Here is a 288358-nt window from a genome sequence, read left to right on the forward strand (position 1 = left end):
TACTGTAAATATCAAATTATTACCATAACATATATCATGGTATTTAAATGGTTATCTAATTTACATTAAATAATAGTAACATGGCACATGTCCAAAAACCATGACAGTATATGGTACATGCAATCTCCAGAAACTGAATGAATCAGTGATTGAAAGCAAAATGAACAGTTACTAAATAACAGTCTTCTTGGAACACCCCAACCAATCTCGACCAATCAGATTCAAGCACCAAAATAACTTGTATAATAAGAAACTTTACTGCAATGTCACTTACTGATACTGTTTCAGTTTGAAGCGAAGGACAAATTAAGAGAAAACATTTTAAAGGAGCTCATTTTTATTATTACACTAATTAACAATCCATTATGTTTTGAAGTAGAGAATTACATTTTCAGAAAAGGACCTTAAATCTGAGCAAAACTCAATTATAGACTTTACATCAGACTTCAAAATGTCTGGTTTTCCAAAGGACTTCCACCCTTTATCCCACCTATAAGCCACTATAGCACAAGAAGAAGAAATAAAGACCAAACTGTGTTTATCCTTAATTTATCAACTTTATTTGACAAGAAAATACGCAAAATGTTCAGAATTCAGTACTGACACATTTAAGCATGTTAGTGACATTTAACACAAGCATGCTAAGATATTTGTCATTTTCTTTTTTGGCTGATTTCTTCTTATAATGAAAAACAAAAATACATGTAAACAAAACAAAAACAATGCTTCTAAAACATACTTGTACCACGGAAAATGTTCTGGGCTCAGACTTGAAAAAGTGCAACTTTTGAATAAGTAATTATTTGTTCCGTTTCATAAAGGTCCACACAAAAAAGAAAATATTTCGCTGAGCATGGCTTCACCTGCCAACCACAAAAAACATTGTATTTTTTGGAGTGCATGGCAGCAATTTCTATAATAATGTACACACTGAAAACATAAAATAAAATAAGATAACAGGTGATCAACAAAAAGCTCAAATCAAGTGTCTGCTGCTTTAGTGTTTGTCGATTGACGGTCGAACAATAAGGTATTCATCTTTGTGCATTTATTACATATTTTTAACAACAGGAGCCAAATAAATGGAAAAATACAAAGTGTTAAAAGTCTGTCTATGCCTAATAACCCTATTTTGCAGTCTTAATAAATGCAGAATTAGAAAGTTACCTGGCTTTCACAACATACAGTATATTTTCAAAAACAATCTTTATTTCTTCCTACATAGTGTCCGATTGCATTTGCTGCTCTGAAATAGAGCAATTCCTCATGATTTTCAGTTTGTCTCAAATCAATGATTTCATTTCCAAATAAATGTGCCTTAACTATAATTATACATTACTGAACAAGCAAACACAGACATGTTTGTCTAGCCTGTATTCCTGTTCATTCTTTGGTGAAGAAGATGGTTCAATTTGGTTGTAAAATCCATACATTTCATTTCCCTAATTTAACAGAAAAAAATGATAATTGTTGGTCCTGCTTACCCAATGAAAATATCCTTTTAATTCCAGATACACTGTTACAAAAAGTCAGAAATTACCTGCAAACAATGATCAATTTAGCTAATATAAAAGTGTTACATTTATAATTTCTGTACTGATCTTGGATCAATATTAATTTAGATGGTTGATCTTTCTGTTAAACCACTGTGACAAGACAAAATGTTTAAAATAATAATTCACGCTGTGATATATATAAGAAATTTACAAAGCCACTGAGTGTTAACATGGATGTCCAACTCGATCATTCTTTCCAAAGAACATAAAAAAAGGGGAAAATGTATATGCAAGTAATAATGTAGAAACACAAGAAATGGTAAATTGTTCAGATGAAACTTGGCCAACATGTCTGAACATCTACAAGATGCAACAAATGATACTACAATAACACAGGCAAATGTAAAATTACTTGAAATTTGAATACAAGTAAAAATACATGGCAATATTATCTAACCACTTCACACAAAATCCTTATCCTTTTAAGAAGCAGCACATAAGGATATTGAAGGAATAGTTCACCCCTATTATTTACCCTCATATCGTTCCAAACTTTGAAGAATGTACTGGTCGCAGTCATACAAGTTTGGGAAGACAAGAGAGTGAATGAACTTTTTTATCAGTAATTCATTAGGAATAGTTCACCAAAAATTCAAACATTGTGACTTCCACTCTAGTTAGTTAGCATTCAAGTCTTCTGTGTTCCAAACCACTGATAAATAGAAATTCTTCATCCTGCTTCTCAATATAACCCCTCTCACAGTGAAGAAATTGAGAGAAAACATGTAGCAAATTGTTTCGCAGGTCAACAGATGTGCTCTAGTGAAAGGCAGGGGTGAGTTTAAAACTCCACTTTACATGCTGGGAAGGTCTCGTCCTGCATGGCCACAGTGCTGTTGCTGCCCAGTACTGTGATTCCCAGATCTTTATGGCGCTCATGGGTCTCCTGGTACCAGTCATGCATAGTCAGCGAATCAAAGGTGGGGATCAGGGTCACCTGTGAGTTCAGGGTAAATCGCTGTTAAATAACTGATTAAGTGATCAAAGTGTGTAAACAGTCAATCTTAAGAGTGACTGCCAAGCTCTGCTGAGACTGGAGTAGGGCTGCACGTTTTGGACAAAAAGTCATATTGCGATTATGTTTTTAAAATACTGCAATTGCAATTTGAACTGCGATTATGATCATAATGTTTTCACCATTTCATTTAATTATATTTTATTATATTTAATTTAGAAAAACATTAAATTATAGTAACTAAATATTTGATATAGATTTATTATATGTATGTTCCTTCCTTTTCATTTTGTTGGATGTTGGTAATATTAGTTCCGCTTTCACTTGTTTCCAGGGGGAGTGTAATAAGTGCAACACGCTCTCTCGTGAGGTAAACAAATGACAGGAGAATGAAGAGCGCATGTTTCTGGACTCTACAGGTGTAACTGTTAATGCTGTTTGCTCAGCAATCATTTAATAAAGATGTTTGAATTATACTCATCTTGTATTCCGCATTATTATTATATCTTTGCCTTGTGGAGACTGAGATGCTGCTACCACAGATAATAAAAAGCGTTTCACGCAGTATGCGCCAGTTTAGTGTAAATAAAACATTTAGCGCACGTAAGCAAACGGAACCGAACTCAGAGCACTTCTGTTACTCCAAGCATGAGCGGGAGTTGTGGAGCACAGAACTGCTCTGAAAACACTGTATCTATGCTCTAACTTAATATAGACTGAACAGAGCAGCTCAAATAATATACATTTATTTAATTGAATAGCAGCCCTTTGCAATTTAATAATCGCACAAGGTCATATTGCGGTTTCGATTTTATTTCAGTTCATTGTGCAGCCCTAGACTGGAGCATGTTAAAAAGTAGCAAAATCTCATGGTAGAGATTCCTAGATATTTTTCAGAAAGCTCTGTTAGGGCAGATTGAAGAACTGCACCACCTCACAACACTAACCTGCACATCTGGCCAGGATGCTTTCCCCTCTAAAAGAGAGTCTAGAATAGATCTCATGACGTTTTCATTGTGTGGCTCATCTCCACTAATTATATAGCAGGATGAGCGCAGGCGCCGGAAAAACTCCACATCGACAGTGGGAGCTGCTGCACCAGAGGGCAAATATGCCAGGTCCAAATAGACGGATACTGAACTTGATATAGCAGAACCTGCACAGAAAAAAAAACAACGGAGAGAAAAGTGGGTAAGATTGGAAAAACACCCAAGTTGGACGCAAACTCTAGTCACACCGTGGATAAGTACCACCATGTCGGAGCACACTGGAGCACTTCAATACCAATTCTCACATTTTACTCCAGGTACAATTATACACATTACAAGTGATATTTTAGTTCTGAAACTAAAAATGTATTGTTCAATATACAAATGAAATTTGTATAAAATACTCGGAGCACAAGACGTATCAGCATACAGAAAATGTTACTTTGGCCTGTGTCTCTGTGGTGCTAAAAAATATTGCAATGTTTGCTAGAGCTGCCTAACTCCCCACACACAACAAGATTGACTCAACCAATGGCATGGCTATCTGGGTGTGACTTTGTTTTACGGCAGGCAGGAGGAGAAATCAGGAAAGTTGTTTGAAAACAATAGTTTTTAGTCAAATAATTGATGCAATAAAAATAGCTTTAATTTGGCTTGGCAACAAAGAAATGATAAATTAATCACTTTCTAAAGGCACTGTATTGATTCACTCTTTTCACACATTTCTGGAAGAACACACAAGGACTCACTGGAAGTGAACTTTAAAGGTGCTGGTCTAGATCCACTGATGGCACTGCGGGACGCAGACCTGGAGTCCAAACTAGTTGTTGCACGAATGGTTCCACTGGCGGATACTTGAAGAGCAGCCTTTGTCTTCCCGCTCACTGTTATGATATTTGTAGATGCCATCTTCATTGATGCAGTTGCTGTTTTCTTGGCCTTTGCAGTTAAATTTTTGGAAGATCTGCTTTGACCATCAGCCTCTGGATCGGCCATGCAGGCACCAGGCTGAGGTGGCAGTGGAGGTAAATCCTTCATTGGAGCAGGTGGAGGGTCTGCAGAGTCTTGGTGGGAGTCACGGTGGAATGAATGATTGCTGGGATGGTCATGAGGATGGTGTGGTGGAAACATCTCACCAATGTCCTCATCCGATTCTAAGTCCTCGCTAATGGAAGGACACTCTACAGTTGCTGGTGGGACATCAGAATCAGAAACAGAGATCAGAGAGGCACTAACAGAGGAGGTTGGGGTCTCTTGACCTTCCAATGACTGATGATCACTATTATTGCATTGGTGGGGTAGTCTAACTGGCTCCTGAGAAAGGTCAGGACTTGGGTCTGCCATCCCAGGAGACTGTCCATGTTGGTTATCTGGAGATTTATGATGCTTGAACTCACAAGGTGAAACCAGGCACAGATCAACATCATGTGGAAACATATCGATCTGTGGTCCAAAGATATTGTTCTCTGATCCATCATATGTGTGATGACTATTGTGTGTTGTTTTTAAGGGTAGCGACATATTCATTGAGTCATGGTCTGATAAATGTCCATTAGCGAATGCCACATTACCCATCTCCTCTTTTGGTGAGTGACAAACAGGCACTTGTTCAAAGGAAACCGAAAAGGAATCATCTACTTCAGTGGAGTGTGGAGAGCCAACTTCCGCAGGAAAGGATGTAATACTTGGAGAGGCATCAGGCAAAGTATCTTTAAGAGACATTGATGAGAGTAAGCTTGATTGTCTGTCTTGTGAGGATATGGAGCTGTTTTCCAAATTGATTTTAGAGCAACCTCCCATAGAGGTCTTGTGGGATCCCATCTGATTGTCCACACTGAGATCAGACATCCTGATACTTACACCACCATCGTCACCAGAGATCTGAGCAGCATGATCAGGGGAAAGAGTAAAAGGGGTATGTCCTGCACCGTTCTTTCCAGAGTCTGTAGGAGAAACCAACTCCAGAGTTTTTTCATCAGAGCTAGCACAGATATCCTCTTTTAGGCATTCATCAAGATCTGTTGGCGAGAGATCAAAATTGAGACTTTTCTCACTCTTTGGAGTCTTTGTAAGAGGCGAGGGAGTTCCAACAGCATTATTTGAACCAGAAAGCCCATCCATACTCCGAAACTTCTCTGGACTTTCGTCAATCCCTATCTTAGAGCCATTCACCTGCGAATCACCTTCAGTTCTTGAATTCAAATGGTTGCCTTCAATATCCTGCATTGGCTCATTCTCAATCCTCAACTTTTCCAATTCTGCAGTAATATCATCAGGTGTAGATGTCTTTAACCGATCTGCAACTCCTTCATGTGAGGATTTCACATTGTCAGGCTCTTTTTTGTTTGACTTTGGCTTCCCTTTAATAAAAGCATCCTTTTTAGGGACTATCAAATCTTTCTTTAGTGAACCATTCTTCCCCATTGACTTTCTAGACTCTGCATTGCCTAGCAAATTTCCAGTGGCTTTCTTAACATCCTTCCCAAGAGTTTTAGTTGTTTTTTTGTCTTCTGGTTTGACTTCTTTCTTAATCTCCCTTTTTAATTCAGGTTTAATATCTTTCTTGGGCTTGGTACCAAGATCCTTTTTCAAGGGTTCTTTCTTTTTTTCAACATTCTCTTCTTTCTTTAAAACACTAGTTGATGGCCTGTCCTCTTTTTTCTTAACTTCCTTCTCATCTTTAGCAGGTTCTTTCCTTGTGACTTGCTTTTCAGGCTTAGGAGGTCTTTGTTTGTCATCATCTTTTGGCTTTGCTTTTTCCTCAACCTCTTTCCCTTCTTTTGGAACAGTATCATTAGTGAGCTTGGTCTTCGTTTTAGTGTCTTGCTTTTTCAAATCTACTTTGCTTACCTTGTCTTTGAACGAGGCACTAACAGGTCTAGGTTCTTTGGAAATACTCTTAAGACTTTCTTTGCTCTCCGCATGCTTTGGCTGTTTACCCAATTTTGATGCCTCAAGGTCCACTAAACTAACCACAGGGTGCTTGAGGAAGTCTAGATGTTTTAGCTTCTCCAACCCTTCAAAGATCTTGGATTCAGGTGTGCACCCAGGAAACAGAACGCGAATGATCTTTTCTCGAGGATTAGATGGATGCCATACCAACAGAGCACATATGGAAACCATGCAGGTTAGAGGGATTTCTGAGCTTTTCACACTAGGCCAGGTTTTCAAGAAAGCCTCTAGTTCTTTGCTTCCTTTGACTGGATTGAGTACATAAAGCTCTAGTCGACCTACTCCCATCTTCTGGAAGAGAATAGCTGGCTCAATAGCTGGGCCAGTTGAGCGACTGAGCTGTTCTGGAGAAATCGACAACCTTTCTAAATGCTGTAATGTTAGTGCAACCTGATCACAACTTCGAAGGACCCTGGGGTCACTCTGAAATGTTTTGAGTCTTTCTGAAGCGTTGAGGAATACAACTCCTATTTCTGGAGATATCAGATTCTTCTGCCAATCGTCATTGATCTGAGATCCAGCGGACAACTCCTCTTCCAGTTCAGCCACTTTTCTGTGAAGTAGGCTGTTTATACCAGGTAGATTATCCACACCAACATGGGTGAGCAATACGGAGTCAACTCGGTCTAGATGTCTCACCAGTTTCCAGAAACAGGAACGTGAATCCGACCCCCCATTGACTAAGACATTGAAACCATTAACAGCAAAGAAGGCACTGTCACCTCTACCTCCAGGAAACACATAGCAGCAGGGATGGGACAGTTTCAGGAAGCCCACTGTACTGGGCGGCACAAGCATATTGAATGGTGACTGAGGTTCGAGAGACTCTGAAAGATACTCCGTGAACTCTTGAAGGCCCTCCATCTCTGGCAGAACTAACAAAGGGTTGGTTTTAATTTCGATAAACTCTTGCAAATTATGCTTTTCTAACTGAGAATTTTTCCACATCCCAGTTTTGGAGCAGCTCAGAGTTATCTTAGCTTTTTTAGTAGGGTCTGCAGAGCTCAGAAGATCTCCAATCTATTTCAGGGAAAAAATAATTTATGATAATATTAAATCTTCGGAGCATGTAACAAACATTAATGTATTTTTTAGTATTGAAAAGGGCAAACAAATTCAGCAGAAATAAAATAAGACAAATAATGGACTGACCTCTTCATCTGCAAATATGTGTATGAAGTCATTCAGTGAAAAAGACCCTGTTTGTAACACAAGGTCACCTGTCTCTTCAACACACTGTCCAGCGAGAATTAGCAGCTTATGAAGAGACGTATCAGATATGAGACGACAAATCTATGGAAATAAAGGGAAGCATGAAAAAGTACTACAAAAATAATATACCAGTCTAATACTCTTCATACATTTGTTAGGAAAGAACTACAAAGGATAATGAACAGTTCTGGGATAGGGTATACATGTGTAAATTGTTTAAAGGATATGAGACCCATATTTAACAGTGTGGATGGATAAATGTACAGTATATCATAACAGTTTTTTGCATTATAAAATCAAATATAAATCTGCCTTCAGTTAAGGATGAAAATTAGAAATACTCTCTGAAGTCCTTTCCAGACGGAATTAGTTTTCCTTTTCCTTATTTTTTAACAAAACCTTGTTATCAAGGTAAAAACAAATGTATCTTTCTAGGTAAAATTGCACAGTTGGCAGTTCAAGTACTGCTGATATTCCATTCAAAATAAACAACAGAGCCACTGTAAGTAGCAGCATCATGTTTGACCCTCACCTTAATTCCACCTCTGAATTATATACAAAAATGTTATATATATACTTTTATGATGTAAGATATAATTATAAGTATACATAAAGACACAAGTCTTAGGTCAATGCATTGCGCATCCATATCAGATGATCTTTCGTAACGCCCACATCCACACAATTGGCACTCCCACCTTAGAAATAAATACAGATCACAATCTCTTCCAAATCAGTACATGAAATCAGACATCCCATGTTAAGAATAACAAGAGCGTCTTTTAAAAACCTAATCCCATCCAAAGAGTGCTCAAGTATTTATATATCTTGATCTTCTTCAGTGTGCTGCAAATTAAGAGAGCACTTGGAGACTCACCTCTGAACAAACTAAAGCATGAGATGGGTTCACTATCACCTGGGTCTCGAGTACATCTCCAATGTGCTGCAGTGTCTTCTGACCTGTGAATAGAGAAGATCAGTGTGGTCATCCTAAAAATTAATAAACCTAAAAAGGGGTCAAAACTGAAAAGGAACAAAGTTACAAACAGGGGCCCCTGGACAGGCTCTTAGTCTCCCAATAATAATGGCACAAATGCAAAAATATAATTAGTAAATAATATGTGCTACAGATAGTTTGAAAAGGGAAGTACAGAGAATGTTGCCAAATTGATTGTCACTGGGAAACTCTGATCCATTAATTGGATTATGGCACACAGGACAGTGTAGCAACTGGAGTTAAATTTGGCCCATCACTGGTTTATCCAGTGAGACAATCAGGGTCATAGCAACAAATGTTGGAACCCAGGCAAAGAAATAGTTTAGGGCCCCTTAATAAATTATACATGTATACATTTACGGGTTCTTTTGTTTTCCAAATCACCATAAGATGTCTGAAATGAGGAGTGCCAGGTTGTTCAATCTTACCCATGACATTACTGCTCTCAGGTAGTCTTAGCAAGTTGCTAACTGACATTAAAGGGATAGTTCACTCATAAATGAAAATTCTCTCATAATTTACTCACCCTTATGCCATCCCAAATGTGTATGAATTTCTTCTGCTGAAATTAGTTGTGTTTAAGTGAACGATCACTTAAACACAAGGTTCCAAAATGTACTTACAATATTACAACTAATTCTGATATTTATAATTAATTTATTATAAATATATTAGCCAAATGTATTTATGTCCCTATGACTGGAATTATTTAACTTTTTTTTGTTTTGTATATCAGTGACAAAAAACACAGGTGTAACTGCACCTTGTCATTATTTATTTTCTCACATATTCTTTTAGTGGCTTAATATGAGGAATATTCCTCACGCTCTGAAGAGGGGAAAAAAAAAAAAAAAAAAAAACTTTAGACATCATAGAAAACGCCTAATGGCAGATTTTCCACGGAGGTAAAGGCTGCTTGAAGATGCGCAAGTCCAGGAAGTTCTCTTTAACAAACAGTATGATTTGGATCATACACTTCACTTTATTTAGCAAGGGTCAGATTATTGTTACAGTTCAATGTAAAGCATATTAAGTTGTTAATAATGTTACTGGCCAACTGGTTGGTATTTCTGATTCGTTTATTCACCAAAAGGCATTTTTCGTTTGCAATTGGTGCATGATGAGTGTTAATTTTTAAGCCTGTTTACATGGATATCTAACAAATATTTAGTCAAGTAGCTACATTAACTTTTCTTCTTTAAAATATTGTAAATGATCTGCTACATCTCGCTCTTTCTCTGCTCCATTCTCTTTAGATCGTCTGATTTCGGCTTTCTGTAGATACATTAACAGAACAATGAATGCACATTACAAGCTGAACTTTTTGATACAAAACCGGACTGGAAAACCAGACCACTTTAGTTTTTGTTTTAGGGTGGGGGAAGGGAGTGGTCGGGAGGACTAGATTACGGGAAGGTAGATTACAGAGGATTTCCCCATTTTTACGTATGGATAACTGAGAATTGCAACTATTTATTCTTATCAATAGCATTTTATTACTATATATAATGTTTTCATGATAATATCATGAGCTGCTTTTTTTCAAGCCAGGGCTATCAACTGGCCAGCATGGGCCAATAGCCTCGGACCTTGAGCCACGAGACCAAAATCGATTTGCGTTCCCACCATGGGGCAAATAGCCCCACAGCGTTGCCCTAAAACCCGCCATTAACACGTCGCCCTGGTGCCAATGTTTCCCGAACCTGTACCATTGTGTGCTGTATATACACAACCTGGAAAGTTGGCATTGACCCCGGCTTACAGCATTATCCCCAGTCCGACACCCCTGGAGATAATCAGAACTCATGGCCTGAAGGCAACCACTTCCGCAGCATACAGTGGTCCATAAAAGTATTTGGACTCAAGTCACACTTTAACATTTCTGAATGTCACTGTATTAAGCTAGAGGTTTTCAAAGTGTGGAGCACGCCCCTGCCTCATTCTCAAATCACTTTAACACATTCAAATTAGTTGCGCTAACAATACACGCAAGACCCACTGAAATTTGAATGCCAATTGTTTTATATTTTAAAACTTAACGAACTTCCTTTTGACTTGTGTCTAAACACTTTTGGGGCCACAATATATACGCATTGATAACGTTTATTGTTCATGAAGTAAAGGTTATACTTCCTCACATTTTTATAATTTGTGGTGAGAATATCACTTTGAGGCTATAAATTAGGAAGAACAGGATGTTGAATAGGTCACAAAAAGGATGTTTAAGACTGGCTGCATTACATGTTCCTGTCTTTTCTGAAAACAATGAGCAAACCTCAGCTAGGGGTAATTTCAGTTTTCAGCTTTGCAGCATGAAGAGCTGAAAACACATGGAAGGAAGCACCTCTTCATGTATGCAAGCGCACAGCTATGACAACATGTTTGCAAGCATTTATCATTTACAGAAAAGATTTGAGAAACAATATCCAGTGATCCAGACTACAATATAAGAGCGGTGTAGTGCAATTTCATACCATCTACCCCATAGTATGTGCAGAAAACATGATCCAGTAATATTGCATTGTGCCAAAAGGATGTATTTGTTAAAAAAAATACTTCAGTTGCTGGCCTTCACCGCCACTTTTCTCTTCTGTAGCAGACATTCCCCTGCCCGCCATCTAAAAAATGGCAAACTACTGTGACAGAGACAGCCCATGAGTGAGACAAATATATGGAAATATATGGCAGATGGAGATAAGGTAATAGCCCCATTTTATTGATGACATATTTGGGTATTTTGAGAGCTGATTAACAGAATCATCCGTGGTCATTCTACCTAGGGTCAGATCCGAAATCTACTGACAGTCTTGTCAATGGATTGTGCACATTATGACTGGGCATTGGTACAGATATCCTGGTTTGATTTGATTCCAATTCACATGCTCTTTAATTAAATTCATTTAAGATACAATTTAATTCGGTTATGATTCAAATAGGTTATAATGTTATAATGTACACTTTGCTGACATATGAAAGAAATTCTTCAGGACATAATAGTATTGGGCACTTAACCATGTAACATTAAAAAAAAATGCAGTCCCCACCACCAAATCTTTATAATGGTACAAAGAACAGACTCTTGCACAAGCATACACAACACAAGCTTGACATGTTGTTCGAAGTGTGCGTAAATACGGATGGGGGTTTAATCTGAGCTCTAAATGGCACTGGGCTTCAGAACATACTTGTGGGACCAGCTGCCCTCTTAATCTAAATAGACAAACAGAACAAAGCTGCCTCTATAAATATATATATATATAAAAAAAAAAATAAAGGGTGTTTCTGCCCTCTAAATTTTCTGACACTGATCCCCCAATCCAGGTTAATAACATGTTTGAAAATTCTCTGATCTTTAATTATATAGAAGAAAATGGAAACCAGTGTTTGTCATGGGAATTTGTCACGTACTGTCAATTTCTTGATACCCAGGTATATCTGCACGATTATGACAAATGAAAAAATTGTGATTATTAGGGACCAAGTCCCTATGGGCTAGCCAAAATGCATGTATGCATGTTACTTGGGGTAATTATTCTCGTTTATTAAATATGAGAGAGCACATGTGGCCAACGTTTCAGAGGTTGGTTCAGTCTCTGTTGTGGATGTAACCCGATCCTTCCGACGGGTGAACATCCGTAAAGCCGCGGGTCCAGACGGCATTCCGGGCCGTCTCAGAGCGTGCACGAACCAACTGGCTGGTGTTTTTACGGATATTTTCAACCTTTCCCTCTCCCTGTCTGTAGTCCCCACATGCTTCAAAAAGTCCAGCATTGTGCCTGTACCAAAGCAATCAAAAATCACTTGTTTTTGAATCTACATTGCATCTACACTACACACTGCTCTCTCCCACATGGAAAAAAGGAACACATATGTGAGAATGCTGTTTGTAGACTACAGCTCAGCATTCAACACCGTAGTGCCCTCCAAGCTTGATGTGAAACTCCGGGCTCTGGGCTTAAACAGCTTGCTGTGCAGCTGGATCCTGGACTTCCTGTCAGGCAGACGTCAGGTGGTTAGAATGGGCAGCAACATCTCATCACTGACCCTCAACACTGGAGCCCCGCAGGGCTGTGTTCTCAGCCCACTCCTGTATTCCCTGTACACACATGTCTGTGTGGAAACACATAACTCCAATGCCATCATTAAGTTTGCTGACGATACAATGGTGGTAGGTCTGATCACTCACAATGATGAAACATTGAAACACACTCTGACATGCTGGTGTCAGGAGCACAACCTCTACCTCAACGTCAGTAAGACCAAGGAGCTTGTAGTGGACTTCAGGAGGAAAGACAGAGATCACAGCCCCATCACCATCAATTGACCACTGGTGGAGAGAGTCAACAGCTTCAAGTTCCTCTGTGTCCACATCACTGAGGAACTCACATGGTCCGTCCACACTGAGGCCATTATGAAGAAGGCTCACCAGCGCCTCATCTTCCTGAGACGGCTGAGGAAGTTTGGAATGAACCACCACATCCTCACACGGTTCTACACCAGCACTGTAGAGAGCATCCTGACTGGCTGCATCACCGCCTGGTACAGCAACAGCACTATCCTAAACTCCAAAACCCTGCAAAGGGTGGTGTGAACAGCCAGACACATCAGAGGTGAGCTTCCCTCCCTCCAGGACATATATAACTGGCGGTGTGTGAAAAAAGCTAGGAGGATCATCAGAGACTCCAGCCACCCGAGTCATGGGCTGCTCTCACTGCTACCATCAGGCAGGCGGTATCGCAGCATCAGGACCCGCACCAGCCGACTACATGACAGCTTCTTCCCCCAAACAATCAGACTTTTGAACACTTGATCTCTCACGATCAACAATCAGCACTGCAATTTATTAATCTATAATCTCACACTTCTCTTCACAATTTAACTACTGTATATATTTTTTTTATATACTTTTTATTTTATGTGCATTCTATATTGTGTGTATTGTTTATTGTACATTGTATATAATTATTGTGTAAGTATGTGCACATTTGATATGTAAATTGTGTTGTGTAAGTATGTTGTTTACTGTAATTGGTATATGTCTCGTCACTGTCATGACTGCTATGTTGCTGGGAACTGCACACAAGACTTTCACCTACTGTTGCACTTGTGTATATGGTTGTGTGACAATACAATTATTTGATTGATTTGAAACACAAATTGTTGGAAATAGCATATGGTTACTTACAGAACAGCATTGCGATTAAAACAAGCCCAAATACAATCTAGCACAGTGTACAGATATAGAAATAATTCTCAGTGACGTGAGATGGCTAAAAACACTAGTTGTAATGTGCTTGTTGTATTTCACATGTTGAGAATTTTCTAAAATTATGACTCCTGACTATTCGATCTGAATGAGCTTGCACATTCCCATTATGATTGTTGTGTTCACATTTCATAAGTTAAACAGTGGAACTGTCACAGATGAGTGCTATAACGTGTTTGTCGTGAACCTCTGCAGACAGTGTGTGAATCAGAGCATTGCAAGTCCGCTTCAGAAGCAGTTATACAGGTGCATAAAGTGAAATATTTCAAGCCTTTTTTGTTGTAATCTTGATGATTATGGCTTACAGCTCATGGAAATCAAAAATCCAATTTCCAAAATCCAATTTCCATGAGCTGTAAGCCGCAATCATCGACATTACATCTCATATATTCTAGTTTCATTACACAGTGAAATATCTCAAGCCTATTTTGTTGTATTTTAAGATGTACCTGTATTGATGTGCTCTTCATGAGCTGCACTCAGTGCGGTCCATGGTGCGGTTTAGAGAGTTACTCAAATGCACTGTTCATTTTCATATTTGGACAGTAAAATGTGAAACATTAAGAGAACATGGGGTGGATTTTAAACCGTTTCTCTACTTCAGAGAAAACATTGCCATTATACTATCCACTGACTTCTAACATGAAAAAAGGTAATTTATTAAGAAATATTTAACAAGTCCTTTTTTTTCAGCACTAACTTCAGCTTTTTATTTCCATCCTGTTTCTTTTTTGTTTTTTTGCAATTATGTAAATAATAAAATTATCATTAATTATGTTTAAGTGCCAGAGCTTGACCGGACCATATTTATAAAAGTCTTTTACACATATTTCCTTTAAGTAGGCCTACAACACAAGCAAGTTTACTTTTCAAAATTTACAGAGTTCAGAGAAAAGTACTGAAAGATCAGCCCCTATCTGGATGTATCGGCTCTGATACATCCATTATGCTCGCCCAAACAAAAGATGATGCTTTTCTACTCATTAAGCAGAAAAAGTGTTGAATAAAGGACTTCTTCAATCGTACCCTCTACTCCTCCTCACTAATGGCTGATCACAGACCCCTCATTGTACAAGGCAAATCAAAACACACAAAGTTTGGGCTCCCTGTGATCTAAAGAGCACAAATCAGAAAAAAATCTGAAATAACACAAAGACAAATGTCTTAGTAAATTTGTGGTGCACTGAAAGGCTGTGTTGTTTTCAGTGCCGGAAGGTTTACAGACACTCAAAGGCCCGTCTATGAGGCGACTCATGAAAAGAACAGTTGGAGCCACAGGGAAAGTTCAGTTTAGTGGAACTATTTTACATGCAGTTGAGAGTCCAAGTAAGGTGGGTCCAATGACAAAAATCTAATTTTAGAGCTGGAAAATGTAATCTCTTCGCATGACAACGCTCACTCACCTGAACCACTGTCAAAAGTGAAATCACACAAGAGAGACCCAGCGTGTTCTTGACAGAGACAGCCAGAGAAAATAATAGTTTTGAGATTTAAACTTCATCAGATTCAAATTGGTTTTGTATCTGTATGCATAGTATAAAATAATGCATTGGCAATGTACACTTAGTTTATCTTCCCAATAAAGCTTGATATAAATTCAATCTGCCTATTTGATCCTATTATTACAAAAACGGCAGAAGGTTTTATGGTATGTAAACATATTAAAGATTTATACTTCAAAAATGTGTCTAATTAAGTCTATACACAATTTTGAAATTCAAATAAATGATGACAACCCAATTGTTGCAAGTTCTTTGAGACAAAGTATAAAGTAAATATATTTATAATTATATTTTAATGTTTGTTTTGATATACCATGTCCCACGATTACTTGCAAATAATAAAAGGAAACCGTGCAAGAGTGACAATTTTATAAACAAGAGCTGAATATCGGATAACTGCTTTTAACACATATCATGGTTCAGCTATGGCTACTGTGGTAAAATCATGGTTAATTTTCATAAGGAAAGCAAACCGTATCGCGAGGGAAAGCGAAACTTTTTGTGAGGGAACGCAAACTATTGCAAGGGAACGCATACCATTTTGTGATTGTAACACGGTTGGCGGGCTGAACCATCAAAATAATAGTTTAATGAAAACTTAAACAAAAGACACAGGGGTAGTGTGTCGTAGCCACCCATATCTTCTTCCTGAACACAAAAAAAGATTGATTGAATTCAGGAAGTATCAGAGGCAATCCTTGAAATGGTCGTAATACAAGAGTCGCACAGCGATTGGGCCAGCCCTGTAGTTCTGGTACCGAAGAGCGACGGCTTGGTCCGGTTCGGTGTTGACTACCAGAAAGATAATGCGGTGTCCAAATTTGACGCTTATTGCAATGGAATGCAAACTATTGCGAGAGAACGCATACCTTTTTGGGAGGAAACATAAAAGCTTTTTGTGAGGGGACTCAAACCATTTCAAAAGAAACACCAACTATTGCGAGGGAACAAAAACGTTTGTGAGGAAATCTGGGGTTCCACTTGGGTCATGGGCAGATGCATCCACAGGCTAATAAAATTGCAGTGATTGCAGCTTGCCTGACACACAAGACCAAAAAGGAGGTAAGGCAGTATTTGGGGCTGGTTTGCTACTACCGCAGGTTTGTGCCTAGCTATTCTGATGTAACCAGTCCTTACTAAAAAAGGAGGCTCCCAATTCGGTGCAGTGGACAGAGTCGTGCCGACAGGCTTTCCTTAAGGTAAAGCCTGAACGTTGTTGGGGGCCACGGTTACATGCACCTGACTTCTCTCTCCCCTTTATTCTGCAGACAGATGCATCTGACAGTGAAACTAAAGTGAGGGAACGCAAACTTTTGCATGGAAACAAAAACATCAGTGTGAGGGAACTCGCACACAGTGTTTTAATGCAAACATTTGAGAGGGAACGCAAAGCATATTGCAAGGTAATGCAGTGTATTGTGTGGGAATGCATTACTATTTCAGAAAAGGGGTAGTGCTCATGAGTCATGACATGTAAGAACCATAGGCTCAAGGGGACCCAGGTTCAAGTCTCGCTTGGGTCATGTCCAGTTCCAAATTGACCCCTCTCTCCTTCAGTTTTTTGCCACCCTTAACTGTCCTTTAAAATAAAACAGAAAAAGCCAAAAACTAAAACTTACATTTGCTCCAGGTCCTATAAGGTTCTCCATAATGTGGCAAAGTGCAACCATAATTAACTCTGCCACGCATTGTGTCTAACAAACACCTCTTTATAGAAAGTTCTTAAATAAAAATGTCAAAATGAAAACATGACACTTCTAGTTTCTCAACAAAGACAGACCCACTTCTTCACAAACATTAGTTGCAATTTTCTCAGAGCCATGAGACCGGCAGCTGGTCACTAATATAAGAGCCATTTTGAGCCAATGTAATCCTCACTGTAAGTCAGCAACTGTAAGACAAACACAGTAAAGCGGCCAAATTTTGCATGCAGGTGTCAAGTTGACTGCAAACTAGCTGTACTGAACAGGCCATTTGTGTGTTAACTGCATTTCACAAACAAGGAAATATAAACTCAAGTTAGCTAACATGAGAATTAACTTGTCATGACAAGATCTGTTAGGCCAGGGCTGAAACTGTTCTCTCTAGTCATGTGTAAGGATGAAAGTTCCAATCAGAAATTCGCCTCCAACCAACAGTCACTCAAACTCAGAGTCCGAACAATGCTTACTGCACATCACATGTTAGGATGAAAAATTTAAGGCCATAAAGAAATATAAAAGACACATTAGCAGGGGTCTGAGCATGCTCTTGGGTGCCATGAGTTCAACTGGTAAAGATGATTTGGGGCTGGATAATTTCAGCTGTTCTATCAGCTGTTGGCCCACCCTACTCCACTTTTTTAATTGGAAGGGTTATTTTGCAAGGATATACTGGTTTTGTATTCACAATACTCTCATTTCCATCCAAGTTCTGAATTTAATTTAGGTAAAAAAACTAATTTAATATAATAAAAACAGCGAACAACAGCGTTCATATCCCATGTGTTCAATATGTTAAAAGTCACTTATAGGGAAATTGGCACAAAATAGAAATGGATTATATACTGTTACGCATAGACAAAACATTCTGACAAACTTGGATCGGTATCGGCTCTGATACTGAAGCTTTTAGACAGATCGGGTATCGGTCCAATGAGCCGATCCAAATCCGATACTGTGTGTTAGTCATGTTTGATACTGTCAAACTCAAAACAATGACATAAAAGAACCATAAAACAAAATTAAATTAGTTCATATGACTCGTGCATTTAATTCAAAGCCACTTGAAGATGTGCACAAGCTCTGTGAATCACAAAAAGCTGTTTAATAAATAAATATATAGTATGCAGCGCATTAGTGAATAGCGCTGCTCCGTTTACACACACATTCGAGGATATTTTTATCCTTCACGTAGGTGCGCAACATTTGAGCACTACTCAGGAACAACATCTCAGATGTAGATGCTCAAAAGTTCGGTTCACTTATAATATGCATTTAGGACGGCACCGGAGGTGAATTTTTAACAGAATTTGAATAAGAAGCGAATAAAACTACTGTGAACTTGCCTACAAACAGACACACTTACAGGACTTCCTGGAGAGTTCAGAATGTCAAAATAGAAGCGTGAGGGTTTAAAAGTTAAAGGTGCACGATTGAGATATATTACTATATATTACAATTATTTGTTTAAAAATTATATTTCAGTTGAATGGGTTCCAAAAAATAACTGTGTGAATGAAGTGGACTGATATCTTACAACTAAACTGAACAAAAAAAAGAAGAGATCTGAATCCTTTAAAGTCCAGATACAAGATTAAAAAATAAAATTAAAACAGCTTTTCTACTGAAGACTTGAAGACTGGAATTACTGTTAATTTTGCTGCTACATTATCCAGTATACTAGAAATAATAAAGTGTTTCTTAATAAGCTTCACATTTATATTGAAATAATGTGTAGTTAGAGGTTTGTGTTTATTTACATATTAAAGAGTTCCACACAGTAATGTAAAGATATTCTGAACTGATTATGCCAAAAAAACAACACTGATATCGGAACCGGATCGGCCGATACTGAGATTTCCAATATCAGAATTGGAAGAGAAAATGTGGTAATGGTGCATCCCTAATAAATAGTAGCCAATCACTCTGATAACTGACCTTGGATCTGACATTTCAAAACAACCAGAGCAATATTTTACATGCTATGCAATGATATTGGTCCGCTAGTTAGCAAATTACTTGTTTAGGGAAAGTAATGTAACTTTTTTCATGCACATAGAGTAGTTTGCGCATGTCTTCCTAAAAAAATAATTTTCTAGGTCTAATTTTTATCCATCCGTCATAGTTTATGCACTTATTTATAAAAAAAATAAAATAAATAAATATATATACATATATTTTTTTTTTTGCCAATTCCTTTTTTTCCTCAGTAATTGGTTTTTCATTATGGGTTATGGAAAAAAATATTTTCTGAGTTTATTTGGTTAATGTGTTTCCATTGCTGTTTTTGTGCATGTCTTTTAAAGAATAACTTTTTCCCCTGCATTTCTACATAAATGTGTTTCCATCGCAGTTTGAGCACATTCTTTTTACTGATAAAAAACTGTATCCACCTCAAGCGTGCGTAAACATTTATGCAAATCATGCATTTTGGTCATTTTATTTGTCATTCAGCATTTGTTATGCGACATTCCACAATTTGCATTAAAATATGTGGATAGAAACCCAGCTTCAGATCCATGAAATAATACAACATGGAGTAACGGGCTGCACATTTAGTTGAATAAATAATTGAGATTACAATAACAGCTGCCACAATTAACTAAAAATGACAAGTCCGTTGTATTCTTGCCATGTAAAGGCTAATTTAATAAAAAATAAAGTTTTCAATTTGCTAAGAGGGCCAAAGTGAGGTTGACTCTAAAAGCTGCAAAGTGAGGCTGTAACAATAATAAATGAATTCAGGGCAAAGTAAAGAATATGGCATGCAGATGACCCACATAAAATAAGTATTTTAATGTCAATTCTATTCTTTGAAATTACAATTACTATTTCAAAGAAAATAATCGACAAATATGATTTTTAGAAAATCGTGCAACACAAGAGTTTCAACATATATGAGCATGACAACATAGAATCTGCAGCAGAAGTTTTTCACAGAATTGGGTTCTTAATTCTCAAGTTTACACATCTCTTCCCCTTCCTTTTTTATTTAATAAACACTTTCAATAATAAACTGCTTTCAGGCAGCTACCAATAAGAGTGTAGTTCACTCAGCTTTGTGTTTAAATGTAGGGGTGCGCAGATCCGATATTCAGTCCAATCGCGTTTCAGGAGGAGGAAAAACTCGGACTTGGAAACACTGGCGTCACGTGAACAGTAGCTAGAACGTGAGTGATAGATAGGTGAGACCTGTCAGCTGAGTGGAGTTATTTTAAACTCAAGGAAGAAAAAAAAACAAAGCCGAGTGCAATTTATGCAACGCAAGCATTTCAAGAGGTGGCAGCGGCGTTGGAAACTTCAACACCACAAACTTGATTAAACACTTGCAGAAGCATCATGGAAAGGAGTATGTTGAATTTATCCAGCAACGAGTGCCAAGAAGAAAAGTGTGCCGCAAGAACAAACATTGCTGGAAACAATTCAGAAGCGTGAAAAACTCCCCCAAACAGCAACGAAGCAAAGCTGATAACGGACAAAGTGATTGACTTTATTGTGCTGGATGACCAACCCCTTTCTGTTGTTGAGAATATGGGTTTTCGACGCTTAAATGGAGTATTTGGAGCCTCGCTCCATGATGCCAAACCGGCATTTCATCTCCGACACGGCTGTCCCAAATAAGTACAAGCAGGTGTGTGAATTCATTTAAAAATGTTTAGAAAATGTTGCCATGATTAGCTTCACAACTGACATGGAGCTCAGACGTGTGTCCTATGTCATTACTAAGCCTGACTGCACAGTGAATAGACTCAAGCTTTAATTTGCAAAAAGCAGTGCTGCACGCTAAACACTTTCGTGGCTCACACACAGGAGAGTCCATCGCTGTAGCAACGGAAAATTGAGAAGAGTAAAGTCCACGTAATTTTAATAGACAATGCTAGTAACGTAATAAAAGCAATGGATCGCCTTTGAGTTCCCAGTTTGGGATGCTTCACGCATACCCTGCAACTTATTGTGAACGAGGGACTGCTAGCACAGTGCAGAATAAGTGATGCACTGGTTATAGGCAGAAAGATCGTGGGTCACTTCAAGCACTCAACACTTGCCTATTCATGCTTGGAGGACAGTCAAGTGGAGCTGAATATGCCCCCCAAGCGTCTGCATCAAGATGTACGAACGAGGTGGAACAGTACCTAGAATATGATCGAGAGCCTCATTGCACAGAAACGGGCCCTCTGTGCATACACAGCAGAATACGACCTAAAAACTGTTGTCAGTGATCAGAGTCAGTGTTTTTTGTGACAGTTTTAAGGTGAGGCAGCTACTGCTCTCTTTTGTCTTAGGGGAAAACTTATATTTTTGTTTACATTGCAAGTAAGTATCTTTTCATACTGGAATTTCATACTGTTTTATACAGGTGTTTTACAGTTCAAATATTTTAATTATTGTACTGTGTTCTACTGTACTGTATAATGGAGACACTATTATTTTTTATGTTTTTATTTATTTTAAGTTATGGTTCACAATAGAGGTATTACTACATTGAGTGGTGAGTTACATCCAGTATATGACTTTAATTATAATTCTTTAAATTTGCACTTTAAATTTCATTTTGAATGTTTGAATTGTGCTGACTAATTAAAAATGCTGCAACAAGTTCTGTTTGGAAAATGTAAATAAAAATGAAGCAGCAGTATTGCACAACTGAGTCATGTTGTGGGCTACTTTATTTCTTCCTTTAGGGGAGTAGAACGTTTGTTGCACTGTTTGAGCATGATGCTTTTTAGATGGATGGGTTAAGCATAGTGCATTCTCCTGACAAATGTGTTATTAACAGCTTAATTGTTTAAGAGGGAGTAAATGATGGTAGTGTATCCATATCGGCAGATACTCAAGGTTGTGGTATCGGAATTGGTATCGGACATGAAAAAATAGTATCGAGCCACCCCTATTTAAATCCATTCCACACAATTCCGAAGATTTCCCCCTAAAATTTAAGAAAAGCCTAAAAAAAGATTTTGTCTGGGCCTGCATACGAGTACACATAACGTATATTTTTTAATTCTTACCTTTGAGGTCCTCTGAGAAGAATGCAGAATGCCTTGAAATAAAGAGCTTGAGTTGTTCATCTAGGTTGCAGGTGGTCAGGTCAACATCCCAAGAGCGTATACCTACAAAAAGATAAATCCAGAGCAGTCAGACTGCAACCAGCACAAGCAAAGGGTCAAATATTCATGGGCCGCATTCACTGTCCAACTCAACATACTGCCTTTATGTCCTTTCGCTAACAAACAGCAGTCTGTGTTTATGTAATCTAGGAGTCTTAGACAACAATATCATATTACCATCTGGTTGTAAGGGAAGTTTTTAGTTTATGGTACTAATTCTGACATACATCCAAGGTCCAAGTAACACTCATCAAAGGCTAAATGAGAGTAAAATTGTCTTTGGCAAGAAATACTCACCACTTGGCCAGTAACTTTATTAGGAACTGCAACATAATACATGGCTTAAAACAAGTATTGTGAGAACAATACGGTCAGATCCTCGCTCAAGTAAGTGACATAAGCCAATTCAAATCTAACCATATACTACGGAAAACAATTATTGCACGTCTTCTAACAGCTTTTACCTCAGTGGAAGATTTACCATTAGACATTTTTAGAGGATGGACTTTTCTATAGGTTTTAATGGTGGTTTTATATTTATGAGTAAAATAAGGTTTCTGGTTAACATTAATTAAATACACTTTTACATTTTGTTTTAGAAAATAAATCACACACAGTCAAACCTCAAACAATCATTGAAGCCACTTTGTTTTTTTTAAAAACACACATTGCTATCACAATGCAAATTAAGGACTACAACTACCATATGCATGTGAGCTACGTGCTTCACAAAATTAGGACTGTTGTTGTCCTATTTAGCGATGGGTTAGCAACTTGCATTTTTAAAAGACACAATGGTTTCAAAAGCCACGATTGAGGTTTGACTGTGTGCAATTTGTGTTCTAAAACAAAACATGAAAAAAAAATGTACCAAGCATTTTTCACCATAGATCCGTTTTTACTCCCTATTCTAAAAATACATAGGAAATTCTTGAGTAAAACCATGGTGAACTGGCCTTCAGGGTTTGTCTGCAAATTGACATAACAGCTGAACAGCTCTATGGTCATAAGAATAAAAATATATCTCTTAAAAAACACAAAATACAGTTTTATGGATGGTAGGAAGTGTAAATGGCTGGTAGCCTAAACTTTCACATGGTAGATGTGGCAATAAGTTTGTTTTGTACACTGCATGCAACCCTATAAAATCAACAACGTTTTTGGAGCATGACCTAAACTGATTAAATAAGTACACTTTTTATCAGACTCTAGCAAACAGATTCACTCCATTTGAACAAGAGACAGTGTGAATCTGTTCGCCAGACACTGATAGAAAGCATCTGATTCAACTTCCTGCTAAGAACAGTTTCTGTCTCTTGGCAAGAAACAACTGGGTGAACTTCAGGTTTCAGGAGTTTGAAACTATGACCACATTAGAAGAATGAGAAAATAGTTTAAAAGAATAGCCGACCAAAAAATGCATCTTCCTGCTTTTGGAATCCTGATTCGATCCATCTTTGTTCTTTGGACACAAATAAACCCATAGAGATGCACAGCAGGAAGGGGTTAAGCACAATCCAAAAAGAAACAAAAAGCTCTTTACCAGAGTCAAAATAAGATGACCTCTTTTAACCACTGACTCATACAGAAGAACCCCACTACTACAGCAATGACTTCATGATTCTCAGATGTTGCTGAAATACATCAGAATATCAGTACACGTTCAGAGAGTTACATCATTAAATTAATTTAAACCAGATTACTGGCAGCGGTTATGAAAGTGTCAAATGTGTTGACTGATTGTCAAGAATAAGCAGCACTGTTTGAGTTACAAGACAAGCCCAAATCACAAATAAGACACTTATGATCAGATTGAGATAAAATATTTCTTATTTTGGCCGTCTGTTAAACTGCAATTTAACCCTCTCACCATCATGGTGCCTGAGCCAGTACCTAATCTACACCGTTTGATTTATTTCCCATTAGAGGGGTCATGAAATAAAAATGTCTTTGATATTTTGACATATAACTGATAACTGTACTCTAAAAACATACTGTAAATTTCAGAACTCAAATGTGTCATCACAAGGCATTGCTCACTTGTATTTTCACATCACACAAAATGTGCCATCGCACCCTTGGCCCCACCCACTGGCGCTCAGTTTGCGCAAGACAGACCGGCCTTGTGTGGCTAACTGTTCCTGAAAATTAAAGGGGACCCATCTGGACTATTTTGAATTCGTTTTGTACATAAATGTGACGAGGAGAGCGTGGATCAGCCCAATCAGCTGGGAGAGGGATAAAGAGGAGCTGGGGACGCCAGTTCGAGAGAGAGATGCATGCAGAAGTCTTGTGTTTTGTGTTATGCTGGAAAGCATTTTTATGTTGTGTTTTGTTCATTTGTGTCATTAAAAGTTTACATTGACTGCTCAGCCAGTTCTCACCTCCTCCTCGCCATCCTGTGAACCTTTTTCAATAAACATGCACCAGACAGACATCAATGATCGCTGTCATGTTTAAAGACGCGGTGTCAAGTTACAACTCTGAAGAGGAGATGCTATTCTCTTTCATTTGGCTGCTGCCTCTTGTTTTGAGCACAAACACATCATAGATGCGTTTTTCCCCACATCTGCAGTATTTTTAATTGTTGGTGAATATAAAAATGAACTAGATGGATGACTTTGACTGTTTCGATGCATTTCCACACGCACTAGGGTTGCACCGGTATGAGATTTTCACGGTATGATAGCCATCTCAGAAAATATCACGGTTTCACGGTATACGGTATTACACAATTAGCATTATCAGTGAAAACAGAAGGGTTATTTATTTATTTATTTTTGAGCAAACATTTTATTATAATTGAAACTTGAAACCATTTATTTTATTGAAGTATGTGTAAAAAAAATTTGAAAAATAAATAGAAAAAATAAGAAAGCTAACAGAATTGTATTAATAAATCGAATTATAAACATGATAAAAATGTAACTATAACATGTTATATAACTATAGCATGTTAGTTTACATGTTAAATGAACTACTAAATGAAAAATAACATCAGCTGTGTGAGCTTTTAAAGTAATGTCCTATGATTATTAATAATTAACATGTACTGCTCCTGTCTGTATCTTTAACTCTGTGTTTCTCAACTGGTTTTGCTTCAGGACAGATTTTACATTGGAAATCAAGTGTTGACCTGCCACAGATTAAAAATAACCTGTATTTAATGTATCCTGGGTCGCATTTCCTTTTATGTTGCATAGTTTTGTTCATGGTTTTCCAGTACAAGGACATGCATCAAATGTCAAAAACATTTAAAAATTTAAGAACATATTTACTTGTATGAGCCCATTATTATCAAATTTTTTACCTAATATTCCATTTTTATACACATATTATATGAAGGAAAGGCTCCTCATTACCATAGTTAGGTCAGTATGCTAGTCTTAAATAATAGTAATAATAATAATAAATTATTGCATTTATGAAAAATGAATACTGAAACACATCTTGAAACTTTAACTACAACTGCCACTGTTGATATAAAATGAGGTCTAATAGATTCTACTTTTAGATTATTTCATATGAAACCATTACATTTTGTCAAAATATAACAGTTACTTTTACTCATGTAAAATCCTTAAACAAATTTGTAGAGGTGATGTGTGCAATTATTAATATTTTAACTATTTTGGTAAAGGGGCCACATCGGCTTTAAGTAGTGCATGGGGGGCCACATTGCATTCCTTCTGAGATACAATGTTCTGCATTGATTTGGTTATATCTTTTAAGCCCAGAAATAGTTGTGTACTAAATTTTCTGAAGTGTATCTGTGACTAATGGGACTATTCTGCTATTGCCTAAAGTATTGTATTGCTCTACAAATGTAGATACTTTTCTATCAGGCATTAAAAAAACTGAATAAAGGCTGAGCTTATAAATTGATTTGACCATCTCTACTTCCCTGTTAATGTATTATTCAATTTAACAATCTCTACATCAGGGGTCTGTTTAAATAAAATAAAAATAATAATAATTTATAGAACTTTTAATATTTGTCGCAAAGTGGACGAGTTTACTTATTTGTTTCTAAAACATTACCCGTTTACATGCTAAAAGAGTCATGATGCGGGTCTCCAGGATGGTTTGACTTTCAGCACACAACTGAATAACACAGACTGCATGAATATGATAAATGATTACTGCAAGAGTTAGATTAATATACTGGTGCAAAGGGACTTCAACATTTCTAAATTGCACAAATAAAAAATACATTTACATATTCGTCTCTGGCTAGATTTTGCTCGCATGTCAATGATGCTGAGATCTACTTTTATATTTAATTTAATCACTGAGAAGGTTTACCTGCAAAATAGCACCAAACATCACAAGCTGCCTCAAGAATGGACACAGAGTAGCCGAATAACACTTTTCCTTGAGCAGAATATTGCACTACAGGTCGCTAAATTAAATTTGTTCAAGGGGGAAAGCGAGATAGAAAAAGCGCACTAGCGTGCATGGTTGCCAGATTGCACAAGTAAGTATTACATTAGGCAGAATATTTCCAATTTGCACAATTATATATCTCAAACTGGGGGTTATGCATCTCTTATCTGGCAACACTGAGCATGTTAAACGCTTGTGGAGATGCATTAGGTCCCAATGCAAGTTAACTGAAATTTCAAAAAACGATAAATGAGCCGCAGCCCACATTATACCATGTGGAGTGCCTGATCCAGCCCGCGGGCCATATATTGCTTTAGCTGTTTGCGAGATTATCATTAAATCTGCCTCGGCAGTCCTAAATAGTCTATCACTTGGCGGCCACAAGTATCTTCAATCGGAGAACTATGGCATTGTTCTTTCCCTGCTGTCCGCAACCCAGTCCAAATAGACCAGTTGAGAAACACTGCTTTGAAACTCTAACACACACACACACACACACACACACACACACACACACACACACACACACACACGTCAGACCCCCTCGCCTCTCTCTGACATTTTCTCCGCTGCATACGTGTGTGTGTTGCAAGTTGACGAGACTGACAGGGAGACAAGGAGGAAAGGAGATGAGCACGCGCAAGTGAGATTCTCCGTCCTGTTGCATTTTTTTTTCTCAATACCGTAGATAACCAAATGTACATGACATGATAACTGATAATTTTCAAACCGTGGAATTCCACTGCAACCCTATTCCGCACCTCAGTGGGCCTGTGTGTGTGCATCTTTTCACCGGGTTTGGACTTAAGTATGTGCATTTTTTAGGCTCGTCATCGTGGACTGCTTGTGAACTGATCATAAAACGATTAAAGGTTTGCAAAGGAACTATTATTGAAGAATTGAGCAGATAAAAACACTTGGACCCAATCAAAAACATAAGTAAACCATTTAATTCTTGAACATTTCAAATGTCATGACTGTTTGATCTTTTACGGCGCTGCTGTGCTTGACATGATAATGTTGTGGAGCTTGCTCATTACATTTTGAATGCATATTGCGTAGTGAGTTCTTTTCAGCAATTTTGTGTACATTTCATTGGCTGTTGTTAACCTGTATTATGCATAAATCAGCAGATACACTCTAGATATTGTATTGGCCATCAACATTGGTTTATTGATTAACCAATAAAAAGTGTTATGACTGACCCTTTAGCAATAGCGTTTTTTGCTCTCAACTTGTATTTGCACTATTAACATTTAAAAACAAAAAGAAACACTAGCCATGATGATTGCAGCCTTTTTGGAATGGTGGTATTTAATTTTCTTGAAAATAAATGGTAAAAACAAATGAGGTTGCACAAGCGGTGTTCAATTACAGTGCAACTTCCTATCTGTAGGTGTTTAAAGCATTTAAAATGGAACAAATATTTCTTCTGTCAGATTAAAGCAGTGGAAGAAGCCCTGTGTCTGACCAGGAAGTAAAGGAAATGATGACAACCTCACAAAGAGGATGTGTGTCTGTAATATCAGGTCACAAGGCCCTTGAGTATATTCACAGATAAAGAGACTGAAAATCAAAAAGGAAAACAGAAGATAGTCTGCTGTAATTTAAGCTGCACACATGAAAGATGAACTTTGGACTGCTAAAACAGAACAATAAGGAAGGAACATCTGCAAAAGCAAATAAAGTTATATATAACTGTGCCGTTCATTGGCAAAATTATTGCTTATGGTTGTCGAAAGAAACAGTTGACCGAAAAAACAAGTCAGCAAAACATACTCTATGAAGGGTTGGGCAATATTTAGAATAGCCAATACACAATATAGTCTTGTGCTCATTATAAAATTAGCAACATTGTGAATATTGCAATGATCTGAATGTGCTTTTTATTCCATAAATTGCACCAGACTCGGTGAGCTTGATTAATTTCCATCAATCAGTTCAAACTGTCCAATTCAGTGAAACAATTCAAATCTCTGATCCAGTGGTCAAAAATGTTTATGCAATATTTGTGTGGCATTCCATGTATTAATGTAAAAAAATATATTTAGTAAAATATATATAGGCTCTGTTTATATTAGGGTTGTGAAATTATGACATAAATCAAAAATGACAATTATTTCCATTCATATTTTAATAAGTCAACAATACATGAACTGCTATAATTGACACATTTCACGATTGGTAAACTGTTCCAGCTGTAACTGCAAGCTTGATTATTTGATTAATTGAGCAGTCAATTAATATTGCAGTTAAATCTTGTTACATTAGTATGTATAAATGAAAATGATTAAATATTCTTCCTTATGAGCATTTTAAAAAAACTGTTGAAAACATTAACATATTATTCAGCTACATTTTCAGTTCTTCCATAACACTTAAAATCTACTAAACCACAATGGCTGTTTGGTTGAAATAATGGTTCCTCTGCTTGGAAAGAAACAAGGTTTAAACCATTACAGAGCACATAGCCTACATGAATATCAAAACTGAAAAATATCATGATAAACCTTTTTTAGGTGTACCACCCAACCCTACGTGCATATCGTCAGTGCCTCAGATTTGAAAATAACATGCTCAGAGATATTTCAAGTGCACAGTCTGAAAAGGGAAGTCATGTTGGGATAGCTATGCTGAAGTAAACGAGATGCATTATTTATGCTCTGCAGAGCGAACAGAGTTTTTTTTTTTTATGTGCTTTGAGATCCATGGGCCAAGAACCCTGTCCAGCACATCTTTTAAAGCCCTTTATGATGGTAATAACAGTAATAGAGGTCAACTGATAGTGATTTTGCCAATACAAATAACTAAGGTTGGGCTGTGTTGATACAATTCAATAATCACAATATTTTATCGATACTTGGATACATGTATCGTGATATTTTCAGTGCAGTCAGAGATGCTATGATGCACGAAAGAACTGAAACTGATCCTGCCGAATTCACGCTTTCTCTCACAGACATGGTGGGCCTCTCTCACACGTTTGGATCTAGGTATATTTTTTAATATACTTTGTTCTCTACAGTAAGATATTTATCAAAAACAACAAAAGAAACATTTAATTCTAACCACATATAGCATGGATGCTTGAAAGAAGCCATTCGACCAAACAAACACTACTGTCAAAGTCCCTGCCTCTGGTCTTAAAAGAGACAGTACAGTTTTAGCACCTGTTCTACATATCTAAATAAACTGTTGTAAATATTTCAAATTAGGCATGTAAACAACAAACATGTAACAACATACTGTATATATGCAATATAATATATGTAATTTTAGTACATCATATTTATTGATGTAATAAATGGGCAGTATTAAAAAAAAAAAAAAGCTAAAATGACACCAAAATTATGGAAAAACTAATGATAAAATAACATTTGTTAAATTGATATGGCCGTCACTTAACAAGTTAGAAGGTCCTCTGTATAATGAATAACAGCATTAGCTAAAAGATCATTTCTTTCATCCTGCAACCAAAACGGATATTATAACTGAAATATAGCCAAGTTAATTGAAATTAAAATCGAAAGCGAAATCTAATCATGATGATATCGTGATATATTGAAATGTGACATGTGTATCGCAATACGTATCATATTGTGAGGTGGCTGGCGATACCCAGCCCTAATCTAAGGTGGTGGAAAAGGGCAGATAACCGATTAATAGGACGATTTATAAAATGTAAAAAAATTCATAGTTTTTCCTTACTACAATCCAAAATATATGCACACACATATTTCAACCAAAATACCAATAATAACCCGAATAAATTACGATTTTGTGCATAACACAGGACATTTAGGCCTAACTATAAACAAGCCTGAAACACCAGGTACTCTAAAGGCCAAAGTATACTTCGGGTGTCCACGTCGCGGATCGTTCCGTGCACAGTATGTGTGACACAAATGGCATCATCAGCACAGCCGCGCTGCTTTACTGCGCACCACCTACATTTCCTTAACCCACACACGCGGTCCTCGGCTGACGCACGCACCTACTATTGACTGTACTAAAAGAGTATCACAAAGAAGTTTTAGTGGGCACGCGTCAAACACGTTCGTATTCGCTCGCGGTAAGAAGAGTATACTCATGGTGCTTTCAGACCAGAGGCGTTGAGAGCGTCAAATCGACCGGAAGTCATTCATTTTCTATGGCAGCAAGCGTCTCTCTGTGGTGAGAAGCGTTGAAAGTTCAAGTGCGGGCAACATTATGGTAATGAGCTTCGACGTGGTTCGGCGGCAACCTATTGGAATATAGAAGTGCTCCGCTCTAGTGAAGTCTAGAGAACACAACAGTGTAAACTTTGGTTCCACCAAAACAATAGTTCTGAAGACAAAATGGAGGAGAAAACAAATTATTGCCGTGGCGGGTTTTCCCGTAATATACGATCTGTCCCCGTTTGCTAACAGGGATATATGTATTTTATTTTGTTTATTTTGGTAACAAACAACCATCATTTTAATTACTTTCTGCCATCGATCGATTTCTTACTTTCACATTTAAAAGATTTCATGAGGATATACGCTACTTGTAATAGGTCGGAAAAAAAAAGATACCGGATATTTTGCGGCCCATTTAAATATAGTTCACAAAACCTAGCATTCCGAACGAACGTTGCCGCCTATTTCAACTATATTAGAGCATCCACGAATCTTCCATAGGGTTGTTGGCAGGGCAGCCAGAGCAAATTTTTACGCTCTTGCCTCCTCTGGTCTGAACGCACGGTCAAAAAGACAACGCGGTCGACCGGGCACGAGCCAATCCGGAACATGCAAAAACAAAGTATACCATGCTCCATTACAATGCTGTTCAATGCTCTAGAGTAACACAGAGGAATACAATAAAAGAAATAAAAATATCAGCAATTATCGGCACAGATTAATCTGTAAAACCGATATATCGGTCTACCTCTAAACAGAAGGAAATAACATATTCTTTGATTCACAAAGACTCCAACTCATAATATGGCAGCAATAGAAGACTAGACTGAATGCTTTTCCTATAATCTGTCATAGACTGTATACTCAGCACGTCACTGCGCATTTACACAAGCAGTTATTTAGTATGTGGTCTCTCTGTCATGAACCATCTTCTGCTGAGAGCACAGTAAAAACTTCGGAGAACTTCCTCACATGGATTTTAGTCCTTTAACAAGATTTCTTCTATGGTTGAAAGAGAACTCAAGTTCAACAGTAAATACATGTATATGAGTGTTCTGTGTGCATTAACCTAATTTTACACCCTATCTAGTTGACCAAATGGAAAGAGGTCATTTGAACAAAAAGGACATAGAGCTAAAATTCACTAAGTTGTTATGGTGTCATTCATTTCATATGACAGTTCTCAAGAGGCTTTCAATGAAAATACAACAGTCCGTCGATCTATGCATGACTCAGGCTTTTATATACGGTCCCGCAGACTGATGTAGATTGAGTTAAGAGGTCTAAAGGTCTAAACTAGCAATGGAGAAAGCCAGTACACCTCAGTTCATCTTTATATTCCAGCATATTTGTTCAACTGCTTTTTAAAACTCCTTCCTCACGCAGCACACGCTATACAGACTGACGACGATAATAATAAAGTTGTTGTTTTGTTTGAGGGATTGTTCCTCTTCATGACGTACACCCAGAGAGTGATGGGCGAGGGAAGCTCTCATTCAATCACCATCCCATAATTACAGAAACACTTTACCTCTTTCAATCTCTGACACCAGAAAATCCACAAATCCATCCGGACCGGGCTGTCCAACAATGACGAGCAGAGAGTATTTATCGCTGCAGAAACCGGGACGAGAGGTTCGGTTCGAGTTTTCCATGATTGCCAACTCGTCAATGCGGTCTGCCGCCATGTTGCAAAGTTTGCACAAATTCGTGATCTCCGATTGGCGCATGAGTTGTTCTTTGAACCGATTCATTTGGGTGATTCAATCGAACCGATTCGTGAATCTCGTCTCGAGCGAGCTTTCGGGGCCCTCGAGCTTTTTCGCTCTTAAAATACGGGACAGTTGATAACACTATAAAGCACACTTTTCAAATGAATCAAGCAAACAAAGTTCTTAGCATTAAATCGGAATTAAACAGAATTAAATCGAAACGCATAGCCCACTAATTACAACCAATACAATCTTTTTATAAAGCTTCATCGAGACCATTACAATAAAAGCCACATATTAATTTAACTGCAAACGAGTGAGATATAAAAGGCCACATGTGAACTCCTAAGAACACCTCCTGGCACCTTATTTTAATTCTATCTTGTCATTATTATTTGTCTTGTCATTATCTGTTTTGTGTATTAATGCTTTGGCAATATTGTATGTAAACACAATCATGCCAATAAAGTACTATTAAATTGAAATTGAAATTGAACACTTTTGAGTGATGAATCAAATGAGTTGGTTTACTGAAACAAACTGTTTGAACGAACCGATTCCATAGAATGAATCCGGCTTCCCAACGGTACTACATGCTGCTCAAAGGAAACACCAACCTTTATTTTTGAGGGGCGGATACTTGCGTGATTGACGTAGTTTAGGTCCAATCAATTGATAAAGAGACAGCAGAAGTTCTTCCTGCCTTGGGGTTACAAAGTAACTGGAAAAAGTCTACAGTATAGCAAAAACTATACATTTTCAAAAGATGTGGAAAGTAATTAACAAACCTTTATAACAAAATAAAGGAGGTTGATTTCAAAATGATTAAGAATTTTCACCCCTGCAATAAATTGCTACTTACTAAAAATAGTACATTTATTGGAAATATTTCCCTAATGTAGGCTACTCTTTTGGTCTAGAGAAAGAGGAAACTATACGTATCTGTTTTTTGTTCTGACACAACACAGTTTTTGGTCTCATATTTCAGATTTCAATTTCTTGGATTTTACCACATTGTTAATTTTTCTATCACTATTTTTCTTTTCCGGAATATTCCTCTTATTACTTGTGTATAATATGAAGGAATTAAACAATCCATTACAGTTTATTTGTATGATGGGTAAATGCCATAAATGTAAATGTATGGATTTTGTTATCTTCTCTTCAGAAAATATCCTCTAATCAGAAAGCTAAGAGAAAATTCCTTGTCATTGAAAGGATTTTAGATAAATTGTATCTATTAATAAAAAATTATTTAACTATATATTTTTCTTCTGTATGTTTATGTATTATATCTTGTTAATGAAGCAAAAAAAAAAAAGGGAAAAATTGAGAAAATAAACTTTCCATTGCAATTTGGGGTCTTATACATTTAAAGGATTTTTGCAGATTGTTCAGTTTACTTAATAAAATGAACTAAAGCAACACAATATAATATTTTGTCACAAAAAATTACGTTTACCTAATCCATTTGAGATGGGACTTCATAAATACTTTTTGTAGCATTGATGAAACTGGGCAGGAGATTTCCATTTCCCAGAATGCTTTATATAGGACTGGATGGGGTGATCAAATGTTGAAATGAAAATTTCTATAGACCAGCTGGTGGTATATCGCGAAATAAGTTTATGCTTAAAACATTAAAGTCTTCGTATAAATAAGTCCGGTATATGAGGTACGATTTGAAAGCGTAGAATGTGAACTTCAGAGATATCAATCAATTCTGCATTTATTTGACTTAAAATAACAAAATAAGGCCTGAAAACATTCGTGTTGAAAATTAGTGCCCCCTAGAGGTAATGGGGTAGAAATATTTATATAAAAATAAAAGTCCCTCACATAGCACTTAAATGGACATGTCATAAATCACTCTCAGGAATGTGACTGTATAATTTATTTTGTTGCCCTAATACTACAGTTCGAAAGATTTTCAAAAGAATCACAAAGTAAAATATGATTTCTGTATGTCATAAAATACAAATATCTATTTTATGTGCTGTTTACTGCTTCTGTAAGCCCCAAATACTGTAGCAAAAAAAATATATTTTTTTTTTTACTTGATTGGCTGAATGATCAAATGGTATATCTCAGATGTCCAGAATAATATGCCATCCGCAGGAAAAGCATGCTAAACAAATCATCAGAAAAATATGTTTTCGACTGCTGATAAAATATTATATATCATCACAAATGGGAGGATTTCAGCTTTCTAATGACTCCTCGATTGAGCTTCTAGTCCACACGGAGGCTGAGAAATTCAATGAAACAACAAGGGTGGTGCATGAATTGAAAATTAGACTGAATGTCTATGGACGAGCACAACTTTGAGGGCTAAAATTTCAGATCTGTAGATTCTGATGGAATGTGACAGAGAGAAAACATATTTTTTAAAGTGCTTTCTGCCATCTAGTGGAAAGAAATAAGACTTTTCAAAGTGCGGTAGAGTGAACAGAACCAGAATAACATGTTTACAAAGTTAGGACAAAATGAAAAAAATGTCAATATACTAAATTTTTTATTTGTGGGTATTTCTGAAAAAATGAGACCAGTTGATGATGGACTTTCACATTTAAGTGATGTTTGATTTGAGTGCTGTCTAACTCTATAAACAGTTGCAATTCATTTGACAGTCCAGCAGTTTCACTCTCCTTACACTTGCTCTCCTGGCATCCTAATGATTAATACAATTAAGTTAGAACAACATAAGAAAATGAATCAAGTTTGAGTTTGACTAACCAAATTAAGTTGGCTTAAAACTACGATAGAACATTGATTTGACCTAATTTAACTAAATTATGTTGGCTCAATGAAAATGACTTAAGCTGAATGAACAAAATTAAAATACAATTATGTATAGGGGAATGACTTCATTCTACTAAACTACAGTATTATATTTTTAAACACAACAAGTGGCAAAAGTTGCATCAAATAAAACACACAACACACATAATACTACCTCTGATATGTCAGCTAAAGCTCTTTCTCGCACTCATCCGAACTTTCCCTACTTCTAATGCTAACCGAATAAAAATATATTGGATGAATAAGTTTCTCAGATATGATAACAACAGTTTATTCAATATGTTTCCTGAAAGGGCCAGATGATTGAAGTTTTGCTCCATCTAGTGGCTTTTTGTTTTGAATGATACACAGTACAGCATTTGGCTTTATAAGAACCAGAGAATAAAAAACAGAGATATATACAAAATTGCATGCATTTATTTGATTTGCCTTTTCTACATAAAAACTGCAACAGGAGAAAAGAATAGCTTTAACAAACAGCTGTTTGCAGGATTGTGACAGAATTGTAATGGAAGAATGACACATGTTTTACAAACACTTGAGGATGGAGAAACTGCAGGTGGTTCCTCCAGGACAGCTGCAGAGCTTCCCGAATCGAGCGCCTTTCCGGACCGCACACTGCTCACCTGCATCACACTGCAAACAGCACAAACCTTTCAATTCAATCAAGCCTATAAATCCACTATTATATCCACACGCTCAAATTCTTTTAAAGGTTTCGTCACACTTTACTGTACTTTGTTATTACAGTATTTATACAGTAATGTGTCATTGTTTTGTGGATCATCTTGTAATTGAGCCTTTCCTATATGCTGTACTTTTTCCAATTATATATATATATATATATATATATAAGATAAAATATTAAACTCATATTTTTAAAGATCGAAATTGAAATCATTTTCTTTTATCACAATGTAACAACGTGAACATACGGGTTGAAAAAAACAATCTGTCGATTTATGAAGAAACATTCCAGGTGTTGTTACTTACATTTTTTCTTACTCTAATTCAAACATTTACAACCAAACATGTTTTCTTGGGAATATTGTTTAAACTGACAATCAATATACAAATTTTTCCTTTGTCCTCTCTATGCAGGGCTCAAGGGAATCAGTGAATCGTTTATGTCAACTAGTTCATTTACATGAACTGTTCAGAAGAACGACTCACTGAAATTAATCAGATTTATTAATGATTTATTTGAACTACTCATAATTTAAAGCAGTTAAACTACAGTCAAGTAGTTAGCTACACTTTAAGCTAAGCTACTAACAAAAAGTATCTACAGCAGGGCAGTGGTGAAGAGGCGGTCATACTGTGAATATATAAAGCATTGAATAGCTCATATGAGTGTGGTAATATACAGCCTACATAAGAATGAATGGTTATTTGTTTTATTTGTGTACTATGGAGAAAATACGATTGTCTACACTCTAGTCATTTCACAATACACATAGTTTCAAAGCATCTTTATAGAAAATCATTCCTTGTTGTTTGAAAGACCCCTGTGAACAAGCTGAAGTGACTAACAAGAAAAAAACTCCTTTTAATGTTAATTACTAGTGAAAAAACCACACAATACATATAGTATAGTGAACGCCGTATCGTACGATACAATACAATCTTTTTACACCCCTAATATATATATATATATATATATATATATATATATATATATATATATATACTGTATATATGTATGTGAAAACTATTAAACACTTCTTTCAGAAATAACTTGACTTTTTTCCCTGGGTCATAAATCAAGCTTTCCTGTAAATTTTGGGAAACCTGCTGGACTCGCATGATCTAGAGAAAGCACACGTGTCGCTCACATGAAACAGAGGCGATATTATTCATATCACACAGCCTTAAACATAACCTAACGATTTTTGTTATTTTAATGTTTTTTTGTAAATGAAAGGACATGTGGTAAATGTAGTTTATTTTAATTTAAAAAAAAAGTGCTTTACCGTTCATTTTGTGTCATTATTATATCACATTAGACTGTTATGCATAGTCCATAAGGTTACAATTCGTCTGGCAAATTTTGTCATTCCCGGACACGTTGGCCAGCGCTCTGATCTGCACTGCAGCTATATAAAGCTGAAATATGAAACTTTTTTATTGTTAAAATACTTTCTCCTATCCCCGCTTAATATACAGAGACAACTATAAGTAAGCCATTCTTGGGTTGATTTTCTTGAAAAATGGAAACACTGTGTCTCTGTGGTGCTATAAAAATTCCTCTTTTATTTTGAGCGACCCGTTTAGACCCACCCCAACAACATTACTAAACCAATGGTGTCAGTTGGGGGAGGAACTATCTGACTGTTTGAATTGCAAATGAGGGGTGTATCTGGAAAGCTGTTTAGAATATAATGATTATTTTTGCAGTTTCTGCAGAAATATTGCTAGTGACACAGAAATTGCATACTTAAAAAAATTGCTTTAAATAATATATGGTTTTAAATATATGGCAATCGCATAGTTCCTACATTACTATAGTAACTTATTATAGACTTATTTTAGTTTATTGACTTAAATGTGTTTGTTTAAGTGCTACATGAGATGGTTTAGGCGAGTGTCTTTGATTACATCGGGTCCATTGCAGCGTTCACAATACAATGTGGCAAATGTAGCGTTTTTTGACGATATAGTGTTGCTCATTGGAAAATGTAGCTCGCTTCTGGAAAAGCTTACTAGTTAACTACTCCTCAACACTGTTAGTTTATTAGTCTTACTCTAACACATCCCATCACGTTTGATCAAATTACAAATGTTTAAATATAGCTGATAACCCTCATGTAAGCTTATTGCGCAATGGCTAACTTTAACTTTGTATTTCTTTCTGTTATTTTGAAAGTCTGTTATGGGCCTACACTTTTATAGAAAAACCAACAAGTAAATTCAGAATTACAACACAAGTATATTCATTTTATTAAAGCTCCAAAGTAACTGTATAACAGGAATGATGCAATTACAAATTAACAAATGATCATTTTATCAGTGATTTAAAGTAGCGGACTTACGGAGGGCACCCAACCAAACTTCTTCTCAACAGTGGGAATTTGCTTGTTTCTCAGTTTTTCAAGCACTTCTTGAAGGGCTTCAATCTGTCAAAATATATTTTTATTGAAGAAACATTTTATATTTTTAAACATTATTATTTAATTTCTAAAATAAATGGACGGCTCAAAGATTTTGGAGCACACCTTGTTATATAAAATCACAGAAGGTGCTCTTTGGTTGGATTTCAATCAATCATTGAATATAGCTTTTCAACAACAACAACAAATAACTAATATTTAGATTTAAACAATTATTGAAGATAAGTTAAACACAAGACACTGAATGCTTTTATATCTTACCAGGTCTTTCTCCTCTTGAGCCTTCATGTCATCTTCTGGTGAGCGGATCTCTAGAAAATCATCACAACTAACTAGTAACAATAAGACAGAGCAGGTAACAGTTAGTAGAAAGATCCGATCTCTAACCATTGTATCGAGAATCAGGACTGCTTTGAGACGAACTTCTATCGTGACCGACACTTCTCAAGTAACCACATGAGGACCATCTCAACCGGTTATAAGTTCTCTGTGCAATCACACAAATTCATTCAAAATATTTCAAAGTGAACATGTTGTAGATGACACAGGTCATGACCCCACAGATCCTGCAAAGGCAAGACAAATATGAGCTGTCTGTCACCACAGTTGCTTCGTCCATCAAAGAACGTCATCGTGGTGATTAATACCGGTGACCCTTGAACCTCAAACATCACACCATTCATGTACACCTGACCTCATTTCAGACTATAATTACCTACCAGTTTTATTTCCGGAGACCATCATTTCATTACCGGAACGCCACTCTTAAAAAAAAAGGTAACAATCTATGAAAAAAAATCCACTTTAGGACTAGACGTGAGTAACTCTTGATTGTAAATCAACTGATGAATACAGTAACGTGTCAATGGACTTTTTTCAGTCAACCTCAAGATTTTAGGTTCAAATGTAAATGAATGTATAAGACAAAGTGTATATGTTAGGCCCTGTATCTGGTCACCATTTTGTATAAGTTTTTCATAATTTTTAATCACATTTTCAAATGAATTTTCCATCAAATATTAATATTAATACATAATAAAATAACATAATAATAATAAATAAGCATACGAAAAAAGAAGCGAAATGCTGATTAAAATGATACACCAGGTCACACCGCAGGACATGCCAACTTCCCAAAAGTATGTTCTCAGTAGAATGTTAAGAAAATGCAAAACCCCAATCCCTAAATATTACATTTGAGTACATACCTCATCATCCTAACATTAAATGAAGCACAGAGTCATATCTAGAGACCAAAGGGATTTTGAAAAATGATGTAGATACGGTTGAAAATGTCTGTATTTAAGGCATGGTGCCTTGATCCCACCAAAGAATAAAAAAATAGAATAAAAGATAATTCTGACATTTTATTTCAATTCTTGTGATATAAAGTTGCAATTACATTACATAAAATAGCAATTGCAAGATATAGCTACATTTGCGAGAAATAAAGCCGCTATTGTGAGATATAGTTTCAACTGCATGATAAAGTCACAAGTGCTGGATATAAAGTCACGTTTGCAAGATAAAATATAATCGCGACGGCATGCTATAAAGTTGGAATCGCTAATATAAAGTTGCAATTGTGAGATAAAATTTGCAATTATGTTATATAAAATTGCAATTGCAAAATAGAATTTTGCAATTGAAAGTAATAAAGTCACTTTTGTGTGATATAAAGTCACAATTAATAGATAAAGTTGCAACTGCATGATATAAATTCGCAATTGTGTGATAAAAAGTCACAATTGTGAGATATAAATTTGTATTCGTGTAATATTGTCGCAACTGTGTGATATAAAGCTGCAATTGCGAGATATACAGTAAAAGTTTCTTAATATAAAGTCACATTGCTAGATAAAGTTGCAATTCCATGATGTACTGTAAAGTCGCAATTGTGAGATATACATTTGTATTTGCGTAATATTGTCGCAATTGTGTGATATAAAGTCGCAATTGCGAGATAACTTTGCAATTTCATGCTATAAATTAGCAGTTGTGAGATGTAAATTAGTATTTGCATAATATTGTCACAATTGTGTGATATAAAATCGCAATTGTGTGGTATTATCACAATTGCAAGATATAAAATCATAATTGCAAAATAAAGTTGCAGTTTCATCCTATAAAGTAACAGCAAAATATAAAGTAGCAATTGCGATATAAATACATTGGTGAAATAAAGTCATAATTTTGAGGTAACGTTGCATTGGTGATATAAAGTTGTAATTGCGTGATATAGAATTGCAATTGCAAGAAATAAAGATGCAATTGCAAGAATTTGGTAGATATAAATGGAAAGATATACAGTAAAGTGGCAGTTGTAAGAGAAAGCCCCTAATATAAATTATATTGTGTTATAAAATCGCAATTTTGACTTTATATCAAAAGCAACTTTACTATCAGTGTTGGGGAGTAACAGAATACATGTAACAGGATTACATATTTAAAATCCTAAATATAAGTGTGGCAGGGCGACGGGCGGGCCAGGTCGTGATTCTACACACCCGGCCCCTAATCAGACTAATCAAGCCTCAGAGAGGGATAAAGGATGACTGGAGACTGCAGTGGGACAGAGAGAGAGATTTACAGGCAGCTGTCCGACACCTTTGTGTGTTTGTCTTTTTGTTTAAGTAGCTTATTAAAATATTACTTATATTGTCAAGCCGGTTCTCACCTCCTCCTTTCCATTAACCCCTTTACAATAAGTAACTGTATTCCACTACAGTTACAATTTAAATCATTGGTAATTAGAATACAGTTAAATTCAAATTGTACTTTGATTACTGAAGAGATTACTTTGTTTTTTATTCTGTGGTGGGATCCAGCTTTCATAGTTAATAGAGTCCATTTTGCCAACTCAAACTAAAATAATAAATATCAGTATATGTAAAAAGTATGGTTTGAATAATGAAAATTTATATTCTAACAATATTCTGCATTTTAACCTCATTTTGAAGTTTCTGTCTTGTTAAATGTGGCATTACCTTCTAATTATACCAATTCTCTATCTATAGAAATATTTACAGCTGTAATGAAGTTTAATAATGTTCCAATGATTCCTCAAACAATGAGTTCTGTATGTTCCTCTTTATTGTGACCTGTGAAACAGTGTACAGTGAATAAATGACACTTTATTCAAAACACCATACAAGTTATTAGAATGTTATTTCCCTTCTTTCCTTCATTTTCCTTTCTTTTATATTTTAAGATAAGCATTTGAAAACAAAGCCCCAAAAACATCACCAGCTCAACTTAACAAATCCAGATCACTCAGTTGGGCATCTGCTGTGGTTGAGTTTGGCTGTGCAGATGCTGTAGTGTTCAGTGAAGAAGGGCTGTCATTGAAGGGCTTGAACTCTTTCCAGGGTTTGGACGGGCAATTTAATGGCGTGCGCTGGGTTATGCTCATGATCTCCTTGGATTCCTCTTCGGGTTTTTCAATTGGTTTTGGACTCGGTGGTTTAGAGGGCATGCTCCTCAGGGGAGACCAGCCTGGTGGCCGTTTAATTCTTGACCCTCCCTGAAATAAAAATGTTCATAGAAATAATACATGAATTAGTTCATTGGAAATCTATACACTTATTATTTTGAAAATGATCTGTATAATTTAATACATGTAACAGATGGGCTGGCTCACCATTCGGGCACCAGCTGCACATTCGGTGTGCACTTCTGGACTCTCGTGCCTCCAAGGGGCCACATCCACAGTCGAGTTACACTGCATGAATTCCTAAAAAACAACAAGTTTAGATAGATATGAGGCTATAAGTACAGTATAAAGATAATAAGCATACACTGTAAAAATGTTTTGTTGAATTCAAAATTGTATTTAATCTTCCTGACCAATTAGGTTACACAAAGAAAGTAATTTGTATGGGTTAAATCAAGAAAAAAAGACAATTGAAGGTTACCCCTTTTTTGTCAGAGTACATTCCTTATTACTATAAATCACTATAAATAATAGAATAATAATAATTAAAATATTAATAATGTAAATCATTTATTTAAATTGTTAATCTGAGAGTAAAATGCATTTTTACATGGAACATTTACATTTATTCATTTGGCAGACACTTACAGTTTATTTAAACGATACATTTTTTTAAAGTAAATTTTACATATAAAACAGATTTGAAACTTTCTTTTCGACTGTAACTTGTCTAGGAGGAGTTCAATTCATTAACCACTCTCCCCAATTTGGAACGCCCAATTCCCAATGTGCTCTAAGTCCTCGTGGTGGCGTAGTGACTCGCCTCAATCCGGGTGGCGGAGGACGAAACTCAGTTGCCTCCTCATCTGAGACCATCAATCCACGCATCTTATCACGTGGCTTGTTGAGCGCATTACTTCAAAGACATAACGCGTGTGGAGGCTTCACCGAGAATTAACCACATTATAGCGACCACGAGGAGGTTACCCCATGTGACTCTACCCTCCCTAGCAACCGGGCCAATTGGTTGCTTAGGAGACCTGGCTGGAGTCACTCAGCATGCCCTGGATTTGAACTTGACTCGACTGCAGGTGTGTTAAAAACTTTTTTTGTTGTTGTTGTCCTAATTTGTTTTTCATTATATTTTTCCTCTGTCACATTCATCACAATATACAGATCTGAAATGTAGGTGGCGCTCTAATGCGTTTTAGCCCTCACAGATGTGCTCGTCCGTAGACATTCATTCTAATTTACAGTTCATGAATATTTTGGACTAGAAGCTCAATCTAAGTGTCATTAAAATGATCATTCCCTTTGCGATGATATATAACATTGTATCATATCATGTTTGTTTAGCATGCTTTTCCTGCTGGATGGTATTGTTATAACACTGGATTACTTACAGCAAGCTCACAGACAAGTAAACAATTTCAATAGTTTTTAGAAAACTGCCTACATAAAAGCAGATATAAAGTTTGGAGCTATTTGGGGCTTACAGCAGCAGTTATGTTGTTTGTAGATGTTTGTATTTTATGACATACAGAAATCATATTTTACTTTGTGATTCTTTTGAAAATCTTTCGAACTGTAGTATTAGAGCAACAAAATAAATTATACAGTCACATTCCTGAGAGTGATTTATGACATGTCCATTTAAGTGCTATGTGAGGGACTTTTATTTTTATATAAATATTTCTACCCCATTACCTCTAGGGGGCACTAATTTTCAACACGAATGTTTTCAGGCCTTATTTTGTTATTTTAAGTCAAATAAATGCAGAATTGATTGATATCTCTGAAGTTCACATTCTACGCTTTCAAATCGTACCTCATATACCGGACTTATTTATACGAAGACTTTAATGTTTTAAGCATAAACCTTTTCATGATGATGATATTTTAAGGGTTTCTTTCTTTATATAGAATATTACATTATATTAATTTGGGTAGTTATGATTGTAACATTATATGATTGTTTGGAAACTTCTCAAATCGTGCTGAATAACATGATATTAAAGTCTTGTTCATGCCAGATCAATTACATGCAGTCATTAAACCAAAATGGGGATAAAGCACTCAAATATTTCTAAAAGTCATGTTTGTTTTTTGCTTTTTTTACTTTTCATTAACATTTTATGCTGATAATATAATTTGTATTTTAAAAAAATCTTACATTACAATATTGTATTAATTGCAAAATGGAAGCATTTTCTTCAAATGGTCTCAGACTTTTGTACATGGAGAGAATTATGAATAAATATGATCTTTTATGTCCATATTTGAATCAAAATGTGCACAGATGTTAATAAAGCAAAAATAAAATATTTCAAAATAAATGAATTGGATTTTTGTTGATGCGATAAGAAAAATGCCTATATTAACACTATATTAACAATGCTGTCAGTCATTTGTTGTTAAATTCATTATTTACAAATTATTGTAGGACACAAATGTAATGTTATGTGTAGTGACCCAGCCAGTGATTCAGATTCTTACCCGCTCCTCCTGAACTGCATGACACTCTTCAGTAACAGCTTTGAATTCTGACTTGGTGCAGTTGCTCTTCTCCATGTCAAACTGCAGTTTATACCTGAATCCAGCAACCACCTGCACACAGAAAAGAACAACATGACCTTGACCCAAAACTTAACCCTGAGAATCCGAGATTTTCAAACTGGGGTCCAGGGAACTGCAAGGGTCCACTTATAAATAAAAACAAACAGATAAATACAAAAACAAGCAATAAATAAGTTAACATTTACCAATGTTGACATTATTACTGTTTCATTCTTCTTTCTAAAGGCTACATTTGAAAAAAAAAAACTTTTTTTGTATTTTTGTATTCTACTGACAGCCCTAGTAAGAAATAATAGTAAGAAACCGGTAACAGAAATGAAACAAATCTGCATATAGTTTTGAGCAAAAATATTTATTATTTATTTATTATTTATTAAGTGTTCATCTCTGCTCCCATGGAACATACATTCAAGAATAGTTTGTACTTGTGTTGTATCTTCTTAGGGCATTTCTCCTTTAGCGTGCTTACTGGGGGTTGTCAAAGAATATTCTCTTTAAAGCTGCTTTGGAATGATATTCATAGTAAAAAGCACTATAACAAATAAACAGTAGTTAAAACGTGTATCTTTAGGCCCTTACAGTACGCTAATAGGGGTATATAAAAGATATGCTGTTTAATTAATACCAAGATAACACTTATATTTCAATTATTTATTGGGGGCAGTGGCGGCTCAGTGGTTGAGGCTCAGGGTTACTGACCAGAAGGTCGGGGGTTCAAGCCCCAGCACCACCAAGATGCCACTGTTGGGCCCTTGAGCAAGGCACTTAACTCCAGGTTGCTCCGGGGGGATTGTCCCTGTAATAAGTGCACTGTAAGTCGCTTTGGATAAAAGCGTCTGCCAAATGCGTAAATGTAAATTATTTCTTTTAGCTTTATATAATTTTGCATTTGGTCTTTATAATAATTTGCTTAGGGGAAGTGACACTATTAAGCCCACATGCCATATAGGCCCACTTACTGTTTTATTTTGAAATATTAAAAAGACAGAACGCAAGAGAAAACTTTGTTGCAGAGAAAATGCACATATTTGATCGAAACATTCTACTTTTTATTTGGAGCCAGTCAAATGTTTTATTCTTGAGTTATCTGGGACCATATGACTCACGATGCAGAAGGAACGAACACACACACACACACGCACACACACACACACACACACACACACACACACACACACACACACACACACACACACACACACACGCACGCACACACGCACCCACCCCCACAGACACACACACACAGACTTGTTTTTATATCATTGTGGGTACTCTCCATAGACTTCCATGCATTTTATGGATTTTATACAGATCTAACGATAATTTATATCCCCTAACCATAACCCTACCCCTAAACCTAACCCTCACAGAAACCTTTTGGCATTTTTACATTTTCAAAAAAATATAGTTTAGTAGCCATTTCCCTCTTAGGGACCACTGGCTGGGTGACACAATTTAGGTGATCTCAGATTTTACTGTCACACACACACTCACACTCTCACTCACACACACACACACACACACACACACACACACACACACACACACACACACACACACACACACACACACACACACACACACGTTTGAAAAATATTTTTTTAACTATACAATTTTAAATGGCAAAATGTTTACTCTAATTCTTCTGTTTTTTATATTTTAATTTAATTTAATTTTCTAAATTTTGCAGTTCATTTCTGTTTCTTGATGTTCATTTTCTTGACATTATTATGCATTTAATTTGAGTTAATACATTTTCGTTTCAGATAAATTATTGGTAGAAATATGCTTATTCTGTGTCTTCTCTTTGTAACACCATGGTCAGGTTTGATTGCAAGCATAATAAAATTGACACTTTAATCAATTTTAAAATGCTAAGCTTATTTTTTTGTTCAAAATGTTCTTTTTATATGCAAATGAATGGTCAAATTGAGAAATGTACATGTAAAAAGAAATGTTATTTCATTATCATCGTCATCAAAAAATCAAATAAAAAGGGTTACACATCTAAACCTTCCGGTTGTAAAGTATAGTGTTATAGTGTATAGTTTTATTCCAATTTTTTTTTTTTTTTTTATGCATTCACTTTGACTCCACCGTAAATTAGGTTTATTTTTCCATTGACCCCTATTGTTCCTAATATGAACCTCATATCAAACTGAATTAATTGTCATCTCTAGATACTGAATCTATTTTCATTGCAGGGAGAAAATGAATAGACAGACAAAAAATTATAAGGAGTGTCCAAATATGATTAAAGTTTGCTGGATTCAGAAATTAAACATTTCATTAACTGGTTAAATGTTTGAGGTAAAAAAAAAAAATACATTTTTTTTTAAAATAAAAATGTAAATGCTTATTTAGTCAAATGTGAAGGATTTACATTTTTAAAAGCACAGTGGGCTTATTAAGAACTAATGTGGGAGAAATCATGTAAAACTAAGATTTGGGTGGGCTTAATTGGGTCAATTCCCCCATTTATTTTTCACTCACAAAATAAATGGGCCTTTATACATGAAAATATACAGCTACCTCTACATTTTAGGAAGGGGGTTGCATGCACATATAATATGTGGGGTTACTTGGCATCAAACATTATAACCAATTATCCATTGCTACCAATGGCCTAATTTAATACAATTCAGTCAAATGGATTAGATAGAGTTCTGAGACATTCACATTTTGCAGATGCTTTTATCCAAAGTGAATTACAGTGCAATCAGTTTAATCATGGGAACCGAACCAGTGTCCTTGTTGTTGCTGGTGCAATGCTCAATCAGTTGAACAACAAACACATTTGTATTAGTAGCTCAACTGATAAAGCATTGCACTAGCAATGACAAGGACACTGGTTTGAAAACTCTTACCTGTTTTGTTGCTGATGACAAGCTCTTAAAGAGGAATAAATGCATGTGATTGGTCATGCTGTTGGCTCTGGCCAGAGAATGAATGAGTGGTTCTCTCAGTTCCTCTTTATAAATATCAATGTTTTCAGGGCAGCCCAGACAACGTGCCTTCTCAGAGATAATAGATGGCTCAGCTGTCGGGGAATGATGAGGAAGAATGGAACACTTGTTTAAAGATCTTTGTATGATATTATTGTACATATAATCTAAAATAAATAAATTCTTCCATCAAATAGACATAACCAAGCAAATATTCAATAACTACAATGCTTTTTTTGTTGCTAGAAACAAGTCAAGTCAAGTCAAGTCAGGTTTTTATTGTCGTTTCAACCATATACAGTTAGTACAGTACACAGCAAAACGAGACAACGTTCCTCCAGGACCATGGTGCTACATAAAAACAACAAAGGACCAACACAGGACCACATGAGACAACACAATGAAATAAAATACCTATATAAAAAACCTATATATACCTATATAAAGTGCACGTGCAAACATGTGCAAAAAGTACGGGACAGTACAACAAATTTCTGACAATGAACAGGACAATAGACAGTGCAGCGCCGACCAGTACTCAGTAGTGCAAAAAGATGAGTTTCTAAAAATGTAAACATAACATACTATGAGATAGTGTTCTATGTACATAGCAGTTATTGAGGTAGCAGACAGTTATAAAGTGACAGTAATTAAAGTGCAACTCAGGACACGTGTGTGTCAAACCAGTCTCTGAGTATTGAGGAGTCTGATGGCTTGGGGGAAGAAGCTGTTACACAGTCTGGCCGTGAGGGCCCGAATGCTTCGGTACCTCTTGCCAGACGGGAGGAGGGTAAAGAGTTTGTGTGAGGGGTGCGTGGGGTCGTCCACAATGCAGGTTGCTTTGCGGATAGTGTTTTTTGTAAATGTCTTTGATGGAGGGAAGAGAGACCCCAATGATCTTCTCAGCTGTCCTCACTATCCTCTGCAGGGCTTTGCGGTCCGAAACGGTGCAAGTCCCAAACCAGGCAGTGATGCAGCTGCTCAGGATGCTCTCAATAGTCCCTCTATAGAATGTAGTGAGGATGGGGGTTGGGAGATGTGCTTTCCTCAGCCTTCGAAGAAAGTAGAGACGCTGCTGGGCTTTCTTGGTGATAGAGCTGGTGTTGAGGGACCAGGTCAGGTTCTCCGCCAAGTGAACACCAAGGAATTTGGTGCTTTTGACGATCTCCACAGAGGAGCCGTCGATGTTCAGCGGAGTGTGTTCACCTTGTGCTCTCCTAAAGTCAACAACCATCTCTTTTGTTTTGTCAACATTCAGGGACAGGTTGTTGGCTCTACACCAGTTCGTCAGCCGCTGCACCTCCTCTCTGTATGCTGATTCGTCGTTCTTGCTGATGAGACCCACCACGGTCGTGTCATCGGCGAACTTGATGATGTGATTCGAGCTGTGCATTGCTGCACAGTCGTGAGTCAGCAGAGTGAACAGCAGTGGACTGACAACACAGCCCTGGGGGGCCCCAGTGCTCAGTGTGGTGGTGGTGGAGATGCTGTTCCCGATCCGGACTGACTGAGGTCTCCCAGTCAGGAAGTCCAGGATCCAGCTGCAGAGGGAGGTGTCCAGGCCCAGCAGGTTCAGCTTTCCAATCAGGTGCTGGGGAATGATTGTGTTGAATGCTGAGCTGAAATCTATGAACAGCATTCGAACGTATGAGTCCTTATTGTCTAGGTGGGTGAGGGCCAGATGGAGGGTTGTGGTGATGGTATCGTCCGTTGAACGGTTTGAACGATACACAAACTGCAGTGGGTCTAGTGAGGGGGGCAGCTGGGTCTTAATCTGCCTCATGACGAGCCTCTCGAAGCACTTCATGATGATGGGTGTAAGTGCGACGGGACGGTAGTCGTTGAGGCAGGACACTGAAGACTTCTTTGGCATGGGGATGATGGTGGTGGCCTTGAAGCACGTTGGAACGACGGCGCTGCTCAGAGAGATGTTGAAGATGTCGGTAAGAACATCTGCTAGCTGGTCTGCACATCCTCTGAGCACTCTGCCAGGAATGTTGTCTGGTCCAGCAGCCTTCCGTGGGTTGACTCTACGTAGAGTGTTCCTCACATCTGCCGTGGTAAGACAGAGCACCTGGTCGTTGGGAGGAGGGGTGGACTTCCTTGCCATCACGTCGTTCTGCACTTCAAACCGAGCGTAGAAGTCGTTCAGCGCATCTGGAAGGGAGGCATCTTTGTCACAGGCAACTGATGTTGTCCTGTAGTTGGTGATGGCCTGGATGCCCTGCCACATGCGCCGCGTGTCACCGCTGTCCTGGAAGTGACTGTGGATTCTATGGGCGTGTGCGTGCTTTGCCTCTCTGATTGCCCGTGACAGTTTGGCCCTAGCTGTTCTTAGGGCTGCCTTATCGCCTGCTCTGAAGGCGGCGTCTCGGGACCTCAGCAGCGTGCGCACCTCCGCAGTCATCCACGGCTTCTGGTTGGAGCGTGTGGTGATGGTCTTGAGAAAGTGACATCATCAATGCACTTGCTGATGTAGCTGGTCACTGATGCTGTGTATTCCTCCAAGTTGGTAGAATCGCCATATTCAGAGACATACGTTTAGAAAAAGTGGGAAAATAGTAATGCAACATACAACATTGCATTACACAGCTGGTCATGTGACCTCAACATGGCAGCCTTTATGAGAGGGGAGCACCTGTGACGTGCACAGAACGGGGGCAGCAGGGGTGCAAGCCACTAGCCCCTTTCATTCACAAACCTAAAGGTGCCCTTTTGGTACAATTGGTTCATTGTAATAATTAAATTAAAATAGTTAAATATAATCTCGTAATAATCTCACAATAACAGTAATTATGTGTTATTATGAGATTTATTGTAAATCATGGACATATTAAAGAAAAATAAGCAGCGGTGCCTTTAAGAGCACTCACATTGGGGGCAGAACCCAATCGCAAGTGTTCCTCCCTATGCCCTATACTCACTCCGAAGTGCAGAGCCCTTGAAGTGGGTACTATGAAGGAAACATGGCATTTCTGAACAAATGTACCCTTTGCTAACATACATGTGGAAGGGCCATCTGAGAAAAATATTCATTTTCTCACTTTCGTTTTGAATGAGCTTTCGAGCGGCATCTCCTCCCGCAGCAGTGCCCTTCAAGAAAGCGAAAAATACAGTTTTGAATTCGCCCTAGAGCATCGAAGTGCCGTTACCTCAGACGAGTCAGATAAAAAGTCCACTCCATGTATTGTGTTGTAAGTTCATAAAAAGAATAATACTCGATTGCTACCGCATTTCTGACATTGCGCACCTGCAGTGTAGACAGATTTATTAGTAATAATGAGATTATAAAGGTTGCGTCGCTTTCAGTGATAGACATTTAATTTGTGTTTTATAGAATATTGACATAAACTGAAGGAGCTATCAGGTTCAGCCAAAGCCAGTTTGGTTTTGTTGAAACTAATAAGCAATTAGACTAATCACTTTCAGAAAAATACCATTAGGCTACCACAATACCGCCGCTCCTTATACGCATATTACACAGTCTGCGTATGGCACCAACTCGCTAGGGGGCAACAAATACTCAACCAGCAAAGAAATTTGTTAAGTATTTAGAATTAATACTAATTAAAAAAAACAAAACAGTGCCCTTTTTTATCTTTCCGCCCCTGTCCCTGCTAAGGTCTGTGGGGAGCACCCTTATACAGCATAGACCGATAAGTCTGGGCGACTCATATGGCTGGAGTCTTCATCTTCAGCTATTGATTATTTATATCTGAGTTACTATAACAATGTTAAACTGCATCAATACAATATGGACAACTCAGTTACTCTTAATTGTAGGATATGAGGTGACATACCTGAACAGTCGTGTAATACTAACTCGTGTCCAGTCTCTGTGAACAGCACTTTAGCATGACAGTTTCTGAGCACCTGGGGAAGCACAAAATGTACATGTTTTCTAGAGATACATCTGAAAGGTTTATTAAAGCATTAAAGGTGCATCCATTAACTGTTGTCTTTGTGTCATCTTGGGCTCACACTGACATCTAGCGGTTTGGCTGCAGCATAATTTCAATATAAAATCAATTTCAGCATAAAATCAATAGTTTTCAGTTTCAGATGTCATTGTAGAAATGTATTATTCACAGTCAGTCATGATTACTTTAATGAGTGAAAGTGTCAAATAACAGGACAGTTACTGAGATTAAGAGAGTAGTATTCAGCTGGTCATGTGATTCTAAAATGGCAGCTCTCTATCCAGAATCACGTTACTATACCTACATTTTAGCAAAATAATTTTTACATGGCTTGTTGTACATATTGCAGCGTTTTTTTGTTTTCTTCTGGTGAAATGAACACTAGATGCGCTACAACAACAATTGCTTTTATTACCTTTCACACAAATCACAAGTAAATCGGCAGTTCATAAACACGTATTTTCGTCCTGTTCCTCACACAATGCTATCTAAACACTTTTACTATAGCACATGACTTGTAAGGCGATACCTTTAATGTTTGCATTACATAACAAACGACATTTATAAGATTCTTCAAGAGTGTGTGATAGCTTAAATGATCCACTTGCGATGCAAAAGTCCTAAGAGCATGCAAGTCTTTGAGCTGAAAGTTTCAAAGAAGCATGACTAAATGACTTCGGGGCTTCAGCACTTGCATTTTTATGACACAATCTGTTTAAGGTTTAGGGTAAGGAGGACCGTTTTGTTGATTTAATACTGATAGCGCATTAAACTTATAAAACCTCATCTGTTTGGGAGAACATTTAACATGGTTTTAGCGCCCCACAGTGGACATTTCACCTCGGTAATGCAACGACGCATGTTAAGAACCACTTAAAGGTGCAATATAAAATAAATTTAGCCTACTGTACTAAAGCATAAATTATCAGAATGTGTTATCAGAAATGTAGGAAACATGCTAAGTTGAAATACTGGCTTCTCCGACAACAATGCTGTAGCCAGTATTGATATGTCCGTTCCAGGCTGGAATTTCGAGACATGTCCAGCTGCAGACCCGCAGCACCACCAGTTTCAGAACCCCAGTTTCAGAACCCCAGCGCCAGAACCTGAAGTGAGGGGCGGAGTTATTGACAATGAGACAAGCATGGCGGAGAGCACTGTGAGTTGTGTAACGTTTTTGACATCATGTTGTGAAAAATTATCGCATATATTAAGTTCAGCGTTTATCTGCTAAATATTTAATTTGTGCATAACTTTATCATCTTAATGAAGCTTGAATTTGTTGTCACACTTTACTGTATTAAAAAAAAAATTCTACGGATGGTTCGATACATTTTTGCGTGTTGTAAATGAGCCTTGCGGTGACGTTTTGAAGACATCTTGTGAAGGTGTTAAAGTGTTTGTTCCACGTTCCTCTGTTATATGCATTGTTTGTGAGTTAATGTTACCTTATAGTTGAGGTTTTTTTTTTTACGTTGAGATTATTGTGTGGTGCTTTCATCTCTTGTAGAGACATTTCGAATGAATGAAGACCACAAGGAAAAGGCCCGCAACAATCTCCTGGAACAGTCAGAAGCTTCCAGAGAGCCCTTTCTATTTCATTTTGTGTTCAGGGATGACATGGAGTTATTTTAGCAAGAATGTAAGGACAGAATGGGCCTGAGAGTGAATTCCTCATTTGATACATTTTAAGTTTAATTTATACAGGATTGTCATGATAAAATGGGCCTAGGGGTGAATTGGTCATTTGTTGTATATATTTTTATTGTTTCTTTTAAAATTATGCTGAATTTTCTCTCTTTTTAGTTTTTTGACATGTTTTATTTTACATAAAGAAAAATGCATGCTGCACATGTTCTTGTGAAATAAAGTATATTTTATATAAAATGCCCATAAGTTTCAAGCATTTTTTTTCACCATCATGATCAGGAAGTAACTCTCATAATACAATGAAACGGATAACTATATACAGTTATATTACACAAGATCAATGTTTTAAAATGCTTATTGTACTGTACCTTAAAGAATCATTATAACGTACGTATGAAGTATGATGTTTCGTTTGTAATAAAAGCCAAGTACTCTCCAAAACGTTAGGTGGCGCTACTCGGTTTCGAACGTAAGCTCCGCCCCTCACTTCAGGTTCTGGCGCTGGGGTTCTGAAACTGGTGGTGCTGCGGGTCTGCAGCTGGATACTATTGGGAATTTCTGTTTGTGTTTTTTGTCTGTGTGATCCAGCTCACTGCCCATTTCCCAATAGTATTTCGACACCCTGGGTTGCCAGATTTGAAACAAGTTAGCAGGCAAACAAAGCGCACTGAAGCCTTGGAAGCCAGCAAAACATCTATCTAACATTGACAGAGTTATAAAAAAAAAATCCACATTAGCTGGTTTATAATTGGCAAACAATACAAAAAATTGCAAACGTACACATTAGCTGATCAAATTACAGACAAGGCTCATTGCTTGCCATTGTCAGTTTGCTCATTCCTGCTGTATGTCCTCAATCTGGCAACCCGCGGAAGATTCGAGTCTTGACAGGAGCACTCTATCCAATATTTTGAATTTGGACTGCAGTCATTTAGCAATAAATAATTTTAATTTTATAAGATATTATAAAAATAAATAATTTACATTTTATAAGATTTTGTGTCACCACAGTAATTTTTTTCTTCTCACATAATAAAATCGTTTACACTCAAATCAATACTTCATGTCCATTTATTTATTTGGTAAGTAGCCAGGTAATAAGCGAGATAAAATACAGTCAGCTCCTGCCTTGCGTTGTGATTCTGATCACCCAAAACAGCTATGGTATGGTATTTGAAGATTTGGAATAAGTAGTTGTATGGTTTACTTTTACGGTAATGTTTGGTCCATGTTGATGTTATGACAGATGTTTTCATTGTAAACTGTCATTATTCCCCCCCAAGGTGAATAAATAATGACAGAATTTTCATTTTCAGGTGAATGTTTTTTTTAATTACCTCATCAGGTCTTACCTTATCCGCTTGTTGTAGGTAGTCACATTGTTGCCACACTTTGTCTCCCCCTGCAGGACAGTCTGTCTCTCTGCTGGTGAACCGCACAAACAAAACTTCACCTGATTCATTCTGAGCCTGTGAGAAGGACAGTATTATACTGTGAAATCTTAAAGTTGTGTAGACCGTAAAACGTTCTGTACAATGATGGTGTACTGGTGTAAAAGATTAAAAAAAAAGTAGTGGTAAAACTTGAATTGTCTTAATAATTGTTAATCAGTTAAACATTTTTAATCACATTAAGCACATATACAATAGTTGCTGAGAATTGTCGCATATGAGTGAATCATTGAAGAGACATTACAAGTGACTTTAGAAATCAATATTTTGTTTGTTTGTTTGTTTGTTTTATTTACATATCATTGAACATAAGTCTATCACTGGCCACAGTGTCCAAAGTGATCAATTTTGCAATAAAGTTTATCTGTCCTTGGAAGATTCAGACAGTTCACACAGAATGCATTCTGGTATTTTGAACAAAGATTTGAATTGTTGGTCTTTGAACACATGAATACATCATTCAAATAACCCGCCTCCTCTGTTCCTTCCACTCACCACCAGAGGACTCCATCACCTGAGTATTGACTTTTACTTTATAAACTACATTTCGCATAACCCCGTACCTGCTTCTGAATACATGCTCACCTGTTCCTCATCTACTCAGTAATATAAGACTCTCTCGCTATCATTGCGAGGTCTTGTTTCTGTTGTTATTACCTGCCTGTGTTTGATACTTGCTTGATTTAACCCTGTTTGATTCTCCGCTGCCTGCCTACGTTTACTCATGTTTATCTGGACTACTACTCTGATTGTTTGATGTCTGCCCTGACCCCTTGCCTGTTTATGACCACCCCTTTGATTATCCTTGAGTACTGCTACTGCTGGTGATTGACCTTTGCCTGTTTACCTGTTTTCATTATTATTAATAAAGCTGTGTATGGATCTCAACTCTGATGACTCATCATTACAACATCTTTGGCCTTTGTATTGCATCTTACTCCATTAGCACCACATATTTAAGATATTGTGTCAAGATCAGTAGTAGTTCAACTACAAAATTACACACAAAATATACTGCGTTGTTGTGGCAGATGAGTAAAACACCGATCAGACAATATAATGTTTTGTTCCCATATCATTACACATAAGTCTATCATTGGCCTACAGTCCACATCAATTAAGTTTGTCAATCTTCTCACAGGACGTGTTCTTGTGTTCTGTCTGCTCTATCCTTAATTTATGGTTTGTGCGTCAGATGGACGCACTGGTGTTCAACGCTTTAAACGCAAACTTTTAAGACGACCTGTCAGGTTAAAACTTTGAAAATTGCGTTTCGAGATCCCTACATTCTATACAGCGCAACAGTGCCCGCCCACTGGCTGTGTGCTGTCTGTGTTCCAGAAGTTCCAGACTTTTAATAAAATCCTTCATAAAAGATTTGTGATCCATGAACCAAATCACAACATAATGAAAATCGGACATAAAGATAAAGGTACAATGCTGTGTACTTACCGTCTTTCATGAGGCACAAACTACAATCCCATAAAGCATTGCCAATGATGTCGTTGAATATAACTATTGATTTTAGGTTGTTGATTGTAAGTATAAAAACTATATATATATATATATATATATATATATATATATATATATATATATATATATTTACATTTATTGCAAACTATTCCAATATGTATAAATATATAAGTAGTTTAAGGGTGATGGGAGACCGATCGTTCAGAGTGTCATGGGAGCACGCAGTCACTACGAGGCATGTTTCACGGGTTTTGTTGGCTGTGGTTCTCTGATTGGTGGATCTTTATCTGCTGTAACATGGGTAATGTACTTATTTATCAAACATGATTTTGAAATAATGAAGTTGAAATAACACAGACACAATTTCTATTCAATTTAACGACCCAATTATTTAGTTTTATATTGCATTTTATATAAAAACAATTATTTAACTAAATAAACGTGTTAAATTGACAGCCCTACATATAAAACATGTACTGTATGTATACGTGATACACCCTACCTTTGTAGCCTCCTGGATTTCATAGAGAGCCAGCAGAGTGCCAACGGTTAACAGCTCATTATGTTTGGAAAGAGTTAAATTCACAACATTTTCCACACGTTTATCATCGCACGGAATACTAGTGTCCTTTTGTCCATGTCCCCCAGAACAGCAAAAACAAATGAATGTAAAAACCTTCAAGATCCTGTCCCCCATCATTGTGCTAATGTCATCGATGTCTCTGCTCACAGTGTGGAGTGAGAGGGTTCAAAATTGTCCCCGTTGGACTCCTGTCTGCCCCTGTAATGATTTACTCGCTGTTATATAGCCCAAAAATCTCCACCTGTCCAAATATAAAGGGACGGTGCACTCCAGTATTCAGCAGCTGTAATGCAAATGTTTACTCATTTGAGATGCACTCCGAAACATGCACAGTTCCCCGAATCAATACCCCAAATTCTTTACAAAGACCTTTGCAACGGTGGTTTTTAATTGAGCCTTCGCTAAGAGCAAATGTTGAAAAGTTCAATCCAGAGCAATTCTTGTATTTGGACTCTATCATTTGTTATCAGACCAAAAGAAAGTGTTTGCATGTCATTCAATTTGTCTAAACCAATAAGATTATCGATTATATACTAGTGTTTAGATTCATATTACTTTTTTATCCACAGTTTTCAAACTATTGTAAGATTCATTCATTATTTTGACACATATTTTTAAAGTAACCAACAAGCCCAGAGCTTTGTAACAGAGACAAGTATGCACCATTCACCAACATTGGAATGCTGAGTTGCATTAAGTAAACCAAGCTGTGTGTATTTAAGGGCATACTTTGTTCCCCTACCTTTGACCTGTGTGTTTTCCTCTTATATCCCAAAAAAATGTTGTCGCAGCAAACTTGTTCTCTACAGAGGCGGTATTTGAACACACAGAAGAGAATTTATAACTCCATGTTAGGACTCAGATACGAGAAACACTTTACAATAAGATTCTGTTGTTAACATTAGTTAATGCATTAGTTATCATGAACTAACAATGAACAATATTTTTTACAGCATTCATTAATCTTTTGGTTAATGTTTATTTATAATTGGTCGTTGACAAATAAGGTTGTCCGAGGTGATACAAATATGTATTTTGTTTTGTTTAAAACACATTTCAAGGTTGTAGAAATGTAATCTCTGTTTCCACTTTGGTTTTTATACATTTTTGAAAAAACATTTATAGCATTTTCTTTAAAACTTTTATTGAAATTTCATGTGTAACCATAAAGTAAAAGGTATTAAAATACTTTCCTCACACCTTAATTACATGAGTGTACATAACTTGATCATTCATTTAAAAAAGTTTTCAAACACATTTTGTGGAATTTTTGAGTTGCGAATATCAATAAATGTTCAAATGACATGAACAAACTGTCTTTTCATAAAAAAATTTTTAAAATCTGATTCCTCTCTGTTTTATGTTTTTTGTTAATAGAAACAAAACAAAAAAACAAAACAAAAATGGCTACCAACATGTTGGTTATGCCAGTTGACTTTGATTTGGTGAACACATGTTTTCAGTTATTCATTTAAAGGTGAACTCAGTAATATTTTTCCTCATTAAAAAAGTTTTATTCCTAAAGACATGAATTATAATTTTGCAATATATGTAGGAAATCATGAGCACTCACATTAAAATGAAGACTCTTATCAGTAACCTTAAAATAGCTGTTCCCCTTCTGTCGCTCTCTCCACGTTGTGTCGGAGAAGCGACACTAGGGGTCTCTCTTGAGCGCCGATATTCACCTCTGACCTATTGAAAAGGGCCAATGAGAGTTGGCAGTCAGTATTTGCATACCCCGCCCCCGCATACGGGTATTTAAGTGGGGCAAATACGGAAGTTTAGTCAGAAAATTTCTTCGGAGCCGATGGTCTGTCTGCAGTTTGCTGTGAGTTACACACCACATTAAAACGTTCCTGTTTCCTCTGACGATCTGCATGCTGTTAGATCTTGACGGCGCACAACAGCGGCTTTCTCCTTTACATTGCACGGCGTGCATTGTTGCCCCTGAGCGCTTCGACAGTGCAGACACACACACACACTGTGTATTAAAAGAGTAAATTCCTATTAAAAGAGTAATTTCTCTAAAAGAGCAAAACACAGCGGCGTTGAACGTTCTTTTCAGAACGCGTCTTTTTCAAGATGCCCTTCCGCCCCTGTGTTGTTCCTGGATGCGGTAGAGTGCTCTCTGCTTCAGACGGCCACAGGCGCTGTCTCGTGTGTTTGGGCCGCGATCACACCGAGACGGCGTTTGTGGATGGTTCTCACTGCGAGAACATGACCATGACCACGTTGCGGTCGCGGCTTGCTTTCAACAGAAAGCAAGCCACCCCAGCTGCACCCCGCATTGCTCCTTCTTCCCACGGGATTGAGGACGATGCGGTTGGCGCTGGGGGCAATTTGGGGGCAGCAGCGGGTGCGGTCTACGTGGAGAGCCCCGCTCTCTGCCCGTCTAGGTGCCACCCGCTCCACACTCACCCAAGAAAGGCGGCGGCTTACGACCAATCCTGGACCTGCGAGTTTTCAATCAGGCCTTGTTAAAACTCCCGTTCAAAATGCTCACGCAAAGAAATATTCTGGCTGGCGTTCAGCATCTAGATTGGGTCGCAGCGGTAGACCTGAAGGACGCGTACTTCCACGTCTCAATTCTGCCACGACACCGACCCTTCTTACGGTTCGTGTTCGATGGCCAGGCGTTTCAGTACAAAGTCCTCCCCTTCGGCCTGTCTCTGTCCCTCGCCTTCCACGAAGTTCGCAGAGGCAGCCCTTGCCCCGCTACGAGTAGCCGGCATCCGCATTCTCAACTACCTCGACGACTGGCTCATCCTAGCACACTCTCGAGAGTTACTATGCACACACAGAGACCAGGTGCTCCGGCACCTCAGCCGCTTGGGGCTTCAGGTCAACTGGGAAAAGAGCAAGCTCACTCCGGTTCAGAGCATCTCTTTTCTCGGGCTGGAGTTAGACTCAGTCTCAATGACAGCACGTCTCACGAGCGAGCTTGCTCAGTCGGTGCTGGATTGCCTCGCTTCCTTCAAGCCAGGCACAGTGGTCCCTCTAAAACCTTTCCAGAGGCTCCTGGGGCATATGGCGTCCTCCGCGGCGGTCGCGCCACTGGGGTTGATGCATATGAGACCACTCCAGCACTGGCTCCAGACTCGAGTCCCGAGACAAGCATGGCACCACGGCACGCATCGGGTAAGGATCACCCCCGCCTGCCTCAAAACACTCCGACCCTGGACAGACCTCTGCTTTTTACGGGCAGGAGTGCCCCTGCAGCAGGTGTCCCGACGCGTTCTGTTCACAACCAACGCCTCCCGGTCCGGATGGGGTGCCGTGTGCAGCGGGCACGCAGCAGCGGGCCGTTGGAAAGGGGCCCCGCTGCGTTGGCACATCAACTGCCTGGAGTTGCTGACCATCCTTCTTTCTCTCAGGAAGTTCCTCCCGTTAGTTCGGGACAAACACGTCCTCGTGAGATCGGACAGCACCATGGTGGTGGCGTACATAAATCGCCAAGGCGGCGTATGCTCCCGCCACATGTCACAACTCGCCCACCGTCTCCTCCTATGGAGCCAGCAGTGACTCAAGTGCCACTCACATCCCCAGCAAGCTCAACGTCGTAGCGGACGCGCTATCAAGACAACGCCTGCCCGGCGGGGAGTGGAGGCTTCACCCCCAGTCGGTCCAGCTGATTTGTGAACGGTTTGGCAAGGCCCAGGTAGACCTGCTCGCCTCCCAGGAAACCTCCCACTGCCCGCTCTGGTACGCCCTAACAGAGGCTCCCCTCGGGACAGACGCGCTGGCACACAGCTGGCCTTCGGGGCTGCGCAAGTACGCATTTCCCCCAGTGAGCCTTCTTGCACCGGTGCTGTGCAAGGTCAGGGAGGACGAGGAGCAAGTCACGCTAGTGGCCCCCTACTGGCCCACTCGGACTTGGTTCTCGGAACTCAGGCTTCTCGTGACAGCTCCTCCCTGGCGAATTCCCCTGAGAAAGGACCTCCTCTCTCAGGGACGGGGCACGCTCTGGCACCCGCGCCCAGACCTCTGGAACCTCCACGCCTGGTCCCTGGACGGGATGCGGAAGAGCTAGCCGGCTTACCGGCGACCGCTATGAATACAATCAACCAAGCCAGAGCCCCTCTACCAGGCACCTTTACGCCCTAAAGTGGCGCTTGTTCGCAGATTGGTGTTCTTCCCGAACTGAAGACCCGCAGAGATGCGCGATCAAGTCAGTGCTCCTGTTCCTACAGGAGAGGCTGGACAGGAGGCTGTCTCCGTCCACCCTCAAGGTGTATGTTGCCGCCATTGCCGCCCACCACGATCCTGTAGACGGCAAGTCTGTGGGTAAGCACGACCTGATCCTCAGGATCCTGAGAGGCGCCCGGAGGTTGAATCCCTCCTGGCCAGGCCTAGTTCCCTCCTGGGATCTCTCGGTAGTCTTGGCAGGACTCCAGAGACCCCCCTTCGAGCCGCTTGAATCAATTGGACTCAGGGCCCTCTCTCTTAAGACGGTCCTGCTGATCGCACTCGCCTCTATCAAGAGGGTCGGGGACCTGCAAGCGTTCTCTGTCAGCGACACTTGCCTGCAGTTCGGTCCGGCAGATACGTCTGTGATCCTAAGACCGCGACCGGGCTATGTGCCCAAGGTTCCTACCACACCATTCCGAGATCAGGTAGTGAACCTGCAAGCGCTGCCCCGGGAGGAGGCAGACCCAGCCCTTTCGTTGCTATGTCCAGTGCGCGCCCTGCGCATTTACCTGGACCGCACACAGAGCACCAGACGCTCTGAGCAGCTCTTTGTCTGCTTTGGGGGACGGCAGAAAGGGAATGCCGTCTCCAAACAGAGGCTCGCCCACTGGGTTGTTGACGCCATCACACTGGCTTATCACACCCAGGCCGTGCCCCTACCCTTGTGGGTCCGAGCTCACTCAACAAGGGGTGTTGCGTCCTCGTGGGCACTGGCCAAGGGCACCTCCCTAGCAGACATCTGTAGAGCCACGGGTTGGGCAACACCCAACACCTTCGCGAGGTTTTACAACCTCCGTGTTGAGTCGGTTGCGTCTCATGTTTTGTCAGGTCCGAGCCCGTAGAACTCGGTAACGCGTAGACTGACTGGCCGGGTGGATCGCTTGCACCCAGCGCCCTTTTCCTGTCGTCAAGGTTAAGTAGTGCGCCTTTTTTCCCAGGGCGCCCCACTCCGAGTCGGGACCCTGGTCGATTCCTCCCCAGCCCTCCGGGTCCACGGTTCAGCGGAGGAACTCGCTGACTCAAGCCACTGCGAGTACCCTGATGGCTACCCTGTACTGGTATAGGTGCTCCACAGGTAAGGCCTCCTGCTCGGACTCCCCCTGTGTGTATTTCCATGGTTCTGTCCCCTTACGAGCGGACCCCGTGTCTCCCTTAGGCAGTTACAGCTGCCTCGGTCGCCGTGCTGTAGCAACTCCCCTCTTCGAGGCTGGATCTACCACCGCACCATACTTTCCACACGAGCCCTAAGACGGCCGTGTGACGTGTCTACCACTTTTCCTCCCCAAGAAAAAGGGCAGGTGTGGTCTCCGCAGGGTCTGGGTAAGACCCCCTTCCCTATATGTGTGTAAGGGCCCCGGCGTGATTGCTCTATGTGAGAAACATAGAGAGAAAAGAGGCCCAGCCAGGTTGGCCCGTTCCCATGTTGGCAAACATCGCCTTGTTCCCCTCTCAGGGTAACTAGAAGGATCCCGATGTTCGTATGGGGCATTGGGGAAGGGTACGTGCAGCCAGGTACAGACGATGCGTGGCACTGGATGAATCCCTGCCCGGCTCTGTATCGGCAGTTCACGTACACGGTTCAGCACATGGCAAGATTGGAATGGGTCCCCTAGTGTCGCTTCTCCGACACAACGTGGAGAGAGCGACAGAAGGGGAACGTTTGGTTACGTATGTAACCTCCGTTCCCCGAGGGAGGGAACGACACGTTGTGTCTTTCCTCCGCCATGTCGCTGAACCGAGCCACTGTTGTGGCCGGACCATTTCCGGCTCCTCAGAAAAATCCTGACTAAACTTCCGTATTTGCCCCGCTTAAATACTATGCGGGGGCGGGGTATGCAAATACTGACTGCCAACTCTCATTGGCCCTTTTCAATAGGTCAGAGGTGAATATCGGCGCTCAAGAGAGACCCCTAGTGTCGCTTCTCCGACACAACGTGTCGTTCCCTCCCTCGGGGAACGGAGGTTACATACGTAACCAAACGTTTTATTCTACATGGAGAGGGTCCACACATGGGGGCGGCCATGTTAGAATCACATGATCAGCTGAATACTACTCTCTTAATATCAGTATCCGTCCTGTTATTTGACACTTTCACTCATTAATTAAAGTAATCATGACTGACTGTGAATAATACATTTCTACAATGACATCTGAAACTGAAAACTATTGTGAATGATGCTGCATCCAAACCACTAGATGTCAGTGTGAGTCCAAGATGACACAAAGACAAAAGTTACTGATTGTGCCTTTAAATAACAATTGTTTCACTACCTGGTCGATTCCTCCCCAGCCCTCTGGGTCCGCGGTTCAGCGGAGGAACTCGCTGACCCAAGCCACTGCGGGTACCCTGATGGCTACCCTGTACTGGTATAGGTGCTCCACAGGTAAGGCCTCCTGCTCGGACTCCCCCTGTGTGTATTTCCACGGTTCTGTCCCCTTACGAGCGGACCCCCCTGTCTCCCTTAGGCAGTTACAGCTGCCCTGGTCGCCGTGCTGTAGCAACCCCCCCCCTTTCGAGGCTGGATCTACCACCGCACCATACTTTCCACACGAGCCCTAAGACGGCCGTGTGACGTGTCTACCACTTTTCCTCCCCAAGATAAAGGGCAGGTGTGGTCTCCGCAGGGTCTGGGTAAGACCCCCTTCCCTATAGGAAGTAAGGGCCCCGGCGTGTAATTGTTTTGTGTGAATTGCAATTTGTATGTATTTTTTAATAATTTTATAGATCTGGAAAGAAAATAGCAGGCACTGACCCAAATATAGCATTGTTCATTGTTAGATTATAATGCATTATCTAATGTAAACATGCAACTTTTAATGTTAAAATGCATCAGTGTATGTAGAAATTACATTAAACAAGATGAATACATGCTGCAAAATGTTGTTCATTGTTAGTTCACGTTAACTATTTTTATTTTTTTTTACGAAGGTTAACAAGTGTTACCAAGATATAATATTTGTGGGTAAAGGAAACCCTTCACAATCGTTGAAAGACTGTAAAATGTTACAGTAAAAATCTGTTAATTTCTTGGGTTACCTCAGCCTATACCATGAAAAAGTATATTATATTTAAAAATACATGTGCTTTTATGGTAAAATATTGTTAAAATGATGCTTTGTTAATTTAAAAGTATGAATCAACTTATAATTTTGATGACAAGCAATAACGTAACAAAGAGCATTCCCAGAAGTCATTGCGTGATGCATCACATTTTACATTTATCAAAGATGATTTTTTATAGTTATGTTCTTAGTTTTTAGTTTTGTAGATTTGGTGTTTAATTTGGATAAAAATGTTTATTATGTTTATTACATAATTGTTTAACAGATAATTTTAGTGTCATGTGCATCACCCTGATGATGTTGTGTCTGTGTGTGTGTCTGTGTGTGTGTGTGTGTGTGTAAACTCAGCAAAAAAAAAAAAAACTTCCCTTTTTCTGGATGCTGTATTTTAACTTCACAAATCTTTATTGTAAAGTGTTTAAACAATGTTGTACATGCTTGTTCAATGAACCATAAACAATTAATGAACATACACCTGTGGAACGGTCATTAAGAGACTAACAGCTTACAGACGGTTGGCAATTATGGGCACAGTTATAAAAACTTAGGACACTAAAGAGACCTTTCTATTGATTCTGAAAAACACCTAAAGAAAGATGCCCAGGGTCCCTGCTCATCTGTGTGAACGTGCCTTAGGCATGCTGTACGGAGGCATGAGGACTGCAGATATGTCCAGGGCAATACATTTCAATGTCCGTACTGTGCAGTGCATCTCCTCATGGACTGCACCAGATTTGCCAGTTCTTGCTGTGAGATGTTACCCCACTCTTCCACCAATACACTTGCAAGTTCCCAGACATTTCTGGGGGGAATAGCCCTAGCCCTCACTTTACGATCCAACAGGTCCCAGATGTGCTCAATGGGATTGAGATCTGGGCTCTTCACTGGCAATGATAGAACACTGACATTCCTGTCTTGCAGGAAATCATGCACAGAAAGAACAGTATGGCTGGTGGCATTGTCATGGTGGAGGGTCATGTCAGGATGAGCCTGCAGGAAGTGTACCACTTGAGGGAGGAGGATGTCTTCCCTGTAACACACAGCGTTGAGATTGCCTGCAATGACAGCAAGCTCAGTCCGATGATGCTGTGACACACCACCCCAGACCATGATGGACCCTCCACCTCCAAATCGATCCCGTTCAGTACAGGCCTCAGTGTAACGCTCATTACTTCGACGATAAATGTGAGTCCGATCATCACCCCTGGTGAGACAAAACTGTGACTCGTCAGTGAAGAGTACCAGAAACGTCCATGGCTCCGCCTACCTCGGCTCCGCCCTCGGAGTTCCCCATGGCTGTCCTGTGGCCGCCTCCCAGGCCTCCTGAACCTGTCCCTTCCCCTTGGACTGTCTTCTTGCCCCCTGTGCCCCCTTGGACTGCCTTCTTGCCCTCTGTGCCCCCTTGGACTGCCTTCTTGCCCTCTGTGCCCCCTTGGACTGTCTTTGTGCCCCCTTGGACTGTCTGTCTTCCCCTTGTGCTCCTTTGGACTGTCTGTTTGCCCCTGGTGCCCTCTTTTGGTCTGCTAGCCCCCCTCCACTCCCTGGACGATTTTGTTTTTGTGTTTTTTTTTGTTTAGGATCGTCTGGAGTCCGATCCTTTGAGGGGGGGATTATGTCACGATTCCCTTGTTGTCTGCCCCGTGTTTCACCTGTCACCTGTCATGCACTACATTTCCCATAGTTCCCTGCCCACATCTCTGCCAGCATTCACTCATTGTTTTCACCTGTTTGTCGTTTAGTTCCATTACCTTGTGTATTTAAACCCTGTTTGTTTTCCATTCCCTTGTCGATCGTTGTTCTGATTGTTCTGAATGTTATGTATGTTTCTCTCGTGGTTTAATTTCAGTTTTCCCATTGTGGATGTTTCTTTTGTTCCTGTTTGTTTTCACTCTTTTCTTAATAAAACCCGCATTTAGATCCCACTCCTTGTCTGCCCTCGTCTGCATTATAACAAACATGAATAAGTTCATATACAGGTGTATCTAATAAAGTATACACTGTAAGTATATACGTATATATACTGTATATTGGCCAGTATCAGTGACGTCACATTTTCCCTGCAGCCACCATATTTGTGACCATCAACGGGAGGAAACAATAAAAAAAAAACCCTGTAAAACGATCTCCGAATTTGACTTTCACTGACATTTAAATATATTTTATTCACGATTTACCTCCATTTGCCGCCGAGTCTGATGTGCGACCCACGAGTACATACACCTCTCGTCACTGTATCTCTCATTAAGAACTTCACACAAATCTTTGTGTTGTTTTCTGCTTTGTTTTTGTCACAGTATTACAAAAGTCAGAGATGATCACGTCTGTATGAATGTAAGAGCTACTTTTAAACTCATGAAGAATAAAAGAAAGCAACTGAGGTATATTAGTGATTAGGACAAATACTGAATGTTTATTGTATCTGGTGGTGTGAATAAAGTCTGAGCTTCATGATCTTATGATGTGTTGTTTATTGACTGACAGTAGAATATAAACATTAAATATGTACTATATATTCACATTATAGTGCTTTTATTTATAACAATGTGTTACAATTAGGACATACTGTACCTTTATTCAGTCTGGGTGTTAAGAATAACATAGTCCTATGTGCATTTCCTGTTTAACTGTTAATTAAACAGGAAATATTATGTTATATATATATATATATATATATATATATATATATATATATATACATACAGAGATGGGAGGATTACTTTTGAAATGTATTGCACTACAGATTACAGAATACATGCTGTAAAATGTAATTTGCAATGTATTCTGTTAGATTACTCAAGGTCAGTAAAGTAATCTAAATATTTTGGATTACTTCTTCAGCACTGGTAGATTTTTTCACTTGTTTTGACTATAAAAACTCTGTCAGTACAGTAAGACAAAATACACATGTTAAAAATACATTCTCTGAAAAACACAAATATCTTATGCAGTGTTGTTTCTAAAACCAGGTTAATCTAATTGAGATCATTTGCAATATTTTTACAGGAAAACAATACAAAAATTATCAAGAATATGATTTTTGCCCTAATATTAAAGATCTTACTAGAAAAAAGAAATTATGATCTAACATGAATTTTTCTTGATAAAAATATGATCGTGTCTGGTAACGTGTGCATGTAAATGTCTAGAAATAGCATTTCAGCTTAGCGTAAAGCTGACAATTTACACAAGGATTATTTAAATTTCTTCTGCTTCAAATTTACTTCAAACGCACTTCTCTGTCTGCTCGTATGAATGTAACACATCATAAGAAAGTGTTTCACCGCTGTTCAAATGCACTTTGGATGTGTATAAATATTTTCCATCTGAAAGGACTAAATATTAAATGAAACAAATGACAATAAAATGCAAATTAATCTCTTCAGTAATCTGTTACGTCTGAATAATGAGGCTGACGAAGAGATGCGGATCCAAACGCAGTTAGAGTTTATTTGATAACAAAACACTAAATGAACAAAAGAACAACCCACGATGGGGAAAAGAAACATAAACTAGATAAGGTAATCACGGTAGAGACAAACAGGGAACAAGGGAGAGCCGCAAACATCAGGCAAACATCAAACAACGATCGACGAAGACTGAACAAAGACACGGGGTATAAATACACAGACAGGGAAAAAAGGGACCAATGAAAGAACAGAACTCAAACAAGATAACAAGGTGATTAACAGAAACCAAAGGCAAATTAACAAGGGCAGGTGAAAACAATGACGGAAAACACGAACGCTAACAAAGAGACTATGGAATTACATAAGGGACTAAAGTGAAAACTAAGAAATGCAAAAGTGACAACAAATGGTAAACAAAAAGGGCAACAGAGAAACAAGACAGGGTAATCTTTACATAATCAAAATACTTTTTGAATGTAACTGTTTTCTAATTACCTATTATTTAAATTGTAACTGTAATGGAATACAGTTACTTATATTTTGTATTTTAAAAACGTAATCCTGTTACATGTATTCTGTTACTCCCCAACACTGGTTTTATATATATAGTAGACTTGTATAGATTACTGACATGTCTGAATAAATTAGCAAATTAAGTGTTCTGCACATTCATCGATGCTTGACTTATGCAAAATGAAGCTGTGCCACTTAAAAGATAATATATTATTGAAAGAAATGTTACATTTTGTCTCTGGTAATTTAACAGCAGTATCACCTTTTCAAGATTTATAAATACACAAAGTTTTGGTCACAAACAAGATTTATAAATACACAAAGTTTTGGTCACAAACAAGATTTATAAATACACAAAGTTTTGGTCACAAACATGGCGGCACGGTCATACAGTGACGTCACAAAAAACAGGTCAATAAGTCTCTGCAGAACAGTAAGTGCCAGATCACTAAAGACCCAAGGTATGTAATGTTTGGTGAAACACCAATTCATTTAAGGCACAAGTCACAGGAAATGTGGAATGTGACAGGAATGTGTCACTACACACAGTGCATCTCACCCTGCTGTGGTGTGTAGACACAGACCGGTCAGAGTGCCCATGATGACCCCTGTCCACCGTTGAAAGTGCCTACAATGGGCATGTGAGAGTTTGATCTGGACCTTGGAGCAGTGGAAGAAGGTCGTCTGGTCCGATGAGTCATGTTTTCTTTTACGTCATGTGTACAGCCATGTATGTGTGCACCATTTACCTGGGTTAGTGATGGCACCAGGTTGCACTTTGGGAAGACGACAAGCCAGTGAGGGAGTGTGATGCTCTGGGCAATGATCTGCTGGGAAACCCTGGGTCCGGCCATTCATGTGAATGTCAATTTGACACGTGCCACCTACCTAAACATTGTTGCAGACCAGGTACACCCCTTCATGGCAATGGTATTCTCTGATGCCTCTTTCAGCAGGATAATGCGCCATGACACACTGCACACATTGTTCAGGAATGGTTTGAGGAACATGATGAAGTGTTCAAGGTGCTGCCCTAGCCTCCAAATTTCCCAAATCTCACCAACCAGATGCTGGACCATCAAGTCCGATCCACTGTGGCTTCACCTCGCAATTTACAGCACTTGAAGTATCTGCTGCTGCTAATGTCTTGATGCCAGATACCACAGGACTCCTTCAGGGGAAGTCCACAATGCCTTGGCGGGTCAGCACTGTTTTGGTGACGCATGGAGGACCAACAGCATATTATGGTCATAATGTTTTTGCTCATCAGTGTACAGTATATCACTATATCAACATTTTGACACAATTGACGTTGAATACCTAGCCAAACATCCAGAGTTATTACACAATTTATTTGACCTCAGCAGGTTGTCTTTCAGGACAAGACAGGTTTAACAATTGTGTAAAGAAGACGATATATGTTATATTACATACCGTCTCCACAAATCATATTCAAATTATATTACAGATACATGCATAGCATATACTCTAGTATTTTTGAAACATTTTCTGAAACATTTCAAATAAAAAAAAAGCACAGAAACACAGAAAACAACTTGACATTTAAAACCAAACTAAATGTGTTTTTGTTGACAACAGACTAAGTGGAAAGGGAAGTGGAAAACTTAACAAAGTGTGAAAAAACAAGTCTGAGTATTGTACTCATCCTCTCTTTTAACATTCCAATTAGTCAAAACATTTTAATTTCTCTTAATTTGTCATAATTGGGTTCAACATGTTTTCCAGATAAACATGGTTGCTTGTTTTGTGTTAGTTGTGAATGTGTTAGTTGAAAATGTGATTTGATTTGAGATTTAAAGGGATAGTTCACCAAAAAATGAAAAATCTCTCATCATTTACTCAACCTCATGCCATCCCAGACGTGTATGACTTTCTTTCTACTGCAGAACACAAAAATATTTCAGCTCTGTAGGTCCATACAATGCAAGTGAATGGTGACCCGTACTTTGAAGCTCCATGCATATACAATGCAGTGTAAAAGTAATCCATACAACTCCAGTGGTTTAATACATGTGTTCTGAAGCGTTATGACAGGTGTGGGGGAGAAACAAACCAATATTTAAGTCATTTTTTACTGTAAATTCTCCGCCATGCCCAGTAGGTGGCGATATGCACAAAGAATGTGAATCACCAAAAACAAAAGAAGAAGAATGTGGAAGTGAAAGTGCAGATTTAAATTAAAAACTGACTTAAATATTGATCTGTTTCATATCATATAGCTTCTGAAGACATGGATTAAACCACTCGAGACATATGGATTACTTTTATGCTGTCTTTATATGCGTTTTGGACCTTCAAACTACTGGGTGTAAAGTTTTTGGGTGAACTATCCCTTTAATTGAATGCAGAGTTGAAAAGTCAAACAATAAGTAATATGGCTGAAAGCATCAATGAAGGGCCCAAGCCTGTTAAAATTGTTAGCACATTATTGACTGTTTTGGGGGGGAAACAATCACCTGATGAATTTCATGAACATAAGACAGAATTTGTTACAAGGAATCAAAAAAACATTTCAAATCCAATGAGACGTCAGTACACATTGTACCCTTTGAGTGTGCTGAATGAGGCTTGCCCCAGTTAATCGTTTTTTCCCCAGTTAATAGTCACCTGTTGGTGACTCTAGAGAGTTTGAGATGCAAACCCAAAAACAGGCTCCAGGAAGATTGAGACCCAACCCTGTCAATGTGACAAATGTCCCAACATTTAATCATACTGTACATTGTTCTATGGATTGCCATATGGCATAGGAAGTACATCACGAGAACACCCACTGTAGTGGTCTACGCAACTCAAATGGCTAATAAATACAGTTGGAATTAAATGAATGTAAACTAAAATAAAAATGTAAACCAAAAAATAAATGTAGAGTAAAAATCTTTACCTGAATAGACTAAAGACTACAAATGGCAACATCTATCATTATTCTATTCATTTTGAAAGGTATTACTCATATCATAGCTCAGTGTAGTATTTGTGGGCATGACTAAAGTTGCTTCCTGATGTCAAATAACAAAAGCTGACAGAATCAAATCATCCAGCCCACCCTCACAAACACATGTGCATTAGTCTACCCGCTGTGTTCGAGCTGATATACCATAACAGTAACTGCTCTGAACTTTAAGAGCCAGTTTTTCAAAATGACTCACACAATTCGCCTCTTCATCCTGTCTTTTGTGCTGTCTTCTCTGCCTTGGTCTGGTGAGTAGATTTGTCTTTATATTTACCATAAAATTGTATTGGAAGTAATTTGAATGGACAATTCTAGTATTATGACACCTTGTGGTTGTCAAACATTAGTGGAAGATGTTTATAGTTAATGTGTTTAACAACACCTGTGGTTAATCTACTTCGACTTCATACAACCACTAAAAATCACCTTGACACCAGTTGCTTAAAAGTATTAGCATCTAATGAAATGAAATTCAGACATTTTAAGTGACTTAAGTGCCCAAAAGTGTCCAGATGAATATGATTTGAAATGAGAAAGTAGCATAAGTTGTCTGTGTTGCTTCTTATACCTCTACGTTGGTTAACACCACATATATTGGCACCTCTGAAACCTTTGCTTTGTGCTTACAGGAAGAGCTGTTACCTCAAATGCTCTTGACCCCTTGCCTGTAGTTGCTTCTGCAAATGAAGGTCCTGCTATCATCAACAATGATGCAAGGACTCCCATCATCAACATCTCCAAGAGACCCGCTCTTCAGCCCAAAGAGAGTGCTCCACCTCAGTTCACATACACCTTGAGGAACCCTCAAGGCAAATTGTGTTTGCGGGCCAGTCTGGGAGTGGAGTATATCGTGAGAGAGAACAAAGTAAGCCTGTTAATTTCTCAGCACTTTTCTTCTAGTGCTCAGCAGTAGAGGTTTTACAGGGGTGTGAACTCGGTTGGTTGACCACCAACATTTGTGACAAGTCAGTTAACGGCTGGCTAGAATGAGTGCTAAAAATACGAAACAAGCCTGTCAGCTAAATTTAAACTAGCTACATTGTTTGTATGACAATCCTAGAAAATATGTCAAAATTTGGCCCTATATTCCTACAATTTTGTTAATAAATATTAATCTAAACTTTACTTTGTTGATCACGAACATTGTGAAAAGTCAGATAGTGGTTCGCTGAGGAAGACTGTCAGGTTCATTTCACATTTCAGGTAGTGATTAGCTGATGATTAATGCTAAATTGAAAAACAAACCTGTCAGATTCATTCCACATTATACATTTTGTAAGATACTGTTTTGTACGATGTTTGTAATTGAACAAAATGTGTTCAGAATTTTGCACAAAATTACAAAATAAAAGGACAGAACAAGCTTGCCAGCTGCATTCCCGATTGAAAACTTTGTATGAATGTGAAAAGCGCCATTATTCTCTTTTGTGTGTTAATTTGTGCTTAAACCATTCAAAAGCAGACAACGCTGTTGCGTTTCAGCACTGTGCAAGGTTTCACGTGAACACAAGTATCATTGCGAAAAAGCTTCTTGCACTAAAATTGGATTGTAGCAAAAACACTTCTTTAGCTAATCCTAGAAAGTTTTGTCCAATTGTATTACCAAATTTGGGTCACTTTATCTTTAAAGCCAATACTGCACAACAATTTAGCTAATTTTGCACGACTTTGTGTGAAATCTTGCACATCGTACTAATATAATTTTGGCCCTTATTTCGTTTCTGTTGCAGAAAAAGTATTATTTCAACTTAAATCCCAGTTCAACACGAGCCACAGGATACTGTGGGAATATAAGATCTGTGCTCTCATTGGAATTTCATGGTGGAAGTCTAGAGTTCACCTTTATCAAGGTAACTACAATAATTTGTTTTCAATCTGAATGAATTTATTTATATGGTTTTCTATCTACTTCTTTAAAATATCTCAAATTGTAATCTTAATCAGCATGCAAATGTAATAGCAATATTTCTCCTGCTTCCAGGACGGGGGTGTCTCTTATGTGAAGACTATGAAAGGTCTTCTGAATCCTGCTCCTCCTTGCAAAAATTGCCAAAGTTAGTATAAATTACATAAAAAGATAACATCAGGAACATCATTATTCATTCTTTATCATTACTATCAAATGCTTCATCATCATTTTTCAGGTGAAGGATAAATCTTGGCAGGTTTCACCCATGACCATTTTCTAAGCACTTTTAAGAGAACCCATGTAATGCAATTGCACAGCCCCTTTCTAAAAGTTGATTACCACTTTACATTTTTCTCACTTTATAGATAAAACCTATGTTGGAGTGGTGGATCATGAAAAGCTATTCAAAGCTGATAATGGCCTGAGCTTCAAGTGCAAGTCTGACATGACTCTAATACTGGCAGACTTCTTCAGAGTTAAACTGGTGCCTCTGCAGATACAAGCCTTTGACCTATCTAATGGAGCATTTGGAAAAGGTAGACACATTTCATATAGTATAGAGAGATTCTGGGAGAGAATCTGGCTTAAACTTTTCAAAACACAAATGCCAACTTTTAATCATACAGGCCGATGTTGTTTTTAAGTGTTGGCTTAAAAATATTTTGAATTAAGTGCGGCCAATAATGCAATTGATCATAAAGATTCAGATGCTATTTATGAAACAATAGATGATGATTTAATTTGTTTAAATCTGTTTAACCAAACATAACCGCATTTTGTTCGACTTGTTTCCAGAGGTTGAGTGCTGGGCGGATTTCAACAAACGGATGATCCCCATTATTTTGGGAGCTGTAGCTGCAGCAATTTGCCTCATCGCAATTCTCACTTTCTTACTCATCCGTGAACGCCGTGGGCAGGGCTACGAACAACTCTGAGACTCTAGATGTGTATTATACAGAGGAATAAAGTGATTTAATAATGATATTATTGTCTGATTATTGGTTTAGATACACTTTTAAATAAGGATCTCAGTAAATCATTAAAATGTGGTTGACATGAATTATTGTTGTCGGTGTGTCTCATTGTAATGCATATGCCACTTTTTATGGGTTGTCTAATCTGATGTCTGAAGATTTTGGAACATGACATGAAATAAGTATGTTAAAGAGCAGAGAAAAGTTGTAGGCAAACACTCAGTTCCAGCCCCCTGTGAGAGACATTTCAATTAGCATAAAACTAGTAACTATCAATAAATTCCAGTAAAATGGAATTAAATATAGATTTGCCCAAACATTCTCTATATGCCTCATCACATAATAGGAATAATTAGCAGATTTTTTTAAGTTCTGAAACTGATGTTTGTATCAAACCTCATGTAATGGACAAGATTTGTCAAACTAACTAAGTTTTGCAGTTCACTGTAAATATCATCCACCTTACTTTTAATTTGCAGCATGTATCAGTTTGTTCTAAATTTATTCCATTCTAAAAAAACAAAAAACGAATGTTCTGTTCAGTTTTGCATGTCTTTAGCATTTAGCATAGTTTTTGTTTATGTGTTTATCTTTATCTTAAAAGAGTAAAACCTCTTGTATGGGGCACCTATGGGAGAGCAAAGTGTGCTACAAAAAAATCAGCTCATAAAAGTTAGTTTTATATAAAGACTAAACTATATATATATATATATATATATATATATATATATATATATATATATATATATATATATAAAACTTAAAATAAATATACAATTTGGTATAAATAGCGTCATCTTGGCCTACTACATTTCCCATTATCCTTTCACAAACGCGTCAGTCCCCACCTCCAGTCTCTTTATTCTTATTGGCTGCTGCAAGTACGGCGCCCTGACTAGGACAAAATTAATCAGCTAGCTGTTGCGGCTACACTTAGAACTACTAATATTACAATTTAAATGTTGTTTAATACGGAACACCTAAACTGAGAATTACTTTAGGTAAAATTAACGATTCATTCCATGATGGTGGAGCTATAAAACGATATGAGATAAATGCGCTGTTTTTGAACAGGACTAATTTAGGAATAGCTGATTTATGCTAACAGCGATCATGGCTTCAGTAATTCTGACAACTAAAATCAACAGAACTATAAACTCACATCTGCTGTAAGTTACAAAATACATTAATGTATAATGCAAAGAAAAATATGTGTTTTATCCAAGTTTGACTGTGGAAATCGTCTAGGGTTCAAAATATAGCACTAATTTAGCTAATCAGATATGGGATAGTTTTTTCAATAGGTTGGTATTGTAATGTTTCTCTCTTTAAAATTGAAAGGTTTTGGTCACCTAAAAATGCGGATCGTTGTTTAAACCATGTCTTGGGTCAGTGAGAGCTATTAAAGCATGTACACTGTATGCAAGGTTAAACTGAAGATGAACTGGGTGAACTATGATGAACTATATATGTCAGATTCGTCAATGCTGAGTTGACACAATGATTCAAGACTTATATAATGATCAATATGAATAGTTTTAAATTAAATAGTGAGGTCACCTCTGTCGGTGTATTTGCCCTTGACAGCAGCACATACATTGACTGTTGGGTCATGTGGTCAGATCTCATGTTCTCTTTATTGTAGGAAACTGATTTGGACCAAAGGATCTGTCAGACATGCTTCAGTGGGTAAGATCACTAGTTAATAATATGTTCATAATGAGGGATTCTCATAAGTAGGCAATATAGATAATATGAAGAGATGCTTTGGTCCCTTACTCACATATTTGAGAAAAGTATGTGTATCGTTTGTCTATGTACAGGCAGGATTGAGAAAGTCCTCATTGCGAACAGAGGTGAGATAGCATGCAGGGTGATGCGGACAGCTAAGAAGATGGGCGTTCGCTCTGTTGCAGTGTACAGTGATGCAGACAGACATTCCATGCATGTGGCAATGGTGAGAAAAACCCCTCATAAGAGATACTTTTGAGAAATCTGAGAAAATGTACACTTCCTTACACATTCAAATCAACCTTGATTAAAAAAGTCCATGGACATGTTATGTATCTGGATGAACAGATATAGTTAGATGGTTATAGTTTATTGTCATATGTCAAATTCTCCTTGCAATCATAGGCAGATGAGGCATATCATATTGGGCCTGCAGCGTCTCAGCAGAGTTACCTGCGCATGGACAAGATCCTGGATGTGGCCAAAAAATGCTCTGCACAGGTATGTCAGCTTTTACAGCTGCTTTTTTAATGTGAGCAAGGGGACAATCAACTTGTTTTGGGAATATCTTGCAGAACTCTTTTAATGCTTTCTCTTTATTTGATAAGGCTGTGCATCCTGGATACGGTTTCCTGTCTGAAAACACAGAGTTTGCTGAACAGTGCAAACATGAAGGCATCATCTTCATTGGCCCACCTTCATCAGCCATTCGTGACATGGGAATTAAGAGGTTCGAGTTTTAAACCTAAACGGAATGGTCATGAGGAACATTTGCAAAAACACCCAGTAATGTCCTAGAAACCGCACAGAACACCCCAATAACTCCCTGCTGAGAGCAACACCTTAGCAACTGCCTAGCAACAACCCTCAACACCCTAGCGACCATCCATAGCACCCTAGTAAACACCCGACAGTGCTCTAGAAATGACAGTTCCTTAGCAACAACCCTGAACACACTAATAACTGCCTAGAAACCACCCTCAGCACTAAGGGTGGGAATCACAAGTTACTGTAACTGGCGATACGATATACTATAGATATTTAGGCCACGATACAATATTATTGCAATTGTTTTTGCTGTATTGCGATTCAAAACTACGATATATTGTGATATTTCACTCAGTGTTTCTCATTCATCTTCATTGGACTTAAGATAACTTTTTCCTTTTTTTTTTTTTTTAATTAATATAAAAGTTCCAGTTTACAAAATAATGCCACTTTATTTCCTAACATCTATGTACAATTCAAAGCCCATAATGGCTCTTATTTCTGTGGTTTGGTCAAAAGTACTGAGTCTTTATAAAAAACTATAGTATTTATGATAACAATAGTAGCCAAAATCCTTTTAAAAGCCTTCTTTATTACAACACAGTTTCAATACACAACAGTATAATATATTTTACCTATAATTTTATACGACACTAACATTTTTGTCAAAATACTTCAGGTAATGTTACAATTAAATTGTAATACATTTTAGTAAGGGAGGGTGATTATGTGAAGCATAATAACCGCAACTTCTAAGGTACTGTTGTTGAATTCCTAGATCGATTTGGCAAAGATAAATTTTTTCCAGTCACTATAGTATTAATGTGGTAAAATATTGATATTTAGCGTGCAAATATTGATACAATATCACGTGAAAAAATATCACAATACTTATATTATAATATTTTTTCCTCTCCTCAGCACCCTAGCTATTGCCTAGCAACCACCCATAGCATCCTAGAAACTGCCTACAATTCCACCCAGGAATCATTTGCAAACACCTACCAATGCTCTAACAATGGTCCAGCAACCACTTAGCACTGCCCTAGCAACCACTCAGAACACCCTAAGAACTGCTTAGCAACCACCTTCAACATCCTTGCAGCTAACTAGAGCAAACACTTAAAAACTCTTGAAATACTCCAGCAACCACCTGAATTTCAAGCCTTAGCTACAATCCAGAAAATCCTAATACCTTCCTAGCATCCACCCTCTGCACCCTAGCAACTTCTTAGCAGCCACACAAAATACCCTAACAAACACCTAACAATGCTATTGCAGTGCCCCAGCAACTGCCTAGTAATACCCAAGCAACTACCTAGAACACCCTAAAAACTCCCTAGCAACCATGCTCAACAACCCCAGCAACCACCCAGAACCATTTAGCAAACACTTAACACTCTAGCAATACCCCAAGAATCACTTATCAATGCCTTAGCTACGATCCAGAACACGAATGCCTCCTGAGCAACCACCTTCAGCACACAAGCAACTGCCTAGCAGCCATGTAGTACACCCTAGCACACACCTAACAACCCTATAGCTGTGCCCCAGCAACCCTCTAATAACACCCTAGCAACCACCCTCAACACTCTAGCAAACACTTAAGAATTCTCTTGCAATGCTTCAGCAACCAACTAGAAATACCCTATATACCATCCTGAACAACCTAATAACTCTCTAGCAACCACCCTCAACACCTTAGCAAACACCTAACAACAATATGGCAGTGCCCCAGCAGCCGCCTAGTAATACTATAGTAACTACCTAGAACACCCTAATAACTGCCATGCAACCATACTCAACACCCCACCAACTGCCCAGTAACCACCAAGAACACCCTAGCAAACACTTAGAAACACTCTAGCAATATCACAACAACCACCTAGCAATGCCTTAGCTACGATACAGAACACCTTAATACCTGCCAAGCAACAACAACAACAACTTACATTTATATAGCGCTTTTCTCAAACTCAAAGCGCTTTACATATTATAGGGGGAATCTCCTCAACCACCACCAGTGTGCAGCATCCACCTGGATGATGCGACGGCAGCCATAGTGCGCCAGAACGCCCACCACACACCAGCTATTGGTGGAGAGGAGATGGTAGAGTGATGTAGCCAATTCAGGGATGGAGATTATTAGGAGGCCATGATAGATAGGGGCCAATGGGGGAATTTGGCCAGGACACCGGGGTTAAACCCCTACTCTTTACGAGAAAGTGCCCTAGGGATTTTTAATGACCCCAGAGAGTCAGGACCTCGGTTTAACGTCCCATCCGAAAGACCATAAGCATCCTAGTAACTGCCTAGCAACCACCCAGAACACCCTAATACCTCTCTAACAACCACCCTCAGCACCCTAGCAACTGCTTGGCAACCATGTAGAACACCCTTGCAAACACCTAACAACCCTATAGCTGTGCCCCAGAAACCACCTAGAACACCCGAATAAATTCAACACCCTAGGAACTGCCTAGCAACCACCCAGAACACCCTACAAGCTCCCTAGCAACCCCCTACACCCACTTAACAATGCCCTAGAAATGTTCCAGCAACCACTTAGAAATGCCTTAACTACAATCCAGAAAACCCTAATACCCCCCTAGCAACCACCATCAACACCCTAGCAACCACCCAAAATACCCTAATAACTCTCTATTAATCACCCTCAACACCATAGCAGTTGCCTAGCAACCATTTATAATATGGCTTCCTCCATACATATATAGGTCTTTATCTATTTGAAACTTTTCAGTTTGTCTGAGTGAACTTTCCTTCTATAGTTTCTAATTTAACAATTTGTTGTTTGTTGTAGCACATCGAAATACATTATGTCAGCTGCCGGTGTGCCTATCATTGAAGGTTACCATGGAGAGGACCAATCAGATGTGAAGCTTCAAAGTGAGGCAGCCAAGATTGGCTTCCCTGTGATGATCAAAGCCGTTCGTGGTGGCGGAGGGAAAGTGAGCTGTAATTTCACCAACCATTTCCGTAATATAATTATTTGCAATTTATAGAGTTTTACAGAGTTTCCTAAAGCCTGTCTTCATTGACTTACGCAGGGAATGCGAATTGCACACTCTGAAGCAGATTTCCACGAACAGCTTGAGTCCGCACGGAGAGAAGCCCGCAAGTCATTCAATGATGATGTCATGCTAATAGAGAAGTTTGTGGAGAATCCCAGGTCTGGCTTGTTTACCAATCTCAGTTCACATTATTTAAAGAGTTAGTCCACCTAAAGATGAAAATGATTCCTCTGATGTTATTTTGTATGCTATGTGTGTGTGTTGTTGCTTAGACACGTAGAGGTGCAGGTGTTTGGTGATCAGTATGGTAATGCAGTATATCTCTTTGAGAGAGACTGTAGTGTTCAGAGACGACACCAGAAGATCATAGAGGAAGCTCCAGGGGTAAGAATCACACTCTTGCTGAGTTTGTCTTTGAGATAAAATATGCAAATGTGCATTTTTGTTATAAAGTCTGCTATAAAGCATTGAAAGGAATAATTCGCTCAAAAATCTAAATTCTGTCATTATGTACTCACTTTCATGTCGTTCCAAAGCCGTATGCTCTTCTCCATAAAGTAATTTTTCATAGTGACCACAACTGTTAAAGGAATATTCCTGGTTCAAATCAAGTTAAGATCATTTAACAACATTTGTGGCATAATGTTGATTACCGGTGACTGCTGACATTTCTTAAAAAGCTATCATATGGCTTCAGAAGACTTGGAATATAGGGCTCTAGTCAAATTAATGAAGTGATATATGCATTTTAGAACGATACGAGGGTAAATGACAGAACTTAAATTTTATGGATGAACTATCCCTTTAATTTTTTGTCATTTTCTCTCTTCACCCAAAAATGAAATTTCTCTCATCATTTACTCACCCTCATGCCATCCCAAATGTGTATGACTTACACATGAATGTGTAAGAATGAAGGTTTTTAGAATACTTTAGCTCTGTAGGTCCATACAGGTCAAGTGAATGGTGACCAAACCTTTCAAGCTCCAAAAATCACAAAGGCAGCATAAAAGAAATCCATATTACATATATACTCCAGTGGTTTAATCCATGTCTTCAGAAGTGATATTATTGGTGTGGGTGAGTAACAGATCAATATTTAAGTCCTTTTTACTATAAATCTCCACTTTGTCTTTCACATTCTGAAAGTGGAGATTTGTAGTAAAAAAAAAAGGACTTCAGTATTTATCTGTTTTGCACCCAAAGAGATTGCATCGCTTCAGAAGACATATACGGTATTAAAAGAATAGTTCACCCAAAAATGTAAATTCTTTGATTTGTTTCAGAAGACATTAATTGATCGACTGGAGTCGTGTGAATTACTTTTATGCTGCCTAAATATGCCTTTTATACCTTCAAACAGCCAGCAGCCTGATGGCACCCATTCACATGCATTGTACAGACAAACAGAGCTGAACTGTGCTTATAAACAACTTCATTTCTGTTCTGCTGAAGACGGAAAGTCATACATATCTGGGAGAATTTTTATTTTTGGGTGAAATATTTCTTTAAAATACCATTGTCGTATGGATTACTTTTATGCTGCATTTATGTGCTTTTTTGACCTTCAAAGTTCTTGCCCCCATTCATTTGCATTGTAAAAACCTATAGAGCTGAAATGTTCTTCTAAAAATCTTCGTTTGTGTTCTGCTGAATAAATTAATTAATATTACACATCTGGGATGGCATGAGGGTGAGTAAATGATGCATTTTTCTTTTTGGGTGAACCATTCATTTAAAAATCACTTTGGTAACAATTTGATTGTCGTGTGTGTGTGTGTGTGTGTGTGTGATCACAGCCAGGCATCAGTCCTGAGGTCAGGCGGCGACTCGGGGAGGCAGCAGTGCGGGCGGCTAAAGCCGTCAACTATGTGGGAGCAGGTGATGATTATGATGTCATGTGATGTCATCTATGAGTGACATTACTGTCTCAGTCAGTTGAAGACAGCATGAATAAGATCATGTGACATTGTAAACAAGAAAATAATGTTCAACTAATACCAAAGTTTTATAGAAAGTCAAGTATGCTATGCATTTCAAACTGTTTATTATGTTATTATGTATTAATAACATGTAACAGGCACAGTGGAATTCATCATGGATGCGCAGCACAATTTCTACTTCATGGAGATGAACACACGACTGCAGGTGGAGCATCCGGTGTCAGAGATGATCACAGGAACTGATCTGGTGGAGTGGCAGCTGAGGGTGAGACATGATACAGGACGTTAACTTTTGTTTACTTATTTTGCGGGTTGATCACATGGAGCCTGTTAGGACAAGGAGGGAATGTACTGCTCATATTTTGTTCTTGTCCCTGTCTATTATGATTTTTGTGAGCAACTTCTAGGTGGGAAAATGAACCAATTAAAAGAATTAGCTGTTTTTTATTAAATGAATATAATGCTGTAATAGAGTTGTCCACATGGGGTCACAATTATACCTGAATTTGTTTTTAGATATTCATGTTATTATATAACTTTTTACTTAATTCAGAATGAGTGTGAAAGGATTTTTGTGTGAATTAGTGGTCATGAATCCGATGTTGCACTGATGTTTTGTGGTGGTTTTGTCCATCAGGTGGCGGCGGGTGAGAAGTTGCCCCTCACTCAGGAGCAGATTGTGTTGATGGGTCACTCTTTTGAAGCCAGAATTTATGCTGAAGACCCTAATAACAACTTCCTCCCTGGAGCAGGACCACTGCTTCATCTGTCCACCCCTCAGGGAGATCAGAGCACACGCATAGAGACGGGGGTTCGTGAAGGTAGTTTTCATTGTTTCAAAATGTACATGGGCATTTACAGGTGAATGTCTCAAAGACATGTCAGGGTCATAATTGACCTCAAAATCAAATGGTGAAAAAAAATAAAAATAAAATAGAACATTTATCCGTCTGTCCATCCATCCATTTTTTATTATTTTGGTTTAACAATTATATATAGACCGATCTGCCACAACATTAAAACCACATGTCTAATATTGTGTAGGTCCCTCTCGTGCTGTTAAAACAGCACCAACCCACATCTCAGATCAGCATTCAGAGATGATGTTCTTCTCACTACAATTGTACAGAGTGGTTATCTGAGTTACCGTTAGCTCGAACCATTCTGGCCATTCTCCGTTGACCTCTCTCATCAACAAGCGGCTCACTGGATGTTTTTAGTTTTTGGCACCATTCTGAGTAAATTCTAGAGACTGTTGTGTGTGTAAACCCCAGAAATACTCAAACCAGCCCGTCTGGCAATAATATTTTAAAATATATATATTTATAGAACATTATATAAAAAAATGATTACTATATTCAAATGTACATTTATATATTTGGATTTATAACTATGTATATTCATTTTTACAACTATATATTCTGAATTTATGCTATATATTCATGTATCCATATGTTACTTAAAAAATGTGCAAATAATGTCACAATACAAAAATAGTCCTAACATCAGATTCATTTTCATTGAGCCAAATATATTTTCTTATTTCTTGCTTTTGAATCTGATAAAATCTTAAAAGGCTTAAATATAACTCCACACCATTGCCTCATTTAGTATGTGTGGATCTATGAATATGCAAATGAATTCCCACCTCCATCTCCACTCACCCCTGCACCACTTGACCTGCAGCTGGCAAAACCCATCTGTTTTTGGGTAAAATTTTCAAAACAGTTCTCTGGAAAATGACTACAGCAAAGCCGTAGAAGTTTTGATGGGACATTACGAATTTCCAAATAAAGTGCACCCATTTATCTCAGATCCTTTGGTAACATGAAGACTCACCATTTGTCCTTTCACAACTTTGCATCTGAAAAGAAAACATGTCTTGCAAAATACTGATATGTAGTTACACCTGCTTCTCCCGATGCCCCTTGCTTCACCGTAGCGTATGCTATTGATATGGAAAGCCCCACCCCATGAGTTGATGAGATTGGTTCCTTAGGTTTGTGACGTATGAAACCCTGTCTGTCTGAATCCGTGTTTTTGAGATTGTCTTTGGTACTCTGCAGTTCCAAGGCGAAAATGCTCAGCCATGGTGTTGACTGCAGATTTCACTCATGATATGTCTTCTAGCATATAAACAACACCATATGGACACATAAACAAGGTTAAAAACTGGATTTTCACTGGAGGGAAAACTAAAGACCACATCACAGTAAAGGCTGTATTTAGTTATGAATTATTGAATCTGGTTTTCTCACAAAGAGACTTCTAAGTTTGAATGGCTCTCTCGATCTGAGTATGGTTTCTGATTTGTAACTGCTGTATATGTTTGTTTGTGTTGTGTAAGGTGATGAGGTGTCTGCTCACTATGACCCCATGATCGCTAAACTGGTGGTTTGGGGTGAAGATCGCTCCGCTGCTCTGAAGAGACTCAGATACTGCCTGCGACAGTACAATGTTAGCACACACTCTCAAACATTTATAACAATACTTTTCACAACACTGTAAACGTCTGTAATGTGACGTATTTCCAAATGATACAGAATATTCATCTGCAAACAATGAAGGGTGAAACTTGATTTCATCATCTATATTTGATTGGGTTGTGATAGTTTTGGGTAATAGATGTTGCCCCACCCACACTGCCTTGATTACTGATTTTAATGCAATCATTTTCATCAATAATTATCCACATTAAGACAAGAGATATTAAGTTACTTTGAACATCTGATATTGTTTACAGTAAAATTTTACTCTGATCTCTCTTCTCTCTCAGATTGTGGGTCTCAACACCAACATCGAGTTTTTATTGAGTCTTTCAGGGCATCCAGATTTTGATGCGGGGAACGTTCACACCAGTTTCATCCCGCAGCACTACGATGAGCTGTTCCCCCCACCTCAGAGCCCGTCTGGGGAAGTGCTGTGTCAGGCGGCTCTGGGTCTGCTGCTACAGGAACAACAGCACACACAGACATACAGGAACCAGTCCAATGGTGAGAATTGAGTCTACACTCTCAAAGCTATATAAATATAAATATACACACACACATACACACGAGCCAAAACATTATGGCCACTCACAGCTGAAGCAAATAACATTGATCATCTCCTAACAAGGCCACATATCATAGTCTGGGTAGATTAGATGGTAAGTGAACAATCAGTTCTCGTAGTCAACATGTTGAATGCAGGAGAAATGGGCAGGATGAAAGACCTGAGCGACTTCGATAAAGGCTAAATTGTTATGGCCAGACGACTGGGTCAGAGCATCTCTGATACGACAAGGCTTGTGGGGTGCTCCCGGTCAGCAGTGGTGAGTACCTACCGACATTGCCCATGATGACCCCTGTCCATAATTGAAAGTGCTTACAATGGGCACACGAGCATCGAAACTGGACCTTTTAACAGTGGAAGAAGTTCATCGGGTCTGATGAGTCCTGTTTTCTTTTACATCACGTGGACGGCTATGTACATGTGTGCCGTTTACCTGGGGAAGTGATGGCACCAGAATGCACTTTGGGAAGACGACAACATGGTGGAGGGAGTGTGTTGCTCTGGGCAAAGATCTGCTGGGAAACCCTGGGCCCGGCCATTCATGTGAACGTCAATTTGACACGTGCCACCTACCTAAACATAGTTACAGACCAGGTACAACCCTTCATGGCAATGGTATTCCCTGATGGCAGTGATCCACGGTGGCTTCACCACGCAACTTACAGGATTTGAAGGATCTGCTGTTAATGTCCTGGAACCAGATACCTCAGGACACCTTCAGGGGTGTTCTAGAGTCCATGTCTTTGTGGGTCAGCACTGTTTTGACCGCACGTGGAGGACCAACAGCATGTTAGGCATGTGGTTATAATGTTTTGGCTCATCAGTGAATATATAATGTTTAAAGCTTCTTTATACTCTGTCTAGATTCAAGCTCTTTTGTCAAGAAATTCATATGTAGACAAAATGTATATTGGTCTACACAACTAATTCCAAACATGTAAGAAAAACCTTGAGATTTAAAGGTTTTTAAGATCATGAGAAACATGAATTCAGTCAAGTGTTTTCAATCATTAGACTGTTGTGTATATTTACCAAAAACAGCATTTTTTTGCTATGAGCACTTAAAGCTTGTTAACCAGTAGCTTCCTCTTGCAGACATGTTCTCGCCGTTTGCGTCCAGTAATGGGAGACGACTCAATGTTGTGCACTGCAGGAACCTGACACTGAAGTTAGGGGACAACAGTAAGTGTTCATGCTCTAATAAACAAACACTGTGAAGTGATGCCAGCACATGTCAACATGGTTTGATTTTGAATGATGGCTTTTGGAAACGAGTTATACAGAACACATACCTACAAAATTCTGCATTGTAGAAGTACTTTTGAAGATTGTCACAGAGCTGATTTTAGCTTAACCATAAAATAATTAAATTTTTTACTCACCCTCATGTTATTCCAAACCCATTTCCATTTGGTTTGGATTGAGTGAATTGATGACCATTTTCATTTTTGGTGACCTATTCCTTGAAATTGTTTGGACATATTTAGGAATTGTTCAGTACATTAGTAATATGTGCACAATAGATGTCACATAAGATTTTGAAGGGTCAGGGGTCAAGCTTTTGCCAATGAATCGTGACTATGTATCTAAAGTATCCTGTAATTGTTGCTTTGATCAGATGGTTAAAAGTTCCAGAGGATCAATTAGCATGAATATCATTATGAATGCATTTATGATCAATGTGCTTATTGATAGACAGCATATGTGATCATTCTTCTTATAAAGCAAACGTTTCATTGCATTATATACAAGCTCTAATGAGATGGCATTGATCATAGTGAAGGAGGATTGTCTATGGCAAGCGCAGCAGTGTGGATGAACCTATTGAAGAAGTTCTGGGTCATATTTCACTGTAAAATCAAAACTTTCAACTTTCAGTTGAGTGCCATATCTACTGTTTATCTATATATTTTCAACATTATTTTTGACTTCAGACCTTTGTTTTGTTGGACAAGACAAACTAGCTTTATACCATGAAACCCACATTTGGTTTTCGACCATTAATAATATTGTAGGTAAAATTTAGAAATGTACATCTGGAGCCACATTGAGAGTCAAGAATTTTAAATGATATTAAGATATCTTTAATATTTTGGGAGTTATAGGCACTCCAACTTTAGAAAAACAATACAAGAAATTGTTTCCCCCCTTTTTGGACTCAAACCATTGCTACGAGGAGTGAAGTCAACTGATTCTAGTAATAGAGCTATCTATCTCTGTGTAAAAATAAAAGAATGATGCTGCCACCTTCCTAAAGTTATTACTTGTAGTTTTACTTCAAAATCAGCTCAAAGCAAAACATTTTGACCCCAATCTACATGTACAAAATAATGGATTAGTCAGTAAATATTGATCCATAGTATTTCATATATTGTCTCTGATCATCACTGATGTATTTCTTTCTCAAGTAATCAATCTAAAATTGGTATGGGGACCTCAAGTTGAGTTTTTCACAATTCCTGACATTTAATGGTAGAGCATTTTCCCTGTCTTAGGTCAGTTAGGATCACTACTCTGTTAAAAATGTGAAATGTCAGAATAATAATAGAGAAAATTATTTATTGCAGCTTTTATTTCTTTCATCACATTCCCAGAGGGTCAGAAGTTTAACTACACTTTGTTAGTATTTGGTAGCATTGCCTTTATATTGTTTAACTTGGGTCAAATACTTTGGGTATTCTTCCACAAGCGTCTAAGTTGCTGGAATTTTGGCCCATTCCTCCAGACAGAACTGGTGTAACGGAGTCAGATTTGTAGGCCTCCTTGCTTGCACACGCTTTTTCAGTTCTGCTCACAAATTTCCTTTCGGATTGAGGTCAGGGCTTTTGATTGCCACACCAATACCTTGACTTTGTTGTCTTTAAGCCATTTTGCCACTACTTTGGAGGTATGCTTGGGGTCATTGTCCAATTGGAAGACCCATTTGCGACTTCACAAGGTCATTTGCTGTTGTTTTGGGATTGATTAACACTTTTCGCATCAAACTACATTAATCTCTAAGAGACAGAATGCATCTCCTTCCTGAGCGGTATGATGCTGTGTGGTCCCATGGTGTTTATACTTGTGTACTATTGTTTGTACAGATGAACGTGGTATTTTCAGGCATTTGGAAATTGCTCCCAAGGATGAACAAGACTTGTGGAAGTCCACCATTTTTTTCTGAGGTCTTTGCTGGTTTCTTTTGATTTTCTCATTACTTTAAGCAAATAGGCACAGAGTTTAGATGTAGGCCTTAAAATACATCCACAGGTACACCTCCAATTCAGTAGCTAATTGCTTACTTGCCAAAAAAACTACATTATTTTCTGGAATTTTCCAAGCTGCTTAAAGGCACAGTTAACAAATTTTGTTGTATTTTTTTTTACAGAAGTGGCACTATCTGTTACATACAACCCAGATGGGACATACAGTATGAAGGTAAATTTACATTCTCAGACTGAAATGTTGACTTATGAACTCATGTGCTTGCAAAACTGCATTGTCAATCAAGAAGTATAAAAAAAATATTATTGTTTGAGGGATTGGTCATGGAGAAGGTTTAGTGTAACATCATCAGTTATTGTATTTTAAACTTACTGTCAGACTGCAGGTGAAGTGTTCCTTGTGTCTGGGGAGCTTCAGTTGGAGGGAGACGTGACATACCTGTGCTGCTCTGTCAATGGAGTACTATCCCGACCTAAATTAGTCATTCTAGAAAACACCATACACATCTTCTCTATGGTGAGTATCAATGTATATCATGCTTTGATATCTATGAAATGACTGGAGTATGGTCTGTTTGTAGTCTAATTTGTTTTGTTGTCACTTTCAGGAAGGAAGTGCCCAGGTGGACATCCCTGTGCCCAAGTTCCTGGCTGGTGTTAGTGCCTTCAGTGCACAGGGGGGTGCTGTTGCACCCATGACAGGGACAATTGAAAAGGTAACTGATGCCATGTTCAAAATAGCATATTGGATACTACGTATATAGTTACGGCAGATATAGTACGAATAGTATGGTGATATGCTATTCCAAAATCTGGACTGATTCCCAGTTAGCATTCTATCCATAATTTAATCCTACTAATTTAACAAGTGCTTGTATACTTCTGAGTAATGCATTATTTCAGTAAAGGTTTATATTGACCTTTCACTTTGTAGGTGCTAGTCAAGGTTGGAGACTTCGTCCAGAAAGGAGATCCATTAATGGTGATGAATGCCATGAAAATGGAGGTGAGGTCACTTTCTGATTCAGTGTTTATTATCCCCACTGTGACAACATCTGACCACTTCCTTCTCTTTCTGGGCAGCATACCATCCGTGCACCCAAAGCAGGCGTCATCAAGAAGGTGTTCTTCAGAGAGGGCACACAGGCGAACCGCCATGCCGTGCTGGTAGAGATCGAGGGAAATGAAGAAGCAGGAGCAGAGTAACTAAGTGTGAAAAGGTTAAATTGATCGTTACGAGATCTTGAAGAAGCACTACACATTGGTTTGGAAACTCCAAACTTCTGCCTTCCTGTTTGACTCTGAAATGATATGTAGGCTAGTAATACCACTTATATGGTTTTTCGAACACAGAACATCTTTTTCTTAGTCAACTCTTGTACCTACTGTCTTCCAAATATCTTTTTATTATTTCTTTGTTTCTGGTTCTTTTGTACCACGTTTAGTGGACAAAAAGGGGTTGCTTAGATTTCAACTGTCTGAAATACATGTTACAGTTAGCCGCTGGATGACTGTGGATTGGCACTCCATCTCCCATTATTAAGGATTTTCATTTCAACAAAACCAAACCAATCAAATGTAACATGGTTGTTCACTCAAGCTAGAATACAGAAAACTGTGATCAGTTTAACAAGACTAATCGTGCACTGTAGGTATCAAGCATAGTTTCAAACGTGTGTTGCCAGTGCCGTTCTTATCATGAAAAGCTCTAGAAGTGTTTTAAGGCATGTGGTGAATGCCTTGATTCTGGTTTAACTACTAATGATATCTCAGATCCTTTGTAACCATCATCATTAAAGGATAGTTTTTTTTTTTTTTTCAAATAATTGTATTAAAAGGTATCAATAAAGTGTTCCCGTACTTTCCCATTGTTGTGCAAATCTAAGTCACTGTTGTAGTCTATGCAACATTTTAAAATTGTGATTTCCAGGCCTGGAAAAGTAATGGAAATTGTTAAATGTTAAAAGGCGTGGGAATTTCTATTATGAATTTAAGTATCTCATCTCCTAGATATTGCTCTTGTGTAGCGTAAGGGGGCGTTCAGACCATTAAATGTAACTGAACGCAGGTGTCTCGAGACGTCCTTTTAAAAGTTGATGTTCTTTGTAACTTGACATGGTGTCTAAAAAAACATGGCACTGCTGTGTGAGACCCTTAAAAAAGACATGGCGCAATGGTCAAAGACGTCTGACATATGGGAAAAGCATGCAATTTGAATTTTTGAATCATCATTGACCCAATTCTCTCACAAATAAGACATTTAATAAGACGGGCCCTAAAACAAAACAAGTGATTCTTATTTGTGAGAGAATTGTTCTTTTGGGTCAATGATGATTCAAAATGCTCACAAATCAGTCTGAATGATTTATAGCGAATGGGTCCGAATCAAAAGTATTTAAGTTTCTTGGTCAAAAAGGGTGAGAACCCTGTATGATTACCCATAAACATACCAGTACACCAGTGGTTCCAAACCCTGTTCCTGGAGGCCCCTCAGCACTGCACGTTTTGTATAGCTCCCTTTTCTAACACACAGTTCAGGTCTTGGAGTCTCCACTAATGAGCTGATGAGTTGAATCAGATGTGTTTGATTAGGGAGATATCCAAAATGTGTAGTGTTGGGGGGCCTCCAGGAACAGGGTTTGGAACCACTGCCATACACGTTGGGGTAAAAAATATTTTTATCTTAAAGTTATCATGGTGACAAACAAGATGAAAACAAAACTGAACACCCAAGGAATGATCAGTTCTTGCCCATTTTGTTTGACTAATGGCATTTCTATATTGTGTGACCGAGTTGAAGTGCAGTTCAGTAAATCTTGCCAGGGTGTGGCTAATTTAATTCAGATAAAACTTGTGTAATTTGAATAATAATGCTTGTGCAATATAAAATCTAAGGGAATAGTAATGAAACACCAGATTTTTAAAAATGTATTTATTCTGTAAATAGAACTTTCATGTACATCAGCGTTTAAACATAAGGAGAGTATAATTAGAAGAACAGATGTTTACAGAAAAAGATGGAACAGCAAAATGTCTGATTGACATCACAGCTAGATCGGGTATTCCCAGTCTAGATTGAGTCTTATTGCTAATGTCTCTTCGAGTAACAAGTGGCAAACTGCATTGCTTTATAATTAAATACAATACATTATATAGCGCAAAAAAAAAAAAAAAAATATATATATATATATATATATTTCAGGTTTGTACACCGACATGAGAACACAAACAAAAACTAAAGAGAAGTACCAAAAAAAAGTAACCCACAATTCCTTATCTGCAAGGATAGTTACAACAATTTCTCTAAAAGTCTGACTTTCACCCGGGTCACGGTACCAGATTTTATGATCCAGGGTGGATTGTTACTGTCCTTGCAGCAAAACCAAAAAAACAGACTAGTTTTGAACTTGACAAAATGGGCGCATTTAGGTCCAGTTTACTTTGGCCTGCAGTGTTATTGAGACTGATTGACCAAAGTATAGCATGCAGCTGGATATCATCAACTTTAGTGTAGTTGATCTTAGCAAGTTTAAAACGGTTGTTTTCATGACCCATGTAGGATGAAGATCATTCCTTTTATCAAATTATGCCTTCTTGTGAGATTAAATACACACACACACCCTTACACACAAACAAAAGTGGTTAGCAACATGAGCTGAGAAACAAAGAACACAACAATGATAAATTATTTCATGACAATGGTTAGTAATGACAATCTAGCGTGTGCAAGACAGAGGAAACAAATAATATGCAGGCACATGACTGATGGAGTTTAAAGGAGTGAGTTCAAGGAGTTTCCATCAAGGACTCTGCAACATTCTTGATAATCTGTACAATCCAAGAGGTTGGGTGTACAGTTAGGCATCTTAGGGTGTTTTCTAGGAGGCTACAGGTTTGTGTGCGATCGCTACACTGCGCTCACATTTAATACCTTGAAAAATCAGGCAATTAAAAGGGTATTATGGCTTCAAACAGACTCACTCGTTTTCCTCAGGAAAGATGGTGGCCCTTTGCGTACAGTTCCATAGCAGCGGAAACACAATATTCAGACATATCCTTTGGTTTTTTGAGGAACCACTGTGTATCCCTTGTTGATCATCGCATTTGACATGATTTACTCTGAAATCAGAGGTTTTAAAGTGTGAAAGTCTGGTTGGTGACTGTACAAGGGGGATGGAGGGTAAGTGTCTCCAGACTCTACAAGCAGTTCCTTTTTGGGCTGGTGTGAGGCATTAACAATGAGAGACCTCCATGGGTGAGAGTGTCAGCATGCTCCGGTCGTTGGAGAAGAAGGTGTCAGAGTCGCTCCATGATCTGGAAGCACCAAGGAAAGTGCGAACAGTGAATATATCGGTAACTATATTGGTATCTGACAATTTTAGAATTTCTTTTAATTATCGTTTGATTTGGCTGATACTGTAACCAGATCATAAACTTGTTTTTTTACGTTTACTGAAATGCACAAGGGATGCATAAGAATACCTTTTCATACTAGGGATGCACAATATATCGGTATCGGAGACTATATCGGTATTGGCCAATATTAGCATTTCTTTAATTATTGTTTGATTTCACAGATATTGTAACCAGATAATATCAGGGCTTACTTTTTCATACTAGGGATGCACAATATATTGGTGACTATATCGGTCTCTGCCAATATTAGCATTTTCCTTAATCTGTATAAATTAATTTGGCCGATATTGTTAGCAGATAATATCAGGAATAATTTTTTATACTAGTGATGCACAATATATCGGTGACTGTATCAGTATTGGGAAATATTACATTTCAAATCTTTTGATTTGGCTAACATTAAAAACATGATATCAGGGCTAGGGATACAATATTAGCTTCATTTGAAGTATTGTTATCGGTTTGATATTGGCAATATTTGAAGAAGATAACGAGGGATTTTCTTATCTATTTCAAACAAACGATTTGTCTATGGCAGGTTACAAAAGAACAAAATGTGTCTGTCGTACATAAAACATCATAATGTCGGCTTTTACTAAAAGAACACAGGATTTAAGATCATACATTTCATTGTGCCTGATACACTAATATATCAAGCATAAATTGTTTTAGTAAATAGAGCCAAATAATGATTTTATTTCAGAAATATTGCGTTCGTCTTATTTGTTAGCCTCAAATTGTTTAATATATCTATCTATCTATCTATCTATCTATCTATCTATCTATATATACAATTATATTGTTCATTTGGCATCCTAGTCTGTAGATCTCGACCACTGAAGAAACTCTATTGGCCGACCATTAATTGTGAACACATAATTATTGGCTATAGGCTATATTATTGTCTGTCAAACTGTCTATGTCGGTGCTTTCCTACTTCACACAAATCTTCTAAAGCTCTATTTAACCATTTCACTCGGTGCATGAAGATCAGCAAGCAACAGTCAGGGGTAATGGAGAAATGAATGAGAAGACATGTTAGTACAAGATGGGTTAAATGCGCATGGAGAAATGGTTAAACATATATAAACACAACATCCTTCCACAGCCTTGACATTCACATGGATTACATTCATATGAAAGTAATTACCCCTTCCTAAGCATATTATGATATGATACCGATAAATGTAAACAAAGTTAATATACAGTATAGAAGTAAATACAGAAACAAATTCATACCGTCTGTAGAAAAATATCTTGTGTATATAGGTTTATTACTATAAAATGTATATCATCTTTGTGAATAGAGTGGAATTAAGCAGCCATTGAGGATTGGAGCGGTCCAAAGGCTGTATTTCTCAAATGTCATACCTGCTACTCTTGACCACCAGGGAGCATTATTTCATCGAATGCCTTAGTTTTTGGGACTAATGCCCTTAAAGTACAGCCATTTTACAAATCAATCCATGCTATATAAGATAAACAATACATCGATAGCTACAGCAATACGATTATCTTTGGATCACATGTAAGAACTAAGACATGGCAAATCAACAAATGCACCATTGTTGTATCTTGCAGATGAAGACAACCGTTTTAAGTTCTTGTAAATAGGTATAGAGTCTAAATTAGAATATGCATTTGCACTTATATGTGGGGCTAAATGCATGTATATGCAGAGATGGCATACTTCATAATAGACAATCTCTTTCAATGTCTAAACAGTGGTTCTCAACAGGTATTGACCCAGATTGTTCTGATGACATCAAGGGCTGACCCTATAATAAATATTTATTAATATAAAAATAAACAAATTATTAATTAAAACAATTGCTTGGTTTGTTGCCTGAACGACAAGTTAACTAATTGTAATCCCTGTATAATTAAACTGGTTTCGGGTAAACCTTACCCCGATCGGATGCTTTTGTTAGAAGACGTTTAACCTGGAAGCATTCTTCCGGTCAAATACAGCTCGACGGAGAGCAACAGAAGGGTACAGAATGCAGGTGTCTCGAGACGCATTTTTAAAATACTTGACATGCAGAGTTCAAAACGCAACCCTCATAGCGGGATGCTCAAAAACAGAGTAAGATGCCAAGCAGTGACCAAAGATGTCAGTCTGAATGTATATTTCTTTAGTGGCGGTGCAGTAAAGGGAAATAACTAAGGTTTTGCGGGAGGGTTTTACTGTGCAAAATGTCTAATGGACCCTTTTCACACTTCCGCGTTTGCGAAGTGGAAGTCGTCATAGTTGGGTAAAAGAAGATATGGCCACTGTCGAGGTATACGTGTTTACACAGTCCTTAAAAGTTTTGACTGTATTTACGTTTGGAGACATTGACCAAGTTGTTTTTTGAGGGTTACCGGCACGAACATGAAGGCAAGTTGATAAAAATTTATTATTATTGAGAGGTTGTACGTTAAATCAGCAGGCACAAATTTATGTATTAAAGAAACGATCTACAAATCTATCGCCATAAATTGCAAAAATGTAAAAAAGGGCACAGTTAACAAATCTGTGAGTTGTACTTGATGAAACCAATACCTGATTGGGCGACGCAGGATGTGAAGTGGAGAGACCCATGTCCCGTTCCATGACCGTACAGCTAAGATTTCACAATTCCACCCGTGAGCGACTGCTGTAAGCCCTTATCTTGAAAATACTGTCCACAGACGAAAGTTATCTCCTTCGCGTTTAATTGCCTGAACCCACAGAGCTCGTACAAAGTTCAGCATCTTTTGGAAATTCATGGAAACACAAATCCAGATTAGAATTTGTGCACTGTAGTGGCACTGGCTATTACTGCTCTTCAAAATCGCCACCATAGTTTACCAACTATGATGACTTCCACTTCGCGAACGCAGCAGTGTGAAAAGGGTCCATATCTTAAGCAAAGCATGCTGTCAGCTGTCAGCATGCTAATTTAATCAATTTAAAATATAAAAAAACTAAACTATATAAGAAAATATCTAGATAAACTTGTCATCTCATTAAGCGACTAGTTGGTTGATGGACAACTATTCAACCATCGTGAGCAATCCTTGTTGGCATGTAATTTGGCTAGCTTTGATCAAGTGACAGATTATTACGGCCAAAATATGGAGTTTTCCTGGACGCACAACTTTTGACTTGAGTTGAGAACCACTGGTCTAAGACAAAATACAAGTAGAACAGATTAATTGATAAATGCAACAGGCCACTAAACTTAATGTGCATATAATTGTTTAGATTCTTCATTTAAGATGGTAAATGAACAGCGATAAAGCTGAGTAAAGTGTCTAGTAATATTTCTGGGAAAATTCACACACTCTGGCATTCATTGACCGCTTAGCACACTAAATAGCCAAGGCTTTCCCCATGCAATTAGACAGATTTTTCTTCTGTAAGGCTTCAAGTAAAAAAAAAAAAAAAAAAAATCAAAAAAGATTGAAGAATCATCTTCGAGACTACAGTTTCCAGTGTCTCACTCAATCTTGATGTGGTCCCATGAAATATATATATAAAAAATAAAACTTCTTTGCCATAAACGAGCCAATCACAGCAGCAGTAGCTATTGACTGTGGCTACCATTGGCCAGCCAGAGCAGAGGTCTTCTCTAGTACCCTGCGCTTCGATGGCAGTGTTCTAGCAGATTAACTGGAACAGGAATCTTTTATTTAGTCATATCAAAGTCCACTGTAGCGTAGCTTCAGAAGCACCCTGCTTCCCAAAGTGCGGATACAGACCGTCAAAAGGATTACATGGAAAGCTGAGGCTTAGGGGTGCATTACGGGTGCATGCCATCACAAACTCCCTCCACTGAGAGATACACACACAAGTTAAAGACTAAGATGTGGATTATAACACTGAACAGGGATGCAACGTCTCAGTAAAGGTAATGAAAAGATGTGTCATATACTCCAACATTCAACGAGCATATACTTGCATAAATTGGCATTGTAAATGTTTGCCAAGCTAATAACAGGGTGTGATGTCTGAGAACAATGGCAAGACAGCTTCACAGATTATGGAAGTGATCGCCTGATGCACAATGGAGGCACACAATTTACGGTGAATCTTCAGCAAAAAACATTTCTGCCACATAGAGAAGAAACTCTGGCATTGGACACACCTCAAAACGAGGTGAAGACAATGAAAGATGAAGACAGCAAGCTGAAAGGACAGACTTAATGAAACTTCATGTTCTATGTACAATAGGGTTGGGTCAATACCAACATTTTTACTTCTGTATGATACCAGTCCTTTGCGTAGATATGCATGATAGATCTGAATAAAAAAATTAAATAAATATGATTCAGAGTTAAAATCCCATACATTTTCTTCAATGTTGAATTGATTTTTTAACGATACATTTTGAATCTTTAAAGACAGACCTACCGTGAGCTCAGAGGTTGTAAATCCATTGTATATGCATCTGTTGAAGCCAACAGTCCATATTATTTCAACTTATTTTTATTTTATAAAAAGCTGGTTGGTTGGTTCATGGCTTTTATGAAGAATTTTATGACATTTCTAAATTTTGAATTTTGAAAGTTTGTACAGAAAAAGAAAAAATTGGAAAAATGCTTCCGTGAACTAAGACGGCTGAAAACGTGCTTGAGAACCATTGCACTCAAATTATAGCAATTATGATCTATTATAAAATTCTGTAATCAAAGCCTTATATTTTTATTCTCAATCAATGCATGCTGCTTTCACTTCACATTGTCTAAAAATGTGAATAGCAGCCCGTTTTTATCAGGTAACCCTTTACATTTTTGGTACAGAGGTACTTGTACTGTTACACCCCACAACCCTATAGTACATACCTAGACCCTCCCAGATGGTGAAATTATTTTAAAATGTAACAAATATTCCTTTTCCTTCTTAAACTCGATATTCTAATCGGGAATGCTTTGAGTGCTGTTGCGGCTCTCACTCGTCCAGGGCCGCTGGCTCGTCATGCTCCAGCTTGTAGGAGATGTGCTTACAGCAGAGACTAGAGAGAGAGAGCTCGCACCTGGTGGCCCGAGCTGGATCACAGCGGCCCATTATTCGCTCCACCAGCCGGCCCAGCCGTGAGCAGGCGTTTTGCCCCTCTGAGAAACAGCACATGGAGTCCACACATCCGATGCCCTGGTAGGCCTCAATAAACTAGAAAATGAAAAGGAAGAGAGGAATGGTGGAGCCAGAACATACAAGATTAAAATCATCAAAGTAAACAGTTTACAACATTAAAACACATCAGCACTGGATGGTCATTTAATGTCCATTAGTGACAGGGTGAACAGATGTCTTCATTTTCTCAGGACAGTCACATTTTGGAGAAGTTTATCATATATCCCAACTTCTTTTAAAATTGTCCAACAATTTAGAACAGCACAGTGCATGTCACTTTCCGGGAAAAGGGTAGACAATAGGGCTTGATAAATTCATCATGCAGTTTTTCATGAATGTTCAGAATAAGGAAGTGCTTTACCTTCAGAAATTTTGTTTGTATACCTCATATGGTCAAATCTAAATATTAAATATGCAGTTTAATTTTCTGTTACCAAAACATGGACATGTTTAATCTCAGAATTTACATAAAAAAATCTTTGATATTTTTCTTCCAATAACATATGTTGACAAATGAGCTTGGCACTACATACTTCTCTACTTCAAACACTAAACTTTTTGTAAAATGTGTGAAAATGAATGACATTACTAGTCTTCCCACCATACTGTAAGAAGTGCGGGAACACATAAATGTTATGCTTTTTTTTGTTTTTCATTCATCTTTGTTTTTGTCATTTTCGGTTTAAAACAGAGGGTTGATTCACACAAAATCGATCAAGAAAATGTCCTGGTCCTATTTTGGTCAAAAATCAAAAGAAACAAATAAGAAATAATACTTTGCATATCAAAAATTAAACCTATTTTTAGGGCCATTTTTCACATTGTGAAATAATTTCATGACAGAAACGCACATTTTCCCCCACAATTCTTCTTACCGAAATGTGAAAAGTATATATTATTTAAACAAAAGTTTTTATATATCATAGTTACTCTCTTTCATTTTTGCTGATTTGAATTGAAATAATTGTACAACAGCCTTTTTCTTTTTTTCTTACTGAAATAAAAAAGGACTGTTACGATAATGAAAATCATTGCTGAAAAAGTTGTCCCAGATGCGTTATGCGTAAACGCAAGCTTTATGCAAAATATACACTCACCTAAAGGATTATTAGGAACACCATACTAATACTGTGTTTGACCCCCTTTCACCTTCAGAACTGCCTTAATTCTACGTGGCATTGATTCAACAAGGTGCTGAAAGCATTCTTTAGAAATGTTGGCCCATATTGATAGGATAGCATCTTGCAGTTGATGGAGATTTGTGGGATGCACATCCAGGGCACGAAGCTCCCGTTCCACCACATCCCAAAGATGCTCTATTGGGTTGAGATCTGGTGACTGTGGGGGCCATTTTAGTACAGTGAACTCACTGTCATGTTCAAGAAACCAATTTGAAATGATTCGAGCTTTGTGACATGGTGCATTACCCTGCTGGAAGTAGCGATCAGAGGATGGGTACATGGTGGCCATAAAGGGATGGACATGGTCAGAAACAATGCTCAGGTAGGCCGTGGCATTTAAACGATGCCCAATTGGCACTAAGGGGCCTAAAGTGTGCCAAGAAAACATCCCCCACACCATTACACCACGACCAGCCTGCACAGTGGTAAAAAGGCATGATGGATCCTTGTTCTCATTCTGTTTACGCCAAATTCTGACTCAGCCATCTGAATGTCTCAACAGAAATCGAGACTCATCAGACCAGGCAACATTTTTCCAGTCTTCAACTGTCCAATTTTGGTGAGCTCTTGCAAATTGTAGCCTCTTTTTCCTATTTGTAGTGGAGATGAGTGGTACCCGGTGGGGTCTTCTGCTGTTGTAGCCCATACGCCTCAAGGTTGTGCGTGTTGTGGCTTCACAAATGCTTTGCTGCATACCTCGGTTGTAACGAGTGGTTATTTCAGTCAAAGTTGCTCTTCTATCAGCTTGAATCAGTCGGCCCATTCTCCTCTGACCTCTTGCATCAACAAGGCATTTTCGCCCCACAGAACTGCCGCATACTGGATGTTTTTCCTTTTCACACCATTCTTTGTAAACCCTAGAAATGGTTGTGCGTGAAAATCCCAGTAACTGAGCAGAATGTGAAATACTCAGACCGGCCCGTCTGGCACCAACAACCATGCCACGCTCAAAATTGCTTAAATCACCTTTCTTTCCCATTCTGACATTCAGTTTGGAGTTCAGGAGATTGTCTTGACCAGGACCACACCCCTAAATGCATTGAAGCAACTGCCATGTGATTGGTTGATTAGATAATTGCATTAATGAGAAATTGAACAGGTGTTCCTAATAATCCTTTAGGTGAGTGTAATTGTATATTTGTTTTGTATTGATTTGGAGTTTAAACATGACCAAGGGATTTAATTGATACACAATTACTGAAGACTACACTACAGATTTACATGTTAAATTACACTCATGACTGCTCCAAAAACACTTTGTTGAAATCAAACAACACTCCGATGGGTTTAAAAACTGTCCAAGGAGGAAAAAAGTGGATGCAGCCAGAATTGCTGGTCTAGAGGAAGTCCATTGTTTGATTTCTCTCAGTCATCCTGACTAGGCATTATGCAAACTAGCAATAACAGCATTTAATCCCTCCAGAGCCATTTCAGCAAGCCTTGCAAAATTAGTATCCTAAGGCAAATGTGTAAGTTTGTTTACTAATGCATAAATTATGATATAAAAGTGTATGCACACTTTGTTCTAGAGTGAGATTGTCTGTCAAATGTCCAAACTAACGTTGTAAAGTCAGGTAGTAAAGTAATCCAACAGTGGTTCATCAACATTGATAATCTAACTGGTTTTGCTTTGGGACCCAGACTTTACAGTGGACATCATGTGGTGACCCAACACTAGGGCTGAAACGATTAGGTGACGTTAGCGACAATAAAGAATTGTCAACAAAAATGTTTGTTGTTGAATAGTCGTTTGATCTAATTTAATATAACATAAGATTACTTTAAATTCTAATGATGATGCGCGAGAGCAGCACTGCAGCTCACATATGACTGAGGAAGAATTACACAGCTCACAGTCCAGTCCTAACGTCAACAACAAAAGATATGGTAAGTGTTTTTCCTCTCTTTAATAAGCCAATTTATTTGTCAATTATAACTACGCACAATGTTCTGCCACTATTAGAACTCACCAGGACCCTTTTTTGGGATGCAACCAAGGTTTTTATAGAAGTTGAAAACAAGTTTTTTATTATTATTATTTTTATTTTCGTTTTTGTTCTGGTGTAATCTTCAAATTTTAAATTCGATACAAAAAGCCTGTTTCAAATGCCACTACACTCATTGCATAAGCACCAGTAATCCAAACAATCATACAGAGAAACAAACCAGGTGGAAAACATGCTTTGGACTTTTAAGATAAGAGACATTATTGATACTCTTTTATTAAAGATTCAGTATATTGAAAAATAATAATGATTTAATCTACATATTGAATACTGGATGAGGGAGTCCAGCTAAAGAACCCACATTATACACAATTGCCTCTTTTCTCATTCTCCATGTATACCTTAACATAAATACTAAAACTTATTCAAAACCAAGTATAATGAAAAACTAAAAACTAAATTAAAAATAAGAAAAAAATAAAACTAAACTAGAAACAACTAACAAAACAAAAATAAATCTTAACTGGAGTGACAAAATGAAATAGAAATACAAACTATTATATCCTTGCTTTCAAGCTCAGACTGATTTACAGCCCATGTGTCCTTGATGTTTCTGTTTTTACCAATGCTTGTGCTAGTTGAAGGTTAACCCGAGTTTGACAGTGTGCTAGATAAACGATTTAGTCATGTCTACGTGGTTCCAGGCAGTTCTGCTAAAAATCGATATTAGCAGGAACTTGCTTGAAAGATTAAATGCAGCATGACTTCAACCGTGTCGTGTAACTGTAAATTAAGAGGCAGTTCAGCTTAAGGCCAACGCACGGCTTTCAAAAGCACAAGCTGACCAGTAATTGCTGGAGGCTACAACTATAACCAGCAGATGAAATGTTATCCTGCTGCCATTTCAACTCGGTAACAAATAAATCTGCTGGCTATTAATAAATCATATTTACTCACGGTTTCATATCTGTAGAAATGAGTCTAACAATTATGACAGAAACTGTACGAGGGCTCACTTATTACGACACTTGTTGGGATTGCCTGGTCTCTAGGTCAATGCTTGCTTGTGTGATATTGCTTAAATGCAATAATACTTATAATATATTTTATAAAACAATGTAGTGTTAAAGTATTGATATTGTTAGTATTATTACTACAACATTTATGTAGCTGAACCAAGCATTTTTTTTTTTTTTTGGCAGAAAACTGAGTGAAGACCTTTGAGTTTCTGTGTGTATTTGATAGTAGTTTTTAATGCGCTCCCCATCTAAGGCCACACTAATATGTTTTTGTTTGAAATCACATGAATTTTGCTATGTTTACGCCTTTCATCCACACTAAAAAAGTGTTATCGAAAAAGGAACATTTCGAAAGCACTCTCTATTACCGCGCACTTAGAAAACACTGAAAACACAATTTTCAAAAGAAATAGATCAGTGGCCGATATATTATTGGCCGATAAATGTGAAAATCTAAATATTACGCCAATAATGGAATTACAGCTGATGTTTTTGCCGATAATTAATAGACTACAAGAACTGATTGTTCGTTTACCATCTAGTCTACCCACACCTTGACATGTGGCCTTGTTAGGAGATGATCAATGTTATTCGCATCACCCCTGACTGATCATAATGTTTTGGCTCATCAGTGTATAAAAACTTGTAATGTTAAAACATTTATTAATATATGTTGAAATTAGCATTAACCAAGTTTAATAAATGCTCTAAAAGTATTGTTTATTCTTAAAGTTTTTTTTTGTTTGCTTTTTTTTTACTCCCCTTTTCTCCCCAGTTTGGAACGCCCAATTCCCAATGCACTCTCTGTCCTCGTGGTGGTGTAGTGACTCACCTCAATCTGGGTGGCGGAGCATGAATCTCAATTGCCTCCACATCGGAGACCGTCAGTACGCACATCTTTCACATGGCTTGATGAGCGTTTTACCATGGAGACCTAGCACGTGTGGAGGCTTCACGATATTCTCCGTGGCTTCCATGCACAATCCACCAAGACCGAATATCACATTATAGAGGAGGTTAACTCAACATGACTCTGCAATTGCAAACTCCAATTGGTTGCTTAGGAAGCCAGACTGGAGTCACTCAGCACGCCCTGAATTCGAACTTGCGACTCCAGGTGTAGTAGTCAGTGTCTTTACTTGCTGAGCTACCCAGGCCTCCGTTTATTCTTAATGTGAACTAATGTTTTTAGCTAATGTCAACAAATACAACCTTATTGTAAAGTGTTACCACGTCTTCTTTTTCCAAAGTATGAGTAATGGAATGCTCTATTTATCGGTGTATGAAAAGACAGAGTAGTTCATCTGAGAGGCGTCAATGCTGTGAAATGTATGCGTTTTCAAACAAAACCGTATTAGTGTGGACGAGTCCTTAATATAATTTTATGACTCAATTCTGCTATTCTGTCCATGTTTTTTGCGTCAAGGAAATCACAGGGCTCTATACTTGCCTACAACCAACAAAGCAAACTGAACTCTGACATCAAACAGACTTGTGTCCACAACAAATCCGTGAGAGGAATTTTTTTAATCTTTTAGTGTTACACTCTTTTAAACAGTCTATCAACCAAAAAGGATGGATTGTCATAGAGGTTAAAACTTAGGCCTGGTAACCAGTTGCTGCTATCATCATTTTGCTCTGAGCAAAGCGCTTGACCCCGGTTAGCTCAAGGTCTATTGTTAAATACAATACAAGTCTGATATGATTAGTGTTGCTAGTGGCCATTAGTGAATCACACACTGCTGCCAGTAACAGTTTATTTATGATGGAAAATTAATGAGGGATCAAATTTAAGCTACACTCTTTTTTTAGAGTTTGCTTAAAAAGAATGTATATGTATAGACCTACCACATGGAAGTGATACTGATGTCACATTTAATACAAACATAATGTCACAATGAGTCCAAATATTGATTATGAAAAAATATAATTTTGAAAGGCATGCATACAACAGGCACTTGAAGCATAGATTAGATTAGTCCTGCGAGTCTCCAGCGAATGAATGTTAATGAATTGGACACAGACATAAGACTCATGCCACTAAAGAGACATCACGGAGAGAACTAGTGTCAGGATGAGTGGGTGATGGCAGTCACACACACATGGAGGCCTGATATGCATAGAGAGTAATACCTAGGGGAAGGGTAGGGCAGCAGCAGTGGGAGAGGGGGGGGCAGCGATCAGTGGCCGATTGTCCTCCCCTCTGCTCCTGATTTCAGCAGAGTCATATTCTGAGCTGACTGAAACCTTATCCGCTTCCATCTGGAAGGACAAAACAGTGCCGTCAGTCTTCCAAACGGATGAAAAAAGAGGAAAAGGTGAACGAGCGTGAAACTGCCCCATGTCCACTGCAAATTGTTATTTTTTTAAAGGATTTCTTAAGTTGAAATGTCTAAAAAAAAATCATTTTTTTTTTTTTAATTTTTAATAAAAAGTGTTATTCATCAAAACAGGTAAAATAAAATAATAAAAAAAAATACTGCATTTTTATGATTTTCAGTTCTGTTAATGGTTCAGGAATGTCAGCATTATTCCACCGATTCGGATGAAACGTTCAATCTAGTCAACTAATTTATAGACGAAAAAGTTAGATAAAGGGTTTTTGGAATTTGTCAATGATAACGAAGACAAGACGCATCGTTACAATAATCAAACAGTTTGAATTAAAACATACTGTTGATGAAAAAGGTCAAGAAAATAACCTTATATGCAAGATATTAACAATTGATTTGAGAAATGGATTGAAAGAGCTGAACACCTGTACAATGAATTTAACTAACTTTTACTTTTAATTTACTTCTGATTTGTTATTAATCTTCTCTTGAAATCAGAAATGATGTCCTAATTTGTCAACTGACTTTTGAGGGTACTGAAGGAATTGTTTCCAAACATTGTCCAGACTTTCTTCCTTATAATTACTAAAATGATAGTTAACAGAACCATTAAGGAAGTGGAATCGTTAAGTGGAATCAAATTTGTTAAATTCCTGTTGATTCCCATCCCTCATCAGCCCAACCACATAGAAGTTGGGAGGGTTTGTCTTTATGGAGAAAAACATAAAAGTTTTGCTTCTTTTTTAGGAATAGCAAAAATGTCACTAAACATATTTACTGACTGGACAGAAGATCATTTTCTCTGCTCATTGTTTTGGCAAAATGTGTTTTGGAAACATAAAGTCCAGATAAAGATTATCAGGGGAAATAAAAGGTATAAAAAGGTTTCTATGTGCTGGTGTACAAAAAAGCATCCATTAATGGGGCTGCGAGCTCAAGGCCAAGCGGTACCAAGAACGGCTGCTTCAAATCTGTGATACAGCAGCATGCACTAGTGGGAAAGAGGTTATGCATGCAGGGTTAACCTGATAAAGGAATAGTCATTTTGTGAACTATTTCTTTAAAGCACATCATTTTGGGGGTTTATTTAGCTCTGCCTCCTCTCCTCATGTTAGTTTTTTCCACTGCATGCAGTGCAAGAGTGTCTCTCCTACTCTACCTAATCTTGCCCAGCTGATTCTTGGCTCTGGACAGAGGCTGCAGTGCGATGAAGTCATCACCTATTGCCACACGGTTGGTGTACATCTACAGAACACACAGAGGGTCAGTAAAAAGGGAAAAAGACACTTGTGTGCAGTTAAACACGCTCACACACAAAAGACCACAATCCACTCACAACACGCATTCAGACATGACAAAGACAGGAGACAGGAAACAAGCAGCGGGTGCAGAGAGAGAGAGAATCCATTTGAAAAATATCAGACGTAATCTGCAGGGCAGCATGTGCTGACAGAAAAGTGTGCGGGAGGAGTAATCACTCCACTTATGGTTTCATTTAGGGATGTCAATAGGACAGAGACTACAATACCAGATACTAAAAAGTAACAACTAGTCTTCTGTACCTGCGCGAAGTCTGATTGACAGTCGGATGCTCCTAAACGCTCACATGCGTAACTGCGGTCTGGGTTAGGTATTAGGCCCAAAACATACTTTATATAAGTATGTGAGTGTGAACGCTCTATCTATGATAGCTCAATTTTGCATCATTGGTTCAGAAATGTGTAAAAAAGCAATTCATTATGCAATGCAAATACAAGGAGCATACTAGGGACATTTTTCATTCAACTATCTCTTATAAACTATCCGTATTGGGTGTTTTTTTTATTACATTTGTTTATACGTTACTGTAATCGAATTACTTTAGTACAAAAAGCAGTGTAATACCTTACATTTGAAAATCTTGGCATCAGATTAGTAACTTTCAAGGAATTGAATTTCTTTTACATTACTTGGGTTACACATATTTCTAAACTAACCTAATTTATAGAATACATATAAATATGAAATATTTTACATCTGTTTGTGTTTCTGGCACAGCTAAGGACTGAGTGAAGTGTTTCACAATGTCCAAACCAGACGCAACGCGACAAACAATCTGTGTTTTCACACTGGACGTGATGTGGCTTTGTGACATAGCAGGAATCTCCTACACTTAAATAACTAAAAAAATCAGATAGCAATTGACACAGTCTGTTTATTGAACTTAAATCTTTTTCTTACTGAAGCTGCATGGACAAACACTTTCCATAGCAATCTATAAATAGGGGATAAATACACAATCACACACATACAGAGGGTAAAGTTAATCTATGAAACGCATCCTACTTCAGTTTATTATCAGTGTTTATGTTAACATGGTACTCCGAGCTTCAAGCTTCACGCGAAAGGTAATCGGAGACAAAATCAGAAGAAGCCAGTATGTCTGTCACCTCTCCTTCATTCTGAATTTCCATTCAAGTTGTGTATTTGCTCAGAAATGACATAAGTGATTTTAAATCAGAGGAATCATCATTTAATCATAACAGCCACCTTTTCCACAGTTTTTCACTAAATGAACACAAGGAAGAATGGCATTTCATTTTTAATATTATAAACAAATTATTTACTCCAATAAAAAAATAAAGTAAAAAAAAAGCTAAGTTTTCCTTCATATTTTTATTAAACCATTTTTTTTTTTTTTTGCAAAAGAACAGTGTGTGTAAAAACATCTCACTTATATTTTGGAACCCAGTTTATATATATATTTTTTTTATTAATTTACAGTCAAGTTTATTATTACAATACAACAAAGAGTTATTCTATAATTGTTTTGAGGATTTGCTTTATACAATAGTAATATATTTATGTCATATTTATTTCACCTACACATGGAGCTTTTATTTTGATGGAACACTGAAAGTGCACTGCAGTGCCAATGTGTACTTGACAGTGTACAATGTTTCTCTTTAAAACAAATCTGTGAAACACTGTCACTTCCTCCATTGTGATACTGTTTTGCTATGTTTTATTTGCTTTCACAATGTGTTCATCATCAGAACATTTAGTCACCTGTCCACACTCTGACACGCATACAGACCATGTATAAATGTAATTAAATTGTAGTCTTTTGTGGTTTAATAATCAAATGTGACTTGTATTAAAAAATTAAGCTGTTTTATGTTTACATGTGCAGCCCTGAAGCATCGTGAAATGAGTCTATTGACGAGCTCTTTACATCACATAAACTACAATACATAGAAACTGCATCACCTAGATATATTATAGAGACTGTCTCTGTTCTCTGAACTACCAAACACAAAACTTTATTGATATCAAACTTGAAAAAAAAAAAACAATTGAAGATAATCATCATAGACAGATAGAGCTACTAAACATTAGATCACTTTCATACAAAGCACAAATTGTAAAATAAATTAATACAGATCATAGATTAGATTTGCTCTGTTTAACTGAAGCATGGCTTCAACAGGATGAATATATTAGTTTAAATGAGTCTACTCCCAAAGGTTATTGTTATAAACATGAGCCATACCTGAAAGATCGGAGGAGGTGTTGCTACAATTTACAGTGATGTTTTTGGTGTTACTCAGAGGTCAGGATAGAAGTTCAATTCTTCAGAACTGATAATACGTAGTGACATCATCAGATATAAATAAAAATCTCTGTCATCTTTTGTTCTTGCTACAGTATATAGACCACAAGGGCCATATTCTGATTTCCTTAGAGAATTTGCTGATTTTATGTCAGATCTAGTAGTTGCTGTAGATAAGAGTTTTAATTGTTGGTGACTTCAACATTCACACAGATAAAGAAAATGATACACCGGGATTATCATTTATGAATATTCCCTTTTGGGGGTCAGACAAAATGTGACAGTATCAACTCATCATCATATGGAGTTGATGTTGAAAACATAACAATTCTGCCGCAGAGCAATGACATCTCAGATCATTACCTTGTCTCTTGTTAATCTACGCCACATTAACGATCGGGTAGAACTATTCTTTCACCCATTAAAGATAGCTTCACTAATAACATTCCAGATTTGTCTCAAATACTCAGTAAACCAAAACATTTAGAAGAACTTAATGTAATCACAGAAAATATAGATACAGTCTTCTCTAGCAATCTTGATAGTGTCACCCCATTCGACTAAAAATGAAAGACATAACGATGGTCATTATGGCCATTTTGTTTTATCAGACCAGAGGATATTTCTCCAAAAACTAAGATCTTTGTACCCATATGCACTTGCAAACTGTAGTCTGTTTTTTTTATGATGATTTTGGAGCAGTGGCTTCTCCCTTGCTGAGCAGCCTTTTAGGTTATGTTGATATGGGACCAATTTTATATATATGACCACAGGGACGTTTGTTGAGGTTCAGGTTGGGGATTGGGAGGGGAGGTAATAGTGGGGGTTAAATGTTGATTCTGTGAATATATGTTTTGCTTTTCTTTGTTAATTTTATGAATCAATAAAAACTGTTAATCAGAAAATAGCAGTTAAGAAACCACAGCTTGATCCTGGAGAGTTGGCTAATTATAGACCAATCTCAAATCTGCCATTTATGTTGAAAATACTACAAAAGGTAGTGTCCTCCCAACAATATTAATTTTTACAAACAAAATATGTATATATGAAGAATTTCAGTCAGGATTTAGGCACTTATCAGAGTTACAAATGACTCACTCTTATTATCTGATCACGGCTGCATTTCTTTCTAGTGCTTTTAAATCTTAGTACTGCCTTCAACACCATAGATCAGGAAATTCTCTTGGATAGGTGCAACTTTTGTCACAGGAACATCAAGCTTCTTGAAGATGGTCTTGCAGCCATTACATTTACCATGCTTGTCTATTATTTTCTTTCTGACCTCCTCAGACAACTCTATCCTTTGCTTTCTCTGGTCCATGTTCAGTGTGGTGATACCATACAATGATACCAAACAGCACAGTGACTACTTTTCTCCAAAATAGGCTGAATGACTGATTACAAGATTGAAGACATGTGTGATACTAATTAAATAAACTAATTTGTTTGAAATTTCACTATAATCCAATTATTTATTATCTTTTCTAAGGGGTACCAACAAATTTGAGCACATATGTATATTCAATAACTCAAAATATGATATCTGACGAAACCGCATATGAACGCACACAACTGACTGTTTTGAAATTATTGTCGCAATCAATTATTTTTGGTCACATTTGCAACCATTTTAGTAGCAGTCTGGAGCCCTGCAAACTGATGTGGTAAGAACACCAGTGAGGAAGTTGCTTTTCACCCAAAGTAGTACTTACAGGAAGTTAATTATAAAGAAGAGCAAAGGCACACAGACTCAGTGCTGTGAAAAAACAAAACAAAACACAGTATGGCACTTAAACCCTGGCATAATTCACCCACACAAGGTGTTAACATTTCCTGTGAGAATCCAGAGTGCTGCCGTATAATAACAGAGTTTGCACTGCAGAAGCTCTTTATTACCAAATGGATATGTCTAAGTGAGTGAGTTTGTGAGTTTAAGTGAAAGTGGGCTGTTGGAGAGAACTCATGCGGTAAAGTGAACCACATGCTTTGATTTGAACTGGATCAGTGCACAATGACACACACGATTCTCAATCACTCCATCTCATGTGTTTATTGTAGAGTTACCAAGTAGTTAGTTAGTTGGTTAGTGATTTTATGCCCTGCCAGCTTCCAAGGCTATTTTCATGGCAAAAAAGCAAGTTAAAATACACTGCCAGGCCAAAAAAAAAGGTTGATCACTCGTATTCGTCGTGGCATTATTTCGACAACCTAATCACAACATTTATTTCCAACCAGCATTAGTTTTTGGCCGAGATCTTGTATAGATGATGGGAGAATCACTCCGTAAAGTCTTCTCCAGCACATCACAAAGACGGTTAGGGTTAAGGTCAGGACTCTGTGGTGGCCAATTCATGTGTGAGAATGATTCCTCACGCTCCCTGAACAACTCTTTCACAATTTGAGCCCAATGAATCTTGATATTGTCGTCATGAAATATGCCAGTGCCATCAGGGATAGAAAAAATCCATTGATGGGATAAATTAGTCATTCAGTAAATTCAGGTAGTCAGCTGACTTTTATCGCCGCATTACGTTGCTCAGCCTAGACCTGACCAATTGAAGCTACCCCAGATAATAACACTGCAAACACACCAAACAGCAGCTTTTTTTTTTGCCAGGCATTGTATATTAAAATGTAGAGTGATTTAAAAAAAACCTATAAGGTTTTTATAAATTTATTTTCAATAAGAACTCTAAAACTGATTCAGGATTGTGTTTATGTTAGAAATGCGACTCACCTGAGATTTCTGCGTGCTGGTTGGCTGCAGGTGTCTGTAAAAGACTTTCTTGATGACATCAGGAAAAAGACATGTGACGATGATAATGATGATGGCAAACCAGGCTGAGCCACTTGACAGCAGCTGGACAAAGACGAAGTACATGTCTTGTGTGTGAAGAAACGGCCTAACGAGAAAAGAACGTCAATTAGACTCCAATTAGTTTCAATTAACAAGCCGGATAAGCTTTTTATAGTGCTGTCAAATTTACAGTAATTTTATTGCAAGCAAAGTCAAATATTGAGCACAAGATCTCAAAATACCAGATACAAATTTTCATATTGAATATCAGTCAATTTGCATGTCCCAATTTATGACTATTATATATTAATTGTTCATTCAGAATTTAAAAAATATTAAACTTTTCTTAAATTGTAATATGATACATGTATAAAATAGATATAAATATAATCTCATGTGCTCACTATGCATTTTTTCTAAAATGCTTAAATTCTTTAAAAAAAAAGAATTTGTCTGTGTCCCACTTTCTGTTCAACTGTCCCACTTTATCTTTCTGACATCACATTTAAGGAGGTGACATTATAATATTTTTGAACATAACAGGGTTGATTTATTTTCTATTATTATGTGTAATTTACTATGGGCCAAGTTATCTATTCAAATTATAAATAATCAAGATAATTATAAATATATCCCATATCATTAAACCTAAGCCTATCACTGGCCTACAGCCCACAGCCATATATTTAGCAATTAAGTTTTCAATCTGTCCTAGATAGACTTGGGCTGTTCTCACAGTACTGCACTGCCTCTGCGCTATCATTGTTGGACTATGCATACATGTTTCAGAAGGATACTCTTACAGCGTCTCATTGTGGTTGCATCGTGTTTCAATGGTTTCAAAAGCCAAGTTTCAAATATCAGGCCAGTGCGAGACAGGGCTATCAACTGGGGCCAATAGCAGCGAGACCAAATTGATCTGCATTCCCACCATCGGGCCAATAGCCCCGCAGTATTGCCCTAAAGTCCGCCCTTAATACACCGCCTTGGTGAAAACGTCACACATCCTGTCCATTTCACAAGCAAGAGGAAAGCTCAAGCTCATGTATCAGACTCTGGAGACTAGCAAGCCCTGACATTTTTTTTTTGCTTATTTTGGTGTTTGCTTGGTGGAAAACGAGACCTGCCTCAGCGAAATTCCGCCTTTGACCATTACCTCATCTCAATCCCCAATTGGCCTTCTCTAGCTCAAGGGTAATTGGCGGGCCAAAGGCGCTTGGCCGTTGGCCCCAAGGAACCCCCAAGGTGGCATGATGAAGCATGAAGTGACAGTGGGAATGCAACTGGCACAGGCAGGCCCTCATTTGTCCTGATAGTGGAAAAAGCTAGTGTCCTTTTCTTTCAATAAACACTGTGTTTTTAGTACACTGTGTCAAATTAAATGTTTTTGAAACTTTAATAACTGTGTCTCCAGACCCCTGTACTCTGCTCCATACAGCTAGCTTTTTGAACAGCTGCGCATTGCCTGCACAGCTGGAGCTGTGCTGACTGCCACCTGCTGACTGACAGTCACAAAAACAAAGGTGGTACATTAAGCTTGAATTTCCCTAATGGTAGGAAATTCCTTATTGCATAATTTACGTACGGTCAGGGGGCATGATTTATTCAGATAATTTTTTTATGCATTATTCTTACTAAATTATCAGTCATAATGTATTCCAAACTTACTATGTCAGTGTTGCAATAATTTAGTGCTTTAGGGTTAGTAACAATAAATAACTACTGGTACTTCTCAAACATTTGGTGAAAATGTTTTAGAATGGGCCACTGAAAAACCCATAGGCTATTTGTTGAACATTGATCTGTATATTGAGGGCAACACATTCCACAATAGTGGTGGCTCCGATGTTTATTGAGGTTACGGCACTTGTACTTTGGGCCTGAAGTGGGGAAACAATATTTCTTTAAAGTTCAGAAGTAACCTTTCAAATAAAATCAAATTCCTGAAAATGTCCTGCACAAACTGAACCCAGCAGCAGTATTTGTTCACAGAGGCATACAGTACCAGATGATGCCACCATAAAATAAGGAGAAGATGAAGTAGAAGGCGATGGACCCCCATGTGACAAAGTGATTCATCCACGTCCAGAAGTGTGTCTCCAAGGCTAGCTGTAAGGAGAGAGAGGTCACAAGGAACAAACCTCACATTTCATTCAAAAAACAATTACAATACATTAAAACATTCCACCTTACCTTCAGCGTTACTGTAATAACCATCACAGTGAAAACTAAAGTGCCAAACGTCCAGTTTCCGAACATCTGCAAGAAAGAAATAAACTCTTTCAAAACTCGAGGGCTGATAATTATCCCAGCGTCTTGTTAACATGTTGCGTGGAGCAGCTCTGCCAGGCAAATTTCAGGGTTTCAATTTATAAAAAATAAAACACATCATAAATTATATATTATATAAAAACTTTATATCGGATAGAGAGACTGGTTTGTCAGAAGCTATTTTCTGGCATGCAAAAACAGAGAGAGTACGCCTCCAGATCTTGTTGTTGCTCACCACCATAATTGAGGATGGCAGCATATCAAAAGAATACTGATCAGACGAATTTGTGCCATGAGTGCTAAACCAAACCACAGACAGCTGGTCATTATAAAGGACACATGCATCAACTGGAATTCAATCAACTCTTACCAGTTGCCTGCTAGCTCGCAAAATCTGTGAGCATGCACAGCAAGAATGAGAAAGAGAGAGATAAGCAGAAAAAAAGAGAGAATGTGGATAAGAAAGGAAGTAAAAGACAACATCCTAACAAGGGCTCTGTTCCAAAGCTTAGTGAGCTGTCTCGCTACCTACTGCCTACATAGGTACCTACCTTCTAAGGAAGCATCCTAACTGAAATTGAACCTCACAAGTGACAAATAGCACACTTAACGAAAAGTGTATATGAGATTAAACTCAAATTAGATTTTAATAGAGTTTGGAAATGGCATGTTGCTAAGGTAATGATTGACACATTAATAAATGTAAAAGGTTAAAAGCAAGTGTTGCGTAAAACAGTCTGTTTTCAATTAGATTAAACTATTTTAATGATATTATGTAGTATTCAATTAAAAAAAAATTTGAATCAATATTTCTCATGCTTTGACCATGAACTTTGATTTATTTTGAACTCAAATGTAACCTCAAAAGTGACAGCTCTGGAACACTCTACACAGGCAGCAACTCATGAACAGCGCACTTAATGTGAATAGGAGATTCGCGTTGCAGTTTATTATAATAAACTCCGGAATTAGCATATTGCTAAGTTAACAATAAGGTAATGCAATATTTTAATAAGCATTAAATAATAAGCAATTGTTGTGTAAAATAGTAAACTATTTTATCATTACTTTTTGTGTTTAATTAAACATTATATTTTGAATCTACATTTCTCTTGCTTTATTCTAGACTAGATTTATTTTTCACTGAAACGGTAGAGAGATGTAGGTGATGTTTTCTACTGTATTTTTCTCTTGCTCTCTCTCTCTCTCTATATATATTTAATTGGCTATGGCTCATTGTCAGTCTCTCGCTCATCAAAAAAGTGTGCACACTTGATGACAAGGCTTCTAGATATCTAGCTGGTTTGAAATCCATTGTAGCATCTGTGACTAGACTCTCTACACAATCGCAAAGATGTGGTAACTTTGCGCTCCAGTGTTTTCCAGTTGTTATGTGTGATTTCGACTGACACCATGTCTACACCAAATGCTACCAGCGAGTGGCATCAAAAGCAAATAGATCCCAAAATAATCATCGAAGCTGTCTACACTGGAAGTGGCCATTGCAGCACCTCGTGCCAACAGTACACAGATGTACCCAACCATTTTGCGCAGCATGCACTGGCTCCTGCCAAAAGACAAATAAATGGTTTAGAAGGTTCGTTTCGACACATCCAGTGTTGACAGAGTCAAGCCGTTGTGGCAGATTGACAAACTGGAATCATGTCGAGCCAACGGACGCACCCGGAGTAGACAGGGTGTGACTGAATAAATTAACTGGAAAAAGATGTAGGTGTCAATGTAGGTGGAGCATCAGGTAACATGGAACAATGACTACAAGGTGTTTAACAGCTGGAACAATGATTTCCTGAAAGTTTCGATCCACCACAGCAAACTCAAAAACACTTTTTGGACAGATTTTGTTAGAAATGACATCACACCCATTCTTTCTTTGATATTCCTAAACACGGCCAACCATTTGGAACAGCTTTCACGTCAACATCGTGACTACAATGTCTTATAATGCTGTCTAAATAGGCAGCTCACTGGGTTTTGGAACAGAGCGTGTGGCAGATAGCAGTGTAATTACTTTGAGGATTGATGCTTTGTGTCTGTAAGATGGAGTTAATCAATAGCCACTAAGGCTAAGAATGGGTTATTAAGGTCTAACAAAGTGCATTGATTTTCTTAAGCACTTCTAGCAACATAATTAAGATTAGAAGCATCTCTGCAATCTAAACAAAATATTTCATGTGAAAGATATCAAAACTTTTCATGCCAACAAAAAGAAAAGTACTGCCACAGAGAAACAGGGCTTAAATTATAGAATAGAAGAGAAACTCAGAAGTGGTGCTTGATTTTTAAAGACGAAGAGAGGAAGTCATGTACAAGTGAGATGCCGACCTGTCCATTTCCCATCAGCGTGGTGTCTTCTCCCATCAGGATGTAAGACCCAAAGAAGAATATGAATGCATGGCAGAAGCCCAGGAGCGTCCAGTACAAAAAAGTTTTGAAGGACAGCAGGGAGTTTTTACTGATGTCTCTGATGAAGGGTCAGATATTAAGAGACTTGATCAACTTGATTTTTGAGGGAAAAAAATATTTTAAGTGAGAATGTCGTAGAGTTTTCTTGTGATGTTTTACCTGTAAAGTGCTGGTTTGCTCTGCAGCACATGTGGGTGAACGAGCTGCTCAAACAGACTGTACACCAGTATGGGCAGTGAGGTGAAGCAGATATTATACAGCGTCAAATACACGCTGTCATAGAGGGTCTGCAAAACACAAGACAGCATATCTGGCATCCACACTGAAAATCACACTGGCGCATTCAGACTTCGAGTTAACTTCTGTTAAAGTCTTGAGCTATGGAACATAGATTAGACCTAACATAATAGGAAAAACTCTATATTCACAGTCTGAGGAACAATGACATGTATTGTAAAGATTCTTGTACATATTGGTTGCCTAGATGTTGCTATGCGGTTGCTAGTGTGTTCTAGGTGGCTGCAATTGTGTTAATATGTGTTTGGTAGGAGTGATTGCTAGAGTTTGCTATTTGTTTAATAGGTTGTTTAGGGTGGTTGCTTTCTGATAAAAGACACCATATCTAAGTCTATGATATTTTGGTCTCTAGATATGAATATAGAACCCAGATATAAGGTTGTGTAATTATTATTATTACATTATATGAGGAATCTACATCATTCATGTCAGTAGCACAAATGGTGCAGGACAAGTTTTGAGCCTGAGTTCAATACTTAGGGTTGGGAGATTGTTCAAATTCCTAACCTTAAAATCTGAAATGTAAATATTAGAAACCCGAAGGTTGAATTATACTTCTGCATCTAACCTAGGCCATAGGCAATGCATAGCTACAGCATTTACAGCATAGCCTCAGAAGACTTGGAATATATTGGGGCTTTTCCACTACACGATACAACTCAACTCGACTCTGCTCGCTTTTTGGGGGTTTTCCACTGTGGATAGTACCTGATAATTTTTTTAGTACCACCTCGGTTGAAGTTCCAAGCGAGCCGAGCCGATACTAAATGTGACATCAAAACCCTGCAGATCACTGATTGGTCAGAGAGAATCGTCAATACCAGAGTCACAGGATTTGAATTTGCAACACAGGACATAAACACGGTAGTTTTAAAGTTAGCTACTGCGATAGCAGTATCATTTGTTCACACGACTTTAGAATTGTAAAACGAAATGGCTGTACTCAAAACCACGCCGTGGTCAATAAACGAGATGCAGACGTTCATCTCGTTAGAGACAAACAAAACGACGTGAAACGCGAAAAAATTATTTCAGGAAGTGACTCAGCTGTTGGCCGCACAGCTGAGACACGCCTACCACCGGACCTACCAACAGTGTAGGGAAAAGTAAAAAAAAACTTGAAAAAAAAACATCAAGGAAAAGTGGAAGTGGTTTGACCAAATGGATGCTATCTAGACTGACGAGCAATGGGAGGGAGAGTGCCCTGGACTCGGCCACGGCGTTGTTGGGAGTCCACGATGGAGGATGGTACGTTACTCTATACTCTGCTTGAAAGCTTCACTTTATTTAGTTGACCAGCTACTGGAAGCTTGTTTCTAAAACAACCAGGCCAATTTAACTGTTACACTTGTGTAAAATCACCATGCAACAACTGCTTTATGCAGCACAATGAGCTAGTAGCTAACAGCTAGCGGTCGTGTTATTGTTTATCGTTTTGTGTCATGTTTAAGATGATGTCACGGCAGTAGAGGCGGTGCAACTATAAAGATCAGCCTATAATCTGACCCACGTTGAGGCGGCACTAAACTGCTGCTGAGTCAAGTGGAGTTGGACCGTAAATTGCAGTGGAAAAGTGCCATATGTTTCTATGTGTAATTGCAATGTATTTCTTTTTTTATCTAGATCTTGTTGTTTATGCATAGTGCTAATATTTTTTACTTAAAATTCTAAATTTCAAGTAATCGATTACTCTGTAGTAGTACTCAGCTACAAAATTACTTGAAATGTCAATTGTTAATCTGAGGTAGCGTCACATTGTCTCCCAGATTATTTTAAGATCTAGGCATCATATCACTTTGTATTTGGACTCGTTTTAATTGTGAGCTGTTTTTATATTCAGTTTATGTTTCATGTTTTATGCTTTTTTTCCTCAAAACTTTAACATACCACTATATATTGTATGAGTAAAAAATGTTTTAGTCTACTTCAGACCTTTCCGACCTGCATGAAGTTTTGACTTTATGTTTGACAGTTTAGTGTCCAGTCAATAATGAAAACAGAACACTTCTAACTTAACAGTGAATTAAAAAGCACCTAGTAAGAGTTGGCATTGTAAAGTCCTGCTTCTAAGCTTTAAAACGACACACATTTTGAGTTGGTCAATTGAGTAGTTAATTAATTAATTAAATAGGAATTATATATATATATATATATATATATATATATATATATATATATATATATATATATATATATATATATGAACTGGCATGAACTGAACATGAACTGGCTTTTAACAGTCAATAATTTAATAAATACTTCTGAATCTATGAATTACATTGCTTTTGGTTTATTTCTGAAATGTATAATTAAATTCTCAACACAGCATTCTGGCTGTGTACAAGCAGAACAATGCAGATACACCAACACAGAACAAAAAATGCAAACCACTGCATAGGCCACGACACGGAGCCTAGGCATAGGTGCAATACATAATGTATAATATATACAGTATATATTATACATTATGTATAATACAGTATATATTATACATAATGTATAATATATACTGTATTAACCGGCCTTAACCCTAAAATCAAAAATGATTGACGTTCTCAGACGTGGGTGCAACTGAGAATTGTCCTCCACCACCTGGATTGAGACACTACCCCACCATGAGGACTTAGAACACATTGGGAATTTGGCCTTCCAAATTGGGGAGAAAAGGGAAGAGAAAAAAGGCTTTGACGTGGTTTCTGCCTGTCAATAATTTTGCGCATTCATTAAGGTTAAATGCTATATTCAGATTCATAACCGTTTTCAGCTGAGGGAGCTTTTTTTGCTACTGTTGTGTTTGACAACATTGAGAAGATACACTGCTGCTCTACTGTTCGGTGACAGTCTCAATGCTATTTCTGGAAGTTGGTGTTTTGGAATGAGGGGGTATAAATACTAAAATCTAAAATACTACATTTAAACCCCAGATTCCAAACCCTAAATTAATTATTTAAATCCTGGAATTTTAACCCTAAAATCTGAAATTTAAATATCAGAACCCCAAACCTACATATGAGCAATACTACTAATAATACTTGTTTGCCATAACCTAACCACTAATAACATACTTGAAACGTAATACAACTTATGACATGGAATGAAATACATGACATCAACTCAAGTGACTCCAGAATGCATACAGATAAATGACAGGGAGACAGACTTACTTGTTGTGAGAACAAACAGAAGAACTGGTATAAAAACTGGGGAGTGATAAAGCACACATTCTACAAGAAAACAAACCAAAGAGTGTTATAAGAACAGCATTAATCAATGACAATTACGTCCAGCTGTAAAGAGACACAGATGACTCATGTGTTGTGTAAACGTACCTTGTAGAAAAAGTACTGCACAAGGGTTGCTATTCTAATGTAGTAGAAATGGCCGTGTACAAGCAGCAATTTGGCGAGGAATTTGAACCTTGCAACCGCATAGTCACTGTTTCTCACAGCTTGTCTTCCTTCTTTTCCCATGATACCTGCAGGAATTGAATTCTGTTAGCTTGATTAGCAAAGGATGCAATTCTCTACAAGACACATTCACATTTTAATTACAAAGAGTTTCTCTTCTCTTTAATCTGAAAAGATGCATTTAATTTCTGTTCATGTGTTAAACGGTTTTCTACTACAGCTTTAATCTCGTCAATGAAATTACTGACAAAAACAATAAATTCACTTTTTTTTTTTTTATTATTTCTTTAAGGATAGCAGAGACCTACATTATGCATCATGATGGCAATTAAACAATATTAATAGAAAATACTGCTGACAAAAATATGAAAAGAAAAAGAAAATGAAACTCTATATTAACAATGCACAAACAATATTTTTAGAAGAAAAATCTAGAACACCTTTAACCCACATTTAGGCCTGCACAATATATTTCACATTTGTCAGATTATCACAAATGTACCATGATATGCATGTTGCATTGTGATAATGGAATCATTTGAATACAAAGTAACGCTTATGTGCGCAATTGTCACTTGGTGCGTGCACATACAGTGTGAACAGGCGCCGATTCCGTGAGTGCTCTGGGGCTCGAGTAAACACGGAAAAGCACAAGATATTCCTCATAAATTTTCTCCATTGTCATTTCAACATTAACAGACATTAATCACATTATCAATAATTTATCACATAGCACATTGTTCTTCCATCTCGTGCAGCCCTACCAGTGATTTAACGTTTTAAAAAAAAAAAAATGTTTATCCCCTTTTCTCTCAAATTGGAATTCCCAATTCCCACTACTTAGTAGGTCCTCGTGGTGGCGTGGTTACTCACCTCAATCTGGGTGGCGGAGAATAAGTCTCAGTTGCCTCTGCATCAGAGACCGTCAATCCGCGCATTTTATCCCGTGGCTCGTTGTGCATGACACCACGGAGAGTTTGCATGTGGAGGCTCATGCTACTCTCCACAAACCACGCACAACTCACCACACGCCCCATTGAGAAAAAGAACCACTAATCGCAACCATGAGGAGGTTACCCCATGTGACTCTACCATCCCAGAAGTTTACATACACCTTATCCAAATACATTTAAACTCTTCCTGACATTTAATCGTAGAAATCTTTCCCTGTCTTAGGTCAGTTAGGATCACTACTCCGTTAAGAATGTGAAATGTCAGAATAATAATAGAGAAAATTATTTATTGCAGCTTTTATTTCTTTCATCACATTCCCAGAGGGTCAGAAGTTTAACTACACTTTGTTTGTATTTGGTAGCATTGCCTTTAAATCGTTTAACTTGGGTCAAACATTTTGGGTATTCTTCCACAAGCGTCTCACAATAAGTTGCTGGAATTGTGGCCTATTCCTCCAGACAGAACTGGTGTAACTGAGTCAGGTTTGTAGGCCTCCTTGCTCGTACATGCTTTTCCAGTTCTGCTCACAAATGTTCTATTGGATTGTGGTCAGGGAGTTTTTGATGGCCACTTCAATACCTTGACTTTGTGTCCTTAAGCCATTTTGCCACAACTTTTGTGGTATGCTTGGGGTCATTGTCCATGAACTTCCTGATTGATGTCTTGAGATGTTGCTACAATATATCCACATAATTTTCATTCCTCATGATGCAATCTATTTTGTGAAGTACGTCAGTCCCTCCTGCAGCAAAGCACCTCCACAACATGATACTGCCACTCCAATGCTTCACGGTTGGGATGGTGTTCTTCAGCTTGCAAGCCTCACACTTTTTCCATCAAACATTATGGCCAAACAGTAACATTTTTGTTTCATCAGACCAGAGGATATTTCACCAAAAATGCATCCACAGGTACAACTCTTAAAGGCACAGAAAGTTGGTGTATGTAAACTTCTGACCCACTGGAATTGTGATAGTCAATTAAAAGTGAAACAATCTGTCTATAAACAAGTGACGGAAAGATTACTCATGTCATGCAAAGTGTCCTAAATGAGTTGCCAAAACTATAGTTTGCTAATATGAAATCTGTGGAGAGGTTAAAAAATGTGTTCTAATGACTTCAGCCTAAGTGTATGTAAACTTCTGACTTCAACTGTACGTATAAATATATATATATATATATATATATATATATATATATATATATATATATATATATATATATATATATATACAGTGAGGAAAATAAGTATTTGAACACCCTGCTATTTTGCAAGTTCTTCCACTTAGAAATCATGGAGGGGTCTGAAATTGTCATTGTAGGTGCATGTCCACTGTGAGAGACATAATATAAAAAAAAAATCCAGAAATCACAATGTATGATTTTTTAACTATTTATTTGTATGATACAGCTGCAAATAAGTATTTGAACACCTGAGAAAATCAATGTTAATATTTGGTACAGTAGCCTTTGTTTGCAATTACAGAGGTCAAACGTTTCCTGTAGTTTTTCACCAGGTTTGCACACACTGCAGGAGGGATTTTGGCCCACTCCTCCACACAGATCTTTTCTAGATCAGTCAGGTTTCTGGGCTGTTGCTGAGAAACACAGAGTTTGAGCTCCCTCCAAAGATTCTGTATTGGGTTTAGGTCTGGAGACTGGCTAGGCCACGCCAGAACCTTGATATGCTTCTTACAGAGCCACTCCTTGGTTATCCTGGCAGTGTGCTTCGGGTCATTGTCATGTTGGAAGACCCAGCCTCGACCCATCTTCAATGCTCTAACTGAGGGAAGGAGGTTGTTCCCCAAAATCTCGCAATACATGGCCCCGGTCATCCTCTCCTTAATACAGTGCAGTCAGCCCTGTCCCATGTGCAGAAAAACACCCCCAAAGCATGATGCTACCACCCCCATGCTTCACAGTAGGGATGGTGTTCTTGGGATGGTACTCATCATTCTTCTTCCTCCAAACACGGTTAGTGGAATTATGACCAAAAAGTTCTATTTTGGTCTCATCTGACCACATGACTTTCTCCCATGACTCCTCTGGATCATCCAAATGGTCATTGGCAAACTTAAGATGGGCCTTGACATGTGCTGGTTTAAGCAGGGGAACCTTCCGTGCCATGCATGATTTCAAACCGTGACGTCTTAGTGTATTACTAACAGTAACCTTGGAAACGGTGGTCCCAGCTCTTTTCAGGTCATTGACCAGCTCCTCCCGTGTAGTTCTGGGCTGATTTCTCACCTTTCTTAGGATCATTTGAGACCCCACGAGGTGAGATCTTGCATGGAGCCCCAGTCCGAGGGAGATTGACAGTCATGTTTAGCTTCTTCCATTTTCTAATGATTGCTCCAACAGTGGACCTTTTTTCACCAAGCTGCTTGGCAATTTCCCGTAGCCCTTTCCAGCCTTGTGGAGGTGTACAATTTTGTCTCTAGTGTCTTTGGACAGCTCTTTGGTCTTGGCCATGTTAGTAGTTGGATTCTTACTGATTGTATGGGGTGGACAGGTGTCTTTATGCAGCTAACTGAACTCAAACGGGTGCATCTAATTTAGGATAATAAATGGAGTGGAGGTGGACATTTTAAAGGCAGACTAACAGGTCTTTGAGGGTCAGAATTCTAGCTGATAGACAGGTGTTCAAATACTTATTTGCAGCTGTATCATACATATAAATAGTTAAAAAATCCTATATTGTGATTTCTGGATTTTTTTTTTTTAGATTATGTCTCTCACAGTGGACATGCACCTACGATGACAATTTCAGACCCCTCCATGATTTCCAAGAGGGAGAACTTGCAAAATAGCAGGGTGTTCAAATACTTATTTTCCTCACTGTATATATATATATATATATATACACATATACACAGGTGAAACTCGAAAAATTAGAATATCCTGCAAAAGTTCATTAATTTCAGTAATTCAACTTAAAAGGTGAAACTAATATATTATATAGACTCATTACAAGCAAAGTAAGATATTTCAAGCCTTTATTTGATATAATTTTTATGATTATGGCTTACAGCTTATGAAAACCCCAAATTCAGAATCTCAGAAAATTAGAATATTGTGAAAAGGTTCAGTAATGTAGGCTCAAAGTGTCACACTCTAATCAGCTAATTAATCCAAAACACCTGCAAAGGGTTCCTGAGCCTTTAAATGGTCTCTCAGTCTGGTTCAGTTGAATTCACAATCATGGGGAAGACTGCTTGTGCAGAAAACCATCATTGACACCCTCCACAAGGAGGGAAAGCCTCAAAAGGTAATTGCAAAATAAGTTGGATGTTCTCAAAGTGCTGTATCAAAGCACATTAATAGAAAGTTAAGTGGAGGGGAAAAGTGTGGAAGAAAAAGGTGCACAAGCAGCAGGGATGACCGTAGCCTGGAGAGGATTGTCAGGAAAAGGCCATTCAGATGTGTGGGGGAGCTTCACAAGGAGTGGACTGAGGCTTCAAATGTCGTATTCCTCTTGTCAAGCCGCTCCTGAACAACAAACAACGTGGTCCAAAGTCCACTTTTCTGATGAGAGCAAATTTTGCATCTCATTTGGAAACCAAGGTCCCAGAGTCTGGAGGAAGAATGGAGAGGCACACAATCCAAGATGCTTGAAGTCCAGTGTGGTTTCCACAGTCTGTGTTGGTTTGGGGAGCCATGTCATCGGCTGGTGTTGGTCCACTGTGCTTTATTAAGTCCAGAGTCAACGCAGCCGTCTACCGGGACATTTTAGAGCACTTCATGCTTCCTTCAGCAGACAAGCTTTATGGAGATGCTGACTTCATTTTCCAGCAGGACTTGGCACCTGCCCACACTGCCAAAAGTACCAAAACCTGGTTCAATGACCATGGTATTACTGTGCTTGATTGGCCAGCAAACTCGCCTGACCTGAACCCCATAGAGAATCTATGGGGCATTGCCAAGAGAAAGATGAGAGACATGAGACCAAACAATGCAGAAGAGCTGAAGGCCGCTATTGAAGCATCTTGGTCTTCCATAACACTTCAGCAGTGCCACAGGCTGATAGCATCCATGCCACGCCGCATTGAGGCAGTAATTAATGCAAAAGGGGCCCAAACCAAGTACTGAGTACATATGCATGATTATACTTTTCAGAGGGCCGACATTTCTGTATTTAAAATCCTTTTTTATTGATTTCATGTAATATTCTAATTTTCTGAGATTCTGAATTTGGGGTTTTCATAAGCTGTAAGCCATAATCATAAAAATTATATCAAATAAAGGCTTGAAATATCTTACTTTGCTTGTAATGAGTCTATATAATATATTAGTTTCACCTTTTAAGTTGAATTACTGAAATTAATGAACTTTTGCACGATATTCTAATTTTTCGAAGTTTCACCTGTATATGTATATATATATATATATATATATATATATATATATATATATATATATATATATATATGTATATATATTTGAAAACTGTATTCTGAGTTTACTTTGTCTGTTTATTTTGTTTTATGTTATATCCCGTTTGAAGATATAAAACAATTTAGTCTGAAAAAAAGAAATAAAAATAGATGTATTTGTCGGATGAAATCAATAAATCAGCCACAATGCCGAAAATAAACACACAGAAATGAAGAGGTGGGATTATAAAATAAACACAAAATAAACACGAGCGCACACACACACACACACGCCACACACGCGCACCCTCCACACAATTATTGAGAAACATGTCCACCAAGTCTTTGCTTGCTTTGTCGACTTTGAGAAGGCTTTTGATTCAATCTGGCACGAAGGACTCTTCCTAAAACTACTGGAAAATGAGATTGGAGGGAAAACATTTGATTTATTTAGCGCCATGTATAAAAACAATACATGTGCTGTAAAAATAGGGAACAAACAAACAGAATTTTTCTCTCAATAACAAGGAGTCAGACAAGGTTGCCCATTGAGCCCCGCTCTATTTAACATTTATATAAATTAATTAGCCAAAGCATTAAATAATTCGAATGCCCAACCCTGACTGAATCAGAAATTAAATGTCTCCTCTTTGCAGATGATTTAATCCTTCAGTCAAAAACAAAAGAAGGACTACAACAGCTCCTTGACATCATAGAGACATTCAGTCAAACGTGAGCTCTTAAAATTAACCTAGCAAAAACTAAAATAATGATTTTTCAAAAAAGATCCAGGTGTAGGGAAAATAAATATACCTTCAGAACAGGAAACCAAGTCCTCCAGCACACCTACGAATATACAGTATCTCACAGAAGTGAGTATACCCCTTCACATTTTTGTAAATATTTTCTTTTATCTTTTCATGTGACAACACTGAAGAAATGAATCTTTGCTACAATGTAAAGTAGTGAGTGTACAGCTTTTAACAGTGTAAATTTGCTGTTCCCTCAAAATAACTCCACACACAGCCATTTATGTCTATACCGCTGGCAACAAAAGTGAGTACACCCCTAAGTGAAAATGTCCAAATTGGGCCCAATTATCCATTTTCCCTCCCCGGTGTCATGTGACTCGTTAGTGTTACAAGGTCTCAGGTGTGAATGTGGAGAGCAGGTGTGTTAAATTTGGTGTCATCGCTCTCACACTATCTCATACTGGTCACTGGAAGTTCAACATGGCACCTCATGGCAAAGAACTCTCTGAGGATCTGAAAAAAAGAATTGTTGCTCTACATAAAGATGGCCTAGGCTATAAGAAGATTGCCAAGACCCTGACACTGAGCTACAGCATGGTGGCCAAGACCATACAGCGGTTTAACAGGACAGGTTCCACTCAGAACAGGCCTCGCCATGGTCGACCAAAGAAGTTGAGTGCACGTGCTCAGCGTCATATCCAGAGGTTGTCTTTGAGAAATAGACGTATGAGTGCTGTCAGCATTGCTGCAGAGGTTGAAGGGTGGGGGTCAGCCTGTCAGTGCTCAGACCATACGCCGCACACTGCATCAAATTGGTCTGCATGGCTGTCGTCCCAGAAGGAAGCCTCTTCTAAAAACAAGATGCACAAGTAAGCCCGCAAACAGGTTGCTGAAGACAAGCAGACTAAGGACATGGATTACTGGAACCATGTCCTGTGTTCTGGTGAGACCAAGATAAACTTATTTGGTTCAGATGGTGTCAAGCGTGTGTGGCGGAAACCAGGTGAGGAGAACAAAGACAAGTGTGTCTTGCCTACAGTCAAGCATGGTGGTGGGAGTGTCATGGTCTGGGGCTGCATGAGTGCTGCTGACACTGGGAAGCTACAGTTCATTGAGGGAACCCTTCGGAGACTGGGCCGCAGGGCAGTATTCCAGCATGATAATGACCCCAAACACACCTCCAAGACGACCACTGCTTTGCTAAAGAAGCTGAGGGTGAAGGTGATGGACTGGCCAAGCATGTCTCCAGACCTAAACCCTATTGAGCATCTGTGGGGCATCCTCAACCGGAAGGTGGAGGAGCACAAGGTCTCTAACATCCAACAGCTCCGTGATGTCGTCATGGAGGAGTGGAAGAGGACTCCAATGGCAACCTGTGAAGCTCTGGTGAACTCCATGCCCAAGTGGGTTAAAGCAGTGCTGGAAAATAACGGTGGCCACACAAAAATTACATATACCAGGCTGAAGCCCTGCAGTGCCAGGATCAGAACCTGCACAGAGCGCCCTTTCACAGCTGGTGCTGAAACTACATCCAAACCAGCACAGCATAATCTGGCCAAACCAAATTATACAACTACAAAAAAAAAAATGACATTGCCTATTGGAGAGATGGCACTAAATCACAAAAGAAAATGGAACTCTTTTTACACCTCAATTGAGATTACAAACCAGCAGAATACCTGAGCAGTGTAAAAGAGCATAAAGTGAGAAAAACACTAAGCAAGTACAGACTGAGTGATCACTGTCTGGCTATAGCGAGAGGATGGCACAGACAGAGATGGCAGCCGAGCAGAGACTGTGTTCACTGTGCTCTCAGAGAGAGGTGAAGACAGAAGAAAACTTCCTGCTGCACTGTGATCACCATCACAACATCCCATCTGTCTACTTTACACAATTACAACAAAGAGCACCACATTTTATGGCATTACCAAATCCTGAAAAATTAAGACATATTTTGGGAGAAAACTCCAGCTTGATCACAATAGCAGCAAAATATGTAGCATCTTTGGAACAAGGAACAAAAAAACAAGTCTGACACCAAAGTACAGTATATGCTTAGATACAGTGGGTACGGAAAGTATTCAGACACCCTTAAATTTTTCACTCTTTGTTATATTGCAGCCATTTGCTAAATTCATTTAAGTAAAATTTTTTTCCTCATTATTGTACACACAGCACCCCATACTGACAGAAAAACACAGAATTGTTGACATTTTTGCACATTTATTAAAAAAGAAAAACTGAAATATCACATGGTCCTAAGTATTCAGACCCTTTGCTGTGACACTCATATATTTAACTCAGGTGCTGTCCATTTCTTCTGATCATCCTTGAGATGGTTCTGCACCTTCAATTGAGTCCAGCTGTGTTTGATTATACTGATTGGACTTGATTAGGAAAGCCACACACCTGTCTATATAAGACCTTACAGCTCACAGTGCATGTCAGAGCAAATGAGAATCATGAGGTCAAAGGAACTGCCTGAAGAGCTCAGGGACAGAATTGTGGCAAGGCACAGATCTGGCCAAGGTTACAAAAAAAATGTCTGCTGCCCTTAAGGTTCATAAGAGCACAGTGGCCTCCATAATCCTTAAATGGAAGACGTTTGGGATGACCAGAACCCTTCCTAGAGCTGGCCGTCCGGCCAAACTGAGCTATCGGGGGAGAAGAGCCTTGGTGAGAGAGGTAAAGATGAACCCAAAGATCACTGTGGCTGAGCTCCAGAGATGCAGTCGGGAGATGGGAGAAAGTTGTAGTAAGTCAACCATCACTGCAGCCATCCACCAGTCGGGGCTTTATGGCAGAGTGGCCCGACGGAAGCCTCTCCTCAGTGCAAGACACATGAAAGAACACCTGAAGGACTCCAAGATGATGATAAATAAGATTCTCTGGTCTGATGAGACCAAGATAGAACTTTTTGGCCTTAATTCTAAGCGGTATGTGTGGAGAAAACCAGGCACTGCTCATCACCTGTCCAATACAGTCTCAACAGTGAAGCATGGTGGTGGCAGCATCATGCTGTGGGGGTGTTTTTCAGCTGCAGGGACAGGACGACTGGTTGCAATCGAGGGAAAGATGAATGCGGCCAAGTACAGGGATATCCTGGATGAAAACCTTCTCCAGAGTGCTCTGGACCTCAGACTGGGCCGAAGGTTCACCTTCCAACAAGACAATGACCCTAAGTACACAGCTAAAATAACAAAGGAGTGGCTTCACAACAACTCCGTGACTGTTCTTGAATGGCCCAGCAACAGCCCTGACTTAAACCCAATTGAGCATCTCTGGAGAGACCTGAAAATGGCTGTCCACCAACGTTTACCATCCAACCTGACAGAACTGGAGAGGATCTGCAAGGAGGAATGGCAGAGGATACCCAAATCCAGATGTGAACAACTTGTTGCATCTTTCCCAAAAAGACTCATGGCTGTATTAGATCAAAAGGGTGCTTCTACTAAATACTGAACAAAGGGTCTGAATACTTAGGACCATGTGATATTTCAGTTTTTCTTTTTTAATAAATGTGCAAAAATGTCAACAATTCTGTGTTTTTCTGTCAATATGGGGTGCTGTGTGTACAATAATGAGGAAAAAATATGAACTTAAATGATTTTAGCAAATGGCTGCAATATAACAAAGAGTGACAAATTTAAGGGGGTCTGAATACTTTCCGTACCCACTGTATGTGAGCTGCACCATCCAGACAAAATGCAGCATCTTTTTTAATGGAAACAAACTAATGTATACTGAGTTATTGAATTTTGGGTTAGGGCTAGTATTTTTCTCCCATCTTCTTGGTTGCATGCTACTACAAGAGCATGGGCCACAAAGAGCAGACAAAGCATCAACGGGATCTCATTGTTGAAATGTATTGTTCAGGTGAGGGCTACACATTTTTTTCCGAGGCAATAGATATATCACGGAACACAGTGAAGACAGTCATCAACAGTGGAGAAAGTATGGCACAACAGTGACATTATTAAGAATAGGACATCTCTCCAAATTTGATGAAAAGACAAAGAGAAAACTGGTCAGGGAGGCCGTCAAGAAGCCTTCAGCAACATTAAAGGAGCTGCAGCTCTTTCTGGTAAGTACTGGTTGCTCCCTACATGTGACAAATATCTGTCTGGGCTATGAGGCAGGGTAGCAAGACACAACCCTATCTGATAAAAAAACAAACAAACATCCAAGCCCGGTTAAACTAAAACCTAAATCCAGTCTCCCAAAACCATATGGAAATATGTGTTATGGTCAGATGAGACCAAGATTGAACTTTTTGCCCAAAATTGTAAAAGGAATGTTTGGCAAAAAAACAACACAGCACATCCGCAAAAGAACAGCATTCCCACGGTGAAGCATGGTGGTGGCAGCATCATGCTTTGGGGCTGCTTTTCTTCAGCTGGAACTGGGGCGTTAGTGAAGGTGGAGAGAATCATGAATAGCTCCAAGTATCAGTCAATTTTGGAATAGCCCAGCCAGAGTCCAGACCTGAATCCTATAGTAAATCTGTGTGGGGACCTGAAGAGGGCCATACAAAGGAGATGCCCTCGCAATTTGACAGATCTGGAACATTTTTGCAGAGAAGAGTGGGAAAATATTCCAAAGTCAAGATGTGCTGTAATTAAATCAAAGAGTGCTTAAACTAAGTATTAGTTCAGGGAAGTGCATACTTATGCAGTTAGGTTATTCTAAGTTTTTTTTTCTCTGAAATGTGTCACTTTGGTTTTCAGTGGCATTGCATAGGGTGTAATTTTTACTTTAAAGGTGCAGACATTCTGATAGGTTTATGTTTGTTTAATTTTTTGCATCACAAAAACCTGCTGATTTAACAGGGGTGTGTAGTCTCTTTATTTTCACTGTGTGTGTGTGTGTATATATATATATATATTAGTATATATTTAATGGCTTATCATTGTAACACCATGGTCAGATTTGACAGTAAATGTACAGTAATGTCACTTCAAAACACTTTATTTTTTTATTTTCAGACAGATGTCAGCAATCTGCCCCCAATGCATGAAACATTCTTATATCTTCTTCATGTTTAAACTTATAGAAGTGTAGGTTTTTACTGAAGTGAAGTTAACATAAATTTGCTTATTTGCATATGCAAATTAATTGTGTAATTCAGAAATAGACAGGAAAATAAGATCTAAATAGCATAAAATTACAAAAGAAGTGCATAATATTTTTGTTATTACTTCAGGGAAGAAGAAATTTGTATCATTTCTTTAAAAAAAGAAATAAAGTTACACCTAAAAAGATCACAAACAGCCACGGTGCCGTCCTTTATTGAACAGCCTAGGAGGGTTAAAGGACTAAAATTTTATAGTAAATTTAAAGCACATTTTCCATGACTAAATAAAAAAAGGGTAAAAACGAACACTTCCTACCGATGCCAACATGAGCCTCTTGTATCATACTGACATCATTGGCTCCATCCCCAATGGCTAATGTAATGGGCTTCTCTGGGGACGTCTTAAACAGTCTCACAACCTGCCAAGCACACAACAGCCGTTATCACCAGTACTATAAAAACAACAGGCCAGTGTGGGGCAATTTAGCTTGGAGTGGGCTTATTAGTGTACAGTACATGACCTCTGGCCTTACAGGATAAAGAGTCGTAAACAAGAAGGGGTAGAGTAACTCACCTTGGCTTTCTGGAGCGGAGCCATTCTGCAGCAGAGCACAGCAGAGCAGTTGTTACACACCTCCATGAAGAGCTTCTCATGTTCTCGCAGAGCCAGAGACAAACTGGCCCCGTCCACCACCAGCCCGTGCTGAATCACATGATCGTCTTTGATCCTAAAAAGTGTCAGAGAATTATGAATATCACCTAAATTTACAAGACCCTAGAATTAAAAATGACTGTTTTGGTGCTTTTAGTCCAAATTTGTAAGCTTTGAGGTTTGCATTCTTGTGTAGGGAATGTTTCTGGCCTTACAGTCAAAATAAAGCCCTCCAACCAGGACCTAGTGAGGCATTACATGTCTTTAATGAGCTACAATGTCAAGAAGAAAATGAAGTGTACCTCCGGGCTAGTCTGCGGAGCTGCTCGGCACACTCGTTGTCTGATTTCTGCTGTACAAGCTCCAGGATGTTCATGGTGCGGTGAAAGTGGCCACAAGAGAGACTCACGCTGACCGCTGTCTCATGTTTGTCACCTGTCAACACCCACACTTTGATCCCAGCCAATCGCAGAGCTTCAATGGTCTCCTGGACCTTATCCTGCAGCCTAGACAGACAAACACACACATTTGGGCCTGATGCATTGTGTATGCACAAAATGGGCATTGATATGGGTGTACGCAATTTCCCATGAATATATTGTGATTTATAAATAATAAACTTGGCGTAAAATGTGCACACCATCCATAAAAAGGAAATATTGGTTTTGAATGTGCTGCGTTTGGAAGTCTTTACTGCATCATCATAAAGAAGGAACATACATTAATTAAAAATGGCCATGAAGATTTCTTAGTTCGAGATATTTTTTGTTACCAAAGGCTATTTCAGATATCATGTACTGAGATAAGTACAGCATTGAATAAAGATGATCTGTGATGCGCACTTGACTCTGACTGACATGAAATGGCTTGGTAAAACAGACAGTATAAGATAGGAACTGCTGGCCACTTTCAGTAGTCGAATGGACCATTAGTGAGACATGTCTAATCAGAAATAGTATTGTATAGCTGCAACAAGGTACAGCAATGCACATAAAATGCGCAACAAATGTGCTGCCTGCTCCACTTCATCCTGACCCTCATCGCAATGAAATGCCCGTTCTAGTGAAATAAAAACATTATGAAATATACATTTGCCATTCAGCTGCTTTTTGAATATGAAATACCAGTCAAATATAAGTAATCTGATGATATCAGAAAATGCCGTACAAAGAATTTTAATCATTTTTGTTTTGTTTCCAGTATTAAATATTTAACTTCTCAATTAAAACACCCTTAAAACGATTTAAAAGGTTTTCTGAGAAGCAAAATTGCTTAGGTTACTTAGAATTATGTCTACAACAATAAAAACATTTTGCCAAGGGATATACAAGATATAATCTATGAAAACAAGTTCATATCTAATTAAATAATGTTTCTACATGGTGTAGTATCTAACCTTTGGGCACATGTGACATTTACAGTCATGTGATATCTTATAATATAGTATCTTGTACCGTTAAATGCAGTAATCACGCGGATGGTGAAATGCATATGGTAATTGTATGCAGATGAGGATTATACATAGTAAAAACAGGTGTTGTACACTCCATACTTTGTTATTTTGAGGAGACGACAAGGTGGGGAATGAATCGCGTGCATGTACGCACAATCTTCCGCTAGCTGAGATTTAACAAAAGCAGTTTTTCTGAGCCACCTTATTTACACCCTGAGATAGTCAAATCAGAAAAAAAAAAAATGTTTTTCATAAGCTGAGAGTCTCAGAATTTATCATAATCTATATTATTACAAAATGGAAAAGTTTTCTTTACAATGATACCAAACATTTGCATACTTTTTTTAAAAATAATTTTGTTGAGTTATAAGCATATAATTGTGGGTATGCCACTGAAACAGCATATCTTTAAAGCACGCTTAGAGCTTAAACGCTATATATTTTTGCTCCTGTGATAAATCTCTGTTATACTGACAAAGTGAAAGTGGTTGAATTTACCCTCAAACTCAGTAATATAGTACATTCAAAATTAATTTTTAAAACTCATGACAATTATATATTTCATCCACATTTTACTAGAACATTTTAATAGATTAAGTACACTCTAGGCATTTTCTGGAGAGACAGCAGCAATATCCTGAAAGGATGCATAATTACATATGTGGTCACGGCTTGTTGTTTCCCTGAGGCCTGATTAAACATCAAGATTCCCAGGCAGTTTTTAAAACAACTCTCAGGAGTGGCTCACCCTGATCAAAGCCAAACTCAAACATTTCTGTTCTCCATACAGTCATCATGCCCACAGCCAATATGTTGAAGTGCCAGCAATTAACAATTCTGCCAAGTAAATGAGGAAGTAGGAGGAGAAGAAAAATGAAGCATTAAAGATGAAAAAGATCCTAAATTTAACAGAGGTCCTCTTTGAAAATGAGATTTTCTTGAGGGCTTTGCTGTAAACTGGCCTCCCGAGGATCACATTTTTAAGCCGCCATCTTCGTCAGACTTACATACACACACACCAAAAATATATATAACATATGAAGAGTTCCTCTGATAACTCTGAACCCGTGTTAAAATCGGTCATATCATGCATTTTTTCTTCTTCCTTGAGGTTAACTTATAATGCTGGTAAAGTTTATTGCACAAAACAGTAATAATGTAGTATTGCACAACATTTTCTACTCTGTCTTTGGCCCTCTGTCTGAAACGCTCAGTTTCTGCGTACTTCTACTTTAAGATATGCCCACTGTTATGATTGGCTAACAACTTTGCAGAGCAAACACCCCCCACCATTACAGCCGTGGAACAATTGTTTTTTCAAGAATGAAACAATGAAAACAAGTAATTGACAAAATCACCTAAAAGTACTCAGCCCCCGGCAATCATTGATAGCTATATGTCCTAATATATGTGAAGCACACAATCGAATTACAATTGTTGTTTAACTGAAAAACAATCAAAAACTGTGTCAGCACTGCTCCCCAATACTTTTATTAGGCATTCAAGATTTGGTAATTATAAAATAGTTCTATATAAACAGCAAACATAGTCCAGACTACCATACACTGTTAATGCGAAGGGTTAACAAATCTGTATCCAGCTGTAGGGAGAGTAATAAGGGACAGTCGGCCCTCGGGTTTCCCCGTCTCTACTCCAATACGCATCCCATGTTGGGAAATACAGTATTTTTTCACCAGGTGGGGTCAATTACCCCTCGATCAATTCACCGGTCGACCAGTGGAGATGATCTCCCTGGATTCAATCACTGCTTCAATACTGGAAATCGAGCATCCAAATGCATTCATTTCGGCACAAAATACTGGATGTCCCGACTAACATAAGACAGCTGACATAAGTAGTGCTCACGATGGTGGCGAGTATGGCAGCTGCATTGCAATTTCCAACCCAATATTGCAGTTTATTGTTTGTTTTGTCTACAATTCTTCTGTTTTATGTTTTGGATAACCAGACTTTGTTAACAACGGGTCGGCATTGATGTATTTAAACACAACAGTGAAGCATTTTGTCTAGGCAGCCCGGCCACTGGAAAACGTAGCTGGAAATGGGGAAGGAGAGGCGGCATTCTCATCAGACTAAGACGTCGCAAAAATCGACCCCCGCTACCCAGCATTCTACTGGCAAATGTTCAGTCTCTGGACAACAAGCTCTGTTAGCTGAGAGCACTGATCTCTTTCCAACGAGAGACGAGTGACTGCTGCATTATCTGCCTTACAGAAACTTGGACGTCTGCAGAGATTCCAGACTTAGCCATCGAACCCGTGGGTTTCTCAGTGCATCGAGCGGACACAGTGAAAAACCTCTCAGGTAAAGTGTGGTGGTGTATGTTTTATGATCAACAAATCGTAGTGTGCTCAGAGGAATGTACATTCTATCAAGTCTTTCTGCTCTTCTGATATGGAATTTCTCATGCTTCTGTGTCGACCATTCTGGCTACTGAGGGAATTCACAGCGGTCATTTTCACAGCTATGTACAAGCTCACAGGGTTCCGGCTGCAGAGATCCGCTGAGGGAGACAGGTTCCGATCAATTCTGGACAAATTTCTGAGATCATCCGAGAAAGATCTTGTGTGAGGTGAGGAGTAAAAGAAGGCTTTCTTGGAAGAACACAGCATTTTCTTGTTCACAGACTTTGCAAATTCGACAGGAGAGAAACGTGAATGATTCAGGGAATCCAAGAATCTCTTATATCAACAGAAGATTGCTTTTGCACTGATGTTCCCGGCCAAATTGAGAATAGACACAAAGGATGGCCATACAGAATTTACATGCCCACGGCAAGCATTGTCCTTCAAAAAAAAAACAATTGAGTGCGTAAGCCATTTGGTGATTTATATGTTGCTGCCTAGTGGGTCTGACTCACTGAACATTCACTTGACTGTCCGAGTGTAACAGGGAATCAGGTTGAGTGGGATCCATGTGCGGTTTATTAAACAACAAACTCAAAGTATAGACAGGCATGGTCAAATAATCCAGGCAAACAGTAATAGAGGCAGAGCAGAAATGTAGTAATAAAGCAGAGGTTCAGGGCAGGCAGCAAACAACAATGTCAGTAGTCCAGAAAACACAACAGTAGACAGACAGCAAACATATGTAAATAGTAGATATCCAAAGTAGAGTCAAACAAAGGTAATCAAGAAAGGGAATGGTAAACGCTCAGTAATGTAGCCGGGGCAAAACAAGACTTCGCAATGATAGCGAGTGATGGTGAGACTTAAATAGTTTGAGTAAATCAGGAACAGGTGAGCAGGTAATCAGTGTCAGTACAGGATTATGGGAAATGTTGTTCAGGGTGGAAAGTCGATATTTGGGTGATAGAGACCTCCGAGCGGCTGGAGTTTATTTTGTGTAATATAATTTCTTCGGACAGCTTGTGGATGAATCTGCATGTTTTTGGTGCTTATGTTTGTTTTGTTGAATATCTCTTGCAGGACATTGGAGTGATTGGGTCTTTTGTTGCACTCATGTATTGGCCTAATGGGCTGGCTTACTGCACATTCATTTGACTGCCCGAAGACACCCCTTTGGGACAGTTATCTGGACGAATCTACACGTTTTTATGTGTTTATTCCGCTTACTGGCTGGAGTTTGTATTTGTTTTTGCTGTATAATTCTCTCTCACAAAATTTGTATGGAAGCACCAGACTTGAGCAATCCGACGGCAAAGTTGTCGTGGGGACTCTCATAGGCGTACATGGACTGTTTGTGTTTTGAGTAATGACGGCGGTTGGAGCTGTCATGCGTGTGGTTAATACGCACGTAAAAATGTGGCCTGGTTGCTATGTAGGGTAGAGTCACATGGGGTAACCTCATCAAGGTTGCGATTAGTGGTTCTTGCTCTCAATGGGGCACGTGGTAAGTTGTGAGTGGATCGTGGAGAGTAGCATGAGCCTCCAAATGCTGGGAGTCTCCGCGGTGTCATGCACAACGAGCCAAGTGATAAAATGAGATAAAAAGTGATAAAAAAAAAAAAAAAAGATGCGGAGGCAACTGAGACTTGTCCTCCACCACCCACATCAATGTGAGTAACTGCGCCACCACGAGGACCTAGTAAGTAGTGGGAATTCCTAATTGGGTAGAAAAGGGATAAAAAAATTAATTAAAAAAGTATATTTCAAAATATTCCTACATGTACAAATATATGAGTAGATTAAAGGTGAAGGGAGGCAGACTAGATTACATCATTCACAGTGCATCATGGGAGTGGGCGGTCACTCCTAAGCACATTTTCGAGGGTTTCGTTGACTGTGGTTCTCTGATTGGTAGATGAATCTCTGCTGTACCATGGGTAATGTAGATGTTAACCATGAATTCCGTTTTCAAACAATGAAGTTGAAATAACACAGAAAAATGGCTTCAACTGAAGCATACAATGATGAACAACCTCGTAGCTCACGGTATGTTGGTATTTAAAGGTTTATAAGTTATATTTGAAAATCAATCGTCCCAATTGTCTATAGGAGGGGTGCCCAATACGTCGATTGCGATCTACCAGTCGATCACAAAGGCAATGCTGGTAGATCGCACAAAATTTAAATGTGCTTTCAATAAATTTTAATAAAAATACATATAATGTCTTTCCTTCTTTTAGTTTCTGTCTGTCTTGCACTTGACGAATCCATTTTTGACCTGCCGAGGTTTTTGTTTATTCGGTTGCCATGACAACTAGGTTCGCGCCTTCCAAGGGCTTCTGAGAAATTGCGAAGCTAGCAGTGTTTGAGATAGCTACCAGCAGCTACTGCCCGGATTATGCAAAACTGTCTGATTCCATTTAGTGCAAGTCATCAGAATAAGGTAAATGCCCTGGCGATTGTAATCTATTGTGCTGTAGGTGTTTTGGACTTAGTGTTAAAACTGAATGATATCAATATTGAAAATTATAATTTTTTTTTATTAATTAGAAGATGAATTCAGATACTTGCAGTAGTCCCAACAAGCATTAATTTTAAACGAAACATTAAAAAAATATATATATATATATATTTTTTTTAGTTGGTAGATCTTATTGAGTTGGTCATTTAAAAGTAGATCATCACACAAAAAAGTGTGGACACCCCTGGTCTATAGGATAAATGAATGGTAATTTTACTTCCAGAACCAGACTGCGAACTATGCATGTATTTTACAGTAAATTACTGTTAAAATGTACAGTATATTATACTTCAGACTACGGGTACTTTTACAGTCATTTTAACAGGAAAAAATGTATGATTAGATTTAAAAAGTAATATTTTACTTCAACGGTAAACATTTATATTATTTTTAAGACAAAAAATATATATTTATTATAATTATAATGGAAAAGTATATTATATTTGAACAGAGAATTCATATAATTTTACAATAAGATACTGTACAAACAAAAAGTATAACTTTACCTCACTGTTAATGGTAAAAATGTATATTATGCTTAAGACAATGTATATTTACGGTAATTCAAACAGATTTTTTTTTAAATGCTTAAGTAAAAAACTGTTAATTGGCTAACCATATCATATATGGTGAAAATTTGTATTAAATTAAAAAAGACAATGCGTGAAATTTTACAGTAAAATACTGTAAAATCTGTAGAGACAACACATGTATGACAAACTATTGTTAAAAAAACTGTAAAAAACAATAATTGGTAGTTCCTATTGTGGAAGTCCCTGCGTGACCCTTTACAATTCAATATATTTGACTGAAATAGTTGTTTCTTCACATTGTTATATCAGTGATGTACATTGGGGTGTTTTGGATTGGATAAAAATTGGACAATCCGGTTATACATGATATGACCAATTAAAAAAAATGATATTGACTTTAAAAAACATAACATTTAACCACCTTCTTTCATCTAAACCTTATACAATATAATAGTTAACCGTATTATTAATATTGGCAACACTGTCCTTGTTGTTTTGTGATGTTCTTAACTATGCGGTTATTAATAATACAAACATTAAAAAAAAATATACTGTATATTTTTTATGGAAAATGCTGTGCATAGACTTCTGAAACACTTTTGAGTGATTACAGTTTTGAATTGTTTTTTGAACCGGTTTAACGAAACTAACCAATCTGCTGAAATGAATTGAACATCCCAATGCTATAGCTAAGCACAAAGACAAACACTACACGTTTTTAAAAAATCTTGATGTGTCCCACACCCAATGTATTTGCTCTGTGATGAATACTGTGAAGTTGTTTACATGAGATGTCACACATATCTGAGGATGATACTCACGGAGTAGACTAAGGAGGATGTGTGTAAGACTGTAGGCTTTGTGGCATGATACATTTAACAGATTTTGCAAAAGCTCATGGAATTCACAATTACAGTCAGTGCAGTACTATTACAGACATATTCCTGTGTCTCTGCATGGCTTTACACTTTGTTTTGTGCTGCTGTTCACATGCAATCAGAGACTGATGACTGACCTTAAGTCCATGGAGAGACGCATGAGTCACAGTGTTAAACTGCATTAGCTGTAGCCGCATATTGACTCATGCTGACTTCCTGCTCTCCTGGCAGGAGGCCATACAATAATCATGAGTGTCAACTTCTAATCATGAGTAACTAACTGTCATATAAAAAATTGCAAATAAGCTTTTAGAATTTCCATGTACATTTTTTGTTCATTCTATAATGTAAGCTTACAGGAATAGTTGACTTATGGTTATCCTAAATAATAGTATTTTAAATATAATTTGTAATACTAAATAAATAAATAAATATAATATAATATAATATAATATAATATAATATATATATATATATATATATATATATATATATATATATATATATATATATATATATATATAAACACATATACAGTGCATCTGGAAAGTATTCACAGTGCTTCACTTTTTCCACATTTTGTTATGTTACAGCCTTATTCCAAAATCGATTAAATTCATAATTTTGCTAAATATTCTACAAACAATACCCCATAATGACAACATGAAACAAGTTTGTTTGAAATCTTTGCAAACTTATTAAAAATAAAAAACAAAAATAATCACATGTACTTAAGTATTCACAACCTTTGCCATGACACTCAAAATTGAGCTCAGGTGCATCCTGTTTCCACTAATCATCCGTGAGATGTTTCTACAACGTGGTAAATTCAGTTGTTGGACATGATTTGGAAAGGCACACACCTGTCTATATAAGGTCCCACAGTTAACAGAGCATGTCAGAGCACAAACCATGCCATGAAGTCCAAGGAATTGTCTGTAGACCTCCAAGACAGGATTGTATCGAGGCACAGATCTGGGGAAGGGTTCAAAACAATTTCTGCAGCATTGAAGATCCCAATGAGCACAGTGGCCTCCATCATCCATAAATGGAATAAGTTTGGAACCACCAGGAGTCTTCTTAGAGCTGGCCGCCCGGCCAAACTGATCGATCAGGGGATAAGGGCCTTAGTCACGGAGGTGATCAAGAACCCGATGGTCACTCTGACAGAGCTCCAGCGTTTCTCTGTGGAGAGAGGAGAAACTTCCAGAAGAACAACCATCTCTGCAGCACTCCACCAAACAGGCCTGTATGGTAGAGTGGCCAGACAGAAGCCACTCCTCAGTAAAAGGCACATGACAGCCCACCTGGAGTTTGCCAAAAGGCACCTCTCAGACCATGAGAAACAAAATTCTCTGGTCTGATGAAACAAAGATTGAACTCTGAACTGAATGTCAAGCATCATGTCTGGAGGAAATCAGGCACCTCTCATCATCTGGCCAATACCATCCCTACAGTGAAGCATGGTGGTGGCAGCATCATGCTGTGGGGATGTTTTTCTGCGGCAGGTACTGGGAGACTAGTCCGGATGAATGTAGCAATGTACAGAGACATCCTTGATGAAAATCTAATCCAGAGCACTCTAGACCTCAGACTGGGGCGAAGGTTCATCTTCCAACAGGACAACGACCCTAAGCACACAGCCAAGATAACAAAAGAGTGGCTACGGGACAACTCTGTAAATGTACTTGAGTGGCCCATCCAGAGCCCAGACTTGAACCCGATTGAACATCTCTGGAGAGATCTGAAATGGCTGTGCACCGATGCTCCCCATCCAACCTGATGGAGCTTGAGAGGTCCTGCAAAGAAGAATGGGAGAAACTGCCAAAAAATAGGTGTGCCAAGCTTGTAGCATCATACAGAAAAAAGACTTGAGGCTGTAATTGGTACCAAAGGTGCTTCAACAAAGTATGTAGCAAGGCTGTGAATACTTAAACTCTTTTTTTTATTATTTAATAAAAGATTTCAAACAAACTTCTTTCATGTTGTTATTACGAGGTATTGTTTGTAGAATTTTGAGGAAAATAATGAATTGAATCCATTTTGGAATAAGGCTGTAACATAACAAAATGTGCTGTGAATACTTTCTGGATGCACTGTACTATACTGATGGCCAAAAGTTTGGAATAATGTACAGATTTTGATGTTCACAAAGTATAGTCAGGACATTACTGATGTAAAAAACAGCACATCACTATTTGAAAAAAAGTCATTTTTGATCAAATCTAGACAGACCCCATTTCCAGCAGCCATCACTCCAACACCTTATCCTTGAGTAATCATGCTAAATTGATAATTGGGTATTAGAAAATCACTTGCCATTATATCAAACACAGTTGAAAGATATTTGATTCATTAATTATGAAGCTTAACATTGTCTTTGTGTTTGTTTTTGAGTTGTCACAGTATGCAATAGACTGGCATGTCTTAAGGTCAATATTAGGTGAAAAATGACAAAAGAGAAACTTCTTTCTCTAGAAACTCATCAGTCAATCATTGTTTTGAGGAATGAAGGCGATACAATGCTTGAAATTGCTAAAAAACTGAAGATTTCATTCAAAGGTGTACACTACAGTCTTCAAAGACAAAGGACAACTGTTTCTAACAAGGACAGAAAGAGATGTGGAAGACCAGATGTACAACTAAACAAGAGGATAAGTACATCAGAGTCTCTAGTTTGAGAAATAGACACCTCACATGTCCTCAGCTGACAGCTTCATTGAATTCTACCAGCTCAACACCAGTTTCAATCATGTTCAACAGTAAAGAGAAGACTCAGGGGTCTTCTCAGAAAAGACCACTTTTGAAACAGAAATACAAAAAGAAAAGGTTAGAGTGGACAAAGAAACAAAGACATTGGACAACAGATAATTGGAAAAGAGTGTTATGGATCTTAACCCCATCAAGCTTTTGTGGGATCAGCTAGACCAGGGGTGGGCAACTATTTTGGTAAAGAGGCCACATCGGGCTTTAAGTAGTGCATGGGGGGCCACATTGCATTCCTTTTGAGATACAATGTTCTGCATTGATTTGGTTTCTATATCTTTTAAGCCCAGAAATAGTTGTGTACTCAATTTTCTGAGTGACAGAATTCTGAACTGACTAATGGGACTATTCTGCTATTGCCTAAAGTATTGTATTGCTTGTGACGTGACAAGAGGCAACACAGCTCTCAGCGGGACAGTTCAAGTAGTGCCAGGACACAAAGTTCAAATGTAAACAAGGATTTTATTACAGTTCTTGGGAACTAGCAAAACAGCGTTCCATATTCATAAGGGTAACTAAGGGTCAGGTTGGACTTCCATAGTCAAAACTTAAATGATGCCTCTTGGGGAAATGGTGAGATTATAATCTCGGTTCCCTCAGGAAAGTAAACAGTCTTTTTCCAACCTTATTTCAGTCCGTGCTGCAGCCCATGGTCAAGCCAGCGGTAAGTCTTTCAAATGGCTGGTAAGTGTAAGGATGGCTGGCGCGAAACAGACGTTCCGAAGCTTTGCGAGATCCCGAAGCAAAGATGATTCGAAACACTGATCCGAAGCGTGATTCAAAACACCCACGTCACGTGACAACGGCTAAATGAAGCGTCTAAGTGTTTCATCAGGTGGAGTGCTCCGCCGAATCAGGGTTTCATTGATTGGTCGGTTCGGGAACAAATCACACAATCACACAGTATAAAAGTTTTGTCAACGCATTTTCATATCGTGGGTTTTTGTGAGAGGAGTTTGGTTTTGAGATAGTGGATTTTTGGTGATATAGTGACATTTATAGTGCGATTTGTTTAGTTATATTTAGGATTTAATTTACATTTACACATTGACTTAGAGACACACAGAGTACATATAGTGACACATGAATAGATGCATTGATAGAAATATATATATATATATATATATATATATATATATATATATATATATATATATATATATATAGATTAATAGATAGATACATATATTACAGATACATATAGATTATTAGATAGATAGGCTACATATAAAATAGATAGATAGATAGATAGATAGATAGATAGATAGATAGATAGATAGATAGATAGATAGATAGATAGATAGATAGATAGATAGATAGATAGATAGATAGATAGATAGATAGATAGATAGATAGATAGATAGATAGATAGATAGATAGATAGATAGATAGATAGATAGATAGATAGATAGATAGATAGAAATGGAGGCTCCACAGAAGAGATGCCGTACATCTGTGGTGTGGGAGCATTTCCATTTGGAAACCCCAAATAAAGTGAGATGTGTGTATTGTGATCGGCAGCTCAGCCTACTGCAACAATACATCATCCATGATGCGCCATTTGAGGAGCATTCATCCTGCCATTCTGCAGGGTGCAGAGGATGGTAGTGTTCCCCTGTACCAAGGCCTGCTACTGACACTGCTGGGCCATCTAAGCAAGGTATGCATTGTTTGAAATATAGGCTAATTATAAGTGAAATATAATAACTAAGTGTTGGGCCATTGTTTAGAAAGGCCATGGACTAAGACATGCCTAACATCCCAATCACAACTGCCAATCACTTTAAAAACAAATGTTGTCAATATAATATTATACTTTGTGAATATACATTTTATATGTCTACATATGAGTACCCAATCTACAGCCAAGACATCATTTTGTTTTTTTGTAATTGTTGTATTTCTATAATGCACTTTATCTTTCTCTGCACACTGAGCATAAATATTCATAACATAACTTTGTTTAGGAAGGTTTCCAAATGAACCAGTAGACTACTTTCACGGTAGGCTACTATTTTTCCAATATATTTGTCTGAAAGTATGTTTTATCTTCTCTTTTAAAAGGCAGACAGAGGGAATTGGATGAGGCTCTTCTGAACATGGTGGTGAAGGATCTGCAGCCCTTCACCATCGTGGAGGATGAGGGTTTCAGGGCCTTTGTGAACAAGCTTGATCCAAGCTATGTCCTCCCATCCCGAAGGTGCTTAAAACAATGGTCAGCTGAAAGGTACAACACAACCAAGGAGAAGACAATGGAGGACCTACAAAAGGCGGAATTTGTTAGCCTTACGGCTGACATGTGGTCTTCCATTAATATGGATGGATATCTTGGTGTAACATGCCATTACATAACACCAGAGGCAACAATGGCAACTGTTTTACTGGGTGTAAGGAGGTTTTACCAAACCCACACAGCCCAGCATCTCATGGAGGCTAAAGCCTTGCTAATGGCTGAGTGGGGAATAACCTCCAAAGTTCACTGCATGGTGACTGACAATGCATCCAACATGATCCTAAGTGCCCAGCTACTCAACCTTCGCCATGTCCCATGTTTTGCTCATAATTTGAATTTGATAGTGAAAAAGGCCCTGGATCAAACCCCAGTCATCAATGAAATTCGCCAGAAAGCCAGAAAGATAGTGGGGTTGTTCAGATCCAGCTGCAAAGCAAAGGACAAGCTTGTGGAGATGCAGAGCTTGATGGGCAGACCAAGTCTGAAAATGATACAGGAGGTTGAAACGAGATGGAACAGCACATTCGACATGCTACAACGCTTGTATGAGCAACGTGAGCCAGTGGCTGCTGCACTTGCCAATTTAAACAGTGATACTGCTCCCCTGACAAGTCTTGAGTATGACATTATTCAACAGTCATTGACACTTCTTCAACCATTCAAACTAGCAACAACAGAGATGTCAGAGGAACAGAGAGTGTCTGCTTCAAAGCTCATACCATTGTACAGGATGTTGCAGCACAAGCTTGCACAGAAAAAAGGAAATGCAACGCAGGAATCAACTGTACAATTAGGTAGGACACTATGACCATACGTGTAATTGGCCATAACTCTCATATTGTTGTCATTATTTTAATTAATATGGTTTTCTCTTGTGTTGGCTCATAGGCTCACATCTACAAGAAGGTCTGCACTCCAGATGTGGAGGGTACGAGACTTTTAGAGCCTTGGCACTGGCTACACTGCTGGACCCAAGGTTTAAAAATGTGGCTTTTGGAAATCCTGCCAAAGCCCTGGATGCTGAAAAGCACATCACACTGGAGTGTGCTTCACTGATGCGTTCAAACACAACTCCTGGTGAGTTTCAGTCTATGTTATCTTATGTAATGTGATTCATGAAATTTATACTTCATATGTGTTGTCAGTTTATGATTTGTTACTAATTGCCGTTTCTTTTAATTCAGAACCACAAATGTCAACATCAGGCCCATCATCAACACCAGTTGAAACACAAGACAGTTTATGGGAACATTTTGACAATCGTATCCGTGAGACCCAGATGATACACAATCCTACAGCTGATGCCACAGTGGAAGTGAAAAAATACCTCAGCTGATGAGTTTTTGCCCAGAACTCATGATCCTCTAACTTACTGGAAAGAGAGAGCAGTAATCTTTCCTCATTTGTATGTCCTAGCTAAAAAATATCTTTGTATGCCAGCAACAAGTGTCCCTTGTGAGAGAATTTTTTCAAAGGCTGGAGAAATTATCTGTAAAAAAGAAGTAGGCTGAGTCCTTCAACAGCAGAGAAATTAATATTTTTGAATAAAAATCTATAAGAAAGGGAGACATTGTGGCTTGATTTATTTTTATTAATATTCATTTTTCATGACCAAAATCACATTATGCAATGTGAAGAGACTACAGGTTACAAGCTTCATATATTACAAAAATACAATAAAAAAAAAAACCAACACATTTTTTTATTAGCTCTTTGTAAAGGTTGTTTCAGATCAACACCTGCAAGTGACCACTAGGTGTCACCGTGGAGACGGGTTTCGGATTGATTCGAAGCCTCGAAACAAAATGGCACATTTGCTTCGACTGTTTCATTGCTTCACGAAGCCTCGATCTGCCCATCTCTAGGTAAGTGTTTCCAACCTTCAGTGTTCCTTGTGGAATTTACTGGAGCGGTCTGGTCTTCTGTAGAGAGCACAACCAGAAGCTTGTCTCCCAGGCCTTACACACTCCCAAACTGTGAAGAAGCCCTTCAGCTCATCAGACCCTGATCAGTCTCAGGTGTGCGGGAATGTGGTGTATTGAGGGGTGGAGTTCCCAACTCCACCAGCAGATGGAGCCATAGCTGTTAGTGGCTGCAGCCACCTCAGGGAAATGTAGCGGCCGTCCAAGACACAGCCTCTTGTGACATCACATGCTCAAACTGAATAAAGGCTGAGCTTATAAATTGATTTGACCATCTCTACTTCCCTGTTAATGTATTATTCAATTTAACAATCTCTACATCAGGGGTCTGTTTAAATAAAAAAATTAATTTATAGAACTTTTAATATTTGTCGCAAAGTGGACGAGTTTACTTATTTGTTTCTAAAACATTACCCGTTTACATGCTAAAAGAGTCATGATGCGGGTCTCCAGGATGGTTTGACTTTCAGCACACAACTGAATAACACAGACTGCATGAATATGATAAATGATTACTGCAAGAGTTAGATTAATATACTGGTGCAAAGGGACTTCAACATTTCTAAATTGCACAAATAAAAAATACATTTACATATTCGTCTCTGGCTAGCTTTTGCTCGCATGTCAATGATGCTGAGATCTACTTTTACATTTAATTTAATCACTGAGAAGGTTTACCTGCAAAACATCACCAAACATCACCCTCAAGAATGGACACAGAGTAGCCGAATAACACTTTTCCTTGAGCAGAATATTGCACTACAGGTCGCTAAATTAAATTTGTTCAAGGGGGAAAGCGAGATAGAAAAAGTGCACTAGCGTGCATGGTTGCCAGATTGCACAAGTAAGTATTACATTAGGCGGAATATTTCCAATTTGCACAATTATATATCTCAAACTGGGGGTTATGCATCTCTTATCTGGCAACACTGAGCATGTTAAACGCTTGTGGAGATGTGTTAGTTGCAATGCAGGTTAACTGAAATATCCAATTAAAAATAAAAACGCTTTTATGATAAATGAGCCGCAGGCCACATTAAACCATGTGGAGGGCCTGATCCAGCCCGCGGGCCGTATGTTTTCCATGTCTGAGCTAGAATGTAAGGTGCATGAGAAGTGCCCGACAAGACAGCCAGATATATGGCAAGTACTACAGGAAGTGTGGGGTGAAAGGTCATCTGAGTATCCGGACAAACTGACAGCTAGAATGTCAAGGATCTGCAAAGCTGTCATTGCTGCATGTGGAGGATTTTTTGATGAGAACTCTTTGGAAGTAGTTTAAGTTCTGAACATTTTTAAATTGTAATAGTAATTTTTCACGTTATTAATGTCCTGACTATACCAAAAGTACCGGAGTGGTGGTGGTGTAGTGGTCTAATCACATAACTTGTAATCTGATAATCAGAAGGACACTGGTTCAAGCCCCACAGCCACCACCATTGTGTCCTTGAGCAAGGCACTTAACTCCAGGTTGCTCCGGGGGGATTGTCCCTGTAATAAGTGCACTGTAAGTCGCTTTGGATAAAAGCGTCTGCCAAATGCATAAATATAAATGTAAATGTAAATTTCTTTCCATAAGATCAAAATCTGTATTCCAAACTTTTGGCCTCCTGTGTTGATATATTTATATACACAGTATACACTGATGTTACATTACAACATTATGACTGCCTGCCTAATATGCTGTTGGACCTCTGCTAAAACAATGGTGACCTGCCAAGGCATGACTCAACAAGAACCCTGAAGGTGTCTTGTGGTATCTGTCACCAAGACTTCAGCAGCAGATCCTTCAAGTGCTGTCAGTTGTGAGGTGGAGCAGCCATGGATCAAACTTGTTGGTCCAGCACATCACACAGATGCTCAATTGTATTGAGATCTGGGGAATTTGGAGGCCAGGGCAATGTGTGCAGTGGGCGCATTATCCTGCGGAAAGAGGCCACTGTTATTAGGGAATGCCCTTGCCATGAAGGGTTGTACCTGGTCTGCAACTATGTTTAGGTAGGTGGCACGTGTCAAATTGACGTTCACATGAATGGCCGGACCCAGGGTTTCCCAGCAGATCTTTGCCCAGAGCATCACACTCCCTCCACGGTCTTGTCGTCTTCCCACAGTGCATTCTGGTGCCATCACTTCCCCAGGTAAACGGCACACATGTACATAGCCGTCCACGTGATGTAAAAGAAAACAGAACTCATCAGACCCGATGAACTTCTTCCACTGTTAAAAGGTCCAGTTTCGACGCTCGTGTGCCCATTGTAGGTGTTTTCGACAAAGGACAGGGGTCATCGTGGGCTCTCTTACCGGTCTGCTGCTATGCAGCCCCATATGCAGCAGGGTGCGCATGACTGATAAGTCCTATTATAAGCTACTGAGCTCATTATTGTGTGTTGTGACACATTCCTCCCGTAACCATCATTAAAAGTTTCTGTGACTTGTGCCGCAGTAGACCTTCTCTCGGTTCGGACTGGACAGGATAGCCTTTTTTGCCCTCGTGCATCGATGAGCATTGGGCACCCAACACCCTTTTGCTATTCTGTGGTTTGTCCCTCCTCGGACCTCTGTCGGTAGGTACTCACCTCTGCTGACCGGGAGCACCCCACAAGCCTTGTCGTTTCAGAGATGCTCTGACCCAGTCGTCTGGCCATAACAATTTAGCCTTTATCAAAGTCGCTCAGGTCTTTCATCCTGCCCATTTCTCCTGCATTCAACATGTTGACTACGAGAACTGATTGTTCACTTACCATCTAATCTACCCAGACTATGATATGTGGCCTTGTTAGGAGATGATCAACGTTATTTGCTTCAACTGTGAGAGGTCATAATGTTTTGGTTCATCAGTGTATTCATGTCTATGTACATTTATGTCAGACAGATGGTCTTTGGCTGCAGCATTGCATCTCATTCTTTTAGCGTTTGCTACGCTGTTCACAGGCTTCATCAGCTTTGCTTTTATTTGAAAATGCCAATGAGTTTACATCACTTACTTAAAATTAACATTTTAATTTTAGGGTGAACTATCCCTTTAATCCCATGTTACAGAATGATCTCACTCTGATTAAGTCAAACTTTTGAAATTTCAGCCTCCACCTCAAGATTGCATTTGCGTTTTTGTGTAAGAGCTGACTTACTTGTCCTCCACCCCAGTGGCTCCCAGCAGCTCCAGGTCTTTCTCGATGAAGTTGAAGACCTCAGCCAGCCGCTCCTCTCTCTGCTGTAGTGCTGTTCTGGCTTCATGGAGCCGTCTGTCTACTTCCTTATACTCATCCACACTAAAGTGTCTGCAGGCCACCACCAGCGTCCTCAAACCCTTCTACAAAAGATAAAGACAAGGAAAAAAACATATGACGTGTGCCGGGGCTACACAATACCAATACCAGTGAATTCGTATTATTCTCCATATGAATTTTGATACCACTGCTAAAACGAATATGCTTAAAGTTTTCTTTCTTTTTTGTTTTACTGCAAATAGCACATTGCATCTGAAACAGAGGCAAAGAAGTTGTTTGAGAGCAACAACCCCAAGCACCATGTCCATAATTAAGCTAATAATTTTAAGCACATAAATTGAGAGTATTCAGTGAATGCAGGATCATTTCAATGTGGCCATTGTTTCTTAACACATCCCATCAGTGTAAGTTTTACCATGCATTCCAAACGGGATAAATCTGCCTCCACATGGCACTTCAAAAGGGATCGTTCCAAACCAAAGGGCTCAGAAATAGGTGCTTCAAAGGGCCCTTCAAAATGGGCATTTCTGTAGGGTTTAACACTGGACACTTTGCTGCCAAGCAGGACAGGAGCATCAAAACCGGATGTCAAAAATCCGGATGCAATCTTTTTCTATAAACAAAAATATGTGACATCCCTGCATCTCCATAGTCTATAAAAGCTTTTATTATTATAATTAACTTTTTTAACTGAATTTTAATCCGCTGGTTTTTTGTTTGAATCTGGCAAATGTTTTTGTTAATTTATTGTAAATTTGCTGGATCAGTTATTCTAAAGGAGTTTAAATAAAATAATAATACACAGTGGCATTTTATTTATTTAATAAATGCACTATGCATTTGGTTATTGGTTTATTTTTTATTAAAATAAAACACAATGTTAAATTTTTCATAAAGATTTAAATAATTTATTTTTGGTTTACATTCTGAAAGCAGTTAGTGAAGCAAAATCATGTGTATATATATTTCTGATTAGGTGCAAGTGATGTTAATTAGTGTCAGCCTTTGTATGACAGCAGCGGCTCCTTTGGCTTGGATAGATGATTTTGAAGTGCATTCCGAATTACCAATATTTTTTAACCCTTCACCCTTCAAACCTCCAAGGCTCTCATTCTGGAGGATAAACCCTTTGAAGGGATTAGGGTGTAGGGATGAGCCTTTCGGAATGGAACGCACCCTTATTCTCTGAGGATTGCTGAGTTTATGCGTGTTATCATGTGATGATGAGTACGACTGTAGTCACTCTCATGGATATAGTTCTGAGCACAACTGATAACTCCTATTATCAGCGACTGAGCTTATTATCAACACACATTATCAACAACATTCACAAGACATCCATGTCATTAGAAAAACTGAACTAACATTTTCACATGTTCTAAAAAGAATGTGAGTGCTGCTGAACTATGCAAAACTCACCAACAAACTTTGTGTGTTGAATGCCAAAGAGAGATTGGTTGCAAGGGTGTTCTAAGTTGTTGCTATGGTGTACTGGGAGGTTGCTGGGGAGTAATTAGGGCATTACAATGTGAATGCAAGGGGGATTGTAAGGGTGTTCTAAGTTGTTGCTATGCAATTGTTAAGATGTTCTTGGAGATTACTAAGGAGTCACAAGGGCATTGCTATGTGGTTGCAAATGTGTTAGAAGTTGATGCTATTTGGTTGTTAAGGTGTTTTGGAAGGTTGTTAGGGAAATTATTAGGGGTATATATAGAATCCACATATTGCTATGTGGATTCTAGTGTGGTTTCAAGGGTGTTCAGGGATGCTTCTATGGAGTCACTACAGTGTTGCTATGGTCGCAAGTGTGTTCTAAGTGAAAGAAAATGAAAACCAGAAAGCAACAGTGATCCAAGGAGGATGTTTTAAAAGCTCACCAGAGCAAACTCATCGACATGTACTCTGGATTTTTCAATCTCTCCGCTCTTGGCATAGGGGAGAATGGCTGATTCTGCTCCTTTTGTGAATAGCACCTTTTCACCTAATGGGAGGCAGCAGGTCATTAGGTCAGTCCTCATGTGTTGCAGTCACATAATAAACAGTGTTCAGTGTCACATGCCTGATGGAGTCTGCAGTATTACGCTCATTCTTCTGCGGTTTGCATCAAACTCAAGAACGTGAAGGAGTTTGTACCTGTGTACAGAACGACAGCTGTTACATAATCAACTCTAAAAGCTATTATGAGATATTATATTGGATAAATTTCAATATATATTACAAATGCAAAATGCATTGTACTTCTCTGCTTTTCCAAATGTTTTTATCTCGAGGTTTTCTCCATTGCTGCCTGTGAACATGACCCCCATCCTGCAATTAAAAGGATTATTGGTAGACAGATATATCGCCATGGCTGCATCGTCCAAAATGTTATTCCGTTCGGTCAATTCAATTTCATTTACAAGCTTTGACTGTGCTGAGAATCACCAATCCCAGTTTGTTTTGTTGTTATGTGCCATCGTGTTACAACAATAATAGACCAGCGTGCAACACAGTCTCATTTAAACAGTACCGCCGGCTCAGGAGACGGGCACAAGCTTGTGATGCTGAGTGCTCAACAGCTCACAATAACATTTAAATGTCTAAAAGAGAAAAAGCCAAAAAGTACTAAAACTTATATCATATACCGTTTACAAATATGCAGATTTTCAAAGATTTTAGAATATTTGCGCAAATCTAGCAATTTCTTCTTTTGAAGCGCTTATAGATCTTCCTCTCAAACCCATTCTATCAGCCTGGATCAAAACCATGTCCCTCGAACTCTCGAATTCTGCACGACGGTCAGTCCGTGACAAAAGCAGGTGGTGATTCGTGCCATGTTAACTGGAAGCAGTCAGTTGCTTTAGCTGGATCCGCACGAGAGAGCGATTATTAAACTGCAAGGGCTGCGATTTAATTAAACGAATAGTCAGCACATGCTGCTCGCTGCGCTTGATTTATGTGTGCAGACCTGTTCTCTGTAGTGTACTACACATAATCTGAACATGCATAAACTTTATGGTAGTGTTTCCTGAGCAGGTCTGTGCTTAAAAACAAAACAAAAAAATCCCTCTCGTGCTCAAGAGTTAACAGACATGATCCGGAATTACTAATTGCACATTTGCGTAATTTCAAATATTCTAGGCTGCTTAAAGTTACCATCCACATCTAACGTAACCCCCATAATAATGGATTTCTGTGCATAGATGAATGAATGAGAAAATTTGACTGCATTAGAATGTAATTGTCAACTCTGCTACTAACAGAAACTTCTGTTTCTATTAAAATAAAGGACTGAGTGTTTAACCAGACTGCATAGAAATGCCACAAACAAGTTAAGCAATTATTACAGAAATATGGTACTATTGTTTAATAAGAATAATAATAATGATTAATATTATTATTGTTGTTGTATTAGGTCTTTTTGTGAGAAAATGTGATCACTAATGCACAAATACCGTCTGTGGTGACAGGATTACTATGTGCACTGTTGTTATTTCCTTCGTCCTTTTATTAATATGTTTTAACAATTTCTATATGGGATGACTAAACAGAAACCAGGAGAAGCTGCTATCTACTATCTAAAACATAAAAATGTAATTGTATGTTTTACTGATTTCTTTTCCAGAAGTTCTGTGTGAAATTGTGTATATATTATACTAAATAAAAGTTTATTTAATTTTTAGCAATTTCATGTACGTGTAATTTACTATGTGTAATATCTTACAGTATATGTTGGCATTATATTGGCTTATCAGCCATCCTGCTCTCTATCAGCATCGGCCATTAAAAACCCCATATCAGTCGATCACTACACACGGAATAGAAAAAGTTTAACCTTAACTTTATCCTGGTCCTCACACAAAGATAACGTGTGGCTTCAGAACACTTGGAATATAGCGTATTAAATATTGTCAAGCAACATTTTTTTAGACGACTGAGAAACCAGTGCTACATCAGCTGTGCTCTTACCTCTTGGTGGCTTCCACGAGGGCTTTCTCATCAGGAGATGAGGCATAATACTCCATCTGTGGCGAGAAGCCATTGGCATGTGAGAACGGGTCTCCCAGTCCATCTGTTTGATCATAACTGATCTGCACTGTGTGACACAGTGAGACGGCTTTCAAGAACAACTCGTGTTCTCTGTTCTGAAATATGTCCACACACAAACATAGAATTAAATACCTATTACAATGAGTTCTTCACTAGATTTACCAAAGTTTGCCTGGTTCTCACAAACAGAACTGCAATTTTTGTTTTTTCACGCCGGTCAATTATTGTTGCATAATCCCAGTGATAAACCCACCACTAAATGGCACATAAAGTAATGTTCCAGGTACAATACAAGTTAAACTCAATGGACAGTATTTGTGGCATCATAATGATTACCACTCAAATTAATTTCAACTCGTTCCTCCTTTTCAGTAAAAAAAAAAGCAAAAATCGAGATTACAGTTGATGGGGACAAAAGTGAAAGTGGACACTTTTTGGAGGGTTTAAACAAAGAAACAAGAAACAAGAATTAATTCTACTGTTAAAATATATGTATTATTTTAGCAGTAAAGTTGTTTAAATCACAATTCTTACAGTCGTTTTAGGGTTTGGGTGTTTGTTGACTACATCATGGTAACAAAGTTGTGAAATTGGCTATAACTTTACACTGAAACAGTTTGTAAGTGATTTTATCACACTTAAATCATATTTAAACACATATTTGCAGCTTCTATGGTTCTAAAATGAAGCAGGAAGTTCAAAGATGTCCAGTGAAGATGAATGAGAATTGTATTTTTAAGATTTCAATTTATCACAGTTTTGAATTACTGAGCAATGCGTATCGTGACTCATATATCAATATAACATCGCATTGCCAGGTCCCTGCTGATTCCCACCCATAGGTTGAATACATGAAATGTAACCTTACCAGACAAGGCACAGATCCATCTAGCGTGTCTTCTGTCATTCCTTCAGGGACGAGCTTCCCGTTGATCTCCTGGTATTTGATGCCGTTGATGGAACATTCTCTGAACTGCATCTCATTCTCGGTGAGAGTTCCCGTTTTGTCTGTGAAAACGTACTCCACCTGGGGCACAACATTAACATATTATTACACAAATTACAGCTAGTGTTGTACCTTACTGGGCAAACAGTAAGCACACACCTGGCCGAGCTCCTCGTTCAGGTCTGATGTGTTGACTTGAGCCTTTTGATCACTCTCCTCATGGTACAGATCCAAGTCCCAGCCGATGAAAAAAGAGCCCAGAAACTTCTGCAGCTCGACTGTCACATACAGTGAGATGGGGATGATGAAGTTGTACAACACCAGGAAAGCCAGGAAGTCTGAAATGAACTTCAAAATCTGTGAAGAGAAGAGAGCCATACATCTTTGGAAAAAACAAAAGTGCAAAACAAGCATTTCTTATCATGAGTGATGTGGGCCATCAAAGAGTGAGACATGCTGCCTGGTATCACATATGTTGGGTTAACACACTGTGAATTTAATTGTGAATTCATTTTCACAGTCATCATGAGTTTAGAGAATGCTTTAATGTAGTGATGCACCAAAATGCAGCACTGAAAATGCCATGGGTCTCAATAGTCGCGTTTCCACTATCAGACCAAATGAGAGCCTGTTAGTGCATGCCAGGGCCAGTTGCATTCCCAGTCACTTTCGGGGCCTCCTCTGGACCAACAGCCAATGGCCTTTGGCCCAGAGATTACCCTTGTGCCAAAAAGGCCAACCAAGGATTGAGGCAGGTTCTATGTCAAAGGTTTCGCTGAACTTGTCAGGATATGTGTCCAGCGCACAACGGTACAGGATTGGGAAAAACACCCAAATGGACTAAGCGGTGCCCAAAGAAATTACTTTCCATGGTTCAGTGAACTTTCATAGATGGTGTGCTGGGCCATCGTTAGTGGAGAGACCACTCGGGACACAATGGCAATTACAGTCGATGAGTTGTCAACACTAACTAATCTTGCTGTTAACATTCAAAATAAACTTGATATTCTAGATAACCAGATAACATGATACCTCAGAATGAGCTTCCCTCTTGCTTGTGAAGTGGGCGGGAAGTGTAATGTTGGCACCAGGGCAGCGTATTAAGGGAGGGTTTGAGGGCAACAGTGCGGCAACAGGTCCGAGGTGCTGGCCAGTTGATAGCATTGGTTCACACTGGCCCAATAGTGGAAAAGCGGCTAATGACAAATATGAGCTCAATGTAACACACTAGTTACTTTTTTTTATTGTTATTGGTTACTTTTTGTGGTGATGGGATTTGTGAATAGCATAGCATAGTTAATTATGACACCTTTTAAGTCCCTGTGAATTGGTTTGAAAAACAAAACATGATTTGCTACTTGGTATTGCTAGTAACAGGCAGGCGGTATTAGAGGGAGAGACATTCTCATTCTAAAGCATGTGATTGGACAATATGAGTGATTGCAGTGCGAGTCATCAATATTTTTGGACCGTATTTCTAGTTTCCAGAAAAGTCTTTTCAATATAGCTTATCTGCTAAAAGTGCATTTTGTCAACAATTAGGAGTACACTAGCATTTTGCTTTAAGGCTTAAAGAAAAACTAAAAGCCACACAATTTGAATTCATTTAAAAATGGGTTTTATTTTCAACCTCTGTATTTAAAACTGGACTCTTTTGTCATTGTTTTGCAATACCACCAGGAGGAAAAGTTACCTGCACTTTGCATCTGGTAATAAACTACATGTTTGGTTATAAACTTCTCATTGGCATTGTAACAAACCTGAAATACAATTGAATTGGCTAATTTATATTTTAAATACGACAGCAGATAGAAAAGTGTTTCTAAATGCCTGACGAAGGTCTCTGACCTTGTGTGATTTAATATGAAATCTACAAAGAAATTTAATAATGAAAATCCCATAAAATGAATAACAGAAACTTTGACAATAAGAAGAAATGTTTAGTTATTCCAAACAAAGGCTTATTTAAAAATAGTATTATGTATTTATTGATTTTGGCCCATAAATGTTTTTTGTAATTTGAATGGAAAAAAACTGTTATTTGGTTAACTGGTTAACCTTACCATATACAGTTGAAGACAAAATGAATGACAAAATGATTAGCCCCCCTATTAAATTTTTATTCTTTTTCAAATATTTCCCCAAGTGATGTTTAACAGAGCAAGGGGATTTTAACACAGTATTTCTTATTATATTTTTCCTCTTGAGAAAGCCTTATTTCAATTTGCCTGGAATAAAATAATTATTTAAAACAATTTAAAAACTGCTAAGGTCAATATTATTAGCCCCCTTAAGAAATTAACTAATAGTAAATTAGTTTGATTGCCTACGGAACCAACCACTGTTATCCAATGACCTGCCTAATTAACCTAATTAATCCCCCAAGTTGCACTTCAAATTGAGGATTAGTATCTTGCAAAACAACTAGTGAAGTCATATAAAACTGTCAAAATTTTTTTTTCTTAAGACAAAAGAAATTTGTTTAGACTTGAGAAAAATAATTGTTAATACTCACAAAGCAGGAGAAGGATATACACGTCAGGATATCAAAGCTTTTTCAGGTGTCAAGAACTGCCGTGAGAAGTATTATCAAGAAGTTTGAAGAGACCCACACAGTGAAGAACAGGAAGGGCAGAGACAGGAAGCGAAAGATTTAAAAAACCTTGGAAAGAAAACTGGTGAGAGAGGTTTCTAATGACCCAAGAACAACTGCCAAGACACTAGTGAATGATTTAGCCAAGTCTGGGGTTGAAGACAGTCACTAGAGCCCTGCACAGGAATGGACTGCGAGGTTGCAGACCAAGAAAAACTCCACTTCTGAAGAAGAGACACCTCCAAGCTAGAATGAAGTTTGCCAAGGACAACCTAGAGAAAAATATGCATACTGGAAACGTGTCCTTTGGTCAGATGAGACAAAACTAGAGCTCTTTGGCCATAGAGATGTTGGGAGAAAGAAGGGAGAGGCGCTCAACCCAAAGAACACCATTCCCACAGCGAAACATAGCAGTGGGATTATAATGCTGTGGGGATGTTTCAGTGCGTCTGGAACTGGGAATCTCATCAGGGTCCAAGGAATAATGAAAAAGGAAGACTACGAGAATATTTTGAAAGACAACCTTTTTTTTTCAGCAATCTGCAACAAAACTTGGTTTGGGTCGACATTTCGTCTTCCAGCATACCTCACTTCTGGTGAATTACTACCTCCAAACGAGCAAAGTGAATGTCCTTGAGTGGCCTGCACAAAGCCCAGACTTGAATCCCATACAAAATCTGTGGGCCACACTGAAGACTACAGTCCATGCCAGGAGACCAACAAATCTGGAGGAGCTTGAGAGATTTGCTAAGGAGGAATGGGCTGCGACTCCTCAGGAGAAATGCCTAAAACTTGTTGAGAACTACAACAAATGACTAAAGGCTGTTATCAAGCAAAAGGGATACACTATTGACTATTAACATCAGAGGGCTAATAATTTTGACCTGTAGATTTTTTTATTTGTGGTTATAATTTTGTTTCTATTTGTATTATAAACACTCTAAGTTGCCTAAATAAACTATTATGTTTAGAAATGCTATGTTGAAAAAAAGCTTTGCTCCATTAAAAAGCACATGGGAATTATTTGAAAAATAACTAAATATTTCATAGGGGGCTAATCATTTTGTCTTCAACTGTACGGTAAAATATTATATTATATTTAACAAGAAAATGCATGTAATTTTTATGGTAAAATATTGTAAAAATATATACATTTGTCTTTAAATATAATGTATGATTTACCTTACAGTTAATAGTTTAAATGTATATTATGTGCAATGCATGTGCATTTATGGAAAACTATTGTTCAAATTACAATGAAAAACAATCGGTTGTTTCAGAAGTCCCAGCGTGACCCAACCCATTTCATTATATTATATTGAAACTCATTATATTATTATTGAAATGTTGTGTTTTTTGACATAAGTTTTATATATTGGGGTGTTTTGTTACATTTCATCTTGATTAGTTAGTTTATTCATTATTTTAGTGTAATCTGTATTATCCTGATTGTGTTTTGTGTTACACAATTTCTGTTACCTATCCACAATTATAGCAGATTTACAGTAATGTTGTTCCAGTAGCTTGGTATTTTAACATTACATCATTTAATGATACAATGGTCATGAACCATAAAATATACAGGCACCAAAATTACATCCCATAATGCCTGAAATGTTGCCACTATATTTTTAGTGTGAATTTCTGGTAACCAGCTGACATTTTTCCCATACATTTCTGTTTTGTGCAGAGAATTGAAAAGAGTTTTTACTTTTGCTGCATCACTACAGAGAAGATATAGTGACCTGGCTGCTGTTTCTCTCTTGGTCTGTCTTTTCATTGTAAAAAGGCTCATTCCACTTGTTCTCTGTCTGCCAGGCATACTTTAGAATAGTGCTGAGGACAGCTTCAAACAGCAGAATACCCAAGTAGATGATGAGAAATGTATTCATGGATCTGCACAAGAGTCAAGAGAGAGAGATTATGTTGAGGTAATAGACTGCTCAGGGAAAGAAGTCATGTGAATGTGGAAGTAAATTATACTTCTCTACTGCAGAGCGCTTTTGGGATTTGCACTTGTAGTTCAGAGCCATCTTGGACTCCATGCCCGTATACACTGCCACACCTACATGATACAAAATTTATTATTATCATATCATCAACATAAAAACTGTGAATCAAATTCCATGTGGGTAGTGATATAATAGAAACCAATAATATCACAGCCATTTAATAGCAATCCAATTAATTTCATAGAGATAAAATAAAGTTATCCCGCTAAATATTCAGTCACATTTGTGCATTGTGAATACATTTAACAAGTAGTTTCTTTCTATAAGGTCAAAAATACAATTAATACACAATAAAATGCACATGCTGTACCAAAAATCTCTTTGGTGTTTTTTAATCTTGCTCCTCGAAGCAGAAGGTTCTCTGGTCCTAAAGGCCTGAAAAATTTATTAAAAAAAGAAGTTTAAAATCAACAAACACAGCCTTCTATATTAAACCATACTCAGCACACAATGACTAGTGAGCTGTCTAAATAAGCAGAATTTTAATGCATCATAGGTGTGTTCCTAACAAAGATACGTTCTTTTGGTCAAATAATTTGTGGAGAAAATGGGCTTAAGTGTCCTGAACATAATGTAACATGCAAATAATATTAACTGTCCTAAATGTAGGCAGTATTAAGAAAGTTATTAAAAAAGAAATCCATTACAAAGTACAAATGTATTTTCTAAAATGGTTATCATATTATATTAATGATCACTTAATATAAAAAGTAATCACATTACTAGTAACTAAGTTACTTTCCCTTTGATTCTTTTACAATACTGTTTATATTTCTTCCTTGTTTATTGTTGTACAGAAGTCATTCACTCAGCAACACACATTCACGTACATATAAATATAATGCATTTTTTTTAATCCATTCTACATAAATAATGTACTTAAAAGTAATTCAATTATTTGAAGGTCAGCAACTGTAATCTAAATAAGGCAGCTGACTAGGGTTTGGAACAGAGCCAACCAGTCATTCAAATAGATTATATATTTGCATTGCCGATCTGCTTCTCTAATAATCATTCTTTCTATTTTTTCCAGTGTAAACTGCTTTATGTCGGATCTGAAGCAAGTCTCACCTCACTATCTCCTCTCCTTGTTGGGTCACGGTCATTCTCCCAACAAACCTGAGGGGAGAGAGCATGTGCTTTGTCAGAATACAGTAATGGGAGAGCCATACTTGGGTCAATAGCAAATGTAGGTGTATAATCGCTGAAAAATGATTGTGGATGAGCACAATAGTAAAGCTGTGTAAGATTTGCTACACGTGAGGAATCAGGATATCAGTGATGTAGTTTCTGAATGGTTTACAGTTGGTACCTATATAAGTCTGCCTCCGGCTGCTGGCACTCCACCACCGCCTGCAGAGACTCCAGCCGTGACACCGACTGAGACACAGCCGTTTCTGGCACTGCAAAGTGGGTCTACATATCAGCAGAGAAAACAAATTCAGTTTAACATTCAAGACAATGATCATGACCACAGGGCTTTATATTTTTGAAATGGATTGAATTTCTGCGATGTCGTGCCAGGCAGCGCAGTCAACAAATAGGTCAAAAATTATTCTTATTGTAGTATACAAAGCCGCCATTTTATTAGCTTACAATTTGGCCGAGGGTGTCACACACCTACCAAATGTTGTGCTTAAAGGAATGGTTCACCCAAGAATGAAAATTTGCTGAGAATTTACTCCCATCTTCATCAAAACAGAATTTAATTGGGTGATTGTGTATTTATCCCCTAAGGGCTCGCTGTAGAAAGCGTTAGGTGCTTATGTGAGAAAATTAGTTGCGTTCAATAAACATAATGTTCCGTCTGTGATTGCTCTGATTTCTACATTTTATTGTCAATACTCCTCGAATATCATGGTGTCGTGTCTGGTGTGGACAGGCAGATAGCTTGTCGCTGGAATCTTAGCGCATTGCGTCTGGTTAGGACAAGGTGCTACACAGAACCCTGTTTCTAAAAATTCAAATATAATTTGAATTTAAATATTATGTAATTAAATATAATTTCTTTGTGCAAAATATAGTTTCTTGTTTTTTTATATTGATTTCGGGGTGAAATATGACATGGAGCAGTTCTTGACAGATTTAATAGATGTGTTTGTTTGGGCAGCAAGCACATCTCCGTCGCTAAACGCAATTGCTAATTAACTTTAAGAAATGTAAGGTTTAGGTTTATCAACAACATCTTGTGGCATGATGTTCATTACATCACTTTTTCATCACTCAGAGTATTTACAGCAATTCTCTTACAATGGAAGATTAGCAGGTTATCGTATAGCACTAAATGCATAACAAATATTGTTCATCAAACTGGTGTTAAAAAATCATCTTTAAAATTATGTCATGCCCAGCTAAAAAATAAAATGAACCCAGTTGGGAAATTCTCACAAAAAACTCGTCAAGCCGGTTTTCGGCACCAGTGTAAAGCAGTCAATGGAAAGGAGGCGAGAACTGGCTTGACGATACAAATAATAGTTTAATAATAAACTGAAATAAAAGACAAACACACATGACGGATATGTCCGTAAACTATCTCTCTCTCTCTCTCGCACAATCCTCCGCATTCGGCCTTTATCCCTCTCGGAGGTTTGATTAGCCTGATAAGGGACCGGGTGTGTATGATCACGACCCAGCCCCGCCCTCCGCCCTGCCACAATCCATAACACTCTTCCAATTATCTGTGTTTCTTTGTCCACTCTAACCTTTTCTTTTTGTTTTTCTGTTTCAAAAGTGGCTTTTTCTTTGCAATTCTTCCTTTAAGGCCTGCACCCCTGAGTCTTCTCTTTACTGTTGAATATGAAACTGGTGTTGAGCGGGTAGAATTTAAAGAAGCTGTCAGCGGAGGACATGTGAGGTGTCTATTTCTCAAACTAGAGACTCTGATGTACTTATCCTCTTGTTTAGTTGTACATCTGATCTTCCACATCTCTTTCTGTCCTTGTTAGAGACAGTTGTCCTTTGTCTTTGAAGACTTTAGTGTACACCTTTGAATGAAATCTTCAGTTTTTTGGCAATTTCAAGCATTGTATAGCCTTTGTTCCTCAAAAGAATGATTGACTGACAAGTTTCTAGAGAAAGCGGTTTCTTTTTTGCCATTTTTTACCTAATATTGACCTTAACCCTCTGGGGTCGACGGACACTATTCATTTGGTAATGTACTGAGACGATCAATGAAAATGGTGAACTGAAAAATTTAAATCAATTAAATACTGTGCCGTAAAAACAAAGTTCATTCACTTTTCTGTGTGTTTGAAAGACAGCATGATACACAAGTGAGAAAACTCCTGGATAGTGACGAAGAGTTACAATTTTCCTCAGAAGAAGAGCGGGACTCCGATGAACATTTGTATTTTTAAGTGAGACTTGATTCAGACGAGGATACAATTTCGGACAAGTAAGTCATTTAGTTTTAATTAGTTGACATGCTATTTTATATAAACATGTATATATTTTACTAGTGGGACTGTTTCCAGACTTGCCAGCCAGGATTCAGAGTATTGACATTTGAAATATGTCCTAATAAGCAAGTTTTAGTTGCATTTAAATGCTGTTTCGGATAAAGCAGACATTGAAATTGTATGCTGTATGATATTAATATGATATGTAATATGATATAAAAATAATATGAATGCTTAGATTATATTTTAACTAGTGTTTATGCTGCCTCATTATCATCAACAAAGCTTGTGCTTGCAAATATGTGTTCAGGTTAAATGAGTAAAATGCACTCAGCATATTATAATGATTTCTGAAGGATCATGTGACACTGAAGACTGCAGTAAAGATGCTGAAAATTCAACTTTGATCACAAATTGTATTTTACAATATATTCAAATAGAAAACTGTTCTTTTAAATTGTAAAAATAGTTCACAATATCAGTGTTTTTACTGTATTTTGGATCAAATAAATGCAGTCTTGGTGAGCAGAAGAGACTTCTTTTAAACAGTAGTGTAGGTCTAAATTTAAGTCTTTATGTAAATCTGAATGTATGGTCAGATTACTACTTTTAACTTAAAACTTGATTTTAATCTTTAAGTCTCCTCATATTCATTCTCTTTCTGTCACAATCCTCATTGATAGGCCCAGGGGAGGGTCTTTTGTCTCCTCAGGTGTGAATTACAATCAATATTCATGATAGTTCACGCCTCCTCGCATATGACCTTTCTAACACTAAAAGTGTCTTACAAAAGTTCAATTACTATATTGTTTTGTATGAATGAGAATGGTTTTCACATCATTTTGTAGCAAAAACTCTAGGCTACAAGATCCAGTTCTCAAAAGGCTTGTGGACAAATGTTTAGTATGTGTTATATGGCCTTATTTCAATGACTTAAAAATTTTGATTTAAAAAAACCAAGCATACACGTTATTTTCTCAAAAATACAAATATGTACACACATGTTGCTCACATATTATTGTACCCCAGTTTGTGCTGAATACAGTGTTATCAGACTTTAGCCATTAATGTGTTTTTAAGCAACTGAAAAAAGCACAAATGTTAAGGCATGTCAAAACTATCCAGAGCCCAAAACACCCTCAGACCCCAGAGGGTTAAGACAAGCCAGTCTATTGCATACTGTGGCAACTCAAAATCAAGCACAGCCTGAGTCTGCTGCAGCTTTCCTGGAGTTTGACATGTGTGTCCCTTCGCCAGCAGCCGCAGACCTCCCTGACCTCTCCCCAGTTGCCTTTTTCTTTCCCTTGCACTCACCGCAAACTCATTCCCCTCCCCATGGGCCACCGTTGACTCGGATCCTGCCACAGTGGCCGGCACTGTACCATGCCACTTCCCAGAGGTTGGTCTAGCCCTTTATTTGGTGGCCATCGAGCCAGGTCATGGTCCTCTGTCTGCCCCCCTTGACCCGCACCCGTCTTGAAGCTGCCTGACCCCACTGCCTTCCCAGTGCCATCTGACCCCACTGTCATCCCAGTTCCCTTACCTACCTCATTTCGTACTATAGTTCCTGACATAAAGAGCCTTAAGTGAAAAGAGATTTTGACTACATCATTGGTGTTGCAAAAGCTAATAAAACAAGTAACAAGAAAAAAATTCCACCATCAGGCTAGTAGTTCTTAGCACAGTGAGGAATGATTCCAGAAGCAATTCCACTTGTGCAAGGCTAGGCACAGCACAAATATAAATCGCGCTATAAAAACGGTTTATATTTGTGCCGTGGTGGAATGGCTTTAGTTCGTGGTGACTCTCGCATTTGCCAACACCAAGGTAACTCATTTGACTTCTAGGCAGTTGGAAAATTTTGCTATGGTGAGGTTAATAAAATGTACTAAATGAAGTGGATGTTTGGTACATCATGATTTTATGATGGTGGTTTAATTAGTATATTAGATTATTTTTCAACACGCCTTTTTCATCAGAAAGGTAGATTACACTAACTAGCTCATTAAAACTCATATAATATATAATTATATTACTCTTATAATATTTTATCACTAAATGTCCTTTTTAGCTAGTCTGGGAACTTATACATTTCTGTGTGTTTGTGCATACACAACCCCTCAGCGGATTTTAAGGCTGTGTTGTTTATAAGCAGACCTTCAGGTTAGTCTCTCCATCCAGGCTGGCAGTGGTGATGTGGCAGGTTCCTTCAGCACGGTCTGATGATAGAAGCACCAGGTCTGCAGGAAACGTCTCATCTTTGGCTACTCTCACAATATCACCTACCTGCACACATGCAAGAATGGACTTCAGTATGTGATATATCCACCATCATGACATCATTAAAAGCATTTGTTGTTAGAGGCTTGTAGGATGCTTTATAAATGTATATGACATGTATATTTACTAGAGCTGTCAACCAATTCAAATTTTTTATGGAATTAATTTAATGATCATTCATAGTAATTAAATGCATTTTTCAATATTTGCTAAAGGAAAAGCACAAAATCGAAGATTCAAATACATGACATTATTGTGATGTAATTTACTTTGATGTGCTTTGAATGCTCTTAGATGCTGGATTCAGGAAATGTGCTGACACAGCACATCTTGAGGCCATTATGTTAATTAATAGGAGTGCAGTAACATTAGAAGCACATGGGAGTTTCTATTATTGAAAGCTTTTTTGTTGATGGGTTCTAATATCTGTGGCAATTATGAACTGGTAAATTAGCAACAAAATCTCACAACTCACTCGGATATTCTTGGATCGGGTCTGGACCAGACTGCCACTGCGCACGACAAATACTGGCGCTCCGTTCACCTCATTGTCAGCTTTGTGCCGCAGCCAATCCTCATATCCCTATATGTGATGAAGAAAAACAGACAAGCAGCTTTTTAAACTCCAATCATACTGGCACAATATTGTGTACATGTCATGAAGCATGAACATGAACTGTCAACACATTAAATTAGACAACAGTGGGATTAATGTGCTCACCTGTTTGATGGCAGTTACCGTGATGACAAAAAATAGAGGAAGTCCACTTGTTATAGGGGAAGTGGGTGTGTCAATCATTAACTAAAGAGGAAAGAGAGAATCTGGTTATACAACAGGGCAGAATTGCTGTATGTCGTGTCATTAAAAAACAGATAGACAGACAGACAGACAGACAGAGAGATAAGACAGAAAAAAGAGGCCGATAGATGGAGACAGACAAAGACAGACAGAGTAAGACAGACAGATGGAGACAGACAGATGGAGACAGACAGATCATTTTGTCAATCATTTTTGCATGTTTGGGTTTGCTGGCAGCAGGTTGACTGACATGGCTGCTAGGCATGTTACGATATATACATTTCACGACGTGATACGATGCAGAAGCCTCACGATACAATATGGGGAAAAAAGAGCCCAATTTCAAGAAAGTACATGTTAATTGTTAATAATCATAGGACATTACTTTAAAAGCTCATACAGCTGATGTAATTTTTCATTTAGTTGTAAATTTAACATGATATGCTAACATGTAAACTAACATTTATATAACATGTTATAGTTACAAGCCATTTTTTTTTATCATATGTATAATTCGGTTTATTATTATAATTCTGTTAGCTTTCTTATTTATTCTATTTATTTAATTTATTTTCAAAAGGGAGACTTTTGGGACAATTCTTTTAAAAAATGGTTTCAAGTTTAAATTATGATAAAGCATTTGTTCAACAAAAAAAAACCTTTCCGTTTTCACTCATTTAAGGGTCACTGAAACTGATAATAATTGTTTAATAACGTATTCCGTGATATTTTCTGAGACAGTTATCGTACCGTGAAAATTTTATACCATTGCAACCCTATTTAGGACATCTACTTTGTGCATGACTCGAGTACGTTTTCCAACAATTGTTTACAGACAGATTGTTTCACATTTAATTGACTATATTACAATTCCAGCGGGTCAGAAATTTACATACACTAAGATAACTGTGCCTTTAAAGGCTTGACATCATTTTCAAGCTGCTTAGTCAATTTACCAATTATCATCTGATAAGCTTATTGGCTAATTGGTGTCAATTGGAGGTGAACCCATGGCTGTATTTTAAGGCCTACCTTCAAACACAGTGCCTTTTTGCTTGACATCATGGGAATATCAAAATAAATTAGCCAAGACCTCAGAAAATTTTTTTGGACTTCCACAAATCTGGTACATCCTTGAAAGCAAATGCCTGAAGGTACCACGTTCATCTGTACAAACAATAGTATGCAAGTATCAACACCATAAGACCACGCAGTCATCATACCGCTCAAGAAGGAGAAGCATTCCGTCTCCTAGAGATGAATGTTTTTTGGTGCCAAAAGTAAAAAATCAATCCCAGAACAACAGCAAATGACCTTGAAGATGCTGACGGAAACAGGTAGACAAGTATCTATATCCACAGTAAAACGAGTCCCATTTCGACAAAACCTGAAAGGATGCTTAGCAATGAAGTAGCAACTGCTCCAAAACTGCCATAAAAAAAGACTATAGTTTGCATGTGCACATTGGAACAAAGATCTTACGTTTTATAGAAATGTTCTCTGGTCTGATTAAACAAAAATGTAACTTTTGGCCATAAAGACCATTGTTATGTTTGGAGGAAAAAGTGTGAGGCTTGCAAGCCGAAGAACACCATCCCAACCTTGAAGCATTGGAGTGGTAGCATCATGTTGTGGGGTTGCTTTGCTGCAGGAGGGACAGGCACACTTCACAAAATAGATGGCATCATTAGGAAGGAAAATTATGTGGATATATTGTAGCAACATCTCGAGACATTATATATGAATTGTTGCATTTTTGGGTTTGCTGACATGTCTGTTGATAGTTGGTTATGGATAAAGGGTGTGTGGTTGAAGAATGAAACATATGCACTAATTAAGGCATATGCATAAGCGTTAATTTTGACAGTACTTAATATTACTTATACTGAATGCAAGAAAGAGTAGAAACAAAAGAGAATAAAACAGTGACTGAAGAAACAGATATTAAGCATATGACAGCACTAAGACTGCCTGTAATGCATCATATCACATATAAAGCACTACAAATGCTCAAAGCAGCAGAGTCATCATCATCATCTTCATTGGAACACACACACACACACACACACACACACACACACACACACACACACACACACACACACACACACGAGCTGGGTCAGAACTTACCTGAACTAAGAAAATGATGAGAAAATAAAAATTGGCTATTCTTCTGAACTGCTCAAACAAATTCTTGGGGACGAAGTTCCATATGGTGTACTACAAAAAGAAAACAATGACAGCGTGGAGGATTTTACAGTCAAATACACAGGCAGAGTAGGAAAACAGTGAACACGTGACAGTCAAATGACTTCACGTTTACATCTGTGGCTCATGAAGGTCTCTTTAAATTCATGGGAAATGAAAAATCATGCTGTTCGCTTTACCTTGGAGGAAATGATCCTGTTGTCTGCAAACCTCGGAGGAATATAATGTCCATTCTGCGGGAACTTGTTTGCAATGTAAACTGTGCGTGTGTCACTCTGATGTGGAGGGTCAAAGCCCTGAAAGAGATCAGAGACAGCTTAGTCAGTGTGGCAGAGACATTTCCATACTGCACTTCATATTCACACATATGGACAGGGAACAGGGCCTGACTTCATTACAGTGCTTGAAAGGCAATCACTATATTCAAATGACTCTTATTTCTTTTTATTACAACACTTGCAAGGTGCGCAACGTATCGATATTGCTCTTTTTATTCTTTAAATACTTCCTAAAACTATCCTTTGCTGCCTTGCAAGCTCTGGTATTTCCTTCAGGAAATGCAAATCTAGTTTATTAAGCTGCACTGTAAGGAAACAAACATTTGAAATAACAATCAGGTCTCTAAATATAATTTGTCGGTCAAACCTTGTGATTATAAATCAGTTTCCAGCTAGTACTGATACAACTAGTCTCAGAAAATGGTTTGAGTTCCAGGGCTTAGAAAGAATGTTATCAGTAACATTGCTAACACCGTTCTACATAACAGAGAAATACTAAACCATAATAATGAGCCTTTAAAATATAATTTTTACAAGCGCAAGCACGAAGCGAGCCGCAGCAGTAATGATTCAAAATGTGTCGGAAAAAACAGCAAGAGACTATCTGAACATTTTGTTAATTTATAGAGAGAAATGCTTATTCGGGTTGAGCAAACAGACGATGATCTCGGGATCAATGATGGTCAGAGTGATCACTAATAGCTGATGCCTTTGACCATGTCATGATGATATTTGTCTCGTTTTCCCATTAATCTATTAAATTATCTTTATTATTAGACTATTATTATTATTATCAAATTAATATTACAAATAATTTGCCCGTAGAAACAAAGACACACGTTTGAAGAAACACTCTTTATTATATTATTAAGTACAGATGACAGAAAAGCCGTATATTGGCATATATGATGCACTGATACAGAGGCATGCAGTCTCATGCGCATCTAAAGGTCACACACTTTGTTTCTGCCTTCTGAGTTATATTTTTTATGAGTGCTGTAAATGACCTCAGACATCTCAGTTCAGGAGGTGCTTTGAGTTCATTTCACTTTATTTCCACAGAGCAGTTTATTGTGAATGAAACTCTGCAGCCTGTAAAATAATACAAACTATATAAAATAATACAAAAACACGTTCACCTCGAACCATGATTAATATTTCAGTGATTTTTATCATAATTATAATTATTATTTTTACATTTATAGTTGTTTTTATGTCTTCATTTGATGCCTGCATGTTTAGACGGATTCTTGCCTGACGGTAAATGGAAAGGTGGTTACGTATGTATACGGTTATATATATATATATATATATATATATATATATATATATATATATATATATATATATATATGTGTGTGTGTGTGTGTGTGTGTGTGTGTGTGTGTGTGTGTTATTTTATCACTTTATTATTTATTTATTTGCTTTTTTGTTACGTTTGGAGTGCAATTTGAATTTATAAATGTATTTGATTTAAGTTTTTCATTTTTCAAATAAATTATTACATTTTTAATGCAAAATCAATAAAGCAAGAATATTCACTAATCCCTCAGCCCCGAGGTGTCCGATGTAATTGGATATATATACAGGTGCTGGTCATATAATTAGAATATCATCAAAAAGTTGATTTATTTCAGTAATTCCATTCAAAAAGTGAAACTTGGATATTATATTCATTCATAACACAGACTGATATATTTCAAATGTTTATTTCATTTGAAGAATTCGTGAAGGAGGGAACAAAACAAATGTAATCACATACATGATATATTTTCCTGGATAACTAAATACCCAACCGGTAGAGAATGCACAGATGAAGCTTCCTTGCCAGAGAGATGTTCACAACGGTTGTTTCAAAAAGTTGAACAACACATTTTAAATGCACAAAATGTTTTCCAGTTTCATTTGAACTTTTAGTTAAAATAAATAAAAAATAAAGTTAAATGTTCGAAAACAAGGTGTCTTGCTTTATTGTGTACGCTTAACCCTAACCATGTTTACCGAAAATTATCCCATAGTACCACCTAGCATCCAACCAGCGGTAATACTGGTGTTCATCATTTTTTTATTTTTTCGAAAAAAGTATCTAAAAAAATTATCGTTTAGGAACCAGTATCGAAGATACCTATATCAAGATAGATATCGGACATTTTTTGATTGAAAAGATTTTGCATTAGAACAGAGAAAAGTTTTCTGAGAAAAGTTTTTAGAAAGTAACGAAAAATAACCGTTAAAATAATCTGACAACAATTGTTCGAGAATTATTAATTTGTAATGGATAACTTTTAAAAAGTAACTCTGCCAACACTGGACAACAGTGAGAATGAACTAGGCTTTAGTGACAGTGAACATTATATTGATTATCGACAATGTTGAAGAATATGAAGATAATGACTTCATTTATTTTGTAGTAGTTACAAGTGTATAAAATACAACAATTAATTATAGAAACATTCATTTAAATCAAGGAGTTTAAACCAATTTGTTATAAAAAAAATTTAATTTATTTTGTTTGTTATTAGAACTATTTTACGTCATACAAGCAAATTGGTAAACATAATGAACTGTTAGAACATAATGCGTATCATACAGGGTTAATAATGGAAAACTAAAGCCTAAAACTAAAAATCCATTTGCCAACATGAGTATGAATATTAAAAATATACACTCACTGAGCACTTTATAAGGAACACTATATTCCTAATAAAGTTCCCAAAATGGTCTTCTGCTGCTGTCGCCCATCTGCCTCAAGGTTGGATATGTTGTGCATTCTGAGATGATATTCTTCTCACTACAATTGTACAGAGTGGCTATCTGAGTTACTGTAGACTTTATGTCAGCTCGAACCATTCTGGCCATTCTCCGTTGACCTCTCTCATCAACAAGCGGCTCACTGGATGTTTTTAGTTTTGGCACCATTCTGAGTAAATTCTAGAGACTGTTGTGTGTGTAAACCCCAGAAATACTCAAACCAGCCCGTCTGGCACCAACAATCATGCTACGGTCGAAATTACTGAGATCACATTTTCCCCCCATTCTGATGGTTGATGTGAACATTAACTGATGCACCTGACTAGTATCTGCATGATATTTGTATGCATTGCACTGCTGCCACACGATTGGCTGATTAGATGGCAATGGCAAGCTTTACTTTTACTGGCAAGCTTTATGCAAATTCCAAAACTTGCAATAGCACATCCATATCCCAATGCTACACACAGAAATCCTTCTGAAAAATTAAACCACACAAAACACTATTCTATTAAATCTGGAAATTTAGAACTACAACTACAAATATATAAATATTAGGCTACCAAGTGGCGAAATAGCACTATAGTGATAAATATTATGGACAAACAGTAAGCTGAATAAGAAGCATTGCGGATCATCAGCCAAACTGTGCACACGTTACACTCATTCAAAATTCATTATTTATTCAGTTTGTGTGGAGCAAAATAAATCAATGGGAGGTCCTTTCACAGCAATTCCAATTGCATTTGGACTTTTTTTATTGGTCTGTAGATGCATGTGAGCAACACTTGCAGTGGGTCTCATTTACGTATTAAGTTATGTATTAATGTGTGCACAAAAAAGTGCTCACACAAAATGTGTTTACCTTTGTCCTAATGTTGATAACCCTTATTCTAAATAATGAATTGCACGCCCACAGATATTAATTAGCATCATTTACGGCAGTAATTCTTCATTTGCTTTTGTCACGCTCTCCTTTGAAACTAGAAAAACGTTTGTGCAAACTTACTGATGAATCATGATATCTGCAAGAAGTTTGCCAACACAAACTTATGTAGGGTTAGTGAATGAGTTCCAGTGTGTAAAAATATGATTCAGAGCTTCTAAATTTCCTCAGATATAAAAAACATAATAATGGCTTTGGCCTATGAAACACGTGACAGCTCTTTGCATAGACACAAACTCACAGTTGACCTGGTGCATTATGCAAACACTCCTTCAGGAGCACTGCTAATTGCTAGACATTTTCCCATTAAAAACTATCAGGTCCATGTAATGAAACATTGACTACCTGAAAGAACTGTTCTTACTGAGCTTCTTTCTTATTCAGTAAAATACCAAAACTGTGATTTTCATGACTTTCGGTTCTGTTAACAGTTCTTGAGTACATTTTCCCACTGATATAGATGGAAGACCATACTAAAATACACTGCAGAGTATCCTGCTATGCTATACAGTGGCAGTATGGATGTGCATGAGTAATCGATTAATCGAGTACTCGTTCAAATGTAAATATTCGACTAGTAAAAACAATACTCGCATATTGCAGTATATATTCCATATTATTAAATCTTGCAGTTAGTTCACCCAAAAAGAAAATTCTGACATTATTTGAAGTAAAGCTTCAAAAGACTTGGAATGAATGATTTAATAGAGCTGTTCAGCCATGACATCAATTTGTAGGCAACTTGGAAGTCTAATTTGCCATTGGATCCCTCAAGATTTTCCTATGTTTTTTTTTTACTTGTGTAAAAAAAGGACTGTGGTAAACATTACATGACCATACGTGGATATTTTGCTCTAACTTAAATTTCACCTCAAATGTGAATTTTGAAGCTACCGTGTTTTTAAAAAACAAAAAACAAAAGTATGTAATCAATATGGCTTAAAAAATTCACATTTGAGGTATGACAGTGATTTCCTTGATATTCAGACATACTGTATTAGTGGTACATTTCAGAACTCAAAACTTCCTCCCCAGTCTTAAGAGCATTTATAGTTGCCACCCTACTGAAACGTCTCGTTTTGAAATCTGTCGGTTCGTGACATCACATGCTCATTTGTATTTACACATACCACAACATGCGTCATCGCACAGTTTAAGTCAAGAGAGCAGGCCTCGTCTATTCCTGGAAACCAAAGGGGACCCATCATTTTGAATTATTTTGAATATAAACATGAACCACACAAACTTTTTGACTGCTACCAGGTATCTCGCAGCTTTTAATAGACGCGGTGTCAAGTTACAACTCTGAAAGGGAGAAGCAATACTCTTTCATTCAGCTGCTGCTTCTTGTTGTTTTGAACAGAAACGCATCATGGGTGTGTTCTTTCGCCCATCTGCTCTATTTTTAATTGTTGATGTGTGTAAACAAACTAGATGGACGTCTTAGGCCATTATGATGCATTTCCAGCGATGTGCACCTCAGTGCGCCTACGGTACGTGAGTGCATCATTTCACCGTGCTTTGGACTATGAGGTTTGCACGTTTTTTTTTTTTTTTTGGCTCATATCATTATGGATTGCTTGTGAACAGTCATAAAACGATTCAAGCTTTGCATAGAAACTGTTATTGAAGGATGGGGCAATTAAAACCATTTGGACACAATCAAACTACTACGTAAACTGTTTTATTCATGAATATTTCAAATGATTGTTTGACAGTTTATTGTGCTGAATGTTAATGGTTGTGCTTGAGATGAACAGTTTAATATATTCAGATTCAATATGTTGGACATGCAATATGTGTAAACCCTGCAATTTCGTTATATAATGTTGAGGGGCTTGTTCATAGTCTTCTAATTAAGCTTGCTGAATTTGAGGGGCTGCATGATGTTATCCAATCAGAACAGTGGAGCTTCACGTTGAAGTTTTAAGAAGGTGCTTAACCCAAAATCGTGCGTTTCAGACAGAGGACCAAAAACAGGATGGAAAATGATCATATATTATCAAATTATGACTATTTTGGTGCAAAAAAAAAAAAAATAATAATTTTATAACATTATCATTGGACCTAAGGGAAGATAATACAATTATAAAAAAAATAGCACTTCACGACCCCTTTAAAATAAGTTTTGTTAAACGTAAAGGAATAGGAATTTGAACCAGAATTGTTACATTATTTTTTCAATTTTACATTTACATTACATTTCTTTCAATTCCCATACCTAACTAGTTTCAATTAACATACCTAACAACTGTTTGTCTTATAATTTGGCAACCTAATCTGCCTACATTTTGGAACAACCTTCACTTCTACAAAGCCTTAAAATGCTGTCTAGGTAGGAAGCGTACTAGGTTTTGGAACAGAGCTGTAGTTTTCTGGTAGATGCAGCATAAAAAACCCTCAATGGATTAAGTAAGAATTTAAATTTCTTAAGAGACCTTAAAAACAATTAGGAGGGATTAGTATTTCACACTTCACCAATTGAGCCTGGATCATTGATTGTATTTAGAGCTAGCAGCCAGCAGAACACAAACACTTCTCTAGCCTGTGACAGTTTTTCATTCGGTTAGAAAAGGCTTTCGAAAGATGCTGTGTAATGAGTCATACTAAAGAGATAATGAAACACAGGCTGCAAAAAATCTGTGTAACAACAGAATGGCTAATCAAGTACATCAAATTAATTGGAAAGCAAGTGATGTAATATCTTTTGTCTTGACAGTCATACTGCTGCCTGCAGAGCTGATAGTCTTCATACTGATTGTGCAGAGGTGACTGAACAGGTAATTGCCACATCAATCTCAGGCACAGCTGTGTGACTGCTTCAGTTTTCTTTTCCATTTCTAAATTTACACTTAGCTCAAATTAACAAAGACAGATACTGTTAATTAATTTATTGGATAGATACAGCAGGAAGTGGGCAAGATATTAGGGATAAAGCCTTTTCCAGGCCTAGAAATCACAATTTTAAATTACCCTGATATTTCAGGTTTTCCATGGCCATGGGAACCTCCATTTATTTATTTTTGTAGTACATTATCCTATAGCACCATGTTGAGGGTTCTTGTTTTTTTCCTATTTTTCTGCTCTCATAATGTGAAAAAGAGAACAGACACCTGATTTAATGAACAACATTCCATGACTTATTCCACTGGACTACACTTACAGTATACTCAAAATTCCTCAAATCCTCACTCGCATTTCTATCCAAGGTTTATTTTTGCAGGTATCTTTAAAATTGAATTTCCTCCTCTTTTATTGAATTCTCATCCCTCTTTGCATCCTTGTGTCTCTAAAGTAGGGAAATGCAAGAGCCCAGATAACTTTTTTATTATTATTTGTCAAAATGACAGAAATTCTTTTGAATGATCAGGGTTTTTTTTTTAATTTGGTAAACGTCAGAAAATGTTTGATTTATGCAACCGTCATATAGAATGACACTGTTGATATTTTGACCAGAATTAGACACTTGTTATAAAGAATGTTAACGAAATGTGCCGATTTGACTCATAGTGTGAAACTTTTAACTTTAAAAGACAATTTAACTTTGATATACACCTGGGATTCTTATTTTGAAATGTTTGCACTTTGCTCATAGGTGGAGGGTGTATTTAAAAAAAGTTTGAGTTATCATAATAGGCTTATTATTCAGCTATTCAAGAACGGCGCGAGAGTGTGTTCCCCCGCACAGACACGCATTGCTTCTAGTGTTCTCCAATACTGTATGGAATCAACTGCTCACCCATTTCTGAGATCAATATGCAGTAGAAATTTGCTCAGTTTATTTCAAAGCTTACAACCCTTAAAAATTAGCAGTTACTTTTAAATGGTAAAATAAGTGGATAGTTTAGCATGTTCAAAGACAAGATGACCCCTTTAACTCGGGCAAGAAGAAGATAAACCTGTTCCAGCCATCATCTGATTTTTATAAAATGCGTAATACGTACATCTGACATCGTTATTAAAAATATACGTTTAATGTAAAATACTAAATCAAATCTTCACAATTAAGTTAAATAATGACAGATAGGGCTGGGACGATTCATCGACGTCTGTTATTAGCCACTGGCAAGTAAAATGTAACATTTCAATCACCAGTGAGCGCAGAGGAAAAAGCACTTGTGTCTCATTCACTTGAACTCCAAATCTCAGGGAACCGCACCGCTGACGTCACAAGAGCAGCTCTCTTGAGAGTGTGTGAAGATGAACCACTTCTCAAGCGCTCTGATGAGCATGCCGTCTACAGATGCGTGCGCAAAACTCCCGCGGAAAAATAAACAAGGTATAAACGGATTTGTTTTGTGAACGCAAAGCGCTCCAGTTTCACTTTATGGCCATGTAATGTCAAATATCCGTGCTCATTGTGGGTTTATTCACGCAGTGTTATATATAACATGCAGTGAGACAGAAGAGATATCCTGCTCTATTTCTGTGGAGATGATCAAATGCAAGAAACAGAATCTCAAAGTCTTCCTTCATGAGAAATAAGGGCTTGCGAGTTAACAAGAGAGCCTTAAAATAATGTGTGAAAGAGAAGAATTTAAGGCAGAAATATTTTACTATTGCATAATATAATATAATATAATATAATATAATATAATATAATATAATATAATATAATATAATATAATATAATAGATATACAGGTTAGCTGGGTTACAAAAGAAGCAAAAGAAAACAAAACATTGAAAGTCCAATGGATCAAAAGTAAATCGGACAAATAAGAGAGATATATTTTAGTTATTTAGACATATTTTGATAATTAAAATATTATTTTATAATTTTTTTTGACTGTCATTCATACGTTTTTGAAGCCTGAAAAGAAAATCATATACCCTTATTTTATTATATGACCCAAGCTAAATTTGTATAAATGACTTTGTTGTGTGCATGAAGCACACATAGTGAGTTTGTATGGTAATTAATCATCATATACATAAAACATCTAAAACAGACAATTAATCATCATAGTCCTAAAAGAGTAATCATAGTCATAATCACAATTATTTGTTTGACAATTAATTGTCAGCCAAATTTCACAATCGTGACCCCTAATTTTCATTACCGTAATTTCCGGACTATAAGCCGCAACTTTTTTTCCTCGCTTTGAACCTCGCGGCTTAAACAATGACGCGGCTAATATATGGATTTTTCCCGCTTTCAAATTTTATTTAAAAAAAAAAAACATTCTGTGACGTGCTCAGTTTTTAGGCGGAATGAAGCTATCAATAGACCAATGAAATTGCCGAACGGGTTAAGGTCAAACAACTTTTGTTTACTGTTTAGATTAAATCGAGCGCGCTCAAACTTCCCATCATTCTGATTACGGTAGTAATTTTGTCACCCTCACCATGGTAAAGACATGGAGAAACGCATATGATGCAGCTTTCAAGTTGAAGGCGATTGATCTGGCTGTTGGAAAAGGAAATGGAGCTGCTGCACGGGAGCTTGGTCTTAATGAGTCGATGATAAGACGTTGGAAACAGCAGCGTGAGAAATTGACTCAGTGCAAAAAGACAACTAAAGCTTTCTTGGTAGGCTACTGTTTACTGCTATTTTTTTATTTTTTGCTACAAGCTGTGTTTCATAAAAGCCTGTGTAAAGTTCATTTGTTTCAATGTACCGGTAGGCACCTGCGGCTTATAGAAATGTGCGGCTTATTTATGTTCAAAATAATATATTTTTTTAAATTCAGTGGGTGCGGCTTATATTCAGGTGCGCTTAATAGTCCGGAACTTACGGTATTAGGTTCCTACCTTGTGAATTGTTTTTGTTACAAATGTTTCTTTTACTGAGAGTTGATTAAGAATGCACAAGTTTTAGTTATTCCTGTTAGAAAAACACTTAAGTGTTACACAAATTGCACTAATTTTACTGTAAAATGATTTTATGTTGGACTGCTAAACTCGAGGTTGCACAATGTTTTGATATTCCTCCTGAAAGTGACTTGAATTTTACATTTTGTTTCATTTATTTTGTTATTGGATTGCTAAATATAGATTGCACTTTCCTTTTACTCGAATTGAACAAGTTCTTACTTAAAATAACTCCAAAATAAAATTAAAGTAATCTATATTTAGCAATCCAACAACAAAATAAATGAAACAAAATGTAAAATTCAAGTCACTTTCAGGAGGAAAATCAAAACATTGTGCAACCTCGAGTTTAGCAGTCCAACATAAAATCTTTCCAAAATAAAATGAATGTTGGACTGTAAAATGGAGATTACCAGTTAAAACAGGGCTATTTCTGTTGCAGAATAATGCCTTGCAGTGCACACTTTGTTTCTTGTACATTTGTTTATGTTTAAGAGAAGATCATTTATAAAGATGCACCGATCGACCGGCCAGGGACCAGAATTAGCCGATTTTCCACATGCTCAGCCTGGACCGGTAACCAGCCGGTCAGCCTCACGTCTTACCGATTCCAAGCCGGTCCGTTTTGTTGCCAGTGGCGCAGGCGATAACATCACAGCCGCATGTAAACATGTCATTGCCGTGGAAGATCTTCACTGTGAGTGAAGAATACATAAAGATCGAAATGTGTAATAATTACAATAACTTTTGGATCAACAAACCTAATTAGACATTTAAAACACCATCACCCAGTTGAAAATGCCCATTTTAAAAAAGAAGCTAAAAAAGTGAAAGCGGCTAAAGCTAGCCAGAGCTCAGAGCCAGCCACAAGTCAGCAGCCTCTCCTATCATCCCTTGGAATGAGCAGCGAATATACCAAAGCAATTACGAGGAAAATGATGGAATTCATGGCCCTGGAAGACCAGCTGTTCTCCATAGATACATTTCCTCGATACAGAGTAGGAGGTACTTTCCGACGTTGCGTTGCCCGAGATGTTTAATCTTGTGTCATGTAACACACGCAGCCTGTTATCTGTCAACATTTGGGTACACAAATCCGGGAGAGGGGAAGGGGGGTGCTGGATGGCAGAGGCAGGCCAAATACTACACAAATTGTGCCGTTGTAATTTAACGTAATTTTTCCCACCGTGTGCGATATTAAAATCAGTGCGACACACATTGCAAAAGGCGTGGGCATTGTCGATATGCAGACCTGCCAACCTTCAAAAACTTTTTTGAGTAGCAACTTACTGATTTATTGTCGAAGTTCTGGTTCATGAACATGGCGGCACGCACGCGGAAAAAATTTGCCATTACCACTGTCTTTGATGTCATTTTGGCTGGTTGGGCATCAGTATAGTGTATCGTTTTGTTCAAATGCTTACCAATCACTTCACCTGGTCATAGGACATAGTCATTTCCCCACTCACCACCATATTTAGTTATTCAACATATAAATCCACTATGAAGGAAGCAAGAACATTTTTAATGAAAAGACATGCATTTACATCACTCACTCACATTCACTTCAACTTGGACATTTGACAAAAGGAAGTGAAAATTCAAAAAGGTTTATGACCCTTATCATAGACCTTCAACATCATATAAATAACTCAAAATCACAAAAGAAAATATGTCCTTTTGAAAATTGACAACTGGCAAACTATTGAAAGAAAGATAAAATTACTGAAGCCATGCCATGTCCTTTCTAAATAAACATTTTACTGTTGAGATTTATCACTTGTGGCAGTGACAGCTGCTCTAGACTGTTTTGCCTCATAGGTAGCGGACTTGGCCTTCCTGAGAAGTCTGTCGCTGAAGCCCACCATGTGGCAGACAGTCCCCTTAGCAGCCATGCTCACCTTTTTCATAACCAAAGCACTGATCATATCAGTGCTCAGGCTGGCTCTGTACTGGGTCTTGTTCTTGGTAACAAGACTGAAAACCCTCTCACAGTCAGCATTGCTATGGAATATTACAAGTATTCCAAGCATGACTGCTGAGAGGTTGGCGAAGACCTCCTGGCCTCCCCTCTTCAAAAGGCTGATGTCTCTCCATGCCTCATCAATACGTTTCCTGAGGATGCTGGAATCAAAGCTGGTGGTTTGATACATCCTGAACTCATCCTCTACCTGATCCACTGTTACACTATCCGGCAAAATAGAAGGAAAGCGACTGATGAAGAAGTCAACAGAACAGAATTTCACAGATAGCCTCTTCTCTATGTTGGCCACAACAGCATGCATAAGCAGCTCATCTCCAAATGGAAATTTGGAAAGAATGTGGTCAGCTGCAGATGAAAAGAACTTCCTCACATCCCTATAGAAAGGCTTCAGCTCTAGGTTACCCTGGCTTTGGATAAAAACTTGGGTCTCATGCCCAATTGAGAGTTCCTCATCAGGCAGCTGCTTTTCACTTGTGATGGTTGGCCTGATACCTCTACCAATTTCATTCAACATAGTGATCACATGCTCAGGCTTACAGAATGAAAGCAATATCTTTTGCAGTTGCAGCTCCAAAGTTGGAAGCAGGATATGAATGCATGGCTCCTCTTTTTGAAGTATTTGGTTGCTGATGTCAAAAACTGGTATGACCCTCTTCAGAAAGAGTGAATACACTTTTGACATAGGGTTGGTGAGGAACTGAAGTACCTTCTCAGGTTTTGTCAGATCCTTTTTCTCTTCTTTCTCGGTTCTTTCTGCCTTTGTTTTTTCTTTTTCTTTTGCAGCTCTTTTTCCAATTTCGTTTTGCTTGAAGAGGAAATTTGTTAGGTCAAACTCTGCAGCAAGATGTGCAGGAGCTTTAGGCTTCTGAGTAGGACCAGGTGGAGGTGCAGACAGCTTTGGTAGGATAGAGGAGAGCTTGGGCTGCACTTTAGCTGGCATGCTGCTGGAGGGTGTGGCTTTAGGCTTCTGTGTAGGACCAGGTGGAAGCTTTGCCAGATTGGAGGAACCTGATAACTTTGTCCTCTTTTTCTTCCCTGCATCTACCTCATTACCAAAGAAAACAGTAAGAGCATCCCACTGTTGCAGTAAACGGTTCACACACTGCCCCACAGCCAGCTTGAGGATCTTCCTCACCTCTGTGTCACACATGATTTGAATATCACGTAGGTTCGACTTTCTCTTGCTGCTTTTGTCTAGATGGTAATAGATGGTAATGAGGAAGTCTTCGATGTTCACACTAAGCTGCCTGGATGCCCTCTCTGCAGCTAGGTATATCAGGTGGCAGGGACAACCAACTAGGTAGATATGCGGATGTTGTGCCTTGAAAAAAGCCGCTACACCTTTCCCCAAACCTTGCATAACTGCAGCATTGTCAGCTGCAAGACTGACACAATTTGACCATGGTATGCCTCTCTTTGTCAGTTCACCATCAAGCAATTCAAATATTGCTCTCCCAGTAGATTCTCTTGATTCACAAATCTTAAGCAACATCACAACTACCCTACCTAGATTGGCATTAAAAATCTTCACTACAATGGGGTACATTTTTATGTCCTCCATATCTATGCTCCCATCTGTAGCAAGGCTGTATGGAGAGTGCTTCATTGCTTCTGTAATGCACTCATCATCATGCCAGGCCAGTGTTTTTATTATGGCAGCAGTCTTAGTTCTGCCACAGCCATACTGTTTGTTAATTCTAGGCACCGAGTCTGTAGCAGCCACATTTTTTAAATGTTTTTTGCCCTCCACATGCCGTCGACAGTCTGCAAAAAACATACGTACACACACTCTAAAGCCTCTCTTCGTAATTATAGGGTAGACTGTAAAAGTGATTAGGCAAAACTATGATTTCACCGGATTCTAAAAATATCACTTGCTCTGGACTACTACGCTATACTTTTTTTCAGTACACCTGCTTAAAAATATTTTTTTCATGATCAATATTTAATTGTATGTGTGCTTATATTAACTGATATCCATAAATGAATTGCATTCAATTGTTTAATTAGCCATATATATGATAGCTACATTATTACCTGTAGCTCCTTGGTGGCCAATGTCAAAATCATAATTACACAAAGTGCAAAAGGCATGATTGGGCAGTTTAGAGGGGCGGAGGCATGGCCACTGCTCTTGATATTTTTTCAGGAATTTCTGAGGGGCAAAGACCCGCTTCTTTTTAGGTTTGCTGCCTTCTCTCTCCCTGTCAGTGTCCTCATCTGAAGCCATTTTGATTAACTGCAAGGTGCGAGCGCATACACACACACACACACACACACACACACACACACACACACACACACACACACACACACACACACACACACACACACACACACACACTATATCCTCTTAACATCATGTAGGCCCGCGACCCTGTACACAGGATAAGCGGTTGACGATGGATGGATGGATGGATCATGTAGGCCGTCTGTCTGCCATAATCTGTTCCTATATACAAGTAATACTATGAGATTTTTAGTGATGTGTAGCCCAGGTCACTTATGATCTCTATAATGACCTTACCCTCCTACAGTAGCCTACAGTCTTATAATACTTCTATAGTCTGTCCCAAAATACTGTAATACTTCTATAGTATGTCCCAAAATAATAGGCCTATAGCCTATTTCTATAAGATTACTATAACATATAATATACTACATATATAGAACAATATATTGGCATATATTTTTTGAGAATGCAAGAGACACACAAACACATGTCTTTGCAAGTATACGCATACCCATGTATGCCTATCTTCATAATTCTAGTTTTGACTTCTAAGGTTTTTTAAATTCGACCCAAATCAGAAAATTTCTCTTGCACTGCAATTTACAGTGAGAGTCCAGTTTCAATAGTACTGCTCAAAACCATTTTTATTCATGATTAATATTGCATTGTAATGTGTGCTGGTCAACTAGTCTAAAATTAAGAAACCCCTAAAAAAAACAGGAACATTGTGTGTACATTTAAGATAAATTGTAATTTATTATTCCAATTTCCAAATATGATACTAAATCTCAAAGAAAATGCTTTTATTTGTGACGAGCTGTCTTTGAATTTGAACATTACACATTTTAAACAGGACACGCATTACTTAATAAACGTTAGCCAATACAAACATATTTATAGAAAATAGTTGACAATGAATAGACAGGAGTCCAATAATAGCAAAACGAATCACTTATTCTAAAAAGAATATCAAGTTGAATCCGATATAGGAAGGTCTGTTAACAGTAAAACGTACGTCATTTAACGAATTCTAAAAACACGGGTGGATAATACAAATTTAAACTTAGCCCGTCAATTTTCATTTTACAGTTATCTTCTCTCTCGCAGCGTCAGTGTTTGTGAGAGAGCTCGCGCTGCAATGATATAACGGTACTTTTAAATCCGCAAGTAACGAACGCGCTAATTTTCATACAAAATAAATATGTAACATAATTAGGTACTTTAGCTATTATTAACACAATAATGTAACACATGCAAGCTACGTATTTAAATCATGAGAATGAGTAAATGTACGCCTGTTTCTCCAGACTCACGCTTATCAGTCATCCACAAATCACAGAACTTTCATAATCAATAAACCATAATGATTCATTTTATTAAGATTTATTCTTCAGCTTTACTTAAGTATTTTATAATTTGCATGGCTAAATTATGTTTTCCTCTTTTCTGAGTGACCATGAATACCGGAGTATTTTGAGTGAGATATATAATCCATGCGATCACTCCCGTGTGATAATCGAATCCAGATCAACTCAATACAATATTTCAACTTTCCACATCCACCCCAGCCGGTTTACCTTTAGGAGTCAAAAGTACCGTGACTGTAGCCTACTGTCCTCGCTCAAATCAGTCAGACGGCAGGCCGCGGGTGTGGAAGCGGGATTGAGCGGGATTCTTTATTGCCTTACGTATCTGTCAATCATCCCCGCTTGCTAGTTTGAGAAATGAACCCAGCGCTATGATTGGTCAAACTCTTATTCATTTGCTGTTGCTTGATTTGAGGACTGCGCGTGAAAAGAGGCGGGTCACCAGGTTATGCGTAGTTTTAGAGTGACAAATCGTATCAGCGTAATTTGAGTTCAAAATGCGTAACCGCTACGCAAAATGCGTACAGGTTGGCAGGTCTGGATATGGCTTCGGGATATGAAATTCAATTCTTCCATCCAGCTGTTGTTAAATGTACATGTATATTTTGGTTTTTTTCACCGGAGCACCAGCTGAGTCTTCTCCTCCCATCTACCAGTGATGCTTGATTTAACATCCCGCGTCTACTGCCTGCGCAGATATCAACAGCGCAAATAGGTTGTAGGTTGCCAGATTGAGGTCACAAATGATTTGTAATTTGTATGATGTGTCGATTGTGTGAGTAGGATGCGTTTCATTCAAGATCTGGCAACTGGACCACCTTGGAATAATATATTGATGTGATTAGTCATATAACGTGGTTTGGGCCATACAAATTACGGGAGTTTTTTTGGGAGAAATAACAAAACGGGAGACTCCCGGAAAAAACGGGAGTGTTGACAGGTACAAGCCGTTCCCGAAGCAGTGCTCAGTTTTACAACTGATATTTGGACATCTAACGTAAGTTGAGCGTATTGGACACTTCAGTTTTTCAGATCTTTGGAATTGTTTTGTTAGACGAGTAATAAAGAGAAAAAGGTCCATTTATAAAAATAGTGGAAAATGACATCTGTTATATAAAGCAACTCATTTGCAGTTAATTGTTATTTCTACCTCTTTCCAGTCACAGAGCATTTTATTTTGAGTTGTTTAAGTGAGAGAAGATCCTGTAACTTAGTGCAGTTTGGGGGAAATTGTAATGTTTAATAAATGATTTTATTATGAAAATAAAATGTTGCATTGAAGAAAGGTAGATTTTGTTTGTATATGTGGTCAATAATAGTTCTTAGAAAGCAAATCGGAAAAAATCGGTATCGGTAGGTCACACTTGCAAAAAAATTGGAAATTGCAATCGGTGCATCTCTAATAATTTATTAAAATATTGAAATATTAATGAGACAAGTTTTTTTATATTTATTTTGGGTTAATTAATTGTTATATTAATCAAGAAATAATAATAAAAAATCTTCAGAAAAATCCGCAAATTAGTCGTTAGATTAATCGACTAATCGAAAAAATAATCGTTAGGTGCAGCCCTAATGACAGACCAATTATATAACAGAATCCCAGTCAAAGAAATTCATCTGAGAGAAAAGAAAATATATACTGAATATATTCTATGAAATAACATACAGGCCTATGAATATCCAGATTTAGTCACCCATCTTTTTAATTGAATGGATGTAATAACAGCAATCACAGGATTTTGAGGTTCCCCACCTCAACATCTCAGGAATCTCAATATTTTAACTGTAAATGTTCACACTCCATACAAAGACTTCCAGATGAATAAATGGTTATTATTGTTGTTTACACTGATGCCAGTAGGCTACTCTTATTAATAATTATTTTATTAAAATATATATTCTGCTACAGCAAGCAAATCTGCACGATTTATTTTATCGGCATAACAGCAAATTAAATAATATGTAGTAAGCACTCTTTGCTAACGCAACAAAATAAAAACAAAATCAAAACGGAACCGTTTGGACCTGCATACGCTGCTAAAAGCAGTCCCGCACCTATAGGCTTATGTCATGCAGTTAAATTAAAGTTTTGGAAATTAAAATAAAATCCAGTGAAGAGAGAATTCTTCACAAGCTCAGTCATCTCTATGCTGGATCATTTTGAGTTTGATTGGATGCTTAGACTATTGTTTTTAATGATAATGATGCAAGGAAAGCAATGTTACAAATCTGGATACACTCGTTTCAATGCAACTATAATAAAATAAATATGTATTAAAGTAAGAATTTTATCATTTTATATTTGTTTTAAAATGTTAAATTCTAAGTTATTAACATTTTAAAATGAATTTGGCCATGGCCACTGATCTAGAGCCAGCTTTACCTTCCTGCTAGTAATTCAAGTTTGTATATGAGCTGGGGGAACTTAGACTGTACTGCCTATGGCTTTACTGCTGCCAGCTGCTCCTTCAAACAGATAAGGGAAATAAAATGTGCACCCCTACAATAATCTACAACGTATTAAAATTAAAACAATTAAAAGTAAACATTGTCATATTTTATCAACACTATATCATCATCATCAACAGATGATCTTTACTGATCGCTTGTTATAAATTTCCGATATGGCTTAATGATTGTGAACTGCTCCGCAACAGCCGAAATCACTCACAAGTGTGTTTGGAGAAAATACAACAGTGCTGCGTTTTCACTCTGAAGGATGCAGCGCATGCATTTATTTAATTAAATTGCATTCTTTTGAAGTTTGATAATCACATTAGGTTACATCATGATACCTGTTTTTCCACATCAAAATTTAAGACCTCTATAAATGATTATTAAGACTTTTGTTGCATCATTTAAGATATTTAAGACTTTTTATGAGCTTACATTTTGGAAAATTGAATGAGACATTTTATGGATTTGTGGGAACCCTGTTATGGTGCAGATTTGGTCCTCCATATATCAGGAGTGATAGTAGAAAATATAAAATCACACCTTTCAAACTACTTAAATCATAAGTGACATGGCATGTCCACTCTATTCATTTAGGACAGGAGAGAAATCCAGTCTGATCAGTTTGACAAAGGCACTCTGTCTGACTTTCATTAAGAGGAATGAGTCTGCCACTCAAGTAAAGCACCTTTAATTAAAAATGTATTTGGGAAGCGGCAGCCACAACATCAGTGTGAAGCCAATGAGATGAGAACACACGGCTACCTCTTTATCCTGATCTGCCTGTCTGAAATCTTTAAAGTAGTGGTCGACCAATAAATCGTCAATATTCTGACATTTTTAACAATCAGCATCGGTCAATACATTTTCCTGTTTAGTCACTAGTTTCTCAAGCGGAGTCGTGGACGAGAATTGCCTGCTTGCATGTGAAGGAGCCGTCTGAGAGATGTTAATGACAAATCACACTTCATTTTGTTGTTCCCACAATAATGTGTAACACAATAATGTGCAACACAATCTCATTTAAACAGTCCCTCATATCAGAGCCACGACAGACGCGTATGAGCTCATGCTTAAATTACTTGGGTGTTTCATTCTCTCTCTCTCTTCTACAGATTCCAGCAACTGTTAATGGTCTTTTGTCTAATGATAAAATATCAATAATACTTCTATAAACCATCTTCATATGCACATTTCTTGTTTAAATTTGAATTTACAAACCCCATGCGCTTCATTCTCCCTCTCTTTTCTCGCAACAGTTTCCTGCGTCTGTAAACTGTGTTGTCTAATGATACAAATTTTATATCAATAAAACTTTCATATCACACATCACAAAAATGCGGATATCTTGTTTAAACAGATTGAATTAAAAACCTCACGAAACTTGCGCAAATCCCTTCTCTGCCTGTTGAGTGCTCGTGTATATATATATATATATATATATATATATATATATATATATATATATATAGGGCTATCATGTTAACGTGTTAATAACGCGCAATTAATTATACAAAAAATAACGCGTTAAAATGATTAATGCATTTAATCGCAGTACCACCTGTATACTCCAGAGGGCAGTAAGTGAAATTTCAGCTGTGTGAGCAACACACAGTTTATACAGTGAAGAAAACAATTTCTTGCGTTCAAAACACTTTATGGAGTGCAAATGCGATCTTTAAAGGATCTTAATATGTGTTTAAAGATTGAGTATTAAACTATATTTAACTCGACACAGTGACATAAACATTTTATTTTTATGACGCAACACACCCGAGACGCGACACAAGCATGTCTGACGCAGGTCGTACGGTCTTTACCTCATACATATATAATTACCAATGAGGTTAAGGAGGTGTCCTTTAAACTGTTACACCGTTTTTATCCAGTCAATCTTTATTTAAGGAACATGCTCCCTGAAATAGATCCACTTTGCTCCTTCTGTAATGCTGTAGATGAAAAGTTAGTTTTTTTGTACGTATCTCTATTTTAACTAGTTTTTCTTTGCTTTATAAAGACGTTTTATTTGGTTTTCACAGATTTGATAACTTCAGTTAATATTTTCTGATTAATCTGTTTATTTTTCTTGCCACGTTTTTAATATATAAGTGTAAATTTATGTCTATAAAGCCCCTATTTGCACTTTTTTGTAAAGACTTGAAATATTATTTAATTCTCTTTGTACATCCAACCACTCCAAAGCATTGAAAAGCATTGCACTATGTAATGAATATAATGTCTTGGCATTATTGTAAAATACATCTGTAGTATTGTGTACTATGTACCCCTGGCTTGTTTCTAAAAAAAAAATGTCTGATGCAGGTGTAAATTGATGGTCCCTAAACAAACCCTCATAATAAATCTCCTGATTGACAAATTCACTTGTGAAATTGATTGCTGTGTGTCAATGACTGACTTATGATCAATAATATAGTAATAAACAATACATTGTATTCTAAAGCTGCTTTTTATATTTTCTTATTAATGATGTACTCTTCTGCCCCAAGAATGTAATGCATTTTAATTATCTGAATATTAGTTTATTTTTTTATATATATATCTATATATATATATAGATATATATATAAAATTATATATATATAATTTTTTAATATTTAAAGATACCAAGTATAATTATTTAATCATTATATATTGAATTATTGTTATATGAGGGGCTTTCTCAGCAAATATTTGTATATGCGATTAATTAATCGGGACACCATGTAATTAATTCAATTAAAAATTGTAATCGATTGACAGCCCTAATATATATATATATATATATATATATATATATATATATATATATATATATATATATATATATATATATCATCTTAAGCGCATTTGAATAGCCCAGATCAAATCTGTTTCCCTCTGACTCACAAATGTTGCGTGACAGTCAGTCCGTTACACTCCAATCAGGCGATTCGGGCTGAGTAAACTGAAAGTGGTCAGTAGTTTGCTGCACAATTATTAGTTTGTCTTTTTGAAGGAAAATGTGATGCTTACAAACCGTTCGTGGTTGCTGGACTACTGTTTGCACTGTTGTTATTTCCTTCTTCCTAATGTATTACAATTTCTTTATGTGCAAACAATTAATAAAATGGGAAGACTAAATAGAAACCAGGAGAAACTGCTATCTGCCATTTAAAACACTCAAAAAATCTTTTTTTACAAAGTTAAAGTTGTGTGTGAAAGTTTGAGTAAACATAATGCTAAATAAAAGTTAATTAATTTTTCAGCCAATTTATGTATATGTAATTTATTATTATATTCAGTTGTGTGATATATTGGCATAATATTGGAATGTTGACTTTGAATCAGTAGGTTTTTTTTTTTTTTGTCAAAAATGAAATGGTCATTTTGACCCCTCTCTCAAAATAATTGATATTGATTCATGGGATTTCATATTTTGGCTTTCATTATTATTAATGTACATTTTTCACCATTTAAATTTTCAGAAGATATTTTGAACTTACATATAGCCTAGATTAATATTTGTAGCAATTGTTCACCAAATATTTAAAAAAATGCCCGTTTTCATGCTGGGATACTCTCAAAGGTTTTTAGTGACAACACAACAAATCATTGATCCATTTGACTGAAACAGAGTACAAAAGAAGTGACTAGGTCAACAATAATTAAACTTTCCAAATTTTTCGGATACTCAAGCAATGTGTGCAAAACAAAATTGCCAAATAAAAAGTGAATCAAAATCAATGGGATATTTTACAATGTTGGTTAATTTTTTTATTGCCAACAAAATAACATTAAACATATTGTGAATATCTGAATTTATTACACAGCACTCTGGAATACAGGTCTGCACATGCCTTAAAATGAAACCCGAGCCCGACACGTACCCAAGACCGAAACAATACAGTCAGATTTTAAGCCAAACCCAAAATCACTCACTATCTAATTTCTTCTCCTACCAAGTACGGTTGCAATAGGCTGTATTTTATTCGTGGGTCCTGTCGGGCCCAGGTCGTGTTGCAGACCTCTACTCAGGAATACTCAAAAATTGAGTCATCTTTCCTGCTTCTCAGATCACTGTGCGATCCCTACAAGTAAGCTAATAAAATAATTTAAACTCAAATCAATGTTTCGTGTCGATTTATTTATTTGGCAAGTAGTCTTGTAATAGGCTGGATAATGAGGAATCAGACAGTCATTTTCACAAAATAAACACCAAAAGAAATCCGACAAAAACAGGATGTGGATTTCAGCTTATCTGCAATTTATTTCTTCTCACATAATTATAAAATAATATAATAAGCAAGATAATGTAAAGTCAGCCAGTTGTTATCACAAAATAAACCACAGCAGGGTAATCAGAAGTCAAAGTCAAATGTACTAATGTGCTTATTTGCATAGCTCCAGTAGTGTAATGCTCCCTATAGCTCATTAACATTTGACTGACCTTTCATAAACAAAAAACCCACAAAATATGCAACCACTCTAAATACAACAATGGATTATAACAATACAAAACCACAGACGAGACATCCTGATATGGCTACACTGATCTGTAACATGATGACTGAAACTGAAATGGATAAACCTGAAAACAAAGCACAGAGCTCAGTTGATGATCTCTGCAATCACATAACAGTGTCAGGACTCAATGACTAATTAACATGGGAACAAAATGACCTTTATATTTTTCTTGGACTTTATAGATCCTAGCATGCAAAGACATTTGACAGATACAGGTTACAAAACTCACAAGCAGGCTCCAACTTAAGGCTTGGGTATCTTTCTTTTTTCTGCGTTCCGGGTAGGGATGTGCATAACTAGACGACTAAAAGGTACTGATGCTGCTGGTCGACACTGGAATTACTAGTCAGTCAATATTTTTCCCCATTAACTGTTTAACATTTTTACACATTTATATTTGGCTTTTTATTTAACAAAAATGGTGAATTGGTGAATTGCATTTAGAACAAGCTATTATTGCTAAATTATTCCTGCACTATTCATTAAGTTGCTTTCAATAAACATGCCTGTATTCACTAATGTTGATTCAATGAATGAGTGTCATGTTCTATATTTCATGTACAATGATCATAGTGCAAGGCAAACACATTGCAGACAAATGCCCCTTTTGAGCGGAATTTAGTCTCAAATTTGGCTGTTGGAATAGATTAAGTATTTTAAATTGGTCGCAAAACGTACAATGTTATTCTAGACTTGTCAACTCCAAAAATTTCATTTAAATGTCAGTGAAATTAGTCATTCCAAACATCCCTAGTTCCGGGTCTTCTTGCACACAGTTGAGCTTGATCCCTTAAAAATAAACTCTTTTGTCCACGAGCGAATACGAATGCATTCAAAGCATGTGCACTACGACTTTTAGCAGTCAATGGTAGGAGCATGCACAGACAGTGCGCACAAACTATCTGCGTGTCGAAAAAATCTGGGCCGCACGAGGTCAGTTCATGCACACTGTGCTAATGACTAAATTTGCGTCACGCATACTGTGTGCGTTCTGATCAGCAATGCGGACAACTGAAGTATACTTTAAAAGTGGTGGTATACCCAAAAAGAACATTGTCACCATACTTCATCCACAAGTCTACGGTTTGTTGTCAAAACTTGACGATTTGAGTTAACCACCTTTTTCCTGAACACGGAAGTGTTTCACGATTCATAATGGAAATTTTTAATTTCCAGTCTCCAATGTTTTCACTTGCAATGGCGCATATTCTTAGCGAATATGATGTTTAGTGTATTAAATATGTAAAAATTGTCAAAAAAAAATAATGTGACTCCATAGGGCCAATACTTTAGAGAGATTTTGACAGTGCCACACCATCAAAGTTTAAGGAGTGGGTGGATGATATGAAGCGAGTGCCTGAGGTTAGTTACGTTGATATCATTAACTACTTTGAGTTATGACAGCCAACAACTGCTGAGCCTAAAGTCATTTTTACTCCAACTAACACATACAATTGTTATTGTGCTCCATCTGTAATGCTAGTTTTGATGGTTTTCACATTGTTACTTATGGAGACCGGAACTAGAATTATCATGGTGGCACCATGTGGTTAGTCAGGAAAACTGTAAATAAAATAAGATTAAAGGAATATTCCGGGTCTAATACGAGTTAAGCTCAATCTACACCATTTGTGGCATAATGTTGATTACTTCAAAATAACTTTTCTACTCGTCCCTTCTTTTGGGTAAAACAAAAATCAAGGATACAGTGAGGCACTTACAAGTGGAGGTGAATGGGGCCAATTTTTGGAGGGGTTGATGGCAGAAATGTGAAGCTTATAATTTTATAAAAGCACAAAATTGTAATTCTTCTTTTAACACTGGAGTATTATTTGTATTTAATTTGAATATCATTTTTGTTTTGTGGTTTCAGACATTACGGTGTTACATCAACTTGGCAACAATGTAGTAAAATTGTACTGATTCACTAAGAGACTTTATCCAACTAAAATCATGTGAGCATACATACGGTTTACATCTTGTAGCTATACTTTTGAAATGGTGAGTACTTCAACATTTAAGGATTGGACCCACTCCAGTCCTCTACATTGGGAGTAAATCATTCATATATGCAAGTAAATTTCATGCTATGCGACTAAAATGTGTCTGTTATTAGCCACTGGAGACTCAATATTAACATTCGCAAGTGATTGAGTTGTGTAGTGTCAAAATACTGAGACCCTTTTACTGAATAAAAAGAAGCTGGCTTCAGCCTCATCTTTTCCTGCATGTTGTGTCGTATGAGCATGCAGGAAATGTGTTTTTGTCTCAATCAGTCGAACTGATTCAGTTTGATTTTCTATCTAAATGTGCGCTAAAAGAACATCTTTGCTTTCCTTTGTTTTTGTTTATTCAGAGTCTCATGCAGGAGCACTGTTTTTTAGATGTGTCTATTTAAAAATAACTTTTAAAAGCATCTTGAGACACCAGGATTCTGTTGATCTGTATTTGTTGCGCTGTGACTAGCCTTTTTTAAGCGCAAGATTGTGATTTATCGTCAGTGCTTGGCACGAATCCAAAATTCGAATACACAGTTTTAGCATTCAAATATGAATTTTTTTCTTAAATTCGATGAACATTTGAAATTCTAATTTTAATTTGGCAGCCCTAATGCAAAGCGCTCCAGTTTGACTTTCATTTAATGACCTCATAATGGCAAATGTCAGTTGTCTCTGCGGGTTCATTCACAAAGTGTTAATGACACGCACTTACTACCAACTCTATTTCTGTGAGATGAGAATCTCACCCTTCATGAGAAATAAGGGCTCGTGAGTGAATCGGGGAACCTTAAAATATTTAAGTGAATTAAGAATTTATTTGTTAAAAATGTGTATGAAATTTCAAATAGTGACAACAGCTTGCATCATTATTAAAAATGCCATTTCAAGACATCGTAAAAAACTGATAGAATGTGAAATGTGTAAATTTTTTAAAAACTAAAATGTGATTAAATTTCTAATGCAAAATATAAAAATAAAATATACTATATACTATATTAAGTCATATATATGAAGAGGTCCCCATTTCTCGGTTTACTTAATATCTTTTTCAGGTGCATTATGGCTACATGTCGTCAAAAGTCTGGTGAGTAAAAACTAAAATGTACTACCCAATGGCAATTCTTCCTCCAGCATGACCATAGACGGTTGCATTCACTTAAATTGTAAGTGCCTCATTAGCCGCTTTTCCACTATCAGGCCAGTGCAAGCCAGGGCTATCAACAGGTCAGCTGGGACCAATAGCCTCGGACCTCGAGCCGCAAGACCAAAATCAATCTACATTCCCACCATCGGGCCAATAGCCACACAGCGTTGCCCAAAATCCCACCCTTAATATGCCACCCTGGTGCCAAAGTCACACACACCACCCATTTCACAAGCAAGACGGAACTCAAGCTGAGGTATCCGACTCTGGAAACTAGCTAGCCCTAAAATTAACACAAATTTGTATTGTGACTGCAATCTTTACCATTGTGTGCTGGTTACACAACTTGGTAAGTTCGGCGACAATATACTTAATCACGTCTTCATTTAGGCAGATGCCACAGACCTGACGCTGCACATTTTCTTTAGCACAAATATTTAGAAGAACCCTGATTTAGTCTAATGACCAGTACTGACGATTTTCCATTCTCCGTTGATCTTTTGAGGTAAGCTGGTATCTAGATAAGAAAAACTGGGAAACTAGTATCTTGGTGGTGAAACCTCTGATCTGACTCAACGAAACAGCCTTTGACATTGACCCCGCCTCAACTGGCGCAACTGGCCCTGGCACACACTAGAACGCCCTAATTTGGCCTGATAGTGCAAACACGGCTAATGTAGGAGGGATGAGTCGAAATTAATGTTTTTGGTAATCAACACTGTGCTACAAATGCTGTCAACTGAGTTGAACTTTTATTGAACCTGGAATCTGAATGCTTAGATTGGGCAAGTGCAATTACATGGACTGTCCTGTGTAGTTTGCTCTTTCTAAACTGTCATATTAGGGAAGATCTGTGAACTAACGGCAAAACTTCCCAATAGGTAGGCATTTCAGATTTACAGGAACAATCTTCTCAACACCACCAACTATTTCCATCTCACCTAACCATTCACAGTCAAGAGCTACAACTGCCTGGCCCAAAAAAAAGTTGCATACTCTAATATTTCATTGGACCACCTTTAGCTTTGATTATTTTAATTGTTGTGGCATTATTTCAACAACCTTATGCAACTTCACAACATTTATTTCCGTCCAGAGCTGCGAAGAAAAATGTAAATCATATAAAAAATGATTTCTTTTAAATAATTACAGAGAAATCAGTAAATAAGAAACAATCACAAGACAGCATTACACAACTAATTCACCATTCAATCCTGTGGCAAATTCTGTATTTCCAAATCCAGAGCTCCAAAATGTCTTGAACAATGAATTTCCATGATTTTTTACAGTCATTCAGAATTATGAAATTAAATATTTTACAGGTGAGCTAAACTTGAAAGAATTACATGCCTGCAAATCACAACTTCCCAAAAAACTCCCAGATATTTTCAGATTGTCCATGAAATGGGAACCCTCAAAATTGTATTACCGACAGGTTGTTAACATTAACACACAGGCTGCATACAACTTAGGTGTGGATGTGACATCATTCTTATGACATTTTTGTTCAATGGAAAATGACTGCAACACATGCTCTTGCAACATAACTGCAATTTCAGAGCTTTACCAACAAAGCTCGATTTAAAAAAATTTGTTGCAGACTAATGTAATGCCATTTTATATTTCAAATAACAGGCAAGGCTTATTCATTGGTTATACAAGCCACAATACAGCCTATCAATGATTTTGTTATTGCCTTTAACCTTTATTGCATTACGAGACCACAAGAGAGAGGCAGAATCTGTGACGTTTATTGTATTCCTCTTAAGTAAAATTGTCAGAGGTTTCGAGAATCAAAACAAACACACAACCGCACAATTCGTTATCACGAGGAGCAGCACAGGAACTTCGCAATGCCGCACGAAATTCCCTCCAAAACTATTTTAAAACAAAACCTATTAAAATTATTTATCTATCACTTGCTATTTCACCTCAGTAAGGTGAAATCTGACCACCTGTTGTTTAATAAACAGTTTACATATGAAAATGCATATGTAAATCATTTTGCTGAGGCAAAACGTTGACCTGTGTCTTTACTTAAAATCATTTAACCCTTGTGTGTCAATAAAAAAAAAAGTTACTCAGAGGTCCTTTGAGGAAAAAACTGCAATAATAATATTACATGTTAATATTATTTTCCACTTTCAATTAGTTATTTTTTTAACCAACATCAGTCCTGATCATAACTACCAAATATTCATTTATTTTCAGGATTTTAACCATTTAAATGCAAGTTTGTTTATGTAATGCCACAGTAATTTTTTATGAAGAAAAACAAAACAAAAAATGAATTATTTTCCAAATACAAAATGCTAAGGGGATTTTTAGTTTTTTGGATTATTACAGTCTGGGATATGTCAATGATTAGCAACAACATTGATTTTGATGCATTATTATTTTTTGTGCAGTGTCAAATTTAAAAAGAAAAACACAAAATAAAACTCACACTCAGGACCTTAGAGGACAAAAAAGTCAGTGTCAAAAAAATGCCATGTTAATATTATTTTCCACTTTCACTGACTTTTTTTTAACCATAACTACCAAATATTCATTCATTTTCAGGATTTTAACTCTTTAAATGCCAGTTTGTTTACATAATGCCAGTTATTTATACATACAAAACACACTCTGACATCTATACCAACACACCCACACAATTTTAGCTGTATCATTTATTTAATTGGCCTGCAGTACTCTATCATACAGCAAACAGAAATAGGACAAAAGCATGTATTTGCTCCATTGGCAGTATAAGGAAAATGGCACCATATGTTGGAAAATATTAAGAATTTACATTTTGAAGTCAGGACTCAGGAATGAAAGCATAATATAACAGAAAAATACACACCTTTGGCAAAATGTATTGCCGTTGACATTACCACAGCAAAAAAGTATCGAACAAATAAATAATTAAATAAAAATGAAAAAGACAAAAATGTCCCTAAGAACGAACAAGGGTTAATTCGATCATTTTAATCGTTTAATAAGCCATTTAGACCTTTGACGTTAGCTTGGAGCTAACATAGTGACAAAAGACTCACAAAAAACTTGTGAAAATATCTTAAAAACGAAGCATAAAATAATTAATATATGAAAACGCGAAGTAATAAAACAGAATGTAAAAGCTCATACAGAGTGAGAGTGTCTTACCAGCTGTTGACGGATCCAGCGAATCATCCTCTCAGTCTCGAGCTAGCGCAGTCTGCTAGCCCGCCTCACTGACACAAATCCTCACAACATAAATAAACGTGCTTCCCCTGAAGACTCCTGCTCTAAGCATTACACAGAACCCCTGCGTACACCATTAACACACAGATCCCGAGCCATTCTGCAGCTCAAAGCCGTTGCGCTGATGTGGAAACGCGAATACAAACACACCAAACTGCACTTGACGGAGAAGACTTCTGACTGACAACAACCCGGAAATGACGTCATCCAGAACTGAAACCTGAAGCTGTCAACGGTCGAGAGTTGTGACACACGTGCCAGAGCTTTCTGATGCATTTAAACCAAGTGAATATCCTGGGTTTAGTACACTTATCTTGTAATCCAAATTTGATTGATTGTCAAACAGATATTTTAGACACAGCACTCTTCACTTTAAAGGAAAAGTTCCCCTACAAAAGAAATGATTGTCATTTACTCACCTTCATGTTGTTTCGAACCTATATGCTGTTATTCTTTTCTTCTTCAGTGGAACACTAAAGGGGAATTTGGGAAGAATCTATCTACGGTCTTTTCCATACAACAACATAGTGATCACCAGTGTTGGGTGTAATCTGAATACAAAGAAATTTGTTATAAAGGCTGATTAATACTTTTGCATCAAACTTACTGCGCATAGGCTCCACGTAATGGCCAATGCAGTGGCCTGCATTTTTAATTCTGCATTGGTTTGTCTGCATCGTTCTGCAAGTATACATCCAAGTGCTAGCATATAGAACAAAAATATATATTTCTGAAATAATTATACATTTCTTTAAAAAAACTAAACCAAACCAATGGAATTTGTGGATTCAGAAGATTTATTAAATTATTGATGCATTAAAAACACATTCATTAAAGTATGTGAACATGTTGAGATTTAGGTACATATTATTTTACATGTTGCCTGCTCTGCAGAGGGGTTAATTTTTTGGAGCTTGACAGTCATATCCAATATGACCTGACATTGTATGGAAAATAAATTAGTGTCATTGACAAATCAGGTTATCCAAGATGATAAATATGATAAACCTTTTAGAAATCCAGTTTAAAACTTTGGGTTACTCACATAACCCTGGTACTCTGATAACAGGAGTGAGGTATCTCACTATATGAATCTACTCGGGAATCTATCCTGGAAGCACTAATGACACCACATTTTGTAAATTGACAGACCAATCACAGCAGTGACAGGTGAGCCCCACCTCCCTCATATAAGTCACTGCTACAGGTTCCTTCTTCATTCTCAGAATATGTGAATGTGTAACTGCAAGGAGGGAGGTGTGGTGAGATACCTCTCTCCAATTATCAGAGAACCAGGGTTACATGAGTAACCTAAAGTTCTTTTTCTAACATTCTTTTGGTCTCTCACTATAGGATATAGCCAAATCAGACAAAAGTGTGATGTAACGCCCAACTCGCAGCTGCTCAAATGTGTTGGATGGAAATGCCCCTAAACAGCGCCCACTAGATAGACATGCCTCTGGTTGAATGAGCTCTCATGCCCTCTGAAGGTCACAACCCCAGGCTATTATAACTTAATATAATAGCCTCCAATACCCAATGAGACATGTCATGATAGGGGTCTGTTCTTACAAGAATCAGCCCACAAAATGAAAAGCTTAATGCCTTAATTCTTTCCACACACTAACATACAGTAGAGGATGAACTGGAAACAGATAGTGAAGCTGTCTCGTGCTCCGACAAGTAAAAAGGCGGTGGGTGAAAGACCAGCAAGTCCACCGGCTTACAACTGAGACATGGCGTGGTGGGTTACATTTCTGTAACAATGTTTTGTTTTCATCGTTGATGGGTTTTCAAGCTGGGGGAATGCCAAACTGGATCGCGCAACCTTAAAGCCCAGGGCCGTCAAGAGCCCCTGGGCACTAGCCCCATTGGCTCGGTCAGTAATTCATCCCTGCGTAGGGGGAGGGGCCAGGGCTGGCCACACAAGAGTTCAATTATCTCTGCCAGCCAAAGTTTCCCTGGCCAGTTCAGGGTGATCAGTGTGACTGAGTGACTGCATTCTCTTACTCTTCTTAGAGTTTGAACTCATTAGACTCACTGGTGGAAACGCATAAAGTAGCATGTTTGGCCATGGATGTGCTAAAGCATCTAGACCCATAGGAGCATCGACTTTCGCTAGAGAGAACAGAAGCCAATAAATGTTTTTGTGCAATGCGAAGAGATCTACGGCAGCTTGCCCATATCTCTCTCACAGCCAACTCACCACCGGAGGTTAAAGTTTCCACTCTCCGTACAGAAGACAGAACAGGAGATCCACCCCCGTATCCATCGCTCCCGGAAGGTGCATCACCCATAATGACAGAAAGTGCACACAGCTCCACACAATAAACTTTTGTGCCAAGCTGTGAAGCCACTGTGAACGCGTATCCACTTGTCTCTTTTAGGTATGCCAACATTGTCATGTTGTCAGATCTGACAAAGACATGGTAGACTGAAAAAACTGAACAAAGTGCTTCAATGCTAGAAACATTGTCAGTAACTCCAGAAAGTTTATATGCTCATTTTATAACGATGCAGGCCAAACCCCATTTACCACTCTGCGCCCCAGCCTGTGAGTGAGGCATCTGTCGTCACCACTTTCCTCAGAGAGACTGCCCAAAGGAGTTACCCCTTGAAGGAAAGCGGGGATTCTCCAGTGACGGAGAGCATGCATCCCCCTTTGAAATCACCCGGAGACACAAGCTGTGCTGAAACACGTTCACAGTAGTCCCAACGGATTGAATGACACCATTAAGGCCATCCATCCTAAAAGGTGTAGACACAGCCTGAATGGGACATTCCTCCCTTTCTGAAAAAGGGACAAACGAATCGATCCAGTGTGCTTTTCTGACTGAAACAATTGATACAGATCAGAATTAAATCTAAGACCCAGATATATTATTTCCCGTGGGTGAAACAGACAGTTCTTTGTTTTGTTAATTTTGAAGCCCAAGCCTCCGAATGAGACACCAGTGCTCCCGTATCTATCTCTGCTTCCTGCCGCGACAATGAGGAGTAGATTGTCCAGATAAGCTGACACTCTGAAACCCGTTAATCTGAGTGACATTAGCACTGCCTCCACACACTTGCTGAAGATTCTCAGTGCTATTTTGTAGACTAACCCTGATAGGAAAACCTCAGGAATTTTCTGTGTGATGGGTAAATGCCTATGTGGAAATATGCGTGTCTGTTGAGCACCCGCAAATCCAGAATGGGGCAGAGACCTCCCCCTTTCCTGGGAATAACGAATTACCTGAAGTAAAAGCCCTGACTGCTGAACTCGGTACGACCAATATTTCTCATTTGCTCAGTAAAGAGGTTATTTCTTCCTCCAAAATCTGAGCTGACTCCCCCTCCACTATTGACATTAATACACTGTTGAAAAGTGGAGGTTTTACATTGAATTGCAGTTGATAACATCTCGCTCACTGATGGCACTGTGGCACTACAGCCATGGCCAAAAGTATTGGCAGTGACATAAATTCATAAACTACGTTTTCTGCTTCAGTTGTTGTGGTGTTGATACACGTTGTTTCTAGATTATTGTGCAGAGTGATCAGATGCATTTTAAATAATTGCAAAAAGCTTCATTGGCCAAAATAATTTACTTTATCACAAAAACCCAAATTTCACAGTTTTTTGGCCCTGGCACAAAATGACCAGCCAACATCATTTCACTAATCATATCAGCAGCACCTGGAAAATGTGAACGAGTACTAGTCAGGTGAAATCACCCTATCATTCTGATTGGATTATAAGAGCAGACTGATTGCTATAAAAGGAGGGAAGAATTGCTTCCAATCATTGTTTTCTTGTTCGCAATGGTTACCTCTAAAGAAAGACGTGCAGCCATCATCGCTTTGCATCAAAATGGCCTCACATGCAAGGAAATTGCACCTGAAAGAACCATTTACCGGATCATCAAGAACCTCAAGGAGAGAGGATCAACTGCAGTGAAGAAAGCTTCAGGACGTCCCAGTGTGTCCAGCAAGCGCCAGGACTGTCTGCTCCTGTGGAGTCAGCTATGGAATCGTGTCACCACCAGTGCAGAGATTGCTCAATATTGGCAGCAGGTTGGAGTGCATCTGCACACACAGTGAAGCGAAGACTTTTGGACAATGGCCTGGTGTCAAGAAGGGCAGCAAAGGAGCCACTTCTCTCCAAGAAAAACATCAAGGACAGATTGAAATTCTGCAGGAAGTACAAAGATTGGACAGCAGAAGACTGGTGCAAAGATATTTTCTCTGACAAATCCCCCTTCCAACTCTTTGGGACATCTGGAAAATCGATAGTCCGGAGAAGAAAAGGTGAACGCTACCATGAGTCCTGTGTCGTGCCAGCAGTGAAGCATCCAGAGACCATTCATTTGTGATAATGAAGTGGCTTGGAGATCATTACATTTACATTTTGGATCCGTGGCCAGGCAACTCCCCGGATCTTAATCCCATAGAGAACCTGTTGTTAATCCTCAAAAGGTGAGTGGACAAGCAGAAGCCCACACATTTTGATAAACTCTGCGCACTAATAAGGCAAGAATGGGTCGCCATCAATCTGGATTTGGCCCAGAAGCTGATATCCACCACGCCAGAGTGAATTGCAGAGGTTATGAAGAACAAGGGTCAACACTGTAAATATTGACTCTTTGCATATATTGAATGCATATAGTTTTTGCCAATAAAAGCCCTTAAAACCTATAAAATACTTAGCGTTCTTTTCCAGTATACCATAGAAACATGTGAAAAAATCATCTACAAATACTGAAGCAGCAAACTTTGCAAAACACAAATTTATGTCACTGCCAATACTTTTGTCCACTGCTGTATCTAGCAGTTTTCATTTTTGTGCTCATTTTCACATTGACAAACTGCCTGGATGCAAACTGTGCAAACTGTCCTCCTCTCTCTTTTCTGACCCTGTAGGGAGAGGGCAGATATAAACAGGAATGCACTGGGGGAATTGGTGCCAACACTACCGTTTAACTCCTTATGCATGACCAGTGCAACACAAAACTTGTTGTGTTTGTCTCTCTCAGACTGAGGGTAGGAGCTCGAGCAGTAAACTTCCGGGGATGGCAAGTTTCAAAAGCCTCACGATCCTTCCTCTTTAAGTCACACTGCTGCCACAAAGGCTTTCGGTTCCACTGGGGCACCCAGGAAGTATGTCATCTTTCTCACAGACAGGGTAGACAGACCAAGCCATTTTACTGTCTCCAGACGGTTACACCACTGAGACATTTATAAAAAATATATCAAAATTACTTTGAACTTATAAACTGAAAGCATGATCATCACAGAAGTGGTGTATTCAAGTAATTATTTTGTGTGAATTGCCTTTTTAAAGTATTTTTGAATAACTTCACTTAAATAGATCAGGGCAACTAATTAGCATCACGTTATTGACTCTTATTTATTTAAAGATTTATAGTTGTCATAAAGTGATCAAGCAACTATTGTTAAACAGCTGTAGAGTATTAAAATGCTCTTATTTGTTACCTTCTCATCTCCTTATCACTGATAAGGACCCATCATCCAGTCACATGGTTTCTCTTACCACTGCTACGCTGATGACACGCAACTCTACTTGTCTTTCCAGCCCAACGACACCACAGTGACCGTTCGAATCGCTGCCTGTCTGGCAGACATCTCAGCCTGGATGAAGGAACACCACCTTCAACTCAACCCTGCCAAGACAGAACTCCTTGTCTTTCCAGCCAACCCTGCTGTTGAACACAACATCACCGTGCAGCTGGGTCCAACTACAGTTTCGCCTTCCAAAACGGTCAGAAATCTAGGGGTAACCATTGATGATGAGCTAAATTTCACAGACCACATTTCAAAAACTGCAAGATCTTGTAGATTTACACTCTACAATATCAGGAAGATAAGACCCTTCCTCTCTGTACATGCCACACAACTGCTCGTTCAGTCCCTTGTCATAACTAGACTGGACTACTGTAACGCTCTCATTGCAGGCCTTCCTGCATGTGCTATTAGACCTCTCCAAATGATCCAGAATGCAGCAGCACGTCTGGTCTTTAATGAACCTAAGAGAGCACACGTTACACCACTCTTTGTCTCTCTCCACTGGCTGCCGGTTCATGCCCGTTTTAAATTCAAGGCCCTGATGCTGGCATATAAAACAGTCACTGGGTCTGCTCCAGCATACCTTAAAACATTTATGCAGAGCTACGTCCCACCAGAAGCCTGCGGTCGGCTAAGGAACGTCGCCTTGTCGTACCAAAACAAAGAGACACCAAAACACTTTCCCGGACTTTCAGTTTCATCATACCACGGTGGTGGAATGACCTTCCCAACTCAATCCGGGAAGCTAACTCACTCTCTATCTTCAAAAAACGGCTAAAAACACATCTTTTCCAAAAGCACTTAACCGGTCAATAAAAAAAATAAAATAAATAAAATTATATATATATTTACATTTCTTGTTGCACTTAAATCTGTTTTGTATACTATTATGATGATAGTGATACTTTGTAATATGGCACTTTTTGTACCACTGTCTCCCTAAGATGATTCGCTGATGTTCTTCCTCTTTTGTAAGTCGCTTTGGATAAAAGCGTCTGCCAAATGAATAAATGTAAATGTAAATGATATAAATGGAGATAAAAACAGAGCCGTAAAATATAGTGAAGATATGCCATTGTCAATAATATAGTTAGGCTACAATACTTTTTGGCCTCTGAGGTGATCATTAAATAGCCCAGTATGTAATCATTTCGTATTAATTTAACACACTGTGGATCTTTGTGCTGTGGGCACAAGACCACTGTAAGATCTGCTTTCACAAGAAGCCTAATGTTTGTGGGTCAGTTTTGCATGTCAATGTCCAATGTACATTTGTTGTGACTCGGTGGCAGTATGAGGAACAGATGCAGAGATTATGCCATGCCAGTGTTACATGCTGCATTTAACCCTGTAAAAACAGCATGAGTATTAATCTGTCAGAGAGCTCTGCATTATACGATCAGCCACTAAATGTCTCTGGATTAGTTTACAGTAAGAACAGCACAGCTGTCAGAGGATCTGCTGCCATATCACCATCTAATATTTTTAACAATTCAACACAATGATTATAAATGTTCAGTTTTGCTCATCTTCAGGGCAAAAAAAGGTAGGTAGATAGGAATGTTTATTTATTAAGCTGCATGACAGAACATATTTACATCGGTCACTTTTTGACTAATTATGCCTATGTATTTCTGACTAATTAGACATTTTTGTCTGCATTTTAAACTGTCAAAACAATTTTGTCATATAGCACCACAAAATTTCCACACTACTGTCCAGAAATACTGAAATAAAAAATAATAATTAGAAATAATTATTGTTTTTTTTAAAGTTATTGTTTATATAATGTATTTAGTATATTAGAGCATTCTGGGAAATTAAGTGTTCTTCCACCATGGTCCATAATATTAAAGTGAATTTATTGAATATAATGAATTCTGCTTCCTGTTTGCTAATGTACCTCAATTCTTGAATTGGCATTTAAAAGGCGGTCATGTGGTCGGATGCCTCACTTACTCACATCACCGAATCACAGGTATGTGGTGTCACCTTCAAACCTTCCAACGGATATGTTTGCTTATAAATTGGGTTCTGTAATGGATCTATTAATAGCTCCAGTGTGCAGACTATGTAATAAATGTATAAAGCTCTCCAAAATTGCAGATGCTGCTTTCCCTCCTTCCAAATTGGTTCTGTTGAGCCTCGCATCACAAATTTCACAACAGAAATTGGTACTGCTATCTTTTTTTTTCATCTTCAATGATCTTATTTGTACTTGTTAACATGGCTGCCCATAAAGAGTTGCAACAGGCCAGTGTCACATACAGCTGGCTAGCTAAACTAAGCATTTTGATCATTTGCATTATAATGGAAAACATTAGCTAAAAATTATTATTTGTATAAGTGGAAAATGCTGGCCAAGCTGTTGTCCAGACAATTGCCATCCATCCTGTCTGATGCAATAGTTCCCAGGTACTGCAAAGTTAATTATGAACATGTTCGTGCACAAAACGTTTTCACAATCAATTGTTTTATTTTTAACAAACTTTACATTTACACATTTATATTTATAAAAACATTTTTTATTTCAAATGTTTTGCTAAAAAGTATACTTGCTTGCTATCATTCTTTAAAATAAATATAAACCTATTTTATTTTTTGTTACAGTATAATTGTGACAACCAATTTATTCCTAATTTGAATGCAAAATAGAAAACTGCAAACATTAAAGTAATATAATTTGATATCTATTTACAAACAGGCAATTGTGGTGAAAAGAGGAATGATAAAGCTAGAATATTTGCATATTTCTTTTTAATTTTACTTTAATTTATTGTAACAATACTTTGAAATCTGCAATTTTATAATGGGACTCAATTAGTCACCTATTGAGAAAAAGAGGCTGTTTTCCCATACTTACATGTTTACTTGTCAGTGAGCATGCCTTACATGAGCCAGAACAATCTTATTAATAAATCAATAATAGTCTCTTTAAACATTATACTGTAGGTATGAACTAAAGTATGCTAGTCTGCAGCTCCACCTGCTGGGCTGACTATAAAACATGTTGGGTTGAGTGCAAAACTGAAAATTAGTATTTAGTAATTAGTAATTAGATATTTACTACATTATAGTATTTTGAACTTGTTTAATGTTTATTTATAATAATGTTTAGAGCTATTTACATCTGTATTTCCTTAAACACAATTTAAAAGTAGAATATTAAAGAATAATAAGTAAAAAAAAGAATGCCTTACAGCAAAAAAGGAAAGCCATTTAAGGCAGTTAAATTACCACATACCTTGTCGACTTATTTAGCATAATCAGTACAAGAACGTGCATGTAAACACACTCACTGATAATATAATTTGTAATAAAAATGTTATTTCTAAATGTGAAAAAAATGAAGCATTTTCATGAGTGGACTCCTTGTTGTAACGCTTGAGCAACGAGGCAGGCGAGGAGATGCGGATCCAAACGCAGTTTAAACTTTATTTAATAAGCAAACAGGTAAACACAAGGAACAACCCACAATGGGGAAATAAAACATAAAAACTGTAAACTAAACACGATGTAAACAAACAGAGGACTCGGGAAGGAAACACACACCAGGCTAACATCAAACAACAATAGACAAGGACTGAACAAAGAAACAGGGTATAAATACATAAACATGGGAAAAAGGGGCCAATGAACGAACAGAACTCAAACAAGATAACAAGGTGATTAACAGAAGCAAAAGGCAAACTAATGAGGACAGGTGAAAACAATGACAGAAAACACGAACGCTAACAAAGAGACTATGGAGTTACATAAGGGACTAAATTGAAAACTAAAAAATGCAAAAGTGACAAATGGCAAACAAAAGGGCAACAGTGAAACAAGACAGGGTATACATAAGAGCCCCCCCTCAAAGGATCGGCTTCCAGACGATCCTAGAAGACAAAGACAAAAGACAAAAAACCCACAGAGAACAAAATGATGGCACCGGGGGCAGACAGGCAGACCAGGGGGGGCACAAGAACAAGGAGGCAGTCCAAGGGGCACAGAGGGCAGGCAGGAAGTCCAAGGGGGGCCACGAGGGGAAATGAGACAGTCCACGGGGGCACAAAGGGAGATGACACAGTCCACGGGGGCACAAAGGGACAATTAGGCAGTCCATGGGGGCACAAAGGGACAGGTTTAGGAGGCCGGGGTGGTATCGACCGGGCAGGGACAGGTTTCGATGGTCTAGGAGCTGGCCACCGGGCAAGGGTAGGTGCAGGAGGCCTGGGAGCTGGCCACAGGGCTAGGACAGGTTTGGGGGACCTGGGAGGAGGCCACTGGACAGGGACTGGGTCAGGAGGCCAGGGGGGAGGCCTCAGGACGGGAACAGGGTCAGGAGGCCTGGGTGGAGGCCACAGGACAGGGACTGGGTCAGGGGGCCTGGGAAGAGGCCACGGGACTGGGACTGGGTCAGGAGGTCTGGGAAGAGGCCACAGGACGGGAACAGGGTCAGAAGCCCTGGGAGGAGGCCACAGGACGGGGACCGGGTCAGGAGACCTGGGAGGAGGCCACAGGATAGAGGCCGGCTTTGGTGGCCTGGGAATTGGTCATGGGCCAAGGGCCGGTTCAGGGGACCTGGGAGGTGACCACAGGACAGAGGCCGGTTTTGGTGGCCTAGGAGATGGAGTGACCACAGGGGAGGCCGGCGGAGCCGCGTGAGGCGGAGCCAAGGAGGACCTCTGAGGCGGAGCTGAGGGAGGTGATAGCTCAGAAGGCCCAGAAGGCGGAGCTGAGGGAGGCTCAGGAGGCGGAGCCGAGGTAGGCGGCGCCGTGGGACGCTTTAGGAACGGAGACCAGGAAGGCTCGAGAGGCGGAGCTCTGGGAAGCTCGGAGGGCGGAGCTCGGGAAAGCCCAGGAGGCGGAGCTCGGGAAAGCTCGGGAAACTCGGAAGGCGGAGCTCTGGAAAGCTCGGGAAACTCGGAAGGCGGAGCTCTGGAAAGCTCGGGAAACTCGGAAGGCGGAGCTCTGGAAAGCTCGGGAGGAGGAGCCCTGGAAGACGGAGCTCTGGAAAGCTCGGGAGGAGGAGCCCTGGAAGACTCGAGACTTGAGAGACTTGGGAGGCAGAGCCCTGGAAGGCTCGAGAGGCGGAGCCCTGGAAGGCTCGAGAGGCGGAGCCCTGGAAGGCTCGAGAGGCGGAGCCCTGGAAGGCTTGAGAGGTGCTGGCTCTAGGACGGGCATGACCACTGGCGCTGGCTCAGGGACGGTCGAGGCTACAGGCGCTGGCTCAGGGACGGTCGAGGCTACAGGCGCGGGCAGGCGTGGCCGCTGGCTCGCAGACCGGGGCAGGCGTGGCCGCTGGCTCGCAGACAGGAGGGGCTGGTTTGATAGGGAGCGCTAGGGACGACTGGAGAGTCACCACCGTGGGTGGAGAGGTAGGGTCCTCCTCAACGATGCCCACGGTGAGCTGTGAGCCGCAAACTAGTAGGGTCGCCTCCAGGAAGTCGCAGAGCGTCCAGCCGTGCGTTGCCTGTGGCAACCGCTCCCTCAGCTCCGTGTTCAAATTGCCCCTAAAGAAGACCACCAAGGCTGAGTCCGGGAAGTCTGAGATACTCGCCAGGTTCAGGAAGTCGTGGATGTGGTCTTCTATAGGGCGGTCTTCTTGCCTTAAGCAGAGCAGATTGTAGTTAGCTCGCTGAACTGCTGGATCCATAGTTTTTGGTCTATTGTTCTGTAACGCTTGAGCAACGAGGCGATGCGGATCCAAACGCAGTTTAAACTTTATTTAATAAGCAAACAGGTAAACACAAAGGAACAACCCACAATGGGGAAATAAAACATAAAAACTGTAAACTAAACACGATGTAAACAAACAGAGGACTCGGGAAGGAAACACACACACACACACACACACACACACACACACACACACACACACACACACACACACACACACACACACACACACACACACACACACACACACACACACACACACACACACACACACACACACACACACACACACACACACACACACACACACACACACACACACACACACACACCAGGCTAACATCAAACAACGATAGACAAGGACTGAACAAAGAAACAGGGTATAAATACATAAACATGGGAAAAAGGGGCCAATGAACGAACAGAACTCAAACAAGATAACAAGGTGATTAACAGAAGCAAAAGGCAAACTAATGAGGACAGCTGAAAACAATGACAGAAAACACGAACGCTAACAAAGAGACTATGGAGTTACATAAGGGACTAAAGTGAAAACTAAAAAATGCAAAAGTGACAAAAATGGCAAACAAAAGGGCAACAGTGAAACAAGACAGGGTATACATAACACTTGTTTACCTCACTGAATATTTGTGAAATATCACTACTGACGTATGCAGTTAAACGTATTGATTTATTAATAAGTAGAAGTGTGTGTGTGGATGGTTGAGTAACTTCCATAGAAACTGAACTGTGCCTTTTGCCTTAAAGAGAGACTTGTAGAGGTAATACACTTTGACTGACATAAAATCATAGTCTTGTTTCAACAAAGCAAGCAAGCAACAGCCCACGAAACTGGTTTTACAGGATTCAAGGTGTTCAAGCTGTTGCTGATGATTTCAACGTAATGGGTACGTTGAGGAAACAAAAAGTGTTTTTAATTGATAAGTAAAAAATCTTGAAGATCACTTCTGTGGGAAGTTTTTATTTTACACCTGTACATGCTTTAGCTGTGGAAAACAAAACAGAAACCTTTAGAACTTTCTAGAAAACTTTTTTGTTTTTGTGGTTGCTAGGGTTTTTCTAGCTACAGTCTGTGGCTCACACTTCCCACCACCCCTGGAAAATCATCCTCCTTTCTTATTGCGGCTGCTAATGGTTCCTGTGCAAGACAGAACAATAATGGGGAAAGAGGGCAACCCTGCCGGGTGCTCCTATCCAGAGTACAATAATCTGAAATTAATCCATTTGTTTGTGCTGCCACTAGGTGTCTATAAAGTATCTTAATCTATCCAATAAAGTATTACTGAACTTGTATATTTCAAAAAATCTTAAAAAGATAATCCCATTCTATCATTTCAAATGCCTTTTCAACATCAAGTGAGATGGCAGCGACTGGAGTCTGGTCATTCGCCACTGACCACATGATATTCATGAAACTCCTAATGTTATCAGAAGAGCTACGGCCCGAATAAACCCCACCTGATCTATATGTATAAGAGATGTCATAACTTTAATTAATTGGTTAGCAAAAGGTTCGGACAGTATTTTTATGTCTGACTATATCAGGGAAATTGGATGGTAACTCTTATTCTCGCTTGGATCTTTGACCTTTTTATTATTAATATCAATGGCCAAGGTAAAAAATTCAAAGGGCATGGTAGAAAAAGACTCTCTGCTTTATATATCTAGCCAAAATCTTACCGCTTTGTCCCCCGACTCTGTATTTCAAAGGGGTCAATTCTCTGAGGCCATCAGATGACATTCAGCACTTCAGCTCTGCCTCTGCACTTTTAATGTTCCCTTCCAACTCCAGAAGTTCTCGTGCTTTGGATTTTTTGATGAATGAGGCATACTGTATGATCCGACCCCTAAGAACTGCCTTAATTATCTCCCACGTCACGGCCAAAGAAGATACTGAGGACCAGTTGGTCTCCATGTACACTTTGATTTCAGCCTTCAGCATTTGTTGGAATTCAGGATTTTGCAACAGGGATACATTAAAGTGCCAAATATAATTTTTTTTCTCCATACAAAGCAACACCTCTAAACACACCAGGGTGTGATCTGAGACTAAAATGTTTCCAGTTGAGCAATCAAGCACAGATGAAATGAGGGACTTCGATACATTAAAAAAAAAAAAAAAAATCTAGAATAAATCTTATTGACTGATGAAAATAATTTATAGTCCCTAGCTATATGGGTTCAAAAATCTCCAAATATCTGTAAGACCAAGATTTTTACACATCCTTTGAAGCATTACCGTTGCTCTAGGGGGCTTACACAATATTGCTTCACTATGATCAAGGACTGAGTCCATCAATAGATTAAAGTCTCCTTCCAATATTATATCATGAGGGGTGCCAGCGACTTGCAACATCTATTCATGATCTATAAAAAAGCCTGATCATCAGCATAAATGTGTAAATATTAGTCAACCTTTGCCCCTGAATTTCTGCTAAAACAATAATTACTCTTCCTAATTTATCTTTAATCTGTTTGAGACATTTTAATTTTAGATGTTTACTTATCAATGTAATGACTCTCTTGCTCTTACCTGTGCAAGTACTAAAGACAAATTTTCTTCCCAAATTTTCAGCTTCCTGCAGAAACACTATATCATATTTCTTACATCTAAGAAAAGAAATAACCTTGCTTCTTTTTATGGTGTGCCCCAACCCATTCACATTCCACGTGGAAAGAGACAATCCACTCATATTAACATTTGACATTTTGACATATTAGAAATTAAACCCAGAACTTCCCCCCTGAACCAAAAATGAATAGGAGGCATAAGCACAATGAACGAGTAGATTCATCCACATAACTGCTTTGAAGGAGTGTTACTACACAAAACAAACTCCAGCTGCTTGGCGGAACCAGCACAAAAACAAACAAAAAGGTGGCCAGTTTCATCAGACAGTCAAGTGAATGTTCAGTGAGTAAGGCCCACTCGGCTGTTACATGAGTGCAGCAGATGCCCTACAGAACAAACTCCAACCAACAGGAGGCACAAACCAGGCGGAACCAGCACAAAAAAAAAAGAAAAGGCGCTCAGTTTCCTCAGATGGTCAAGTGAATGTTCAGTGATTCAGGCCCACCTGGCTGCATAGAAAGCATCAAACAATGACCTACTCACTCCATTGACTTTATGAAGGACATCACAGGCTGTGGGGATGTAAATATTTTGCGACAATCCTTAGTATGTATTCTCATTTTGGTCAGGAACATCAGTGCAAAAGCGACCCTCCGTTGATGTGAGAGTTTCTTGCATTCCTTGAATTAATCACGTTTCTCTCTTGTCAAATTTACAAAGTCTGGGAACAAGAAAATGTTGTGGTTCTTCCAAGAAAACCTTCCTTTACCTCACATAACACAAGATCTTTATTGGATGATCTCAGAAATGTGGCCAGAATTGTCTCCCTCAGCAGATCTCCGAGCCGGAGCTTGCTCAATTTCCAGCTTATTGCCTGTTATGTCGAGCAGACTCGGGAAGAGCCCATCCAGACATCTCACCATATCTTGACCTTCTTCGTCTTCAGGAAGTCTTCCAACTTTTCCCATACACACTCCAAGCCTATCTTGGTCGCTAGCGGATTAGCAGCTAATTCCCTCTCTGATGACACCATATAATTCATCCAACACTCTTTTGAATTTTGTCTCTATGGCAGTGATCGATCGACATATTACAGAAAGAACCTCCAAGTCAGCAATGACCTTCGCCAGCATTGCTAACATGTTCAAAAGTTGACGCTGAATCTCTTCCAATGCACCATCCAAACTGAGTCCCGATCTGCGGCCCTGTCAGTGGTATCAGTTTGAGCATGTAATTATCTTTTAATGTCTCCAGATCCCGAGGATTTTTAATTATTTGACATATTGCCTTCCTAGAACAGTCAAGAATCAGAGTGTACAGAATCTCTCCGGTTTATGACATAAAAAGTATTAAAACTAGCAAAGTGGGCAGAACTCGACGTTCACACGTCCGACCCTCACATCCCACAATGCTGTTTTTCAAGCGTTTTTGTAAAGCTGCTCGTTAAAACTAACATGTATGAAAACTCTTAAATCTCTTACTGCACATGCGAAAAATCCCCATTCCATGTTCGGTCTGAAACGCAATTGTCCTCGTGTTCCATCACCGGACAACAATTCTGAGTAAACTTCCCGTCGCTTTGGAAGGAATGAAATGTGAAGGTTGTACAAAGTAACATTTATCTTTAACAATGTTATCAAAGTGAATAGCAAGCACAACAATGAAGCTATAAAATGGCTGCCATCTTGATTGTTTTGGATTGAATGGATCACATGACTGTGTCACATGACAACAAATCCCTTATTGTTTTCAGATTTCTCTATTTTCCCTGTCCACACTACAATGTAAAGACTGCGTTTTCAGATGTATCTACTTGGGAGAGTGTTTTTGAAAAGCTTGCAAGACAAAAATGCAGTCTGAAGTAGGTCAGAAGGCCAAAACATAGTGAAAAAGATGAGTTTTCAATCGGAAACGTATTAGTGTGGACATGTCAGTAATGGCAAGTAAAAGCAAAACAAGTAGAGGTAAAAGGTTTTTTTTGCCTTAGCAAACACCACTAATTAAACGTGCACACAGTAACTTTTGTCTTTGTGTCATCTTGGACTTACACTGACACCTATCGGCTTGGATGCAGCATCATTTAAAATCAATCGTTTTCCGTTTCAGATGACATTGTAGAAATTTAGTACAGTCAGCCAGTATTACTTTTTTTTTTTTTTCTCTCCTTTTCTCCACAATTTGATATGCCCAATTCCCAATGTGCTCTAGGTCCTCGTGGTGGTGTAGTGAATCTCATTTACCTCTGTGTCTGAGACAGTCAATCTGCACATCTTATCAAGTGGCTTGTTGAGCGTGTTACTCACGTTATTCTCTGTGGCATCCACACACAACGTGCCGCACTGAGAACCACATTATAGTGACCACAATGAGGTTAACCCAACGTGACTCTACCCAACACAGCAACTGGGACAATTGGTTGCTTAGGAAGCCAGACTGGAGTCACTCAGCACACCCTGAATTCGAACTTACGACTCCAGGTGTGGTAGTCAGTTTCTTTACTTGCTGAGCTACCCAGGCCCCAGCCAAGATTACTTTAATCAATGGGTGAAAGTGTCAAATAACAGGACAGTTACTGAAATTAAGTAAGTAGTATTCAGCTAGTCATGTGATTTTAAAATGGCCGCCCCCATGTGTGGACCCTCTCCATGTGGAATAAAACAGCTTTTATAAGGTTACTGATATGACTGGAGTCTTCATTTTAATGTGAGTGCTCATGATTTCCTTCATATATTGCAAAATTATAATTAATATCTTTAGGAGTAAAACTTTTTTAATGAGGAAAAAATTACTGAGTGTAGCTTTAAGACCTATTTAGAGCTTTTTCTGTCCAGTGCTTTAGAGTTGGTAGTAATGCCTCAAAATGGAATGATTTTTAGGTGAGCCTTAAAGGTATGGAAGCCAAATCACACACACAACATATATATATATATATATATATATATATATATATATATATATATATATATATATATCATGATCTTAATGTTGTTAGTGCTATGCTCTGCCAGTTGAGCTACAGGATACCCATAATCACAATATGACTTTATATGTCACTATTGTGACTATATTTCTCACCATTGTGACTTTATATCTTGTTTGATTGTTGCAGTTGTAATTGTAATTGAGTGATGTAAAAAGCGTAATTGCAAGATAAAAAGTGGAAAGGCGCAATTGTAATATATGAAGTCAAAATTGTGTGATATTAAATGCCAATTGTGAGGTATAAACACAGAATTCTGACTTTATTTTTATCATGCAATGTAAAGTTGCAACTACAATTAGGAAATATAAAATCATAAATAGCTTTTTTATTTTAGTTTTATTTTGTGATGGGATTAAGGGTTGTTTATGTTTAAATCAGGGACTACAAACATTCAAAGGAAGGAAAATAAGAAAAACTGTAAAAATAATTACCTTTTTTGCAGAGCGTAACCGGAAAAAAAATGGGCTCGTTTTGCCTCCGTTGTTTTCACTCACTCGCACGTGACCAAAACAATCATGATTCACACTATGCCTTTGCTTTTCAAGTAAACAATTGTTTAATATTTGGATAATACATCGCTTGGTTTACTCACCTTGATGTTGATGCTCCTTAGCGCAGCTGGTCTCTGTGAGTGGTGGTTGCTTAGTGGCTAAAACACAGGGCTGTTAATCAGAAGGTTGCTGGTTTGAACCCCACGGCCACCACCGTTGTGTCCTTGAGCAAGGCACTTAACTCCAGGTTGTTCCGGGGGGATTGTCCCTGTAATAATTGCACTGTAAGTCGCTTTGGATAAAAGCGTCTGCCAAATGCATTAATGTAAAATGTCTCCATAAGCAAGATTGTCCTCTGTTTATTCTACTTTTTGGTGAACAATTATTCATTATACATCTAGCTGGTGGTTGATGGAGTTTTACTATCAATGTTTCAATTCTCTGTTCATTATACTCTTTATACTGAATCAGTATTCATTTTTCAATTGGAATTTTTCATTTTCAAGAGTAGCCTCGTTGCTCACCGATCTTCATGTTAGGCGAGAAAAAGATTTTGTGTTCAGGCCGCATTCAGGTTCACATTATTCATCTGGTTCATACAGTGTTCACATGCCTGAATATACTCCTGTTTGGGGAATCAATTTGAATTGATGCATTCATGAATTCATGCACATTGTTTATGCATATGTCTTCGGTGTATGTGGTCTGATTCTCTCCAGGGCAATTCTAGACATTAGGCAAATTTTACTTTGGAGGACCCCCTCTCATCACAAAACATATTTCTGATTTGGAAACTAAAAGAATGTATTATGTTAGAGCAGTAATTTAAACATCAGTTTCACTTCGGAGTAGTTCACACAGTTAATTGATGTTACAATAGGTGTGTTTGACTTTGGGCCTACGCAGACTGAACGTTGTCAGTAACACATATCGGTTAAAAACAAATTGGTGGATGTTTTAAGAACTGGTTTAAGAATAGACCACTGAAACCCCCTCATCTATCAACCATTAATATGAATAACCTATTATAGGAATGCATGCACAGAATTCAGTGTTTTTGAGTCAAAAGCTCACAATCTTTTGGTGTGTTCATTGTAAGTCAAGCATCTAGATACTTACAGAATTGCAGGCAAACAGAATAATATCTCACTTTTAATTTGAGCGCCTCTCAGTTTCTGCTGCTTTTGATCTTTCCGTGCAGAGGATAAAATTGTGATTGTACCTCTTGAGCACGGCTGCACATGCAGAGTGAACATTACCTTGACCATGCAAACACGTCCATGACCATGTGCTAAATGGTCTGCACTTATATAGCACCTTTTTTTTTTTAACCTTAGAGGTTACCAAAGCGCTTTTCACTGTGTCCCATTCTCCCATTCACACACACATTCACACTCACACTCATACACCAATGGTAGCAGAGCTGCCATGCAAGGTGCTAGCCTGCCATTGGGAGCAACTTTGGTTCAGTATCTTGCCCAAGGACACTTCAGCATGTGGAGTCGTGTGGGCCGAATCGAACCGCCAACCGTGCGATTGGCAGCCGACCCGCTCTACCACCTGAGCCACAGCAGGTAATTAGTTTGAGCGCTGGAGATTTCCTGATAGCGTAGTACACATCAGACTCATTTAAAATGTTATTTGTTGCAACACTGATAATTGTCACCAATAAGCCTGATGAAGCAAGGGATAAAGGCGGACGTTGACGACAGTTCGAGAGAGAGAGAGAGAATTACAGGCAGCTGCTCTGTGTGTTTATGTTTGTTTTTGGTTCAGTTTAATCATTAAATCAATAAACTATTATTTATATTGCCAAGCCAGTTCTCGCCTCCTTCATTCCCTTAATCCCCTTACAATTCATTTTACAGTATATGTCATTGGTGTATTGCTAATGTTTATGTGAAAATTTGATTGAAAATTATTTTCAATGGCATGATTTTTCGATTGGTTTTATTAGTGAAGTGTGCAGTGGTATTATCTTGGAATTATCTTTTGGATAATAATTCATTGGTGTTCCTCACTGGTGTATCAAAGAAAATTTACTCAAATGTGTTTTTCAATATTTCGTAAGTTGGGAAGTGATCTTCTTGAGTATGACCTGCTTGATTTGCTCGATACACCAAATAACCATATGTAACAGTTTTTCTTTAAATTATTCCCAATTATGTAAAACAGTTTCTGTTTAATAACAGGTTTCTGGGAACATTCCAAAGTAAAGGAGTGTATTCATTTGGTAATTGTACCTATTATGCTACTAGTAAAAGGAAAAGGAGCTTTTTTTAAGCTTGGTCTTTTATGACAAAGAATTAATACTGGACTTCAAATCAAAATCAAATCAAATCAAATCACTTTGTCACACTACTGTGTACACAAGTGCAACAGTAGGTGAAAGTCTTGTGTGCAGTTCCGAATAACATAGCAGTACCAATTACAATAAACAACATATTTTCACAACACAATTTAAATATGAAACGTACACATACTTACACAACACAATATACAATATACAGTAAACAATACACACAATATAGAATACACATACAATAAAATAAAAAATAAGGGTAAGGGTATATAAAATATATATATAATTGTGGAGAATATATTTGACAGTCCAGTGTGTGATACAAGATGATGATTAATAAAGCGCAGTGCTGATTGTTGATCGTGAGAGATCAAGTGTTCAAAAGTCTGATTGTTTGGGGGAAGAAGTTGTCATCTAGTCGGCTGGTGCGGGCCCTGATGCTGCGATACCACCTGCCTGATGGTAGCAGTGAGAGCAGCCCATGACTCGGGTGGCTGGAGTCTCTGATGATCAGAGGTGTAGTGGTAAAAAAAGAGGTGGGTAAACTATAAATTCTGGTGGACCACTGCCTACCGGTGTATGTGTATCCTGATGACATCGCTATAGGCTATCATTTGATGGTACTACCAAGGGTATCACTGGTTGTTCCCTCATAGGTCACACAATCACTATTCAATTCATACATTAATCTAAGTTCTTGTTAAAGAGACCCAAGAAGGAATAATATGGTTGAAATCTATAAAGTTTACTAAATGACAAAACAGAGAGAACAAAAATATTTAAGAGAGATAGAGAGGGAGGCTTATATCCAGGGCTTCCAATGCAATGCACTTGTACATAATGATTAGGGATTTGGGATTATTTTCATAGTCGATTAATCTGTTGAATATTTTCTCGATTAATCAATTAGTTGGTCTATAATATGTCAGAACAATGTGGATCAGTGTTTCCCAAAAGCCCAGGAGGATGACGTCCTCAAATGTCTCGTTTTGTCCACAACTCAAAGATATTCAGTTTACGGTCACAGAGGAGAAGACACTACAACATATTCACATTTAACAAGCTGGAATCAAAGAATTTTTGCCCGCCACAATATCAACAATGACCGCCACACATTGATTTTCTATTTATTTTTTATGTTTTACTAAGCCTATTTAAAATCGTATTTGATTGCAGAGAGCCCTAGCGCATTCGCGCAGCACTAGGCTACCTCTCGCTCGTCCCTCTCTCTCTCTCTCTCTCTCTCTCTCTCACCCGTACCTCTCGCGCTCTCTCTCCGTCATGGAACACCGCTGCATAAATCTGTCCAACACAGCACTGTCAGTTATTACTTATTAGCCAGCATGCAAGGAGCCTAGCTAATAAGGAGAGCTAAGTTATTGTTAGAATACAGCTGGATTTTTGAGGTCAGCACGCTGTATATAGCTGGTAGTAGTCAATATCGATGCACGCGCATGGGAAACACTGGCAGCAGCGCATTATGAAAGACTTCGTCTTAGGTTTAACAACCTATGAAACTAATAATGAACAATATGAAACTAAAACGACATAAGCTTAATTTAAAATGGCTTAGGAACTATCTATTTAGAGCTGGATAAACGCAATTTAGAGGTGGATAAACCCACTTTGGAGGTGGGAAAACGGTATTTCCGAATTTTGGGAGGTGCGTAAACGGCGTTTACGTGCGTTTAGCCTCCACTACATCCCTGCTGATGATCCTCCGAGCTTTTTTCACACCCCGCCTGTTATAGATGTCCTGGAGGGAGGGAAGCTCACGGAGGGCACTACGGTGTTGAATGCTGAGCTGTAGTCTACAAACAGCATTCTCACATATGTGTTCCTTTTTTCCATGTGGGAGAGAGCAGTGTGTATTGTAGATGCAATGGCATCATCAGTTGAGCGGTTGCTGTGGTAGGCAAACTGCAATGGGTCCAAAGAGGTGGGCAGAACAGAGCAGATGTAATCTCTGATTAACCTCTGAAAGCATTTGCTGATGATGGGGGTCAGAGCAACAGGACACCAGTCATTTAAGCAAGTGATTTTGGCTTGCTTCGGTACAGGCCCAATGGTTGATGTTTTAAAGCATGTGGGGACTACAGACAGGGAGAGGGACAGGTTGAAAATGTCCATAAAAACACCAGCCAGTTGGTTTGCGCACATTCTGATGACGCGGCCCGGAATGCCGTCTGGACCCGCGGCTATACAGATGTTCACCCGTCAGAAGGAGCGGGTTACATCCGCAACAGAGACGGAGAGTGAACCATCCTCTGTAACGTTGGCTGTGAGTGCTCTCTCTGCGAGGGCGGAGTTATTGTCTTCAAAACGAGCAAAAAATGTATTAAGCTCATCCGGGAGAGAGGCAGTGGTGTTCATGGCGGAGTTTTTATTCCGTTTATAGTCCGTGATGATGTTAATTTCCTGCCACAAACTTCTAGACTTGTTCTATGAGCTTCGTTTTATTACTGACACCTGCTGGTAAATCTGTGTTTCGATAATATCTTAATATTAGTTAAGTGATGGTGTTTTTGCTACTGTTTTGGAATAATACTGTCTGGGATTTCTGCTTTTTAAAGCAGTTACCGAATATTCAGTTGATTGATGCTTCACACATCATGGATCATGCAAAGGTGTTGTGGTTTTAACACAGACTTCAATAGAAGCTTTAGTAACAAACATCACATCATTACTCGTATTTACTTGCATTAACATATTTGCTCTCTTGATCTCCATCTTGTGACATTCGTCAGTACTTTAAGTCATCTGCGACTAACTGTCCCATGATCCCATATCCTTCTATCCATAAAAAAATGGCAAAGCATTTTTATCTTTGCAGGAGTATTGCACAGACAATGCTCACCATTCTATAGGGGTTTAAAGCTTAGCAAAAGCTTCGGTTACTTTTGCTTCATATAGCAGAAACAATGCTCACCCTTCTGTAAGGACCGGATGCATCACATAGCATTCATCCCTTTTCAAGGGTATTGCACAAACACTGCTCACCCTTCTGCATGGGTTCATACACATCACTTAGCATTGTTTATCCTTCCACAAGGATAAGCATTGTTTATTCCAGAAGCATTGTATACCCTTCTGCAAAGATACTGCATAAACAATGCTCATCCATTTGCAAGGACTCATTCATTCTCATAAGATAGTCTACCCTCTGCAGGGTATGGTACAATAGTAGTATGTTTGTACAGTCATATACTGTACAGGCTTAAGTTTGCAATTTTTCATTATTCATTTCAATTTCTTCTTGCAGATTGTTCTTGGTCCAATAAATTGGTTTTTATTTTACTTTTGGGGGTATCGTTTTTAAATTAGGTTCTAATTTTCTTTTGGGGTAGATCCCTTTCCCTGCCATCATCGCCTTCCCAGAGGATCTGATGTTAGTATCTGAACACTGAAACACAGGATGGGGTTTACGCCAAAGGAAACTAATTTATCACTATTTTCTTATTAATTCTAAATTATCTTGAGTCTTTCTGGTAGAAATGTAAGTGTAAGTGGTAGTTGTGTCAGGAAGACTCTGGGATCTTTATGCATTAATTCAATTCAGGCATCTTATCCAATCACCATATAGCCTTCGCTTTATAAGCTCTGCACAGCTGTCTTTCATTGCTCGTAATGTCTCCATTATTTTCATCCCCACAACCGTAGGACGGGGCTTGCACTAAAGCTAATTTATCCCTATATCATTTTATTATTTCTCAATTATCTCTCACTGGTAGAATGAAAAAATATGTTTAAATGTTGGTAGCTAAGTGGTAATTTCCTTCGAATCTTTTTATTTGTAGAAACCAAAGTGTAAATGGTTTATAAAAGTAAATTTTCAGGATTACGTCACACAGGATTAGGCTTTTGTTTTGCAGTAAACTGCTGCACATTTCTTTGCCTAAATGCTCATTCTGGATGTACAGTAGCCTTCTGTGACATGCTGAAAACCTATTAGACAACTAGATATAATTACTATGTATTAATGCATGGTTAATCCAGATACATGGTTGATCCAAGATGGCGGCGCGGTAGCACGCAGCGGCCACTCCGGATCCACAATGGTGCTATTTTTGTTAAAAAAGCCCGACTTTTGCAACACATGGACATCGGAGCAACCGGTGTTCGTGTCTACCATCGCCAGACACTACTGAAATATAAGACTCATGCAAAAACCAAGCTGCATGATGACCTGCAGGAGGCGCTACGCGTACTCGGCTTGCTGCGGAGACCAGGCCTCCAGCCCTCGGCGTCACCTGATGCCGGTGGCCGGGGGAGAGGACGTCGTGGCGGTGTGCGAAAGCGGAAGCGGAAAGAGGGCGGGGGTCCATGCTAGGCTAAAAACAAACCCTAGCTGGCCGGCTCTCCCGTCTATCCTGCTCTCAAATGTTTGCTCCCTGGACAATAAAATGGACTATATCTGACTCCAGCAGGCTACGCAGCGTGAGTTTAGAGACTGCTGCGTCTTTGTTTTCACGGAGACGTGGCTCAGCGACAGAGTTCCGGATGCCGCCATTCAGCTAGACGGGCTCGCCTCGTTTCGTGCCGATAGAAATACAGCTCTCTGCGGTAAGACTCGCGGTGGTGGCTTGTGTGTTTACATCAACACGGAATGGTGCAAGAACTCTATGCTAGTCTCTAGTTACTGTTCATCGCTGTTGGAGCTTGTGACTGTTAGATGCAGACCTTTTTATCTACCACGGAATTCACCACTGTTTGCATAACCGGAGTTTACATTCCCCAGCGCTAACGCTAAGGAAGCGCTCTGTGAACTGTATGGGGCTATGAGCGAACTGCAGAACGCTCACCCCGACGGACTGTTTAATGTCGCCGGAGATTTCAACCATGCAAATCTCAAGACAGTGCTCCCTAAATTCCATCAGTATGTGGACTTTGCAACGAGAGGGCGAACGCGCTTGATCTTGTTTACACAAACATCCCAGGCACGCATCGGGCGGAGCCCCGCCCCACCTCGGCTACTCAGACCACATCTCTGTTATGTTAATTCCAGCATACAGACCGTTCGTCAGACGCACAAAACCGCTTCAGAAGCAGGTGAAAACCTGGCCAGCAGGAGCCATCTCTGCTCTTCGGGACTGTTTTGAGTGTACTGACTGGCACATGTTCAGGGAGGCTGCAACATATGGCGATTCTACCAACTTGGAGGAATACACAGCATCAGTGACCAGCTACATCAGCAAGTGCATTGATGATGTCACTTTCTCCAAGACCATCACCACACGCTCCAACCAGAAGCCGTGGATGACTGCGGAGGTGCGCACGCTGCTGAGGTCCCGAGATTCTGCCTTCAGAGGAGGCGAAAAGGCAGCCCTAAGAACAGCTAGGGCCAAACTGTCACGGGCAATCAGAGAGGCAAAGCACGCACACGCCCAGAGAATCCACAGTCACTTCCAGGACAGCGGTGACACGCGGCGCATGTGGCAGGGCATCCAGGCCATCACCAACTACAGGACAACATCAGTTGCCTGTGACAAAGATGCCTCCCTTCCAGATGCGCTGAACGACTTCTACGCTCGGTTTGAAGTGCAGAACGACGTGATGGCGAGGAAGTCCACCCCTCCTCCCAACGACCAGGTGCTCTGTCTTACCATGGCAGATGTGAGGAAAACTCTACGTAGAGTCAACCCACGGAAGGCTGCTGGACCAGACAACATTCCTGGCAGAGTGCTCAGAGGATGTGCAGACCAGCTAGCAGATGTTCTTACCGACATCTTCAACATCTCTCTGAGCAGCGCTGTCGTTCCAACGTGCTTCAAGGACTTGCTGACTGGGAGACCTCAGTCAGTCCGGATCAGGAACAGCATCTCCACCACCACCACACTGAGCACTGGGGCCCCCCAGGGCTGTGTGCTCAGTCCACTGCTGTTCACTCTGCTGACTCACGACTGTGCAGCAATGCACAGCTCGAATCACATCATCAAGTTCGCCGATGACACGACCGTAGTGGGTCTCATCAGCAAGAACGACGAGCCAGCATACAGAGAGGAGGTGCAGCGGCTGACGAACTGGTGTAGAGCCAACAACCTGTCCCTGAATGTCGACAAAACAAAAGAGATGGTTGTTGACTTTAGAAGAGCACAAGGTGAACACACTCCGCTGAACATCGACGGCTCCTCTGTGGAGATCGTCAAAAGCACCAAATTCCTTGGTGTTCACTTGGCGGAGAACCTCACCTGGTCCCTCAACACCAGCTCTATCACCAAGAAAGCCCAGCAGCGTCTCTACTTTCTTCGAAGTCTGAGGAAAGCACATCTCCTACCCCCATCCTCACTACATTCTATAGAGGGACTATTGAGAGCATCCTGAGCAGCTGCATCACTGCCTGGTTTGGGACTTGCACCGTTTCGGATCGCAAAGCCCTGCAGAGGATAGTGAGGACAGCTGAGAAGATCATTGGGGTCTCTCTTCCCTCCATCAAAGACATTTACAAAAAACACTGTATCCGCAAAGCAACCAGCATTGTGGACGACCCCACACACCCCTCACACAAACTCTTTACCCTCCTCCCGTCTGGCAAGAGGTACCGAAGCATTCGGGCCCTCACGGCCAGACTGTGTAACAGCTTCTTCCCCAAGCCATCAGACTCCTCAATACTCAGAGACTGGTTTGACATACACGTGTCCTGAGTTGCACTTTAATTACTGTCACTTTATAACTGTCTGCTACCTCAATAACTGCTATGTGCATATAACATTATCTCATAGTATGTTATGTTTACATTTTTAGAAACTGTCATCTTTTTGCACTACTGAGTACTGGTCGGCGCTGCACTGTCTATTGTCCTGTTCATTGTCAGAAATTTGTTGTACTGTCCTGTACTTTTTGCACATGTTTGCACTTGCACTTTATATAGGTATATGTAGGTTTTTTTATATAAGTATTTTATTTCGTTGTGTTGTCTCATGTGGTCCTGTGTTGGTCCTTTGTTGTTTTTATGTAGCACCATGATCCTGGAGGAACGTTGTCTCGTTTTGCTGTGTACTGTACTAACTGTATATGGTTAAAACGACAATAAAAACCACTTGACTTGACTTGACTTGACTTGACTTGGTAAAATACTATTAAGTATTGAGGATAACCTAACCTGTTTGGAAACTATTGTTATTTTTGCAATTCCATTTTGTGATGCTAGTGACGTACTTCAGCTTTAAATTGTAATATTTGGTGGTGGTGTAGTGGATTAAAACGCTAAACTGGTAATCAGAAGGTCTCTGGTTTGATCCCCACAGCCACCACCATTGTGTCCTTGAGCAAGGCACTTAACTCCAGGTTGCTCTGAGGGGATTGTCCTTGTAATAAGTGCACTGTAAGTCGCTTTGGATAAAAGCGTCTGCCAAATGTGTACATGTAAATGTAAATTGTCATTGGTTGCAAGAGGTTTCTATCAAAGTATTGTTGCAATTGGTTGCCAAGTTCGAAGGCTTAAAAAATGAACTGAAGCCAGAGCTTCTCTGCAAAACAGTTCTGGTTTCTGTTTGTTGTTGTCTTTAATCCTGTTTAATGGAAGATACTTGTAATTGCCCACTTAGGATGCTTAAAGCTGGGTTCCTGTTGGTCTTGCTTGGTTGCACCTGGCAGCTCTTTGTGCTTTAAGAGTCTGTTGGATTGGGTTTCATGAGGAACTAGGCCTAATCCTTCCTGCATGCATCTCTAACATTCACTGACCCACAACCAAACATAATGTGCCTTTAAATACTGACACATATTTCTCTATGGCTGACCAAACAGAATTTGTTGCAGGTCTCTGCGTGTGCATACATCAATCTATAAATTAACTTACAATGAGGTGTTTAATGGATGTGTCTCTTTAGTTCTGTTCTGTTAGTTATGACCTTGATAGCACACGTACATCCCCCAGACATCTATTTGATGTATGTTTACATCTGGAAGATGTATTTTTAGGCTGTTTTCTCATCTGCAGACGTTTCCTCTCTGATGGCAGTTTGACATTCAGCAGATGTCTTAAAGACATTTAGGTTTTAGAATGTTTGTAAATCTGGTCTATTTACGATGTTTAGCAGATGTTAATTAGAATGCAATGCTTTCCAGATAAAATGTTCTTAATCAGATGCCTCAGAGAGATGTATGTGTGCTATCTGGGGATACTTGCATAATGCATGAACATGTCATTCATTTATTAGCTAACATTTTTTCAACCTGATCTTTAAATTACAGTATGTGACTGTGGCAACATTTTATTAAGTGGTTCATTACATGTACCACAGCAGTTCTAAGGTGAAATGTCCACTGTGTGGCGCTAAAAGTGAGTTACAGTAAATGTTCTCTCAGACAGATGAGGTTTTGAAGGTTAATGCTTTAAATCAACAAAACCTTCCTTCCTACCTACCCTAAAACTTAAACCTAAACCTAACCACAAAAAATTCAACTAAAGCAAATGTGAATGTAGGTATAGTGATGTGATTCTCAGACCAAGATTGCACTGTAAATATGGATGACCAGGTTACAAAAATGAGTACTAGTCTTATAGTATCATTTCACAGGTTTTTCTTTATTCACCACCATTGCTCTCTCCCGCTATTATTTACAAATATGGTCGCTGCATGGAAAAAGTGACATCATTGAAACAGGTCAATATGCAAGTTGCAAAGGGCTCACGATTCACCAGGGCCCCCATGCTTGTAAAAAAGTTTATTATGATTATATAATTATTTAATTTCTGTTTTGGGCATGCGCCAGGAAATCAATGATTGGTAACGTAGTAGTAAATAGATTAATTTCTAAAGTAATTTCTTATTTTGTGTGAGGAGTACCCATCACATAAATTATGTGGCCAGAAAAACATAGTTCTTGTTTCAACTGTACTTTCAACTCTGGCACAACTATTGTTGTTTTTAATGTGCTATATGAATACTTAAAGGTGCTGTAGGCTAAATCAACAACTCAGTCTCGTGGAAGTTAGAATGCCTAAAATCACTAACAGCACCTTTAACTTGACTTAATAAAAAATTCATCAATGAGTCCATTTACATGCACACCAATACACCGATAAGTCCCAAAAATCAGCTTATTTTTTATTTGATATTTTGGGGATTTTCACCCCTTTTCTCCCCAATTTGGCATGCCCTTTTCCCAATGCGCTCTAGGTCCTCGTGGTGGCATAGTGACTCGCCTCAATCCGGGTGGCGGAGGATGATTCTCAGTTGCCTCCACGTCTGAGAAAGTCAATCCACACATCTTATCACGTGGCTTGTTGAGCGTGTTTCCGTGGAGATGTAGTGTGTGTGGAGGCTGTGTGTTGTGCGCTGCATCTACACACAATTCACCACACACCCCACCAAGAGCGAGAACCACATTATAGCGCCCACGAGGATGTTAACCCAACGTGACTCTACCCACTCTAGCAATCGGGCCAATTGGTTGCTTAGGAAGCCTGATCTACCTGTGTCGATTGGTATATATCGGTTTAAATTCCGTTTATGACTCTAAACCGCTAAAGGAAAGCGTTTAATGCATTTACATGACCACACACGTTGTTGGCCTATTAAAGGGCTAGTTCACACAAAATGAAAATTCTCTCATTTACTCAATGAACACAATTATGGGGTCCCCCAAACAAAGTTTTGTTTAGGGCCCCCAAAAGGCTAGGACTGGCATTGGACACAACCACAGTAAAAAAGCACCCACTGACACGTGTTTTTTCACTCTGGCAGCATCAAGTTTCACTGGTTTTCAGCGTCTCGCGCATAACACTGCGTTTTTAGGAATCTGTGTCAAGTCAAGTCAATTTTATTTGTATAGTGCCTTTCACAACACACATCGTTTCAAAGCAGTGTCAAGTTATGTGCAGTTTAAAACTTTTTAAAAACACGTATTCTTAGACCCCTTTAAGACCCCTGTTTTCTGAGTTGTGTGCTGTCTAGCTGCCTTCCTGCTGTGTGAGGCTCCTTTACTTGTTTTGTGCTGCTTGTTCTCAGTAAGTGGGACTTGTTGCCTGTACAACTGTGCATACAGTTGCAGTTGCGCTGACTGCTCCCTGCTGACTGTTGCTCCAGACTGAAATCGGAAACAGTAGGTTGAATTTTCTATAGTAAATCTGTCTTTGCCTACTGAAATAACCACAAAGGGGCGCCAAATGCGAGTTGAGAAGTGACTTGTTTCAGCTGTACAGGCTGTAATACAGTGAAGAGGAATGCATATTTAAAAAATCTGTTCCCCCAACCAGATCCCCAAACCTAAACCTTATTTTAATCCCCTTTTCTTCCCAAATTGGCATGCCCAATCTCACTAGATCCTCATGGTGGCACAGTTGCTCACCTCAATCCACGTGGCAGAGGATATATCTCAGTTGCCTCCACTTCTGAGACAGTCAGCCTGCACATCTTATCATGTGGCTTGCTGGGCGCATTACCGCGGAGACTTGGTGCATGTGGAAGCTCATACTATTCCCTGCAATCTCTTCACACTTACCACCTGCCCCATCGAGATGGAGAACCACTATATTGTGACCACAAGGAAAGTAACCCATGTGACTTTACCCTCCCTAGCAACTGGGCCAAATTGATTGCTTAAGAGGCCTGGCTTGAGTCACTCAGCACGCCCTGGATTCAAACTCAGGAATCCAGGGGTGGTAGTGAGCGTCATTGCTCGCTGAATCCATGCCTAATGCTTGCCCATCGTGTGAATCCGTTACAATTATACTATATTATAATACCTCTATTAAGATAAATAACTACAAAAAAGTGACCAAATACTTTCTGGGTTAAAGGTATTACAGATTTACACAAAAGTCATTGATAGCAATAAACTCAGTCTAGTCTGAATATTACTTTTAAAACAGGGTGGTAAATGGGAGGAAAAGGTTTGTGAACTACTTGCTGAGTTTAAAGTGAGCACACACGTAGAGGCCTTGCCTGTTGTTAGAAGAAGTCAGCAGGATTTATCTCACTGCAGTTTTGGACGTGCCTCATTTCCAGAAGAACCTGTCGTAGCTTGAGGGGATACCAAGCTGACAGCACTCAAACCACTGCGTGGCTATCACAACACGCTAATGGTGGTAAAGAGGGAAGACTGATTAAAGGGTCTGGCAGGCAGTCTGTCAGACATGCTCTCACATAATGGGTAGAAATGGAGTGTGCACCCCTCAGACAGTGTTGATGGTTTTAGATGGATCTTCATTCTGCCGTTGAAGGGCTCTTTTACACCAATATTCTAGTTGGTTTTCTAAGAAATGTCCCTAAAACCTCTCCATGCTGGATTTTACATACATTTAAAATGTTTTACTTTAAAAGTGAAACTGATGATTTGTGTCAATTATTCTTGTAATAAAATGTGATCTCTCTAAACTCACCACTATGATGGCTATGCTGTTTGCTAAGATGTTCTGGGTGGTTGCTAGGGCATCGCTAGGTGGATGCTAGGGTGTTGTGGTTGTTTTTTAACACAATGCTTATGAGGTTGTAAATCGTAAATACGATGTGATGTGCATTTAAATGATTTTAGTTGTAAAGAATCGACCCGTTTTGCATATTCTAGTGTAAGCAGAAAGCTTATTAGCACCAATGCAACAAAATGAAAAGCAAAGCCATGCATAAGTTGTATAATTAATGTTCTATCTTCCTATTTTATCATTCTTGTGTGATCACATTTAATGATGGGAAATGTAATTTTGTTGGAAATGCTTGTCGCTGCTTAAACAGCTAAACGAGTCTTAATTCCTGGCACAAAAAATGTATACAAACTGAACTGCACATCATGTTTCATAAATCAATATGACCCCAACTGTACTGGAAGGTCAGGGTCGAAGAAAATCCAGAGTATCCCACTCATAATTACGACTTTATGGTGGCGTTACCTCTGAAATCCGATCTTACCAACATGACTTAAACGCACCATTACACTGTGTTTGCTAAGGTGTTCTGGGTGTTTTCTAGTGTGTTGCTGTGCATTTCCAAGGGTGTTCTGGGTGGTTGCTAGGGAATTGCTAGCTGGTTGCCAGGGTGTAGTTTTCATTGTTAAAAAACTAATTTTAGCACATGTTGGGTAAATTAGTCAAAAAAGTAATCCACTACAAATTACTAATTACTTCTCTAACATTGTATTACTTATTGCTTCATGGGAATTCATGAAGTAATGGGGGTAATCACATTACTATTAATAATGTATTTATTACTAATTAGATCACTATTACTAATCACATTATGAATTACTTTTAAGTTACTTTCTAAAGCGTTTCACAGAATATACTTTTTTCCGCTTAACAAATTTAAACAAATGTCTATATTCCCCTTGATCATTGTCGTACTCAAGACATACACGTTTCTCCCTTACGATTACTTATTTGACTTGTTTATGTAATTCAATTAATGTACTTAAAACTTAAAGTCAGTGACTATAGTCTCCACTTTCAGATGTGAAAGTTAAACTAAACAGGCGCCACATGTGACTTTAAGATGTAAAAGTGAAAGTGGAGATTTATTGTAAAAAAACAGATTTAAATATCTTTCTGTTTCTCACCCACACACTTATTATATTGCTTTTGAAGATAAACACTTTTTAACTACTAGAGACATATGGATTACTTTAATGCTGCTTTTATCTTCTTTTAGGACCTTAAGATTTCTTGCATTAAAAGGACCAACAGAGCTGAGATATTCTTCTAAAAATCTTAATTTGTGTCCAGTAGAAGACAGAAAGTCATACACATCTGGCATGGCATGAGGGTGAGTAAATGATTAGAGAATTTTCATTTTTGGGTGAATTGTCCCTTTAAGTCTTGTACTTTTAAAATATTTTTTTTCTTCAAATCAAAGTTTGTAATGTTGCGATTCACCTCGGAGCTGGTTGGTTTGGTTCATGGTTTAGAACACTTTTATTAAGGATTTTATTAAATTCCCATGGAAAGCATGAATGTAAAAACACTTCCGGACCAGAACCAAGATGGCTGACAAAGTGGGAGTGCGCTCTTGTGCTCTATACTGTGTATAAACACTCTAAATGCTGTATCTTGGAAGAATTTATGGGAAAAGCATATATTTTGATTGTGGGCATATCTGTTTTGTTCTCATGTCATATGATGTCAGAGTTTGTTTAGATAAGCTGAAGATGGTTGAGGGGGAAACCTCTGACCAACATTTATTTATAAAACTATCTGAACCTGCCACCCTTTAAGGAGCTGCATTTTTGTACATGATCAGTATGTGGGCATCAGGCATCTTGAAAAGTCCAGGTGTTGCTGTGAATGTTATCACAGACCTGGAGGTGAACTCCACTCAAAAAGAACATGTCAAAATCAGGCGTCTTGAAGTCTTTTGTTTCTTCTACTGTGCTGATAAACCTGACTAAGTTCACTGCTATAAATCATATATGCTGAAGACAGCCTTTGCACATGTCAGATAAGTTAATGCTTTGGGTAAATGGAAATACTGTTGTTGAATTGATATGTAATGGTAAAATATGGACTTCTTGACCCTAGATGGCAAAATTGTAGGAATTCATACAAAAGTCGTATAAAAACTAACAAAAATGTTCAACTTACCCTCCCATTGAGAAAATTAAACGAACCAACAAATTATGCTATTACACTTTTTTTTTTTTTTTTTTATCAAAATTAATTTCAGTAAATGTAAAAATCACAACCCAGTCTCACGACAAGTCATGATGATAGTAGGAGATGGCGAAATCATAAGGAAATGTACGAGAAAGAGAGAGAAACTCCAATAGAGAAAGATAAACGTAGAAAGAAATGAGACGAGGGAAGCGTATTAAACTGGTTAAAATCATTTTGCCTTTTAGTTGACATAACTTAAAATAAAGAGTTAGAGTCACTGCCCTAGATTGATCTTGTTGAGACAACTCAATTATCCAAGTTTTTGTTTGCTGAACTTGTGATAAGTTATTGAACTTAGAAAAACTGGTTAATAAGTAATAAATACATGAACTTCTAAATTCAGTTTGAATTGAATTAGAATGAAGTTGATTGATCTAAGAAAGTCAAGTTTACTTAAGACTCATTTAACAATTTATTTAATTGAACTTTGTTTTGTTTAAACAACTTTCCCTCTTAAGTTGACACAACTTCAAATATTAAGGCAGCACAAACACTTACGTATTTAAGTTGAATCAAGATTTTTTTTCTTAACAGTGTACAGGTTGTTGAAATATATCAGTCATTGTATTGCATGCATACATATGGAATGAATACCAGTAAACAAATTTGTTCACTGACATTTTTTTAAATAAAATGTTGGATAGGAGGCTAGCTAAAATGTTATGCCTGTATTGTATCGATTTAAAGTTCTGTTAGCTGATTGTTTGGTCTCTATGGGAATAACAGTCATACCTATTCGTACAAGACAAGTGGTATGATATCTTTTGATTTCACCATCTTGTACAAATTATTACGAGTTGTCATGAGTCTATGTTGAAAAATCTAGATTTACTATACACTACGTTTTTAAAGATCCAGTGTATACACTTGAAGAGCGCAGTTTTATTTCTTATTGGGTGGGACATCTGAAAACAGGCTCCTCCCTTTTTTTTAAATAACCAGTAGCCTTTAATTTAAGGGACAGCTGTGAACCATGATTTGCTACTTGCTAGTCAGTTGCAGTTGGTATTAGGGGAGGGAAATTCTCATTCTAGAGGGCATCTGATTGGACAAATGTCTATGCAGTGCAGGATGAGTCATCCATGTTTTTTATTATGTTTCCCAGGAAGAGAAAGACTGTACATTTTAAATGAGTATATCTCATTAAAGTTAGTTTCGTCATTTCTTAGGAGTATACAAGCATACAAATTTACAAAGATAACAGACATGGACCAAAAGATGCAAAATCCCCATTTTGTTTAATGGTATCGTTAAACAATATATTTTGAAATGTTTATACTTTCAGCATTAGTCTACAGGGGGGAATTTACTTCTGATATATGTGTTAGATCTTTCAATACTCTTGTCCTTTTTCACTAAAACATGTCTTGAGATTGCCATGACATCATGAGGCTGCTGCTCCCGTCTCGAGTTAGCCTGAAGTGCCCTGTCAAATACCTTCTCGGCACTGTTAGTACCTGCATGAGTCTTAATCCACTCAATTTCGCTTGTTTTTTTCTGCTTAAATGGCAGAGAAGAATGCCCGAGGACTGTCAGCACACACCTGCAGTCTGCACTCCCCACGCAGATCTCCTGGCCTCCAACGATGCTGCCGCAACACAAGAAAGATATTAGCGACTATGAGACTTGTAACAAACAGTAACACATCGGCTCTCACTTTCAGTTGGCCAGGGGCCAGGAAGGATAACAAGCAGGGGCAGTGAGGCATCGACAGAGCCGGGCTTGAGGCTTTCAAATGTTTGCTGTCACGATGAAAGGCAAATTCTGGATGGCTCATCTCACTGCAGGCGCAGTTATGAACTGTGATTTAAAAAAGCTGCAATAATTACATGTAAGCAAGGGTTAAACTTTGACTTTTACACCTGTAAAGTGAACAGCTGGGGATTTTGTAAGTGACATAGCTGTCAGTCAATGATTAATCCAGGAGTTTGTGCTGCTCAACTGCACTGAGTCGCTTCCTGCTCTGAGACCACCATGTTTGAATGCAAAGTCCCATGACTGTGTTTGTTTGGGAAAATACTTAATATTCATCTAAAAAAGCAGTGTTTTTTGTGATCTTCCAATAGGTTTCCAAGTACTCTGTATGTAAGCTCAATTCCAAAACTTACATAGGTACAATTTTTAAGGCACTCCCAATGCAACATCTCACGTGTCGTTTCCAAAGACTGCAATCTCAGAATGCAATTCAACAAGATCCGTGAAAAAAAAATAAAAACATCAATGGTGTCGGATAAGGCGAAAGAAATGTTGATTAAATGGACTACAACTAGTTCAATACTGAAACTTATTGAGAAAAATATTTCAACCTAATTTCATCCAATATTTTTGTGTGCTGATTATTTATATGCTTATGAGTTGCCATCTTTTCACCCTTCGAATGCGGTACTTTAACTTACGGTATTTTGAGAGATTAAATAGACAATGCCTTTAATATGGGACGTATTGCTGACTGTTGGCACAAGGTAACCTCTAAGGTTTAAAAAGTTGCTATATAAGTGGAGACCATTTACCATTTACCATGTACCATTTATATTTGACTAAAATCCCAATCCACTGTTTTTTTACACAAAAAAAAAAACATGTGCTCCATGTGTTAACATCTAACATTTATGGAGTCTCTTCAGAAAATATGGAGGGAATTTATTTTCTAAATTAGTTTTGCCCTCACAATACTTTTTGTGTTGCCTTGCAATGCCTTCATTCATCCCTTATGAAAATAAACCATAGTTTTACTACAGTAACCATTGCTGAACTATGGTATTTGTAGTAAAACCACAGTAACAACACAATTTACCATGGTTTTACTTCAGCAACCATATTCTAAACATGATATTAACCACAATAAAACCATAATCTTTGAAAAAAAAAAACACGGTAATACAAATCATAATCATTCTGCTAAAAAAACATGGTTCGTTTTACGTTAGTAACACCATGGGCAATTTGTGTTACCATGGATTAAAACCATATTTTAACCATGATAATAAGTAATAATAATATTTATTAGTAAGTAATAATAGTAATAAAATATTATACATGACAACAAAAATTATAGTAATAAATATCATAACACAAATATAGTTACATGTTTATTGCAAGTTATTTTACTATAGTGAAACCATTTTCAATTTTTATTAGGGTATTTTTAGTTTTTTAATAAGCATATTTATACCACAGATTATGGTATTACTATAGTAAAATATATACTGTTTGTGTGTGTGTGTGTATATATATATGGAGGATAAATTAGGTGTAAAATTGACTTGACTAAATATATTTCAATATAACCATATTTTAACCATGAGAAACCATATTTTAGCCATGAGAATATGTAATAATAAAACTTATTAGTTAGTAATAATACAGGAAAACCAAAATTATGGTTATAAAAATCATTATCATTCTGCCAAAAAAATAAAAAAATAAATATATATATATTTTGGCAGAATGATAATGATTTTTATAACCATAATTTTGGTTTTCCTGTATTATTACTAACTAATCAGTTTTATTATTACATATTCTCATGGCTAAAATATGGTTTCTCATGGTTAAAATATGTACCTGTAATTTCGGTGAGGTTCGGTGTGGTCCGTCCTAAATCCAAGGTTCAGACAATGGCATATGAAGTATCCCATGTCTTATGGTTGGAGTTGGCATCAGTTAATCCTCTGAAGCCCATCGTAATAGACTGAAGTGATGTTTGGCTGGCACCGGCTGCATTTAGTCATCATCATTCAGCGACATGTAGCAGTAGCGTCCAACATGAAGCAGGAATGGTGCTGGATCCAGCCGGTTCTGGTGACCTCAGGGAGTCCCGAGGTTGATACAGGGAAACAAATAAAATAATATAAACATAGATGCCATTCAATTTATTGCAGAGTTAGAGATCATGCTCAGTGTTTCTGGTTTCTGGTTCCGGCAGACTAAACTAAAACAGCCTAATTGTGGGTTGGAGGATAAATTAGGTGTATGCCTGTATAAATAGATGAGTCTTTAGTCTAGACTTAAACTGAGAGAGTGTGTCTGCATCTCGAACAGTGTTAGGGAGACTATTCCATAGTTTAGGAGCCAAATATGAAAAGGATCTTCCTATTTTTGTGGATTTTGATATTCTAGGAACTATTAGCAGGCCAGAATTTTGTGATCGTAATGAACGTGATGGAATATGTGCCGTAATTTATCAATATTTCTTAGGTGGAAGAATGCTGTTCTACAAACATTGGTAATTTGATTTTCAAAGGACAGATTGGTATCAAATATAACACCTAAGTTCTTCGCTGTTGAAGATGATGTAACAGAACATCCATCGAGAGTCAAATTATATTGTAGTGGCTTATTTTTTGAGTTTTTTGGTCCAATAATTAGTACCTCTGTTTTGTCAGAATTGAGTAGAAGGAAATTTCTGGACATCCAATCTTTTATTTCATTGATACACGCTGCTAATTTAGAGAATTGTGAAATCTCATCAGGTTTTGAAGAAATATAAAATACGATATTGTCGGCATAGCAGTGCTTATTCCACGATTCCTCATAATATCTCCCAGGGGAAGCATATACAAGGAGAAAAGCAGAGGCCCTAAAACTGATCCCTGTGGCACTCCATATTTTACTTTTGTTTGGTTTGACAATTCCTCATTTACATAGACAAAGTGGTAGTGGTCTGCTAAATATGACCTAAACCATGCTAATGCAACTCCACAATTGCCAACATAATTCTCTAGCCTATTCAAGAGAATGTTGTAATCTATCGTGTCGAATGCAGCACTAAGATCTAAAAGCACTAGAAGTGAAATGCAGCCGCGATCAGATGATAAGAGCAAGTCATTTGTAACTCTGATAAGTGCAGTCTCTGTACTGTGATGAGGCCTACATCCTGACTGAAATTCTTCATACATACTATTTCTCTGTAGAAATGAACATATTTGGGAGGATACTACCTTTTCTAGTATTTTTGACATAAAAGGGAGATTTGAAATCTGTCTATAATTAGCCAGTTCTCCAGGATCATGTTGTGGCTTCTTAATAAGCGGTTTGATAACTGCCATTTTAAAGTTTCTTGGGACATGTCCTAAGCATAGCAAGGATTTAATAATATTAAGAAGAGGTTCTGAGATTAAAGGAGATACCTCTTTTAAGAGCTTAGAGGTGCTGTGACAGATGATTGCACCATTCCAATTTTATTTCTGATTATTTCAATTTTATCTGTAAAGAAATTCATGAAGTCATTACTCTTGTGCTGTAATCTCGTAATCTCTGGTTCTGCTGAAGCTTTATTCCTAACCAATTTAGCCACAGTACTGAATAAACATCTAGGATTGTTGTGGTTATTTTCTATGAGTTTACTAAAATATGCTGACCTGGCAGCTTTTAGTGCCTGTCTGTAGCTACAGACACTATCCTTCCATGCACCACGAAATACTTCTAATTTTGTATTTTTCCACATGCGCTCCATTTTCCACTCCATTTGAGTGTGAGCATTGTACCATGGTGCAGGGTTTATTTCTTTAATTTTGTTTCATCGAAGTGGGGTGACACTATCAAGAATGTTAGAGAAGAATGTATTTATATTTTTGTTATTTCATCAAGTACTTCTGGGATTTGGGGTTTATTGAGTATATGAGATAGATCTGGAAGAGTATTAGTGAAGCTATCTTTAGTGGTCGAAAGAATAGTTCTACCTGAACGATAGCGTGGTGTAGATTGAGTAACATTAGCTGATTGCAGCATACAAGAGATGAGGTAATGATCCGAGATGTCATCGCTCTGCTGCAGAATTTCTATATTATCAACATCAACTCCATATGACAGAATTAAATCTAGAGTAAGATTATGGCAATGAGTTGGTCCTGTTACATTTTGTCTGACTCCAAGAGAGTTGAGAATATCAATAAATGCTAATCCCAATGTATCATTTTCATTATCTATGTGAATGTTGAAGTCACCAACTATTAAAGCTCTTTCTACAGTAACTACAAGATCTGATAAAAAATTTGCAAATTCACCAAGGAAATCAGAATAAGTCCTGGGTGATCAATACATTGTAGCAAGGACAAAAGACAACAGAGATGTTTTATTTATATCTGACGGTGTCACATTAAGCATTACTAGTTCAAAATACTTACATTTATATCCTGTCCTCTGAGTAACACCAAAAACTTCACTGTAAATTGTAGCAACACCTCCTCCTCGGCCCTTCAGACGAGGCTCATGTTTATGACAATAACCTGGGGGAGTAGATTCATTTAAACTATATTAAATGTCATGGTTATGGTTTCACTACAATTTCCATAGTTGAACTATAGTTACTGTAGTAAAATCATGGTTATTTTCTATAAGGGATGGATATTTTCCATAAGGGACTCATATTTTTTTGTGTTTTGTTTTTTGTGTGTTAGGTCAGGTAGAAATGAACAATTTAACAAACACAGATTACCACATCTTACAGTGAACAGTATTAAATTACCTGGATGAATATGGAATCCATTTATCCATCCGTCTGCACATATAAATTCAATTTAGAATATGTTGGTAGAATTTGTTTATCAACATGGAGATTTCTGGGTTTTATAATTTTTTTAAAGTGTTTATTTTGGCTCTTTAACTGGTCACAATTTATTTTAAGTTTTCCAATTTTTTTTGCCTTCACTTATTTTTAAATGGTCCTCTTGTGTAATTACAAATAATTTTTTCAAAGTACAAACTAACCACTCTCAGTTAACATTAGCACATAAAAGCTGCATGCATTATAATAATTAAATAATGAACCTAATGCTGTTAGTTTTAAATGTAGTATAGCAAGTCACACCACAGGACATGTCAACTACCCTCATATGGTATTTTATAGCCTATGTGTTTTCTTGTTGATTTATTTATTGAAGTTTGGCTTGTATAAAATGTACTTTACAAATGTGTTTCAATGAGCATTGTTTTTCAAACTTCCAGTTGTATATACCAAAATACACTGGAGATGAGTGTATAAAAAACATCTTAAAATTGACTCTAAAAATTGACACTATTTTATAATGTCCTCACCCGTGTGCTTCTAACACAAACAGAGCTGAAAGGTTTGTGAAACAAACTGGTATACTATGATGATAGATAACTCACTCTTTCACCAGATGATGGCAATGTGTATCCACCGATGCACTGACTTTATGCGATCCAGCCTGCAGGGGCTGCCATGGACTGACATTTTATGTTTTGCACCCTGTAATCCAAACAGTCTGAATAGATTTGTAGCATGGCGGTAAATAGGCGTAAATAAGTAACAATATGCTTAATAGACTGATACAGGAACAATCATACAAATGAGGTGGTGTTTATTTGGTCTTGAAGCAAAATAAACAGTTTAGTGTGTTTTTAAAGTATGACTGTTAAACTTGATTATTAATTTAAATAATTTATTAACTTTTTTTCCAGTTTAGATTTACAGGAACAGTGCAATAAACAATTCTGTAAATTTAGCCTTTTCCAGCAAATTTCCAAATGTTGTCCCTGGGCAGGTAGTATTACAAAAATACAAATAAGGGGGAAAAATCTTTTTTTTGTATATTATTTAAACTGCTAGCAAACGAACGAACTAACTAACTAACTAACTAACTAACTAACTAAATAGTTCTTAATTGCATTGAACATATTTGGAGCAACTGGCGTCTGATTAATGAATTGGTTAATTTTGATGACTAGATTTCTGGTATATTGTGGCCTATAAATATTATAACACATTAATCACATGCAGTTTGCACCAAATTAATATGCAGTAATGAAAAGTAACCTCATCATTATACCATCATCTTTGACAACCTACCCAATCCAGTACAGTTGAACTAATCTCTAAATACTTTTTGTCATTAAGAAACCTTTAATGACACGAATCAAAAACATTTTCATTTATTTCATATAAAATAAAATATAGCATGTACTGTAGCTAAGCTAAAAGCAAACAAACGGACTCCAGATCTCACATGTAGCCCTTTTTCTGTACATTGTGAGCTGTTTGATGTGCGAAAGGATAGTACGAGCCAATAATGGCTCACAAAACATCACAGTTCACTCAGTCGCTCTGATCAGCACGACTGCCAGGCATGACATAAATGGATAAGTAGCCATCATTACATGAAAGATTGTTTGTTCAGCTATATTGAACCCACTGTTTTACAGGGCTTGTTTGCAGTACTCGATCTGTCTGGCGCACAATATGTGCTCGCTGCTGAGAAAATGTCTACTCGCTCTATTTATCTGTATGGATGTACCAACATTACTTTCACAAGACCATTCAAATTCAAAGCGCACAAGACCACATAACCTCTCACATACATGGCTTCCAAGAGGCAAGGGTGTGTTCAAGCCGGCAGGGTTGGGCTGAGATCAGAGGTAACATACAGGTGCACCGTGACAATTGACTGTGGATTGATGTTGCCTACAGAGAAGTTGCGGTTTAGTACCTGCGTGACTGTGGCGGGCAACCTCGGGAAGCAGGGATAGGACAGCAGCTGTGTGTATGGAAATTCTTATTCTTGTTTGTTTGCTTTTGGACGGTGAGAGCACCGCTGTGCTCTAATGACGCTAATCCCTCCACAACGCGAGCGGAAATTCTGATGGTTTCAACAGAAACTCCGGACAATGTCCCCTTCCAATCCTGTATTACATCTGAGATGATGAAGTGTGCTTTGTTTCACAGCCAAGTCAGATCCACAGGAAGGACAGAGATAGAAAACCTAACTTGAACTTGTTACCTTCTGCTCTGGCAAATATTGGTTTATAAGGCCTCGCAGGCTTTCATGTCGAGAATAGATATCCGCTCTGTCAACAACTGCAATAAGAAAGTATTACTTTCTTGTGTCGGATAAAAGATGTTTGGATTTGGCTTGTCAAATGAATAGTCTTGCGGTTCGTCAGTAGGGTTGAAGACTTTGTTAGTGGATGCCCATGTTTGTTAGATATGCCTCGTACAGTTATATTTAAGCACGCACAATTTCTTGAGGTGCTCACGAATACTTTCGCAGCTGCGAAATGATCACAGGGGATGTACAAATAAAAGAGAGGTTTCAATGTCAAAAACTGGACGGCCAAACTGGAGGGAGTCAACATCATTGGTTCTCATGTGACGTGTCTAATTCCGCCATATTCAGTCATATCTTATGAAAATTACGTGACCATGGTTAAATGTTTTGCTAAATTATATTATAATTATTAATTAATGAAATGTCCACTGTGTGGTGCTCAAAGCGAGTAAAATGTTCTCCCAAACAAATTAGGCTTTTAAAGTTAATGATCTATCGAGGTTCAAATTGACAAAACCGACCTCCCTACCCTAAACCTTGACCTAAACCTAGTTTTTACACGAATATCTCAGCTCTGTAGGTCCAAACAATGAAGATGAACGGAGTCCAAAATTTTACAGCACATAAAGGCAGCATAAAAGTAATCCATATAACTCCAGTGGCTTAATCCATGTCTTCTAATGCGATCCAATTGGTTTTGAGAGAGAACAGACTGAAATGTAACTCAATTTTTACTGGTGTCTCCTTGGGGATCATGATTTCAATCTTGATTACATTTCCCTGTGCATGCTTCAAGCTCTAGGAAGTGTAATTGAGATTTGTGTAAAAATATTAGGTATAATAACATGATTCTATGAGACCAGATTGGCATACAGGTATATAGTGTTTTTTTTGTCCATTTTGGAGCTTGACAATATGAACTGTCAATGAGCTGCATACATTTTCTTGGGTGAAATATTCCTGGCTGTAAATACATGATGTACTGTGAATTCAGAACTATTTTAACAGTTCTCTTTGTGGTTCACAAAGCAAAACAACTTTATTCAAATAACAGTATGCTAAAGAGACTTTCCATGAGATGCAAAGCAGGATAAGTGCATATGTTGCGACTCCCGATCATGAAATCCAATATACGAAAGAGCTGCCAATTGTTGGCTTGGGTTTTTGAACATATGCAGCTTTTAGCATTCATCTTCTTCAACAAGCTGTCACCATTCCACATGGCCCCCCGAAGAAGGTCTGCCAAAATATCTGCACTTGCGCTGGCTCTAGTTGGATGGGACTCAACGATCATGTCTTTATATTTCAGGCAAGGCCTGTGGAGCGTGACCCAGAGGAGTTGCACGCATTAATCATGAGCGCCGGGCCGGACAGTCTGGGACATTCTTGGGGCTGCTCGCCGCTGGGCAGGTGAAACTCAGAGGGGCCAGAGGCATTGCTATGGGCCTGATCCCTGCTGAGCTTTGGCCATGTGCACTACTGACAAGTAAATAGGATGAGTAATTAGATATTACAATGAAAGATTAATGGTGTCAAATTAAAGGTTCACTCATTGAGGCTTATCTCGTCGAGGTCAGCGGCCTTTCGCAGTCTTGCATTGGTCATTGGCCGAGTTTGCATTGTAAATGTTGTGTTTATGTTTGCTGTCGTGTTTAAGATCAAACCAACAGTACATTGTTTTGCCAGAGCACTTGGAAATGTTCCAGAACAGCACGCCTGGCAACAAGATTCATCAGTGAACAGGTCATACAGTGGACATATGTTGCTCAATTTGGGCATTCAAGTCATTTTGTCATATGTTCAAGTGAACATGTCAAGGAAAGCTGAATTGTTTGTGAAACTGATGCAAAGGTTTAGATGTTCATTGCAGTAATTAATCATTAATAATAATTCACATTCATATTTTGTGTGATCATATAAAGATGATATAATTTATATATAACATATAATAATAAACAGTTCAATAATCAATAATCATAAATAATTGTATTAACACCAGGATAGCAACAATATTTATTTATTTATTATTATTATTATCATTGTTTAAATTATGAAATCATATTTCCGTATTATCACTATTAGTATTATTAATAATATTAGTTGAAGAATATAAAGAAGTTGAAGAATTAATCATTTACAATAGTTACAATAATTAAATAATAATATATATATATATATTACATTATTTATATATATATATATATATATATATATATATATATATATATATATATATATATATATATATATATATATATATATATATATAAATTATTGGTTGTTAATTATATTTATTTACTTTATTATTATTAATGGATTGACAAAAATAAGAATTCACCTGTGTCATTGGGAAAATATATTTTTTTATGTATTAAAGAATACTTATAATTATTGTTAATAAAATAAATAAATAATAATACTTTTTTATTATCATCATTATTATTATGTTAAAAATATATAATTTTGTAACAATAATTCAATAATATCTATTAATTATAATGAATACTAATACTGGAGGTATGACAATAATAAAAATAAAAATTATTATTATTATTATTATTATTATTATTATTATTATTGTGTATGGACTGGCAAAAATAAGAATTCATGTGTAATTGAAAAAATATATTGTATAAAAAGAATTCCCTGATTGCGTTTATACAACAGGAGATTCTAGTACAAAACAAAAAATAAACTAAAAACAGTGTTTTAGAATGAGCCAACTGGCTTTTAAACTTGCTTTTACTGACTGAACTAACACTCTTTTAAGAGTGCACATGTTTGAGCTCTGCTCTTCTTGTGAGGTTATGTATGTAACTGAACTTCAGTAGGCACACTTGCGAGTGCTCGGCCTGTCCTCAAATTGTGTGCTGTTCTACATTCTTTCCCAATTGATTATGACAGTTGTTATTACACATGATGCTCAGTTTAACCGAAGCTGACACTCAGTTTAGTGGACACCTCCTCCTGAAATGGGTTCATTGACACTTGAGACCTCTGTAGACCTGCTACACAGAAGGTAAGTGAGTTTAGCCTGAGAGCATGTATATCAGGATGCATGTATGCTGTCTAATGAGGCCACATTGAGAGATACCCTGCCATACATCATCTAAAAGGCCCTATCAGCATGTTTTGTGGTCCTCACGAGAGCTTTTGAACACTCATGGCATGCTAAGAGTGTATTATATATTTAAGTAAAATCACACGAGCAAGAGTGATGTATGGCCCTACATCAGCACTGCTGTGAGTGCCGTTGGTAATTACAGCAGTGCTGATGTAGGGCCATATAGCACGATTGCTCATATGATATTGCTTATATACACAGTTCAATGAGCAAGTACATTTAAACATTTTTGGAAAAACCGAGTACGGTCATAAACACGCATTTGTGCTTGAAACTACTTTATTACGTGACGGACCAGAATCTGCCATTGCTGGTTGTGTGAGTGAGAGAGAGAAAGAGAGAGAGGGATAGATAGCATGAGAGAGATGGAGCATGTGTGATCACCTGTTGCCACTCCCAAGCAGAGATGCTGTCAGCTTTCTGATGGTCAGCTTTCTGAGTGGAAAAATAGTGTCCAAGCTTGGGTATTTCTCCCTATCTCGTGGTAGCCACGCAAGAGTCATTCACTATAGAAACAGCGATGTCCTCCGCCATTTTAAACAGTGTGTAATCAATGTGGAAACTCGGTAAGTGCCTCGAGTTCTGTAATCAAACAGTCTGTTGTGTCTCTCAGCTGCATTGAGCCTTAATCTCTTAATAAAGCCATTTAAAAAATGTCCTAGCTTTAGTAATGTATTAGTAATACGAACGATCACGGAGCGCTGTTCTATGTAAACAATGACTAACAGATTCGCTTTACGTCACCAACTGGCTCATATTACACACAAAAATTATCTTTTGAACCACCTGCTGGCTTATGTAACATATGTCATTTCAAAAATAAAGACAGTAACTCCTAACAGATCTGCACTACTCTTACACTTTAGTTAAGAACAGCTTGAACACAAGCGGAGTGATACACACACAGTGAAGTGTCTGAGTGCTGATGCTGTCAGACCATCAGTGCTCATGGAACGTCTCTCGTCCAATCAGATTTGAGGACCAGAACTAACTGATATATATATATATATATATATATATATATATATATATATATATATATATATATATATATATATACACTCACACACACAAACAAATGTTGGTGCAGCTATCCTTATGAAGACTCTCCATAGACATAATGATTTTTGTACTGTATAAACTATAGATTCTATCCCCTAACCCTAACCCTACCCCTAAACCTAACCCTCACTAAAAATATTTTCAAAAAAATATTGTTTAGTATGTTTTTTAAGTGATTTGAATTATGGGGACACTAGAAATGTCCTCATAAACCACACACACGCACACACACACACTGGTGGCCAAAAGTTTGGAATAATGTACAGATTTTGCTCTTATGGAAAGAAATTGGTACTTTTATTCACCAAAGTGGCATTCAACTGATCACAATGTATAGTCATGATATTAATAATGTGAAAAATTACTATTACAATTTAAAAGTGTTCAGAACTTCTTAAACTACATTTGCATTTTATGCATTTGGCAGATGCTTTTATCCAAAGCGACATACAGAGCACTTATTACAGGGACAATCCACCCGGAGCAATCTGGAGTTAAGTGCCTTCCTCAAGGACACAATGGTGGTGGCTGTGGGGCTCGAATCAACATCCTTCTGATTACCAGATTACCAGTTATGTGCTTAGACAACTACACCACCACCACTCTATTTCAAAGAGTTCTCATCAAAAAATCCTCCACATGCAGCAATGACAGCTTTGCAGATGTAACGTTCAGGCAAGGCAGGGCAGGCTGAACACAGGAATAGACGAGGATGATGATGATGCAAGAGCCCAAGTGCAGTTTATTTACAAGATGAAATACAAACATGAAATCCCAGCATGAAATTATCAAAACAAAGCGACATAAACATGGACTGGACTGGACTGGACTTGACTTGACTAATGAAGACTAGCACAACAAAACACCAACAATACTCGACCAAAGACAATGGCAAACATGAGGGCTTAAATACATAGGTACATGGGTAACCACATAACAGATATGGGTAACCACATAACAGACAACCAATGATAAGACTAAACTAATGAACGTGATAACAAGATTACTAAAATGAACCAATGACACAACAAGACTGATAACAAGTTAACAAGACAATAAACCAATGAGAACAAGACACATGAACATGGAGTGAAACAGGATATAAGATGACCAGAAAGAGGAAACAGGAACAAGGAACTAAACTTTCAAAATTATGTTTTTCAAAAGACACAAACACAAAACATGTACAAAAACAAATGTAAACGTGTCAGCAGATCCTTGGCATTCTAGCTGTCAGTTTTTCCAGATACTCAGGTGACATTTCACCCCACACTTCCTGTAGCACTTGCCATAGATGTGTCTGTCCTGTCAGGCACTTCTCACACACCTTACAGTTTAGCTGATCCCACAAAAGCTCATTGGGGTTAAGTTGCAATTTTTCTTTGCAATTCCCATATGTCCTACACCCCTGAGTCTTCTCTTTACTGATGTACATGAAACTGGTGTTGAGCGGGTAGAATTCAATGAAGCTGTCAGCTGAGGACATGTGAGGTGTCTATTTCTCAAACTAGAGACTCTGATGTACTTATCTATGTTTCTTTTTTGCCATTCTGTGCCAACTCAAAAACAAACATAAAGACAATGTTAAGCTTCATTTAATGAATCAAATAGCTTTCAACTGTGTTTGATATAATGGCAAGAGATTTTCTAGAACCAAATTATTAATTTAGCATGATTACTCAAGGATAAGGTGTTGGAGTGATGGCTGCTGTCTAGATTTGATAAAAAATGACTTTTTTCAAATAGTGATTGTGCTGTTTTTTACATCAGTAATGGCCTGACTATACATTGTGATCGGCTGAATCAGTTTTAATGTCACTTTGGTGAATTAAAGTACCAATTTCCTTCTGAAACAGCAAAATCTGTACATTATTCCAAACTTTTGGCCACCAGTATATCTCTGAACCGGGCTCTGCACACACTCCCGTTCAAGATGCTCATGAAGAAACGCATTCTAGCGAGCGTCCGGCATCTGGATTGGTTCGCGGCGGTAGACCTGAAGGACGCGTACTTCCATGTCTCAAACCTTCCTCGACACAGACCCTTTTTCCGGTTTGACTTCGAGGGTCAGACATATCAGTGCAAAGTCCTCGCCTTCAGCCTGTCCCTGTTTCCTCGCACCTTCATGAAAGTCGCAGAGGCAAACCTTGCACCACTAAGAGAAGTGGGCGTCCACATCGTCAACTATCTCGACGACTGGCTAATTTTAGATCACTCGTGGGACATGTTGTGTGTTCATAGGGACCTGGTGCTCAGGCACCTCAGCCGCTTGGGGCTTCGAGTCAATTGGGAAAAGAGCAAGCTTGTCCCAGTTCAGAGCATCTCTTTTCATGGTATGGAGTTGGACTCTGTCTCAATGACGGCGTGCCTCACCAACGAGCGCGTGCAGTCAGTGCTGAGCTGTCTGCATGCGTTTAGAGAGAACATTTGGTCCCACTCAAATCCTTTCAGAGGCTCCTGGGGCATATGGCATCCTCAGCGATGGTCACGCCGCTTGGGTTGGCGCATATGAGACCACTTCAGCACTGGCTACAGACCCAAGTCAAGAGACGAGCATGGTGCCACAGCACACACCACGTCCTTGTCACGCAGGCTTGTTGCCGTTTTCTCAGCCCCTGGTCAGACCTAGCTTTCCTACGGGCAAGTGTTCCCCTAGGCCAGGTCCCCAGGAACGTCGTGGTTATGACAGATGCCTCCCAACGGGGCAGGGGCACCGTATGCAATGGGCACTCAGTCGCTGGCCCTTGGACCGGCCCGCGACTGCATTGGCACATCAACTGCCTCGAGCTGCTGGCGGTACTACTTGCCCTGAGGAGGCTATTGCCATTGATCCGAGGCAAGCACTTGTTGCAACACAGCAACGGTGGCGTATATCAATCGCCAAGGAGGCCTACACTATTGCCGTATGTCACAACTCGCCTGCCGTCTCCTCCTTTGGAGTCAGCACCAGCTCAAGTCGCTGCGAGACACTCATATCCCGGGCAACCTCAACAGCACAGTGGACGTGCTGTCGCGGCTGGTTATGCCCAAGGGAGAGTGGAAGCTCCACCCTCAGGCGGTCCAGCTGATCTGGAGTCGACTCGGCCAAGCACAGGTAGACCTGTTTGCTTCCCCAGAATCCTCCCATTGCCCATTGTGGTACTCTCTGACCGAGGCTCCCCTCGGTACAGATGCCTTGGTACACAGCTGGCCCCTGGGGCTGCGCAAGTATTGTATGCATTTCCCCCAGTAAGCCTACTTGCACAGACATTGTGCAAAGTCAGGGAGGATGGGGAGCAGGTCCTCTTAGTGGCCCCTTATTGGCCCTCCTGGATTTGGTTCTCGGACCTCACACCCCCCCCGGCGAATTCTTTTTAAGGGTCGGGGCACCATCTGGCACCCGCGACCAGACCTCTGGAATCTCCATGTCTGGCCCTTGGACAGGATGCGGAAGACTTAGGTGGCCTACCACCCGCGGTGGTAGACACGATCACTCAGGCGAGGGCTCCCACAACGAGGTGGCTTTACGGCCTGAAGTGGTGTCTGTTTGCTCAGTGGTGTTCGTCCCGTTCTCATCGACACAACGTCGAGTGAGTGACAGATTGAGAACATCTCGGTTACTAACGTAACCTCCGTTCCCTGATGGAGGGAACGAGACGTTGTGCCCCTCCTGCTACAACACTGAAATGGCCGGGTCTTTGGCTCGGCTCCTCAGTGCGATACTTGATGTGTGTTTTCAGCGCCACTTCTTTTATACCCGTATGTCCGGAGGAGTGGCATGCAAATTCCACACGCCAATTACCCTTGGCCTTTTTTCAAGATCAGAGTTGTCTGGGCTCCACAGGAGCGACCCCTAGTGTCAACTCATCGACACAACCTCTCGCTCCCTCCATCAGGGAACGGAGGTTATGTCAGTAACCGAGACATTTTTTTAAGGCAAAAGTGTTTTATTGTAATTTGTTTTGTTTAATATTTAGTCCTTTCAGATAGAAAACATTTATACATATAAATGATGTGATGAAAAGTGACTTTTGAACAGCGGTGAAACACTTTCTTATGATGTGTTACATTCATACGAGCAGACAGAGAAGTGCGTTTGAAGTAAGTTTGAAGCAGAAGAAATTTAAATAATCCTTGTGTAAATTGTCAGCTTTACGCTAAGCTGAAATGCTATTTCTAGACATTTACATGCACACGTTACCAGACACGATCATATTTTTATCAAGAAAAATTCATGTTAGATCATAATTTCTTTTTTTCTAGTAAGATCTTTGATATTAGGGCAAAAATCATATTCTTGATAATAATTTTTGTATTGTTTTCCTGTAAAAATATCTAAAATGATCTCAATTAGATTAACCTGGTTTTAGAAACAACACTGCATAAGATATTTGTGTTTTTCAGAGAATGTATTTTTAACATGTGTATTTTGTCTTACTGTACTGACAGAGTTTTTATAGTCAAAACAAGTGAAAAAATCTACCAGTGCTGAAGAAGTAATCCAAAATATTTACAATACGTTACTGACCTTGAGTAATCTAATGGAATATGTTACAAATGACATTTTACAGCATGTATTCTGTAATCTGTAGTGGAATACATTTCAAAAGTAACCCTCCCAACTCTGTATATATATATATATATACCCTTTTGCTTTTAAAACTAAAATCATCATCATAACCAACAGCTTGCACTAACTCATCGTCAGACATGCAAAACACCCGAACAAATGGTTAACAAATGTCTAATTAAATATCAAATGTTTTAAAGCTTGGTGTATTTATATACTGTACAATATATCACCAGTATAATGAAAGAAACAAATCCACACAGATTTTCAGCTATGTTGTAGGTTTTACCCAGTGTAGTATTAGGCAATATGGCTTTTGAGTGTGTTTGTATGCCATAATGTGTGTGTGTTTTGAAATGGTGTTTGCTTTAGAGCACATATTATGAGATGAAAGAGAGATAGCGCTACGCCCTGCGGTGCTGTGAAATATGGAACGCTCTGCGTTTGCTCACCTGGACCCGCAGTCAGTTCAGAAGCATTAGGAAACAAAAGGGTGGCTTTTTGGCTGCGAGCATGTACAACAGATGTTCAGGAGCACTCTGTATGACAGCTGCCCTCACTGTCTGACTGCAGGGCAGCTCATTTCACCCCATCCACTCAGCATATTACGCTTTTAGAGACTTTATAGTTTCATGACATAGTTTAATCTAAATTAAAGGTGCACTCTGTAAAACATCTCTTTTTGTTTGTTGCCACCTAGAGGTGTAGCTGTAGCATCACGCAAAAACAGAAGTTCTAAGTTACCAATGTCACTGTAAAAATACGCTTTTTGCATTTAGCCATAATTCATAGTTACAAAGGTTATTATTGAGATAAAGCGAGTAATATTCGGCTGGTCATCAGTGTTGGGTGTAATCTGAATACAAATTGATTAATTACTGTAATTTAACTACATTTTTGTCAAAATAGAGCAACGCATGACATTTTTAATTCTTGTAATCCCATTAAAGTTACTTCAATTAAGGTAATTACTTTTAAAGTGCATTGCTTGGGTTTCACATATTTCTAAAATAATATTATTGATGTATAATACATAAAAAATATGAATATATATATATGTATATGTTGATAACCTTTTTGATCTCAACATGCACAATATGTAGAATAAAGCAGCTTTTTCTCTAAAACTAATATCACTACAGACTTTATCTCATGTGTGTCCGTCTTTGTAAACTTAATTTAAAAATATTGCTTTTGTACATGTTCCACAGCTTTACATAGTGGCCATCTAATAAACATCAAAACTGTTACAATTATATTAATGTTTGTAAAAAAAATCCCCAAGAAGAAAGTCTACTTGTTTCTTTATATCTTGTTTTCAAATGTGCAGATATAAATGCATGTTCACTTACTGTGGATACTCTGTATTCTGATTAATACAGGCATATGTTTCAGTCTTATTCAGATCTTAAGAAATATTGGCTTAAAGGAAAAGTTATTTAAAGGGTAACTATTTCCTCACCCTTATCTCATTCCAAACTCGTATGACATTCTTTCTTCTGCGGAACACAAAAGCAGATATTTTAAAGAATGTTGCGATTGCTGATTTACATTCAATATCAAATGATAGTGACTCACATTAAAGGGGTCATGACATGGTTTTTTTTATTGCATTATTATGTTCCCTTAGGTGCAATTATAGTATTAATATATTTTTTTTTAAGAAAAACTTTTAAAATCTAGTGATTTATGACCTTTTCCCACCCTGTTTCTCATCCTCTGATTCAAACAGTCTGTTTTGGGGGCGTTTTCCATTTAAGACTTCAGTGTTAACGCCCACTGTTATGATTGGCTAACGTCAGTGCCTATGTATCAATTATTGACGCCCCAGCCAGAACAATATGCAAGTAAACTAAGTAAAAACACTGTGATTATTCATAATGAATGAAATTGCGCTTTAAAAAGTAGTTTAAAGTTTAAAATAGATTACTTACAGTTTGCGTCGTCGTTGTTCCCAGAATAGTCGGCACGGACTTATCTTTGAGCAACAGTTTTCTGGCAAAGCCAGCATCATATTGAGATTTGTTCTCAAAACAGTCATCCTTAAAATGTTCAGAACAAACGCTTAAGTTAACACTTTTTTTCCCTGACGTCTGGATCTTTCGGCAGCTTATTCAGAGGTTTTGTTTGACCACAGCCAGGAACAGCACATCTGTGTGGCATCGTAATTTTCCTGTGCACAAGTAGTCTCTGTCAGAGCTCGCTGTCCATCGACTGAACACTTGTGAGGCGACGGCGATACTGAAATGAGCGTAGTTGTCTTAGCGCTTAAATCGTAGTTATCTTGTGCTGGAGGCGGTCATATGCAAACGCTGGTACGTCACTTCTAACCGTCACGTCACTTCTAACCATGAATCCAGAACGAGCTGTATTTTGAGCTTGATTAAATAAATGATTCGTTTAGAATGGGGAGGACGTCTTAAAATATTAAACTTGCAGGACGTTTTAATGATACAAAGACCTCTTATATACCAAAAGATCAAGGCAAATTTGGTTTCTCATGTCATGACCCCTTTAAAGCATATAAAAGCACCTAAAAGTGTCATAAAAGTACTCAGTGTGAATTAAGTCACACAAATGATTAAATCAACTTCTGTACACAGATCAGTAACATAAAACCTAATTGATATGATTTGAGAGTGAATAACAATATATATTCACTGATGGCCAAAAGTTTGGTATATTGTACAGATTTTGCGGTTCCGGAAGGAAATTGGTGCTTTAATTCACCAAAGTTACATTCAACTGATCACAAAGTATAGTCAGGACATTACTGATGTAAAAAACAACACCATCACTATTTGAAAAAAGTCATTTTTGATCACCTTATCCTTGAGTATTGATGCTAAATTAATAATTTGGTTCTAGAAAATCACTTGCCATTATATCAAACACAGTTGAGAGCTATTTGATTCATTAAATGAAGCTTAACATTGTCTTTATGTTTGTTTTTGAGTTGCACTACAGTCTTCAGAGACAAAGCACAACTGTCTCTAACAAGGACAGAAAGAGATGTGGAAGACCAGATGTGCAACTAAACAAGAGGATAAGTACATCAGAGTCTCTAGTTTGAGAAATAGACACCTCACATGTCCTCAGCTGACAGCTTCATTAAATTCTACCCGCTCAACACCAGTTTCATGTTCAACAGTAAAGAGAAGACTCAGGGGTGCAGGACTTATGGGAAAAATTGCAAAGAAAAAGACACTTTTGAAACAGAAAAACAAAAAGAAAAAGTTCGAGTGGGCAAAGAAACACAGACATTGGACAACAGATAATTAGAAAAGAGTGTTATGGATCTTAACCCCATTGAGCTTTTGTGGGATCAACTAGACTGTAAGGTGTGTGAGAAGTGCCCGACAGGAAGACACATCTATGACAAGTGCTACAGGAAGTGTGGGGTGAAAGGTCATCTGAGGATCAGGACAAACTGACAGCTAGAATGTCAAAGATCTTCAAAGCTGTCATTGCTGCATGTGGAGGATTTTTTGATGAGAACTCTTTGAAATTGTTTAAGAAGTTCTGAAATTTTTTTTCAAATTGTAATAGTAATTTTTCACATATGTTGCATATTCATTGCAATGGGCATTAAATCTCTTAAACTCTCATCGACATTAAAATGAATCAGCTGGCAGACTGTGGAAATCCCTTTGTTACGGCAATAATGATTTATTGCCGCGTCAGTGCCAGTGTCGATGCACATGCAAATGTTAGCCAGAAGTTTGCAGCTCTTCACTGGTAGTGGTGAACCTCTGGCAAACCTTTGGCAACAATGTACAATTTGCCGAACGTTTGCTACAAAGCTCAAAAATAGCTTTGAAAAATATTAGTGGCAAATTTGCTGCAAGTTTGCGGCAAATTTGCCATAAACTCTCGATTTTCGTAAGGGGTTTTCGTGATAGTTAAGTTAAAATTTCACCTTACAGAGGCTGCAAAGTACTTGAGTTATCCCATCTTGGCTTGTTTTGTACAATAAATAGCATTGAGGTTGTTTTTCCCATCATTTGATCACTGACATGGCTGTTGTGTGGGTGGATTCCATTCAGAAGTGATAATCTCTATGCCCAATTCCATTTGAAGACTTTACCATGCACAGTGCAAGCTTTGGAGGGCTGAAAGGTGTGGGGTTTAATAATAAGCATAATTCGGAACTCATTTTGTATTGGGAACTCTGTTTGAAGTGATCTTACAGCATGACTATCATGACTGTTCTCCCCTCAATGTGCCCTTCGGAGGGTGATTTATCCCGTTTGGAACGCAGGGTGTGTGTTTGTGGTGTGTAATGACTCCAGGTGGACACATTGCAAAGGTTCTGCCATGCTCCGACCAGTATGGTGGTTTTTGCTTTATTAATGGTAAATTGGTAAAAATGTATTTATTATTTTTTTTTATTAATTGCATGCATTAACTTTGACAGATGTGATATACTGTGTATGTATATATACACTCACCTAAAGGATTATTAGGAACACCTGTTCAATTTCTCATTAATGCAATTATCTAATCAACCAATCACATGGCAGTTGCTTCAATGCATTTAGGGGTGTGGTCCTGGTCAAGACAATCTCCTGAACTCCAAACTGAATGTCAGAATGGGAAAGAAAGGTGATTTAAGCAATTTTGAGCGTGGCATGGTTGTTGGTGCCAGACGGGCCGGTCTGAGTATTTCACAATCTGCTCAGTTACTGGGATTTTCACGCACAATCATTTCTAGGGTTTACAAAGAATGGTGTGAAAAGGGAAAAACATCCAGTATGCAGCAGTTCTGTGGGCGAAAATGCCTTGTTGATGCAAGAGGTCAGAGGAGAATGGGCCGACTGATTCAAGCTGATAAAAGAGCAACTTTGCCTGAAATAACCACTCGTTACAACCGAGGTATGCAGCAAAGCATTTGTGAAGCCACAACACGCACAACCTTGAGGCGGATGGGCTACAACAGCAGAAGACCCCACCGGGTACCACTCATCTCCACTACAAATAGGAAAAAGAGGCTACAATTTGCAAGAGCTCACCAAAATTGGACAGTTGAAGACTGGAAAAATGTTGCCTGGTCTGATGAGTCTCGATTTCTGTTGAGACATTCAGATGGTAGAGTCAGTATTTGGCGTAAACAGAATGAGAACATGGATCCATACATTTCTTGTTACCACTGTGCAGGCTGATGGTGGTGGTGTAATGGTGTGGGGGATGTTTTCTTGGCACACTTTAGGCCCCTTAGTGCCAATTGGGCATTGTTTAAATGCCACGGCCTACCTGAGCATTGTTTCTGACCATGTCCATCCCTTTAAGGCCACCATGTACCCATCCTCTGATCGCTACTTCCAGCAGGGTAATGCACCATGTCACAAAGCTCGAATCATTTCAAATTGGTTTCTTGAACATGACAATGAGTTCACTGTACTAAAATGGCCCCCACAGTCACCAGATCTCAACCCAATAGAGCATCTTTGGGATGTGGTGGAACGGGAGCTTCGTGCCCTGGATGTGCATCCCACAAATCTTCATCAACTGCAAGATGCTATCCTATCAATATGGGCCAACATTTCTAAAGAATGCTTTCAGCACCTTGTTGAATCAATGCCACGTAGAATTAAGGCAGTTCTGAAGGTGAAAGGGGTCAAACACAGTATTAGTATGGTGTTCCTAATAATCCTTTAGGTGAGTGTATATATATATATATATATATATATATATATATATATATATATAGAGAGAGAGAGAGAGAGAGAGAGAGAGAGAGAGAGAGAGAGAGAGATATTATATTTGTGCTGTGTATTTTTAATGTCTATTAAGAGTATTGTGTTTGCTTAGCAGCATGCTAATGTCAAACTCAATTAAATTCAATTGTAAGTTCATTCTCCTGTGTGCTTCATTAGTGGAGCAATATTTGTATTGTTTCCTTAAATCAATATTTTATTGTAAGTCTCTATCATATGCATGTTGCTGTTAAAAGAAGAGCTAGAATTTTTGATGAAAATAAAATAAAAAACACTTGAAGTATGAAATACATCCAAAAAAGTGTCAAATGGTCTGTAGGCACACTCTTCAGTGAGAGCTTGTACAAACACTTCTCACTGATATCAGCACAGAGCATGGCAACTTCAACACTAGCTGCCATAAAATATATTCCTGGAGGCTACATACTGCAATTGAATACTACCATTGGAGAGGTAGAGAGTAATGCATGTCAGTTTCACCCAGGTCTATGAAATAATACAAAGGAATGACATAAAATAACACAGCATTAGCTGATGCTGGGACACAAAGATTGTGTCCTGTCTCAGTGACAAGATGTGGCGTGACCAAACTTAGGCTGAATTAATTATGACAGAAATTTCTTTTCTGTGGGGGGTGATCTATTCCTCTAAAGTAGGCTTCTTTTTAAATGTTTAAAATATCCCCAAAATAATATTAATAAATATAGCTGCAAGAAGCAATTAACAGGGTTCAGGGTATGTAACTGATATTAATTAGACAGTCCGTTAGTGCTTAAAACAATGATAAAGTGCATTAATTTCAGAACCATCAGTCGTGGAAGCACAGAGATATCAGGTTTAGGGCAGAAGAATAATAATAAACCTTACAACTTCAATAGGGTTTCAACCCTTCATGCTTGAACCCCTAATTATTATGATTTTGCCATACACAAGCCAAACACCTGATATGCTTTACAGGAGTGTTGCCAAACCACTGTAATTGGTGCTGCAAGGCATCAAGTTTATTCTGATAAATTACTCATCTAATTGAAATAATGGTATTTGCCAAAGCTTGTAATTAGTTGCAAATAATTAACCATGTTTGTGATTGAAGTGCCTTGATAGCAGTTAAACAGTACTAATCAAATGATTTAGAGCTGCACAAATTGGAACAGAACATCTTCATTACTAACACACCAAGTCACTTGTGTTAGCTGAAGATATTTTGCACACTGAAGTGCTTTTATATATTGGCATGAAGAACCACAAAAGTAATACTAGCACATCATAGCTCTATTTCAAAACCAGGCAAGACCCCCAGTCAACTGTTTACATTGGCAGCTACTGTAACTTCTAAGGCATAATACTAACTGAAGTGGAACCTCACAAAATACTGATCTGAAATGCTATAGGTAGCAACTCAGCACACCCCACTCAAATAGCATCCATCATATGAAGCACACAAGAGAATGATTTGGTACACATTAATTAAGATTAATTACAAGAGTTTGACGTTAGCATGTTGCTAAGCTAATGATGCAATTCTTTTCATAATGGAAAAAAATGAGAAAACAAAACCAAAAAACAAGGTATCTTACAAGGCAGCATAATGTTGCTGGCTACCTTGTGGAACAGCTTTTGTGTTGGTTGCATGTCTATGATTTCATAAAACAGTGTTTCCCCAAACACCAAAGGCTAAATATCATTTAACATTAGCATTAATATTGTAATATAAATATAATAATTAGGGCTGTCGATTTAACGCATTAATTCAGTGCGATTAATTTTATAAAAAATAACGCGTTAAAAAAATTTACACAATTAATCGCAATGCCCCCGGACCGTAATAAGGAAGATTACTGAGAAATACAAGCTTGTAGTACCACCTGTTTACTCCAGAGGGCAGTAATTGAATTTCAGCTGTATGAGCAATGCACAGTTTATACAGTGAAGAAAAACACCCTTGAACATCAGAACAACACAAACATGCTTTACGTTCTTTCATTTAAAACACTTGATGGAGCGCAAATCCGAACTAAGGGATCTCAAGATGTGTTCTAATTATTAAACTATATTTAACTTGACACAGTGAACTAAACATTTTATGTTTATGATGCGACGCACCCGAGACGCTACACAAGCATGTCTGACGCAAGTGTAAATTGACGGGTCCTTAAACCAACCCTCATAATAAATCTCCAACTGATTGATAAATTCACTTGTGAAATGGATATCTGTGAACTGTATGCCAATGATTGACTTATGATCAATAATATGGTAGTAAACAATACATTGTATTCTAAAGCCGCTTTTTATATTGTCTTATCAATGATTAACCCTTCTGCTACAAGAATGTAATGCATTTTAATTATCAGAATATTTTTTATTTTAATATAATTTTTAAATATTTAACTATGTATAATTATTTCATCATTATGTATTGAATTATTGTTATATGAGGGGCTTTCTCAGCCAATATTTGTATATGCGATTAATCGTGATTAATTAATCGGGACACCATGTAATTAATTTGATTACAAATTTTTATCGATTGGCAGCCCTAATAATAATATGAAATATGAATATAAAATATAGTAACATAAAAGATGAAGTTTAGAGATCATACAGTACATCAACAACAACATAAACAAAATGTGCAATTAGAACACAATAATTGTGTCAGTTATTCAGGGGACCTTGTAACTTGGTACATTGTGAAATATTAATTTAAACAAATGTATTTTATATCTATTTTTTATTTATTATTATTATATATATATATATATATATATATATATATATATATATACAGTATATATATATATATATATATATATATATACAGTATATATATACAGTATATATATATATAATATATATATATAATATATATATATATATATATATATATATATATATATATATATATATATATATATATATATATATATATATATATATATATATATAATATATATATATATATATATATAATATATATATATATATATATATATATATATATATATATATACACTGAATGAGCCAAAACATTAGGACCACCTGCCTAATCTGCTGTTGGTCCACCACGTGCTGCCACAAGAGCAAAAAAAAAAAGCGACTTATAGTGCATTTATTACAGGGACAATCCCCCCATAGCAACCTGCAGCAACCTCAAGGACACAATGGTGGTGACTGTGGGGATTGAAACAGCCACCTTCTGATTACCAGTTATGCGCCTTAGCCTACTACGCCACCACCACGCCACGTCCTGGGGTATCCAGCACCAAGACATTAGCAGCAGATCCTTCAAGTCCTGTAAGTTGTGAAGTGGAGCCGCTGTCGATTTGACTTGTTGATCAAGCACAGGAGGCCAGGAATTTGGAGGCCAGCACAACACCTTGAACGTCATGTTCCTCAAACCACTCCAGAACAATGTGTGCAATTTGGCAGGGCGCATTATCCTGCTAAAAGAGGCCACTGCCATCAGGGAATACCATTGCCATGAAGGGGTGTACCTGGTCCGCAAGGATGTTTAGGTAGGTGCCACATGTCAAATTGACTTTAACATGAATGGCCGGACCCAGGGTTTCCCAGTAGATCATTGCCCAGAGCATCACACTCCCTCCACTGGCTTGTTGTCTTCCCAAAGTGCATCCTGGTGCCATCAGTTCCCCAGATAAACAGCGCACATGTACACAGCCATCCACGTGATGTAAAAGAAAACAGGACTCATCAGACCAGGTAACAAAGGTCCAGTTCAGATGCTCAAAAGCCCATTGCGGGCACTTTCGACGGTGGACAGGGGTCATTATGGGCACTCTGACCGGTCTGAGACTATGCAGCCCCATACGCATCAGGGTGAGATGCACTTTGTGTTGTGACACATTCCTCCCGTAACCATCATTAAAGGTTTCTTTGACTTGTGCCGCAGTAGACCTTCTGTCTCGTGCCGCAGTTGACTGGACAGGATAGCCTTTTTTGACCTCGTGCATCGATGAGCATTGGGCGCCCAACACCCTTTTGCTATTCTGTGGTTTGTCCCTCCTCGGACCTCTGTCGGTAGGTACTCACCTCTGCTGACCGAGAGCACCCCACAAGCCTTGTCGTTTCAGAGATGCTCTGACCCAGTCGTCTGGCCATAACAATTTAGCCTTTATCAAAGTCGCTCAGGTCTTTCATCCTGCCCATTTCTCCTGCATTCAACATGTTGACTACGAGAACTGATTCTTCACTTACCATCTAATCTACCCAGACTATGATATGTGGCCTTGTTAGGAGATGATCAATGTTATTTGCTTCAGCTGTGAGTGGCCATAATGTTTTGGCTCAACCTGTATAGTTATTTTGTATCTATATATATATATATATATATATATATATATATATATATATATATATATATATAGGTGTATCAATACACATGTATATGTGTATTGTTTAGATGCACAATTTGTATTACTATTACATTGATATGTACAACATGTGTTAAAACTGTACTGTCTCTTTAAGAAAACTGGCAATTAAGCATTTTTGCTTTGGTTGAGTGCATAGTAATGAGAGTGTAGTGGAATGCCTTCTCTGTTATAATTAAATGTTTCTCTTTTTTATCAACAACTGACTGTAAAGAACAGAAAGCTTCTTAAAAGATACTTTATCAATGACAAATGGTTTGCATAGATCTCATCTTTGGACACGCATTAAATGCAAATTTTACTCTCAATATAAGGTGAAAGGATACTGTTTAACTTTTATAATTGCTCTTGGAATTTTTAAAATGAATATTGAGATTATTTAAATGAAGTTTGTAAATAATCAGAAAATCAAAATTTGTATCCAGCCATAATCCATATTATTTTATTATTTAAATCCATAACTTTTGATTTACATGTTAAACAAAGCGAAATCCAATTCTTTTTACATACACCATGAAAACTGCTTACATACGCCCTGGGATATGCATACAACTAGTTGGGAATCACTGTCTTAAAATGCTGTCCATGTAGGAAGCTAACTAGGTTTTGGAACAGGGCATTAATCTTTTTAGCTGTTCACCACAGCTCATATCATGACCACTGACACTCAAAGAAACCTTTAAACTTCATGAACATCTCTGCCTCAGAAACCTTGCTAGTAACACATAGCTGGCCTTTTAGCATATCAAAAAGCAAACTTTATCTAACCCCGGTTTTACAGTAGCCAGTGTTTATGGCGATTATATGAGTAAACACCATAGACAAACCCAGAATGGCATGTATTTAAAGGGTTTATAGAGGACCCCGGCGTCATCCTTAGTTAGCTTTTAATGCTACCCCATAAACTATCCTCTTAGGAGAGGTGTGAAGCCATAAGCAGTAGTCTTAATTGGGTGTGAAGAGAAACATGGGTCCTTACAAGGTTATTCACACAGTCATCCATAAATGACCCCTCTGAGACTTTGCTTAAGCCTCCCCGCCACTCATAAAGGCCAATCACGTGAGGAATTTCCTGTCTGAGTCCACTTTAACAACTAAGAATAAAAGCTGGGGGGCTTGTGAAAGAAAACCCAGTGGGGAAGGTTTTTTGGTTTCTTTTGTTAAGCTGATCAAAACACCTGCAGCCCTTTGCCAAACATCAACCCCAGTGGACACTATTACATTCAATGTATCGCAATTTGTCCACAAACTTTTTAAATCAGCCCACCGACATCTGGGAACAGCATTGTAAGGAAATTCCTACAGAAAAGTGACATCATAATTTGGAAGTGTATGTACTGCGATCCAGTCACATGATATGGATGTGCCCCTCCCAATCTGCTTGAAATCTCCACCCAGAAACCCAGAGGAAACTGCCATGGGACATGCGTGCAGTGGGTACGAGTGCTGAGTTTGTGTCTTAGGTTCCCTGTGTTTTCTTTACCCTGTAAAGTTATTTGCAAGTAGCAGTGCTAACTGGAACTCCTAGGCATCTATTGACAACAATGGCAGATCTGTAAAAGATAAATTAAATTAAAAATGCTAGTTATGTTGTTTCAGTGGAATCTTAGCATTCACAGTAATCTTTTTACATAACTAGAAATTATTTATATATTTTTTTTTAGCCTTTTGCCACTTTAATTTAAAGGGACATTTGAAATGGCCTGGGGTTAGCTGCAAGAAACCCCTTAAGTAAGAAAAGTTTTAGTGACAATACCCTCAAAATTACATTTGACAAAAAATAGCTGCAATTATGAGGCCAAGGATGACATTGTTAGATCCATTGAAAATATACTGCACATATTTCCAATATCACATAGCATCCTTTGAGATTAATTTAGGAGAAACAGTTAAGAAACAGTGGAGAAGTATTTGTTACAGTGGAAATGCTTACAACGCTGTCACCAACTGTAGATGGTATTGCCAGGGCAGGTCACAATGGCACATACATTCATGTCATTACATTTAAGCATTGCTGAGATACAGCTGCAAATACTTTTTGGGCATCTTGCCATCAAATTTAATGATGCGTTACACAAGAATGGGTTGGTCTATCAAAAAACGTGCCAGAATGGTCTGAAGATGATCTTGTCCAAATTTCCATCGGAGAAGATCCAATAAACGCTCGTAAGAAGAGTTTGAAAAATTAGGCATTGTAGGAAATTTAAAATGGCGGACATGAAGTATTGTGGACAATGGCAAAATTGGTATCATTGTACAGTCTCATGACAACAGACCAAAGAAATAAAAAATTATAAGCACTTTTAAACATTAAGGTTTGGAACCCAAATATTCAGGTAACTTCAGGGCATGGTACCGCTGACACTAACTTTCTAAATGATTTGTGAAATACAGCATTTTACGCCAAAATTAAAAATGGCCGACATTGGAACATCATTTGACTATGTATGCACCAAGCATTTACATTTACACATTTGGCAGACACTTTTATCCAAAGCGACTTACAGAGCCTTTATTACAGGGACAATCCCCCCAGAGCAACCTGGAGTTATGTGCCTTGCTCAAGGACACAATGGTGGTGGCTGTGGGGATCGAACCAGCGACCTTCTGATTACCAGTTTACCAGTTATGTGATTTAGACCACTACACCACCACAACTTCAAAAGTTGTAAGAAAAAAAAATAAGCTATTTTTCATATTTCTTGACCAGTTGGTGGCACTATTCCGAAACTGCTCAGATACCCTCATTGCGTGATGGCTATGACATATACCAATTTTCTTGCCAAAGTGTTGAAAAGACTTAGCTTCACAACCTCTTTGGCATGCTCACCATCAAATCATTTTATGCATTGTACAAGAGTAGTTTTGTCCATCAAAAAGCTTTTTACAAGTTTTTGTCATTAATAGCCCTATATATGATACACAATAAATCATGCAACCTATTAAGAGTTTGAAAAAGTAGGTTTTTCAGAAAATTCTAAATGGCGGAATATCTTGTCAGGCGGCAATTGAAACCATGGTATGCATCTGACATGGCACGAGCCAAGGAATCAGAGGAAGAATTTTGTTTCTACCCCTTAGGGTTCAAAAATTATTAGCATAAACAAAAGTGCAAATCTGAGCTGTTGGTGGCACTAGAAGGTCTGAAATAGAAACCTTAAATTTGCTTTGATATAAGTTCAGACTGTCCTCTGTCAGTTTGCCAAATTTTATACATTTCCTCCAAATGGTTCTTTGGGCTGCCATGTATTTCGATAGAGGAGGAAGAAGAAAATTATCAGATATAATTCGATGCTTGGCCCCTAATTATAAGGGGTTTTTCCTTTAAGGGGTTTGTTGCAACATGGGCCCCCGAACCTCAACTCAGGTCACCTAAACATAAGTGCCCTTGAGCATCATGAAAGAGCACCATCCGCCTGGACATGTCTCTGATATGTAAAGTTGGCAGCAATTTCTTTTTACATTTTTCTCATCTTAGATATACACTTGTTCGAAGAAACAACATTTATGACCATCAAATCTCCAGTTTCCCTCAAACACAATTTCCTCATTGCTATGCACCGCACAAATGTATGTTGATACACAGGACTTGAGCGAAGGAAAGCTCTGGGTGAAGGGGTAGATGTGTGTGTGTGTGTGTGTGTGTGTGTGTGTGTGTGTGTGTGTGTGTGTGGTGGTGGTGGTGGTGGGTCTCCATTCATTCCAGGCTCATTTACATTGTAACAGCTCTGTCTATGTCCCTTACTACTCCCAAATATTAATGCACTCTCTGCTCTCCTGCTAACACCAAATCTCAAATCTCAAGCAGTTTCTACAGGAAAGCTCTTACTTCTTAAGTCTGCACTCCAGTCCACCTCTCCAACCCCCCTGTCTAACATTCAGCCTCTTTGATGTCTTATTTTCTCATCTCTAACCCCCTTTCTCTCTCATCTGAGAGTCTTGAAAGACTCACAATGGACAACCCCCCCCCACCCCCACCCCCATAGAAAACTTCCTTGTTTTAGATGGCGAGGTTAAAATGGTCTGGTAGCAAGCAGGTGCACTGGGCCCTAAGCAGCTGGTGCTCAAGACAAGGTGTCCCAGCTCTCCTCAAGCACTTTATATAATCCTCTCATGTAATTCACACTGTAATTGCTGAGATGCACACTCCCCCCTCCATTCACCAATGGCCATGTCCGCAGTAAACATGGGCCACTGCGTTAATGAGACGAATGAAGCAAGGCGAGACTGCATCAGGCAGACTATTGTTCCCGTTCTAGGTTTGACTTTCTGTTTTGTTTGAAAGCGTCCAGTGCTTGACTGTGTATGAACATGTGTTTTTGCCTTCGAATCCAAGGATGTTTTTGGTTGGGCTTGTATTCAATGAGTTCCACGTGCCATGGTCAACAGCTGAAGTCTGGCACATATGCTGTTGCTAGTGCTGATGAGCACAATAGCGCTCTTCCCTCCAAGGCTTCGGTTGATAAACTGATGACTAAACGAGGGGGGTGAGTGGGTGGGTGAGACATGTCTGACACTCTCTCGCTCTGTTGGTGTCAATGCTTTATCTACCAGCCGAGGTCTCTCACAGTCTCTAAAAGACAAGTTTTGTCACATAAAGCCATTTTAAGGTGATGTGTATTTTTTGGATGTTAAAATAATTTGGCTTACCACAGCTTAATATGCACTACTACAAGTTTAGTTTTGTTTGTTGTAGCATTGTGACCAGCCCGATACAGCAACTTTGGCTCAATCTATACCTGTTTGAAAACATTATTTTTTGCAATTATGTTGTGCCCAACATAGATGGGAACTCCTTCAATACTGTTTAAAAAGAATCTTAGGGTGATACCTCAAGAAGTTGCTTGAGAAAATGTCAAGAGTACATGTCTGCAAATTCTAGGCAAAGGGAGACTACCGCAGTGGTGGTGGCGTAGTGGGCTAAAGTACATAACTGGTAATCAGAAGGTTGCTGGTTCAACCCCCACATTCACCACCATTGTGTCCTTGAGTAAGGCACTTAACTCCAGGTTGCTCCAGGGGGATTGTCCCTGTCATAAGTGCACTGTAAGTCACTTTGGATAAAAGCATCTGCCAAATGCATAAATGTAAACGGTAATGTACTTTGAAGATGCTAAAATATAACAGTTTTTATTTATTTTGGATTTTGTTTAGTCACAACATAATTCCCATAGTTCCATTTATGTTATTCCATAGTTTTGAAGACCCCATGAAATGGCTAGACAAGCACAGTCAACTGTGTTGATGTATTTCCTATTGAAACTATTGAAGTTTGGTTGGGACATTGAAGGGCTTATCCATTTTTAGCCGTAAACTTGCTAGTCAGTTGAAGGTTCGATTCGATAAAAATATGAGTAGTGCAAGATAGGGTTGCAGCGGTATACCGGTGTCACGGTATACCACAGTTTGAAAATTATCAGTTATCATACCATGTACATTTGGTTATCTACGGTATTGAGAAAAAAATGCAACCGGACGGAGAATCTCACATGCGCGTGCGGATCTTCTTTCCTCCTTGTCTGCCTGACTCGTCAACTTGCGTCACACACACACACACACACACACACACACACACACACACACACACACACACACACACACACGTATGCAGCGGAGAAAATGTAAGAGAGGCGAAGGGGTCTGACGTGTGTGTGTGTGTGAGTGAGTTAAAGCAGTGTTTCTCAACTGGTCTATTTGGACTGGGTTGCGGACAGCAGGGAAAGAACAATGCCATAGTTCTCCGATTGAAGATACTTGTGGCCGCCAAGTGATAGACTTTTTAGGACTGCCGAGGCAGATTTAATGATAATCTCGCAAACAGCTAAAGTAATATATGGCCCGCGGGCTGGATCAGGCCCTCCACGCATATTTCAGTTAACTTGAATTGGGACCTAACGCATCTCCACAAGCGTTTAACATGCTCAGGGTTGCCAGATAAGAGACGAAACACCCCCAGTTTGAGATATATAATTGCGCAAATTGGAAATATTCTGCCTAATGTAATACTTATTTGTGCAATCTGGCAACCATGCACGTCTCGCTTTCTCCTTTGAACTAATTTAGCGATCTGTAGTGCAATATTCTGCTCAAGGAAAAGTGTTATTCGGCTACTCTGTGTCCATTCTTGAGGCAGCTTGTGATGTTTGGTGCTACTAATTTTGCAGGTAAACCTTCTCAGTGATTAAATTAAATATAAAAGTAGATCTCAGCATCATTGACATGCGAGCAAAAGCTAGCCAGAGACGAATATGTAAATTGATTTTATATTTGTGCAATTTAGAAATGTTAAAGTCCCTTTGCGCCTGTATATTAATCTAATTCTTGCAGTAATCATTTATCATATTCATGCAGTCTGTGTTATTCAGTTGTGTGCTGAAAGTCAAAGCGTTGACATCAACAACCAAAAATAATGTCAGTTGATGCATGTCCTTGTACTGGAAAACCATGAACAAAACTATGCAACATAAAAGGAAATGCGACCCAGGATACATTAAATACAGGTTATGTTTAATCTATGGCAGGTCAACACTTGATTTCCAATGTATATCTGTCCTGAAGCAAAACCAGTTGAGAAACACAGAGTTAAAGATACAGACAGGAGCAGTACATGTTAATTATTAATAATCATAGGACATTACTTTAAAAGCTCACACAGCTGATGTTATTTTTCATTTAGTAGTTCATTTAACATGTAAACTAACATGCTATAGTTATATAACATGTTATAGTTACATTTTTATCATGTTTATAATTCGATTTATTAATAAAATTCTGTTAGCTTTCTTATTTTTTCTATTGATTTTATTTTCAAAAGGGAGAATTTTTTACACATACTTCAATAAAATAAATGGTTTCAATTATAATAAAGTGTTTGCTCAAAAATAAATTAATAAATAACCCTTCTGTTTTCACTAATAATAGTAATTGTGTAATACCGTATACCATGATTTCTGAGACGGTTATCGTACCGTGAAAATCTCAGTGCAAGATGAGTCATCAATATTTTTAGGCCATTTTCTTGAATGTAAATTTTAAATGTGCTAAAAGTGAATTTTGTCAACATTTAGGGTGCTGTATATTGGAATAAAAATGACCCCAAAGCAATCACACATGGACTTAAAGCCACCAAACTCATGAGGCCTTTTAGCAAGACCAAAAGCAAAGATGGTTCGGTAGATCATTTTATAGAAATTGCAGTGTCGAAATTGAACGGTAAGGTAGCTACTGCTTCTTTAGCCTAGTTTATTTATCCCACAATTACTCTGCTGATTCCCTAAAGCACTGGGTTACTTTCAATCATTTTGAATGCCTTTTGGATTAAACTCTGTCCCTCCCAAACTGAAGGAATGCAGATGCAAAGGGCAAACGGATTTAAGGTCCCCGGCGTGAAACTGAATTCTTGCACCCCGCTCAGAGTCCTGTTGCCCCTTCCAAAAGCCCCCAGGGATGACACAGCTCATTGATGCATTGCTCATTAGCATTTTACCAGCTCGCTTCACTAATTTCAGAGGCAATCCATAATGAGAAAAGCGGAAGAATGTGCTCTATTTGCATGATGCCGTGCCAGTACGCCACTTCTTTTCTGTTTCTCTCTCGGATGGTCATTTGGTAATATGCCCAAGACTGCTCCACTTTCCCAGGAAAAATCTTAGAAATCACAAGAACAACACTTTGTAGTGAGCGGAGAGACTGTTTTTTGAAATAAACAAAGGGTAGAATACAGCCAAAGCAATGATTTTATTCTTGTATTACGCAAATGAAAGGTACAGTAAATGTTAATTTGGTATTTGCTGTGCTGTAAATATTATATACATATTTGTTCCTTAAAACCTCTTGTTAAATGAGAGACTTGTTCATAGAAGGAAGTGTGTAATATATTTCGTAAACACAAGCAGTAATTATTGGTGTTTGTTCAGTCAAGTATCACCCTTACTATTGCCCATCCTTAGGATAACCCCTAAACCAAAAGTATTAAACTTTGGTTGGTAACTCTGCACCGTTTGTAGTACAGACATGCATGATACCTCAAAATGTATTTCTGATAAAATCCCAAACAGTAGGGGAGAAATCCGACATTTAAATGCCAACATGAGCAGGTTGCTTAAAATGCCCTCATCCCTAAAAACCATCAACAAAATTAAGCAAAGTAAAAGATTATACAATCCAGGATAAACATGGTTTGCGTGGACCACAAAGTGTTTTGTTCAGTGATTTGTTGGCTGCCAATGGGCATGAAATCATCATAATTCAAGAGACATTTAGAATCCAAAATTGTCAATTTTCCAGTATATGTCATGTTGGACCTATGGCGTTTGCATTTATATGAATCAGTTTCAGTGTTCGATTTTTTTTAGGACATTTGGTTTACTTTTGTATGACAAATGATTCAGAATAGCAACAATTCTGGTAATGTATTGGATTGCCACTTGGTGCCATTGCAATATCTGGGTTTTAAAGCAAAAGTCATTGCAATAGATTAATATGTTTCTTTCCAAGCAATGCAACTTTTTAGATTTTTCATATGTAGTTACCCTTCTAAAATTTTTGGCAATGAAATTTTGACTTCCTCCCATTACTTATTATATGAATTATCATCCCCTTGAGTTGAAGAAGATCTGGAGGTTCACAATTTGTTCTTCTAAATGGCGGGTTACACACAAGAGCTTCTGCGAGAGCTGTCTCATTAATTACTGGTAATTAATTTTACCTTTGCCAGAGGCTGGAAGCCCATCCCTTCCCTTCCCATCCCGCTAGCGCTAAGCACAGCCTGTTGTTTAACCTACTTTCTAATCCGGCTCATCTTGAGCTGATGGGAACCACTTTTATCCCACCTCTTCTAGAGGTAAGAAGGAACAATCTTCTTATTCATGAGCACACACAAACACACATAGACACGCACAGAGAGACACTAAAAAAAAAAACAGCCCTGATTAATGGCCGCTGATTAGCAATGTTAATGACCAGGTGTCTGTAAGCCGGCCAGATTCTCTCAGCATGGAGGGGCTCCTTATTTAGAGCCTTGGAAAATCCATTCCCAGTGACCCCTTCCCCTCAGCTGGCAGCTCCCGACACTCTCATTACCCCAGAGAGAGGGGCTCAGAGGGAGGCCGGCCCTGAGAGGCGGCGCTGTTCCCATTTCCAGTCAGGCTTGTATTAATTAAGGTCAGGATTGGCCAAGATTGTGGGGGCCTGTCCGGGAACTCGGGGAAGGATGGTGTGGATGAGCGGAGACAAGGAGGAGGAGTTGTTAAACGCTTCAGACGTCAAACACTCCCTTCATCACTAATATATCATGACTGTCATGAACAGAAGTTAGCAAACAAACCAAAGACTGAATTTGCATAAAAGCCAACTTTAACCATGCTGGAAAAAACAGCTTGAACCTGTGTGTTGGTCTTAGCGGGTTTAAGTTGGTCTAGTTGGTCTTCCAGCCTGACAAAGCTGGTGTTAAGATGGTCTAGCAGTTCTCTCAGCCTGGCCACCTGAAAAATGTCTTAAAACCAGCAAATAGACAAGGCTTGGAGACCTGCTAAGCAAACCAGCTTTGCTGTGTTTTTTTTCCCAGCAGCTTTGCTTAGCATTTGTAGCTTCAATGTGTTAGCTACTTTTTATTAGTAGTTTGTGGTTAGGTTTTCCAACTGTCCCATATTAGCCAGGACATCCTGTATTTAGGCAGAAATGAAGATATCCTGTAAGGGACAACTGTTGTCCCATATTTAAGCGGTGAAACGCTGAACATTAAATGTTAACTACAACAAAGTTGTACTACTTTAAATCATAAGTATCAAGTAGCTTGACCAGCTTCAGTTTCCAAGTACATTATCTTACACAACACTGGACTTCAGAAAGTGAAAAGCAATTAAAAGTTGTAATAATGTAGTGGAAATGAATTGTCCTCTAAACATCTAGAAACTAGCACAGAGACACAATGTTCTACCCACAAGCCCCTGCTAATCGGACTGGCGTAATAGCATGCATTGTGAAGTTGAGGAGCTACAGTACTCATGGCTAGCGTGTAATTAAAGAGGCATTTTCTTGCAAAAAGCTTTAACATCCTGGTTATGCTCTTCTTCATTGCCTTTTATTCTAAAAACCTCAATTCATAAGCAACATGAAACCTTGTAGCAACTAGCATGGGATATATCTGAACACTTGAGGTATGGTGAATGCTTCTACCCTGGGTGTTGGTTGACAATGAGAATAGCCTGTTTTGATTGGAAGTTTTTATGTGCCACTTAAACTATAGTCATTTCTGCTATACTTATACAATGAACATTTTGAACGGTTATTCCATGGAATTATAATAATAAAAAATCAGCTTTTTGTAAAATTTTTGTATCAAACATTGTGCACGTGGTCCAATAATGATGATGTGCAATATGATTTATTTAAGTCTCCCACCTTTCCTCGAGAACTGTTCACATATGTTAAATATAGCTGTTCATAAGTCAATAAAATAGGTTTACCACTTACATTTTACCAAGGAACAGTGTATATGAATCAATTATGACAATAACATTCGCAAAACCGACAGTGGTCCGAGGAGGATCATCGATGCGCAAGGGCAATGAAGGATATCCCATCTGGTCTGAACCGACAGAAGGTCTACTGTGGCATAAGTCACAGAAAATTTTAGTGATGGTTATTTGAGGAATGTGTCACAACACACAGTGCATTGCACTCTGCTGCGTATGGGGCTACGTAGCCTCAAACCGTTCATAGTACCCATGATGACCCCTGTCCATTATCGAAAGCGCCTTCAATGGGCACGCAAGTATCTGAACTGGACCTTGGAACAGTGGAAGAAGATCGCCTGGTCTGATGAGTCCCATTTTATTTTACATCACTTGGACAGCTTTTTAAGTGTGCTCCGTTCACTTGGGGATGAGATGGCACCAGGATGCACTGTGGGAAGGCGACAAGCCGGTGGAGGGTGTATGATGCTCTGAGCAATATTCTGCAGGGAAACCCTGGGTCCAGTCATTCATGTGGACATCAATTTGACATGTACTACCTACTGTACCACCTACCTATACTTGTTTGCAGACTAGGTACACCCCTTAAAAGCAATGGTATTCTCTGATGCCTCTTTCAGCAGGATAATATGCTCTGCCACACTGCACACATTGTTCAGGAATGGTTTGAGGAACATGATGAAGAGTACAAGGTGTTGTCCTGGCCTCCAAATTCCCCAGATCTCAATCCGATTGAGCATCTGTGGGATGTGCTGGACAAGACCGATCCATGGCAGCTCCACCTTGTAACTTCCAGGATTGAAGGATCTGCTGCTAATGTTTTGGTGCCAGATACCACAGGACACCTTCAAGAGTCCATGCTTCATTGGATCGGTGCTGTTTTGGTGGCACGTGGAGGACCAAAAGCATATTAGGCATAATGTTTTGGCTAATCAGTGTATCGTTACTTCCTTAAGAATGACGATTGGGTACTTTTTGCAACACTTGAAGCTACTTTTGTATTTGATTGAATTTTATAGCCAATATTTTATTTTAGGTAATTTATTCAGTTGGAGTATTTTATTAGAATTTTGAGCTCCACAGATGAAAATCATGTGGGTTTGGAGTGACATGAGAGTGCATAAATGTCAGAATTTTCCTTTTTGGGTGAAATTTGTTGTACACTGGCTTGTACAACATTAACACATTGACAATAAACGCTGTCTTTACAAAGGTGTTGCTTTCAAAGTTGTGGTAAAATATGACAAACCCCACCACCATGAAGGTAAAAGGGAATGAGCAGTGAAACTACAGCCCTGCACACACACGCAGGTTGGATTTCGTGATAACTCGTGGCTGACACTGTTAGGTTAATTCTGGTCCATTCTCATGCAGGGGGGTGGGAAAGCTCCATTTATCACACACTGTGCCACAGAGCTCTGGTTCCCACACACTCTGGTTACATCATTACCGGGTTTGAGAGTCAACCGTCCAATGGTGCTCTAGGGCACCGGTCAGCTGACCTGGGTATGAAAATATGGCGGAAACTCTATCCCGGCTATGAGGTTTCTGCACAAACCCACTGATAGCCACCTTCTCTCTGCAATTTTCAGATTCTGTTTCACCTTTGCTTTCATGCTAAGCTGTCGGCTTCCCAAAGCCTCGTGAGTGTGTCTGTGTGCGAGCTGGGCTGGGCTGGAGCGAGCATTGTATGTGAAAAATATTGCGGTTGCGATTTAGTTTGCGATTATGATGTTTTTCACATGTTCAACAGCCAAAGGGCCCCCAATTGGTAATTCCATAGTTGTTGCCTAGTTTTTGCTGTCAAAACTACTTTTTGTTGGTTGAACAATTAAATAAACACAAAATATTCAATTTTCCCTTTACTCTAGGCCTTAAAAACATGTAGGCTTATACAAACTATTCTCAGCTGTATATAAGATAGTCCTAAAGAATGAGGCTGAAACTGAAGTTGAACTGATAATTCTTTGGTGTAATTAAATGTAAAATGAAATTTTTTATTAGTTTGTCACCATTTCATTTAATTATTTGTATTCATTATTTTATTATATTTAATTTAACAATACATTTTATTATAGCATGTAAATATTTGATAGAGTACGTTCCATCCTTTTCATTTTGTTGGATGTTGGGAGTGTTATAAGGACGACACGTTCTCTCGTAAACAAATGACAGTAGAATGGATGAAGAGCGGATGTTTCTGGACTCTACAAGTGCTTCTGTTAATGCTGTTTGCTCAGCAATCATTTCATAAAGATGCTTGAATTAAACCGTCCATTTGTGTGAATAAAGCACTTAATGCACGTACGTAAACGGAACCGAACTCTGAGCATTTCTGTTATGCTAAGCTCAAGATGGAGTTGTGGAATACAGAACCGCTCAGTTAACACTGTAATAATGCTTAAAACTTAATATAGACCGGATAGAGCAGCGCAAATAGGCCTAAACTTTGAAGCCAGCTGACAATTTATTTATTTAAATCACAGCCCTTTGCAATTTAGTGATCGCACAAGGTGATAGCACGATTTCAATTGTATTTTTCGATTAATTATGCAGCACTATTACCCAGGTGTTATGCTGGAGCAATGGCACCCCTTTACAATCACGTTTCCCTTTGGGTACAATCGCTCACCTATCTCTCAGTGTAAACGAGTTTCAGCACTCAAATGTGTTGACAGCAGTGCAAAATAAACATGTAGCGTATCTGCATGCTGTAGGTATACTTTCCTGAAATATTAGTTCCTGAAATATAAGTCTATTTCATCTTTTTTTTGCACTCTTGGATTTTTTTGTGTCTTTTTATATCATCACTAGGGGGAGCCAAGAAACAAAGTAAGCAATTTCCCTCCAAAAACACACATAACCCTCCCAAACTATCTCCAGATGTAATAAAGGTCTTCCTATTTATTTATTTATTTTTTCCAAATGTAAAATCAGCTGATAGTTAATGTTGGTGCTGGGCTATATAATACACAGAGGTGGTAGTAATTTCGATGCATGTCAACAATGCAAGCATGTCCTAATTTTCTTTTGTATTTAATAGATTGCAAAAATAAAGCACAGTATTCTGAAACAGCAACCTCAGTTCATGCATTGGTTATTAAATAATCTAATATATATTTGTATTATCATTATTATTTATTTACTTACATTTTCAAATATAAAATGTAAAAATCAACTGATACTGAATCTTGGTGCTGGACTGTACAATACACAGTGAAAGAGGTAACAGGCAAACATAAACAGCTTGCAGTTGGCAGAAGAACAGTTAATCCCATTAATTATTAACAATGCACCATTTATTAAACATTTATTAAACATGTGTGTCTTACAGTGTCAGAAAATGACTTTTCCATAAAGACAATCATTTCCCCCTAGAGAAGGGCATTTAATTTTTCTAAAAATATAAAAAATATTTTATCTTTTATTCAAATACTTTTTTATTCAAAAACAATTTACTTAAATTCTTATTCTGAATAAATAGATTAAGAATATATGACCTCCTCATCATAACATTAAATCAAATTCAAATCATGTTTTATGTGATAATGTGTATAAATAGACTTTTATAATATTAATAAATATATCAGATGTTATAAAATAGTAATAATAAAAAAAATAATAAATTAAACTGGGACATTTATGCCATCACATTTTAAATTTCAGGGACATTTTGGTCACTTTTGGGTGAAATTTTTCCCCGAGTCCACCTTATTTCTGACCTTGGTGTCATATTGCTGAATCAGTAAGCCACTCAAAGCCATGATTTTACATTGTAAAATCACTGTAATGCACAGTCCCTCATTGCTTATTATTAAACATATGTATTAAATGTATGTCAACAATACATGCATACATTTAACTTTTTTTATTTAAAGGGATGGTTCACCCAAAATAGAACACGCATTTTCTTTCCCAATACAATAAAAGCAAATGGTGACTATGGCTAACATATGGGTTTGGAACAACATAAAGGTGAGTGAACAACTCAATCATTTTTCATTAATCAGCCAATCCTTTTAAAAGACAGAGAGAAAAAAGAAACAAATAAATCAATCAAAATGTTAAAATAATGCACTGCATTCTCAAACAACATTGACGTAGACTTCGTCCACATTAATCTGGATAAATGTGAAAACTGCATTTTTGTTTTCGAAATGCTCTTCCATCCACTTTCACATCCATTTTCAAATGTTTTCCAAAAGTTGCTCATCCACACTGAAACGTCTGAAAATGCTTAAATTCCCTTATTGCACATGAGAAATACTCATAAGAACTATGGCCCTGCATCATTTTCATGTTCGCTCTGAAACGCAATTGTCCTCATGTTCCACCACCGGACAGCAATTTGAGTAAACTTCCCGTAAACTTGAGTAAACTTCCCTGAAGGTTATACAAACTAACATTTATCTTTAACAACACAATCAAAGTAAATAGCAGGAACAACAATGCCGCCACAACATTGGCCTCCATCTTGAATGTTTTGGGTTGAATGGATCACATGACTGCGTCACGCGACAACAAATACTTCATCGTTTTCAGATAACTCCATTTGCCCTGTCCACACTATGATACAAAGACAGCATTTTAAAAATGTTCCACTTGGGAGAGTGTTTTCAAAAAGCTCAGTTTTCGCTGGACAAAAACGTTTTCTCAGTGCGGATGGAAGGCCAGAACGTATAGCGAAATTAACACATTTTCAAACAAAAACATTTGTATGATTAGTGTGGACAAGCAGCAGTGGTGCTCACTCAGTGTCCAGAGACTTTTATATAAGGTGTCTACTGTGGCCCTTCTGTTAAACAAACTGTGTGCATCCTGAACGCCTTTGACATTGAAAGTACAATATTAAAAGGCTCTAATCTTCACCACTAAAAATTCTGAGTTCTGGAGAGTTGACACATGGCATTATCAAAACAGTCTTTGATAAAGACTAGCTGGGGATTACATAGCACGTCTCTCAAGTAGATATTAGACAAAGGTCCAGTCTTAAATTATCATTATTAGCACTCAGACAGCTAGTGACCTGACCTCTAAATCAACCTGCCTTCAGTTGGGCAAAATCAAGTACAGAGATTGGCTCCCCTTATTACTGACAATACACTGAAAAACTATTACAGTTGCATTAAATTCCTAATTTAGGCTTGGAACTCGAGCAGTAAGAGTGAGTGACAAGCTGACAAGTCATTCAAAGTGAAACTCGATCACAGATTTTACCTTAAACCCATGGGCAGCTAGGTCCCCTGAACTTGATTGTTAATTCTCATGGCACTTTGACCCAGAGTGAAACCAGATAGGCCTCTGGGTGCAGGGATTGAAGTTCTTCATGTGAAATTATTTGAATGGTGCTTCACACCAATTTACTCATCTGTACTGGACTAAATAACACATGCGTCCATGCCTTGATAACATTAACATCGCATTTCTCTTCTCACCTTAAGAGACCAGACCTGGTGTGTTTTTGTGTGAAAAACATATTCCAGATACAGGAACAGTGTTCTTATTCTTAACTATTAAATACATTTATTACTGCAATTAAAAAAAAAAGATTATGAAATTCTCAGTTCTGCAACCAGAAAAAAAGATTCTTAAGATAATTATAATATTGTATTTACCGCAATATGAAAAAGATAGTCATTATAATATTCTTACTACTGCAATTTGAAAAAAAAGTTTTCATTATGATATTGTCATTACCGAAATGTGAAAAATATAGTAATTATGAAATTTTCATTACTGAAATATGAAAAGATTGTCATTATGATATTGTCATTACCGCTATGAAAATAATATATGGTAATTATGAAGTTCTTATTACAGCAATGTGAAAAGATTGTCATTATGATATTGTCATTTCTACAATGTGAAAAAGATGGTAATTATGATATTGTCATTACCGCAATGTGAAAAAATATAGTAATTATGAAATTTTCATTACTGCAGTGTGTAAAAAGATGGTCATTATGATATTGTCATTACCGCTATGTAAAAGAAATATGGAAATTATGCAGTTCTTATTACCGCAATGTGAAAAGATTGTCATTATGATATTGTCATCACCGCAATGTGAAAAAAGATGGTAATTATATTCTCTCATTACCGCAGTGCAAAAAAGGTCATTTTTATATTCTCGTTACCGCAATATGAAAATAGATGGTCATTTTTATTTCTCATTACTACAATGAGCCCAAAGTATATTTAATTTGTAAACTATTCATACATCATATTACTCCCTTGGTCCTGCCTTTCATTTTCATTGATTTTAATTTTACAAAATCATTGTACTACAGCATCTTATTTTTACTTTAATATGGTCAATTGTTAAAATGTGTTACAGAAATAAGAATCATTATTGAAAACAATGGGAATAATAAAAGTAAAACATCCGGACATGTTGCGGTAATGAGAATTGTGGGTAAACTCTGCTTAAGTGTGCTGAAAATAATGCCACATTGTAAACAATCTTAATATTTCTAAATGTAGGCTTTATTAAATTTTTGCAAAATAATGATTGATTTGGGGTTAAATATGACCAGGACATTTTATTTAGAGGTTTTGAGTGAATCATCCCCCTGATCATTAGGAACTGTTGTTGTATATCTCTAGGACTCTTGTACTGCACTAGAGTAGAACATATACAGATCATTGTTTTATGCATTGAATGATTGGTTGGAAAGTTTTCGCTTTGCGGCTGTTATGTTCATGCTCACTCACACAGAATGACAGCAACCCAGCAGAACAGCAAATAATCTACAATGATTGTTTCATACAACCATACATAAACATCCCCCTGCCCTGTACCTACAGTAAATGTGTGGTTCACTCTACACGAGAAAGCCAAGATACACAGATTAAGCTAACTTGTAAGAGTTCCTCAGTTAACCATAAAAAGAGCACAAGTTCCATCCAAGCAAGCCTGACAAGGCCCTCTGCAATAAACTCCTAATGGAATTACTACTGGTTGCCAATTATGCCACCTTGAATAATTCAAACCCTTGTAAGTACAACCCAAATTTAAACAGTCCTCTCTGCTTTCCTGTACACAGACTCACTAGCTCACAGTGTACATGTGATTATCATCTACCTACCAAACAAACCTGGCAGTGACCGTCACACCATGTGCTCAAGGTCGATAGTTACCTCATTTGCACCTATACCATCGGCTTTTATAGCATCCAGACTACTGCTAATTGAAATAGTTTCACCAAGGTTTGTCGATTGTTATTCCACAGTTTTCCGCTTTGCTCGGCTGCTAGCAAGCTCACGTTGTAAAAACTCGGAAAAAGCTCATCTGATCAAGGTTGGCTTTTCTTTCCGAGCTTGTGTGTTCTTTTCATTTAGTTTACAGCCTGCCTTGCCAGTCTTTTTGTATAAGGTCTAAATGAACTACATTTAGCCTATTCATTACTGCATGAGGATATGCTTTATGTTCTTCTGTAGTCTGATATTAAATAAGACTTTGCATAAATATCTCAGACCTTGTTCAGATGTCTCATACCACCTACGTTATTATTTCAATCAAACTGAACTTTTACATGGTATTTTAAGATGCAAACAGAGCAATATGGACACTTGCAAACTAGTTAAACTAATGTGATTTTGAACTTCTGTGAACTTCACTGTTCAGGTGAATAGCTAGTCTTTTATATATTTTATTGTGGCTATTCATATAGTCACTGCGTTTGGTAGGTTTGTAGTCTAGTTTGCAGTCTTGTTTCCTGAGGTTGAATGATCTGTTTGGTCTCAGGTTCCCAATTAGTTGTCCGTCTTTCCTGCCCCACTGACCCAATGCAAAAATGTTATTTTCTGATTTTGGGTAGTTATTAGCTTAGAAGTATTAATGATTATAGGTAGTGCATTTCTTCACCAGAAATTAGGCTATTAAAAACTTTTTTTTTTAATAAAGTTTAAACGACACTAACTTTAAATACTTTACCCAAGGCTACATTTGAAAAAGAAATGAATTGAAAAGTCTGTCATGATCAATTACTGTACTCAACTATTTATTGCTTATTTGCTCATAGATTTGCTTGCCACGGGACACAAACGTATTTAGAGTTGCAGCTCGCAAAATGGGAAAAGCAACATCAAATTATCTTAAAAATAATCCATGCTATTTGTGCGCTGTATTCCAGCTCTTTTGATGCTGTGTGATGGCTTTGTGTGAAGAACAGATCCAAATGTAAGCCTTTTTGCAGCAATCAGTGTCCCCATGCACCGCAACACCCAAATCCCACTTATTGCCACCTCAACAAGTGTTAAGACAACTGTGATGTCAGTGATGTCAAATGCCATGGGATCTCGCATGTCTTGTGACCGATTGCGACATTCAAATGTTTGGATGTTAATTTCTTTAATAAGATGCCATTGCGTTCTCATATAGGGACCCTTACAAACTTGCTGTAAATTGTCCATTGTCCAAGACATCTCCCTTTACAAAAACAAGAGTTCATGGCCAATTTGCCACAAACTTGACGCAAATTTGCCACTTATTATTTTCACATGTGTAGCCCCCCCGTAGGGCTATGGCAGTACTAACTACGCCACCCCTTGAACAGGACTAGTAAGAGCAAGGGGACTCTATGTTGCAACAAAGAAAAACATGCACAGGCTTGGTTTAACAAAGTAAAAAAAATACAATCTTTATTTTTGTTTCAGTTAAAAATGAGTCGCTTTTGGTTATCAATAAATAACACGAACATACATCATTTGACATAGGGATAAGCCATAGGAGGGTGGGCCACCGGATTACAAGCTTGCCCAGGCCTAGTTTTCAATACCACACGTGAACTAAGGCACACCCTTAAGGTAGAACCAACACTATAAACTCAGCCTACGCAATCACAGCAATCATGCTCCTTGAGCCATTTCTAAAAGGTGCACATGTCACAGCATTACACTGCACACATTGGTTCCAAAATGGGTGAAGCACTAAGGAAACTAGGCTAGAACCTGGTGCGCTAGTCTATCCTATGGGCCCTATCCACCCCAAGACTATTACTGGGGAGAGGGATAAAACCAACAACAAATAAGAAAAGAAGAAATCGCTAGCCGGTGGTCACAATTGGTTCACTAACACAAATCTCTTACAACCCACCAGTTAGCGAGAAAAGAAAAGAAAAAAAAAGAAATAAACATTACCGAAAAGTGTCTAAAAAGCAGCACCTGCACATTCATACACATTTAAACATATTCAAGAGAACAGCAGCCGACAATGGATTGGCTGTAGCCTCTGCCTGCCGTCTAACGATTGCGTGGGTAGACAGTGTTTCGGCGGTTCACCACTTCACCAGGGTCACGAAACGCTCCTCTGTGTTCATCAATCTAGGCATTCCAACATGTTTCGGAAGCATACACACACCAACAGTAGTGCTGTTGGCAGTCACTCGCAACACCTTGCACTATAAACAGCACCCCGGAACACTGCTGCACTCCAGCCCGTTGGCAGCTAGCTACAATGTATCACTCCCGGCATGAGGACCCCAGGTGCCTATATACCTGCCTGCTCTCAATTTCTAACCACTCCCACTCACATTAGGCACCGTAGCAACACGGGGGGAGTGAAAGCGAGCCGAAGCGGTGAAGGAACGAGATGAGAGAGAGAAACAATGACCGTCTCAAACCCACAGGCTACAATCCACCCCCTCCAAATGAATCGGCGTCCCAACGATGACACCTCATGTCCGGGAGTCTTCATCCTCTATTTCTGATGGACCATAATTTATGCCCCTAGTCGACCTGGGTAGATGGTAAGGATTGGAATGTTGCCCTGCCGTAGACCTCGCTGAACGGCGCATGGCCACAGTGTTGTCCTCAGACACCTCAGCTGTATCTTAAATGTCACTTTCCTCCAACGCTGAAGTGCCGGTTGAAGCAGGTGCAGCTTGGGGCTCTTGTTCAGCACCATACCAAATGATCACGTCCCGGGCATAACCATCGTCACCAACAGGAGGGTCTTTAGAGGTCTCCTCTTCCCGAGCTGGACCAGGGAAACCACCAGGCCCGGGCCTCAATCCCGCAGGGACGCCGCACATCTCAGAACGATGCACCTGTCGAACAGATCCACCCGCATCTGCAGGGATCACCGTGTATACCGCTCCTGCTCCAGAAGGACAGCGCACAACTCGATAGGCTACAGAGTTCCAGTAGTCCTGGATTTTATTTCTCCCATAGGGGTGGTTCCGCAGATAGATCAAATCCCCTTCTTGGAAGCCGGCATCATTCACCTGATCATTATGGCTCTGGTTCCGCCTGAGGGCCAGTTCTTCTGATCTCTGTCTGACGTGTTCATGAGCCATCCTAACGCTTTGCTGGTGTTTTTCAACCCACTCTTCTAGGGTGTTGGTGTCTGGGACAGCCTCCCTGGTACCAAGCAAGAAATCAACTGGCAGTCTTGGATGGTGGCCAAACATCAGATAATATGGGGTATGCTCTGTGGTCTGGTGAGGGGTAACATTATAGGCAAAGGTGAGCTGAGGCAGATGGTGTGGCCAACGACACTTCTCTGTCTCGGGTAGGGTGCGCAGCAAGTCGTGGAGTGTGCGGTTGAACTGCTCGCATCGGGCATTACCTTGAGGATGGTACGGAGTGGTGCGGCTCTTTTGTATACCGTACATATGACACAGTTGCCGGATCAAGAGGCTCTCAAAGTTTCGTCCCCGGTCGGAGTGTATACGAGCTGGGGGACCAAACCTATGGAACCATTGCTGCACCAAAGCCCTGGCCACTGTGTGCGCTTTTTGGTCTTTAGTAGGAACAGCCTGCGAGTACTTCGTGAATATATCTGTGAGGATCAGGACATTCTCTCGTCCATCACTAGCCGGCTCTAGCAAAGTAAAGTCAAGAGACAAGATTTCATTTGGTCGAGTGGCTTGCATCGTGGTCCAATATGTACGGACTTTGGGCTGGACAGCCTTCCCCACAACGCATCGCTGGCACTGCTGGCACCACTGTTCAGCATCTTTAGTCATACTGGGCCAAAAACATCGACTCCAGAGTAGCTGGAGTGTTCTTTCCGTGCCTTGGTGCCCTTGCTCGTCGTGGACACTCCGCAGAACTTCTGCTTGCAGGCATTGGGGCAGCAATAGCTGGAGAGTCTCCGGACCTCCCCCTGTTGCATGAATCAGGTGATAAAGAACTCCTTCCTCGTCGACTAGGCGGTCCCAGTGTCGGAGCAGGGCTCTGCTGGATTTGGGCAACACTTCACGCTCCGCTGCCCCTGGCCGTCGCCCTTCTTGATAGTACTTCTTCACAGGTCCAATGACTGGGTCAGCTTCCTGAAGTGAACTTAAATCCTGAGGTGTACGCCCCGGTAAGGCCACCACCTCCCTGCATTGGCCCTCTAGGACAGGCGTCAGACCAAGGCTGGTCAATACGCCCAATGCGGGGACCTCTTTCCCGATGGTGAAACGTTCCAGATACTGACGAGAAAGAGCATCCGCGTTCTGATTGCTCTTGCCCGGCCAATATCTGAGGGTAAAATTGAATGACGCCAGCTGAGAAGCCCACCGCTGCTCGGTTACGCCCAGCTTTGCCGTAAGCAGATGGCTCAGGGGGTTATTGTCAGTGAGGATTGAGAAATGGTTCCCCAGCAAATATTCACGGAACTTCTCCGTTACTGCCCACTTTACCGCAAGTAGTTCCAGCTTCATGGAGCTATAATTCTCCATATTTCTTTCAGCAGCTCTGAGTCCCCGACTGGCACCTTCCCTTCATGTTCTTGGGAGAGGACTGCACCAAGGCCTCCGTGACTGGCATCTACCTCCAAGATGAAGGGCTTCTTAAAGTCGGCATATGCCAGCACTGGAGCCGAGGTAAGTCGCTCCTTCAGAGACAGGAATGCTCGCTCACATCCTTCGTCCCATGCCGATGCCAGGGGAACTGGGGGGGTCTTTCCCTTTCTTCGGGGTCCGCTGAGTCTACCTACCAGCTGGTGAAGTGGGGCTGCCAACTTTGAAAATCCCTCCACGAAGCGCCGATAATAGCTCGCGAAACCGAGGAAAGATCGTAATTCGGCCAGGTGTCCAAGACGTCTCCACTCCTTGACCACCTCTATCTTGGCAGGATCCGTAGCAACTCCCTCAGCAGAGACCACATGCCCCAAGTAACTGACCTGGTGCTGGAATAAGTGGCATTTTGCCAGTTTTACTTTTAGTCCCTGTTTTTGCAGATGGGAAAACACCTCTCCCAGTCTTTCCAGATGCTGCTGAACGGTGGTAGAAAAGACGATCACATCGTCCAGGTACAGTAGAACGGACTGGTATCTGCAATCACCGAACATACGCTCCATCAAACCCTGGAAAGTTCCAGGTGCATTACACAGTCCGAAGGCCATTCTGTTAAACTCAAACAGGCCAAACGGTGTACAGAAGGCAGTCTTTGATTTATCCTGCTCCACCATTGGAACCTGATTGTATCCACTTGCAAGGTCCAAGGTGGAAAACCATTTCGCGCCCGAAATTGCATCCAACGATTCTTCTATACGAGGAAGTGGATATGCATCACGGCGGGTTTTTGCGTTTAACTGCCTGTAATCTACACAGAGGCGCAAACTCCCATCCTTCTTAGTCACCAAGACTATCGGAGAAGAATATGGGCTGCTACTTTCTCTGATGAATTTACTATCTAAGAGCTGTTGGATGTGTGCCTTTACTGTTTCAAACTGGGAGGGTGGAATTCTATGGTATGGCTGCCGAACAGGAGCATTGCACATGCAAATGAGCTTGTGATTCATCACAAATGTTTGCCAGAAGTTTACAGCTCTTAACAGTTAGTGGTGATACAGGAGCAAACCTTTGGCAACAATGGACAATTTACAGCAAGTTTGCTGCAAAGTTCATTTGACACACAGTGTTTTTACCCAGAGAAAAGGGAGCTTTTTGAAAACGCTGGAATGCTGGAAAAATCAAGATATTCGAAAACTATGATGTATTTTTTGTCAAGTGACACAGTTATGTGATTCTTTCAGCCCAAAACAATCAAGATGGCGACCATGCTGTGGCAGCGTTGTGATGCTCTTTGCTTTGATAGCATTGTTAAAGATAAATGTTACTTTGTTCAGTCTTCACATTTCCTTGTCTGACTGTGGAACACGAGGACAATTCCATTTCAGACCATGCATGGAAATGAAGCAGGGCCACACTTTGTACAGTTTTTTGCATGTCCTGTAAGGGGAATTTAGCGTATGTTTCAGTGTGGATGAGCAACTTTTGGAAATTGTTTAAAAATGGCAGTGTGGAGGAGAGCGTTTCGAAAGCGAAAACATCGTTCGCAAATGTATCCGGATTAATGTGGACGAAGTCAATTTTATTGTGTAATGTAAATAAAATTATTGTGACAAAATTATCCTGCCTGTTACATGTTTCATATTGTTTTTGGTAGTTAGGTTTAGGGTGGGGTTGGTTTAGGAGAGCTAAAATATGGATATGACAGTATAATGTAACTAAACTAATATATTTAAAAAGTACAATTAAACATATTGTTGTTAATCTACCACAATAAAAATCTGAAGATTGAAGAGCCCACGGAACTGTGTGAACTGAGGTGTAAACAGCATGACAAGGATGTTTTCACGGTGAAGGCCAAAGGTGACAATTTCGTCATGAGACTGCCCTGTTCTGGCCTGTTTTTTTTATGTACTTGCTCTGTTTGAAAAATGCATTTGGTGGTGTGTTAGTAAAAAGTTAACTTGAAAAATGTAATCATCTGCTTTTTAGAATTTCTGGGTTAAATATGTTACAGCTACCAAACACCTGCAATCACACAGTTTGTAATTGCCCATTCCTTAAGCCAAATGTGACGGTGGCGCTTTTTGTCATGTGGACAGGGGCAATGCAGTTTGATTAATTTGCTGCTGCACTTCAGCAGCCAGACTGTGATAATGCCAGAAAACTTTTGCGAACATTCTGCTAAGTACTCAAGGATGAATTTATTAATATTCCCGCTCGCCTGGCTGCCGTGACTTTTAAGGAGAGGTTAGACTGTACAATCAAATTAGTTTTATGTGGAGCACATTAATCCCACCACGACCACGGAAGCACTGCTTCTGACAAGCTCCTTTCTGAAAAGTTGACACCAACAAGGAATTTTGAATTCTGTCCAATTGAGATAAGGCCATGTGGACATGCTGGTGGGAATTTGAATTGCTGTACCTGCCAAAGCATGGGATATTTAGGAGATTTCTGTGGATGAAGGGAGGGCTGTACTTACAAGTGCTAGTCAATGAACGTACACGTGTCACGCTAAATCCAATTCAACAAAACAAAGCAAAATCGTGAAACAAGCCAACAGGCAGGCAAACTAAAGTGACATAAGCTGAAATCTATGACAGCTTCTTAGTAAACACTTAAAAGAAGACAGCGATGAAAAGCACAAGTTCAGAAGAGAGAGTGGGATTATAAAAATGCTCTTAATTTGAACCTTAACGTCGAAAGATGCACTTCACTCCCTCCCCACTCTCTGTCTTTGTGTCTCCTCGAGGCAACAGGCATGAAAAATTGTTACCTGATCACATGTCCTGATAAGTGACAACGGCAAAGAAAAACAACTCCCTCTGGATTTAACGCAGCGCAACTGCTGCTTTCTAAAGACTCTGGGACGTTTAGTCCTCGAACAGGCACTGTTTTCCTCTTTTATCTGTTTGATCAGTTAGAAGTAGGAACATATTCTTGTTCCTATGAAAAATATCTCGAACATCTATCTGTTCCTGATAGTCAGACTTAAACAACAACAGTGTTGTTTGAACTTTGCATTATTAAAAGGCTTTGTAGTAAAATCAAAACTAGCTAAGTAGATAATTATTTTATTTATTTTTAGTTATTTTGTTTTCCAATAAAATATGTACTTATCTACTTAAAGCAGGATAAATTCACTTGAGAAAAATAAGATTTCCCATATTGGCAAAAAAATTATAATCTTGTTTTAAAGATAAATCTAACGAAATTTAGTAAGGTTTATGCTTAAAAAATATATGTTATGTAATGATTCAGTTTGATACCACAGAAATGTAAAAACTCAAATAATTTCAAATAATTCCGGTTCCTTAATCCAGCTGCATGTTTAATGCTAATATTGTTGAAACAGCAGTGGCCATGATTATTTTAGCATTAGCTTTGTTTGATATTTAAGTCTAACACGCTTGCCCTGGGGTGCATGTCGTTCTGTTGGTCTCTTTTACCTGCATATCCTCCATCAATTATTCATCCCATCTGCCTGCAAGGAGAAACTCTTTCTAGAGAAGTAACACACCTAAATAATTCACATTAACAGTCTGTGACACAAAAACACATTTCTGATGACATGATACGTTTTGGGACAGTTATTACTTCCTTAAAAGGCATACAGGTTATATTCGTTCCTTTTATCTTGTGTGTCTTGAATTATTGAAAACAACAGGATAATAATAATAATATAAAAAATAGGAATTTTATTCGTTTTATGATCCCTTATGAATTTTGAGGCCCAAAGATTAAACACATAATGTCTTCATTTTGAGTAGTTCGAACAAACAAACTTATTTTTGTTAAATGTTTTGCTTAAAAGGTGACGTGCTTCTTCAACTACAATAAATGGCACTTGCAAACATATTTACATGACAATGAAATGACATTCAGATATTTTTAAGTGTGACTTGAGTGTACAAATACCTTTTAGGCTCGCTGTGTTTTAGATATGATCATTTACATCATTCAACTGTTTTGAAGGTATAAAAATTAGATCTCCATCCTGATGCTCCATGATATGACTGGAAGGTGGAGGACAGGGGAGGGAAAAGGGCTGGAACTGACAGGATGATTGAATATAATGCCAGTTCTGCTCTTTTCTTGAAAGACCATCTTTTAGGTATCAGATACCTCAAGTTGAGCTTTCTGGTCAACCAGACACCTCCCCTGGGATCTTCATGGGCTGTGGGCTACCTCTACCTGGCTGGCGGAGGTAGACACCTGAGCTAGGATCAAAGTGCTGCCTTCACCTGCTGGGGAGAAACACACACACACACACACACACACACACACACACACACACACAGCACTGACTCTGTGTGTCCCCATCCTGGTATGAAGGTGTAGCGAGTCCCCTGGGACCAAGAGCTCAGAGCTCAAGGATTGACTCGCTGCCAACAAGGGGCTGATATGAAAGTGAGGTGACACCCACCCACACCCAAAAAAACAAAAGAAAAATGGGTGAATCTCAAGTACTGTCCAGGTCACATTTCACCCCATAAATAAAAGTTAAAAGAAATAAGAAATTATATTTTGCATCAAAAATATATTGCATAACTTGAAAATGTAGGTTTCAACCACAGATATCTATAGAAGTCCAAAGTTCTGTAGTGAAGCTTTAAGATGATGCCATAAAACCTCGCAAACTTTAGCACATCCAGAAACAATTTTTCCTTATAAGAACCTATTTTAGCCTAATTTCAGACTGCTGTCTTCTAATTTAACTTTAAAAACTCGACAAATTAAAAATGTGCTATAAATTACCAATTGTACACAAGGTGCATTGAACTAAGGAATGCTGAAAGAGACAAAAATTGTGTTTTTTAAATCACTTTTAAAGTACATATTGTCACAAGCACGCAACATCTGGTCTTTGAGTGTATATAAGACAAAAGTTAGATATTTTATTAAAAGATGGCCCCATACATATCCACAAAGGTCTCGGCTAAGCCCTAAATATTTATTATTATTATTATTATTAATATTAATAAAAATAATATATATTTATAAATGTTAATTCATAAATTGTATATAATAATAAAACATATATAAACTATATAACTTTTTATTTTATATAATAATAACAATATAATAATTATTAATAATATATATATATATATATATATATATATATATTGTTTTTTTTTTTTTGGTGAAAGTTGACCTGTATAAATAAATATATAAATACACAAACAAATATTATTTGTGCATAAATAAATATATAAATAATTAAATGTGTGAGGAGATATACAAAACATTTAATAAATGCATACAAAAATAGATAAATTCACCCATTAATGTTGTGTAAAGGAAAAATAAATACAGAACTACATATTGATAAAAAGAAATGATTAAAGAAATATAAAAATAAAAATGTACTTAAAATGTTGCATTTCTTTTAACATTTTTTCGTTTCCACAGCCATTAATGAATGTTTTTTTTATTGTATATATGTGCATTTATTTACAGTTGTGGCCATCATTATTGGCACCCTTGCTAAAAATGAGCAAAGAAGGCTGTGAAAAATATTTATATTTTCTACATATTCTAAATAAATCCTTTTAATCTTCTAATCAAAATATTCACGACCATCTAACCTTTAATTTAAGTAAACTAATTGAAATTCCCCAAATTCATCCATCATATTGGGTAAGACCAAAGAATACAGTTCTAATGAAAAAAGTTGTTGAGCTTCACAAAATGGGAAGTGGCTATAAGAAAATATCCAAAGCATTGAAAATACCAAGTTCCAATCAACTGGAGATGTTTAGAATTGGCCTGGAAGAGGATGTGTGTCTCCACGCACAATGAGGAGGATAGTTCAAGTGGCCAATAGAGAATTGCTCCTTGGAGGAAATTCATAGCTGGAGAATTGCAGAAATGGGTTGGGTCATGGGGTCAGAAAGTCTCCAAAACTATAATCTGACATCACCTACAGTAAAACAAGTTGTTTGGTTTCAAGAAAAAAGCCTCGGCTCTCATCCAACAACAGACTCAAGCGTCTTCAGTTTTCCAGACGCTACTGGAACTTCAAATGGGACAAGGTTCTATGGCCAGATGAAACATACATAGGGATTGGTTTGGTGCACACAGAGAGGTAGTCATATGGAAAAGTACCCCATGCCCACGGTTAAATATAGTGGTGGATCTTTAACTTTTTATGCCAGAGGTCCTGGACATCTTGTTCGGATATATGGTATCATGGACTCTATCAAATACCAACAGATAAAAATCAAAACCTGACTGCCTCTACCAGAAAGCTTAAAATGGGCCCTGGTTGGATCTTCCAACAGGACAATGATCCAAAATACACATCAAAATCAACACAAAAATGCTTCACTGACCACAAAATCAAGGTTCTGCCATGGCCATCCCAGTCCCCTGACCTGAACCCCATAGAACATTTGTGGGGTGAACTGAAGAGGAGAGTCCACTGGCATGGACATCTGAATTTGAAGGATCTGGAGAGATTCTCTATGGACAAATGGTCTCAGATCCCTTGTTATGTGTAACTTTTATATGTATTTATGCATGAATATTCACATTTATTTATTTGTGTATTTATTTATTGTTTTTGCAGGTATTAATCCTTCATAGACCTGATGTTTTTTCTTTTCCTTCCCAATTCCAAATCCTCATTAATGGCTCATTTATGGTTTACATTAGATGATTTTTATTTGATTCTCATGAAATGTAAAAAAAAAAAAAAAATATATATATATATATATATATATATATATATATATATATATATATATATATATATATATATATATATTTATTTATTTATTTATTTTTTTTATTTTTTCATTTCATGAGAATCAAATAAAAATCATATAAATTCCCAATGAATAAAGAATATGAAATAAATTATGTGAAAATAATGTCTCTATGCACAAAATCATCTTAAAAATAGGTTTCCTTTTCTTTATGTAAAATATAATTTCTTAATTTGTTTTTGATATTGGGGTGAAATATAACATGGACATGTTCTGAACAGGTTCTTGGAAATTCTCCTGAATAGGAAAGAGGTGGTGGAAGAAGTGTGGCGCTCCCTTTTGTCCACATAAGTGTAGCATCTTTGTGTTTTATTTTTATTGATGAGAAGGTAGCACAATTCTGCATTTGTCCATGGTCGCATGGGCCATAATGGTCATTTATTTACCTCTACCCCTTTTGTCCTGTTAAAAGACTACACATGTGTGCTCGGGGTTGATTTGGTATTGGTTTTTTGTATTTCCCTGGATGAGCTTGTCTTGTTGATACACTCAATCAATAGAGGCAGAAGAAAATAAATGTTATAATAACCTATTCAATGGACATAACAGTCTTATTAGATCAGGACCGTGTAGAGAACGAGCACATACATAATGACAGCTTATTTAGGGCAATTTTCCTTAATAGAGTTTGTGAGAAACAGCATCTCAGATCTAAACAGAAGAACAAACATGGAGACCACTGACACTATATAGTTAATAATGACAGAGATTTGAATCTAAATGCTTAAATTGCACTTTTCTCTTTTTAAAATCTGTAATTTTGGATCTCAATCCTTTATTGCGTAAAATAAACAGTTTAATCTAATATCATATTTTACACCTAATGCTAATTATATGAGATATTATACTGTTCTTGTGGGCTGTAATGTGTTAGGCATTCCTTGTCTTGTTTCACTGTTGCCCTTTGTCTGCCACCTTTGCATTCCTTAGTTTTCACTTTTGTCTTTTGGTTAGCCTTCGTGTTCACTTGTCATTGTTTAGAACTACACTTCCCAGAATCCACCTGCCATCTTCACTGCCATTTTGTTCATTGTTTTCACCTGTATCTCATTCAGTCATCACTCACTGTGTATTTAAGCCCTGCTTTTTGTTCACCCCTTGTCGTTCGTTGAATGTTGTTGTTAGCCAGGTATGTGGTCCCTGCCCGTGTTTTATGTTTTATTTCCCCATTTAGGGTTTTTCCCTTTGTTCCCGTGTTTTGTGTACCCACCTTGTTTATTTTTCTAATAAAGTTTAAACTGCTTTTGGATCCGTATCTCCTCGTCTGCTTCGCTGCCTCCATTCATAAAATAATGGCTGTTGGTTTAGCCCTGTTTGCTGGACTGTGATTACGCTACACATCTTTTACATCTTTACAAAGGATTGTGTCATCAAAATTTTTGTTTGTCCTTTGTAAATACATACATTTCTTGCTAAAATTAAACTAATCCTGATTTAACTTCTAATTTAAGTTTTTAGGTTGTATCGAACGAAGAACATTCCTTTAATGGAGAATGTGGTGATCCTTAACTACATGTGTTGTTCATGTTTCACGACTCCATCTTCCATCTGGGCTCTCACAGGAGATGATGTATTCTGAGGGTCTTGTTGGGGCTAACACTCACATGGTCTCCATGATATTTACACTGACTAGTACATCAGTAACGTCTGGTTAGCAGCTGACGTGTTCTGGGCGATGTTTGAAGACTTTGGCTGGAGGGCCTACTTACCGGTTGTACTCACTAAAATCAGTTGGATTAAAAATGGCCCAACAAATAGCCCAATGGTGGGTTGTTATAGCACTGACCCATTGTTGGATTATTTTAACCCAATGCATTGCGTAGCAAGCTTTACCCAATAAATTGGGTTATAAAATAACTATTTTGTTGGGTTTTATTTTGGGTTTTTATTTTATATTACAAATATCTTGAAAATGCTTTATTTCCATTAAATAAAAATTTGCAAACATTTTCATTAATTAAGTAAATGGTTGTAATTGTGTTATCAATTTACTTGAACCACCACAAATAAATATGTTATAAATAAGTAGACAATGGTGTAACGTTGCTGGCAAGTACAAAGAAGATGGAGTGATGAACCCAAGTGCAGTTTATTAAACAATAGTGAGATCCAAAAACGTCTAGGTTTCGGATGTAACCTCCATTCCCTGATGCAGAGCCGTGTACGTGTACTGCTGACACAATAGGTACTTGACGTGCCAAAATGACCAGCTGTATCAGACTGCACGTACCCTTCCCCAATACCCCATGAAGTCGTCGGAATCCTTATAGTTACCCTAGACAGGGGAACAAGGCGACGCTTGCCAACCTGGGAACAGGCCGAGCCTAGCCAGGCCTCTTTTCTTGGATAGAGTCAATGGCTGGGGCCCTTACACGCATCGGAGTTTCCTATTCTTTCAGGGGGAAAAGACCCTGTGGAGACCACACCTGCCCAGAGAGGGGGAGGTAAGAGTGGTGACATACACCACATGGGCTTTTAGGTCACATGTGGGAAGTGGCGCGGTGGTAGATCCCGCCACTTCGGAGGGAGGAGTTGCTATAGACACGGTGACCGGGGGGCAGTGGGAACTGCCCAAGGGAGACGAGGGTCCGCTCGTAAGGGGACTGTACTGCGGAAAATACCTGTGGAGCACCTATTTCAGTACAGGGTAGATTTAAGTACCCACAGTGGACTGGGTCAGCGAATTCCTCCCCTGAATTGCGGACCCAGAGGGCCAGGGAGGAGTCATCCAGGGAACCGAGTGAGTGGGATCACCTGGGAGAAAAAGAGCACGGTTTTAGCTCAACCGAGGGAAAGGGCGCTAGGTGCAAGCAAACCACCCGGTCAGTCTGTCAGCGTGTTACCGAGTTCTACTAGCTCGGACCTGAGAAAACATGGGACGAAACCAACTCTACCCTGAGATTGTAAAATCTCGCAAAGGTATTAGGTGTTGCCCAACCTGCTGCTCTGCATATGTCTGCCAGGGAGGTGCCTCTGGCCAGTGCCCATGAGGATGCAACACTCCTTGTTGAGTGTGCTCAGACCCGCAAGGGGGAGGGCACGGCCTGGGTGTGATAGGCTAATGAAATGGCGTCCACCACCCAGTGTGAGAGTTTGGAGACAGCGTTCCATTTCCGCTGTCCACTAAAGCAGACAAAGAGCTACTCAGAACGTCTAAAGCTCTGCGTGCGGTCAAGGTAGGTACGCAAAGCACATACCGGACACAGCAACGAAGGGGCCTCCTCCCGGGGCAGCGCTTGCAGGTTCACTACCTTAGGCATGTAGCCTGGCCGCGGTCTTAGGATCACATATGTGTCTGCTGGCCTGAACTCCAGGCAAGTGTCGCTGACAGAGAACGCTTGCAGGTCCCCGACCCTCTTGATGGAGGCATGCGTGATCAGCAGGGCTGTCTTTAGGGAGAGGGTCCTGAGTCCATCTGATTCTAGCGGCTCGAAGGGGGGTCTCTAATGGCCCGAGAGGACCACTGAGAGATCCCAGAAGGAGAGGAAACAGGCTAGGCCAGGAGGTATTTAACCTCTGGGTGCCCCTAAGGTACCTGATAATCAAGTTGTGCTTACCCAAAAGACCTGTCGTCTACTGCGTCGTTGTGGGCTGCGATAGCAGCTACATACACATTCAAGGTGGACGGGGACAGCCTCCCCTCCAACCTCTCCTGCAGAAATTAGATCTCTGACCTGACTGCGCATCTTTGTGGGTCTTCAGCCCGAGAAGAACACCAATTCGCGAACAGGCACCACTTTAGGACATAAAGTTGCCTGGTAGAAGGGGCTCTGGCTTGGTTGATCGTGTCGACAACGGCAGGTGGTTGATCAGCTAGATCTTCCACGTCCCGTCCAGGGGCCAGACGTGGAGGTTCCAGAGGTCTGGGTGCAGATGCCAGAGTGTGCCTCGTCCCTGAGAAAGAAAGTCTTTCCTCA

At 38.4% G+C, this 288358-nt stretch overlaps 6 protein-coding genes across 7 annotated transcripts; 2 read left to right on the forward strand and 4 right to left on the reverse strand.

Moving 5' to 3' along the window:
* Window positions 1-547: 547 nt before the first annotated feature.
* map1sa (microtubule-associated protein 1Sa) lies at window positions 548-32462 on the reverse strand. The gene is made up of 7 exons (XM_052124542.1): window positions 32315-32462; window positions 22139-22240; window positions 8542-8624; window positions 7605-7745; window positions 4250-7472; window positions 3459-3667; window positions 548-2493 (listed from the first exon to the last, which is right to left on the reverse strand). Exons 1-7 carry the CDS (start codon window positions 32436-32438, stop codon window positions 2338-2340), a joined length of 4038 nt encoding a protein of 1345 aa, XP_051980502.1. The 5' UTR covers window positions 32439-32462; the 3' UTR covers window positions 548-2337.
* Window positions 32463-35825: 3363 nt separating this feature from the next.
* On the reverse strand, window positions 35826-38834 carry cart1 (cocaine- and amphetamine-regulated transcript 1). Its single transcript, XM_052124492.1, has 3 exons — window positions 38669-38834; window positions 38330-38413; window positions 35826-35933 (listed from the first exon to the last, which is right to left on the reverse strand). Exons 1-3 carry the CDS (start codon window positions 38795-38797, stop codon window positions 35826-35828), a joined length of 321 nt encoding a protein of 106 aa, XP_051980452.1. The 5' UTR covers window positions 38798-38834.
* A 2644-nt stretch (window positions 38835-41478) lies between these two features.
* Window positions 41479-56650, reverse strand: LOC127641471 (kininogen-like). Its single transcript, XM_052124500.1, has 7 exons — window positions 56362-56650; window positions 54285-54401; window positions 51163-51235; window positions 47285-47457; window positions 44337-44447; window positions 42048-42140; window positions 41479-41930 (listed from the first exon to the last, which is right to left on the reverse strand). Exons 1-7 carry the CDS (start codon window positions 56557-56559, stop codon window positions 41658-41660), a joined length of 1038 nt encoding a protein of 345 aa, XP_051980460.1. The 5' UTR covers window positions 56560-56650; the 3' UTR covers window positions 41479-41657.
* A 14010-nt stretch (window positions 56651-70660) lies between these two features.
* On the forward strand, window positions 70661-73550 carry LOC127641482 (lysosome-associated membrane glycoprotein 3). Its single transcript, XM_052124510.1, has 6 exons — window positions 70661-70836; window positions 71218-71453; window positions 72319-72438; window positions 72570-72642; window positions 72863-73033; window positions 73293-73550. Exons 1-6 carry the CDS (start codon window positions 70776-70778, stop codon window positions 73430-73432), a joined length of 801 nt encoding a protein of 266 aa, XP_051980470.1. The 5' UTR covers window positions 70661-70775; the 3' UTR covers window positions 73433-73550.
* Window positions 73551-74361: 811 nt separating this feature from the next.
* Window positions 74362-89092, forward strand: mccc1 (methylcrotonyl-CoA carboxylase subunit). The gene is made up of 19 exons (XM_052124498.1): window positions 74362-74640; window positions 75117-75160; window positions 75295-75428; window positions 75608-75703; window positions 75811-75932; window positions 78792-78939; window positions 79039-79160; window positions 79275-79386; window positions 80802-80883; window positions 81083-81210; window positions 81583-81766; window positions 83293-83402; window positions 83722-83938; window positions 85095-85181; window positions 87367-87416; window positions 87582-87719; window positions 87811-87918; window positions 88137-88208; window positions 88286-89092. Exons 1-19 carry the CDS (start codon window positions 74570-74572, stop codon window positions 88406-88408), a joined length of 2148 nt encoding a protein of 715 aa, XP_051980458.1. The 5' UTR covers window positions 74362-74569; the 3' UTR covers window positions 88409-89092.
* Window positions 89093-90041: 949 nt separating this feature from the next.
* LOC127641130 (phospholipid-transporting ATPase IF-like) lies at window positions 90042-194838 on the reverse strand. 2 transcript variants are annotated; one of them, XM_052123913.1, is made up of 31 exons: window positions 194582-194838; window positions 166135-166251; window positions 165878-165967; window positions 163670-163750; window positions 163424-163531; window positions 162826-162954; window positions 158583-158686; window positions 158342-158389; window positions 157581-157645; window positions 157242-157323; window positions 157004-157154; window positions 152825-153022; window positions 152588-152746; window positions 151639-151814; window positions 149929-149997; window positions 149750-149823; window positions 149568-149671; window positions 147592-147773; window positions 130091-130294; window positions 129711-129864; window positions 129453-129555; window positions 117906-118051; window positions 117741-117800; window positions 114439-114566; window positions 114199-114337; window positions 111778-111843; window positions 111590-111693; window positions 109525-109690; window positions 104355-104440; window positions 96619-96752; window positions 90042-91516 (listed from the first exon to the last, which is right to left on the reverse strand). In XM_052123913.1, exons 1-30 carry the CDS (start codon window positions 194606-194608, stop codon window positions 96650-96652), a joined length of 3423 nt encoding a protein of 1140 aa, XP_051979873.1. In that variant the 5' UTR covers window positions 194609-194838; the 3' UTR covers window positions 90042-91516; window positions 96619-96649. The 2 variants fall into 2 exon arrangements, with proteins under 2 accessions (XP_051979873.1, XP_051979872.1); XM_052123912.1 differs by lacking the exon at window positions 104355-104440 and having other exon boundaries at window positions 90046-91516.
* Between the last annotated feature and the right edge of the window lie 93520 nt (window positions 194839-288358).

Source organism: Xyrauchen texanus, chromosome 50 (genome assembly GCF_025860055.1).
Source record: "Xyrauchen texanus isolate HMW12.3.18 chromosome 50, RBS_HiC_50CHRs, whole genome shotgun sequence".
Taxonomy (NCBI): domain Eukaryota; kingdom Metazoa; phylum Chordata; class Actinopteri; order Cypriniformes; family Catostomidae; genus Xyrauchen; species Xyrauchen texanus.

Excerpts from the sequence above, each read along its gene's own strand:
- mccc1 (XM_052124498.1), top strand. The coding sequence starts at position 74,570 with ATGCTAACAGCGATCATGGCTTCAGTAATTCTGACAACTAAAATCAAC. Across the intron at positions 79,387-80,801 it reads TCATAGAGGAAGCTCCAGGG|CCAGGCATCAGTCCTGAGGT; the intron begins GTAAGAATCACA and ends GTGTGATCACAG. Across the intron at positions 87,417-87,581 it reads ATGGGACATACAGTATGAAG|ACTGCAGGTGAAGTGTTCCT; the intron begins GTAAATTTACAT and ends ACTTACTGTCAG.
- LOC127641130 (XM_052123912.1), bottom strand. The coding sequence starts at position 194,608 with ATGATTCGCTGGATCCGTCAACAGCTG. Across the intron at positions 158,687-162,825 it reads ATGGAGAGACTAACCTGAAG|ACCCACTTTGCAGTGCCAGA; the intron begins GTCTGCTTATAA and ends GCTGATATGTAG. Across the intron at positions 96,753-109,524 it reads CCAGCACGCAGAAATCTCAG|TTTATTGAGGCCTACCAGGG; the intron begins GTGAGTCGCATT and ends TTCATTTTCTAG.
- LOC127641482 (XM_052124510.1), top strand. The coding sequence starts at position 70,776 with ATGACTCACACAATTCGCCTCTTCATCCTGTCTTTTGTGCTGTCTTCT. Across the intron at positions 70,837-71,217 it reads GTCTTCTCTGCCTTGGTCTG|GAAGAGCTGTTACCTCAAAT; the intron begins GTGAGTAGATTT and ends TTGTGCTTACAG. Across the intron at positions 72,439-72,569 it reads TAGAGTTCACCTTTATCAAG|GACGGGGGTGTCTCTTATGT; the intron begins GTAACTACAATA and ends TCCTGCTTCCAG.
- cart1 (XM_052124492.1), bottom strand. The coding sequence starts at position 38,797 with ATGGTTAGAGATCGGATCTTTCTACTAACTGTTACCTGCTCTGTCTTA. Across the intron at positions 38,414-38,668 it reads CTCAAGAGGAGAAAGACCTG|ATTGAAGCCCTTCAAGAAGT; the intron begins GTAAGATATAAA and ends ATATTTTGACAG. Across the intron at positions 35,934-38,329 it reads AGTTTGGTTGGGTGCCCTCC|TGTGATGCAGGTGAGCAGTG; the intron begins GTAAGTCCGCTA and ends TGCTGTTTGCAG.
- LOC127641471 (XM_052124500.1), bottom strand. The coding sequence starts at position 56,559 with ATGATGGGGGACAGGATCTTGAAGGTTTTTACATTCATTTGTTTTTGC. Across the intron at positions 44,448-47,284 it reads TGTCATCAGCAACAAAACAG|GTGGTTGCTGGATTCAGGTA; the intron begins GTAAGAGTTTTC and ends TTCTGTGTGCAG. Across the intron at positions 41,931-42,047 it reads GTGCAGCTGGTGCCCGAATG|GGAGGGTCAAGAATTAAACG; the intron begins GTGAGCCAGCCC and ends TTTTTATTTCAG.
- map1sa (XM_052124542.1), bottom strand. The coding sequence starts at position 32,438 with ATGGAAAACTCGAACCGAACCTCTCGTCCCGGTTTCTGCAGCGATAAA. Across the intron at positions 7,746-8,541 it reads ATGCTTTAGTTTGTTCAGAG|ATTTGTCGTCTCATATCTGA; the intron begins GTGAGTCTCCAA and ends TTATTTCCATAG. Across the intron at positions 2,494-3,458 it reads CATCCTGGCCAGATGTGCAG|GTGACCCTGATCCCCACCTT; the intron begins GTTAGTGTTGTG and ends CTGAACTCACAG.